The following is a 288,358-nucleotide window of genomic DNA, read 5'->3' on the forward strand; positions in this document are numbered from 1 at the left end:
TCAGTATATTATGGATCCCCATTAGCTGCTGCCAAGGCAACAGCCACTCTTCCTGGGGTCCAGCAAAATTGACACAGTTACATACAATTATGGGTCTCTGACATTCTGATAGTGAGTTGATTATAGTTTACAAAACTATAATATTCATACACAATGTTAATGTTTCTTACACTAGGCATTAGCTTTCAGAACCTATTTTTTCACATCTATAATGTTCCATTCATATCAAATTCAAACGCAATGGCGATGTTATACCTCAATTAATAAAATCTTCCAATAAGTGTAACATCTCAAAATGTAGGGTAGTCTTTATAATCTATATTACATCGAAACAGTCTAACTAGCGTAGAAATATGCATTTACTACTTCGCTGGCTTAATCCTTGTTTACAGTATACATACAGTTTAAGGAGGCAGTTGGGTCAAACTGCCCTCTCCTTCAACTACATTAGGAAATGTTTTCGGCAAGGAATGTTCAAAAGATAGTTCACTCCCAAATCTAAGTTAATCAGATGTGTTTTCAGATCTTAAAAGTGGTCTATTATCAAGATGAGAATCATGAGATGGTCCCAAACCATGTTGTGTAGATCCAGCTATCTGCCTCTATCTCCCAAAAAATAGATAGTGCCATTGTTTCCCATTCATTTGGGATGGAGGCTTATAGTTGGAGCTTATAACATAATATATATAATATTTAGCAGGTGCTTTTATCCAAAGCGACTTACAGTAATGCCTGCATACGTTTTACGTATCGACAGAAGATTGTGTGGGACGTTAACTCATCTTGACATTAGACCACTTTTTAAGCCTGAACAAACTTTGATTTGAGAGTGAACTGCCACTTCACAAGTTCATTCATTGATGGTCATTTGGAATAGGTTTAGGTTTAGACAAGAGAAGGCAAATAGATCCACATTGGTACTACATGCTACAGTTAGTGTCTCTTCCTCTTCAAGTCCTGCTGATAACCACCTAAGTAACCTTCAGCGGTTGCCCTCCCAGCAGCCAGCGTCACCTGAGTCGTGACAGTGACACTTTGTGCAGGAGTCCACCCATACAGGTTCCCCCCCTGGGATCACCTGGCTGCGGGTCAAATCCACATAGCAGGAGGGCCCTGGGGAAACACACAATCATTTCTCTTAACTTGCCATTTGGTTGTGATATTTTGCATTGCACTTCTCTTTCCATGAGGATATACAGTGCCTTGCGAAAGTATTCGGCCCCCTTGAACTTTGCGACCTTTTGCCACATTTCAGGCTTCAAACAAAGATATAAAACTGTATTTTTTTGTGAAGAATCAACAACAAGTGGGACACAATCATGAAGTGGAATGACATTTATTGGATATTTCAAACTTTTTAACAAATCAAAAACTGAAAAATTGGGCGTGCAAAATTATTCAGCTCCCTTAAGTTAATACTTTGTAGCGCCACCTTTTGCTGCGATTACAGCTGTAAGTCGCTTGGGGTATGTCTCTATCAGTTTTGCACATCGAGAGACTGACATTTTTTCCCATTCCTCCTTGCAAAACAGCTCGAGCTCAGTGAGGTTGGATGGAGAGCATTTGTGAACAGCAGTTTTCAGTTCTTTCCACAGATTCTCGATTGGATTCAGGTCTGGACTTTGACTTGGCCATTCTAACACCTGGATATGTTTATTTTTGAACCATTCCATTGTAGATTTTTCTTTATGTTTTGGATCATTGTCTTGTTGGAAGACAAATCTCCGTCCCAGTCTCAGGTCTTTTGCAGACTCCATCAGGTTTTCTTCCAGAATGGTCCTGTATTTGGCTCCATCCATCTTCCCATCAATTTTAACCATCTTCCCTGTCCCTGCTGAAGAAAAGCAGGCCCAAACCATGATGCTGCCACCACCATGTTTGACAGTGGGGATGGTGTGTTCAGGGTGATGAGCTGTGTTGCTTTTACGCCAAACATAACGTTTTGCATTGTTGCCAAAAAGTTCAATTTTGGTTTCATCTGACCAGAGCACCTTCTTCCACATGTTTGGTGTGTCTCCCAGGTGGCTTGTGGCAAACTTTAAACAACACTTTTTATGGATATCTTTAAGAAATGGCTTTCTTCTTGCCACTCTTCCATAAAGGCCAGATTTGTGCAATACACGACTGATTGTTGTCCTATGGACAGAGTCTCCCACCTCAGCTGTAGATCTCTGCAGTTCATCCAGAGTGATCATGGGCCTCTTGGCTGCATCTCTGATCAGTCTTCTCCTTGTATGAGCTGAAAGTTTAGAGGGACGGCCAGGTCTTGGTAGATTTGCAGTGGTCTGATACTCCTTCCATTTCAATATTATCGCTTGCACAGTGCTCCTTGGGATGTTTAAAGCTTGGGAAATCTTTTTGTATCCAAATCCGGCTTTAAACTTCTTCACAACAGTATCTCGGACCTGCCTGGTGTGTTCCTTGTTCTTCATGATGCTCTCTGCGCTTTTAACGGACCTCTGAGACTATCACAGTGCAGGTGCATTTATACGGAGACTTGATTACACACAGGTGGATTGTATTTATCATCATTAGTCATTTAGGTCAACATTGGATCATTCAGAGAGCCTCACTGAACTTCTGGAGAGAGTTTGCTGCACTGAAAGTAAAGGGGCTGAATAATTTTGCACGCCCAATTTTTCAGTTTTTGATTTGTTAAAAAAGTTTGAAATATCCAATAAATGTCGTTCCACTTCATGATTGTGTCCCACTTCATGATTGTGTCCTACAGTTTTATATCTTTATGTTTGAAGCCTGAAATGTGGCAAAAGGTCGCAAAGTTCAAGGGGGCCGAATACTTTCGCAAGGCACTGTAACTGTCACCTCTACCGTAAAGAGGAGAGGATATTTTCAGTGGAAGTTGAACTACAGACAATAAGACTTGATTAACTCTGAATTACTGTAATTTAAAAAACTATGTATACTTAATTGTGCAGTCATAGACCACCTAAAATCAAACCATGAATGCATCTTCAAATGGCTATTTTCCAACTCGATAAACTGCCTTTTAAATAGCTATTGTCTATTTGTTTGGATAAATGATCACATTCATACAGTATATTGCTGCTTGTGGTGCTGACAACAGTAATGTGACAAAACTAACAGCATGCATCAATCACAATAAGAAGTCAATTATGAACAACTGTTTCTGCACAGAGAATAGACAATGTGAGGAATGTGAACATCATCTTCCCTGTATCTAGCCCTCTCTCATCTCCCTTTGCCCAGAGTAGATTAAAATAGAATGCTTCCTTGTCAATAAAGAATTTGATGACCTGTGATATCGCACAGCCACTTACTGTAAGCGTGTGTGGAGAAAAAGAGGTGCTATTTGAGTGAGTTTTGCTAATTATTATTTAGGAATCATGATTGTAGCTAGCATATATTGACACTGATGGATATGCTAGCTGCTACTTAGGTGAAACATACTTAGACACGTTCCTTCTTTCCCTATTTCCCTTAATGTTCTATATCATCCACAGGAGATTACCCCCTTCTCTGTCTCTCCGGGACATCTTTCAAAAATGTGTAATCCGTTCACAGGTTCTATGTAATAACCACGAGGTCAGTTCACTCACCCTCTGGGCATTCAGGGCAGCACTTCCCATTGGTGTTGACAGGGTTGACGCAGGGCGGGGGGGGGGGGGGGGGGCACAGTCTGCCACTAGGCAGCGGCCGATACCATCACTGTCACAGGTACACTGCTCGCACTCACTTGGCTGCCAATCACACAGAACAGAACACAGGCTGTCAGAGACAGAGGACGGTGTCCCAAATGGCACCCTATTCCTTTTATAGTGCACTACTTTTGACTTGAGGCCATAGGGGAATAGGGTGTAATTTGGGTTGCAACCACAGACATAGTCCTACCAGTGTTCTTTAGACTGCCACTGGCAGATACTGTATCACTGTTAGACATGAGCAGTTGGACAGAAAATACCTCCCAATATGTTATTTGTCATTTATTGAGACAGGGCACTCGACCAAGTCCATATTCTGGCAAGAACAGCTCAAATAAGCAAAGAGAAATGACAATCCATCATTACTTTAAGACGTGAAGGTCAGTCAGTCTGTAAAATTTCAAGAACTTTTAAAGTTTCTTCAAGTGCAGAAGCAAAAACCATCAAGCGTTATGATGAAACTGGCTCTCGTGAGGACTGCCACTGAGAACAGGGTAGGTGAATGGATGATAACCACATTAATGGTTCCCACCGTGAAGCATGGAAGAGGAGGTGTGATGGTGCTTTGCTGGTGACACTGTCTGTGATTCATTTAGAATTCAAGGCAAACTTAACCAGCAAGGCTACCACAGCATTCTGCAGCGATACGTCATCCCATCTGGTTTACGCTTAGTGGGACTAAAATGTGTTTTTCAACAGGACAATGACCCAACACACCTCCAGGCTATGTAAGGGCTATTTGACCAAGGAGAGTGGTGGAATGCTGCATCAGATGACCTGGCCTCCACAATCCCCTGACCTCAACCCAGTTGAGATGGTTTGGGATGAGTTGGACAGCAGAGTGAAGTAAAAGCAACTAACAAGTGCTCAGCATATGTGGGAACTCCTTCAAGACTTTTGGAAAAGCATTCCAGGTGAAGCTGGTAGAGAGAATGCCAAGAGTGTGCAAAGCTGTCATTAAGGCAAAGGGTGGCTACTTTGAAAAATATAAAATATATTCTGATTTGTTTAACACTTTTTTGGTTACTACATGATTCCATTTGTGTCATTTCATAGTTTTGATGTCTTCACTATTATTCGACAATGTAGAACATAGTAAAATAAAGAAAAACCCTTGCATGAGTAGGTGTGTTCAAACTTCTGACTGGTACTGTATGTGTAATGTATGTTTTATTGTATTGAGTTCATGTAAACCATTAACAGATGTTTTCCCCTGTCACGGTATTGCATGTTTATCAGCATCTCTGCATGTGGTTCAGATACAGAGGTTGGGTTAAATGAAGTGGAAGAAAATAACACCATGAGGCTCTGGGCTTAATGTCTCTTAGCTCATCCAGTGCTGTGTCAGAGGGCCTCTGATTATCCCCTTAGGGATCTCCCATTAACCATAATAACCTCATCAAGAGGACAATGAGCCAAGAGTAAATCTCACTGGCTTGGCTTTTCTGTTGCCAGAGTCGTTTCATATTTTAATTCATTGACTGAGGGGGTACTGAATTTCTGCTTGGCTTTGTTGGCTCTGCTTTCCTCTTTCCACTGAAGCAAAGGAGTTTATTCTTCAAGCAGGTTGAACTGTGGCTAATGATTCTGCTGATTACAGCAACAGACAACAAAGAGTTGTATGTAATCAATAGCACAGCAACCTAATCACAAACTAGAAACATAGATGCAATTAGAAACAAACAACAAATATGACTGAAGAACACATTCAATATTGTGGATGAGGACTATGAAGGAGATTATCAAAACACAAGAATCTCACTATTAACCGGGTGATTTATGTCTATATCTGTTCTCTCAATTTACATCTGCACTGTCACATTTTAATAGACTGGCTGTAAATGTAGCAAGATTCAGCATTTAACAGCAGCATACTGCCTCCATGTGGCAGTATCTCCACAAGATACAGTCCCTGTCAGTAACAGCTTTTCAGCTACGAACCTAATTGAGCAGGTGTAAAATTAACCAGCTATACTGTATCCAAACAAGATGGCGTAGCAGTCAGACGTCTTTGTCTTGTCGTGTCATGTGTATATATCTTTTTATATATTTTTTATTCGCATATATTTAAAAAATATTATTCTTAACTTCAATTTCAACATACTCTCCTGCAATCCGCCTCACTTAATGTGGTATGGATCTGCTATTTTCTTTACTTTTGAACTGGAACCCCCAACAGAAGCTAGCCAGCTAACTGGTTACTATCTAATAGTCAGCTAGCGGTCATCAGCTAACCTTTAGCCCGAACAACACTTGCCAGTCTGCACAGCGTGATTCAAACCAGAGCAAATCATACTTATTTTTCTCCATATCTCTGGATTTCTACCGCAAGCTCTGAACCTTTTGTCCTGAATCATTGGAGCTAGCTAGCTGCTATCCGAGTGGTCACTCCTGGCTAACATCTCTGTCCCAAAACAAGAACCAATTAGCCTGGAGCTAGCCTTTGCTAGGCCCATCTCCCGGCTGGCCGAAGAGGTCCATCAGCCACTCCTTGGGCTACAATACCTATTTTGCCAATTGGCCTGGACCCCTTTTACTGCTGACACGGAGCCCGGCCGATTCATCACGACTGGACTAGCGACGTAATCTGCCCAAGGGCTTTTTTCAACTGGCTCGCGACGTCCCCTGAATGCCCACCTGCTAGCCGCGGCCCGCTTGCTGTCTAGAGCATATCGGACTGTTAGCTGAAGAGGCCCATCGGACAAATTCTTTGGCCACTATACCTATTTTGCCAATTGTTCTGGACCCTTTTATCACACGGAGCCCTGCTGATCCATCACGACTGATCTGCCGACAGTAACAGCACGAGAGGGCTACAACAGACTTCTTCCGTCGCTACGTCCCTCATCCTTCTTCTGCTAGCTTGCTAGCCCCGGCCCGCTAGCTGTCTGAATCGCTGTGAGTTTATGTGGCCTACCACTTTGCGGCTGAGCGGATGTTGCTCCTAGATGTTTCCACTTCACAATGGCAGCACTTACAGTTGACCAGGGGCACAGACAGACTTTGGAACGCCGACTTCAGGAGGTAGCAGAACGACCATCATGACAGTAAGAGGAAAATCAATATACACCAGTCAACTCAATAGAAGTAAATGATAACCTAGAAATATAATTTTTATTAATTCGAGAAAAATATTTACCTGATCATATCGTGCCAAGTACGGCAATATTTATTGTAGCCTACCTGGAAGTTTTGTCCCAGTTCGTACACCTCTCCCCTGGTACTCACAGCCGATCTTCTCACATCTTGGGCAGCAATCAGTGGGATAGTGTCTGACATGGATGCAAGCGGTGGGCAAAGAGGTGCATTCTGTCCTTGCACAAGAAGACCCCTCTGTGGTGCATTCACACTGCGTGCAATGGTCCGAGTCTAAAAAATTGCATTCTCCTACATAGTAGACGCTGCCGTTTGCATCACAAGTGTTCTCCTGTCCAGACACAGTGAAAGCCAGACCGACCTGGACACAGAACAGTAGAGACATCACGGATCGCAGAATCCCGATCGAATAGTGCTTATTTGAAAACATTTTCATGACCAAAAAAACGATTAAAAAAACCCCAAAAGATTGTTCCAGTGTCCACGATTTAAAAATGCCAAAATGTGCTTTAGTGTTTATGGTTATAGAGCAATATCTGCCACATTGCTGCAGAATATAACATCCTCACAAGATGTCCTAGCCTAAAACTTTTCTAAAGTTATGTTCTCGACTCCCGGTCTTTCACAGATTAGAAACTTGCAGAGGGAAAGTTATTACGCCTCTATGTGGGTTATGTTACAATTCACACGTGACAACCTAGTCCAGTGCACATACTCCGTCAACTGTCTGTGAGCTATAGCCTACTAATTTATGGTCAAATTATGAGAAGGGGTTTTCACCTACAGAAATAACTTATTCATTGTCTAGACAATATTTGAACTGCTTTGAGATAATATTAACTTCTTATTTTTTATCGTACCATTTTATGAATTAACAGATTAATTAAGATAAATGTGGTTGTTATATAGATAATACTTCTTGTTTGACTTTGTATTCAATCTTGGTAATGACGTTTGAAAGTAAAAACTAATAAAAAATGCAGCCTATTATATTAAGCAGTGATAATGTTTCCATGGATTTCACGCCCAAAATTAAACCTTTAGCCTTGTGTTAGAAATAGTTTATTCCAAGACGAGGTAGAGGGAGAGTGATCTCGCGATATTTCTGCCTTGGAGACAAGAACGCTTACACTGGAAACAGAAAGCAACAAGGTAAGTTTACTATTTTTATTTAGTAGCATGTTAGTTCCTCTGAACAGTTGTAAAATGTAGAATTTAAGCACAAAAGTAACGTGCATTAAATAACTAAGTGAATGGTGTTACTGAGACACTGGACGTTCTTGTAAATGCCCTTATTCTAGACAAGCTAGCTAGCTAACATTACCCAATTCCAGTTAACGTTAGCTACCGATGCCAGGCAATTGAGGCAACCAACCCACGCTAGCATCCTTCTTGCAAACCGGCTAGGACGCAAAATACTTATAGCCCAGACATACAGTATTTCACTGACAACTTAAAATTATTCCCTCTGTTATACCTTTCAACTTCTAGATAAAGTTCCTCATGGAAGAAACCGAATCAGTGTGGAATATTATCGTGGAGCATGTCCCAGAGTCAGAGCTCTCAGAGATCCGTGTCCTTCTTGGAGATGCTCTGATTGACATATACACAGAGATGTATTCAGAGGTAAGGACCAACACATCTCTGTAATGATTGATAACTGAGCATGAGCATTTTTCCAAACATCTGAATTTAGGTAGCAATCAACAATAGCTGAAATTAACACTTGGCCCCCCAAAAAGGGTGGAATCATTACAGGCAAATCACGAGAATACATTTGTAGTCTTTGAAGTAGCTCTAGTTTAGCTGCATTACATGAGTGAGGCTATACATACAGCTATTTAAGACTAGATCCTCAGATTGTTCCAAAACAACACACTCATTGTGGTCCTGGAGACTATCTTTAGGCCTACGCACTGTTTGTTCTGGAGCCAACTACTCCTTCTGGAGATGGTATTAAGTAGCCTACAATAGCTCAAAACAGGGACAGGAAAGCTGTCAGCCAAAAATGCTACACAAATTTTTCATAATATTATACCAGACTGGCTTGGAAATTACAACTCCATTAAAAATGCAGGAATAACTTAAAATGGATTGGATAATGTTGTTCATATTCAAAAAGGGAAAAGAAATACGTTTGAAACCACACATTTCCTGTCTAGGTCATCATACAGTTATGTTCTGATAGGGGCAATGGTTTTAATATCCATACTAGCTCAATTAGTTCCATATTAGTTCAATAGTGTAATTACATTCAAACTATACAGGCCAACTTTCTAATAGAAGGAGACCCCTGGAATAGAGCATGCATATGACACAGGCCCTCAAATTAGCTAAGCAAGTCAGGGGACCAATAAAGGTGTTGAGAGGGCTACCCCTGTCTTGTTGCAAAGACCATTAAGGGAAAGGGGGATACATAGTCAGTAGTACAACTGAATGCCTTCAACTGAAATGTGTCTTCGGCATTTAACCCAACCTCTGAATCAGAGAGGTGCGGGGGGCTGCCATAATTGACATCCACGTCTTCGGCGCCCGGGGAACAGTGGGTTAACTGCCTTGCTCTGGCAGAACATCAGATTTTTATCTTGTCAGCTCAGGGATACAATCCAGAAACCTTTCGGTTACTGGCCCAACACTCTAACCACTAGTCTACCTGCATTATGAACATATACCGAGTATACTGTATAAAAACAGTACGACATTCCATGGCATAGATGACATGACCAGGTGAATCCAGGTGAAAGCTATTATCCCTTATTGGTGTAACTTGTTAAAACTACTTCAATCAGTGTAGATGAAGGGGAAGAGAGGTTAAAGAAGGATTTTTAAGTCTTGAGACAATTAAGAAATTGATTGTGTATGTGTGCCATTCAGAAGGGGAATGGGCAAGACAGAAGATTTAAGATGCCTTTGAACGGGGTAGTAGGTGCCAGGCACAGCAGTTTGAGTGTATCAAGAACTGCAACGCTGCTGGGTTTTTCATGCTCAACAGTTTCCTGTGTGTATCAAGAATGGTGCACCACCCAATGGACATCCAGCCAACTTGACACAACTGTGGGAAGCATTGGAGTCAACATGGGCCAGCATCCCTGTGGAACGCTTTCGACACCTTGTAGTCCATGCCCTGACAAATTTAGGCTGTTCTGAGGACAAAAGGGAGTGCAACTTAATATTAAGAAGGTGTTCTTAATGTTTTGGACATTAGGTTCAAGACTCTTTAGATATCCAGGAAGGACTTAATATTTCTAGTAAGTATTAGAAGGTAGCCCTATTCACACAGCAAGCCTTACATTTCCCTCATTCATTTTGTTTAGCTTTCTGCCCTGTAGTAAATTAATCCTTTCCCTCAGCATTAGATCTCTAGATGAGAATCATAGTAATACTACCCAGACTGGCCTTCTCTCCATCAAGGTCACAATTGTTTGAAGCTGTTCAGAGAAAAATTGCCAGCTCCTTTCAAGTTTAACACAGGATATGACACAAGACATGTTTTCTTGGATCTCTGCCAAACCATGTGGGTTTGAGCTATCATGTTCTCCGGACATTGGTAATGCCCGTGTCACTGGGTATGGTTAAGGTACAGTAAATGTTTGGTTTCTTAATGGATAGCATGAAAAAGCAATCATTATTTTTTTAATAAAGAAAAAAACATACTTAGCCTATTTCAATTGTTTATCACATTCAACCTCTTCAATCTACATGTTGAAGTGAAGTTAACATGTCAATAACCCAGTTTAACTGCACTGGAGTTCCTCCCCCATTTCCTCTGATGGGTTTCACTTGGAGATTTACTCAGCAAGGAACAGCTTGTTACTGTTGTTAGCATCCTGGGGGCTCACACCATAAACACCTAAGTGGAGAATGGCTGGCTGGGGCATTACAGGAAGCAGTGTCGCTGCATAGTGGTAGTGTGTGTGAAAAACACTGGGATCGACCGTGTTTAAAGTTCTCCTCTGGACAGCAGTGGGCTTTGAAGTTGTCCTCTCCATAGAGAATAGGAAGTGAAGGTCAGGGACCAGGTGTAGAAAACATTAAAAGACTCCAGACTCTTCTTTACCAGCGCTGTGTCTCTACCACAGGCCAGACTATTTGCTTCACTTTTTCTCTTTTCTCTTTCTCTTTCTGTCTGGCTTAGGGTTGCAATGGGAGGGTATATTACTGGAAACTATCAATGTTTACCAGTAAACTGCCAGTAAACCTTTTGAAGGACATCTAGTGGCCCTTTTGGGTTCTTCAGATTATCACAGGTGTCTAGAATTATCTCTGGCCCTCTGTGTGGCCTTAGCAGATGTAAAATATATAATTAAATAAGATAATTTTAGAATGACAAAGCTGTAAAACATTCTGAATATAAACCATTAACTTAGTGAATTGGTGTTTATTATGGGTTTCAGCATATATATACAGTGGGGCAAAAAAGTATTTAGTCAGCCACCAATTGTGCAAGTTCTCCCACTTAAAAAGATGAGGCCTGTAATTTTCATCATAGGTACACTTCAACTATGACAGACAAAATGAGAAATAAAATCCAGAAAATCACATTGAAGGATTTTTTATGAATTTATTTGCAAATTAGGGTGGAAAATAAGTATTTGGTCAATAAACTTTTGTTATCTCAATACTTTGTTGTATACCCTTTGTTGGCAATGACAGAGGTCAAATGTTTTCTGTAAGTCTTCACAAGGTTTTCACACACTGTTGCTGGTATTTTGGCCCATTCCTCCATGCAGATCTCCTCTAGAGCAGTGAAGTTTTGGGGCTGTTGCTGGGCAACACGGACTTTCAACTCCCTCCAAAGATTTTCTATGGGGTTGAGATCTGGAGACTGGCTAGGCCACTCCAGGACCTTGAAATGCTTCTTACGAAGCCACTCCTTTGTTGCCCGGGCAGTGTGTTTGGGATCATTGTCATGCTGAAAGACCCAGCCACGTTTCATCTTCAATGCCCTTGCTGATGGAAGGAGGTTTTCACTCAAAATCTCACGATACATGGCCCCATTCATTCTTTCCTTTACATGGATCAGTCGTCCTGGTCCCTTTGCAGAAAAACAGCCCCAAAGCATGATGTTTCCACCCCCATGCTTCACAGTAGGTATGGTGTTCTTTGGATGCAACTCAGCATTCTTTGTCCTCCAAACACAGCGAGTTGAGTTTTTACCAAAAAGTTATATTTTGGTTTCATCTGACCATATGACATTCTCCCAATCTTCTTCTGGATCATCCAAATGCTTTCTAGCAAACTTCAGACGGGCCTGGACATGTACTGGCTTAAGCAGGGGGACACGTCTGGCACTGCAGGATTTGAGTCCCTGGCGGCGTAGTGTGTTAGTGATGGTAGGCTTTGTTACTTTGGTCCCAGCTCTCTGCAGGTCATTCACTAGGTCCCCCCGTGTGCTTCTGGAATTTTTGCCTTCTTGTGATCATTTTGACCCCACGGGGTGAGATCTTGCGTGGAGCCCCAGATCGAGGGAGATTATCAGTGGTCTTGTATGTCTTCCATTTTCAAATAATTGCTCCCACAGTTGATTTCTTCAAACCAAGCTGCTTACCTATTGCAGATACAGTCTTCCCAGCCTGGTGCAGGTCTACAATTTTGTTTCTGGTGTCCTTTGACAGTTCTTTGGTCTTGGCCATAGTGGAGTTTGGAGTGTGACTGTTTGAGGTTGTGGACAGGTGTCTTTTATACTGATAACAAGTTCAAACAGGTGCTATTAATACAGGTCACGAGTGGAGGACAGAGGAGCCTCTTAAAGAAGAAGTTACAGGTCTGTGAGAGCCAGAAATCTTGCTTGTTTGTAGGTGACTAAATACTTATTTCCACCATAATTTGCAAATAAATAAATTAAAAATCCTACAATGTGATTTTCTGGATTTATTTTTTCCTCATTTTGCCTGTCATAGTTGAAGTGTACCTATGATGAAAATTACAGGCCTCTCTCATCTTTTTAAGTGGGAGAACTTGCACAATTGGTGGCTGACTAAATACTTTTTTGCCCCACTGTATATATTTTTTTCACACTTTTATTTTACATTGCCAATATGTATTTGTTGTCAAACTATTGGCAGTTGTGAACATAGTCAATAGTTGGAAGAGTTGCAGTTGATTAAAAATAATGCCATTATTGATTAGATTATTTTTTCATGAATTAGTGTAATGAACACGATGGGAGACAGAGAGCTGGTTTCAAGGGCAGGGCGCAGCAGGTGTTTATTGCAAAGGACCACAGGAGGAGGCAGGTAGCTGGGTCCAGTGGCAGGCAGAAGGTCATACACAGGGGGTCTAAAAAGGCAACAGTACAGGCAGGGAAAAGGCTAGTAACATAGTCCGGGAGATCAGGCAATAGGTTGATAACAGGAAATCCGATAAAGTACAGTCAGGGAATAGGCAAAAGGCATCGTTAGTTTTTGCTTGCCTCACTATCATACACGGAAGGATTACATTATGGGAAACCCAGCGCTTCGAATAGAAGTGTGTCACAAAACAAACAATATCTCACAATTATGGGGGGGCAAAGAACTGAACTAAATAGTGTGTGATAATGACATAAAGGTGTGTGAACAGGTGATCAGAATTAAGGTGATTGGGATCTGGAGAGTGAGCTGCGTTCAGGGGATCTGCGTGTTTGAGAGTGTGAGTTGGAAGCAGACGTTACAATTAGGCTATTTCCTGTTGAACCATATGGTCTATCTACTAGAAGCTCATGGACAATATGGATACATATATAAAAAATGTATACTATATGTATGTATGTGAATATATTCAAGTTATTCAAGTATAAATTACCATTGCCATAATTGCAAAAATTACTGAAGTTTCTGGTAACTTTAGTAAATTACTAATTTGCAACCCTTATTAATTTGCAACCCTAGTCTGGCTGCAGTTTTACTACACTTTATCTTTTTTCCAGCAGTAGCCACTTTAATAGCTTTTTCCCTGAAGGAAGTGTTTTTAAAGAATAGGGTTTAAACTTGTTGGGGGAAACCAGCCAACTGAAAACACATGCAGTAGTTTTATGCCCAACAGTGGTCAGGGCCCAGAACTAAATAGAACACCTCCATTATAGGATGTCTATGGGCCAGGGTCTCAATTGAATATCATGTACATTTCGCAGGCCTTTCTGATACTGTATCTCATAATTCATAATGACTCATCGCTCTTTATTGTAAGCCTAAAGTTACACAGTGTTGTCTCCTGATGTCCTATCCCGTGTCTCCCCATGTTTCCTACTGACAGGTCACTATGTGGCAGCAGATTTGGCAGACGTTGCGCCTTAAACAGGGTAACAGGCCGAAGGCCCCTCGCTCCCCCCTGTCGGACCCCCCTGCTATCAAGGAGCTGCTGAAAGCTGAGATCCAACTGCTGCTGGCCACCGTGAGAGAGAGAGCAGCCCAGGAGGGCAGGTGAGGAGAAGACTCCTGTGTGATTTCAAAAAAGACTCATTACATCCCAAATGGCACCCTATTCCCTATATAGTGCACAAGTAGTGCACTATGTAGGGAATTGGGTGCCATTTGGGACAAAACCCATTACTATGCATTTACAATGCAGTTTCTTAAGTCCTAAGTAACAACAACATGTTTATGGCCTATTAATCATTGTTGCCAACTTGTTTGAATATCAGCACAAGAAGCCCTGGAAGAAAATACTATTATAACGCTGTGGGCATTCCTTCCCCTTCCTTTTAATGTTTTCTCTTCATGTTGGAATTGATAAAACATTCATTCAATTGTCTTACACCAACACTTCTTCTTATATCACAATGTTTGATTAGCCTAATACTTGAATTTTTGTGATAAAAATATGTTAACATTTTCATTCATCAGACAGAGGACCAAGGAGAACGTGACGTTGTTGGGATGGATGTCTGGATATTGTTTCCCAGGCCATGCTTCTTCTCCCTGTCTTTCTCTCCCTTCCTGTCTCCCTGCCGGTCTTTGTTAGTTCCAGGTGATAAATGTTCAGACCCCATTAGAACCATTGAGACTTTTATTTCCACTGGAAAAGGGTTGGGCCTAGTAAATAGAACAAAGTATAGGGAATACCTAATCAGTTGCACAACTGAATGTATTCAAATGAAATGTGTCTTCCGCATTTAACCCTGAATCAGAGCGGTGCGGGGGGCAGCCTTAATCAACATCCACGTCATTGACGCCCGGGAAGCTGATGTTGGGGGTTAACTGCCTAGCTCAAGGGCAGAACGCCAGATTCTTTCCATCTTGCCAGCTTGGGGATTTGAACCAGCAACCTTTCAGTTACTGGCCTTATGCTCTCAACCGCTAGGCTACCTGCCGCCCCACTAGAAGGTAGTAGAAGATAATGTCACAAAATGTCTGTAAATCTCCTACATTTAAGTACTGTTCCATACTGTGTAGCCTAAAGGAACAAGCCTCCCAGATTTGATTGGACTTTGTATGCCAAATGTGAGCCCCTATTTTTATACCTCCCACCCAACAATAGTCCTGCATCCGGATGAGCCCGTTTTGTTGCACCCGGATGAGCCCGTTTTGTTGCACCCGGGTGAGCCCGTTTTGTTGCACCCGGGTGAGCCTGTTTTGTGCAACAAAAAGCAGTAATTTACAGGTACCTATGTGAAGGAAGGCCTTTCCATCTATCAGCAACCGGTAGGAAGCTCTGAAGAATGTAGCTCTGCCTCAACTCTTCCGGTATAATTAGAATTGTGTGACTTTTTGGGGGGTAAAATCAAACAATTACTAAAGATTGTTTCCAATATATGTGATACACCAGTTCAGTATTTTGGCAGTGGCTATCTCACAAAAAACTAATTCATAGCTGTATTGTAACATAAAATCAGACCGCCTTATCTTCAACGCCAGATTTTGCTGAGACTATGAGACTATTCAAGGGTATTCTAGGAATGTGTATCCTTTTTATAGTTAGTTATAGAACCAAATCCAACCATTGAGGGATTCTTTCACTTAAAACAAACCCCGGCGGCACTTACAGTCCTGTGTACAGATCAACGAGGTGTTGCAAAGACTTTGGGTATCAGTGCCATGTTAACCCTGCTGCCACGTTATGCTTTGAACATCTGCCCAGTTCCAACCACCCTGCTGCCTGCCGGTTGGTCCTGTTGGTCTCTGCCTCTGCCCTGTGTTTGTGGATGTGTCCCAAATGGAACCCTATACCCTACATAGTCTAGGGCTCTGGTCAAGAGTAGTGCACTATGGCTGTGTTTACACAGGCAGCCTAATTCTGATCTTTTTTTCACTCACTTTTTCACTCTGAAAAATATTTGATGTGAAAAGATCTGATGCGATTGGTCAAAAGACTAATTAGTGGAACAAATATCAGAATTGGGCTGCCTGTGGTATGCCTAGTCAGTTGGGAGTAGGGTGCCATTTGGGATGCAGCCTGTGTGTATTTCCCCCATGATCCCCTGTCTTTGATTAACTAATTAAGACGTCACTGTAAATCAGCTGAACTCCTTTCAGGACAAAACTGCTGGATTATTTCCTTTTAATATTGCTCCAGGTTTGGGCGTTTCTCTTTTTCCTTGCCAAATTCTTCCTACCCAAAGGAAACTGTTGAGTTGACTCAATACCCTGCAGCCTAGGGCTTTTTAATGAACAAGGGTATCTCAGTAGAGCAGCTAGAATTAATCTTTCTTTGAAAGTGAACTGATTTAATGGACCTGGTTGGCAACTGTTTGGACCACCTCTCCCCTTGTGTGGTCGTCCCTCCATGCAATTGTCTTTGATTTTGTGGTTGGCGTTCTCAGTGCAGCTGCACCAGTTCCAATATGGAGAAAGAGAGGGGGTATGCTGAATTCCCATTGATTAAAGACCCTACTCTGAATAAATAGGCTTCAAATGGTGGTTTGATTTCTGAAAGCGGGCCCAAGGAGGTCCTAAATTCTCATAACGGAACTAGCATAACAATTGGAGCTGGGAAGTGGGTTAAAAGTAGTTGTGTTTGTGGTGTAATGCATTTTACAGCCGTAGATGATCAATCTTCCAGGGTGGATGGGGATTTGAACAGTCTTTTTTTGTGTATTGTTAACATGGTGTGGTTTTTGATGTCGTGGTGGGCATCTATGCCATCTTTGTTAACTGAGATTAGGACTCCTTCTCTCCCGGGGATTAAGATGCTTAGTGATCTATACTACACTGCCTCACAATGTAGCCTCCGTTCCTGTCATTACAGCTATACCGGGTAGCTCCACAAGCAGCCTGTCACTGGAATGGGACCGTTACATCTACTCACTCCCCCCCTCCACACACTCTTGATTTATTCACCACACCGCACATAACCGCAGCTGCAAACAACACCGATACAAAGTCACAAGCACAAATATTTATAACTTCTGATTGGTCCCCCCTCCCCTTCTGAGTCTAGGATAAACAATCAATCTCTGTTGCTGGGCAGGTGGTGTTATCATCCCAGCTTGAGTCTGGAACCTTGGTACTCCTCCACGCCTCTCGCAGGACTTCTTATCAGACAGGAGAGGCCTTGAGTAAGGGAGTACACATTCTTGCAGTCTACCACAGTCCACTAGATAATTCTTCTTCTCATACACAAAGAGCATAAACCTAACAATACTTTCAATCCCTAATAATATGTATAAACTGTAGATTCATATTAAGAGCAAATACAGTAATGGTAAGGAACAGTGACGATATTAGACAGTGACGATATTAGACAGTGTTATAGAATAGTAATTACAATCTATCAGCTCTAACTCCAGAAACTTTGCTCCTATTCAACCCTTATAGAATAATTATTGGCCTCAGAGACAGGCCCTCTTTGTACTTTCTCTCTGCCCAAATACAATGCACATGTTCCATCTAACCCATAACACAATAATAAATCTACTAGGCTAATTATACAATTATAAACAGATCAAAACTGGCTCAAGTCCGTAGCCAACACTATGCTACGGCATTGTTACTTGGTTTGGTAACCTGACAGTGCAGCTCAAAGCCTAAATCTTGAGACTGACCAAGACAGCAGGGAAGATTACAGGTATGACACTTCCCTCCAGGAGACCATCCTCAGACAGGCCATTAAGGTCATATTGGACCCCACACATGCACTGAACGTAGAGGACAATACATTATTATCATATATCAAAACAGGCCGTAGTCTAGAATGTTGGCTTTGACCAAAAGGATAGGGTGTATTTTGTAAGCTTCTTAGGGGGGTAGCAGCCTAGCTGCCTGTTTTCCACTTCGATTGAGCTGTATTTCTCCATAATGTGATTTCAAAAAGGGGGGTTGGGCATGCTTGGCCAGCATATGCAACAGCCTTTTTTCTGGAGATCAGAAGCGTATCAGCAGGTGCAGGTAAATGGCAGTGTCCACTCTGTGGCAGCCTCCTGATTTAAATCCCTCAGCGTAGTAACACAACATCCCCACTTTGATGCAGCTGGGTGTTCTCCTCAACCATAATCCAACAGACCTCGTTCCATGGCTGGTGACTCTTGGAAGCAGGACTGCTGCTGCTCTCTCTTGCGCTATCTCTCCTCTCCATCGCTCTCTCTCCTCTCCTTCGCGCTCTCTCCTCTCCATCGCGCTCTCTCTCCTCTCCATCGCGCTCTCTCTCCTCTCCATCACGCTCTCTCCTCTCCATCGCTCTCTCTCCACTCCATCGCTCTCTCTCCACTCCATCGCTCTCTCTCCTCTCCATCGTTCTCTCTCCTCTCTCTTTCTGCGTCACTGCTTTAATCTTTTCAGCATGGGAGTCATGAAGATGCATGAAGATTAGGACGGGGGGTTTGTCATATTATCCCTTCCTGTCTGACTCCTTCACAGTATGTTGGGGGTTATTTGTATGTATCTATTTACTTTCAGGGATGCAGACGCAGACTTGTTCCGGTACAGTCCTAGTGTGGTGAATTATGCCTTGGGTGTCCCGAGCAACCGTTGCGACACTGTGAATAGTAGGCCTACCTCTAGTGGAATACAGTTCAGCCAGAGTCAACATGTAGGAAGGTTAGTCTAACTGTTAAGAGTAAGAAACATTCCCACACTCTAATACAAATGTTACAACACAAGAGGAAAGCGTGCAGCTGAAAACACACATGGTGTATTTCTTGTTATCTGTCATATGGATAGACCTTAGACATGCGTTTCTGGTTCCACAGGTCCTGTTCACAGAGCTCAGTCACTTCTACTACCAACCAAGATGACATTGATGCCATGAGACACATGCTGAACATCACCCACATAGACGACATTGTGGCCCACCTCAAGTAAGTGACTAATTCCATCAGAGCAACTGTTTAAAAAAAAATCAAAGTAGAGATTTGTAGGCAATAATCCCTATAAAATGCAACCCATTTGAAATGAGTATTGTGATAGACAGTAGTAGTTTTAGTACAATATGTCTGGCATCAATGGAGGGGAGCTGTGGGAGAAGAGGAGGGGTGGAGGGTGGGGGACAGCCTGCCCTCTCCTCTCTCCATCTCCCCACAGAACAAAAGCCCCCATTGTAAGAAAGTGAATACCAGATCTTAGCATGCAGAAGATTCCTTTGCTTCTAAAAAATAAAGAAGTGCATCAAGTCTACAATAGTTAGATAACTGAGAAAGAGAAATATGCCACTGCTCCCTGAACACCATAAGAAAAGTCTAAAAGTGGATATGGATGTAGTGGTCCCTTTGTGGACTCAGTCTCTGCTTTTGGCTGTCTGTTTAGGATTCAAGGTTGTATTCTGTGAAAACAGGCGGCCGGGTTCCTGGAAAGCTGCCCCTTGATTGCATGCTAAGTTAGAATAAATACATTTTAATTTGTTTTTGTTTAACGCTTTTCACTTTTCTTTAGTTTATTAGTTTGAATTAAATGTCTATCAATTCAAATTTTCAAACAGTCATTAAATTCTATGGTTTTAGAATTTGACGAACAGTTTTGTCCTCTCCTCACTACCAGATCAGTCCTGTCAGAAGAATGCAATGTGCTGAAAAGCCAAGTTCAGTTTCTGCAGGTAAGATTCGGTTTGATTCCAGTCAATACCAGATAGTTATTTTGGAAAATAACACTTTTTTTTGTTCCAATTTAAATATTGACTGTGCTTTGAGAAAATGTTTTGCATGTGCAGTAGTCTGTGCTTGCACTGAGATACAGGGTATGCTGTACCAAGGGTCTGAGCTATAGCCAAGGCCATGAAAATGAGATACAAATACATATTATCGTCTGGCTATTTATTATGGATCCCCATTAGCTGCTGCTAAGACAGCAGCTACTCCTCCTCGAGTCCAGCAAAATTAAGGCAGTTTATACAATGTTAAAAACATTACAGTAAATTCACAACAGATTTTACAACAGATTCTTAAAATATATATATATATACACTACAGTTCAAAAGTTTGCGGTCACCTAGAAACGTCCTTGTTTTTTAAATAAAAGCACCTTTTTTTCCATTAAAATAACATCAAGTTGATCAGAAATACAGTGTAGACATTGTTAATGTTGTAAATGACTATTGTAGCTAGAAACGGCAGATTTTTTATGGAATATCTACAGAGCCCCATTATCAGCAACCATCACTCCTGTGTTCCAATGACGCATTGTGTTAATAGCTAATCCAAGTTTATATTTTTAAAAAGCTAATTGATCACTAGAAAACCCTTTTGGAATTATGTTAGCACAGCTGAAAACTGTTGTTCTGATTTAAAGAAGCAATAAAACTGGCCTTTGTGGGTTCGATTACAGGCTCAAAATGGCCAGAAACAAAGACTTTCTTCTGAAACTCATCAGTCTATCCTTGTTCTGAGAAATGAAGGCTATTCCATGCGCGAAATTGCCAAGAAACTGAAGATCTCGTACAACTCTGTCTACTACTCTCTTCAAAGAACAACGCAAACTGGCCCTCACCATAATAGAAAGAGGTGTGGGAGGCCCCGGTGCACAACTGAGCAAGAGGACAAGTACATTAGAGTGTCTAGTTTGAGAAACAGACGCCTCACAAGTCCTCAACTGGCAGCCGAAATGAGTTGCAAAGAAAAAGCCATATCTCAGACTGGCCAATAAGAAGAAAATCTTAAGATGGGCAAAAGAACACAGACACTGACAGAGAAAGATTAGAAAAAAGTATTATGGACAGACGAATCTAAGTTTGAGGTGTTCATATCACAAAGAAGAACATTTGTGAGATGCATAAAAAATGAAAAGATGCTGGAGAAGTGCTTTACGCCATCTGTCAAGCATGGTGGAGGCAATGCGATAGTCTGAGGGTGATTTGGTGGTGGTAAAGAGGGAAATGTGTACAGTGTAAAATGGATCTTGAATAAGGAAGGCTATCACTCCATTTTGCAACGCCATGCCATACCCTGTGGACGACGCTTAATTGGAGCCAATTTCCTCCTACAACAGGGCAATGACCCAAAGCACAGCTCCAAACTAAGAACTATTTAGGGAAGAAGCAGTCAGCTGGTATTCTGTCTATAATGGAGTGGCCAGCACAGTCACCGGATCTCAACCCTATTGAGCTGTTGTGGGAGCAGAAGTGCCCATCAAGCAAATCTAACTTGTGGGATTACCTGAACAAATTGACAACTAGAATGCTGTAATTGCTGCAAGTTGAGGAGTCTTTGACGAAAGCCAAGTTTGAAGGACACAATTATTATTTCAATTAAAAATCATTATTTATAACCTTGTCAACATCTTGACTATATTTCCTATTCATTTTGCAACTCATTTCATGTATGTTTTCATGGAGAACAATTGCTAAGTGACCCCAAACTTTTGAACTGTAGTGTGTGTGACGCTGGCCCTATGGGACTCCCAATCACGGGCCGGGTGTGATACAGCCTGGAATCCAACCAGGGTCTGTAGTGACAACACACATCTCCAACCCACTATCACACGCAGGACACATCTCCTGAGATGTGGGGACTAGGATAGGCTAGAACAGAGACAGTTTGTCAGTGTTTGATCTGTTAGGGATGTTTATTCCACAATTTCTGTGCTATGTTAAGCGCAATTCAAAGGCATACTGAAAAGTAGTTGACAGCAATTTGTACAAATATAGGTATAATGTCCCACTTCCCCGAATGGGCAGTCTACGGTAATGACTAAATTACCACAATATCTCATGATCCTCGAGCTTGGAAAGTATGTAGGCTAGTTGACATGGTCCCAAATAGAGGTCACATAACACTGGTCTCAGTAGGAGAAAGATTAGACTGAGAAGGTGGTGTCGTGTGTTGTCCTTTTACCACTGCAATAGTAGGCTGTATTATTTTCACAGTAAAATGGCTGCCATTTCTGTGAAGCAGGGTTTGGGTTTCAAGTCGACGCTCCTTTGAGAAGCTGTGGGCTGTGTACATCCCAAATATTACCCTATAGTGCACTACTTCTGATCAGAGCCCAATGGGTCCTGGTTAAATGTTGTGCACTACATACGGAATAGCGTGCCATTTTGGAGTTTACTGCCAGTCTGGTATTCCATCTCCCTTGGCAGCAGCCTGAGCCAGGGTATAGTCTAACCACCCTCCTCTCAGACCTCACATCTAAAATGAATAGCCTCCTCTGTAACTAGATCCCTCTCTTCTTCTGTTTGTTTGCATTTCAAAAACCAAGACTATCGACAAGCCTCCGCTAGCTAGACAGTGGGAAGTGTGGATGACGGATATCTCCATGATACGTCAGTGGCACACAGTGAGACTTTGCATAAATACCTCAAAGCAAAAAGCATGGCTGGGGGCAGGGAGGGAGGCTAGTGGTGGGGCTCCTAGCTATTACCATTCATTACCAGTAGTATTGTAAAATGAGGACAGATATGACCTGGCTGCCAGCAGAGTAAAGACCCTGTTGGTTGGAACTGTGGTTGATGCACTGAGTCTGGATATAGATGTTGAAAGAGAGACCAAATCCTTATGGAACGAACACTGCTGCTGCTGAATCGTTTAGTGGCTTGTTCTGCATGTAACACCCTTCTCCATCCAGCTTCCTTATTTCTCATTTGTTATATTATTACAGCTTAACCATAGCTGGCTCCGGTAGTTCACCTGTTCTCTGGTGTCTTGTCTGTGGGATTTGTTCCTTGCAGGAGAGTGTGGAACAGGAGCACCAGACACAGCATGATGTCACTGAGGCTCCAGAGCCCACTGTAACAGGTGAGTGAAACACTTACAGTACAGTCATATAGTATTTGGATTGAACAATTCTTGTAACTTTACCAACATTCTCAGGTTTTAACAGAAATCCTATTTGGAATATTCCTTCCAAATCCAGCAATTCTCCAACCTGGATTTCCCCCCCAAAATGTGGGGAAAGTTACTGTAATTTTGCAACCCTAACAGTAATACACTATCCTAGTTGACATAACAGATCTATATTGGGCCAGCTGAACACCAGAACCCAGAGTTAATAGAGATGACTGGACTCAGATCCATAATAGTATCACGAGTTCTTCCGTAACATGTGAACTACACTGTCCTGACAATGACTGTCGGTCCCTTTTGACATGCAGTGCACACTTCCTAAAAATCACTTACCAAAAACACAGTTGCTTTTCTTTATTGAAGTATTGACCTGACATAAATGAGTCCTGACATTTCTGCTGCATCTAGAAGTCATTTACATAAATGAGTCCTGACATTTCTGCTGCATCTAGAAGTCATTTACATAAATGAGTCCTGACATTTCTGCTGCATCTAGAAGTCATTTACATAAATGAGTCCTGACATTTCTGCTGCATCTAGAAGTCATTTACATAAATGAGTCCTGACATTTCTGCTGCATCTAGAAGTCATTTACATAAATGAGTCCTGACATTTCTGCTGCATCTAGAAGTCATTTACATAAATGAGTCCTGACATTTCTGCTGCATCTAGAAGTCATTTACATAAATGAGTCCTGACATTTCTGCTGCATCTAGAAGTCATTTACATAAATGAGTCCTGACATTTCTGCTGCATCTAGAAGTCATTTACATAAATGAGTCCTGACATTTCTGCTGCATCTAGAAGTCATTTACATAAATGAGTCCTGACATTTCTGCTGCATCTAGAAGTCATTTACATAAATGAGTCCTGACATTTCTGCTGCATCTAGAAGTCATTTACATAAATGAGTCCTGACATTTCTGCTGCATCTAGAAGTCATTTACATAAATGAGTCCTGACATTTCTGCTGCATCTAGAAGTCATTTACATAAATGAGTCCTGACATTTCTGCTGCATCTAGAAGTCATTTACATAAATGACGGAGTCCTGACATTTCTGCTGCATCTAGAAGTCATTTACATAAATGACGGAGTCCTGACATTTCTGCTGCATCTAGAAGTCATTTAGATAAATGACGGAGTCCTGACATTTCTGCTGCATCTAGAAGTCATTTACATAAATGACGGAGTCCTGACATTTCTGCTGCATCTAGAAGTCATTTACATAAATGACGGAGTCCTGACATTTCTGCTGCATCTAGAAGTCATTTAGATAAATGACGGAGTCCTGACATTTCTGCTGCATCTAGAAGTCATTTACATAAATGACGGAGTCCTGACATTTCTGCTGCATCTAGAAGTCATTTAGATAAATGACGGAGTCCTGACATTTCTGCTGCATCTAGAAGTCATTTAGATAAATGACGGAGTCCTGACATTTCTGCTGCATCTAGAAGTCATTTAGATAAATTGAGCCTTACTACCATCTAGTGGTTTATTGTTGCAAAATACTTATTTTTTACATTTTGTAATTTCAAATAACCAACAGAAGCCAGTGTTGTCAAGCTCTAATCTGCAACAAATATTGAAAAACATTGCAACTTGAGTAAGTAGAAACAGTTAATGAAACTCCAGAAACACATAATCAGGTGAAAAAGGTAATGATCAATTGAGTGTTAATTGAACTCAGTCAACAGGTATTACCTCTCCCCTCTCAATGTCCTGTTATCTGGAGCTTTGTGTCCTGGCGCTAATTTCAAACAGGCCGACCCGGCTTTCAGTCTTCTCACCATTTCCAATCGGATTGCGTGGTGTTATTAAACTTGTCAATCCCATGGCATTGTTTCCCTGTCTAGTTCATTTGATCCAGAGTTGAACCTTGCTGTTTGGAGGGTGTCTTTCTGACCGACATCATTTGTAGCTTAATTAATGCGCTTTAAATTGAGGCCTGTCACTGTATACAACACAATGCCACCCTATTCCCCATGTAGTGTACTACTTTGGCCTCTGGTCAAAAGTAGTGCACTTAAAAGGGAATAGAGTGCAGCTTGGGACGCCACCACAGTCACCAAGCCACAGCAGAGAAGAGCAGCCGTCTGTCTATAGGGGTAATCTGAACTCCTCTTCCTAGAAAAACTGCTCCACCACACCAGTCATTTATTACCTTTTTTGCTAAGGGCCCCTGTGTTGGTGGTGGCAGTATGTCTTTCTGCCATTGGAAGTGTGGGTTGGAACCTGGCCCTGCCTGCCTGCCTGCTCTATAATTGTGTTGTAGAAATGTGTGTGAGTGATTTTCTCCTGGTGTGGGTTGATTTGCAGAGCTTAAGGAGGAGAGGAGAGCCATCCAGATGGATATGAAAAGGCAGAGCCTCAGCCTCACCCACTGTCCCTCCTCCTCCCCTGTGGAAACAAGCCTGCAGATCAGATCCAGGTTGGCATCTAGTCTGCCTATACTCTCCTTTCTAACAAAAACAAAATACCTATTTTACCACTTTCTGTTCTGTGGATTTACAGGCATTTTTTTGTCTGAAGGTTTACATGTGTACTTCCTAGACAAGAACAGTTCCTATTTGGTGAAAGGATCTTAAAGCATCATACTGCAGGGGCTCTATTCAATGACTTAGAATATGCGGACAACTACAAATACCTAGGTGTCTGGCTAGACTGTAAACTCTCCTTCCAGACTCATATTAAGCATCTCCAATCCAAAATTAAATCTAGAATCGGCTTCCTATTTCGCAACAAAGCATCCTTCACTCACACTGCCAAACATACCCTTGTAAAACTGATTATCCTACCGATCCTTCGGCGATGTAATTTACAAAATAGACTCCAACACTCTACTCAGCAAACTGGATGCAGTCTATCACAGTGCCATCTGTTTTCTCACCAAAGCCCCATATACCACCCACCACTGCGACCTGTATGCTCTCGTCAGCTGGCCCTCGCTTCATACTTGTCGCCAGACCCACTGACTCCAGGTTATCTATAAGTCTATGCTAGGTAAAGCTCCACATTATCTCAACTCACTGGTCACCATAACAACATCCACCCGTAGCATGCGCTCCAGCAGGTATATCTCACTGGTCATCCCCAAAGCCAACACCTCTTTGGCCGCCTTTCCTTCCAGTTCTCTGCTGCCAAAGACTGGAACGAATTGCAAAAATCGCTGAAGTTGGAGACTTATATCTCCCTCGCTAACTTTAAGCATCAGTTATCTGAGCAGCTTACCGATCACTGCCGCTGTACACAGCCCATCTGTACATAGCCCATTCATACAACCAACTACCTACCTCATCCCCATATTGTTTTTATTTTATTTTTTTGCTCTTTTGCACACCAGTATTTCTACTTGCACATCATCAACTGCACGTCTATCAATCCAGTGTTAATTACTAAATTGTAATTACTTCACCACTATGGCCTAATTATTGCCTTACCTCCTTACTTCATTTGCACACACTGTATACAGATTTTTCTATTGTGTTATTGACTGTACATTTGTTTATGTGTAACTCTGTGTTGTTTTTTGTCGAACTGCTTTGCTTTATCTTGGCCAGGTCACAGTTTTAAATGAGAACTTGTTCTCAACTGGCCTACCTGGTTAAATAATAAAAAATAAAAAAATCTGTATTGAGGAAGTTCAGCACTAGAGTGTAATTGAAATGTAAAGGCAATGTTCCCGCGTCAGCGTAGACTGCATTGATGGTAAACACTTCATGTCGTCTCAATCGGATGTTACCTTCACATTTTTATTGCGCAATCTGTAACACTTCAGATATACAGATTGAATAGAGTCCGACTTTGAAGGTTTTAATGGTGTTGTTGATCTTCTCAGGTCGACAGGATGGACAGGTTTTCCTGTAGATGAGACACAGAGACACTTGATCCCTGTGGTGGCCACCAGACCCCATCCTCCTCATACCAAGCCACCTCTAGTAACATCTCTAGTAAGGAGTACTCCTCCATTAGACAGGATGAGAGGCCAGCCACGTAGCTCACCCAACACCAGAGAACCCAGCCCTCTCCAACTGTCTAAATATGAACAGCTAAGGACTTACAGCCAGAGCTCTGAGGCTTCCCACACCTGCAACAGAGGACCCACCACCACCACCACCACCCAAGACAGGGACAGCTACCTACCACCCCTGGTCCTCTCTGCCAGTACACTAACCAGCCTTGAACCCTACCTTAATCCTCCCTCAAAAGAGAGAGTAAAGGGCAGAACTTACAGGCGTAGTGGTCAGACTGTGACTGAGGGAGCTCAAAGACATGATGACTCATGGTCAGACTCAGTGAACAGCTGGCCCTCTTTATCCTCTGGTGGACACTCTCCTCTAGGCTCCTCCACACAGCCTCCTGGGAGCAAAGGGAGCTGTGAGCAGATGAGCCCCGTAAGGATGTTCCACCCTGCTCCCCCCGCCATGCAGAGGCCAGCCAGTAGAGGGCAGAGTGTGGCCAGGCACATGTGTCTGCCACAGCGGGACAGCCTGGTCAGCTCCTTGTGAACTGAACTCTTTACTACAGAAGAAGATACACAGGCAGCCCAATTCAGATTGTTTTTTTGACCAATCAGATCTGAAAAATATCTGATGTGATTGGTCAAAAGACCGATTTAGTGGGAAACGTATCATTATTGTGCTGCTTGTATAAAGGCAACCTCTGATACTGTAATATATGTTCTAGCTGCAGTCTGGTCAATGTATGTCACTCCTAAAATGAGATATCCTCACAAACATGTATCTTATCACAGGTCAATAGTACTCATACTTGTAAAAGGGATGTCGTAATCTCTTTAATATAAAGAATGAGTGCTGGCATTGGCTAGTCTTCCACAATGAGACAAGAGGCACAGGGATGTTATATGGTGATTTTCAAGAGACTGGTAGAAGACCTGAAAGAGAACAGGACAATATGGTTGAATGCTTTTGAAATGATTAAACATTTGATCTACATATTCAACCATTTAATGAATGCATTTTGAATAAATATGAATGTATTTGGACAAATGTTCATATGTCTCTAATACATGTTTTATTACGGTTCTGCTTTCTCCAATCTAACAAAAGTGATTACCTGTTCAGAAATAGAAAACACTGCATGCTGTGTAATCTAGATGGGACATAAACCACACTTGAGTGATCTTTAAAATAGATTTTATTTACCATTTGTAATTGAACAGTTTACGATATACAGCTGACATGACTAAGACAATTCAATGGATTTTGGCCCCAAGGTACAAGAGACATGGTTAGATATATATGATAAAGTACCAGTACTGTGTTCATTTCATTTGTGCTTTATTCTCCCTTATGATAGAATTTACATTGGCATAAATCATGTCTACTCTGCTGACAGTGACAACAGTTTACTCAGACCATTGTAAAGCCTTATTTCAAAACGGAAGTTTGTATTATTAGATATGTTATAAACACATGACTTGATTTAAAGTGCTGCAACAACTTGTAAAAACATGTTTATGAGTAAGAAATTCAGACATCTCTATGATTAGTGAATCACAGAGCAGATAAATCCGTTTTAGTACAGTAAAAGCCTACTATGCGTTTTCAGAATTGCTAACATGTATTCATTTCTTACATTCCATATATAGAAGACTTTTACTACAGTGATTTCAATATGAGTTGATGAACAATTTGTTTCTATTACAATGTCACAAATATATGAATATTCATTCAATGTGTCCTTTTACACTACCTGCTTAGGTTAATCATTTTAATGGAAGGGTCTCACCAAATGATAAAATGCCAAGCTAATGAAATAATAATCCCAAAAAGGAAGAATAAGATGAAAACAAAATCACCCTTTCATACATAGTTCCCCAATACATTGATATTTTGATCTTATGTCATGTATTGCATTTACAATGTTATCTAGTCTTTTATTCAGATCCCTATTAGCTGAAGCAGCAGCTACTCTTCCTGGGGCCCGGGCAATGTTGCTGATAATGCTGTTTGATTTTATTTTCTTTATTTGCCACATAATGCTCGTAAACTACTCCTCCACCAAATTGAAAAGGCCAGTCTGTTTACGCAAAAAATGTACAGCACAGTCGCTATATTGTAAACAGATGTGACTGCAGTACAGTACCACAGTGTTCACTTAATACTGTTGGCATTGTTACTATGTAAAACAGATTAACACTTATGTACTGTCTCCAACAGTCATGTAGCTGCAGACATGTCATGTACCTCCAACAGAACATACTGGTAAATGCATTCCTTTGAATTTCAAGTTTCAACCCAAGTTTTTGTTCGGCAATACTTTTGATATCAGCTGGCTTTTAGAACAAGATAAAGGTAGTGTCACTGAACACGGATGATAAATCGTGACGATAAAATACATGTTTGTTTTTTTTGTACAAAAACAAAAGGTCTCTTAAATAGGTAGTTTGTGTTTTGTTAGATGAAAAAATGGATCGTTACTGATTGATTAGAATTACATGACATCAATAATGACACTATCGTGGTCTAAACATAGTAGTTATCAGTAGGGTATCCACTACACATAAATACATATTACACTAAACACTGATTATTGGCTAATTATTCTATAAGAAAATAAAAACACACAAACACCAGTCCTCTGATAGAGGAAGAACTCCGGGGATAGCAGAGACCAAAGGGTTGCAATAGCATGGTGGTTATCCTAACTTACTACTATTATAAAGAAGAGGACTACAAGTCAACAGTTCAACAAGAAGAAGAAATAAAAGTCCTAGAGGACTCCCTAGCCTCAGCCGGCATGTCGAGAATAATTCTGTCACCAGGGTCAATATATACTAACCCACTTTAGCTCATTTACACCTGCTGTCAACTTCTTATTACCAAAATGATATGTATCCATAGTGTTTCTAACTTTTCAAGACACACACATCAGTTAAAAGCAACATCATTATTAATATCCTGTGCTATCGTCATTCCAGGAACACTACTACTCTGCTTTATAACAGATTCAGTAGTGTGGCTGTACTGTGCTTCTGTCATCATCATAGGAGGAGAACACACTAGTCTTGTCTCCATCTGAAGTAAAACTTGAGTCTGTTGGGCTGCATCTAACCTACTGGTGTGCTTGTTTTTTTGTTTAAATAACCAACAACTTTGGGTAGGTCCCAAATGGAACCCTATTCCCCATTACATTGGCAATAAGATGCCATGTGGGACAAAATAACCACTACCTACTCCCCTGAGTGTCAGACATGCCTCCTGTTGGACTGCAAGGTTTCGTTTCTATTTTGGACAAAGTCTGGATAGCTAACTGTCATGACACTTTTAACACAGTGAAACTGAAGTAAAAAGGAAGGAGAAGAACTCATAGTCACATGACAGCAGAAACTAGATTTGTGCAGTCAGATAAAGATGTTGAACATTATATACAGTGACGTACGTACTGGTTAAAGAAGAAATACAAAATCTGTAGTTTCACCAAGATGCTCTAGCTCTTTAGCAGCTGCATTGCCAGACTACCTCTCTCCATCAGTGTAGGCCAGGCAAGGACCCAGTGGATTTACAATGTTACCACAGACTGGTCGTTGCCTCGATGCAACACAGATGCAACGTAACAGAGCGGAGACAAATGCCTCAAATTAGATGGAGAGATGGGACCTCTTGACAATTGCCAATTCCAGCAACCTGTGAGAGCACTACTCCCACCCTAAACACAACCACAACAGCATCCTTTCACAAAGTGACTGAAATACATGTCCCTCCCACTCCAACCCCCTAAAATAAAACAATTACCAGTAAAAAATCAAGTCATGGATGAGGAATGGTAAACATTACTGTTATTTCTTAAGATACTGTTGCTTCTTACAACATCAACATGTTTTCCTTATAATTATATACTATGTTAATTTACAATAATAAAAGATAAAAATAAGACAATTCTATAGAGAGAATGATACTATACAACTACATATAAACTACATAATTCAGTAAAGATGACTGAAGTTTTTTTTTATTCTCCTGGAGACAAGCTCCATCTCCAGGCTAACCAATGGCCTCTCTCTTTCCTGTTTCCACATCCAATCACACCATTACTTGGCTCAGAGCTTTAAAACGCTTGTAAATACATTTATTTTCCTCTGCAAAGACACCTGCTGATGCAAGTCTCTCAGTTTTGAAAAAGTGAACAAAGACACATACTCCAGCTATGTCACCGAGATATTAAAGTTCATGCATGTTCAACATGTTTTTTGGTAACATGCTTGGTTGGGGGCAAATCCTACTTGTGAGTAACAGAGGCTATGAGGCAACACCACTGTGTACTCCCTCCTCGATATGCTAGCTGCTTCGGTCCTCAATCAAATGCTCCCTTCACAAGTGAGATGCCACATTTCGAGATGCATTTCCCGCGGAAATGATTGGAAGACTAAAAGAGAGATGGCACTTTATTGTACTGAGTTGCATCCCATCCACCCATTTGTTTTTGTGTGTGAACATGATATGGTTGTCTTTACCTTAGCTCCCTCTCTAATGTAAAACCTACCATAATCATAGAAACATTTACTCAGGTATTGAACGTGTTCAGTAAGTAGTAAATTGTTTTGGGACCCTGAGAATGGGCATTGGGAAGTCATGTGCTTCAGTCAGGGTAGCTGTTCAGAAAGCTGGAGACCAACATGCTCTGTGTGTGTGGGGAGTTGGTGCTGTAATGCATGTTAGTTGTTTACATCATTGGAAGTAGAAGGGCTTAACTGTATAGTTAGTCAAATGAAATATTGTGTCAGATGAGTAGCTAAAAAGCCATTGGCTTACTCCAATTAGAGTTGTTCTGGGTAACCCTAAAGCAGCATACGTAACAGTCTGAGTAGTGGAGACTATATTGTATCAGAGGGTACTGAGAGTCAAAAGCTATACCTTAGATAAAACAGCAGAAGGGAAAGATCAGTCCCTAGAGTGGTTCCATTCAGATGTCTACAGCACTGACCCAAAGAACACCTGGCCTCCAGCTTTAAAACCCCCAGCACTGCCACTTGAAAAGTTGCCAATTCCGCTGGATATCTTTACAGATGAAGGAGAAAAATGTTGTCCCTCCCCTATTGTGCCATGTATTCACAGTGTGTACACACACCTGCATAACATGAAGAAGAGAAATGCATAATTCAATTATGTCGAAACAAGAGGTGAAATTCTTTTGGATGACGGCCAATTTCTCTAGAGGTTAGAAATAATAAGCCCTTACAATATGTAAAGGTCTCCAGTGAGTGGGCTCTCCCCCACGTTGCGGTGTGCTGTGGGAAAGGGTTGGGTGGGGACTGGCACTAGCCCAGTGGGGGCCTCTATGCGCTGGGGGTAGTGTTGTGTGCTGTTGAGCCGTTGCTGCCCTGGATGGTGAGGCTGATCTCATCCCTCTTCTCATCCTCCTTCTCCTTCTCCTTCAGCTCCTCTTTCAAGGGACGCACCTCCCCCTCTCCCTCTGAGCCTGGGGTGGCGTAGAGGCCTAGCCGATGCTCACTCAGGGCCGGGCCCCACTTCACGTCTGGCTTGCACGAATTCTTCAACCGCTGTAAGGGGTGGAGGGTCAGAGGTCAATGTGAGTGAAGCGACATAGGTTCATTATGTATTGCTAATTAGAGGCAGGTAAAGCAGTTGGGAAAATGATGTAATGCAAGTTACGTAATAACATAACACCCATCGGGTTCTCTCTTTTACCATCCATTTCTTTTAGAACGAGTGCCCCTTCGACGAAATGTTCCATTTAACAAACAAAACTGACACTTTCACCAGTCTTAGAATGCCAACCACATCTGCTTTCCAACACAATACACAGACAGAGCGCTACTGTGGATTTTACCTCTAAAAATGTGGTTCCCTCAGACTTGGCGATCTTGTAGAGAGCATAGATGGGTATGCAGATGACGGAGGACATGGCCATAAGGAAGCCGATGGCTAGAGACCAGCCGGGGTACACATAGTCGTTGTAGGTGATCGGCTTGTACTGGATCACTGTGAAGATCAGGATAAACTGCAAATATAAAAGACAGAGAGGGACCATTCGTGTCAAGTACACATAGGGATCCTACAAATCACTAGTCACTCAGTTCTATCTGTAATTCTTTCGACAAGTAATGAATACTTTGAAACGGACAAACATTATTGACATTTGCATAAAGAAAGTATGTACAGTATGCTCATCAAGTCGTGTTCTAGGTCTAGGTCATTCTGGTATTCAGACATATATTTTGCACAACAGGTTTTGTTGAGAACAAGGCAAAAGTGAAAGTGTAGCCATACAGATTAACGACAAGTGTGTGGAATGCAGAGCAGGTGAAGCCTCATAACATGTCAACTCGGGGGCCCTGGAGGGTAGCTACTGGGAACGGGGCTGATAAAATGCTCTTACAGATATGATGATGGGGGACACGAATCTCCAGCAGACCCGGAAGAAGATTGGAGGGGGGAAACCCAGCATCATCTCAACATCCTTGAAGTATTTCTTGTGTCCTGAACACAAACAGTACGGCTTGTTGTCAGTCATTCAGTTTGATTAGCTTTCACCAATAGCCTTGGCAGAGCATTGTGCACAATAGATATTTATAATCAAGGAAAGACAGTTGGACTCACCATAGACGTACATGATACAGATGCACATGATGCAGGAGATGATAACCAGAGAGAAACTAGCAGCATAGTTATCCATCAGCAGCAGCCAGTAGATCCCAGCCTAAAGACATGAGAGCACAGGTGGAGAATACAAAATCAGTATACATCCTGAACATTTGTGCCCTGGGGAGTATTCACTAGGAACCAGAACGGAAGCAAATGGAACAAAACGGTGAGGGACCTACCTGAATTTGTCCAATAGAAACAACAGTTTTGTTACAAAACAAAAAGTTTTACAACTGTTTGGACTAATGATTATACCCCTGAATAATTACATGTGTGTTTGTGTGTGTGTGTGCACATGCATCTATATTAGGGTTGAATGGTGGGAACCCAGTTATCAAGATTTCCCAGCCAAAACAACTCCCTTTTCCCGGGATAAATAACTGCGTGAAACCGAAACATTATAATAAATTACTTCTATGAGCTGTTAGATGATATGTGATGTCTGAATCTGGCTTCTCTGCGGCCTTCTGCTCTCTGCATTAATCATCAATGCTCAGGGTGGGGACATACTGTCCCTCTCAGTATGGAGCACAGTTCACAATGCATGTAGACATATCATCTCATCATGGTAGGCCTACATTTGCTGCAGCATAGTCTATGCTACAGTAATATAAAGACAGAATGTGCGTCTAATTTACACATTTCCATCTCAGTGGAGGCTGCTGAGGGAAGGACGACTCATAACAATGGTTGGAATAAAGTCAATGGAGTGGTCTCAACCACACGGAAACCATGCCTTTGATACCATTCCATTGACTCTAATCCAGACATACAAATATTGTTGTTTTAAATCCATGCAAGCGCGAGCACTCTCTGGCAGTCTTTCTTTCTCCATCAAGTCCCTTCAAATTGCATCCAAAATAGATAATCCTGTTCAAGTTTGAGTGGGATATATATATATATATATATATATATATATATATATATATATATATATATATATATATATATATATATACTAGCCTACCTCTTTCAGGTAATACATTCAATGCAGCATTAGCCTTGTATTTAGTTTGAGTGGGATATATATATATACTAGCCTACCTCTTTCAGGTAATACATTCAATGCAGTATTAGCCTTGTATTTAGCTAATGAATGATGGGTTGTGCATAATAAGCTTCTAACTTATCGCCTCTGACTCTTGCGCAATACGCACAAACCTGTGCTCTGCTAGCCTCTACTTAAATAACACTCCTTAGCTCTTGGAGTCCCATGCAGGAAAAGCTAGTCTAGAATAGCTTGCTGGACATGTTTCTTTTTTAGCATTTCTTATCCCAATTTGTTTGCTGAATGTTACATACAGCAGTCAACAGACCTCACGGGTAGTTTGAAGAGTGAACAGGTGATGGCGGTAGGCTATAGCAGTTATTTATTCAGACCCAACCATTCAATCTTTGTGAAGATAAGTGAAAGCAGTCTGCATTTAATTCTACTCCTATATTATGCAAGCATGTCATTAGAATGATGGACAACAAAACGTATTTAATTTAACTGTTGAAAGTGAGGAATGTATGAAGCAACAATAGAGAGTGAAAGAGAAGGTAGGCTAATAACATTAGGGGAAATATTATATGAAAGGTACAATCCCCTTCGGAAAGTATTCAGACCCCTTCCCTTTTTTCCACATTTTGTTATGTTACAGTCTTATTCTAAAATGGATTTAAAAAAAAATCCTCATCAATCTACACATAATACTCCACAATGACAGGTTTTAATCGACATCCATGGCACCCGGGGAACAGTGAGTTAACTGCCTTGTCAGCTTGGGGATTTGATCCAGCAACCTTTTCACTCTAACCCCTAGGCTACTATCTAGGTCAAATAGAGTAGAGGCGTTGTGCCGTGCAGTGTCACTTAATCTGTTTTTTGAAACCAGGTTTGCTGTTTATTTGAACAATATGAGATGAAAGGGAGTTCCATGCAATAATGGCCCTATATAATACTGTACACATTCTTTAATTTATTCTGGATTTGGGGACTGTGAAAAGATCTCTGGTGGCATGTCTGGTGGGGTAAGTGTGTGTGTCAGAACTGTGTGTACGGTGACTATGCTAACAATTTGGAATTTTGAACACATTAATGTTTCTTATAAAAAGAAGAAGTGATGGAGTCAGTCTGTCCTCAACTCTTAGCCAAGAAAGACTGGCGTGCATAGTATTTATATTAGCTACAATGCAGATCAAGACATGCAACTCTGTTCTGGGCCAGCTACAACTTAAATAGGTTTTTCCTTGCAGCACTCGACCATACGACTGGACAATAATCAAGATAAGACTAAACTAGAGCCTGCAGGACTTTGATGTTTGGAATGCGAAGTCATAAAAGCAGAGCATCTCTTTATTACGGACAGACATCTCCCCATGTTTACAACCATTGAATCTATATGTTTTGACCATGGCAGTTTACAATCTAAAGGTAAAACCAAGTAATTTAGTCTTGTTCAACAGCCACACCATTCATTACTAGGTTCAGCTGAGGTCTAGAACTTAGGGAATGATTTGTACCAAATACAAAGCTCTTAGTTTAGAGATGTTCAGGACCAGTTTATTACTGGCCACCCATTCAAAAACAGACTGCAACCCTTTGCTAAGGGTTTCAGTGACTTCATTAGCTGTGGTTGCTGATACATATACGTATGGTTGAATCATCAGCATACATGGACACACATACTTTGTTTAATGCCAGTGGTAGGTCATTGGTAAAAATAGAAAAGAGTAGAGGGCCTAGAAAGCTGCCCTGCGGTACACCACACTATACATTTTTTACATTAGAAAAGCATACATTAAAGAAAACCCTTTGATTTCTATTAGATAGATAGCTCTGAATCCACGATATGGCTTAGGTTGAAAAGCCATAACACATGCGTTTTCTCAACAACAGGTTATGATCAATAATGTCAAAGGCTGCACTGCAATCTCACAGTACAGCTCCAACAGTCTTCTTATTTTAAATTTCTTTCAACCAATCATCAGAGATTTGTATCAATGCAGTATGTTGAGTGCCCTTCTCTGTAAGCATGTAGAAAGTCTGTTGTTAATTTGTTTACAGAGAAATAGCATTGAATTTGGTCAAACACATTTTTTCCCCAACAGTTTGCTAAGAGCTGGCAGCAAGCTGATAGGTCTGCTGTTAGAACCAGTAAAGGCTGCTTTATCACTTTTGGGTAGTGGAATGACTTTGGCTTCCCTCCAGGCCTGAGGACAAAGACTTTCCTATAGGCTCAGATTAAATATATGACATATAGGAGTGGCTATAGAGTCAGCTACCATCCTCAGTAGCTCTCCATCTAAGTTGCCAAAAGTCATTATTGATCGATACCAATATTTGTTCCACCTCTCCCACACTAACTTTACACATTTCATTTTTTTTTTTTTTTTAATGCATAGCTCACTGTTCATTGTAGCATTTCCTGCCTGAGTTTGCAAACTTTGCCAATTAAGTAGTCTTTAAAATAATTGGTAGCATCAAATGGTTTTGTGATGAATAAGCCATCTAAGTTGAATTGTTGAATTCGTCTTCCTGCCCATAATTTCCTTTAAAGTACTTCAAAGTTTTTTTTCATTGTGAAGGAATTTCTTTGTTTGTGCTTTTCTAATAACCAATTTGACTGGGATCATGCAAGTGACTGATTGATCATGCCTGGGAGGAATTCTCAGTCTCAGAAAGGACGTGTTAAGCTGTATAAGTGATTGGCAGTATGCCCAGAACATTGTTTTGAGAACCGAAGGGGTGTCTCAGTTACAAGGTCTCAGCTTGGAGAGAGGAAGCCTCGTGAGGTATTGGTCGGTCACATGCATGAACCAAACGTTAATGATTAATTAATTATGGATAATGAATAAGCTAAATCATGCAAATATTACTTGCCTGTGTAAGCAGTATATAAGAGGACTAACGGGACTGCCCCGGCGGAGCTCCCGACCAGCGGGTACTATGGTGCATTAAGTTTGTTAGAATCTCTCCAGTTTGCTGATAATAAATAATGATTAATTGAATATTGACTTCAGGTGTCCCTGGTGTTAATTTCCACAACACCATTCGTTATATCATTGATCTTGGCTTCATCATAGTTTATTTTTCTTTTCTTTTTGTTGAGTTTAGTCACATCACTTCTCAATTTGCAGTAAGTTAGCCAGTCAGATGTGCAGCCAAATTAATTAGCCACTAATTAATTGATCGTCGTAGTGAGGAGACCAAAGCGCAGCGTGATGTGAATACATCTTTTTAATGAAAGACGAAAAACACGAAGTACACTAAACAAACAAACAGAATAACAAGACGAACGTGACCGCTATCAAAACTGAGTGCAAACATGCAACATTACATAGACATACATAAACACCTAGATGGTAAAAACCCATAAACCTACAAAACCCCTAGACAGTACAAAAACACATACATCACCCATGTCACACCCTGACCTAACCAAAATATATAAAGAAAACAAAGAATACTCAGGTCAGGGCATGACAGTACCGCAGCGGGCCCCGGACTGAAGATCATCGTAGAGAGCGCCACTGGACGGAAAGGCACCTCTGGATTGAGGAGTGACTCTGGCAGCTCCGGACAGGAGGGAGACTCTGGCGGCTCCGGACAGGAGGACGACTCCGGCATCGCCGGCGTGACAGGTGGCTCTGGCTGCTCCTGGCTGGATGATGACTCTGGCAGCTCCTGGCTGGCTGACGGCTCTGGCAGCTCAGGACAGACGGGAGACTCTGATGGCTCAGGACAGACGGGAGACTCTAGCAGCTCAGGACAGACGGGAGACTCTAGCAGCTCAGGACAGACGGGAGACTCTAGCAGCGCTGGGCAGGAGGAAGGCTCTGGCAGCGCTGGACAGGCGGGAGCACCTGTAGGGATGAGACGGAGAGACAGCCTGGTGCGGGGGGCTGCCACCGGAGGGCTGGTGCGTGGAGGTGGCACTGGATAGACCGGACCGTGCAGGCGCACTGGAGCTCTTGAGCACCGAGCCTGCCCAACCTTACCTGGTTGAATGCTCCCGGTAGCCAGGAAAGTGCGGCGAGGTGGAATAGCCCGCACTGGGCTGTGCTGGCGAACCGGGGACACCATGCGTAAGGCTGGTGCCATGTACGCCGACCTGAGGAGATGCACTGGAGACCAGATGCGTAAAGCCGGCTTCATGGCACCTGGCTCGATGCCCACTCTAGCCCGGCCGATATGAGGGGCTGGAATGTACCGCACCGGGCTCTGCACATGCACTGGGGAGACTGTGCGCTCCACCGCATAACACGGTGCCTGCCCGGTCCCTCTCTCTCTCCGGTAAGCACGGGAAGTTGGCGCAGGTCTCCTACCTGGCTTCATCACACTCCCCGTGTGCCTCCCCCAAGACATTTTTGGGGCTGCCTCTCGGGCTTCCAGCCACACTGTCGTGCTGCCTTCTCATACCGGCGCCTCTCTGCTTTCGCTGCCTCCAGCTCTGCTTTGCGGCGGCGATATTCCCCTGGCTGTGTCCAGGGTCCTTTGCCGTCCAGAGTCTCCTCCCAAGTCCACGAGTCCTGCGTTCTTTGCCGCTGCTGCTGGCCGGTACCACGCAGCTTGGTCCATTGTTGGTGGGTTATTCTGTCACGATCGTCGTAGTGAGGAGACCAAAGCGCAGCGTGATGTGAATACATCTTTTTAATGAAAGACGAAAAACACGAAGTACACTAAACAAACAAACAGAATAACAAGACGAACGTGACCGCTATCAAAACTGAGTGCAAACATGCAACATTACATAGACATACATAAAAACCTAGATGGTAAAAAAAAACATAAACCTACAAAACCCCTAGACAGTACAAAAACACATACATCACCCATGTCACACCCTGACCTAACCAAAATATATAAAGAAAACAAAGAATACTCAGGTCAGGGTGTGACAAGCCACTACATTTGCCCCATCTCTTTCAACCATACAGTTTTTCAATTCCTCATCAATCCATGGAGCCTTAACAGTTCTAACAGTCAGTTTCTTAACAGGTGCATGTTTATCAATAATTGGAAGAAGCAAATTAATAAATTAATCAAGTGCAGCGTCTGGATGCTCCTCATTAATCACATCAGACCAACAAATATTTTTAACATCATCCACTTAAGAGTCACAGCAAAATCTTTTGTATGATTTCTTATACACTATTTTAGGCCCAGCTGTTGGAACGTTGGCTCTCCTGGATATAGCAACTATATTGTGATCACTGCATCCAATAGGTATGGATACAGCTTTAGAACATTTGTATGATGTTGTTCCTGTACGGTTTGTAAACACCCTGGTAAACTTGATTAATAACCTGAACCAGATTACAGGCACTGGTTCCTGTAAGAAGCTTCCTCTTCAGAGGACAGCTTGATGAAAACCAATCAATATTCAGGTCGCCAAGAAAGTAGACCTCTCTGTTTACATCACATACACTACCAAGCAGTTCACACATATTATTTAGATACTGACTGTTAGCACTTGGTGGCCTATAGCAACACCCCAAAAGAAAAGTCTTTAGATGTGCCAAGTGAACCTGCAACCACAACACTTCAATACCACTTGACATAAGATCTTCTCCAAGCATTACAGGCATATGGTTCTGAATATATATAGCAACACCTCCCCCATAAGCATTCCTGTATCTTCTATAGATGTTATATCCTTGTATTGCTACTGCTGTATCATCAAATTAATTATCTAAGTGAGTCTTAGAAATGATTAATATATGAACATTATCTGAAGTTAGCAAGTTATTGATTTCATGAACCTTATTTCTGAGGCTACATATATGGGCTATTTTCAGCCCTTTCCTGGGGAGCTTATCAGAGAGAGACATAATTTGGAAAAGTGCAAACAAAGCAAGAGAAAAAAAAATACATTCAGCAGTCCATGAATCAGTTGGTGTGTGTCTGTGTGAGTGCTGCGGGGTTGAAGCTACACACCCATAGGCTTGGCTCTCTCTCATTCCTTCCAGGCTTTTGGGAGGGATGGTGGACAAAGAGCCTGTCATAGCGGATGTAAGCAAGGTCCCCATGAGCTCTGGCATTTTTCATGGCTGGGATAAGTTCTTTCCTCTTTTGGCGCACAGCTTCCGGATAGTATTCGTTGCGGAAGATATATGCTCCTCTCAAGTTCTTGGCTCTTTTCAGAACAACAACCTTGTCCTTGAACCACAAACTTGACCACTATCGGCCTGGGCCTGACACCTGGGTCGGTGGGGGTTTTTCCAGTTCTGTGGGCACGCTCCACTTCAATCTTCCTGTATTCCATCTTCAGTTTCTCCAAGATCATTTCCCTTAATTTGCCCTCAGACTCCGTTCCAGGTCTCATGTGGAGATTCTGCAATTCCGTCCACAACCATGTTGTTCAGTCTTGATTGTCCATCGACATAATCTTGATTTCTCCATCATTCTTATCACATACAGAACTGATGTTCTCTCTTAATGATTTACAGATTGCTGTCATCTTGCCATTCTCCTGCTCAAACTCATCGAGCTGAACCTGGGAGAACGGCAAACTGTTCTTCAGGTCTTGGACCTCTTTGGTCAGGTTGTCCATTCTTTTATTAGTTGACTCTTCCAGTATTTGGACACTTGAATCTATGTTCTTGTTGCTGTAACAACTGCTTGTAGAACTATGTTCGTTCGTCTAAAAGATCCTTCACCTGTGATAGAGAGACACCACTGTCCTCAACAACATCGGTACTCCAGCCGTTTTTGGTCTTTGTCATGGTAGCATCGTAGGTTACACGGTTACTCCTCGCAGTTCCAGACAGGGCAGGTCGTAGGGAAGATTGAAAACAACAACAAACAGCAGGGATCTAGCCAGCCACAATCCCGGGACAATCCTCGGTCCCAGCCACAATGGCTAACCACATCGCGGACTGCGTTCAAGTCCTCCAGAAAACACTGCTAGCTTGACAGACAGCTAGGCTAGCTGCTACTCCAAACAGCTCCTCAGACCCGGCCTAGGTCGTCAGGAACACAGCAACTTATGCCAACCGCGTCTCAAGATCCACACTCAGAAGGTAGCTAGCTGGTAATAAACTTCTCAATAGACTTTCAAAACTGTCCAATAGAACAAACTGAGCTCTCCCTCGTTCCGCGTTCAACAGGAAGTGACAAAATGCATACTAAGAGGACAGTTTAATACAATACAGTGCAGTAATACAGTTCACAATGTATTAGCCTACTGGAGCTAGTTTCATTAATTTACCCAGGAGAGCATATACAGTTGAAGTCGGAAGTTTGCATACACCTTAGCCAAATACATTTAAACTCAGTTTTTCACAATTCCTGATATTTAAATCCTAGTAAAATTAGGATCACCACTTTATTTTAAGAATGTGAAATGTCAAAATAATAGTATAGAGAATGATTTATTTGAGCTTTTATTTCCTTCCTCACATTCACAGTGGGTCATAAGTTTACCTACACTCAATTAGTATTTGGTAGCACTGCCTTTAAATTGTTTAACTTGGGTCAAATGTTTTGGGTAGCCTTCCACAAGCTTCCCACAATAAGTTGGGTGAATTTTGGCCCATTCCACCTGACAGAGCTGGTGTAACTGAGTCAGGTTTGTTAGCCTCCTTGCTCGCACATGCTTTTTCAGTTCTGCCAACACAATTTCTGTGGGATTGAGGCCAGGGCTTTGTGATGGCCACTCCAATACCTTGACTTTGTTGTCCTTAAGCCATTTTGCCACAACTATGGAAGTATTCTTGGGGTCATTGTCCATTTGGAAGACCCATTTGCGACCAAGCTTTAACTTCCTGACTGATGTCTTCAGATGTTGCTTCAATATATCCACATCATTTTCCTATCTATTTTGTGAAGTGCACCAGTCCCTCCTACAGCAAAGCACCCCCACAACATGATGCTGCCAGCCCCGGGCTTCACGGTTGGGATGGTCATTATGGCCAAATAGTTATATTTTTGTTTCATCAGACCAGAGGACATTTCTCCAAAAGGTACAACCTTTGTCCCCATGTGCAGTTGCAAACAGTAATCTGGCTTTTTTATGGCGGTTTTGGAGCAGTGGCTACTTCCTTGCTGAGTGGCCTTTCTGGTTATGTCGATATAGGACGCATTTTACTGTGGATATAGACACTTTTGTACCTGTTTCCTCCAGCATCTTCACAAGGTCCTTTGCTGTTGTTCTGGAATTTATTTGCACTTTTCTCACCATAGTACGTTCATCTCTAGGAGACAGAATGCGTCTCCTTCCTGAGCGGTATGACGGCTGCGTGGTCCCATGGTGTTTATACTTGCGTACTATTGATTGTACAGATGAACATGGCATTTGGAAATTGCTCCCAAGGATGAACCAGACCTTTTTTCTGGGGTCTTGGCTGATTTATTTTGATTTTCCCATGATTTCAAGCAAAGAGGCACTGAGTTTGAAGGTAGGCCTTGAAATACATCCATAGGTACACCTCCAATTGACTCAAATTATGTCAATTAGCCTATCAGTAGCTTCTAAAGCCATTACATAATTTTTCCAAGCTGTTTAAAGGCACAGTCAACTTAGTGTATGCAAACTACTGACCCACTGGAATATTGATACAGTATACAATTATAAGTGACATAATCTGTCTGTAAACATTTGCCAAAATTATAGTTTGTTACAAGAAATTTGTGGAGTGGTTGAAATACGAGTTTTAATGACTCCAACCTAAGTGTATGTAAACTTCCGACTTCAACTGTAGCTAGCGACATCTATGGGCTTTTTTTTTTTTCTGTTGTGCATATGTGCAGTAGCCTATATGTCATAAATGTTTTGGATAAGGGCACCATCATTTGGGCTTTTTTGGGCTTGGGCTCATAAAATGTATTTAATGTATGACTCATCAGTCTCAGGTAGCGTCAGGCTTGAATTTTCCATCAAAGCTCTAATCAAATATAGACATAGAGCTATTTATATGCCTTTGAATGACACTTCTGGTTTTGATGGGAAATACCGGGTTACCCGGGAGAAAAGTGATTTATTCTCGGTTTGGAACATTATAAAATACCGGAAAAATATTCAACCCTAATGTGTATTTTGTGTGTACGCATGCAGTGTATGTTTGTGTATGTGTAAACATCTCTTATCCATTACCTGTGTGGTGAGAGGCACCCCCAGCAGGAAGCCCACTATAGCCACTCCTCCTGTGACTACCGTCTTGTTCCTAACGATCCAGTCAGTACCAATCTCATCCACAATGGCTGTCACCAGGGTCTCCAGCAGGCAGAACTACACACAGGGACACATTGACAGGTTATCACTCAGCATTGACTTCTTATATCTACTTCTCAAAAAAAAAAAAAACTTTCTCCAACATGAAAAGAAAAGAAAAAAATCTATGTGTCAAGTTGAGCCCAACTGACTATGTTCGGTCATGCAGCCCTTAAATTCTATTAAAAAATGTGTCCTATTAGACAGGTGCGGTATCCCAAATGGCATCCTATTCCCTACATAGTGACACATTTTCACCTGTGCCCTGGGGGAATATGGTGCCATTTGGGACACAGCCAGGATGTCATGGTGGTTGACTGACTCACCTGCGTCCCCAGGCCCAGCAGGATGAGCATGAAGAAGAAGAGCAGGGACCAGAGGGGGGAGATGGGCAGCAGAGTGAGGGCCTCTGGGTAGGCCACGAAGGCCAGGCCGGGACCGTGGTCGGCCACCTCAGATACATCTACGTTCAGGTGGTGGGCCATGAAGCCCAGGATGGAGAAGATGACAAAGCCTGCATACACGCTGGTTGCACAGTTCGTGATGCTGATGATGATGCTGTCTCTGTATGGGCGAACAATCAAAAAAGAGAAAACAGGATACGTTTTATAGGTCTCTGTGTAAGTAACCACTAAGAAGCCATCTGTGCATTTCACCATCATTCTTCCTTCCAGTGCAGATTCATGAATACTAAACAGTCAAAGTCTTAATTACATAATCAAATCATAATTATACTAAACAGTGAGATATTTTTCCTGGTTTCTTTCAACTGGTGGGTTTATCAGTCACTACACGATCATTGATTAATATTATCCTGTCTGCCACTTCACTGCTTCCACCACATGATGGTGCTAATCAGAAGAGAAAACCTCTTTCCAGTTTGCAAGGGAGCTTTGAGTTTGACTACTGTAAACTACAATGAACAATGCAACCGCAGGTTAAACAAGAGTAAAAAAAAAATGTGTCTCTCTACTCCCAGTGCGCTGCCTCTGGCCTCCACCTACAGTACAATGGCATGCAGTGCATACCATCACACCATATTCCATCAATTCCTGCGATTTGCAGCTGCCCTCCTCCATTCTGCACCCTTTCTGTTAATCACTGCTGACACTGTAGCGTGATTGCACCCAGAGAAGCAACAAAGACCCTTTCTGATTCACTCCAACCAAGCATGAAAAAGTACTGCAGTGTAACCGCACACACTACCCTTCACTTCTTATACAACTCAGATTGCAGAAGTGGCCCAATTGGTATCAATTTTCCTTTATAGTGCACTACTTTTGACCAGGGCCTATAGGGTGCCATTAGGGACTCACACAGGGTTTATTTGGTAGTAGAGGTGAGAGTTAAGGGGGTAACAGCGGGGGAAGAGGAAGAGTAGAGTACCTGTAGCAGTTGTTGTGGAACTTGTTGTAGGAGGCCATAGTGATGAGCCCTCCCCATGCACAGCCCAGAGAGTAGAAGATCTGAGAGGCAGCGTCTCCCCACACCTGGACAGACAGAAAACCATGTGTCAATACAACCACTGAAGACTTATTTCATATCTGAGGCATATGACATCTGATTTTAAAGATGTCTCTGTGTGATGAGACAGCCTACAACGTTACGCTATGAAGAGCTACAGAGCTATTATATGAGTTATAAAAAGTCAACGTCAACAACTCATAAAGTAGTTCTTAACTAGCTGCAGTAATGACATAGATTTACATGACTTATTACTATATTTACTACATTTCCTATATGATTACCCATACCTTAGCGTCGAGGATCTTATGCCACTGTGGGGTAAGGTAGTACTTGATGCCGGTGACAGCTCCCTCCAGGGTGATGCCTCTGATGAAGAGGATGGTCAGCACCACGTAGGGGAATGTGGCTGTGAAGTACACCACCTGAGGACCGCCGAGAGGTGAAGAATGAGTTAGAACATCTCCTAATGGGTGTCAATGATACATTATGACTAGGAGTTTTTCTTGATCATAGACTAAGTAACCTGACCGGGAAAAACTACTGGCCCAATCAATGACTTTTGGAGGTGATAGAGAGAACGTAGAGAGATGAGCGAGATAAGAGAGAGAAGAGAGAGAAAAACAGGGAGACACAGCGATAGACACCGCTGCTCACCTTGCCTGAAGACTTGACTCCTCTAATGAGACAGAGGAAGACCACCACCCATGACACGGCCAGACATCCCAGAATAGGGAGACGGACTTCACCGAAATTCCCGATGTCGTCTGAGATCTGCAGAACGTAGTGTCTGTGGGGAACGCACACAATTAATCACAGTGTCTATTCACAACAACGCCTTAATAGAGAAATGCAGAATGTAGAGTCAGTGCCGCAGGGACAAACAATGGCTATACGTTCATTCATGAGAGATAGAGAAGGAGAATTGTTCGGATGATCCCTTGTATTACAGCGAGCGAATCACATATTTCAATGTAGCAGCATGACTGAAAAACAACTTGGTGACAACACAATGGTTTATCTTAACTGACAATAGGCAGGAAATACAACTCCATTCATAGTATACTGAAGAGATCACCCGGAATGAAAGCTGAGCACAAACCATTTAGAAAGCCATTAACCAAGCACACCGCTCCCTTCGAATGGCCCCTATTTTCTATGCTAGGGGAATAAAACAGGTACTCTACTCCCCATTCACTAGGGGATCAAGATACTATTCTTGTCGAGGAAAATATACTTAACATCTAATCTTGTGTACTTCAGACAGTCAACTACAGTATGTGTAATGCTTGTTGAATGCGGGATGATTAATCATAGGCCAGGATTAGCAAGGCACACATGCCTGCCATCTGACTGGACAGGACTAAAGCGTCTAAAACAACATTGCCTTACAGAGATGCACAAACACTCTTCTGTTTACCCATGGTCAGACATGCACTATGTGACCAAAAGTATGTGGACACCTTCTCGTCGAACATCTCATTACAAAATCATGGGCACTAATATGGAGTTGGTCCCTATTTGCTGCTACAACAGCCTCCACTCTTCTGTGAAGGCTTTCCACTTGATGTTGGAGCATTGCTGTGGAGACTTGCTTCCATTCAACCATAAGAGCATCAGTGAGGTCGGACACGGATTCTGGGCAATTAGGCCTGGCTCGCAGTCAGTGTTCCAATTCATCCCAAAGGTGTTAGAGGGGGTTGAGGTCAGGGCTCTGTGCAGGCCAGTCAAATTCTTCTACACCGATCTTAACAAACCATTTCTGTATGGACCTCGCTTTTTCTTTACTGGAACAAAGGGGCGTAGTCCGAACCATGAAAATCAGCCCCAGACCATTATTCCTCCTACACCAAACTTTACAGTTGGCACTATGCATTCGGGCAGGTAGCGTTCTCCTGGCATCCACCAAACCCAGATTTGTTCGTCAGACTGCCAGATAGTGAAACGTGATTCATCACTCCACTGCTCCAGAGTCCAATGGAGGCGAGCTTTACACCACTCCAGCCGACACTTGGCATTGGGCATGGTGATCTTAGGCTGCTCGACCATGGAAACCCATTTCATGACGCGACTAACAGTTCTTGTGCTGAGCAGCCTAAAAGGCAGTTTGGTACTCTTTTGTGAGTGTTGCAACCGAGGACAGACGATTTTTACGTGCTACGAGTTTCAGCACTCTGTGATCCCCTTCTGTGAACTTGTGTGGCCTACCACTTCACAGCTGAGACATTGTTGCTCCTAGATGTCTCCACTTCACAATAACAGCACTTATAGTTGACCAGGGCAGCTCTAGCAGGGCAGAAATTTGACGAACTGACTTGTTGGAAAGGTGGCATCCTATGACGGTCCCATGTTGAAACTCACTGAGGCCATTCTAATGTCAATGTTTGTCTATGGAGATTGCATTGGTTGAGTGCTCGATATTATACACCTGTCAACAACAGGTGTGGCTGAAATAGTCGAATACACTAATTTGAAGCCGTGTCCACATACTTTTGTATATATAGTGTACTTTATGTGCCAAAACATTTTGAACACTACTTTACTACCCATATTTAGGAGCAGTAGAGTGTGTATTAACCCTTGCAGCATCTACTCCAGTCTCTTTAATCTTGTAGGCCTGACTCAGAGTCAGCCGTGCCCACACCTTCCCACTCAGGTACTGCTGGGTTGCAGAATTACAGTAACTCCCAAAATTCCCAGAAGTCCTGGCTGGACGAATCCGGATTTCCTGCTTATTCCTGTCTGATTCCGGGAATCTTCCAACCGGCAAGTGTACACTCAGGCCTTACTTCCAGTACTCAACAGATTTAGAATAAAATCAGCTGGAATTCAAATAAAGATTGATAACCGACTCTGGGTCCGGGTTAGGCCTTACTTCCAGTACTCTACAGGTCTAGTAGTAACTCCCTCTCACTCGTGCCTTACTTCCAGTACTCTACAGGTCTAGTAGTAACTCCCTCTCACTCATGCCTTACTTCCAGTACTCTACAGGTCTAGTAGTAACTCCCTCTCACTCATGCCTTACTTCCAGTACTCTACAGGTCTAGTAGTAACTCCCTCTCACTCGTGCCTTACTTCGAGTACTCTACAGGTCTAGTAGTAACTCCCTCTCACTCGTGCCTTACTTCCAGTACTCTACAGGTCTAGTAGTAACTCCCTCTCACTCGTGCCTTACTTCTAGTACTCTACAGGTCTAGTAGTAACTCCCTCTCACTCATGTCTTACTTCCAGTACTCCTCGCTGGGGCTGGTCCTCTTGGTCTTATTGACCACCTCCACGGCAACCTCAGCGGCCCCGGTGACCAAGCTGCGGGTGACGTTGGCCAAGGTGTTGTTGATGCCCCTGGGAGTCACCACACCATTGCAGGTGGGCGTGTTCCAGGGGTTGTTGCAGTAGGTCCACGGCAGCAGGTTGGTCATGGAAGAGAAGAAATAGTAGAAGGCAATGCAGATCACCACGTTGTAGTAGATACCGATGTAGGTGGACACCACCATCATCCCGTAGCCCACACCTGGTGAGGGAGAAAGAGAGAGTGGAGGACTTCAGAATACTACCAGACAAGACTGTGGCTCTCTTACTGAAGACATGTAGAAAATCTGTGGGTTTTCTAAGAATGTTTACATATGCATTCTAAGCTGACAATAGATGCTGTAATTTATTTTCAACCTTTCAGTTTCTTAAGCATCAGATAGTCAGTTATTAGTTGGATGCCACTGACCAACGGCAGTGATATTAATGCCAATCACCAACACCAGCACTGGTTGTTGGCTCACCTTTGAACATGACTGAGCAATGGCATCAGTGGTTGTTAACTGGCTCACCTTTGAACATGACTGAGCAATCGCAGCAGTGTTTTAAACATGACTGACCAACAGCATCAGTGGTTGTTAACTGTCTCACCTTTGAACATGGGGCTGATCCTCCAAACCCCCAGACATCCCTGGCTGGCGAACTGTCCAAATGAGAGCTCCAGGAAGAACAGGGGGATCCCACAGAACACCAGCATGATGAAGTAGGGGAACATGAAGGCTCCTGTAGTGCACAACACAACATATGGGTCAGTCAACTCTACAGGGACAGGTCAACAGTTTTGATGAAATTGATTAGAACTCAGATTTGTGTTATTTAACTCTTTACACTATTACTTCTTGTAAGTAGGTATATGTTTATTATTGCTGCTCACAACCAATGGCTTATCTAATGGTCATTCATATGAAACATTTATAAATATTACAGAAAAGTTCCATGCCATGACAATATCCCATTTCTGCTATGTAATGCTCGGTGAGTGAGTGGACGGATTTTAAGGTCATGTTTCTGTCTAGAATAGAAAATTAGTTCAGAAATAGAAGAGTTGTTATCCCATGACATTGACAATATCATATTTCTGCTATATAATGCACAGTGGATAAGCAGTCTAATTGTAAGGTCATGTTTAGATCTAGACACAGAAAAAAGGTCATATAGAAAAGCATCCCATGACAATATCCTGTTTCTGCAACGTAGTGCCCTCACGGTGGTCATATTGCAAGGTCGCTGATGTTTTTTACGGCCGGCCAGCCAGCGGTGAGAAAATGTCATCAAGCCAAAGGAGGTGAATGGTGTCCACATCGCCAACAAATTATCATGGTCGAAACACACCAAGAAAGTTGTGAAGAGGGCACGACAACACCTTTTCCCCCTCAGGAGACTGAAAAGATTTGGCATTGGTCCCCAGATCCTCAAAAAGTTATACAGCTGCACCATCGAGAGCATCCTGACCGGTTGCATCACCGCCTGGTATGGCAACTGCTCGGCGTCTGACGTAAGGCGCTACAGAGGATAGTGCGTACAGCCCAGTACATCATTGGGGCCAAGCTTCCTGCCATCCAGGACCTATGTACTAGGCGTTTTTAGAGGAATGGCCAAAAATGTGTCAAAGACTCCAGTCATCCAAATCATAGACTGTTAATATATATATTTTTTTAACTTTAAATCAAATCAAATTGTATTTGTCACATACACATGGTTAGCAGATGTTAATGCGAGTGTAGCGAAATGCTTGTGCTTCTAGTTCCGACAATGCAGTAATAACCAACAAGTAATCTAGCTAACAATTCCAAAACTACTACCTTATAGACACAAGTGTAAGGGGATAAAGAATATGTACATAAAGATATATGAATGAGTGATGGTACAGAGCGGCATAGGCAAGATACAGTAGATGGTATTGAGTGCAGTATATACATATGAGATGAGGATGTAAACAAAGTGGCATAGTTAAAGTGGCTAGTGATACATGTATTACATAAAGATGCAGTAGATGATATAGAGTACAGTATATACATAAACATATGAGATGAATAATGTAGACATTATATTAGGTAGCATTGTTTAAAGTGGCTAGTGACATATTTTACATCATTTCCCATCAATTCCCATTATTAAAGTGGCTGGAGTTGAGTCAGTGTGTTGGCAGCAGCCACTCAATGTTAGTGGTGGCTGTTTAACAGTCTGATGGCCTTGAGATAGAAGCTGTTTTTCAGTCTCTCGGTCCCAGCTTTGATGCACCTGTACTGACCTCGCCTTCTGGATGATAGCAGGGTGAACAGGCAGTGGCTCGGGTGGTTGTTGTCCTTGATGATCTTTATGGCCTTCCTGTGACATCGGGTGGTGTAGGTGTCCTGGAGGGCAGGTAGTTTGCCCCTGGTGATGCGTTGTGCAGACCTCACTACCCTCTGCAGAGCCTTACGGTTGTGGGCGGAGTAGTTGCCGTACCAGGCGGTGATACAGGCCGACAGGATTCTCTCGATTGTGCATCTGTATAAGTTTGTGAGTGCTTTTGGTGACAAGCCGAATTTCTTCAGCCTCCTGAGGTTGAAGAGGCGCTGCTGCGCCTTCTTCACGATGCTGTCTGTGTGGGTGGACCAATTCAGTTTGTCTGTGATGTGTACGCCGAGGTACTTAAAACTTACTACCCTCTCCACTACTGTTCCATCGATGTGGATAGGGGGGTGTTCCCTCTGCTGTTTCCTGAAGTCCACAATTATCTCCTTAGTTTTGTTGACGTTGAGTGTGAGGTTATTTTCCTGACACCACACTCCGAGGGCCCTCACCTCCTCCCTGTAGGCCGTCTCGTCGTTGTTGGTAATCAAGCCTACCACTGTTGTGTCGTCCGCAAACTTGATGATTGAGTTGGAGGCGTGCGTGGCCACTCAGTCGTGGGTGAACAGGGAGTACAGGAGAGGGCTCAGAACGCACCCTTGTGGGGCCCCAGTGTTGAGGATCAGCGAGGTGGAAATGTTGTTGCCTACCCTCATCACCTGGGAGCGGCCCGTCAGGAAGTCCAGTACCCAGTTGCACAGGGCGGGGTCGAGACCCAGGGTATTTTCTTAACTCTATTTTCTTAAAACTGCATTGTTGGTTAAGGGCTTGTAAGTAAGCATTTCACGGTAAGGTCTACACTTGTTGTATTCGGCGCATGTGGCAAATTCAATTTGATTTGAGTCCTAAGGAGCATCAGACAGAGAGTGATGCTAAGCGAGGCAGCAATCCTCTGTCTGCTTGATTGGTTTAACAGGGGGCCAATGTATCTGGGGAATAACAACCTCAGTGCTGTAGTCTGAGATCATGGGTTAAAGGAAGGACTGGAGAGTGAAGAGCAGACTGCATGTGTCCCAAATGGCACCCTATTCCCTATATAGTACACTACTAGTGGGTATAGGGTGCCTTTTGGGCTACAGCCCAGGCCACAGCCAGCTGATAAAGTCTACTGTGATGTTATTACTGCAGAGCTTTGAGCTACACCAGTCCCCTTGGCTATAATACGCAGCTATGTGATTGTGTGACCTAATGCACAGGCTACTGTATATGTATGCCCTTCTATGGCGATCCCTGGTCGCAAAATGTATAGAAGACTAAAGCCAACTGTAGGAGTGAATGAGGGGGAATGAAGCCAAGAATAACTTGGATCCATCTGAAACAATGTGAGGAACGTAAACTTAAACTTGAACATACTTGACAACTCTTTCTACTTTGATTGCTTTTCAAAGCACTGCAAAAGGCATTGTGGATAAACTACAATGTATTGCTGTCATTACTACTATATAATCAGTGTGTTGAGTGTGAAGACGTACCTCCTCCATTTCTGTAGCAGAGGTAGGGGAACCTCCATACGTTTCCCAGGCCCACGGCATAGCCCACGCTGGTGAGGATAAACTCTATCTGGTTTCCCCAGTTCCCTCTCCTGGAGTTCTTATCCGTCTTCACAGGTTCTCCTGGAACAGCTCCATTCTAGAACACAAAGAGAGAAGAACATTAGAGATGTTAGAACGTTAGAGAGGAACTGTATCTAGTCTACCTAAGACTGGAGTAGGTAAGCCATTCTCTCAATGTGACACCCAACTCAAATCAACAACAACAAACTCAACAATAGGCCTATTAGACCAACTACATTCAGCTGAATGTAAAGTTCCAGGCTGCACCAATATTGAACACAAACCAGCAAAACAGTGTGCAATCGGCTAATATGCTAGTGAGTAGACAGTAAACACTATACTGTATTAGATGTCCAATGGTCAGGCTAAAACTGCGGACGGCAAAATGAACAAATTATTTCATTCTAGAGTACTTTTTTCCTTTTCTCCAGTTCTAGGCCTAGTTCTGCATGGCATGTTAGAACTCTAAAGTCGAGATGGGCACATTGGAGCGAACTGGATTTAAACTGAAATAACCATTTGTTGTGTCCACAAAATCAACATTTGGTCTTGTAGTCCTGATTTGAAGTTTGCTCCCTCCATCTGTTGGTATCAGATGGTCCTCGTTCTGACTTGACCTCCTCACTAACCCCAGGAGTTGACTACTGAGATTCCATTACGTCTATCTGCCTCTAACTTACACAGCTAGAGCAACACTTGTCCCTTCACATGGCACCACAGAAGCAGTATAACAAATCATTTTATATATTACACTTAATACAACTCCTTCAATTAAATGTTATACTGTAGTAATCATAAATGTGACAAAGGTTTGGATTGCTGTGGGGTTTTGGTGTCTCTTATGGTGTGGCCTGGAGTGCACTGTGGAATGTGCACATTGGTTAACGTGCAGTCATTGTCATGGAAGGCTCAGTACGTGCACACGCACCCACACACCCACACACACCCACACACACACACACACATACGTCTGCTTGCTGAGTTCCCTGGGCCGTTGCTCCCAGCAGAGTCGACATCATGCAAGCAGGCAACTTATTCATCAGCAAGAAAATGAAGAAAACCCCCCAGAAAAATCACATATTTTCATGATTGCCCCATAGTCATCCTTGGAGTCTACTTGCGCCCAAATGTTCTATTTCAAAATAAATGTAACCTTTTCACAACAATCCCCAACCATTTGGTCTTGAATTGAAAACTAAAGAGAGAATAAATACAATATCACCAAACAGAACTCTTGCAAATCAACAACATTATTACAGCCAAAATGTTCCTTTGGTAATCTTTGGCTGGCTATTGTGTAAGACATGTGCACCTGGGCGGGTGCGTGAGAAACAGTGTGTTGAGACTGCTCTCCTCAGCGTGATGTCTGTGTTTGTGTGTTTAGTGTAGAGTGCGATTGTTTTAGGTGCTGAGAGTCTGGAGGAGGCGCACACCTGCTCAGTGCGAGGTGAGGCCAGCTGTACAGCTGAGAGGGCCCAGGGTGGAATGAGAGCCCAGCCAACCCACACAGTACAGCACAAAACACAACAGACAGACTGGGCAACATGTAGCCTGCTGGCCTCCCACCTCCAGCTCTCCCACCTGTGAGAAGCCAGGTCTTTCAACACATGATCAGTAGGCACGTTTCCACTGACCCAGGTTAATTCGATAAAAGCAATGGTGGCAAAAACAACAACATCGCGACATGTGTAGTAGGCCTTATGGAAACGGCAGCTATAGGACACATGTTCTAAAGATCAACAACATTTTTATCCGTTCGACAGGAGTGGATTTTTCTTTATGATGGAAACAGTCTTGTTCCAATAAATTATCATGGCTGAATAATTTTAAAGGTACGCGGAGCAAGATGTCATAACGTGACTATAAAGCGCCACTCATATTTAATTATAAACGCCTGCTGCTTGCTAAATACATTTTTTTCAACTATAAAATAATGTTTCTTTGCAGGAATTTTGTCCTGACTTTCAAGAATGCCTGAATTGCATCACCTTGCTCTTCTGGTTGGCTGCAAGTTTCACATTCCAATTATTTCAGATCTACAGGAGTGTAAGTTTCACTATCCAATTATTTCAGATCTACAGGAGTGTACGTTTCACTATCCAATTATTTCAGATCTACAGGAGTGTAAGTTTTACTATCCAATTATTTCAGATCTACAGGAGTGTAAGTTTCACCATCCAATTATTTCAGATCTACAGGAGTGTAAGTTTCACCATGGCACGGACCTTGGCGATACATTGGCACAGGATAGTTATTAGAATATTGCAAGTATTAGTAAATTCTTGCATTCTATCCATGCTGGCTTTTGCGGGCTACCTGAGACATGAAACAGGTAGGAGGGCATATACAGGCTGTCGCCAATGTATTATTATGCAATTTGCCTAAATGGATAATGGAAACTCTTCAACCACTTCAGTTTATTATTTTGGTGTGACATCTGTTTTATTGACACAATACAGTTTAATGGAAACACATCGTGGCAATTTGTAAGCAAACGTTCGATATGTCGACAGAAAATCCATGGACAAGTTAGTGGAAACATAGCTAGTGTTTTCCCCTAGGATTTTTTTCAGCATCATTGGAAAATGTAGTGGTTGGGTGGTGGGTCGATTGCTATTTGCTAGGGGGGTCTGGGGCATGATGAGGAGCAAGCGGTGGCTGTGCGCTCGTGGCTCTCATTCACACCACTGCCTGCTCTGTGCTACAAATTTGCTTTAACTTGTCACACTAATCTTAAAGGGATAGTGCAAGATTTTGGCAATTAAGCCCTTTTTCTACTTACCCAGAGTCAGATGAACTCATGGATACCATTTTTATGTCTCTGCATCAGGGGTTGAAACCGGTTCAGGGAACAGAACTGAAAACCGAAAAAATACAATTTGTTTTCAAGGAACAGAATCAGAACCGGGAACAAAAGTGATCTACAATGTTCCGGAACATAACCACTATTTTAAAAGCATGGGTTAATAATGTTATTTTACATTCCAGGCAATTTTTTTCAGTTCCACAAAAATTGCAACAAAGCACCTATGCAAAGCCCTCACTCTGTCACTCAGAAACGTATTCCAGTGTCTCTTCAAGCCAAGCCTCCACCTCCTCCTCCACCATCTCTCGCACTCCGCCCACCCGCAAAATTTCAGTAGTCTTGCGCCCTACACTCATCTGTCCAATGCATGTACAGGTAATAGCTTGCCCTCTCCATAGCAAGCTGCTCTATTCACACTGATTGGTTAAATAATATAATGTCGAGCTAAATAAAAAACAAATTTGGGTTTGAACCGGTTCAGAACTTTATTTTTCTGTTCGAAACAGCTCTGCGTGCAGTTTGACGGAAATTGAAGGCAGTTTCGTGAGCCATTTAGCATGCTAGCTGTTCCCAAAGACTTCCAGTCTTTGTGCTAATGGTAGTTAGCAACTTCTTTCAAATTGCATGCTGAGACATGAAAATTGTATCCATGAGTTCGGCAAGTGGCAAATGGCAAGTATAAATAGGCTTAATTAAGACATTTTCGCATTATCCTTTTAAAAGGGTGTCTCGGCAAATATGTTTGAAAAACATTTTTTATATATTTTTTTATTAAATTATATTTTTGGGGAGTAACAATTAAGCAGTGGCGGGCCTGGTGGCAACTCATAGTTTACTCATAGCAACAAACTCAGCAAATAAAACAGACTGAACTTTGACTTTACATGTTCCATCTTGGCTTGAATGTTGAGTAAGTTAGAATTTTGTCTGCAATGTAGCCAGCATTCTAATATATTTCTATAGTTTTATGATTAGCCAATGTCATAATGTAGTTATTTTGTTAAATACTTCTCCCTATTATCTTAAATGTTATTTTTTCAAAGCCATTTTACCTGTCATGCTAGCTGTTCAGTCCGATCCGATTCGCAAATCATGGGAATTTAATCGTGCCATGTAGACATTGCCTCCATCCAAGGCACGTGTTGCTTGTCAACCCCCTGGACTTGTCCCGGCTAAATCCAATGTCCGAGACTTGCTAGCAAACGCTTGTGCTATAAAACTAAATAAATACTGCACTCTGACCCATTTGCTAGATTCATGATAGATTCATGATAGCAGTGTTAGACAAAGCACGGAAAGTGAACTACAAAACTTGATGGATCTTTAAAGGGATTTGCAGTTGCATGCTAGCATCTGAAATAACTTACTCATCTTTTAATCCAGTGGTTCCCAACCTTTTCCGGTTACTGTCCCACTAACTGAATTTTGCTCCGCCCGGAGTACCCCTGAAGTACCACCTCATGTACATTTTACCAGTAGGCCTATGGTTTCATGAGTCCTCTCAAGTACCCCTTGTGGATTGTCCAAGTACCCCCAGGGGTCCTAGTACCCCTGGTTGGGAACTACTGCTTAAATCTAGCATTGATAGGACTTTCTTTCAATGCATTAGAGTTTGGAAAACTATTGGAAAACTATGGAATTCAAATTATTCCTAGAATTTGCTCTATTCCGACTCCTCTCCACTCCACTATCTGTTCCGATACTCTCTCTCCAAGCTGTCTCTCTTTCTTGGCTACTTGCATCCCAAATGTCACCCTATTCCCTACACCATATGGGTCTTGGTCAAAAGAAGAGCACAAAATAGTGCCATTTGGTCTGTTGCTCTGGATGCTGGCTGTCCAGTGTTTAGGCCAGTGGTGTGTACTCCCTGGAGCACCCTGCTTGGTAAGTCACTGCAGTGAACAGCACAGCACAGAGTAGACAGACCGCCCCATTCAGCTCCACACACTCAGCCCCATCTCTTCCCTTCCCATCCACATTGCACGCCCAGCTGGGCCCATCTGCCCTTTACGTAAGATGCACACATGGTCAGGCCATAGCCCTTCTCTCTCCATCTCTCTGAGGGGCCCTTCCAAATCAGTGGACCCAACCTAACTCCCAACACCCTGCCCTCTTCTAGGGCACTGCACACTGGTGCACCGCAAGAGAGAGAAAGGAAGGGGAAAGAGAAATAGAGGGGGGAAAGAGGGAAAGAGACAGGTTTTGAAATCGTGCAAGGAAGTGCGAAAGGGTGAGTGAGCTCAAAGTTTATGTAAAGAGGATTCCCATTCCCAAGACTTGGGCAAATACTGTATATATACAGTACCAGTCAAAAGTTTGGATACACCTACTCATTCCAGGGTTTTTCTTTATTTTCATTATTTTCTACATTGTAGAATAATAGTGAAGACATCACAACTATTAAATAACAAATATGAAATCATGTAGTAACCAGATCTCAAATATCTCAAATGGGATCTCAAATGGGTCCATTTGAATGTGGGTCATTTGGTGCAAACATGGCTTATTGGCTTGTCATGTTTAACGTGGTGATTTTAGTTCTGGTGAAAGATCATTTACAAGATAACCAAATTAATTTTATTAAACCTGCCTGGGTCTTGGTCCACATCTGACTAAAACACGTACAGACCTACCATACCAGCTAATTTGATGGAGTGGCATACACCTAACAAAGCATGGCCAATGACATCTGCGACCTTGTCGTGGTAATAGACATGCTCCATCTACACTTGATTGTAAACCCAACCTAGGGCTTGACAGGACTCCCAGAGAAGCAGTCTAATATTACAGTACACACAGTATAGTAGAGACTAAAATACAGAATTTTGGACAGAGACATGGACCAAGACAAAAAGGGAGAACCAAAGCTCCTGATAATACTACAGTATATTGGTATTAATCGCTGCCTGGCGCTGTTGCCCATCTTCATTACTGCCTGCTGTTATTGTGAAGTTCCAGCCTACGAGGCCTGCTAGCAACCCAAAGCTCCCTGGCATTTACTGACCGTTCCTGCGTGCAGCCTCACTAGGCATGCAACCAGCACAAGCCATTATGTAGCCTACCGAGCCTGGATGAGCAGCACTATTCCCAAGAATGTTTCTGTTTACTTGCCTGAGAGTGAGACATGGCAAGTTTTGCCTGAACTTTGTTTGTCGTGCAAAGCACTGTGCAAAGGACTGGCCCAAATGACTGAGTGATAGGCAATAAACTACAGTACAAGGATACAACTCAATGATCAGATCAGCAAAGGAGAAATTATGTAGAGGAGATTGAGAGAACGAAAACAAAACTGAGTTTTACACTACTATGTATAAGTGACTTTTTAGCACTGCACAATTTCCCGTTGCACTGTACATGGAGGGAGATTGTGCGTGTTCACTTATCGTAGCTGAGTACACACAGGCCAGGGGACCTTAAGACACTTCTGCACATGTACTCCAGCACCTGATTCACACAGCTAGTTACCTCCTGTTGCACCACTATTACTGGGAATTGTAGACTCCTGACCATACCTGAATGAACAGGGTGGGAAGCAACCTAGCGATGAAGAGTGTTGGGGCAGTAACCAAAAGGACTGGTTTGAATCCCCGAGCCGGCAAAGTGAAAAATCTTCCGTTCTGCCCTTGAGCAAGGCAGTTAACCCCCAACAACAACAACAACAACAACTGCTCCCTGGGCACCAATAATGTTGATTAAGACAGCCTCCTGCCCCTGCCTCTCTGATTGAGAGGGGTTGGGTTAAATGCAAAAGACACATTTTGGTTGAATACATTCAGTTATGCAACTGACTAGGTATCCCCTTTCCTCTCATTACTATCAAATCAGTCTGTAGGCCTATGTACAGTAGATCTTGTTTTATGGATTCTTATTCAGCTCTTGGGCCTGGTCTTGTAAATATATTTTTTAAGTTATGTGCTCAGGACTTGCTTGGCTGCCCTGGTGTTATGCAGTAGTGTTGAAAGTGCAAGTCAGAAGGAGCACAATATATCACAAAAGAAGTACAAAAAAATGCTATCACAGTTGCATTTAACCTGGCCAGTGCACTTGTCTCTGCATGTGGGCTATAGTAAACTGCTGGTGAGATGATTACTCAAACGGCTTAAGAATAGGCCTTGCCTATGATCTGTGTCACCATCACATGCTAAGACAATCATCAGACAAGGCATTGAGGCTTAGCAGCCCATAGAACACATGTATAGCAGCTCTCTGACAATCCTCACTAACCAACAGTATTTCACTGACCCCATTCTTAAATAAAGAGATAAGAAAGGAGTGATAGAAGGAAGCGTCGATGGAGGGAATGTGCTCTGTCAGCACTTCTAAAAGGGCCTGAAGACATCTGTTCAAACCAAACATAAAGGTTAAAACAGTCATCTGATCCTTCAGTAGGAGGTAGGTCACCTAGTATTCAGCCACTGGTCTGACATGATCCTCAACAGGGGGAGGGTCAGATTCCAACAAAACAATTCAAAACAATTATATATTTGCAGAGGGTGATCAAAAAGTACATTTAAATCAACTTTGTTCAGGTAAAATAATAGGTAAAATAAAGTTGTTTAACTAGTAAAAATCCTCAGGTTTAAAGTTACAAGGTACTTATGTTGCCTAGCGATTCATCCTGAATTTAATTCCGCTGCTCCATCGATCGCTCTATACATCAGTCTGAACCTACCATCCTAGAAGTTGTTTGTGCTGACATCAAAATGAGGTGATTCATTATTTGTGTAGTAGGCCAGCTCTGGTCCAACCCATCGGTTTCTGGGGCTAATCAGAACGGTGTGAATTTGTTTGCATTCGACAAGTCGTCGGGGAGGAAGCAAATCCAGACTCATTGTGTAGAAGAAATGTTAGTGGGCGTGGCATTTTGCTGGAGCGAAGGGTAGCCAGTCAAACTCCTGTCCACCAATTTTAACAAGCATTTTAGTTTAAAAACAAAACATGCATGTGACTGTTGGTTTTAAAGTTTTTCAATACAAAGTGTAAATCTTTTGCATTATTGCCCAGAAGCAAAAACTCTTCCACTGTGAGAACACCCTCCCAACAAATCTAACATTGGAAATGAAGTAGCCTAACACTCCTTCCACCAACCATTCTATCGGAGTTTGAATATCATTTGAAAATAACTGAAGCTGACAAAAGACCAGGTTGTTCAAATCAAACAAAACCAAGAGTGATTTGATCATTGGAAGCTAAAAATAATTTCAGTAACAATCATTTAGTGGCACACGTAGATACCCTTGTTAATGAACAACAATTTAACAATAATTTTAAACGGAAAATTGGTGCGTGCATTGGTATTCACCCCCTTTGCTATGAAGCCCCTAAATAAGAGCTGGTGCAATCAATTACCTTCAGAAGTCACATAATTAGTTAAATATAGGCCACATGTGTGCAATCTAAGTGTCACATGATCTGTCACATGATCTCAGTATATATACACCTGTTCTCAAAGGCCCCAGATTCTACAACACCACTAAGCAAGGGGCACCACCAAGCAAGCAGCACCATGAAGACCAAGGAGCTCTCAAAACAGGTCAGGGACAAAGTTGTGGATAAGTACAGATCAGGGTTGGGTTATAAAAAAATATCAGAAACTTTGAAAATCCCATGGAGCACCTTTAAATTCATTATCAAAAAATGTAAAGAATATGGCACCACAACAAACCTGCCAAGGGAAGGCCGCCCACCAAAACTCACAGACCAGGCAAGGAGGGCATTAATCAGAGAGGCAACAAAGAGACCAAAGATAACACTGAAGGAGCTGCAAAGCCCCACAGCGGAGATTGGAGTATACAGTGCCTTGCGAAAGTATTCGGCCCCCTTGAACTTTGCAACCTTTTGCCACATTTCAGGCTTCAAACATAAAGATATAAAACTGTATTTTTTTTGTGAAGAATCAACAACAAGTGGGACACAATCATGAAGTGGAACGACATTTATTGGATATTTCAAACTTTTTTAACAAATCAAAAACTGAAAAATTGGGCGTGCAAAATTATTCAGCCCCTTTACTTTCAGTGCAGCAAACTCTCTCCAGAAGTTCAGTGAGGATCTCTGAATGATCCAATGTTGACCTAAATGACTAATGATGATAAATACAATCCACCTGTGTGTAATCAAGTCTCCGTATAAATGCACCTGCACTGTGATAGTCTCAGAGGTCCGTTAAAAGCGCAGAGAGCATCATGAAGAACAATGAACACACCAGGCAGGTCCGAGATACTGTTGTGAAGAAGTTTAAAGCCGGATTTGGATACAAAAAGATTTCCCAAGCTTTAAACATCCCAAGGAGCACTGTGCAAGCGATAATATTGAAATGGAAGGACTATCAGACCACTGCAAATCTACCAAGACCTGGCAGTCCCTCTAAACTTTCAGCTCATACAAGGAGAAGACTGATCAGAGATGCAGCCAAGAGGCCCATGATCACTCTGGATGAACTGCAGATATCTACAGCTGAGGTGGGAGACTCTGTCCATAGGACAACAATCAGTCGTATATTGCACAAATCTGGCCTTTATGGAAGAGTGGCAAGAAGAAAGCCATTTCTTAAAGATATCCATAAAAAGTGTCATTTAAAGTTTGCCACAAGCCACCTGGGAGACACACCAAACATGTGGAAGAAGGTGCTCTGGTCAGATGAAACCAAAATTGAACTTTTTGGCAACAATGCAAAACGTTATGTTTGGTGTAAAAGCAACACAGCTGAACACACCATCCCCACTGTCAAACATGGTGGTGGCAGCATCATGGTTTGGGCCTGCTTTTCTTCAGCAGGGACAGGGAAGATGGTTAAAATTGATGGGAAGATGGATGGAGCCAAATACAGGACCATTCTGGAAGAAAACCTGATGGAGTCTGCAAAAGACCTGAGACTGGGATGGAGATTTGTCTTCCAACAAGACAATGATCCAAAACATAAAGCAAAATCTACAATGGAATGGTTCAAAAATAAACATATCCAGGTGTTAGAATGGCCAAGTCAAAGTCCAGACCTGAATCCAATCGAGAATCTGTGGAAAGAACTGAAAACGGCTGTTCACAAATGCTCTCCATCCAACCTCACTGAGCTCGAGCTGTTTTGCAAGGAGGAATGGGAAAAAATGTCAGTCTCTCGATGTGCAAAACTGATAGAGACATACCCCAAGCGACTTACAGCTGTAATCGCAGCAAAAGGTGGCGCTACAAAGTATTAACTTAAGGGGGCTGAATAATTTTGCACGCCCAATTTTTCAGTTTTTGATTGTTAAAAAAGTTTGAAATATCCAATAAATGTCGTTCCACTTCATGATTGTGTCCCACTTGTTGTTGATTCTTCACAAAAAAATACAGTTTTATATCTTTATGTTTGAAGCCTGAAATGTGGCAAAAGGTTGCAAAGTTCAAGGGGGCCGAATACTTTCGCAAGGCACTGTATGTCCATAGGACCACTTTAAGCCATACACTCCACAGAGCTGGGCTTTACAGAAGAGTGGGCAGAAAAAAGCCATTGCTTAAAGAAAAAAATAAGCAAACACGTTTGGTTTTTGCCAAAAGGAGACTCCCCAAATATATGGAGAAGGTACTCTGGTTAGATGAGACTAAAATTGATATTTTTGGCCATCAAGGAAAATGCTATTTCTGGCGCAAACCCAACACCTCTCATCACCCCAAGAACATCATCACCCCAAGAACACCATCACCCCAAGAACACCATCATGCTGTGGGGATGTTTTTCATCGGCAGGGACTGGGAATCTGGTTAGAATTTAAGGAATGATGGATGACGTTAAATACAGGGAAATTATTGAGGGAAACCTGTTTCAGTCTTCAAGAGATTTGAGACTGGGATGGAGGTTCACCTTCCAGAAGGACAATGACCCTAAGCATCCTGCTAAAGCAACACTCGAGTGGTTTAAGAGGAAACATTTAAATGTCTTGGAATGGCCTAGTCAAAGCCCAGACCTCAATCCAATTGAGGATCTGTGGTATGACTTAAAGATTGCTGAACACCAGCAGAAGTCATCCAACTTGAAGGAGCTGGAGCAGTTTTGACTTGAAGAATGGGCAAAAATCCTAGTCGCTAGATGTGCCAAGCTTATAGTGACATACCCCAAGAGACTTGGTGGCTCTACTTGGTGGCTCTACAAAGTATTCACTTTGGGGAGGTGAATAGTTATGCACGCTCAAGTTTTCAGTTTTTTTGTCTTATTTCTTGTTTGTTTCACAATAAAACATTTTTTTTTGCATTTTCAAAGTGCTAGGCATGTTGTGCAAATCAAATGATACCAACCCCCCCCCAAAATCTATTTTAATTCCAGGTTGTAAGGCAACAAAATAGGAAAAATGCCAAGGGGGTGAATACTTTCACAAGCCACTGCAACTAACGTCACCTTGGGATTAAACAAGGGTGGGTTCAGTTCTACTCAACTGTAATTAAATAGACCCGGGTCCACAATGTCCTCAAAGGCTGCATTATAAAATGTCTGTGAGGTGAAAGTAATTCCATTTAAGACAGCGAGACTGTGGCTTCTCACCCGGCTAGCGGAGGCCCACATTCCTCCAAATCCCATTGGGCATCGTTTGAATACCTACTTTCCATGGTTGATTAATAAAGTGTAATGGTGAGTTGTCAGGAAAGACGGGAAAGTTAGGCACAATCACAGCAGACGGATGGCTACGATGGCCTCCCAGAAGGTTACATCTCTGGGTTACATCACTCAAACAGTGCGTACAGTCACAATCATATCAAGTTCCCCTGGCTAGCTAGCTGGAAGACATGATCCTATAGTATGCATCATGGCCAGCAAAACATACATTTCCAGTTTCCACTGTTGAAATAGGCCTATGTTTAGAATATTTGAGATAGAGCTTTAAAACATATTGAAAGTCATACCTTCTCATATTGAATTTGAAATTGTGTATCCATTTTTTATATAAAAACATTAAATCAAATTATTTGATCATTCATTTCCCCCCCAAAAGCAACAAATTGAATTTGAAAACAAAAACAAGCAATATGCGAGATATTAGGTAGGCTAAATAGTCTGCCATCTCAAATCTAAATAACTAGCATATAATAAACAAATATACAATTCAACCCAATATCCAATCACAAAAACACAAACTGTTTCCCACTTCTTAATCAGATAAAAAAACTGCAACAATTGTAGGCCAAAAATATCGAAAATATTGAAAGGGTAGACGAATACAAATACAAATTCTACCTTTAGTCTGAATTTTTAAGGCCGCCAAATACATCATCAAAACACTGAAAACGCCTTACCTTTGAGATTTCCATTGTAAATGTTGGTCACATACCCCTTTCCCAGCGCTGATGCAACTTGAGGATCTGACTGATACTTACTGTAGGGAGTGTCTGGGGGAGCAGTAGGAGTGGTTTCCAAGTCAGAAACCAAGAGCTGCGCAAAACAGCCAGTGAGTAACACATCCTTACACAACAATAATTATGCGTACTTAGAAGCAGAACAATATTTCAAGTTGAACAAAAATGTACCTCCTTGATTGGTTTTCCTAAATATTTTTAAGTGGCTTGGCATGTATGCTGCCCTTTTAATACAGGGTGAAACCCGTAATGGCATAGAAAAACCAATATAAATGTAATTATTTGTATGTTTAGGCTAAATGTGTTGGGAAAAACACAGGATTTGACATAAAAATGCAAGATCAACGGCAAAAGAGGAATTGCCTTGCTAGTTGACAATGTTAGTAGTTAAGTTACCACTAGTCTCCTACTGCCAGTCTCTGTAGGCTATTGAGACCCTGGTTCCATTACCACCTTCATGCTCATAATAATCACATCATAAGTTAATATTAATAGGATCATGTTCAAATCCAATAACTGGGCGGATTTTTGCAGATAAAACAAAAGGATTGCAAGGTTGAAAGCTACTGACGCTCATACAGAAACAACTGCCAGCGCTGATTTGTGCAGACAACCAGGTCTAGCTTCAGCCACGCGGTTCGCTTAACTAGATCATTCAATTAGTGTGCACTGTGCATGGCTGTTAAGTGATGCGGGAGACTAGCCCGCGGAGCCATTGGCCAACGCAAGCTGTTCACCTGACCCTCGATCCCCCAATCACACACACAGAAAACCAACCGCACACACTCGCAGAATCACTTAAGCATACACAAATAGACAAACACACACACACCTCATCCCCTCAACCTTATCCTCTCTCATCCCCAAATCCATTGCTCTCTCTTCCTGACAAAAACATCAAATATATCATGAACTCTGACAATTCACCCAGCAATACCTCTGAACCCCATCCCAGTTGGCAGAGAAGTTAGCTACATGTAACTGGCCTTACTGCTCAACCATGAATGAGCATTATTCTTTGGTCTTCATTGGACTGTATAGTTTTGAGCTACAGTACACTTTAAAAACAGACATCCCATGCTGTTCCAGAATACTGACAATGTACAGTAGACAGATTTTACGGTGGGTATTATTACTACATGGGTCTATCAAGATCTGCACCAATTACTTTTCTAAAATATCTTCAGACAACTGCATCCTAGATGTGTAGCACAATCTTTTGTAAAGATGTTTAGTTGAGAGATATGAGCATTCAACTCAAAAAGCAATTTGAGGAGAGGGAGACTTCTCATTCTATGCTTTTGCCTTCCGTTCATGACAGTCCCAAATCTGAGGACTAATTTGCTTCTTCCAAGCCGTGCTCCCTGTCTCCAGGGCATGGTCTGTCAGGTCATGAACAACACTGCACTGTAGATCAAGACACTGAGCTGTGGTAGAGGAGTCATGAAACTGTCCTGTATATGCTACTAAGTCCCTAGGTCATTTACACAGAACCTTACCTGCCAAAGTATGTGTCCCAAATGGTACCCTATTGCCTATGGGCCCTGAACCAATGAAGTGCACTACATAGGGAATAGGGTGCCATTTGGGACATACACAATGCTTCAAAAAGGTCCAAAGCCTGAGGAAATACACATTCACACACACTGTTGTTGAACATATTAAACCTTGCTCTTTAATGTCTGCACCAAACATTTGAATACGTTCTGGACGGTCTAATCTGAAGTAAAGCCCTACGTTTTGACAACGGTCCTCAGTGGTAAACTCAGAGTAAAGTGTGATTAATCCCTTTAAGGGCAGACTCCCTGCCAGCCACATATACAGAAGAAGTAAAATCACATCAAAGTTTATTGGTCGTGTATACAGATTTGCAGGTTTTATCGCAGGTGCAGCAAAATTGTGTTTCTAACTACAACAGTGCAGTAATAAAAAACATACACATAATCCAGAAAAATAACACAATTAGTTATACATGATGAGCCATGACTAGATTACAGCATATACAGTGCCTGGCAAAAGTATTCATCCCCCTTGGCATTTTTCCTATTTTGTTTTCTTACAACCTGGAATTAAAATGGATTTTGTTTTTTTTGTGTCATTTGATTTACACAACATGCCTACCACTTTGAAGATGCAAAATATTTTTTATTTTGAAACAAACAAGACAAAAAAACTGAAAACTTGAGCGTGTAAAACTATTCAACCCCCCAAAGTGAATACAAAGTGAATACTTTGTACTTTGGATTGAGGTCTGGGCTTTGACTAGACCATTCCAAGACATTTAAATGTTTCCCCTTAAACCACAAGTGTTGCTTTAGCAGTATGCTTAGGGTCATTGTCCTGCTGGAAGGTGAACCTCCGTCCCAGTCTCAAATCTCTGGAAGACTGAAACAGTCTTCCCGCAATAATTTCCCTGTATTTAGCGGCATCCATCCTTCCTTCAATTCTGACCAGTTTCCCAGTCCCTGTCGATGAAAAACATCCCCACAGCATGATGCTTCCACCACCATGCTTCACTGTGGGGATGGTGTTCTTGGGGTGATGTAAGGTGTTGGGTTTGCACCAGAAATAGCGTTTTCTTTGATGGCCAAAAATATCATTTTAGTCTCATCTCATCTAACCAGAGTTTTTTTTTTACACCTTTATTTAATCTTTATTTAACTAGGCAAGTCAGTTAAGAACACAATGACGACCTAGAAATGGTGGGTTAACTGCCTCGTTCAGGGGAAGAACGACAGATTTTCATATTGTCAGCTCGGGGGATCCAATCTTGCAACCTTACAGTTAACTAGTCCAACGCAATAACGACCTGCCTCTCTCTCGTTGCACTCCACAAGGAGACTGCCTGTTACGCAAATGCAGTAAGCCAAGGTAAGTTGCTAGCTAGCATTAAACTTATCTTATAAAAAACAATCAATCATAATCACTAGTTAACTACACATGGTTGATGATATTACTAGATATTATCTAGCGTGTCCTGCGTTGCATATAATCTGACTGAGCATACAAGCATACAAGTCTCTAAGTATCTGTCTGAGCTGTGGTAGGCAGAAGCAGGCGCGTAAACATTCATTCAAACAGCACCCTCGTGCGTTTTGCCAGCAGCTCTTCGTTGTGCGTCAAGCATTGCGCTGTTTATGACTTCAAGCCTATCAACTCCCGAGATGAGGCTGGTGTAACCGAAGTGAAATGGCTGGCTAGTTCGCGTGCGCTACTCACTCTGAGCCTTGGGGTGGTTGTTTCCCTTGCTCTGCATGGGTAACGCTGCTTCGATGTGGTGGCTGTTGTCGTTGTGTTGCTGGTTCGAGCCCAGGGAGGAGCGAGGAGAGGGACGAAAGCTACACTGTTACACTGGCAATACTAAAGTGACTATAAGAACATCCAATAGTCAACAGTTAATTAAATACAAATGGTATAGAGGGAAATAGTCCTATAATTCCTATAATAACTACAACCTAAAACTTCTTACCTGGGAATATTGAAGACTCATGTTAAAAGGAACCACCAGCTTTCATATGTTCTCATGTTCTGAGCAAGGACTGTTAACGTTAGCTTTCTTACATAGCACATATTGCACTTTTACTTTCTTCTCCAACACTTTGTTTTTGCATTATTTAAACCAAATTGAACATGTTTCATTATTTACTTGAGGCTAAATTGATTTCGTTGATGTATTATATTAAGTTAAAATAAGTGTTCATTCAGTATTGTTGTAATTGTCATTATTACAAATACATTAAAAAAAATTCACAAAAAAAAATAAATATATATATTTTTTTTATTTTTTAAATCGACCGATTAATTGGTATCGGCTTTTTTGGTCCTCCAATAATCGGTATCGGTGTTGAAAAATCATAATCGGTCGACCTCTAGTTAGGACATCTACTTTGTGCATGACACAAGTAATTTTTGTTTACAGACAGATTATTTCACTTTCACTGTATCACAATTCCAGTGGATCAAAAGTTTACATACACCAAGTTGACTGTGCCTTTAAACAGCTAGGAAAATTCCAGAAAATGATGTCATTCCTATAGAAGCTTCTGATAGGCTAATTAATATCATTTGAGTCAATTGGAGGTGTACCTGTGGATATTCTTCAAGGCCTACCTTCAAACTCTGTGCCTCTTTGCTTGACATCATGGGAAAATCAAAATAAATCAGCCAAGACCTCAGAAAATAAATTGTAGACCTCCACAAGTCTGGATCATCCTTGGGAGCAATTTCCAAATGCCTGAAGGTACCACGTTCATCTGTACAGACAACAGTACGCAAGTATAAACACCATGGGACCACGCAGCTGTCACACCGCTCAGGAAAGAGACGCATTCTGTCTCCTAGAGATGAACGTACTTTGATGCGAAAAGTGCAAATAAATCCCAGAACAACCGCAAAGGACCTTGTGAAGATGCTGGAGAAAACAGGTACAAAAGTATCTATATCCACAGTAAAACGAGTCCTATATTGACATAACCTGAAAGGCCGCTCAGCAAGGAAGAAGCCACTGCTCCAAAACCGTCATAAAAAAGCCAGACTATGGTTTGCAACTGCACATGGGGACAAAGATCATACTTTTTGGAGAAATGTCCTCTGGTCTGATGAAACATAAATAGAACTGTTTGGCCATAATGACCATTGTTATATTTGGAGGAAAAAGGGGGAGGTTTGCAAGCTGAAGAACACCATCCCAACCGTAAAGCACGGGGTGGCAGCATCATGTTGTGGGGGTGCTTTGCTGCAGGAGGGGCTGGTGGACTTCACAAATTAGATGGCATTATGAGGGAGGAAATTTAGGTGGATATATTGAAGCAACATCTCAAGACATCAGTCAGGAAGCTTCCAAATGGACAATGACCCCAAGCATACTTCCAATGTTGTGGCAAAATGGCTTAAAGACAACAAAGTCAAGGTATTAGAGTGGTCGTCACAAAGCCCTGACCTCAATCCGATAGAAAATTTGTGGGCAGAACTGAAAAAGCATGTGCGAGCAAGGAGGCCTACAAACCTGACTCAGTTACACCAGCTCTGTCAGTAGAAATGGGACAAAATTCACTCATCTTATTGTGGGAAGCTTGTGGAAGGCTACCCGAAACGTTTGACCCAAGTTAAACAATTTAAAGGCAATGCTACCAAATACTAATTGAGTGTATGTAAACTTCTGACCCACTGGGAATGTGATGAAAGAAATAAAAGCTGAAATAAATCATTCTCTATACTATTATTCGGACATTTCACATTCTTAAAATAAAGTGGTGATCCTAACTGACCTAAAATAGGGAATAATTTTTACTAGGATTAAATGTCAGGAATTGTGAAAAACTGAGTTTAAATGTAGTTGGCTAAAGTGTATGTAAACTTCCGACTTCAACTGTATATACTGAGATCATGTGACAGAACATGTGACACTTAGATTGCACTAATTATTTAACCAATTATGTGACTTCTGAAGGTAACTGGTTGCATCAGATCTTATTTAGGGGCTTCATAGCAAAAGGGGTGAATACATATGCATACACCAATTTTTTATTTTTTATTTTTCACTTCACCAATTTGGCCTATTTCATGTATGTCCATTACATGAAATTAAAATAAAAATCAAGTTAAATTACAGGTTGTAATGCAACAAAAATAGGAAAAACGCCAAGGGGGATGAATACATATAAAGTGGTTGAAATAGTATGTAAACATTATTACAAGTCACCAATGTTCAATGACTATGTACATTGAACAAACCAACATGTACAGTGTTGGTCCCATGTCACATGAGCTGAAATAAAAGATCCCAGACATTTTCCATACGCACAAAAAAATGTATTTCTCTCAAATTTTGTTCACAAATTTGTTTACAGCCATTTTAGTGAGCATTTCACCTTTGCCAAGATAATCCATCCACCTGACAGGGGTGCCATATCAAGAAGATGATTAAACAGCATTATCATCACCCAGATGCACCACTATAAAATATGCAATTTTGTCACACAACACAATGCCACACATGTCTCAAGTTTTGAGGGAGCTTGAAATTGACACTCTCACTCTAGGAATATCCACCAGAGCTATCGCCAGGTAATTGTATGTTAATTTCTCTACCATAAGCCACATACAACATTGTTTTAAAGAACCATAGACAATGTGTATGGCGTTGTGTGGGCGAGCGGTTTGCTGACATCAACGTTGTGAACAGAGTGCCCCATGGTGGCGGTGGGGTTATGGTATGGGAAGGCATAAGCTACAGACAACCAACACAATTACATTTTATTGATGGCAATTTGAATGCACAGAGATACCGTGACGAGATCCTGAGGCCCATTGTCGTGCTATTCATCCTCCGCCATCACCTTATGTTTCAGCATGATAATGCACGGCCCCATATCGCAAGGATCTGTACAAAATTCCTAGAAGTTGAAAATCTCCCAGTTCTTCCATGGCCTGCATACTCACCAGACATGTCACCCATTGAGCATGTTTGGGATGCTCTGGATAGACGTGTACGACAGCGCGTTCCAATTGCCACAACTTTGCACAGCCATTGAAGAGGAGTGGGACAACATTCAGCAGGACCACAATCACCAGCCTGATCAACTCTAAGCGAAGGAGATGTGTTGCGCTGCATGAGGCAAATGGTGGTCACACTAAATACTGACTGGTTATGATCCACTCCCTTACTTTTTCTAAAGGTATCTGTAACCCACCAATGCATATCTGTATACCCAGTCATGGGAAATCCATAGATTCAGGTCTAATTCATTTATTTTAATAGACAGATTTCCTTATATGAATTGTAACTCAGTAAAATTCTTTCTTGCATGTTACGTTTATATTTTTGTTCAGTATACAGTGGCAGTGACTAAGATTAAGGGCACGGTAATGGGCGGGGGCGTGGAGATAGACTGAGAAACGTCTCTCTCGGGCCCAGCTTTGATGGACCTGTACGTTCTCCACCTCATAGATGGTAGCGGGGTGAACCGTGCTGACATCCATGCTAATCAACCACACAAAACATCCACGCTTGTAATGGCATGACACCCAACTAGCAACTGAATCCACTCCGCAACACTACCGGTCAAAGTTTTAGAACACATGTCTGGGCTCAGCTGTGTGATTTAACACCAACTACCAGACAAATCAATCGCTGCTATTGTTGTACAGCTGTCAAATCCACACCACATAGGCCATTTCAGTCAAGGAAGTTATGTTTGAAAATGGCCTAAAGCAATTACATCTTATATTGTATTTCTTACATCAAAGGAAGTTCACATTGGGCAGTCCTATCTGCGTTTATTATCTGCAGTATGTCTGCTAAATCAGATGGAACACTATGTATTGCATCCCAAATGGCACCCTATTCCCTTTATAGGCCTAGTGCTCTATAAAAGGGAATACGGAGCCTTTTTGGGACGAAGCCTATATGTCCGCTGGTTCTTCATACTGATCTCACTAGCAGTAAATTATTTGATTGTTTCTATACAGCAGTGAGAACATGTCCAGCCAGCTAGGCTGTGTTGTATTGCAGTGTGGGGCTAGCTGCCTCTCCCCTCCGCCAGCTGTGGGTCCATGAGCACAGCATGGATAGAGACAGAGCCCACAGCACAGGGAGAGCAAGAGGCCCTGAGCACACATACGACTGTGCACTCGCTCTTCTGCTGCCTGACCCCGCTCTCTCTCCCCCTTCACGTAAACACTCCCACCTCTGACTTCCGCTCCCTATACTGGCCCTCTTACCACCACCTGAACCCAGATGGGAGCGCTCAAAATAGGCCAGAAAAAAAGGGGAAATGAATGTTGGATTGGAGTCAGGTGGAGTGAATATCGGGGAGCATCAGTGGTACCTAATTATGGTACTTCAACTATACATTGGGAACTGAAAATCACTGATTTAGCTCATTCAACACCCATTGCTTAATAAAAACACAATTACATGTTTACAGAAACTAGGCCTAAATAGTAGCATACCGTTGGTATTTTAAATCAATCCCATCATTTCAGAGTCCATTTATCCGCTATAATAAGAAGCAATTAATCCCCCTCTTTTGTAAACCGTTGGTGAAAGAACATGAGGGATATTTTCACAGGAGTTAATCTTATTACAGTATTGCAGAATTAGTCTAACATTGCAATCAAACTTCTCCACAGGGTATTGAAGTGAAATATGCAGTACAATAATATAACTCTCGTACCCAGACTTAAGAACAGCAGTAATCTGCTCCAAAACCTACACCTCTCATTAAACAGCCCTCATTAACGTTCTGACAGTCTGTCATGATCTATAAAATCTGTTAATGTATAGTGAAATCATTTGGGTCAATCATTCCAAGCCAAGTTTTCAACTGCAATATTTTCTTGTCCAATTGAAAACTGTTCGGACAAAATAAAGAGACTTCAGTGTCAGTGATATCTAGGCTAAATCAAGGCACTTACTTCATTTTGAGGCATAAAATCACCCCACTACAATTTAGTAAATAAAACAGAAATATATAAGGATTAAACAACAATTTGTGGTCAAATCTTTACATCAAAACCAATAAAGAAATCTTGCAAGCTGTAGCCTATTCCCAAACTACAATCTATCATGGCTCCAGACACCAGAAACAATTTCAAGCAGATTTCAAACAATAACACCACCAAATGAAGCCAAACTATCTTCTTTTCTTCCTCATTGTTAAAGGATGTCAGACTAAGTCAGAGGTGCCTACACTACCCTACCATGCAATTAGAAAATCTTCTGAAGCTCTTATTACTTCAATTATTACTCAAGCATGCTTTACAATCGCAGATGACCTTAGACAACTGTATTCCTACAGTGGGGTCGGACTACTGCAGAGAACTCATGTAGGCTAGACAGGCTCCTTTATGAACAAGGAAATGGGGCTTGACTTGGGGCTTGAAACAGAAAATGTATTTAGAGAACAACAAATTGAAAAAGATGAAGCGGTTTTAGCAGTAGCCTATACCATAAAAGTAGCTAGTAGCTATAGCTCCCCTTTGGTGCGGAGAGAGAAACTTATGACACATGATAGTCAGTCAGGGTTGTGTGGCTGTATGGTAGGTAGGTAGCTGTCCTATACAAAGCGACAAGGCACTGTCTGTCTGAAGGGTCTGTCGTGTCAGCTGCACCTGATCCTAGACCTCTCTATGTGACACATCGTCCTGTCAGATATATCAGTTCACATCCAACAACTTCTGTCCCTTAGTCAATTAACCTTCTCAATATAACTTCACTCAACAAAACCTTAGCCTCAAACGGCTTACCATACAATTCACCAATCAAATAGTATGTGGTCTATATCAACTTTTAGGGATATGTCTATAGCATAGTGACAATTATACATGACATACAGCACCAGGTATACACTGATGTTGATGTTACCTGAAACCTAAACTTTCTGAAGCACACAATATCAAATAGACCTAGATTCCAAAGCATGACCCATACCAGGACTGAATCAGAGGGACATTATATAATTTAAGGAAATAACTCTTCAAACATTTATTGCATCCTTTGTCACAAGCACCATGGGCCATCACTTAATCTGAAGTGTAAATAAACACACATAGATGAGAAGACAGTCACTCAAATCCGTGTACATCCTAATAAAGGGGGCGATGGGAGGCGAGGCGAGGCGCTGACAAAGTGAACGAAGATAAGTCTGCAAATGGCATAGGAAACTCAAAGGTCTAAATAGAGTATTTGGACACACACTAGAACAACCTATGTCATGTTCAGTATTAGCTAGGTCATGCAGGAAGAAAATAAAACCATACATGGAGAATGGTCAAGTTAGACCAAATAGACAAGCGTTATACCGAACAGCCCAGAGCCTTTGGAGAGTTATAGCAATAAATATTGGCTTTCAAAAACATTTTTGTGGTAAAACAGCATTGTAAAAGAAGCACTGTTCTACAGATAGAGAAATCTAGATGACTACTAGTCAACACCTAAAGTGCCCCTAGACTACTAAGGGCACAGTACATTCATTTAGATCCATGGCCGTAACAAATAGACTCTACATGAACTTTACACACACTTCAAAACAAGGGCGTACACTGTACAATCAAAATATACTGTATATCTCAAAATAATATTGCTAAATTCAAGCTTTACCTACCGCAAGCAATGCCATTTTTTCTCTTCATAGAAATGTTTCTTTAAAAGTATATGCAATGGTCTCAACGGCCCGTTTCTTTGTATTTGCTACTGAACTATAGGAGGCTTGCTCAGTCTTGACAGCGGCCAACCAAAGGACGTGACAAGACTTGGCGCTCCATATAAATCGGCAAGGAACAAAGTGCCATAACGGATATCTATATATTTTATTTTAAACAAATCTTTTGGTGGAATTGTTTAACTGACAAGTCCCTTGGCCACTAAAGAGGGGCAAAGGAAGAGAGAAATAACATATGAGCCAACCCCACTTTTTAGGACACTTTTCCCACTCTTTCACAGTTACCCTGCCCACTTCCTTAGAAACTATCACACACCCCTCTGCCAGCACCACCAGAACTTCCCACTGCAATTAGTTATAAAAACTTTTAAGTTCCGCGACACGTGGTCTGGTTTTTAAAGAGCTGTATCCCCCTCCTCACGTGGTATGGGGGCTATTGAGTCGTCACAGACACCCTGAATGATCGCAGAAAAATAAGGCAGTTCAGACAATAGGTCGTCTTGATTAATTCAATTCTTTCAGGACCTTGAACCGTCGTCCGGGCAGCTCCACACAATTGCTGCTTTGATAGTTTGGATTCACTCTCTCCCTCTAATTTGAAAAATCCAAAATTACTTTGATTTAATTTATTTTCTTTCCTGTTAGTAACTGTCGGAAGTGTTCTCCATGAGCTGACAAAATGACAACATTTTGCTTGAGATCAAATGTATCACATCTGTGTATCAAATAGGACACAAGATGAAAAGAATGAGAGAAAAAAACTGACCTGGTCGGCTGTACAGGCTGCATTGCTGTTGGACTCTGACATTATTTGATAGTGCCCAGTGGTTCTCTCGTTTCCACTCCTGAGTTCTTCATTCACACCTTTCCTTTCGGTTCCGCAGAAAGAGGGAAAAAAATAACAGCCTCCTTTTGCCCGGGGTTGATTAATGCCTGAATTATTTTCACCTCATTTCATCTGATGGAGTTCTGTTTCCTCTCTGCCTCTCTCAATCATGCGGCATAGTAGCCCTCTCACTCGCCCTCCCTTCCTCTCTCCTTCCCTCCCTCGCTTTTGCTTGCCCTCCCTCTCAGTGTCCCCCTTCTGTTGTACTTCACGATTTCAGGAAAATCCCCCCCCCTCCCATTCCCAAAAAGACAGGCGAGATCCACAGCCTTTGCCTCTACCTCCACAATGAATGGGTCGTTGTCATTCCAGCACCTTGGCTGAATACAGAGCGAGGGGAGTTGCTGGTTTAGCTGCCTGGAGTCAGGGCTCCTGCCAAGCCTTCCTCAAGAGACTAAAGAAAAAGTGAGGAGCCGTACGCTTCCACTGGACTCACTACCCTTGCTGTCTCTAAATTTCTTCCACTTTTTTTCAAAGCAGCTGCATCCAGACCACCAACACTCCCATTCATGAACACTTGACTCTCAAATCCCTCTCCCTTGACATGGCCAATTCCTCCCTGTATGTAGTGCAAACATATTATTTCCACTCTTGACAATGTCTGGTCAACCAATTCGTGACAGCATTGCGAGAACCATAATTGCATCACAATTTATGGGAAGAGATTCCAAAATATGTCACAAAGGAGGGCTTTTCAAACTCTGCTTATGGCCAAGTCCTCAGAGTATCCAGTTAGTGGGGTCAAAAGTTGACTGACACCTGTCATGGAGCCTAATAGACATTTGATGGTGGCGGACAATGGAGGCAACCACTTCAGTGAATAGACTCCATGAGTTAATGTGATGAGCTGTAGAATGCAGACAGAAAGTATTGATTTCTCAATCAGTGTTGGAACATGACTTTAAAGGCAAATTACCATACCCTCATTGGAGGAAATGAGTACGTACAGACATTAGTTTAAAAAGAAACAGAAAAGTAATTGTGCACTATTGCTATTGTAAAGAGCAAAACAAATATTCCAGCAATTAGGCTACTATTTGCTAAATAGAATTTAGGACATTTGAAATTTGATTAGCAGAAAAGTTTATTTTGAAATGAACAACATAATGGGGCAAGTTATGCTAGTAATCAAGGTAGTGGAAATCATTTAATGTTTTTTATATACACAAATGAAATGCTATAAAACAACGTGTAGAAAAAATAACTGACCAGAGATGAAGGCTAAATCAGATACATTTTCATGCATGCTAAATTCCAGAAATATGATGGCTGATGGAAACCTAAGGGTCGAAACGTTGTATCGGTAACATCACCTGGGAGCATGAACAGCCATGTGCAGTGTTTTTATCCCCTACAAATCCAGCACCTGCAAAAGAGTACCTGGATGTGAGTATGTTCTTCAGCTTTTCTACAATTCCAGAAATATACATGAAAAGTGGGCTAATCATTTTTTATTCCATGAGGAGGAATGAAATTGCTTAGCTAGGCAACAGCACACTTTCTGCATGCTCTTTAGTAGTAAACGTCTGCAGACGAGCGAGTGTGTGGGATAGCAGAATAAATTACACACATGCAGAGCTCCTCTGGGGTTCCATATGAGGCCCAGGCAGCCACAAGCCTGGCGGTGGGGGATTCTGACACTGTAGGTCATTAGAAACTTCACAGGGTCCGCAGCCAACTCCTATTAGTCAGCCACCAGAGAGCCTGTACACCACAGAATAGGTCAGATTTAATGAGGATTTTGCACTGCGCTATTTTGCCTGCCGCTTATCAATAGTTGAAAGGAGAGTGTTGTGGAGAGGGTGACTACAACCATGAAAAGAGACAAGATTACTATAAAAGCCAGTTGACATGTTGGGGAACTTGTTTCCCTAATTGCTCTGTTATGTCTGCTATTTAGCTCCAATTAAACATCACAGATGCCATGTTCTGTAATTGCCCGGATCTGTTAAATGTTTAAATGTTTTCCCCCTTTACAACTACTGCTTGAGTGTAAATTCTAAATCATTTAAACTAACATTCCCACATAAGGATTTGTCATTAAAAAGTCAGATCCAATGGCATAGTCCCTTGGGAAGAGAGCAAGAGCGTGATTGTGGAGTCTAGAGATTGAACTGAGACAGACAGATCTCCCAGGACAGATGATGGGGGTCAACTGGTTAACCTTTTCCAGGCACCTCCCTACTGGGTGTCAGTCATACCCAGGTCATACCTTGCCCATCGCACACAACCCTGCTGCTAAGAATATATAGGCTAACCCCAAACGAGACAGGGAGACGGGGACCTTCCTCAGAACTCACCACCACACTCCTCACACTAATGACCCTGAATATGGTAGTGGCGGGGGGCAGGGTGATGGAGGCCATTGGGACAGGACAACTTCCGACTAAGGCATGCAAGAATTTAGAAAGGGTCGCCTGGCTGTGCACAGCCCATCAATGAGGTGGCCCGGCAGCCTGAGAAAGGCCAGTTGCTATGGAGCAGGGGTAGGCCACAGTCCTGCCAGAGAGTGAGAAAGGAGAGAGAGAGAGAGAGAGAGAACACGAGAGAGGGAAGGGGGCGTAGCATTGGGAGTTCCATTTCAAATCTAAACTTGCAGTTTTTATTTCCTACTACGCTCCTATCAGAGAGTAGATCTCACCCATTTCAAGCATTTGAGTTGAGTTCTCTAGAACATCAAATCTGCAAGCATTTTTTTGCAAAGGATATTCTCATGCTTCTTGAAAGGATAAGCCTACCGTTATATCAGCAATAAGATAGAAAATCTTCCTATTACACAACATTTCAATCTAATAGAAATAAAACCAAAACAAGCCTTAAAGTGGCACAGAATGCTCCCATGTTTGAAATTAGCTGCCTTTGGGACTCTTTCCTATTCAGAGCACGCTGCCTCTATTGACAAGCAAACAAGGGTCTTCAGTGTGGGCTAAATTACTACTGCTGACCAAACATGTCACTTCGCAACTTACTGCCCTGCTGGATGTGCCGTTTCCAGATCTCACTCAGTTGGTATTCAGACTAGAGATACCGACGCACGCACGCACACACACACACACACACACACACACACACACACACACACACACACACACACACACACACACACACACACACACATACATATATATATATATATATATATATATATATATATATATATATATATATATATATATATATATATATATATATATATATATATGTATATATATACATATATATATATATATATGTATATATATACATATATATATATATATGTATATACATATATATATATATGTATATATATACATATATATATATATATGTATATATATATATATATATATATATATATATATATATATATATATATATATATATATATATATATATATATACAAATATTGCAAAGGCAAGCTCCAACAAACATGACTTTTATCCCACCACTTGACACACAAAGCTTTTTCCTGAAATAATAGGAAGACACATAAAAAATACATTTGTCATTGATCTTATTCTGTTTTGGGTCGTCTAATTTCTAGTTTTGGGTCTTGAGAGGAGGAAACAGAGTCCATGAAACAGTCATGCCCTTATATTGCAGGCAAGACAAATGTAATAGCTATGTTTTTTTTTTTTTAATTGGCAGCATCAAAATATCAGTGCTAACGTAGAGGGACAAGCTACTCAGAGAATTTCCAATGTACAGTGCATTCGGAAAGTATTCAGACCCCTTACCTTTTTCCACATTTGGTTATGTTACAGCCTTATTATAAGACTGATTAAATTGTTATTTTTCCTCATCAATCTGTACACAGTACCCCATAATTACAAAGCAAAAACAGGTTTAGAGATTTTTGCAAATGTATTAAATATAAAAAACTGAAATATCACACAAGAATTCAGATCCTTTACTCAGTACTTTGTTGAAGCACCTTTGGCAGTGATTACAGCCTTGAGTCTTCTTGGGTATGATACTAAAAGCTTGGCTTACCTGTTTTTGGGGAGTTTCTCCCATTCTTCTCTTCAGATCCTCTCAAGCTCTGTCAGGTTGGATGGGGAGCGTCGCTGCACAGCTATTTTCAGGTCTCTCCAGAGATGTTCAATCGGGTTCAAGTCAGGGCTCTGGCAGGGCCACTCAAGGACATTCAGAGACTTATCCCAAAGCCACTTCTGTGTTGTCTTGGCTGTGTGCTTAGGGTCTTTGTCCTGTCGGAAGGTGAACCTTCGCCCCGGTCTGAGGTCCTGAGTGCTCTGGAGCAGGTTTTCATCCATTCATCTTTCTCTCTATCCTGACATCCCCACAGCATGATGCTGCCACCACCATGCTTCATCGTAGAGATGGTGCCAGGTTTCCTCCAGACGTGACTCTTGGCATTCAGGTCAAAGAGTTCAATCTTGGTTTCATCAGACCAGAGAATCTTGTTTCTCAAGGTGTGAGTCCTTTAGGTGTCTTTTGGCAAACTCCAAGTGAGCTGTCATGTGCCTTTTACTGAGGAGTGGCTTCCGTCTGCCCACTTTACCATAAAGACCTGATTGGTGGAGTGCTGCAGAGATGGTTGTCCTTCTGGAAGGTTCTCCCATCTCCACAGAGGAACTCTGGAACTCTGTCAGTGACCATCGGGTTCTTGGTCACCTCCCTGACCAAGGCCCTTCTCCCCCGATTGCTCAGTTTGGCCGGGCGGCCAGCTTTGGTCTTGGTGGTTCCAAACTTCTTCCATTTAAGAATGATGGAGGCCACTGTGTTCTTGGGGACCTTCAATGCTGCAGAAATGTTTTGGTACTCTTTTCCAGGCCTGTGCCTCGGCACAATCCTGTCTCGGAGCTCTACGGACAATTCCTTCAACCTCATGGCTTGGTTTTTGCTCTGACATGCTCTGTGAACTGTGGGACCTTATATAGACAGATGTGTGCCTTTCCAAATCATGTCCAATCAATTGAATGTAACACAGGTGAACTCCAATCCAGTTGTAGAAGCATCTCAGGGATGATCAATGGAAACAGGATGCACCTGAGCTCAATTTGGAGTCTCATAGCAAAGGGTCTGAATACTTAGGTAAATAAGGTATTTCTGTTTATTTTTAATACATTTACAATAATGTCATTATGGGGGTATTGTGTTTAGAATGAGGAGGGGGAAAATAATTTAATAAATGTTAGAATAAGGCTGTAATGTAACAAAATGTGGAAAAAATTAAGGGGTCTGAATATTTTCTGAAGGCACTGTAACGTTGCACAAGCAGAATAAGATTTACTTGGATACTCCATGGTTCATGTTTCCTATGAGTGGTGGGATTTTTAGCTACCCTTGAGCAAAAGTAGGAATGAATCTTATGTTCCTTCTCCTCATTTGATTTATTTTAGTTGATACCGATTTGTTTCCCCCCCAAAAGTAACAATTGCCTAACTATCAGGCTCAAAATGAGTACTGAGTGTGTTCCTCTAGAACAGGGGTGTCAAAGTCAAATGGACGGAGGGCCAAATAAAAAAATCAGCTACAAGACGAGGGCCGGACTGTTCGAATGTTCATTGAAAAAATTTTAAATGACGCATATAGTCTAGTGAACCTAATTGAACCTACTGAAAACCTAACAAATATATTACAATATGATCAGATAAATAAAGCAATATTTTCTTATGGCTCTGTCAGTAATCTTTAATTTTCAACAGACACAAAAGACAAATTTCCTTTATATAAATATCCCCATAACATGAACATTAAATGAAAGAAACCGGTATTCAAGGCACCATCAGTAGACTATATTTTCTATTTTAGCAAAAGTGGGCTAAATTTACTTCAAAGAAAAAACAATAATAGCAATTTTCTATCATCCACTCAACTGAAATATTTTTAAAATATAATTGGATTGAAATACAAAAAAATAAAGTGCAAAAATCTATTAATCAAAAACAACACTTTGTTTAAGGAGAAGTAACATGCAGTGAAAACAAATATTAAATTTTAACTTTTAAACTTGAACTGAGTAAAAACTCTAAATATGTGATTGCACAGTAATGTTCACTTGTTTGAGGTTGAGGGTGATACTTGGTGGTGTCCCATCTTTTCCACAAGTTCATCAATGTTCGGGGTAAGGCTCTGAGCTGAAGAAATCCTCAGAATTGAGTGGAGGTGTTCAGCAGTAAGTCGACTTCTGTGTGATGTTTTGTTCAGGTTCATCAAAGAAAACAGTTGTTCACACAGGTATGTGCTGCCAAACATAGACAACGTTTGAGCAGCCTGGATGCGCAGCTGGGGCATTGTGCCGGGGAGGAAACGGGCGAACTCCGCAGCACCCACTGCCGCATATTTTGCCCTCAGTGCATCATTGCATTGGAGGTCAATCAACTCCATTTGGAGGTTTGGTGGTGAGCTTTCCACGTCAACAGCAAATGGGTTACCGAGCAGTTCCAACCTGCTTTTTTGTGCTTCAAAGTCAGCAAATTGGCGTCGAAAGTCAGCGGCAAGCATACCTATTTTATCAGCCAACTGTGTGCTCGGGAACGCACTGGTAGAGAGCTTCTCTTTCATGGTCTGGCAGCTGGGAAAGTGGCTCAAATTTTCTTTCCGCATCTGCGTCTCCCACAGAGTCAGTTTGGTTTTAAATGCCTTCACTGTACTGTACATATCAGAGATGACACGATCCCGACCCTGCAGCTGCAAGTTTATTGCATTCAGATGACTCGTAATGTCACACAGAAAAGCCATTTCACACAGAAACATTTCGTCTCGGAGTTGTGTTGTGTCTTTCCCTTTGCTGTCCAAGAACAGACAAATCTCCTCACGAAGCTCGAAACATCTTTGAAGCACCTTTCCCTGGCTTAGCCATCGCACCTCTGTGTGATAAGGCAAATCACCATGCTCCGTTTCTAACTCCGTCAGAAATGCCTTGAACTGGCGGTGATTCAAACCTTTGGCTCTGATAAAGTTAACTGTGCGCGTGATGATGCTCATTACATGCTCCATTTTCAAGGCTTTACCGCACAACGCTTCCTGGTGTATGATACAATGATAAGCTGTCAGCTCACCTGTCGCGTTTTCCTCTTGCATCTTTTCCCGTATCTTCGCCACCAGTCCGCTCCTGTGTCCACACATCGCAGGTGCTCCGTCGGTTATCAAACCCACGAGTTTTTCCCAAGGCAGCTCCATCTCATTTACACATCTTGACACCTCTTCATACAAATCATGCCCCGTAGTTGTGCCATGCATAGGACGTAAAGCCAAAAACTCCTCTGTCACGCTTAGGTTGGAGTCCACTCCGCGGATGAAAATTGACAACTGGGCAATGTCAGAAATGTCGGTGCTCTCATCCACAGCCAAGGAATATGCAATAAAATCTTTTCCCTTTTTCACAAGCTGCTCTTTTAGATTGATGGACAACTGGTCTACTCTCTCGGCAATGGTGTTTCTGCTCAGACTCACATTTAAAAAGAGTTGCCTTTTTTCTGGGCAAACTTCGTCACAAACTTTAATCATGCAGTTTTTGATGAAATCCCCCTCCGTAAATGGCCGGGCTGATTTAGCGATCTCTTCTGCCAAAATAAAACTGGCCTTGACAGCAGCCTGGCCTTGTGATTTGGCTTTTTTGAACAGAGCCTGTCGAGATTTGAGGCCTCGTTTTAATTCCTCTGCCTTTTGTAGCCTTTGTTCCATGTCCATATTCTTGTTTTTGTCCGCGTGTTTCGTTTCATAATGTCGTCTCAGATTATACTCTTTCAGTACCGCCACACTTTCTCCACACAGAAGACACACAGGTTTTCCAGCTACCTTCGTGAACATATACTCCGACTCCCACCTTGTTTGAAACCCCCGGTTCTCAGTATCCACCTTCCGTTTTGCCATTTTTGATGGGTATCTGAAAGTTAATTTTACTGTGATGCTGACGACTGCTGTGCCAATAAATATTGAAATGAAGCAGCCTACTGCTCGGTGCGTCACCTTTGCATTGTGGGAAATGTAGTATTGGTGCGTGTAAAAGATCTGCGGGCTGCCGGCTTGCTGCGGGCCGGTTCTAATAATAAATCAAGATCATCCCAGGGGCCGTAAAAAACCTTCTTGCGGGCCGGATGTGGCCCGCGGGCCTTGACTCTGACATATGTGCTCTAGAACATCTCACTGTAACGTCCACAATACGATCACAGAACACATTTTAATATCAGATGTAGACTGGGTCACGGGATGCGTTTAGCAGTCATTCAACTTTATCGTAGAGACCTCTGTTAATTGGTATGACATGTATTTTTTTCTCCATCTAGTCTTCTTTAGTGATAGATGTAGCATCCAGTGCAGTGCTGAAGAGTTGTCCAGCTCACTCGTGGAGACGCTAATGTTTGGTCCTATTAAATCCGCCTGCATAAAGATCTCTGTCCCTTATTGCAATTAACTTAATATCTCATCACCTCTGATTAGGTTCCCAAGTAAGTGATGGGGTGTGCGAAGGCTTGGCACATGGAAAACTTGGATAACCCTCAATTTACTCAACAGTTCAGACCGGGAAACAGAAAAGTGACAGCAAGTAGCTCTGGAGAATCTCTCAGGCTGGAAGGACTACATGACACGGAGGACAGAAACCAAAGAAAGTATTTTTTTTTAAACTGCCATTTTTTGGCGCGACTGACAGCCTTTGTCTGGGCAACAAAAGGACAAATTCATTGGTCGGAAAACAACTTCCTGAGCATTTCTTCCAGTTTGAAGTGTGACGTTTGCTTAGCCTGGCAGCATTCAGGGACACAGGAGAGCAATCTCTAACGCTTGGGTTAACCTGAAGTTTCCATGATAATTTCTCCCCTCCGTTATTTAGCTGGAAGGGCCCCAGCTGTTAATTCTTTATAAATAGCGTGTAGCTCAGATCCCCTCCAGGGAGAATGGGGCTCAGTGGAGTAGCTTGGGAACAAATCGGGCTGGAAAAAGCACACAACATACACAATTTGACAAACATATGGGATCATTGCTGGAAATTAAAGTGAGTTATATGTGACTTGAGTTCGCCTCACGTGGATTCAACAATGAGCAAATTAGAAGAGCAGCAGCAATCGTAGTTGAGCTGAAATACTATGAGAAGTGGAGGTTTGCGGGAAAAAAACTAAATTCCCACATTTTTTGGAGGGGGAATAGGTTACCAAAAGTTTGAAAATATCATATTTGACTCGTAGCCTACATACACAGCAAATATTTCTGGAGTAACAATGAATTTACTAAAATCATTCAAATAGAATCAAAATGATAATTTGAATGTGTTGGCATCAGCTCATTGTGCTAATGTATCTGGTATTTCATTCTTCCTGCATACTTTCATAATCTTAAAATTAAATTAACTAATATATAAGAGGGGGAAAAACTTCAACAGGGGAACATTTTTGTGCAATGGCCAGGTTGAAGGCCTTGTCTCTAGCTAGGTCAACATAACTGGTCCAGGGGTGGTTGTAGGATTCTAGGTCCTATTTGGAATTATGTCAGAGTTCCAGGAACCAGATACAATGTAACATAGCTTAGTGAACATGTGAATAATCAACAACAACAAAATATATACAGTAGCAGTCAAAAGTTTGGACACACCTACAACTCATTCCAGGATTTTCTTTATTTTTTTACGATTGTCTACATTGTAGAATAATAGTGAAGACATCAAAACAATTCATGTAGTGTGTTAAAGTGTTAAACAAATCAAAATATATTTTATATTTGAGATACCTGGAATGTATTTCAATTAACAGGTGTGGCTTGTTAAAAGGTCATTTGTGGAATATCTTTCCTTCTTAATGCCTTTGAGCCAATAAGTTGTGTTGTGACAAGGAAGGGGTGGTATACAGAAGATAGCACTATTTGGTAAAATACCAAGTCCATATTATGGCAAGAACAGCTCAAATAAGCAAAGAGAAACGATAGGATAGGATACGTTTATTAGAGTTACCAGCATCAGAAATTGCAGCCCAAATAAATGCTTCAAAGAGTTCAAGTAACAGACACACCTCAACATCAACTGTTCAGAGGAGACTGCATGAATCAGGCCTTCATGGTCGATTTGCTGCAAAGAAACCATTACTAAAGGACACCAATAAGAAGAAACACGAAAAATTGACAAATTTGAGATTTTTGGTTCCAACAGCAGTGTCTTTGTTGAGACACAGAGTAGATGAACAGATGATCTCCCCATTTGTGGTTCTCACCGTGAAGCATGGAAGAGGAGGTGTGATCACTGTCTGTGATTTATTTAGAATTCAAGGCACACTTAACCAGCATGGCTACCACAGTAATCTGCAGCGATACACCATCCCATCTGGTTCGCACTTAGGCAGACTCATCATTTGTTTTCAAACAGGACAATGACCCAACATACCTCCAGGCTGTGTAAGGGCTATTTGACCAAGAAGGAGAGTGATGGAGGGCTGCATCAGATGACCTGGCCTCCACAATCACCCAACCTCAACTAAATTGAGATGGTTTGGGAAGAGTTGGACCGCAGAGGGAAGGAAAAGCAACCAACAAGTGCTCAGCATATGTGGGAACTCCTTCAAGTCCGTTGGAAAAGCATTCCAGGTGAAGCTGGTTGAGAAAATTCCAAGAGTGTGTAAAGCTGTCATGGCTACTTTGAAGAATTTCAAATATAAAATATATTTCTTGGTTACTACATGATTCCATATGTGTTATTTCATAGTTCTGATGTCTACACTATTATGAAAAACCCTTGAATGAGTAGGTGTTCTAAAACTTTTGACCGGTAGTGCACGTTGATTCGATTTGAAATGGTGGGGGAATTTGAGATGCTTTTGGTGAGCCTTGGACATTGAAGGAATCAATTGAAGGAATCAAAGTGATAACTAATGTGAAGACGGGTGTTCCTGTGTGGGAGCCCTGAGAACAGCAGACCCGTTTTATCCCATGCCTATATCTCCCATTCACTAGACAAGGGGCAGAGCAGGTTGAGTTCAAGCGCAACAAATTACCTAAATATGGGGTGAAAAGCCTTTGAAAGACCTCAAATGGACTGTTGAAAATAATAATAATAAAAGAGATGAGAAGATTTAAGAGGCCCGTTGAGGGAACACAATGCTCAATAGCTATCCATAATTTTACAAACTCGCCAGCGGATGAAAGTGGGTCTCTTTCTTAACTTTGTTTACCCTTTCTTTGGAGGGGGCTGCCATTAAACAGAAGGGAGAGGAAGAAAAGTTTGAAAAAACGTCATTTTCAGCCTGAGTGGTTTCTTCAAATGAAATCTAAAGGCCGAAACTCAAAGGGTTCTTTGGTTGGGGGATCTTTAAAAGGAAGCGCAGCAGTGGACGTGTTTGGCATTTGGTGGCCTTCCTCCCCCCACTGTACCTTCGCCACAGTGGCTGCATTTTCCCTGGCTCTGCCACTTGGTGCACTGTACAGTCAGAGGTTCAAACATAAACAGAAATCATGTTTAACTTCCATTTTGCTCCCTCACACCTGTTCCCATGCCCTGAAGGCAGCACGATTGCACAGTTACAAAGATGTGAACACTTAAGCTAATGTAAGTGAGTGATTGACAGCTGAATATGGTCCTCCTTACATAAGGAGGAAAGAAAAAGCTTTTGGGCAGACTGAACTTGTATGGGACAGACAAACTTAACTTGAGACGTATTGTCTTTACGCAAACTTCACATGGCAGGGCAACTGTTAACAACATAAAGTCGTTGAGACCATCCACTCATACACACCTCAATACTACAGTCACAGTCTTGCCAGTTTTCCAAGGTGAGAATGTTACAAAGTAGGCAACATAAAGGACTGAAGCCGACTTTCAAAATCCTAACGTCACTGAGCCTCTCACATTAAACAACAGGCTTTCCTGTATTTATTTATTTTGCTTTGCCAACGTAGTGGTGCGCAGACTTAAGGATGTGGTACAGACAGGGGGTTACACACTACAAGATTCTTCACTTGGTCATGAGGATTGTCGATACCACGCTGTCTCACCTAGAATGAGCTGTGGCTCAAAGAAGCCTCATAAAAGTTTTCCGTCAGACATTCACGCTTGCAATACGGAGTTGAAATGTAACTGACCGCCTAGATTCGGTGTTATGTAGCAACATTTGAAATTGTGCGTTTTACTTTGGACAAAAGTAGAGACTCAGAGCTAGAAAATGAGATATCCTACACTGCAGTTGAGGAACAATGGAAAAGTAATTCTGCTTTGGAAGTTGCTAAACTTGAAAACCCACGTTTTGAGAAAATGTCCCTTGCATGTTTTGGTACACCTACTGGAGAGCTCTTCTTTGTCTACACCCATTCAGCATCGTTCACACCCTCTAAAGCCTTAGCCCCACCCATCTCTTTAAGGATTCTCATGTGAGTCTATGTGGTAAACACAAACACACGCTATATCAAATAAAAATCTATGTTTATTTGTCACATGCACAGGACACAGACGGTGTAAACGTTTACTAGCATAGTGGTTACTAGCATAGTAGCAATGTCCAAAACAGATACAAATATTTAAAACATGTTGTTTTCTTATTATTAGATGGCGCTTACCCGACACACCGACACACCAGCCACATCTAGCTACGTGGGTGGGTCACTATTGTCTGGCCGAAGTGGAACCTTTTGTTTAGACATGTAGCTAGCTAGGTAGCTATCGAGCCAGCAAGCTAACATTTGCTAGCTAACTAACAGTACGCTTTAACTTGCAATAAATAAAAAAAACTTTCTGACAAAATTAGAAACATATATCTGAAAATGTAGCTAGACTCTTACATGGATGAACGCTTCACAGCAGACTTGAAACATTTAACATTTAACGTTTTGTTTGTAGATACATAATTTGGCTAGCATTGTGTCAAGTCACTCCGGTTCACACTGAACATGGCGTGTGCAGAAAGTAGACCATCACTTTTTCCAACTGATCTTTCGATAGCGCCTGCTAAATTTAGGGCATCAATGTTGTTGAAAGTAGCACAACCTTTGTAGTTCTAATAAATGTTTACGTTCAAATGCCGCTCCTGTGAAGTAGTGACATGGAAATGTGCCTAATTTCCTGAAACAAGTCACAAATATCTAGCCAACATTTTTCAATTGAATAACATTGTTTGTGAACTTTAGAGCTGTAACGATTTGACACTTTGGCTTTGGTTAAAGGCAAGTACAAACGCATAGTAGTAATCATCGCTCCTGCTCGAGAGTCTACACATCCTGTGTGATGGGAAACAAGATCATCATCTCACTGGCTCTTTCTCTTGGGAGGTCTCATTGGCTATTGCCGATCACTGTTCTCAAAACTTGTCGTTGCACATCACACTACAAGAGCATTGCAGATTTTGTGACTATAAAATCAAACATGTTTGAAAATATTGGGACGTCTGGGACTGGTAGCCCTCAGATTGCGTTTCTAAACCGCTCACATTAAAGCTAGCGTCGGTGACGAGGTAGGCAACGACATGGGGATTTTTGTAAAAAAATATATTTTCGAAGTGATGATAGAAAGCACTTTTCAAAATCGTTTGACATGCTCGTCACCATTGTATGACTAGAGCCTGAGCGATATGGTATTATTGGATCCGATACCGATTTTAGAAAGGCAAAAGTCACCGATTACCGTTAGATCTGCTGATATAAAGTCATTTAGAGGTGAAAATAATTTATAAAAAAATATATTACAAAATTACACAATAATCTTTTACACTAATTACCAGATACTCTAAATTATGATTTAACAAAATATAAAATTGTACATTATTTATGAACATTTTATTTGTGGTTTACAGGATATCCACCAAAAAGCAACTACATCCTCTATAAATACAACAGTAAATATAAAACTTGTTTAGTTTACCTTCTTAGGTACAAGTTAAAGATGTGGCACTGTATAAGAAGTTCGCAAAAGTGTTTGTGCTAGACCACCACAAGGGGTGGCTGGCTGAATTAATTAAACTTTGTCTCAAAGTAAATCTGAAACTGCACTGTTCACAAATTCACAAATAAGCATTGAAATGCAGTAACATGCTGTTCGTAATGTCACCGCTACTTGTCAACGGCAGCATTTGTCTTGAGTAGATTTACTACAGTGTTTAAAACAGTCAAAGGTTATGTAAACAAACACTTCATGGCAACCTCGCAATGAGTACATTATGACACGCACAAGCTAGCTGTTCATTACGACAATGTTTTCTCACAGAACCCATATGTACATTACCCTGTCAATACAACATAATATTGGCTATACATTTCAACTGCAAATGGCTATGCGCTGATGACTGGAAACGTTTAAGCAGGCAAATTCTTGCCGGACTGCTTTTAGTCACACATTCTAATTTAACTAGATAACTAATGATAGCTACTTATCTCCCATGTTAGCACATGGCCCGAATGATAGATCTGTGCCAACTGTCTTGCTTTTTGAAGATGGCATATTTTGGAAAACAAACAAAATAAACCCACTAGCTAACATAATAGGCCTAGACAGTAACAGTATTATTTTTGTGTCGAGTGTTCACTTTGGCACCAGTCCAGTGTTAGCACACAAGTAGCACAGATAGCTAGCTAACTATATTGCTGGCTAGATAGCTAAGCTAACAACCTTGCTGGCTAGCTAGCCTGCTAATGTTAACTAAGTGGAGAGTGTGATGAGGACAGGGCAGCTTGATTGGTGTACTTTTTTTCATTTACAAATACGCTGGCTGTTATAAACTACTCACTGTTAAACCAACATGCTTACTCTCTCTCGCACATTGTGACCTAGGGCTGTATGATGTTCAATGAGCAGCTAGTAGAGAGCCCTCTTCAGGTAACCATTGAAAATGTTTTTTAAAAATACCTCAAATGAGCAGACATATTTGTTTATTCTATGTACAGTTGAAGTCGGAAGTTTACATACACCTTAGCCAAATACATTTAAACTCAGTTTTTCACAATTGTTGACATTTAATCAGAGTAAAAATTCACTGTCTTAGGTCAGTTAGGATCACCACTTTATTTTAAGAATGTGAAATGTCAGAATAATAGTAGAGATAATTATTTTTTATTTCTTTCATCGCATTCCCAGTTTGTCAGAAGTTTACATTCACTCAATTCGTATTTGGTAGCACTGCTGCATTTAAATTGTTTAACTTGGGTAAAACGTTTTGGGTAGCCTTCCACAAGCTTCACACAATAAGTTGGGTGAATTTTGGCCCATTCCTCCTGACAGAGCTGGTATAACTGAGTCTGGGATGTAGGCCTCCTTGCTCGCACATTTTCTATAGGATTGAGGTCAGAGCTTTGTAATGGCCACTCCGATACCATGACTTTCTTGTCCTTAAGCCATTTTGCCACAACTTTGGAAGTATTCTTGGAGTCATTGTCCATTTGGAAAACCCATTTGCGACCAAGCTTTAACATCCTGACTGATGTCTTGAGATGTTGCTTCAATATATCCACATAATTTTCTTTTCTCATGATGCCATCTATTTTGTGAAGTGCACCAGTCCCTCCCGCAGCAAAGCACCCCCACAAAATGATGCTGCCACCCAGTGCTTCGCAGTTGGGATGGTGTTCTTCAGCTTGCAAGCCTCCCCCTTTTCCCTCCAAACATAACAATGGTCATTATGGCCAAACAGTTCTATTTTTGTTTCATCATTTCTCCAAAAAGTATGATCTTTGTCCCCATGTGTAGTTGCAAAACGTAGTCTGGCTTTTTTATGGCGGTTTTGGAGCAGTGGCTTCTTCCTTGCTGAGCGGCCTTTTAGGTTATGTCGATATAGGACTCGTTTTACTGTGGATATAGATACTTTTGTACCTGTTTCCTCCAGAATCTTCACAAGTTCCTTTGCTGTTTGATTTGCACTTTTCACACCAAAGTACGTTCATCTCTAGGAGACAGAACGTGTCTCCTTTCTGAGCGCTATAACAGCTGCATGGTCCCATGGTGGTTATACTTGCATACTATTGTTTCTACAGATGAACATGGTACCTTCAGGCGTTTGGAAATTGCTCCCAAGGATGAACCAGACTTGTGGAGGTCTACCATTTTTTTTATGAGGCCATGGCTGATTTCTTTTGATTTTCCCATGATGTCAAGCAAAGAGACACTGAGTTTGAAGGTAGGCCTTGAAATACATCCACAGGTACACCTCCAAATTATGTCAATTAGCCTATCAGAAGCTTCTAAAGCCATGACATCATTTTCTGGAATATTCCAAGCTGTTTAAAGCCACAGTCAACTTAGTGTATGTAAACTTCTGACCCACTGGAATTATGATGCAGTGAATTATTAGTTGAAATAATCTGTCTGTAAACACTTGTGGGAAAAATTACTTGTGTCATGCACAAAGTAGATGTCCTAACCGACTTGCCAAAACAATAGTTTGTTAACAAGAAATATGTGGAGTGGTTGAAAAACAAGTTTTAATGACTCCAACCTAAGTGTATTTAAACGTCCGACTTCAACTGTATATAATATTGGCATAAGTGGAATAATATTATATAATAATATTGGCATCTGTGGAATAAAGACCAATATAAATATTTCTGTGAAAGGCTAATATCGTCCGATAATATTGGTAATCTTATTTATTGGTCGGGCTCTATTCGAGGTGGGGCTTTGAGTTGTGTTCTCCATTTGGCTGTTCCCAAGAGACGAGCAGGAGAGCAGCAGTCAGACAGGAAGCTACTCATTGTCCTACCACATCTAAATGAGGTGCCGAGCAGACAAATGTGCAAATCCCTCACCCCACTCCCTTCCCCAACATTTCTTCTCTCAAAGCATAAAAGACATCTAGCTGTCTCGTAAAACGGTCTGCCAAAACCTCATCCGGCTGCCAATTCAGGGAAAGTGAGCCCAAAGCTATAAAAGATGTTAGAGAGCTATTCAAAAGATAAGGCCTTCCTTAGAAAGGTTGGAAAGAGTCAGAATTGGGTTTCTAAAGCACAATTGCAAGCAAAATGATACCAGCCTGTCCATGCAATATAAATACTCTGCTTGAATAGATAGAAAACCAGGAAGAACAATTTTAGCAGCAAGGGAAATTAAGTATACAACGTCTAAAACATAAATTAGGTTATGTATAACTATCTGTATATACACTATATATACAAAAGTATGTGGACACCCCTTCAAATGAGTGGATTCAGCTATTTCAGCCACAACCGTTGCTGACCAGTGTATAAAATCGAGAACACAGCCAAGCAATTGCCATAGACATACATTGGCAGTAGAATGGCCTTACTGAAGAGCTCAGTGACTTTCAACGTGGCACCGTCATAGGATGCCATCTTTTCAACAAGTCAGTTTGTCAAATTTCTGCCCTGCTAGAGCTGCCCCGGTCATCTGTAGGTGCTGTTACTGTGAAGTAGAAAGTCTAGGAGCAACAGCGGCTCAGCAGCAAAGTGGTAGGCCACAAAAGCTCACAGAACGGGGCCGCTGAGTGCTGAAGCGCGTAGCGTGTAAAAAGCCTAAGATCACCATGTGCAATGCCAAGCATCGGTTGGAGTGGTGTAAAGCTTGCCGCCATTGGACTCTGGAGCAGTGGAAACGCGTTCTCTGGAGTGATGAACCACGCTTCCCCATCTGGCAGTCCGACGGACGAATCTGGTTTTGGCGGATGCCAGGAGAACGCTACCTGCCCCAATGCATAGTGCCAACTGTAAAGTTTGGTGTAGGAGGAATAATGATCTGGGGCTGTTTTCATGGTTCAGGCTAGGTCCCTTGTTTAAAGTGAAGGGAAATCTTAAAGCAACAGCATACAATGACATTCTAGACAATTCTGTGCTTCCAACTTTGTGGCAACAATTTGGGGAAGCTCCTTTCCTGTTCCAGCATGACAATGCCCTTGTACACAAAGCAAAGTCCATACAGAAATGGTTCGTCAAGATCGGTGTGGAAGAAATTGACTGGCCTGCACAGAGCCCTGACCTCAACCCCATCAAACACCTTTGGGATGAATTGGAATGCCGACTGCGAGCGAGGCCTAATCACCCAACATCATTGCCTGATCTCACTAATGCACTTGCGGCTGAATGGAAGCAAGTCCTTCCCAGAAGAGTGAAGGCTGTTATAGCAGTAAAGGGCGGACCAACTCCATATTAAAGCCCATGAAATGTTTGACGATCAGGTGTCCACATACTGTAGATACTTTTAATAATGTAGTGTATGTAATGCAATATACTGTATGCAAGGGAGCCGGGGCAGTGAAGCAGTGAAAGTTAGTGATGGCGGGAGAAGGGTTCGGTCCTGTGGAATGACTAGCATCACTGTCTGTCAGTAGAAGACAACAGACTCAGCCATTGCGACTGGAGCATGGGGGAACCAATCACAGAAGGGGAGGGAAATGGAGGGGAGGATCTCTGGCTCTTATCTACCTTTGACTTCACGTTTGGACCTCAAGGTCGACCTCAGGGTTTGACCTTACTCATTCAACCTTACTTTTTTCCTGTCCAGATAAGAGAGGTTTAACATTCTATCTCTATCTCTTTTCCTGTTTTACTAACAGCAGTGTGAAATTTAAAGTTGGAAAATGTTGTTGTGAAGAACATGTGATGTTGTTGTTACTGAGGCCTTGGTCTGAGCATATTTACAGCCAGGGACACACTGTCCAGACAATTACAGAAGTGGCTGCTGCAAGAACCACATCGGCCAAGTCAAACAATCAGCCTGTAGTATACCTGCTTGACAGACACATGGGTCCTTTTTGGGTAAAGCCACACAAGGTCCAGTTACTTCAGTACTACTACTATAGCCAGCCACTATCCCCAGAATTTCTTAGAAGCCAATCATCTTCTCAGTAGTTAAACATCGAAAAGGATGAAGGCATGATTAGGGATGGTCAAAACCAGTTTCTTACAAACTATGTAAACATAAGACTCATAGAAAATACATAAAAAGACAAATGGAACTTCAGAAATTCAAGCTAGCATCTTGTAGAATCACATCGATCAAGTACAGGTAACACCTTGTTGACGACGATAAATAGGGTAGGTCTTCAAATGATAGGCTGAACCAAAATAACAAATATTCACCCAAAATACTACTAAAAGAGCATTCAAATGAAAGTGATATTTATTGACTTTATCCCAAATAATTGTATAATCAAAATGACCTTCCAAGCTCTTTGGTTCATATGCAATAATCTTTCATTTTGAGTGCGAAACAATCATTTAATTTTCCTTTGATCAAATTATAAAATATTTTTGGGAGGACAGAATGTATAGCCTTTTCGGTTCCTAATTGGATTCTCTCTAACACAGTACAAATGTGGCACTATTAACATAAGAAATGTAGACAGTAGGTCTACAGTAAATTACTACAAAACTTGGGAAATTACACAAACTTTACTTCACCACTGGCTGTGCAGTAGCTGGTGACAGCTAATGAGACCTCCACATTAAATCATGTTACAAATGTTTTTACAACTAGCTAGAATTCTAACTACATTTACTTTCTCTAATGAACATCGTTAGCAACAATAAAAATGGTAGACATGCTTTTATTTAATTAGCCTATATTTTGTTAGGTAGGCCTATAGGCCTCTTCAATTCACCTCCAGTTAGCTGATCCTTGGAACATCTCTGTACAGAGCTCATAAGGGGAGCGTAGGGTCAACTGATGGTCAACAGCTGTACACTGCTATTTGTCATGAATGACAACAATACTGCTCATGTGAGTAGCTTCAAGAAGAACTGATTTCAAATCGGACAAAAAGAACACTCTGTCTCTGACAAGGTGTGTGTGAGGAGATCAGTAATGTGGAGGGGGGGGGGGGGGGACTGAATAGAAATACAAACAAAAACTCCAACTCACCACAATCACCGAAAATGGCTTTTCCTCCATGCTTCAGTCAGGGGGCGCTTTCAAGTGGAGGGACCTCTTCCTCTTTCGTGACGATGTGGTCTATGTCCGTGCTGCTGTGTGTCTCTTTTTGGGACTTGTCTTCTTCTGGACACTGGTGTGTTTCAGTAGCAGCAGCTGGCGTGCGGCTTCGCCCCGTTTCTCACTCGATTCCCTTGTTTCAGACCGCAGCTGAAGTGGCGTCTTTGCTTTGTGTTAATTCTCCCCTAATCCAGGAACGTTTCTATGCTGTGAAACAGACATGTGACAAGGAGGGGAGTGGAGGCAAAACTTTAAGTTCTTTTCCCAATTTCAAACAATTTCATCACTGGAAAAATGTCACTTTTGTGCCTCCCTGTCTAAATGTTCAGGACACTTGTTTTTATCTGAGCACCAGTGGTGCTGATATCTCTCCAGATAGGAGAGAAAACTAGATGAGCATTTTCCTGAAAACCCATCACTGAAACAATGTGCTATTGTACAAACAGATGACTCTACTGTTGGTAAAAAAAACTCTGACTTCTCATTGACTGCACATTGCACAACAAGTGCAGAGAGCAGTAATCAAAATGAACCCAAGAACATGGGAAATTCACAGTGTATATAAATACTTCTCAGTATAAATTGGTTTGTAACTTCATTTTGCATTTTTCCATTCGATTCAAGTATGTGACAAATGTTAAATTGTTCAACTCAAACACTATATTTGGAGCACTTTGAAATACATTTGGCTACTCTTTGAAATACATTTGGCTACTCTCTGTATCAGAGGACTGTTAATCCTATAAACAAAATCATTTCATGGGAAAATGCAAAGAAAATCACTATAGCAAAAATGTGTTAAATTGAATTACCCAACAACATGACAATACAATTTATCCAAGTATTATTACAGCATTTTTTAAATATAAAATAATAAATAAAAAAAGGCTTCCAGGAAATATGGGCATTATAAAGCTACTATGCCCATTTATCCTTAAGGGGGAAAAGGAATGAAGTAACACACAGTTAACATATTTAAGCTGATCTATATCTATTTAACCTGTTTTTCAAGTACTGTATGACACATCTTTTTGATGTTTTTGAGTAGGTACAATGTTATAGAATTTATCCGGAACTTAATCCAAACAACATAGCCTACTTCTGAAGTCAGGACCCTCAGGCAAAACAACATAATATGACAGTTGTAACTTGTAGCTTCACCAGTTTCACATCTCCCAGGTCATACTTGTCTACAGTATTTTACACTCACCAGGTCTTAACCTCTTCAGCCAGGTCTTAACCTCTTCAGCCAAGTCTTAACCTCTTCAGCCAAGTCTTAACCTCTTCAGCCAAGTCTTAACCTCTTCAGCCAGGTCTTAACCTCTTCAGCCAAGTCTTAACCTCTTCAGCCAAGTCTTAACCTCTTCAGCCAAGTCTTAACCTCTTCAGCCAAGTCTTAACCTCTTCAGCCAAGTCTTAACCTCTTCAGCGTCAATGCTTTGGGAGTCTGTTGACCTGACATACCACAGTGTGGTAGAATGCCAAGGCTACTTAGTTAGTCTTGTCCTCAGTTTAACTCAGCAAATGTGAGTGTGACCAACTGACCATTATATTACACTGCCCAGTAGACTATATTCATCATACTGCTAAAATATATGTATGCTACAAAGTACTACTTTAAAAAACGAATTTTGTCTTAGTGTTTTTGAGGGACATACATCAAATCCAAATCATAAAAATGACCACAGCAATTCAGCAAAGGCACTTTCTACCACAGGCCTACTTCTCTATCAACACTACATCAAGAGCATGCTGTAAAAAGGTTTGCCAAATATAGCTCCTGTTCAAATGTAACGCAGAGATAAATCAAACATGCTCCGTGGCCAAATGTTGAACCCAATGTAACAAAGAAACATTTAAACATTGATTAAAAAACAAGTCTTACCATCACAGAAGTAGCAATGCCCCTCAAAGAGAACAAGGGTTGGGTTTTACCAGACAGCGTAGGCTTTAAAAGGAACTACTAGATAAAATAGGATGTCAGGCTCAACGGTGAGGAACCAACTGGTCTGCAGAGTGTACCGTTCTGTAACTATCCCACGCTCTCCACACAGTTAGTTCTGTTAATTTCCCTTAGGTCTGCTCCAGTAGTACATATGAGTGTTGCGCCACAACCATTGGAAACCCCTGGGAGGAGTAAAAAGGGGTTATTGGTGGAAAAATACAGGTCTGGTCTCCTTTCTTGTGTTCTCAATCTGAACACCAATTGCCGAGAATGAGTAGACTATGTCCAAATCATCTATTTATTTCTTTGACTGACCTATATCTAACTGCATCGATGTAGAAATGTTCCTGCTGACAATGTAAAAAGGATCAACTAGGCAGTGATTAAGCCTAGGGTTTCTTAGAATATTAGGAAACAATTTACAACATGATCATAACTGTGTAATTATTATTAAGAACAGTGACAAGTTGTTATTAGTCATTGTAACACTGTACACCAAATTCAGTCACAGAAGTATGTTCTACAAATCTAAAAACAAGCTTAATTTAAACTGTTTTAAGTATATTAATAAGTAATAAAGATACATATTACATTGTACTTACAATAATAATTAGGCCACACAACACTAAGAGTGCAGTTCATCTATAGGCCAACATGTCCATATGTGACCGACCACCTAGATTTGGTCTTTTGTAGCAAAATTGTGTTTTTTACATTGTCTAAAAGTAGAGACTCAGGAGATACAAAATGGTATATCATACACCACACATTCCCAGTGGGTCAGAAGTTTACATACACTCAATTAGTATTTGGTAGCATTGCCTTTAAATTGTGTAACTTAGGTCAAACATTTCAGGTAGCCTTCCACAAGATTCCCACAATAAGTTGGGTGAATTTTGGCTTTTTCAGTTCTGCACACAAATTTTCTATAGGATTGAGGTCAGGGCTTTGTAATGGCCACTCCAATACCTTGACTTTGTTGTCCTCAAGCCATTTTGCCACAACATTGGAAGTATGCTTGGGGTCATTGTCCATTTGGAAGACCCATTTGCAACCAAGCTTTAACTTCCTGACTGATGTCTTGAGATGCTGCTTTAATATATCCACATCATTTTCTTTCCTCATGATGCCATCTATTGTGTGAAGTGCACGAGTCCTGCAGTCCTGCAGCAAAGCACCCCCACAACATGATGCTGCCACCCCCATGCTTCACGGTCAGAGTGGTCTTCTTCAGCTTGCAAGCCCCCCCCTTTTTCCTCCAAACATAACGGTGGTCATTATGGCCAAACAGTTCTATTTTTGTTTCAGTACCATCGTTGTCCCCATGTGCAGTTGCAAATCGTAGTCTGGCTTTTTTATGGCGGTTTTGGAGCAGTGGCTTCTTCCTTGCTGATCGGCCTTTCAGATTATGTCGATATAGGACTCGTTTTACTGTGGATATAGATACTTTTGTACCTGTTTTCTCCAGCATCTTCACAATGTCCTTTGCTGTTGTTCTGAGATTGATTTGCACTTTTCGCACCAAAGTACATTAATCTCTAGGAGACAGAACGCGTCTCCTTTCTGAGCACTATGACAGCTGAGTGGTCTCATGGTGTTTATACTGAACCAGGCTTGTGGAGGTGTACAATTATTTTTCGGAGGTCTTGGCTGATTTATTTAGATTTTTCCATGATGTCAAGCAGAGAGGCACTGAGTTTGAAGGTAGGCCTTGGAATACATCCACAGGTACACCTCCAATTGACTCAAATTATGTCAATTACCCTATCAGAAGCTTCTAAAGCCATGACATAATTTTCTGGAATTTTCCAAGCTGTTTAAAGGCACAGTCAACTTAGTGTATGTAAACTTCTGACCCACTGTAATTGTGATACAGTGAATTATAAGTGAAATAATCTGTCTGTAAACAATTGTTGGAAAAATTACTTGTGTCATACACAAAGTACATGTCCTAACTGACTTGCCAAAACTATAGTTCGTTAACAAGAAATTTGTGGTAGGGGTTGAAAAACAAGTTTTAATGACTCCAACCTAAGTGTATGTAAACATCCGACTTTAACTGTACACTACACCTAATCTCGTTCCTGACACTTCCGCTCAAATACACGGAAAGTCTGTAGGACAAACCAATCAAACGTGGCCTTCATTAGTTAGTGTTAGGTTTAAAAATCAAATTTTAAGAAGATTTTTAACTTTATTTAACTAGGCAAGTCAGTTAAGAAGAAATTCTTATTTACAATGACGGCCTACCCCAGCCCGGACAATGCTGGACCAATTGTGCACCTCCCTATGGGACTCCCAATCACGGACGGTTGTGATATAGCCTGGGATGCAGTGCCTTGATAGACCACTGCGCCACTCGAGAGTAGAGGTCGACCGATTATGATTTTCAATGCCGATACCGATACTGATTATTGGAGGACCAAAACAGCCGATATCGATTAATCGGACGATTTTTAATTAAAAAAAAAAAAATTGTAATAATGACAATTACAACAATACTGAATGAACACATATTTTAACTTAATATAATACATCAATAAAATCAATTTAGCCTCAAGTAAATAATGAAACATGTTCAATTTGGTTTAAATAATGCAAAAACAAAGTGTTGGAGAAGAAAGTAAAAGTGCAATATGTGCTATGTAAGAAAGCTAACGTTTCAGTTCCTTGCTCAGAACATGAGAACATATTCCAGACATGAGTCTTCAATATTCCCAGGTAAGACATTTTAGGTTGTAGTTATTATAGGAATTATAGGACTATTTCCCTCTATACCATTTGTATTTCATTAACCTTTGACTATTAGATGTTCTTATAGGCACTTTAGTATTGCCAGTGTAAGAGTATAGCTTCCGTCCCTCTCCTCGCTCCTCCCTGGGCTCGAACCAGGAACATAACGACAACAGCCACCCTCGAAGCAGCGTTACCCATGCAGAGCAAGGGGAACAACTACTAGAAGGCTCAGAGCGAGTGAGCGCGCTATTAGCGCGCGCTAACTAGCTAGCCATTTTACTTCGTTTACACCAGCCTCATCTCGGGAGTTGATAGGCTTGAAGTCATAAACAGCGCAATGCTTGACGCACAACGAAGAGCTGCTGGCAAAACGCACGAAAGTGATTGTTTTTTATAAGATAAGTTTAATGCTAGCTAGTAACTTAACTTGCATTCGCGTAACAGGCAGTCTCCTTGTGGAGTGCAACGAGAGAGAGGCAGGTCGTTATTGCGTTGGACTAGTTAACTGTAAGGTTGTAAGATTGAATCCCCCGAGCTGACAAGGTGAAAATCTGTTGTACTGCCCCTGAACGAGGCAGTTAATCCACTGTTCCTAGGCTGTCATTGAAAATAAGAATGTGTTCTTAACTTACTTGCCTAGTTAAATAAACTTACTTGCCTATAAAAAATAAATATATATATATTTTTTTTAATTGGCAAATCGGCACCCAAAAATACAGATTTCCGTATGTTATGAAAACTTTAAAATCGGCCCTAATTAATTGGCCATTCCGATTAATCAGTCGACCTCTACTCGAGAGCCCCAATATAAATTGTGGAAATGGGCAAGGTTAAGCCAGAATTATGACTTTTTGACTGTTTTAAGTAGTAACCGTGACAAATACTTTACTCAGTAAAAGTAATTCCTATGGTCACTCCCCCTAAGGACAACTTTGAATGGTTGATATCCTGGGTTACATGTGCTGTGTGTGCAATAGCCTGGGGACAACGTTACACCAAGTAACACTTACCTTGATGAAAGCCCCCAACCTAAAGAAATTGAAAGTGTATTTTATTCTGGAACCAAGTTACATGTTCCTCAGTACACAAACACGCACGCAACAACAACGAGCCATACCGCACGATGCTGGGCCTAGTCACATTGACCCACTCCCCTGCTGAAAGATCAGCAACAAAATGTTGGCACCATTGTAACAGGTTATAATCAAGCCCTGGTCTCCAGCATGGGAATAGAAGAGGAATAGCTGGTGTGGTAGTCTCAAGTTGGACTACCCCAAATCATCTTGTTTCTGACACACACACACACACACACACACACACACACACACACACACACACACACACACACACACACACAAGCTTTGCAGGTCCATCAACCCTTTTGAATACCTCTCAAACTCTACAGTAACATGTGGATCATGAGAGAACGTTCATAAATCAGCAGAATGGTAATACTTGGTTTGAAGTGAGAAACATTCATTCATAACACATCTATAAAGACTCTATATCGCATGAAGCAATACTTAATTTAAAGTCAGACCCCTTTGGTCATTCATAACACATACATAGAGGCTGAATGATGTAAACAAAAATGTGTAAACACAAATGTATTAACACTTAGGGAATGATCACTAACAGCTAAAACAAATAAACACAAGATACGTTCAAACTATGCATTTCCTTTTATTTTTACATTTTAAAACAATACAAATACATTAAGTTCTTAAAAGTTCAGCAATACAATGACATTGAACATTACACAGGGCTGTGAATAGTGTAGCTTGTCAAATGGATTAAATTGTGTGTTCTTTTGCTAATCAATCTAAACACAATACCCCTGAATGACATTGTTTGTAGATTGTGTGTAGATTGAGGAGCAATTGTTTTATTTAATCCATTTAAGAATAAGATTGTAATGTAACAAAATGTGGAAAAACTGAAGGGTCTGAATACTTCCCGAAGGCATTGTATATATTTTTAGGAACTCAGTTGGGGTCTCAACTTACTGTTTAGAATTTTAATAGTAGAATACACAAGGTGCGGTTTTGAAATTTGGTTGTGCATCAGAAGTTTTTCTCTTGTTATGTCAGTTACTAACAGTCACTCAATAAGACATGTAAGTTAGTCTAGCCAGCTACAGTATCTAAACTTGTAGTAATCATGAAGGAATACCGACCGGGCACACAGGGCACGTGCCCAGAGCCCCTGACCTCCAGGGGGCCCCATTGATTTTTTTAGTCACTGTCACTCAGATGTCATATTAACATGGCATAAGTCATAGCAAAGTGTGTAGAATTGCAGGAAATTGTTTTGCCCACAAGGTGAAGGGGGTCCCCAATAAAATCTCACTTAGGGCCTACCAAAAGGGGGCATGTTTTAAAAACATGAGCTTGGATCACAGGAAAACACTACATTTCTGAAAAAGACATAAAAAAAAAATACCATATCTATGAGATCATCAGGTCCTAGATACACTTGCCGGGAACACATCTTCTTCAATGCTCCCTTTTCTGAGTGGACCTTGGCTTAGGCTAACTTATCGATATTGAGATGGCTCATGTTCGGGAAGAAAGATGACTGTATATTCAGGAGGAATTGTGGGAGTAATGACCAAAGGTCAACATCTAGCCTGATAACTAAGTATTTGCAAATAGGCCAGTGGTTCCTTGTTAAGTCAACTCGTATCACTCTAATTAAAAGGTGTAGTGAGGCAGCTAAGCTGAAATATCCATAACGATAGTTCATTTTGTGTAAATAGCACCAAGTGGGTCTAGCTGTTCGGCTCTTGCCATTTAAAAACAATAATATATTCTAACAATGGGATCAATATTGGCTTTGGTTAGGATTAGCCTATAGAAGAATGAGTGCAGTATGCATGCCGGTGTCTGCAATCACATCAAGCAGATTAATTCATATTAAGTGGGCAGGTTCTAAAACTCACTTGACCTATATTGTCCTATAGCCTCTTCATAGCCAATTTTAGGCTAAGTGGTGTAGTGGAATTCAGCAAATCCCATTACTCTTATCCTAAGCAATGGCAGGAAAAGCAGTAATGACAATCTGCTATGGTATGATTGGCCTCCTCCTACTGTCTCTGTAGCTACATGATACTAAACCTCCTCCCCTGCCCTCCACCCACCGCCCCATAGATAGCACTGGGGCTCACACTACAGATCCTCACTGCTGTTTGTTGGGCTAGGGCTAAATATGGCTTTAGCTTTTGAGAGAGTTCACTAAAACCAAATCCAACCAGCTATGTGTGAAATTGGGAAAGACATTCTAGATACACTTGAAAAGTTATGTTTGTAGTAATTACTGGCATTATTATCAGTTGTGTTGTTTCACTTCTCCTTTATATCCCCTCTGTTATGTCTGAGTGTGTAAGAGGACACACTACTTCACCAGAGACAGATATAGGCCTAGACCTAGTGTCAGTTTCCTGGTATAGTGGAGATGTACAAAGTATTGAATTTCACTATTCTGGAGTTTCTGGTTTATGCTTAAGGATGAGTGACATCCAACTGGTGTCTGAATATGAAGCAAGTTACTCACTGGACTTGAGTAAACATCAATGAACATATAAACATAAACATTGTGGTCTGGCTGTAATACGGCAAAGCAGCTTCTCGTTGGATTTTTCACTTTTCACTGGGTGAAAACACTAAGCCAAACTCTACTCCAGTCCACCTGACTATAACAGAAAAAGTTCAAAATACACCACTTTGCACTGGGTGGGAAGGAAACATTTTATAATTTATTTCTGTGGTAAAAAAAAGTATGAGAAACATGTAATGTTTAATTTCATGTTACTCAACAAGTAAAATGGGTTACATAAACAAGATGGAAATGTCTGTTTCAGGCCCTGTGGGGTGGGGCGGTTGAATGATCTATCGTTGAATTAACAGTGATGACATATGTGACTAATTTCAAGAAGAAGCTAGGTGTATGTCACACGTCACTAGTTCACAGGATAGGTATTTGAAGATAATTTTTTTGTAGAACTTCCTTCTGGAACATGTGAACTTTCATGTGCCTTAATAACAAACTTTTCTGCCATCTGTAAATACGAATAAAATTGTTAAAATTACGAACCTAGTTGGTTTTGCAACGGAAAAAGTCAGGAGCGGGACGGAAGGTACACTAGCAATACTAAAGTGCCTATAAGAACGTCCAATAGTCAAAGGTATATGAAATACAAATGGTATAGAGAGAAATAGTCCTATAATTCCTATAATAACTACAACCTAAAACTTCTTACCTGGGAATATTGAAGACTCATGTTAAAAGGAACCACCAGCTTTCATATGTTCTCAGCAAAGAACTTAAACGTTAGTTTTCTTACATGGCACATATTGCACTTTTACTTTCCTCTCCAACACTTTGTTTTTGCATTATTTAAACCAAATTGAACATGTTTCATTATTTATTTGAGGCTAAATTGATTTTATTGATGTATTATATTAAGTTAAAATAAGTGTTCATTCAGTATTGTTGTAATTACAAATAAATAAAAACAATCGGCCGATTAACCGCTATCAGTGTTTTTGATCCTCCAATAATCGGTGTCGGTATCGGCGTTGAAAAATCATAATCGGTCGACCTCTAGTAACAACATCTCCACCCCGCTGATCCTCAACACTGGGGCCCCACAAGGGTGCGTTCTCAGCCCTCTCCTGTACTCCCTGTTCACCCAGGATTGTTTTAAGGTGGAGATAAGGTTCTTCTGTTGCAGTCATGCACAATGTTCTTGGTTGGTCATCAATCGATAAGATAATTGAAAGGAACATGCTTATTTTATTTCATAATATACATAATTTAAAACGGCAAAGTTCTATTCATAATGGGATTCAGTTGGTAAGAGACAGACATTCCGTAAATACTAGGAATAGATTGTCCACCATCTATGCATTGTCCTGACAGAAAAGAGAAATAAGCAAAAGAACATTTTGATTTAGAGCAATAAAGAAATTGAATAAATTAACTGAGCAAACCAGAATCCTTTCAATATATACATTTAAACATGATTTTAAAACGATTTAAATATAATACATATAAATGTTGTGGGACTATCGTAGATGAAGAATCAATATTTTTTTAGATTGAGTATTTATTGGGTCATTATGTTAGTATATTATCTATGTTTGTAAAAGTGTGTTATATGTGGAAATGTGTTCGTATTATAAATTGTGTTTGAATGTTTAAGGACTCTTGGAAGATTAGTCCAAATGGGGACCAAAAGAGATCCAAATCAAATCAAAAACCAATCATGACTGCATGGCCATGCACACCTCCAAGTCAATCATCAAGTTTGCAGACGACACTACAGTGGTAGGCTTGATTACCAACAACTACGAGACGGTCTACAGGGATGAGGTGAGGGCCCTTGGAGTGTGGTGTCAGGAAAATAACCTCACACTCAACGTCAACAAAACAAAGGAGATGACAGTGGACTTCAGGAAAGAGCAGAGCGAGCAGCCCCGTATCCACATCGACGGGACAGTAGTGGAGAAGGTGGAAAGTTTTAAGTTCCTCGGCGTACACATCACAGACAAACTGAAATGGTCCACCCACACAGACAGCGTGGTGAAGAAGGCGCAGCGGTGCCTCTTCAACCTTGGGAAGCTGAAGAAATTTGGCTTGTCAGCAAAAATCACTGACAAACTTTAACAGATGCACAATCGAGAGCATCCTGTCGGGCTGTATCACTGCCTGGTACGGCAACTGCTACGCCCACAACCGTAAGGCTCTCTAGAGGGTAGTGAGGTCTGCACAACGCATCACAGGGGGCAAACTACCTGCCCTCCAGGACACCTACACCACCCAATGTCACAGGAAGGCCAAAAAGATCATCAAGGACAACAACCACCCGAGCCACTGCCTGTTCACCCCGCTATCATGCAGAAGGCGAGGTCAGTACAGGTGCATCAGAGCGGGGACCGAGAGACTGAAAAACAGCTTCTATCTCAAGGCCATCAGACTGTTAAACAGCCATCACTAATATTGAGTGGCTGCTGCCAACATACTGACTGATCTCTAGCCACTTTAATAATGAAAAATGTATGTAATAAATGTATCACTAGCCACTTTAAACAATGCCAATTTATATAATGTTTACATACCCTACATTACTCATCTCATATGTATATACTGTACTCTATACCATCTACTGCATCTTGCCAATACCGTTTGGCCATCGCTCATTCATATATTTTTATTTTTATGTACATATTCTCATTCATTCCTTTACACGTGTGTGTACAAGGTAGTTGTTGTGAAATTGTTACTTGTGAGATATTACTGCATGGTCGGAACTAGAAGCAGTAGCATTTCGCTACACTCGCATTAACATCTGCTAACCATGTGTATGTGACAAATAAAATTTGATTTGATCAGTCGAACTCCTATCATCAACTGATTTGAGCCAGTGTATGGCTATGGATTGACTGCATTGTTTGAATGGAATGTTGGCATGTTGACAGTTAATTAGAAAAAGTTATGGAATCATTCCTCTAAAACGGGCTGGTTATTCTAATGTTTGACTTTCAGTCTGATGAGGGTATACTTTCATACCAGCATGAATGACAATGCTAAACAAGACATGGATGTTGGCCTATATAAAAAATACATGGTACCTGCTACTACTCATAATACTGCATGCCTGGCATTCTGAGATGCCCTCTCATACCAGTCTGGTTAGTTGTGAGATATGCACCGTTAACACCATACCAAAAACAGCAATGAAATATTTGGGCGCAAAAGCACACATTGGACACGGCAGTCTCCCTTCAGTTTAATTATAGAGCTTTGGGAAATTTCCATTAGGGCCTACAGTGCTGTGTCTGTACGTCTCTCACCCATCCTTCATCTTGGGCGTCTTCCTACAATGCAGTAGTGAGTGTCACGGAGACACTCTCCTCAATCACACACTGTGATAACTGAAATGTGGGCTACTCAATAGGTCTAGGCTACACGCTGTATTCGGATTCATTTCATGGTTTTGATTTAGTGCATTGTCGAGTTATAATGCGGCCTTATGTAAGAGTAGACTACTTGTGTCGTAGCATAACTAGTGGCACAATCCAAATTATATGATACAAATTAGGCCTACTACAAATGTCTTTGATTTAGGCCTATATCAACCATGTTTATGTAACAGGTCTTCAGCATAGTGCAGGGTAAGGTTTGATAAAGGCAGTGTAGCACTTACAGTGCCTTCAGAAAGTATTCATTTGATAACACTTGACTTATTCCACATTTTTCTGTGTTACAGCACGTGTCAAACTCATTCCACTGAGGGCCAAGTGTGCGGGTTTTTGCTCCTCCTTGTACTTGATTGATGAATTAAGGTGACTAATTAGTAAGGAACTCCCCTCACCTGGTTGTCTAGGTCTTAATTGAAAGGAAAAACCAAAAACCAGCAGAAACTCGTCCCCCCGTGGAATGAGTTTGTCACCCCTGTACACAGCCTGAATTCAGAATGGATTCCATTTATTTTTACCCCATAATGACAAAGTGAAAACATGTTTTTAGATATTTTTGCAAATGTATTGAAAATTAAATACAGAAACATCTAATTTACATAAGTATTCACACCCCTGCGTCAATACATGTTAGAATCACCTTGGGTAGTGATTACAGCTGTAAGTCTAAGAGTGTTGCATACCTGAAATGTACAATATTTGGACATTATTATTCTTCAAGCTCTGTCAAGTTGGTTGTTTATCATTGCTAAACAACCATTTTCAAGTCATGACATACATTTTCAAGCCGATTTAAGTCAAAATTGTAAATAGGCCACTCAGGAACAATGTCGTCTTGGTAAGCAACTTCAGTGAATATTTGCCTAGTCTTATAGGTTATTGTCCTGCTGAAAGAAGAATGTGTCTCTCAGTGTTTGTTGGAAAGCAAACTGAACTAGGATTTTGCCTGTGCTTAGCTCTATTCCATTTATTATACTTTTTTTTTTAACTCCCTCGTCTTTGCCGATGACAAGCATACCCATAACATGATGCACCCCTCCAACATGCTTGAAAATATGAAGAGTGGTCCTCAGTGATGTTGGATTTATTCAGGACAAAAAGTTTGCAGTTTTACTTTAGTGCATTCTTGCAAACAGAATGCATTTTCTGGAATATTTGTATTCTGTACAAGCTTCCTTTTTTTCACTCTATCATTTAGGTTAGTATTGTGGAGTAACTAAATGTTGTTGATCGATCCTCAGTTCTCTTATCGTAGCCATTAAACTCTTTCTGATTTAAAGTCATCGTAAAGTCAGTCATTTAAAGTCATCGTGAAATCCCTAAGGGATTTCCTTCCTCACCGGCAAATGCCTGTATCTTTGTAGTGATTGGGTGTATATGTTTTGTAAATTTCATTTAACCTTTATTTAACTAGGCAAGTCAGTTAAGAAGAAATTCTTATTTAAAATGAAGGCCTACCCCGGCCAAACCTTAACCCGGATGACGCTGGGCCAACTGTGCACCGCCCTATGGGACGCCCAATCACGGCAGTTGTGATACAACATGGAATTGAACCAGGGTCTGTAGTGATGCCTCTAGCACTGAGATGCAGTGCGTTAGACCACTGAGCCACTCGGGAGAATTGGTGTAGTGATACACCATCCAAAGTGTAATTAATATGCTCCATGCTCAAGGGATATTCAATGTCGGCTTATTTTTTTTTTACAATTTTTACCCATCTACCAATAAGTGCCCTTCTTTGCGAGGCAGGAAAACCTCCCTGATCTTTGTGGTTGAATCTGTGTTTGAAATTCACTGCTTGACTGAGGGACCTTACAGAATATTGTATGTGTGGGGTACAGAGATGAAGTAGTTATTCAAAAATCATGTCAAGTCCATGCAACATATTATGTGACTTGTTAAGCCAATTTTTTATCCTGAACATCTTTAGGCTTGCCATAACAAAGAAGTTGAATACTTATTGACTAAAGACATTTCAGCTTAAAATTTTTTATGAATTTCTAAACACCGTTAAAACATAATTACACTTATATTTTGGGGTATTGTGTGTAAGTCAGTGACACAAACTCTCAATTTAATCAATTTTAAACTAAGGCTGTAAAAACTAAATGTGGAAAAAGTCAAGGGGTATGAATAATTTCTGAAGGCACTGTATCTGTATGACTTTAGTGCCACAATACAGGCCTAGGCTAGGCCTAATTCTGGTTTAGCACTGCTTTGTGAAAAAATAATAGAGTACCAGTCAACATTTTGGACACACCTACTTATTCAAGGGTTTTTCTTTGTTTTTACTATTTTCTACATTGTAGAATAATAGTGAAGACATCAAAACTATAACATAACACATATGGAATCATGTACAGTAGTAACAATTAAAAAAGTGCTAAACAAATCAAAATATATATTTATATTTGAGATTCTTCAAAGTATGCACCCTTTGTCTTGATGCCAGCTTTGCACACTCTTGGCATTCTCTCAACCAGCTCCACCTGGAATGCTTTTCCAACGTGCTTGAAGGAGTTCCCACATATGCTGAGCAGTTGTTGGCTGCTTTTCCTTCACTCTCCGGTCCAACTCAGTGTGGCTTGAATTCTAAATACAGCACTGACAGTCTCACCAGCAAAGCAACCCCACACCATAACACTTCCTCCTCCATGCTTCACGGTGAGAACTACACATGCGGAGATCATCCATTCACCTATTCTGCATCTCACAAAGACATGGCGGTTGGAACAAAAGATCTCAAATTTGGACTCATCAGACCAAAGGACAGATTTCTACCAGTCTAATGTCCATTGCTCATGTTTCTTGGCCCAAGCAAGTCTGTTATTATTATTGGTGTCCTTTGGTAGTGGTTTCTTTGTAGCAATTCGGCCATGAAGGACCGATTCACACAGTATCCTCTGAACAGTTGATGTTGAGATGTGTCTGTTACTTGAACTTTGTGAAGCATTTGTTTGGGCTGCAATCTGAGGTGCAGTTAACTCTAATGAACTTATCCTCTGCAGCAGAGGTAACTCTGGGTCTTCCTTTCCTGTGTCGGTCCTCATGAGAGCCAGTTTCATCATAGCACTTGATGGTTTTTGCGACCTCACTTTCAAAGTTCTTGAAAATTTCATTTGACTGACCTTAATGTCTTAAAGTAATGATGGACTGTTGTTTCTCTTTGCTTATTTGAGCTATTCTTGACATAATATGGACTTGGTATTTTACCAAATAGGGATATCTTCTGTATACCACCCCTACCTTGTCACAACACAACTGATTGGCTGATATTCATTTTGAAGGAAAGAAATTCCACAAATTAACTTTTAACAAGGCACACCTGTTAATTGAAATTAATTCCAGGTTACTACCTCATGAAGCTGGTTGAGAGAATGCCAAGAGTGTGCAAAGCTGTCATCAATGCAAAGGGTGGCTACTTTTAAGAATCAGCATTTTGTTTTGTTTAACACTTTTTTGGTTACTACATGATTCCATATGTGTTATTTCATAGTTTTGATGTCTTCACTATTAATCTACAATGTAGAAAATAGTAAAAAATAACGAAACACCCTTGAATAAGTAGGTGTGTCCAAACTTTTGACTGATACTGTACGTCAGCATAAATACGAATTAAATGCAACATATTAGCTTACATCAGCTCCAGAAACTTGAGTTCTGGAGCCAGAAACTACAAAACATGTAGCTAAACCCTGGGTAATGGAAGCAGGCTATTTCTGTCAAAGGAATGTCTTCAGAATGCCAGTGCAGGGCCAGCTGGCCAATGGTATCAGTTCACATTCTATGCACCTGGTCAAGACTTTCTCCACAACAGTGGTGTTTAGTCCCCGACCTAGGCCCTACATGTTAGTACAGTATGTAAACCATTTAATGTCAACGTTTTCCTGCCAGCCTCCCCTCAGAGGATATAAACTCCTTAAATGTGTGGATATTAGGCCTACTAGCTTTCAAACAATGGACAAATAAGCATAACATATGTAAAGATAAGTAAAACAGGTCAAATTCTTCCAAATGTGTCTTAACAGTAGGCTACAACAACAATAATAAATGCCATTTAGCAGACAATTTAATCCAATGCAACTTCCAGTCACGGATGCATACATTTTGTTACATATGAGTGATCCTGGGAATCAAACCAACTATCCTGGCCTTGCAAGCGCCATGCTCTACCAACTGAGCTACAGGGGTACAATATTGTGTAACATTTCCACTTAAGAAGACAATAATTTAGTTGAGCTAGTCCTAACTCATAGCTAAGTGGGAGAAACGAGACATGACAACTAGGTGGGAACTGATAGGACACCTACTGTACAGTGTTGATGTACAGTGTATTTTTTTAAAGGTGAATTAAATCCCATGTATTATTATTACATTATAATTATTATTTTATTTTTTATTATGCTATTGCAAGCAAACAAAATAATGAATGAATGTCTTCCGAGTTCTAACGTGACTGAACTGGAACAGCATTCATATTGAAGCCAGGACTTTGATATCTTTAATGGTCATTTGTGGCAGTTTGGCAAAGGACTGTTATTAGAGAATACTTTAGAAAATAAACCTAGCTGATAATTAATAGGTCTACGCAAAACTAACATTTAGATACAGATCTGTGTGATGGATGCATTCTGTATGTTGTGTGGGAGGTTGCTGAAGGACTTATTGTAAGTGATGAGGAATGTATACATTTTTACATTTTTTTTTTAAACAACACAAACCATAGTAGTAGTTGGGCTAGACCTGTTAATTTTCTAAGGTGAAGTTTGACAAAGTATTATTGTAGAGTATTTTTGGCATTTGGAAACAAGGTGGCAATTAGGGTAAATATTTAAATGAAGGAAACCTGCATGAAGGAAACATTCACAAGCCATAACAGTGGGCTAGTTAAAGTACCTGTACCTGTTCATTTCTAAAGGTAAAGTGTGATAAAGTATTTTTGGAATTTGGAAAATAAACCTCATACTATTCATTCCAATCCAGTTCATAGTGTTGTAGTGGTTCCGGGTCTAAACTGTTGAAATATCATCCATTCTTTCTTTTTTGAAAGTTGACAAAGTTCCGAAAAACATTTGCTGTGTTCTTTTTTCTTTAGAAAAGTAACTAGTGCTATAAAACACCATCAATACCACCATCACATTTACAATGGCAACATTGACCTCTGGGGGTAGCACCACTTCACAGCAGCAGCGCAGAAGAAATAGGCCTATTGAAAAATCACACTGCTGCTAAATGATAATAACAGTCACAAATCAAAATATGTTTGGGACATTTGAAAATGTTCACAAGACATTTTAGCTAGCTATTTTGGTTGTGATAAAAGTTAGACCCTAGAATTGGGTGTGAGAGAGGCCCTGCTGTGAAGGTGAGGGGGGCTGTGTTGCATACATGCATGTATGGTAGAGCTACTATTGACATAGGCTATTTCCCAGCTTTTACACAAGCATTAGAGTGAGTATGGTTATAGACAAAAACCCTGACAAAAACCATAAAGGTTACTGTCACTATAAATAATAAATTACAGTAAATTACACGTTACATTGGGGGAGATTCACAAACGTCCATGGGGGTTCCAGGTGTTAAGTTAACACTAAAGTCTAATATGTTCTGCTATCCCATGGTCATTTCAATAAATGGTACGAAATGATACTAATGGGTTAAATGATAACCCAAGATCTCAGACTGTATTACTCAATTGTTTGTTTTTCTTGTCACTTGGGTGTTTGTAAACAAACAAGCTCCAAAATATGTATAATAAAACTAAGACTCAAACCTTTCATCTCTACATTAGAATATATCTATGAATTAGAGGGTGATGATGATGATGAGCAACGGCTACGCTATTTCCCCAGGCTTGATCCAGACCAATCTTTCAGGTTACCAAACAGTGTCATGCTGTTGAAATGGCAGAATGTGCCTTTAAAATGTTTGTAGACTTCTTGAACTAACTTTTTGAGAAATGTTCAACGTTGCACAGTGACTTCCTCTGGTGAAGCCCTGACATCGTGTAAAGGTCGGTCAAGATTCTCACCGCGTATTTTGACAAAACCCACAGAAGCACAGCAACCGGGAAAGTAACGTTAGCTGACACACTGCCACGTAATGTTACATTTGCATGTTGTATCAGTAACTAAGACACCACTGTATCTTAAGTTCATTCATTCAAAAATCGACTTAGCTAGCAAGTCAATAGTTGGAGATAAATTCACTCGAGTTTTCGTTGAACAGGGAAACAACGTAATGGGCAAGCGTTGAAACGTCTGTATCACATCTTTGTTAAACAAATATGTATCATTCTCTGAGTAAACAACTAACGTTAGCTAGCAAGCTAATTTCAAGTATCTTCAGGAAAGCCAATATTGAAGCATTAACATATTTCTAGCATCCAGACATGGCAAGCCTACTGGCCCTTGTCTTTACTGTGGGATAATAAGGTTGATTGACGCCTCTATTCAAACTACTGAATGTGGCAAAACAACTAGCTAGCTATAACAATGTATGAACATCTTATTTGAATGGTTTGTGTCATTAATTGCTTACCATAGCGTGGTGTCGTGAACATATGGTGGCTAAATATCATTATAGAATGTTCGGAGTTTCATCACTTTGTCTTGAGCCTTCCTCTTCTTTCAAAATACGCCCCGTCTTTTACTAACATAATTTCAATAATTGCTCCGTCTATAATTTCAGTCTTGAGTGATGAGCAGCAGCGCGTGCATTAATCCATTCGCCACAGTTTGGTCCAGTATCCACTACAAATGATGAGCTGGAACCGAGAGATTGAGAAACAGCTTTTATCTCCAGGCCACCAGACTGTTAAACACTAGCTGACCTCCGCCCAGTACCCTGCCCTGAACCTTAGTCACTGTTACTAGCAGGCTACCCGCCCGATACTCTACCCTGCACCTTAGAGACTGTCGCCCGATGTACATAGTCATTGAACACTGGTCACTTAATAATGTTTACGTACTGTTTCACCCACTTTATATGTATATACTGTATTCTAATCATGACTCATCCTTTATAATGTATTTTCTTATTTTTCTGGACCACTAAACTTTGATTTGATGATGAATAATGACAATGATAAGAGATACTCATGAATATTATTACACTGATGGGTCAGGTAGCTTGCCTTTTGTAACAGGCTTGCACATGCTGAAGAGAATGTGAAAGCTCCTTTGTGTGAAATCAGGTGGCTAGAAACAGCTAAACGTACTATGCAGTAGTAGGCTACTATGCATTGTAATTGAACCACCATTTGTCATGGAATGATGTACGAGAATGACATTCTCAGGCTAAAATTATATCAAATAGCTGTCTACAAGTTTGTATCATTCGCAGGATGTCTTTGCTGATGTCGGTGGAGAGAGACAGATGCCAAGTGAGCACAGTTCAACTGTCACATGAAAAGACATTGAAATTTGGTCTGTCCACCCTGGCCTTGATTTCAACGTCAACAGATGTCATTTTGTGGTCTGGACCGGCTTTGATTTCAGCATCCACAGATGTCCAGTACAGTACAGTAGAGCAGCAGTAGAGTAAAGTACAGTATAATGTATTATATTGTACTATACTGTACTTTACTATACTTCACTGTACTATTCTCTACTGTACTCTACTGAACTAAACACTACTTACTGTACTGAACTAAACTCTACTGTGCTCTCCGGGATGCTGGCCCGGGTGCCCCCCCTAGGGGGGGTACTGTCAGGCCTGCCCCCGCTCTCCCTCTCTGGCGCTCAAGGGCACCAGGCTGCCCTTCATTACGCACACCTGTCACCATCATTACGCGCAGAAGCGCTCATTGGACTCCCTTTGTTGATTGCCCCGTCTATAACTGCCTGCTCCCCCGTTTGTTCCCTGTGTCTGCATTAATGTCGTTTTTTATTCTTGTCCAAACGCTGTCCTGTCCTGTTCCATGTCATGTCCGTTGATAATTAAATGTTCACTCCCTGTACCTGCTTCTCGTCTCTACCAGCATCAACACTTACATAGTCTTTTACTATGATATCAAAAACAGTATTCCTCATCTACAGTAGTTTACTGACCACTCAGAGTAGAATAACACAAATATTTTCCATTTGGATTCAATCCCATGTGTAATAAACATATTATTGAAGTATGCAAATATAAAAGGGAAAATGTGAATGCCATTGGGTTGCCTGGTCAGAGCTGTACCCACCCCACTGGTTAGTTTAGCTTCTGACCTAGTGCGGAGTTGACCCAGCTCAGGATTCCTCTTACGTAAACAAATGAAACCATAACAGGGCCTCCATGACAACAAGCCACAACCCCAAACAGTGTACATTTCCTTCGGAAAGTATTCACACCCCTTGACTTTTTCCACATTTTGTTACATTACAGACTTATTCTAAAATTGATTAAATACATAAAAAAAATCCTCAGCAATCTACATACAATACCCCATAATGACAAAATGAAAACAGGTCACTGTTTTTTAGCAAATGTATTAAAAATAAAAACAGAAAAACCTTATTTACATAAGTATTCAGACCCTTTCCTATGAGACTCAAAATTGAGCTCGGGTGCATCCTGTTTCCATTGATCATCCTTGAGATGTTTGTACAACTTGATTGGAGTCCACCTGTGGTAAATTAAACTGATTGGACAGATTTAAAAAGGCACACATCTGTCTATATAAGGTCCCACAGTTCACAGAGCATGTCAGAGCAAAAACCATGCCATGAGGTCGAAGGAATTGTCCATAGAGCTCTGAGACAGGATTGTGTCTAAGCACAGATCTGGGGAAGGGTACCAAAACATTTTATGCAGCATTGAAGGTCCCCTAAGAACACAGTGGCATCCATCATTCTTAAATGGAAGAAGTTTGGAATCACCAAGACTCTTCCTAGAGCTGGCCGCCCGGCCAAACTGAGCAATCGGGGGGAAGTAACCAAGAACCCAATGGTGACTCTGACAGAGCTCTAGAGTTCCTCTGCGAAGATGGGAGAACCTTCCAGAAGGACAACCTTAGTTGAGGTACATGACAGCCTGCTTGGAGTTTGCCAAAAGCACCTAAAGACTCCCAGGCCATGAGAAACAAGATTCTCTGGTCTGAGGAAACCAAGATTGAACTCTTTGGCCTGAATTCCAAGCATCACGTTAGGAGGAATCATGGCACCATCCCTACTGTGAAGCATGGTGGTGGTAGCATCATGCTGTGGGGATGTTTTTCAGCGGCAGGGACTGAGAGACTAGTCAGGATCGAGGCAAAGATGAACAGAGCAGAGTACAGAGAGATCATTGATGAAAACCTGCTCCAGAGCACTCAGGACCTCAGACTGGGGTGAAGGTTCACTTTCCAACAGGACAATGACCCTAAGCACACAGCCAAGACAAAGCAGGAGTGGCTTCGGGACAAGTCTCTGAATGTCCTTGAGTGACCCAGAGCCTGGACTTGAACCCGATCTAACATCTCTGGAGAGACCTGAAATTAGCTGTGCAGCAACGATCCCCATCCAACCTGACATAGCTTGAAATTATCTGCAGAGAAGAATGTGAGAAACTCCCCGAATACAGGTGTGCCAAGCTTGTAGGGTCATACCCAAGAAGACTCAAGGCTGTCATCACTGCCAATGGTGCTTCAACAAAGTACTGAGTAAAGGGTCTGAATATTTAAATATGTAAATGTGATATTTTCGTTTTGAATTTGTAATAAATTACCAAAAATGTCTGAACCTGTTTTTCTTTGTCATTATGGGGTATAGTGTGTAGATTGATGAGGAAAAAAATATTTAATCGATTTTAGAATAAGGCTGTAACGCAGGGGTGGGCAAACGTTTTGGCTCGAGGGCCACATCGGGATTTTGAAATTCAACAGAGGGCCGCATGTTTTAGGGGAACAATTGTCTGCGCCACTCGGCCTCCCGAGGTACGCAGCGGTCTAAGGCACTGGATTGCAGTGCTTGAGGCGTCACTACAGACCCGGGTTCGATCCTAGGCTGTGTCACAGCTGGCTGTGACTGGGAGACCCATGAGGCGGCGCACAATCGGCCCAGCGTCATTCGGGTTAGAAGAGGGTTTGGCAGGCTGAGATTTCCTTGTCCCATCGCATTCTAGTGACTCCTGTGGCAGGCCGGGCGCATGCATGCCTACACAGTCATCAGGTGTACAGTGTTTCCTCCTACACATTGGTGCGGCTGGCTTCTGGGTTAACCGGGCATTGTATCAAGAAACAGTGTGGCTTTGCTGGGTTGCTCTCGACCTTCGGCTCTCCCGAGTACGGGAGTTGCAGTGATGGGACAAGACTGTAACTACCAATTGGATACCACGAAATTGGTATCTCGCGGGCCGGATTGAAGTGCCCAGCGAGCCATACTCCCCCCCCCCTTGCTGTAACAAAACGTGGAAAAGGTCAAGGGATCTGAATATTTTCCAAAGTCACTGTATATTCATGAGTTAAAATCTGCCATCGCTTTGACTGTGTCAATACTTGGCTTCTAGAAGATGTATGTTATTACTGTAAAATGAGAAGTAATGTGTTTTAACACTTATGACCATATGTCTACCTCAACTTTTTGACACTGTTATTGAATGGTACAGTCAACTGTCCAAAAAGATAAGATATAGTTAGGCCTATATTTGGGGGACGTTAAATTATTATACACATCCTCATTCCCTGCAACCATAAGAATAATAGACAAGCAACCCAGTTACCCAGTCACTTAGGATGACTATCTGTTAGAAGGGAAGGGACACAGCTAAAGTAAACATTGTATTTCCCACACTATGCTCAGTAAAATCCAGGTTGAACCACCCATATTTCAGACAGAGTTGTTTTATTCAGCTCAATGTAGGCCACATAGCAGGCAAGGGGCGGAGGAAATGTTACGTTGACACAGAAGTCCCAATTGACTTAAGACACACGCCACCTTGTTTGGGATCAGAGTCTAGAATACCTACAACATACAATTCTAGTTCCACATATGGACCAGAAACACTTTTGAATTTTAGCCCATTCATATGTGGAGGTAATGGGAAGTAAAATGAAAAATGAGACCACATTATACTTGCAATATTATTACAATGTGGATCAACAGTTTTGGTAAGGACTGCTTTGTCAGGAAATGTGTTTGTGTTTAGATGAGTGTATTAGTTAATGTAATTTTGGAGATTAAGGTGAACAAAGATAATACTTTTCTTGAGTACAAAGACCAAGGAAGGAGTCATTTTCTTGCTTTGACTTGGCTCAAGCGAATTCTGATGTTACAGCTTGGTTACATCAGTGCAATGGTACAGACTGCCCTCATGAGGTAGATGATAGAATTGACAACATACTTCACTTTTAAGTGCCTAATAAATGCAAGTCGGTCAAATGAACAGGAGAGGGCGACAATCGCCATCTGTACAGCCAACCATGATATTGACACCCAATATCCACCTTATAACAGTGTATTACTGTAAATATAGGCCTAACTATTGCTATGACATCTCTTCAGTTTGGCTTTGAAATAATTCCATTACATTGGTGGGTGAGAAGTAGTGAAGTATCCAACCTATAGTTCTTAAAATCACTGTGCTCAGTGATTTTGCAGCGTACTTTATGGGGGCGTCATAAAATGCCTACTAGTTGTCTGTGAAGGTGTGTAAATAATATAATTTTAGATCCACAGTATACTATGGGCCATGTTCAGTAGTATGTCCTTAGGCTTGTCTTAGGAAGCTTCAATGAGTGTTGCCTGTCACTATTACAAAGGGGATGTCAGAACTCATCCTAGACCCAGTGTTATAAAAATGTATGCCCTTTATGAGTGTTTCGATTTCTTGGCCAGACCCTTGGACACTAATCTTAACACTATTCATGTCAAATAAGAAAATTCAAACAATTAATCATTTCCATATTATTTTATTTTCATAAAACACAGAGCTCTTGTAACACTTTGTCTTTGTGATTTTACAAAACTATATTGCACTTACAGAGTGGATAATATTTTCTCAGAGCTTCAAGTATTTCTAGTACAGTTTTGGGAGAATATTTCCTTACAACTTTAGCATCATTTTGTATACAAAATGTATGAAACATTGAAAGGCAGTGTTAAGTACCTGATTTAATTAAGAGCACTTTGAGAAGCATAATAAGCCTAAGCATTCAAACAATTAAATAGAAAAAAAAACGTGTTTTGAAATACACATAATTTTATTGTAAAAACTATACCATGGAAAGTCTGGTGATTCTTGTAAACAGCAACAAAGTATCAAAGTTATGCAGTAGGCCTAAGTGATAGAAAACAAATGTTCATTTACATGTAGGCATATGTACAAAAAATATTGGGTAGGCTACAGCCAGCCATTGTTCAGTGTTTTATTTCAAAAGCCAAAATAGCAACCATCAGCAGTCACCAACACTCAATAATTTAAATGCAAGAGAAGGCAAGAAAGGCTCTCCTTTTCCTTAAATATTGTACTCCCATCATTTAGAAGAGAATGATAGTATGTACAAGCATTTACGTGACATGTCCAGTCTATCGCCATGATACAAAAATAGAACGTTCAAAGTCAGATCCAACTGTTTCTGTTTACATGTGCCTCTTCATGTGCAGTGCGAGGTGATCTGAGCGCGAGAAGGCCCTCTCACACAAGTGGCACTGGAAAGGCCTCTGACCGGTGTGCTTTCTATAGTGACGAGTCAGCTCGTCAGACCTCGCAAATTTCCAACCACAGCCTTCCCAATTGCAATGGTACGGTTTCTCACCTGTGGATTACAAGGACAATACAGTTAGATTTCGTGCATAATAGGCTAGTGTCTAATTTTTTGGAGGGGGGGGGGAATTGAAGATAGATTCCAACAAAACAGAAGAACATATAGGTTATATTGTAAATTAAATGTGTAATTACCTGTGTGTGTTCGCATGTGAGCCTTTAGATGGGAACTCTTGGTGTAGGTCTTCCCACATCCAGGGAATTCACAGCCGTGAGTGGCTGTGCGCTTTCTCGCCCAAGACCGGCGGCCCCGTTTGGGTTTGCTATCTTCTGGCGCGTAGAACTCCAAAAGTGGCGATGATGGTGGGGTCAACATCACCCCCGGCATGGACGGGTGGTGCACCCGCATGGGCTCCCTGAACATCCTGTACTGTCCATGATACTGTAGCGCACCTTGGTGATGCGTGTACTGCGGTGGATATGGCTCATACTGTTGCGGGTGTGCCATGTTAGTATGCTGATGAGAGTTAATCTCTGTCAAGTGACAGTCTTTGTGCCCCATCCCATCTCGGGACACACTCTGTTGCATGCCATGAGGTGCAAACCCCTGAACAGTAAGTTGATGGTGCGCGAACTCTGTGTGCAGGGAACGCATGTGTTTCTCATCATACATGTGTCCTATGAAGTCACCTGCCATCATGCATGACCGCTCAGTGTTTTCTGTCTTTATTTTGTATCCCATGGGATGAGAGTCGGTCACTTGTAAGTGGACTGGAGTGGCAGTAGCTATATTCAAGGCCCGCAGTTCAGTGTACTCCCGCCTGTCCGTGGCAGGCTGCTTCAGCCTGTAGTCTAACAGTGTGCCGCTCTGATAATTCATCTCTGGGGTTAGCAGCTCGGCTACCAGACTGTGCCCAGGACTTGTGTTGAAGTTATAGCTGCCGTAAGCATTGGGTGTGAGCTGAGAACCGTCGCTGTCATGCCCTGTGCTGCAGCTTTCCGGCGACTCAGGCAGTGAGTATGAGCACGACTGTTGAGATGAGTTGTTATTGGTTCCACTTTCAGATCCAATGGTGTTGGATAAAATGAACTCTAAATCCAAGAATTTCCCCAGGTCATCTTCATCTCTGGTCACTGCAGGTGATTCAACGATACTGAGCTCCACTTCAATCTGGGATCTCAAGTCATCACCTGTTGTGCTGGTATTGCAACCATCCACTTTCCAGTCCTATAATGTAAATAAAACGACATTGTCATTTAAATATTGTTTCAGTCGAGAACCTCTTTCCAAAACAGTTGTGGGTTTTTCTTTGTGTAGCCTATATAGGCTATACCCACTGGGCACAGACGTCAGTTTTGATTTACCTTTGTTGGAGTCAACTAACATGAAATCAACTAAAATCAAACAAAAATGTCACCATGTATTTGGATTTAGGTTAAAAATTGGGGAAAATTACGAAATTCCCTTAGGTTGATTACTTTTTTCAAATCCAATTAGTTTTCCACGCTGATTCAAAGTCATCACATTGCATTTTTTGGGGTTGAAATGACGTGGAAACAACGTTGATTCAACCAGTTTTTGCCCAGTGGGTATATTTCTCTCGAGCAAATAAAATAGCGAAATAAACAAAAGAAAAGCAAGCATTATAATTAAAATTGCACACTATGTTATCAACTTTGTATGTTCAGTTAGTTTCTGTTGAAGAAATTACATCGGGGGAAAAAAGTACACTTACATGGACAATTGCAGACTGTCTTTCCTCCATCGTCTTACTGCTTGAAAACGTAGTAATCGACGGCAGCATCGCATCGGCGAGAGCCATTATAAAATGTTATTTTAGTTAACCTTTTACACCTGTCCAAATTCAGTAAGGCAAACCAAGCTGAGATATTTAGCCCAAAACATCTAACGCTATGTAGCAATCCAAGTCGAACCAAACGATATAACCCCTGATGACTGTAGTGCCCGCCAGTTATAGCCCCGTCCTGGACAGACTTTGTGGGCGTGTCAGATGTCGTTTCACCTGTTGACCAATAGGGTGAAGTGTTGAGGTAGACTTTACTACGATTTTACATGCCACCATGCATATTTATGAGAAATGCATTCATTTTAAAATCTTACAAAATATCTAAATCGTATTTACAAAAGCCATAGCATGTTTGCCTTAATTCAATAGTCAAAAGGTTGAATGGGCATATAACAGTTTACATTTCAGTGCGTTTTAGTTTGCAGAGAAAGCTCATTTTGGATTTAAAAAAAGCCAAGTTGAATTTGTTATCATCATTTGTGAAGTCTATAGTTGTGCAATTACATTCATTGCAAGTCTATTACCCTCTAATTTCAATCAAATTATCAATCAATAATAATAACCATGTATTCATATTATTCTTGTATATGTTTTTATACATATATATTAAGGAGATGTGTTCTACATTTATATTTATTCATAGTTATTTTAATCATTGTCCTCTGTGCTTTCCCACTCAAAAACAAGGACTTCAGATTCTATCAGGGAATATAACTGAAGGGGGCGGGCGACACTTACCCTGTGCAAACTCGCTGTGCAATTAGTTCAATAATATGATCATTTCTCTGATATAATTGATCTGAAATAAATGGATAATGGTTTATACGCTTCAATAAATAGTAATGACGGTATGGCCTTCTGAATTAGCCCAGTCAGAAATAAATATAAGTGTAAAAAAAAAAGTGGCAATCCTAGGCCTAACTCTCATGAATGAGAGCATCCTCATCCTCATCGAGAGCACCCGATGATCGCATACTTTTGCAAGTAAAATATCCAGCTACTTCTAGCTTCTTTTCACCTCTCTCGAACATACCATATGTTCGATTTGACAGTCTATAGATATGCCTAATCTCAATCGGCAATATCATGAATTTGTCTCAACGTGATTCCCTAGTTGTTTAACATTCAAACAAATAGAATGTGTGACATTGTGCCATTCTCAGGACCATCGAAACAACATGTTAATCTTAACGGTACACAAAGCAGTTACATGTTCGCTTTACATCAACAAACCCATTCGTTGGCTTGATTATCATCCAAATCAAGGTACTTGGCAAATAGAGCATCTGCTGCTGGGCTTGTCATCCTGATTACAAAGATAAATTGTTCAAATATGTTCAAATATGTCATAGAATCATTTTTTTTTTTTTTTGTTGAGCTGGCAATATACAATTTAAAGAATAAACAAACAAATATCATCTGATGCTCAACATGACAAGCTGCAAAAACATATTTGAAACATTGTGTTGGGCAGCCACAATTCTGCTTCATGCACTATCGTGCTATATTGTAGGCCTATTCTTTAATAGACTACAATAGTTTTTTCTAATTGAGCATAATTAAGTAAGAAATATGTAAATCCTAATTTATTCAGAATTAAACCAGAGACTCCTAGACTATCAAGAGCTCATGTGCCGAGTAGACTGCCCTGCAAGAGAATCTCCTCCATGCCTTTATACTCCGTTATTTTTAAACGTCCTACGCAAATCAGATTCCGGAGTAACCGTTGTGTCGAGAGCCAAGTGGAAATGGAGTTAGTTTCCTGAGGAAAAACTGGACACTTTTCCTCCACTCCACTTTCACTCTTCTGTGACTGCGTGTACTACACACGCACTCGCACATGTTTTTTTAGTGTCATACACACTCAACCAGTCAAAGTCATGTCCAACGATATCAAGTAGATATTTCGTTTTGGGATGTTGGCTCAATGTCAACCGAAACGAAAGCACGATTGAAAAGTTTTAGTAAAAATTAAAAACGGCCATAAACAACTTATCATTAAACTCATAACGTATAGGTAGCTATATACCTGCTACATTTTAAGAAAGAGAACAAAGGACATAGAAATAAGAGGTTATAGAAAGGCACAAAAGGAGAACGCTATTTCCTATCTTGTATAATCAAATACAATAAGACATCTAGGACAAATAGAGAGAAAGATATGAATGGTTGTTAAAAGGGTCACATTTCTCCTTTTGTATTTCTCTGTGTTCAAAGAGAGGAAGGCTCCTCTTGTTTTCCAAACACAATTTAGAAGATTGCACATTGGCAGACAGTGCCATGGCCCACTTCCTGGATCCATTTTATTTTACTTACAAGGAAATCTATGATGGGACATCGCTTATCTTGATGAATTATCTTGCAAGCAGCTCATTCCAAAAATATTATTGTTCTCTCAGAACTGTACTTTTCTCATAACTTATGCCTAAACCATATACCTCACAATTACTTATTATTGTGATTCAAATTTTAGCTTGCAAATCTAACTTGTGTTGCTGCTGCAACCATTGGTATCAGTGAATGAAAACATAGCAGAGGTGGTGTAAAAGTATGATTTGTTTCCACACACAGCAGTGGTCCTCTTCCATGACATTGTCATGCATCTATGTGCTATAAGTGCACGATAACATATGTTTACACAAATGGGTTTATGTCCAAAGATACAATAATTTTTTGCAAACTATGCAGCATTCACACCACAATAAAATAGTATTGTGTCAATTGGCTTTGTATATACAGTAATGCATTTATTTTGGCCAGATTTAGACTATTGTAAGCACCCCTTAGCCTTAGCACCTAAATCATGGCCTTTTGTGCGTGGATGAAATGTTTCTACTAATGGCTCTATATGAAAGTCTTCTTTCTGTCAAGATTACACATTGTGGCTTTATCAAATATATTTTGTAGTTTAGTCACACTACTCCAATTGATGATTACTACCTTTTATTTATTATTTGAGTCATTAATCATTCTGCCCTGTAATTGGCTCTCTGTCTCTACCGCATGATTGTCCGTCATCACAAGCTAAGACAGATGGATCATGCCTGTTCAAAATAAAAAACGTTATCACACTATGTCAGAAGTAGTATGGAGGTTGATACCCGGACAACAGTAGTTGACGTTACTTCAATCCATGGCAGCCATATCACTCAGCCCCATTAGTGTGACCAAGTAAATATTTGTGCCCACCATCACTACCCCCTTTCCCGTTCAATCTTCCCTTAGCCTGCTGACCATGTTATCTGTATGAACAAGCCTAGAAGGCTTCTCTCCTCTCTATCTCCTGTAGGAGACTGGACAATAACAAAGAGGCTGGAGACGAGACCTCAATCACCACATGCCTGGTTAAATGTCCCAGCCAGGAGCCAGCCGACCTGTCTGCTAGAATGAAAGGAAGAGACACAGGTTACTTCAGATGCTGTATCTTAATTTGATCATCCTGTTGTTGCACAACTTTTCCTGAACAGCAGGAAATGCAAACTTGTAGTGCATTCCAGGTTTAAAAAAAGTTTTCTAAAGTTTGTAATTTCCACTTTAAAATGTGTTTTGCCCTAACTTGATTTGCCCTAATGAAAAATATCAACCCCTACATGAAATGTCCATGAATTATAATCCACATAATAATTCACATTTCCTGTTGCTGTAGGGTTATTTTCCTGCTGTAGCAAAGTGGCTAAAATTAAGATTTTACTGTAGTTTGTGTGTGGTGTGTGTGGACAAAGCAGAGAAGCCTGCCTAGATAGCCCATACCATGATAGTCTCAGGACAAAGCACACAATTAGATATTTTCACTGATTGTTGTTTTGTTTTTGTTTGAACATATTTTAAATGTTGATCGTCCTTTAATCATGGTGTGTTGTGTTGGTCATTAGACCATCATACATCCTTCTCTTCTCTCTTCTCTCTCTTTGATGCATGATAATTATAACCCAGAAGTGGTTGGGACATACTGTAGTCTTAATTTCTTCTTCTTCTTCCCCCTATTTTCCCACTGTTCTGTTTATCTTCCTGTCCGGCTGTAGTTTCACTCAGGCACTTCAACAAATGAATAACAATCTAATCTAGTGACTCCAGTCACTAGTAATTATCCTCCATCCCAGAAGCAGAGGGGAAACCCACTCCTATCTAATATAATTACGCTGCCTTGCATGACATAAAAAAGCAACACAGAAGCTTTACCTTTTCTAATATATCAAAGGAGGTGATGCCATTGGTCAACTAGAGTGGGAGTAGGAACAAATACAGTCTTGGGATAATCATGGGAAAAGAAAAGCAATAACACTGGCTGGGTAGTGGCTGGTTGGCTGACTGGCTTGGTAATCAGTAATTCTGCTCTTCCTGAGAGCAGCACATGCATGCTACATGAACTAGTCTGTTGTATGGACTGTGCTGGTGGAACCTGCTGGCTTTCTGTGAACATCTACATTAATTATTTTTGTTAGTTCACCAAACCCCATATGCAGTTAGAAACTTTCAGGTGCTATAAAAACGACATGAAGAATTTCTCTGGTCTCTTTATCACACATTTTAAAGGGGAACCTGTATTTAAAAATATATATATATATATTTCTATGTACTGCTGCTGTATGTTTAGTTTTACGTATAAATTGTTTCCTCTCCATGGTTTAACTCCTGTGCACTTAAGTATCTAAAGTGTGTAAAGTGTTTTGGTAGCATTCACCACTAATTCACACTTAATAAGATCAGGACGACAGCTACTTAAGTAACAGCTTCCAGCAGCAGTTTATCATTATAACGATGACCACAGGGAGTGAGGAGAAACAGAAACACTACTAGACTGAGACAGAGCAGGATAAGGTGTAGAAATGTTTGCTCTGGGCGGATACTATGAGGTGGGGATGGGGTGTAGGTTCGGGATGGGGAGGTTGAGTGGAGGTGTATGGCACTATAATGATACCTGAGTCTACTGTACCTGAACTGGCCATCACTGTCTTATCGCACAGTGATTTTGCAGTGATGTCCATCTCTTTCCACAGAGTTTAACAGTCTGCTGCTTTCACTGGCTCACTGGCTTACTGGCTCCTGATGGCCCCTGACCCAGCCAGGGTCCTGTTCTCAGTCACTCATCCCCCTCTTGGGCCCTTTGTCCTGGGATGTAATTGCCCTTGCCGGCTTTGGAGGAACCCTTGTCTGGGGACACAAAACCGTCTCTCTGTGTGTCTGCATCTGGCTGGGGTCAAAAGGACAGCCCAAGAGGACCCGTTTCAGCCCTCCTCGCTCTCCTACTCACTAACAATGGCGTAAATACCTGGGAAAAGCAATTATTTGCTCTCCTATCTGTTCTCCAGCTTTCATATTCTACTGCTGCAGTCAGAATTTAGTTGAGCCAAATAAATATTGTGTCACTTACTAGAGTCCCTGCTTGAACACAATTTGGCTAGCTAGACTCTCCATCTCACGTTTGAAACTTCAGCCACCTAAATGTTTACAGCACATGGAATCACGTTTGATACTCCTTCATGTGTGATGCCACTACCAACTGAAAATAAATACATCTCATTATCAAGTAAAATTCTGAATCCAACAGTATCTGCCCACCTGCATATTCACATCATGGACTGATTTGTTTACATTGGAGGTTGTACATGTGGTTCTCTTTCTGTCAATCACTCGAGATATAGAGCCCCAAAAGTGGAGGTGTCATAATACCCATAAAACCTAGTGGCACACAGGGAAATGGTTCCAATTGTTTTTCCACCATTCATTTATCTCATATGAAATTTTAGGAACACTTCAAATAAGGTGTGTGTTTCATGTAGGCTTACGCTGGCATGACGTTTTGATAACCATGTAAATCTCCTCAGACAAGGTGACTGTTATTAATATATTTAGCTCTATTTACTCTCAGATTCAAAAATGCTAATTAGCGTCAAATTAAACATCATGCAAGACTACAAATCCCTGCAAGCTCCTGCAAGTCATCTCTAGCTGATGCTTTTGCTAACAGGTATTGTGTCAATTTCACATTTGCACAACACAGTTTACAGAATTGTCCATTTAAAGAAATTTAGCCAAATTATTCATGAATAAATTTAACAGTAGATAGTTAATCCAGAGATTCTTACCTTTGTCTCAATTTGTCAGTCTCGTCCAGATCATCATGGCATTTGTATTTCTTTATGATAGCTACATTAGCAGCTAATTAGCATTTCATTTTTGCGGGGTAAATAAAGTCAAATATATTGATGAAAGTCACCTTTTCCAAGAGAGATTTACACGATTATCAAAACATCACACCAGGGTAAGTGTTTCTAAAATCCCCTATGGAAAAAATGAATGGTGGAAAAACGATTGGAACCATTTCCTTGTTTGACTGCTAGTTTTCAAGGGTATTATGACTCATACTGTGGTACTCTATAACATACTATGGAGAGTCAACGATCAATCCTATTCACCTGTAGCAAACTGAAATCACGGCCAATGAGTGCCGAGCCCGCCCTCGGAAAGCCCAGCCTTCCTGGCTATAATCCTGGGGTATGCAGGGCTATAATAAGTGGCACACGTTTGAGGGTTGGTGTCAGGTTAAAGGAGTTTCTCCTTTTCAGAGCCTTTTGGTGGACATTTTGATGTTCTTACAAGAGCTTTTTGAGCAGGGCCTTTCTTTTTTCACATTTACGGTTTATATGGCAGCCATCTTGGCGTGTCATGTAGGGATTGACAGTTCTACCCTGGAGTCTCATCCTCTGGTGGTGCAGTTCCTGAAAGGCGTGCATTGGATGAGACCAGTGTATAAGCATATGGCACCGACCTGGGACCTGCTTTTGGTCCTGGACGCTCTGTGTGAGCCTCCGTTTGAGACTCCATCGGAGTCTGTGGACCTGAAGGTCCTTTTCTACAAAACTACCCTGCTCATGGCCTTTGCATCAGCCAAGCGCGTTGGGGATCACCACACAGTGCACCTTTCTTGTTTGGAGTTGGCTCCTGGCAACTCCACATTGATGTTCCATCCTAAAGAAGCTTTTGCCCCAAAGGTTATGCCTATGTCTTAAAGGTCCCTGACTTTGGAGCTGTACCCTTTCTCAACACATCTGTTTGCTTCCAGTGAACAACAGAGGTTGCATGGCCTGTGTCCAGTGTGCAGTTTACACACATACTGTATGGTAGGACCAAGTACAGTGCCTTGCGAAAGTATTCGGCCCCCTTGAACTTTGCGACCTTTTGCCACATTTCAGGCTTCAAACATAAAGATATAAAACTGTATTTTTTTGTGAAGAATCAACAACAAGTGGGACACAATCATGAAGTGGAACGACATTTATTGGATATTTCAAACTTTTTTAACAAATCAAAAACTGAAAAATTGGGCGTGCAAAATTATTCAGCCCCTTTACTTTCAGTACAGCAAACTCTCTCCAGAAGTTCAGTGAGGATCTCTGAATGATCCAATGTTGACCTAAATGACTAATGATGATAAATACAATCCACCTGTGTGTAATCAAGTCTCCGTATAAATGCACCTGCACTGTGATAGTCGCAGAGGTCCGTTAAAAGCACAGAGAGCATCATGAAGAACAAGGAACACACCAGGCAGGTCCGAGATACTGTTGTGAAGAAGTTTAAAGCCGGATTTGGATACAAAAAGATTTCCCAAGCTTTAAACATCCCAAGGAGCACTGTGCAAGCGATAATATTGAAATGGAAGGAGTATCAGACCACTGCAAATCTACCAAGACCTGGCCGTCCCTCTAAACTTTCAGCTCATACAAGGAGAAGACTGATCAGAGATGCAACCAAGAGGCCCATGATCACTCTGGATGAACTGCAGAGATCTACAGCTGAGGTGGGAGACTCTGTCCATAGGACAACAATCAGTCGTGTATTGCACAAATCTGGCCTTTATGGAAGAGTGGCAAGAAGAAAGCCATTTCTTAAAGATATCCATAAAAAGTGTTGTTTAAAGTTTGCCACGAGCCACTTGGGAGACACACCAAACATGTGGAAGAAGGTGCTCTGGTCAGATGAAACCAAAATTGAACTTTTTGGCAACAATGCAAAACGTTATGTTTGGCATAAAAGCAACACAGCTGAACACACCATCCCCACTGTCAAACATGGTGGTGGCAGCATCATAGTTGGAGTCTCATCCTCTGGTGGTGCAGTTCCTGAAAGGCTAGTTTGGGCCTGCTTTTCTTCAGCAGGGACAGGGAAGATGGTTAAAATTGATGGGAAGATGGATGGAGCCAAATACAGGACCATTCTGGAAGAAAACCTGATGGAGTCTGCAAAAGACCTGAGACTGGGACGGAGATTTGTCTTCCAACAAGACAATGATCCAAAACATAAAGCAAAATCTACAATGGAATGGTTCAAAAATAAACATATCCAGGTGTTAGAATGGCCAAGTCAAAGTCCAGACCTGAATCCAATCGAGAATCTGTGGAAAGAACTGAAAACTGCTGTTCACAAATGCTCTCCATCCAACCTCACTGAGCTCGAGCTGTTTTGCAAGGAGGAATGGGAAAAAATGTCAGTCTCTCGATGTGCAAAACTGATAGAGACATACCCCAAGCGACTTACAGCTGTAATCGCAGCAAAAGGTGGCGCTACAAAGTATTAACTTAAGGGGGCTGAATAATTTTGCACGCCCAATTTTTCAGTTTTTGATTTGTTAAAAAAGTTTGAAATATCCAATAAATGTCGTTCCACTTCATGATTGTGTCCCACTTGTTGTTGATTCTTCTTTTATATCTTTATGTTTGAAGCCTGAAATGTGGCAAAAGGTCGCAAAGTTCAAGGGGGCCGAATACTTTCGCAAGGCACTGTACATCTGTGTTTGGTACCAGCTTTTAGTCTGTTTAGCTAATCCAGCTCAGGGTAGGGTGCTTTCTAAGCAGCATCTTTCTCTTTGGAATGTATCTCCCTGGTATATGACAGCAAAGGACACCTAGCAGTGTACGTGCTCACTCCACTAGGAATGTGACAGCTTCTTGGGAATTGTTCAGGGGCATGAAGATTTGTGATATCTGTGCTGCAGCGAGATTGGGTTCCCCACAGACCTTTGTGAGGTTTAATCACATGGATGTAACTGCTCCCAGTGTGGCTCATAGTGTTCTTATGGCTGGGTCCGGGTGTTTGGCAGCGTGCACATTTATCTGGATTACATTTACATTTTAGTAGGTGCTCTTATCCAGAACAATTTACAATAGTGAGTGCATACATTTTCATACTTTTTTCATACGGGTCCCCTGTGGGAATCAAACCCACAGCCCTGGCGTTGCAAGCACCATGCTCTACCAATTGAGCCACACAGGTTACCGCAGTTCCCCTGTGGGATTGAGCCTTGGGCTTCCTTGGTGTCCGGCAGCATGCAGATTGCGCATTTTGCCGGGTCACCACACTTTCCATGTGGGTTTGATCCTTGGGCTGCCATAATATGTTGATGAGGCGGTGCACGAATAAGCATTATCATGTCACAGCAGGTGCCCTGCTTGCGTGAGCTCTGACATTCCAGACTCCTTGGGTCTCTGTGTGAGCCTTTTTGGAACTCGTAAGGTCTATGGACTTGGACAGCCATTGTCAGTGTGTTTTGTCCGGGTTACCACAGTTTCCCTGTGGGTTTGAGCCTTGGGCTGCCTTGATGGGCAGCAGCGTACGCATTTTATCAGGGTCACCAAAGACCCCTGTGGGTTTGAGCCTTGGACTGCCGTGGCTCATCGACTCTGGTCGATGCTATGCAGAGCGTGTGTGCGCTTTACCAAGTCACGACACGTGCTCTGTTGTTTTGGACTTGCGGTTCCTTTGTACAAATTCTGACATTTCAGGCTCGCAAGGAAAGTATTGTTCTTGGAACCGTGGGGTCTATGGACTTGGGATGCAGTGGCAGTGTGTAAGTGCGAATAGACAAGTTGTAGCAGTTCTGGTTCCCTATATGGGGCTTTGACATTTCAGGCTTCTTGGGCTCCTGCAACCCCTTTTTGAAGACGGTGGAACCTGTGTGCGTTTGGGCTGCCGATCGCCTCCTAGTTTGGTACCCTCTGGGCCGGCTTGGGGCATGATTGTATGTCCCCATAGTAATTTATACAGAGTGACTGACTGAAAGGGAATGTACAGTTATGAATTTAACTACTGTTCCCTGAAGGAGGGAATGAGGTTTAACATATTTTGGTCCTGCTCTGTCAGGGCTCGCTGAAGAGTGGTACTGAATTGAGAAGATGTATGCGAGCCCCGGTATTATAGCCAGGAAGCCGGGGCTTCTGGGGGTGTGATTTCAGTTTGCTACAGGTGAATAGGATTGGTTGTTGACTCCCCATAGTATGTTATACCTCATTCCCTCCTTCAGTGAATAGTAGTTATATTCGTAACGGCACGTTTTACATAGACAAGTGCCTGGATAGTGTAATGTTATTCCAACCAAGGATGCATGCATGTGAATCGTGTGGGCTGCAACAAAGACACAACAAATACAAATAAGCGCTGTGAAAATCACACACTGTGGCCGCATGGGTCTTTGAAAGCTTCTGAATATTTTCTTTGGCTGCTTAGGTCTCTTGACTCCATGACAAGACTGCACTGATTTCAGGTGGTTACATTTTCCATTAGAAATACACCTTGAATAAACACTCATGACGCCTGCAGACTTGGCGTCTTGTTTCAGTTCATTGGGGCTGACTTCTTTAGTAAAGAATGTGAAAAATAGAGTCTAAAAGTATTGTCTCTTTGCACCTGATTGTCTCTTTCACCTTTCAAGACCAGTTCCCATTTCAAGTCATTGTCATTACTCAGTCTACACCCCGCTGACATAATATAAATGCTGAAGTCAGATTAAATAGTAGAGACTTGCATGCAGTGCATCACCCCTTGACCTCTCATTCACACCAGGTCCACAATGATTTGTCTAAGGTTTTCAAAGAGCCTTCGTCAAAAAGAGAAATAAATGACATCAATCTAAACATTGCATCATCTGACATCCATCCAACCCATTTGAATATTGCCTGATTGCTTTGCTTTGGTTTTCTTCAAGGTATGAAGGTTAACACTTTCTTAGGGTTCACATACAGTATAACAGTATTGGAGCTCTTTGAACTGCACACCAATCTGATATAAAAACACTGCTTTTGTGTCAAAGAACCAAACATCAGGCAGCCTTGCATTCCTAACGAAACACTCACAGCACAACAAGAAAGTTCCAACTCGTGTTGTTGTCATGGATAGTTCTAAAATATCATTATGCTTGAAATACAGCTACTACTTGACAACTGAGGTGGTTGGTGTGATGGTTCAGTTATTGTCAAGTTATTGTACCTTATGTTACAGTACTGAAAAAGGGATATGTTTTCAGTTGTTCTCAAAAAAACAACCCACATGTAATGATAGGATTCTATTCAGCAATAATACATACATCAGCCTTACTGGTGAGATATTCTGTCTTTCTTATATAAAAAAGATGTGTTACAAGTGGTAGTAAGAAGGTACATTTCATTTCATATCAGCTAATGTGTAGCTAGTATCAGTGTGCAATAAGTCATCAAAAATGGACTGCTGAGAGATTATTGTTGTGTAGTTGTCTGGATACAATCAATTATCTTTGGCTAGAGACATTATTTAATATCCTTGCACTTCATTCTGTACATCCCCCTTAGTACACAAGGAATGTCTCTCTCTAGCTGGGTAAAACAAACTCATATTGACAGTTGACAGAATAATCCTGGGTAGATCATCAGAGCAGACCTGTGGCTCTAGTCCTGGACCAAACAGGTGGAACAGGTCCATCCTATAATCCTGCAGGTTGCCATGGAAGCCTTTGGGCAGCTAATAGGCAGACATCTGAGAGACTCCAGGATAGCTGCCAGTTCGGTTGTTCTCTCTGTGTTACCCATTCACACTTGACCTGACTGAGCTTAAACCTCTGTGGATAGTGTACCACATGCTAATGCTTTGCTCATTGGACATAGACTTTCTGGCATTGTCACCCAAAATAATTCCCTTAGCCAATTGAGCTGAGGAGCAACATGGATATTAACTTATGTTAAACTTACTTACTGATTCCTTCACATCTTCATATCAAACACTCTGGTTGTAGAGACATGAATGAGGCATTTTGAATATATTTCAAATATCTATGTTCTTCATCCGCATTACCCTTATCATTTCCATTCCATTGTCAGTATTGAAGGGATGTTGAGACAGATATATGTCCAATAGGTTTGCACAGTCAGTGGGGTTTATTGCAGTGATACTCATGACCATTCTAATGACTACCAGGTGTAAGAAAAACACTCTACATGCCCTTGTCGACAAACACCTCACTAATTTGATACGGTTCCCCCTGAAACCAATGTGTATACTCAGTTGTCACTTGGGTTGCCATTGTCATGCTGAGTGTCATGGGACAAAGAAAGGCCCTTATCCACAACAAAGACTCTCACATCCAAGTGGGATGTCTATTTTATCACGTGTTTGTCATTGGCTTTCTATTATTCACAAGAATCTCAAAAGATGTGACCATTCACTGAACATAGCTTTTTAACATTGCATTTGAAAATAGCAGATTTTGTATACAGTATTTATTTTGTTCTGACACTCAAATGAGCACCCTATAGGATAGAAGCCAATGTGGTTGGGGAGGGACCAAACTGGAAACAAATTCATGGTTGTATTTAGCATTGAGGAGCCCAGGCAGCTGGGATGCACATGTCTGAGCCCACAGGAACGTGACAGATGCATGCACGACGGCTGCTGCTTCTACTGCAGGGGGTCTCGGCCATCTCCGTTCTACATGCCCAGAGTTGACGGGAAACACCGGGGCTTGCCAGGACAAGAGGAGACCCTGACGAGCTGTGCAGTTACACCCCAGCTACCCTGTCACTGTCTGACACTACCCGCAACCCCACATTGGGACAACCGTCAGCACCACATTCAAGCCTTCATGGACTCCGGAGCCGCGGATAATTTCATTGACCAAGACTTCGCCAGAGAATTACAAATCCTCTGCATAAAATGTCCCATCCCTCTGCAGATGCAAGCCCTCGATGGACGCCCTATCGGCTCCAGCCAGGTGGACTATCAGACCAAGCCCATTCTATTGCAGGTTGGGGTGAACCACTCAGAGACTCTTAGTTTTTTAAAATCACTGCTCCCGAGAACCCTCTTATCCTAGGGTACCCTTCCTAGTGTTACATAACCCACTATTGTCGTGGTCCACGTGACACCTACTAGGCTGGGGTAAGAACTGCCAGAATTGATCCCTAAGACCCCCACCAAGAGCCTCGCCGTGTTCCCCGGCATCCATTGAAGACCAAGACTTTTCCGCTCTCCTTCTCAAGGACTTCGACTTCCGGGAGGCCTTCAGTAAGAGGCAATCCACACCCTGCCTGCTCATCATCCATATGACTGCACCATAGAACTCCTACCCGGCTCCACCCCTCCCAGGGGCTGTCTGTACTCCCTCTCGACCCCTGAAGCAGCAGTCATGGACAATTACATCCGGGAGTCGCTGGAGGCAGGTTTATTCACTCCTCTACATCCCCAGCTGGTGCAGGCTTCTTCTTCGTGAGAAAGAAGGATGGAGGTCTGCGTCCCTGCATCGATTACAGAGGGTTGAACAGAAATATGATTAAGAATTGTTACCCCCTACCCCTGATGTCTGCCGCCTTGGAGTTGGCATATGGGGCCCAATTCTTCACCAAACTGGACCTCTGCAATGCTTACAATCTGGTGAGGAGGGAGATGAATGCAAGACTGTCTTTAACCCCGAGTGGCCACTATGAGTATTTAGTCATGTCCTTCGGATTATCGAACTCACCGGCAGTCTTCCAAGCATTGGTCAATGACACGCTTAGGGATATGCTGAATTGGTTCGTCTTTGTTTACCTCAACGACACCTTGATATTCTCCAAGACCCTTCCGGAACACATCCTGCACATCTGCCAAGTCCTGAGATATCTCCTGCAGAGTCAACTATACATCAAGATAGAGAAGTGTGAGTTCCAATTATCCCAAGTTTCTTTCCTGGGCCACATTATCTCTACTCCAAATGGACCCCGTAAACTGACTGGCCCCGCCCCGCCTCACTTAAACAAGTCCAGCGGTTCCTCAGGTTTGCCAATTTTTACAGGTGTTTTATACGCAAATTTGGTGCGGTGGCAGCGCCTCTCCCGGCCCTAACCCACAAGACCCGGGAACCATTTTTGCTGCACGCTTGAGGCTGACAGGGCATTCATGGAGCTCAAAGGACATTTCACCTCCAGACCATCCTCGTCCATTCTGATCCTATCCATCCCTTCGCGGTAGAGGTGGACGCCTCGGACACCTGAGCAGGGGAGGTCCTTTCACAGCGGATTGAGGGGGACAAGAAACTGCACCCATGTGCCTTTCTCTCCAACCGGTTCTCGCCAGCGGAACGCAACCATGATGTAAGCAGCAAGGAGCTCTTGGCAGTTAAGTGGGCCCTTGAGGGGTGGAAACACTGGTTGGAGGGGGCACCTCATCCTTTCGAGATCTGAACGGACAATAAGAACTTGGTCTCCATTCACAAAGCCAAGAGGTTGAACGCTCACCAGGCTAGGTGGGCTCTGTTCTTTAACAGGTTCAACTTCTGGAGCTGGAGAAGTTCCTCCTTGCTCTGCTACTCTGTCCGACACCAACACCAGGAAAACGGGCACCGAAGGTCTCTTTGGCTCTTTGTTGATCCCCAATCGGATCAACAACTGTGGCTGTCCACCCGTGATCTTCCCTTAAAGGTGGACTCGTGGTAAGCTCACTCCACGCTACATAGGACCATTCAAGATCCTGAGTCACATCAACCCGGTCACCTATCATCTCCAGCTTCCCAGGTCTATGAGGGTCTGTCCATTCTTCCATGTCTCCCATCTCAAACCGGTAAGGACCAGTCCCCTCTCTCCCCCCACACCTGCCCCTCCACCCCCTCAACTTGTTGATGGTCGCCCAGCCTACACTGTCCGACGTTTGTTGGAGGCTTGTCGGGTTCGAGGCACCCTGCAGTACCTAGTGGACTGTGAGGGCTATGGACCCGAGAAGCGGGCGTGGGTGCCTGCCCGGGACATCCTGGATCCAGGACTTGTTCTGGACTTCAACCAACTACGTGAACAGTCCTTGGAAAGGCAATGTCCACTTTACATTAATTACATGGACTTCATAAAGGCATTCGACACGGTAGACTGACCAACCATATGCGACCCGTTTCAAGAACTGTCGCACGTCCCATGTGTAACTCTGTGTTGTTGTTTTTGTCGCACTGCTTTGCTTTATCTTGACCAGGTTGCAGTTGTAAATGAGAAATTGTTCTCAACTGGCCTACCTGGTTAAATAAAGATGAAATAAATAACAAATAAAACGTCACTACTTCACAGGAGAGCCATTTGAACATATATATTTTTTTGAATGATCAAAATACATTTTTGGGCATAAATGCCTTCTTGAACATGTAAACTTTCATGTGCCTTAATAGCAAACTTGTATGCCATCTGTAAATACAAATCAAATTGTTAAATAATGAGCCTAGTTGGTTTAGCCACTGAAAAATACAAGAACCATGGCTAAGATAATGGATAGGCTGATCATGCTGAGAGATGAGTTTGGATTGGTCTGCCTTGTAGCATGCTTCTGTCTATAACACGAGCTGCTAAGTATGTGTGGATAATCCTGTCTACTGCAGCTTTTTTGAAAGTTATCATGAATAACTGACAAAGTTTTCCTACTGCTCTCAACATTGCTGCCCTGAAGTTAATTGTACTGTCGACAAAGCTCAGTGGGAAAATGTTGTGATGGACTATGTTCTGGAGGATGATTATGCCATGCTGACTTTCTGACTCTGAAAATGAATCAGACAATTAAGAAATCCCTGATTTCGGTAGAAACATTTTCATTGAACCAGACATTGTAGTTTTCTGATTACAATGGTGGGGAATAAATTTGACAGAGTTGACAGAGTTCTGAAATCAGTGGAATGCCCGGTGGAAGCAGAGGGAAGTTGCGGAGAAAGAAGGCTGCTGAATAAAACTCCTGTGTCTGGATTACATCTTCAAACGAAGGGCAACCATGGCATCCATGACAGAGGGAGAAGCGTTCATCCATGTACACATGTAAGAGTCTAGCTACATTTTCAGATATTATACGTTTCTGATTTAGTCAACAAGTCGTTTTCATTGCAAGTTAAAGCATACTGTTAAACTGGCTGGCTTGATAGCTAACGTTACGTGTATGATCTGTGTAGGAGCTCTAGAAAGGTATGAGTTCCCAAGTTGGAATTTCAAGTTGGATGACTGTTCAAATCGATTTTTCCTGGTCTGAGTTTTTTTGAGGGGGAGTTCCCTGTTGTTTTGAACACGGCATTAAAGGGACAGATACATCTGATTTGATTTGATTATGGTTAATTGTTTAGCTAGTAAGCTACATGTCTAAACAAAAGACTCCACTATGCAAGTAACCATTTCACTGTATCATTTACACCTTCTGTATCCTGTGCATGTGACAAATAAACATATATTTTATTTTATATAGTGTGTGTTTACCAGAGACGGTGATGTGAAGAACAACATCACCTGCACCAAAGTTAGTTTGGGATATAGGCCAAGGACTAGATCAAGTTTATTTTTACTACTACTTTTTGCTACTACTTTCACCACTTTTCGTTTTGAAATCTTTGGTTGTTTACTGAACTGTGAATCCTTAAAGAGATGGGTGGGGCTAAGGCTTAAGAGGGTGCGAACAATGCTAAATGTGTGTAGATAAAGAAGACCTCTCCAGTAGGTGCACCAAAATATTCACATGCATTTTCTCAAAAGTGGAGTTACAAGTTTATCAACTTTCAAAGCAGAACTTTCTCATTGTTCCTCAACTGCAGTGTATGATATACCATTTTCTAGATAGGACTAGAAAATACTACTTTCATCCTGTCACGTTCTGACCATAGTTCTGTTATTTTGGGAAGTCTATGTTTGTTTTTCTATGTTGGTTTTTGTGTTCGGCCTAGTATGGTTCTCAATCAGAGGCAGGTGTCATTAGTTGTCTCTGATTGAGAATCATACTTAGGTAGCCTGGGTTTCACTTTTGGTTTGTGGGTGTTTGTTTCCGTGTGTGTGTTTGGGCCACAGGGTACTGTTTCGGTTTTGTAAATTCACGTCATCGTTTATTGTTTTGATTCAGTGTTCAGTGCTTTCTTTAATTAAAATCATCATGAACACTTACCACGCTGCGCTTTGGTCTGATCCTTACTCCTCCTCAGACGAAGAGGAGGAAATCCGTTACAGAAACACCCACCACAAGAGGACCAAGCAGCGTGGTAACGGGCAGCAGCAGCGGCCGAAAACACAAGACTCCTGGACTTGGCAGGAGATTTTGGACTGCAAGCGACCCTGGGCACAGCCAGGGGAATATCGCCGCCCCAAAGCAGAGCTGGAGGCAGCGAAAGCAGAGAGGCGCCGGTATGAGGAGGCAGCACGGCAGCGCGGCTGGAAGCCCGAGAGGCAGACCCAAAAATGTATTGGGGGTGGCACACGGGGAGTGTGGCTAAGTCAGGTAGGAGACCTGAGCCAACTCCCGGTGCTTACCGGAGAGCGAGGGGGACTGGGCAGGCACTGTGTTATGCGGTGGAGTGCACGGTGTCCCCGGTGCGTGTGCATAGCCCGGTGCGGTACATTCCAGCTCCTCGTATCAGCTGGGCTAGAGTGGGCATCGAGCTAGCTGCCATGAAGCCGGCTCTACGCATCTGGTCTCCAGTGCGTCTCCTCGGGCCGGCGTACATGGCACAAGCCTTACGTATGGTGTCCCCGGTTCGCCAGCACAGCCCAGTGCGGGCTATTCCACCTCACCGCACTGGCCTGGCTTCGGGGAGCATTCAACCAGGTAAGGTTGGACAGGCTCGGTGCTCAAGAGCTCCAGTGCGCCTGCACGGTCCGGTCTATCCGGTGCCATCTCCACGCACCACGCACTGCGGTGGCAGCCCCCCGCACCAGGCTGTCTCTCCGTCTTCTCCCTACAGGTGCTCCCGCCTGTCCAGCGCTGCCAGAGCCTTCCTCCTGCCCAGCGCTGTCAGAGTCTCCCGGCTGTCCTGAGCTGCCAGAGTCTCCCGTCTGTCCTGAGCCGCCAGAGTCTCCCGTCTGTCCTGAGCCGCCAGAGTCTCCCGTCTGTCCTGAGCCGCCAGAGTCTCCCGTCTGTCCTGAGCCGCCAGAGTCTCCCGTTTGTCCTGAGCCGCCAGAGTCTCCCGTCTGTCCTGAGCCGCCAGAGTCTCCCGTCTGTCCTGAGCCACCAGAGTCTCCCGTCTGTCCTACTACTTTTTGCTACTACTTTCACCACTTTTCGTTTTGAAATCTTTGGTTGTTTACTGAACTCTGAATCCTTAAAGAGATGGGTGGGGCTAAGGCTTAAGAGGGTGTGAACAATGCTAAATGTGTTTAGATAAAGAAGACCTCTCCAGTAGGTGTACCAAAACATTCACATGCATTTTCTCAAAAGTGGAGTTACAAGTTTATCAACTTTCAAAGCAGAATTACTTTCTCATTGTTCCTCAACTGCAGTGTATGACATACCATTTTCTAGATAGGAGTCTACTTTCATCCTGTCACGTTCTGGCCATAGTTCTGTTATTTTATTCTTTGTTTTAGTATGGTCAGGGCGTGAGTTGGGGAGGGCAGTCTATGTTTGTTTTTCTATGTTGGTTTTTGTGTTCGGCCTAGTATGGTTCTCAATCAGAGGCAGGTGTCATTAGTTGTCTCTGATTGAGAATCATACTTAGGTAGCCTGGGTTTCACTTTTGGTTTGTGGGTGTTTGTTTCCGTGTGTGTGTTTGGGCCACAGGGTACTGTTTCGGTTTTGTAAATTCACGTCATCGTTTATTGTTTTGATTCAGTGTTCAGTGCTTTCTTTAATTAAAATCATCATGAACACTTACCACGCTGCGCTTTGGTCTGATCCTTACTCCTCCTCAGACGAAGAGGAGGAAATCCGTTACAGAAACACCCACCACAAGAGGACCAAGCAGCGTGGTAACGGGCAGCAGCAGCGGCCGAAAACACAAGACTCCTGGACTTGGCAGGAGATTTTGGACTGCAAGCGACCCTGGGCACAGCCAGGGGAATATCGCCGCCCCAAAGCAGAGCTGGAGGCAGCGAAAGCAGAGAGGCGCCGGTATGAGGAGGCAGCACGGCAGCGCGGCTGGAAGCCCGAGAGGCAGACCCAAAAATGTATTGGGGGTGGCACACGAGGAGTGTGGCTAAGTCAGGTAGGAGACCTGAGCCAACTCCCGGTGCTTACCGGAGAGCGAGGGGGACTGGGCAGGCACTGTGTTATGCGGTGGACTGCACGGTGTCCCCGGTGCGTGTACATAGCCCGGTGCGGTACATTCCAGCTCCTCGTATCAGCTGGGCTAGAGTGGGCATCGAGCCAGCTGCCATGAAGCCGGCTCTACGCATCTGGTCTCCAGTGCGTCTCCTCGGGCCGGCGTACATGGCACAAGCCTTACGTATGGTGTCCCCGGTTCGCCAGCACAGCCCAGTGCGGGCTATTCCACCTCACCGCACTGGCCTGGCTTCGGGGAGCATTCAACCAGGTAAGGTTGGACAGGCTCGGTGCTCAAGAGCTCCAGTGCGCCTGCACGGTCCGGTCTATCCGGTGCCATCTCCACGCACCACGCACTGCGGTGGCAGCCCCCCGCACCAGGCTGTCTCTCCGTCTTCTCCCTACAGGTGCTCCCGCCTGTCCAGCGCTGCCAGAGCCTTCCTCCTGCCCAGCGCTGTCAGAGTCTCCCGGCTGTCCTGAGCTGCCAGAGTCTCCCGTCTGTCCTGAGCCGCCAGAGTCTCCCGTCTGTCCTGAGCCGCCAGAGTCTCCCGTCTGTCCTGAGCCGCCAGAGTCTCCCGTCTGTCCTGAGCCGCCAGAGTCTCCCGTCTGTCCTGAGCCGCCAGAGTCTCCCGTTTGTCCTGAGCCGCCAGAGTCTCCCGTCTGTCCTGAGCCGCCAGAGTCTCCCGTCTGTCCTGAGCCGCCAGAGTCTCCCGTCTGTCCTACTACTTTTTGCTACTACTTTCACCACTTTTCGTTTTGAAATCTTTGGTTGTTTACTGAACTCTGAATCCTTAAAGAGATGGGTGGGGCTAAGGCTTAAGAGGGTGTGAACAATGCTAAATGTGTTTAGATAAAGAAGACCTCTCCAGTAGGTGTACCAAAACATTCACATGCATTTTCTCAAAAGTGGAGTTACAAGTTTATCAACTTTCAAAGCAGAATTACTTTCTCATTGTTCCTCAACTGCAGTGTATGACATACCATTTTCTAGATAGGAGTCTACTTTCATCCTGTCACGTTCTGGCCATAGTTCTGTTATTTTATTCTTTGTTTTAGTATGGTCAGGGCGTGAGTTGGGGAGGGCAGTCTATGTTTGTTTTTCTATGTTGGTTTTTGTGTTCGGCCTAGTATGGTTCTCAATCAGAGGCAGGTGTCATTAGTTGTCTCTGATTGAGAATCATACTTAGGTAGCCTGGGTTTCACTTTTGGTTTGTGGGTGTTTGTTTCCGTGTGTGTGTTTGGGCCACAGGGTACTGTTTCGGTTTTGTAAATTCACGTCATCGTTTATTGTTTTGATTCAGTGTTCAGTGCTTTCTTTAATTAAAATCATCGTGAACACTTACCACGCTGCGCTTTGGTCCGATCCTTACTCCTCCTCAGACGAAGAGGAGGAAATCCGTTACACATCCAATGTTAAAAATAACATTTCAAATTATTTTGCTACATAGAACTGAATCGAGGTGGTGGGTCACGTATGGAAAATACTGAAAAATACAAGAACACAACCTGCCATGTCATACACAATGCAACCTGCTCCGTACCAATCTCAGTGTGCACGGGAATAAGACAAGGATGTCTTCTCTCCCAAATAATATTCTCCCTGGTCATAGACTGGGTAATGAACAACCATCAGCCAACCACAGGGAATCCAGTGGTCTTTAACTTCCAAGCTGGAGGACCTAGACTATGCAGATGATGTAGCACTAATAAGGATCATAGGTAACCCCAAACCTCCTGTAGGAACAAGGCATAGAAGATAGGGGACCACATGACCTACGCAGTATTATAACTAAAAGTGGAGGATCAGATAAGAACATAAAAACAAGAATACGAAAGGCTAACACTCAAGCTAACTTGGAAAAACATCTCACTCAAAACAAAACTCTGCCTTTTTCAATCCAACATCATGTTTGTACTACTTTATGGTGCAGAGACATGAAGACTGATCAAGAGCCTGGAACACAAGTTACAGGTCTTTGTCAACTTCTGCCTCAGAAAAATCTTGAGCATATGGTGGCCTGAGCACATCTCTAATATAGACCTGTGGAAGAACCAACCAGAAGCCCATCTCGAGCATCATCCAAGAGCAGAAATGGAGATGGGTTGGTCATATGGTCCGGAGAATATTGCAAAACATGACCTTGATTGGAATCCAACAATCCAACAATGACCCGGAGCAGGCATCTAGACCGAGAAGATCCGCTTGTCATGGCCTGAGGCAAAGAAAGATGCCCAAGAAGGGCAACATTGGAAAACTTTAGTACAGATGAACAACTTTAGTATGTTCATCTGGGAACGAAGAGGATTAAGTGAGTAAGTAAGTAAGTCATTAAGTAAGTACTGGGGTAAGACTCCCATATGAAAAGCCTGGCAATGTTCACACTCATGTGGATTTTGATATTAAAACCTGACATCCGGTCCTAAATCTATTGGCCCAATGTCGCTGTGATGATAAAGACAGAGGCATGTGACATGGCTGAGCAGGCTGTCAGGTACAGAACTAGCTGTAAGAGCCAACTCAGGTGAATAAACACAGTACTCTGCGATACGAGCTGTTTTCTACAGGCCCTTGGAATGCACATGACTCATTCAACCTGGTGATGAGGAGTGACAGTTGTCAACACTCTCAAGTGAATTCGTATGTTGAGCGCAATAGAGACGTATCAGTAGAAAATATACACAGATATACACAGACTTGAGTGGCTACCGGGTGGTGGCAAACAGAAGGGAAATTGTGGACTTTTGTATTGATTGCTTTACAAAACATTAAGAACATAAAACATTAAACATTAAGAAGCTCTTTCCATGACATAGACTGACCAGGTGAATCCAGGTGAAAGCTATGATCCCTTATTGATGTCACTTGTTAAATCCATTTCAATCATTGTAGATGAAGGGCCGGAGACAGGTTAAAGACATGTTTTAGCCTTTAGACAATTGACACATGGATTGTGTATGTGTGTCATTCAGAGCGTGAATGTGCAGGAACTGCAACTCTGCTGGGTTTTTCACTCTCAACAGTTTCTTGTGTGTATCAAGAATGGTCCACCACCCAAAAGACGTCTAGCCAACTTGACACAATTGTGGGAAACATTGGAGTCACCATGGCCCAGCATCCCTGTGGAACACTTTCGACAACGTTTAGCGTCCATGTAAAGCTGTTTTTTTTTTAAAGCTGCATGCAAATACTTATTAGCAAAAATGTAAATTGTAGAGTTGGCATTCTATAATCTACGAATTTGGCCATTTGTAGCAAATGTTTTGACGTTATATAATTGTTTGAATCTTGTGCATGGCTCTGCTGAGGTAAGATGTTTCATAGTGTTATTATCTAATGCCTCCCCCTTTCACCAAGTCTACTGTAAATTCAATCTGCTGGCCTTTGAAATGCTGACAGGAAGATGAGACTGTTGTTGAACCTATTATGAGATTTAGCCCTGAATGTCTCCAGGCCTTTGAAAGTGCAAGTGCTCACTCACAAGCTCCTCCCCTCATATTCAAACCAGGAATTAGAGCTGGCATTGGTTAGAAATGATTTATGTCAGCATTTTGAATAAAGCCTTGTAAAATTATTTCCCTTATGTCTTAATTCACTTTTTGCTAATGTTTTCTTACAGAACTAAACAAGACGTGACAGCATTCAGGAGCCTTCATGCCATGCAAGTACTTGATAACTACTTTGGTACAGAATGAAGTTACTTAGCTGTACATGGTAACTGCTGATAAGCTGCATGAGACAATGATTAATGAAAGAACTCTGCATGAGTATTCCATTTTTTTTAAATGTACTATTTACTATTTGCATGTAATTAAAATGTTTATTACTACATATAATCTGTGGAAATTAATGTAAAACATGACCCGTACCAAACAGAATACAAAACACACATTATAATATAACAAATTATTAGGCTACAATTAATTCACATTATAACGTTTTTCATGGTGCAATTGCAATCTAACCAAAATCAGGATTAAAGGGGAAAACTTCTTAAAAGAGGCCAATCAATTTCCACGGGAACACAGAGGTCACCAGCCTATCATTAGGACCAATTAATGAAAGCCTTGATTGGAATGTGGGAAAAGGACAGGCCTGGCCCAGGGCTAGATGAACAGAATTCCAGTGCTGCTCACAGCTATAATTATGTCCTTATCCATAAAATATGACTGGCATCTCCCAGGTAAGGGTCAAGCCATGTCACCTGAGGTAAGATTGATGTAACACGGCCATGTGACAATGTGATGTGAACCTATTGATAATCTGTTGATTCAAGTGACAGAACCAATATTTACACTGAACAAAAATATAAACGCAACACTTCTTGATTTGCTACACCTGTCAGGTGGATGGATTATCTTGGCAAAGGAGAAATGCTTACTAACAGGGATGTAAACAAATTTGTGCACAACATTTTAGAGAAATAGTTCAAACCTTCATAGGAGCATCGTAAAATGTCCAAGCTGTTTCCCAAAACCATTGTTATTAACGTTAAATGCTTGAAATGTAAAACTTACCTCAGACCACTCATAGAACAGCTAAGTGCAGTGCACTTAGAGGCTTTTTTTGCCATCAGTTTATACAGAAGATCTCCGCTAAGGATAGTATCACATGGCTTATCTATCTATGTGACCACTGAGCAAAGTTCACAACAAATGTAGATTACCCCTTTTTCTCCCCAATTGGTAGTTACAGTCCTGTCCCATCGCTGCAACTCCCGTACGGACTTGGAAGAGGCGAAGGTCAAGAGCCGTACGTCCTCCGAAACACAACCCAACCTAGCCGCACTGCTTCTCGACACAATGCCCACTTAACCCGGAAGCCAGTCACACCAATGAGAGGAAACGCACTACACCTGGCACAAGAACATCCCTGCCTGCCAAACCCTCCCCTAACCCGGACAATGCTGGGCCAATTGTGCGTCACCCCATGGCTTCTGGCTGGCTGCGACAGAGCCTGGACTCGAACCAGGGATATCTATTGAAGCAGCTAGCACTGTGATGCAGTGCCTTAGACCACTGCGCCACTCGGGAGGCCACTAATTGGTCTTCTGACTAATCTTCAGAGATGGGGAACAAGTCACTATTGTTTGAGTCACAAGCAAGTCTGAAGTCACAAGATTCGAGTCTCAAGTCGAGTCCCAAGTAGAACAAGTCAAGACCTGAATCAAGTGCAAGTCATACATTCTAAGAGCAAGTCAAGTTGAGTCGAATCACAAGTTTTCAAGTCAAGTCTCAAGTCAAGCAATAAAAAAAACTATACATGCAGCGACTTGTTCAAGTGCAAATCTTTGTCTATTTATTGAGACTACCAGACAGCCCTTTTCGTTATTTTGTCTACAACACATTTTGATTAGTTTATGTCATTGTAAAATAGGGGCCTTGTATCAGTCGTAAGGGCATGACATCAGCAGAAGGCAAGGCAGGTTGACATGCTCAGAGTGTACATTTCCGTACAATTCTTGGTGATCCAATGGTGACAACGTCATATACAAAATATATACATTTACCAAATATACTGTACATAGCAAGAGCCCAAAAGAAATAGCCTCTGTATCAGGCTAGACCTGTGCTATCTGAATGGACACAGATAGATGGCAAGACTGTACAGCCTCCCCTTGAGAAACCAAATGGAATCTGTCTAACAGGAGCTCAACCAGGTAGGCCTATAAGCACATGGCCCCAAGGACCATACAATTCCCCAATTGGCAATTACAACCAATAAACTGGTTCTACAATGTAAAAGGCAATTTCCATATCCATTGATACATTGGTACATTTGTCTTAATGAGACTTAATGATTATTCATGATACTTCAACACCATGCATACATGGAACAATAATTGTATCTTATTCTGAAGCGTATAGTGCAGGCCACGTAGCCTACTTCTGTGCACACTGAGGCACGCACGTTCCTATTGCACACAACAAAAATGACAGAGACATAGGACACAGAACTCCGACATAACCTGGGAAATATAAACAAAAGAAACCATAAATTGAATTAAATAACAGAACCTCTACCTCAGGATTCTTGCGAACGTTCACGTGCACTATAAACATGTTTCTGGCTGCGGGTAGCATAATCCACGTAGGCAAAGGTACCACAAAATGAGTGGCAAAACATTACAATACCTGGACAGATCATTTCAAGTCCAAATCAAGTCTCAAGTTATTTTATTTTCTATCAAGTCGAGTATCAAGAAGAGGTCAACCGATTAATCGGAATGGCCGATTAAATCAGGGCCGATTTCAAGTTTTCATAACAATTGGAAATAGGTATTTTTGGACACCGATGTTTGGTCCTCCAATAATCGGTATCGGTATCGGCGTTGATAAATCATAATCGGTTGACCTCTAGTATCAAGTCATCAAATTTGTGACTTGAGTTCGACTCGAAGTCCACAACACTGCCTGTCAGATCAGCTCTGAAAAAGATCGGAGCTGATCTGACCAATTAGTGGAAAAAATATCAGATTTGGGCTGCCACTTTGAATGTAGCATAAATGCAGAAGTTAGGACATGCTGGTCAGGAGTGGATAACATTAATCATAGATTTTTTTAAAGAGACCATAATGATGGACACTAGTGGTTGTCCATCATTATGCATAGGCATCCCCTCCCCACACCTGAAGTTTAAACACAGTTGCTTGGGGGATAGGGATGAGTGAAATGGGGAGGGGAATAATTGTTGGAGTCAAGGAAATACTGTCTTCAACAAATTCAATGAATCTATACAGCAGCTGCTGGTTATCAAGCCACTCTTATGGTAGATCTCTCCACCATAGTTTGTTTCACATTCGTCTGTAAAGAGCAAGTGAAAAGCAAAAGTACATTCATTTTGAGAATTCATTCTGCCTATCACCTACAGATGTAATATCTTAGTTTGAGCCAGTTTACTACAGCAGGAACATAATCATACAGAAACAGAAAATATGAATTATTATGTGGATTAAAATGAATGGACGTTTTTGTAGAGTTTGATACATTTTTCATTAGGGCGAATCAAGTCAGAAATGTCAAAATGGAAATGATCAAATTTAGAAGTGTTTTTAAAACTCAAATACACTACAAGTTTGCATTTCCTACTGTGCAGAAAAATTCTCAGAAACAAAAGACTGATCAAATTAAGATCCTACATCTGTAGGCCTGGAGCCTGAGTAGAAGGGTCCTAACCCCTTATCACGCAGTCCCTCTTGAGTTTCCGTTGGTGCTGAAGCGCTATCTCCACCTGCCTTTGGCCCGACCGGCCTGTGAACGAGTGATTACAGGACCAGCCACACACTCCGGCTAGCTACAGATTTAGGATCTTCATTTGAACCAGTTTGCTACAGCAGGGAAATAATCCTGCAATAACAAGAAATGTGAAATATTATGAGGATTATAACTGATGGATATTTTTTGTAGGGCAAATCAAGTCCGACATTTTAAAGTGGAAAACTTTAGAAGCCTTTTAAAACCTAGAATACACTACAAGTTTGCATTTCCTGCAATTTTCAGCAACAAAAGAGTGATCAAATTAAGATCCTACATCTGTACAAGGTGTTCTTCTAATATCAAGCTGTATTTCCTAGGAAGACAGTACTGAGACTAGGGAGACAATAGGTCCTTTACGTCACAGTTCAGCTCCGTCTCTGTGGTTCCAATGGCTTGTTACATAGCCTTCTTACAGGCAAACCTAAAATGGGTCATAACCAATCTAGCACAACATGATGATAATATTTTTTTTATCATGTTTTTGAAGTTATGTGGTTTATCTTGTCTCTTGGTAGAATGTCGTTTGTGACAGTTTAGATTCTAAATTGGTCCTCCACTTTGACCATTTGAATCATCGCAGAAAAAACAGTCAGCAACAAAATCATTCACTAACATGGACATCCTGTTTATCATAGCATGCTGATACATCTCAAGAGCCATGTGGTTACATACCATATAGTTTATCTCACCAAAACAGTTATTCAAAAGACAACACTGACTGGGGTAAGGATCAGGTCACAAAAAGTTCTTCACCTCAGACATATCTGCATTTATTATAAGATGCCACTCAGAAGATGCCTTGGGCCCATCAGCGTGCCAGACATCTCTGGAGTTGGACAACATTGGACAGATGACAAGAGAATGCAGAACAACAATTAGGAGCAATCAGATAGTTGTCTGTACGTCTTGCCAGAAAATACTAAAATCCTGGCTTAACTTCTTCAACTCTAAATATGTGAGGAAGACGTGCACTGCAGAATGACATTTTCTTCTTAAAGGGAGGTAGAGATCAGGCCAAAATGGAGCACAACTGTCAATGTACAAAACTGCTTATTACCATGCTATAGGAATATAGTTTTAACATTTTCCACAACTTTAATGTCATTCTAGGTTGGAGCAGAGGTTAGTTATAGGCTGGTGAGTTGAGCACATACATTTCTTGTTTTTCATTTGATTGAAAATAGGATCTCTCAGAACCACATGTATTAAAGGTCCAATGCAGCCATATTTATCTCAATATCAAATCGTTTCAGGGTAACATTTAAGTACCTTACTGTGATTTAAGAAAAATGTAAATGGTCAAAAAGGAACAAAAATATAATCTTAGCAAAGGGAAATTTCTTAGCAAAGGGACTGTCTGGGATTGGTCTGAGTGGGGAGGGGAAAACTGAAAATGTTCTGTTATTAGCAGGGAGGTTTGAAACTCAATTTCTTATTGGTCTTATTTAATGTTGAGAAAGGGAGTTTGAGATTGAACATGTGGAGACTTGTCCATTGAGAAATGCTCTTTCTGGAAGTATACCCACATTCTGGAAATGTATCCACAGAACATATTGGAAATCCACTGGGCACACACTGGTTGACTCAATGTTGTTTCCAAGTCATTTCAATTAAATTACGTTGAACCAATGTGGAGTACACATTGAATTGATGTGTGTATACAGTGGGAAGTGTGCAAAACTTTGATGCCTGAGGATTAGCATCATGTCCAAGTTGCATAATTTCTGGTAAAGGATATACCATGTGTACATTTAATAAATTTTGTTTGAACGTGTTCTTAATTTACTGTAAAGTTAATGACTCATCTTCACTAGTAATAGTTACCAATCTTTTTTGGTTACTGTACCACCAACTGAAATTTACTCTGCCCGGAGTACCCCTGAGGTACATGTGCATTTTATCAGTAGGCCTATGGTCTCATGAGTCTTCTCAAGTACCCCCTATGGGTAGACCAAGTACCCCAGGGTTACTAGTACCCCTGGTTGTGAACCACTGGTTTACAGTAATATCTAACCGGATCATATTGAACAGTCTCACAAACAATTTCCACACTTGTGTCACGAAGTCGGTCCCTCTCAGGCGGCGTTCAGCGGTCAACGTCACTGGCCTTCTAGCCACCGCCGATCCACTTTTCATTTTCCATTTGTTTTGTCTTTGTTTTACACACCTGATTTCAATCCCACAATTACTTGTTCATTATTTAACCCTGTGTTCCCCCATGTTTTTTTGTGAGTGATTGTTTATTGTATTTTCGGCCTGTCATGGTGTGCGTGTATTTGTTACTTTGTATATTTGACATTTTGAGTAAAAGTACGTTGATTACTCATATCTGCTGTCCTGCGCCTGACTCACAACACTAGCTACACATAGGACCCATTTCAACTTGTGGCTGGTGGTGATGGGAATTGTTATTGTCGATAGAAAAAAAAGGGCCCAGTACTTTGATCTACATTTCCTGCTGAACCATGAATTTGTTTGGGGAACAACAGTAGGCAGCCAGCAATCTAGCCAGGTCTACCCCGTTCCTGCCTTGCTCTAAACCCTATCAGTCCTTGCTGTCCCCAGTGATTTGAAAATGTGTTCTGACCGCCTTATGACACAACTGGGACCAAGAACCAAGCCCCTAAACAAACACAGACCCAGTGACACTATGCCAGTTCCCATACCAGACTACAGACCACACAATTCGCCAACGTAATCGATGGCACGGCAGAAAGCAGATTGTCATTTTCCACAGGTCCTCCTCCAGAAATGGCGCCCATGATAAAATCTCACCATGACCACATGAAGAGAAAAAACAACATCTAATTATCCAATTAAAGCTGATGGGGACGAGGGTGAGATAAAGAGCCCAATGTCAATGTTCACAGCCACTGGCAAAAACATGGAGTATTTTTTCTGGCAGACGCCAGAGATGAATGTTCTGCCCTAAAAGGTCCACATCCTGTGAGGCTGTTTCTTGGAGATTCTCTTTCGAGGGCGATGGACAACAGTTAGAGCTATGTAAAATGTTGTAACTCGCTGAAGCAGCTGACAAAGGCTTTGCATTAGGAGGTCAAGGCATGTCCATTACAGATTGGGCAGGATCCTTTCAGTAAAGCAGTGAAACCTGCATCTGGACGAGGAGAAGAACACCAAAGTCACAAACCACAGTGATCTTTGGGTGGTGCAAGAAAATGTCAGATATCAGAATAAAACAAAAGGCAAAAACCTCCCTCCAATGATATCTGAGATGAGTCATCCTGGCATGTTGTGTTCAGCTTGGTTTTTATCCATTTCTATTGTGTGCTTAGGGCTAGAATAAAACATTTCAAAATAGATAAACAATTCTGACCTTTCTGCAAACTATCTTTTCCATCTCTTTCCTTAAATGATGATGATTCATTCCCCATTTAAAACGTATTAGATCTTGTCTAAGCTACGTTCCTGAGCAAGGCCTTATCAAAACAGCAGTCATCGTCACATCAAATACACACAATGAACCGCTTTCATCGCCATTCAGAAACTCTTATTCAATTCACGATACAAATCTTTAGTACAGAAAACACAGCGTTTGTGTAGCTTCAGCTTGTATTGTCAGGTGCTTGTATGAGATTGTAAAACTTGACACTGAGTTGAAAGCCTGACATGCAGGGGCTTCTGGCGAGTTTAAATAAAAGCTCTCTGGCATTCAGCAACTATAGTGCCTGGTTAATAATTATGGTCTAAGGCCAGGAGCAACTCTGCGTCTGTTAGGGGTATTCATCTCAAAATGAGAGTGAACACATGATGGTAACAGACAGCTAGACCCAGAAGTCAGGTAATGCAATGTCTTCTACCTAAATGCAGCATATAGCTAACACACTCAGCTGAAACAGAAATAGATTATATATTGTTTTGTTGCTATGCTCTGTGTGAAAGAGATGAACGAGGCAGTAACCCATCATGACTTTATGTTCTCTCCTGACAATGGCCGGGTCCCAAATGCGAGTCTCAAATTCTCCTATGTAGTGCACTACTTTTGGCAAGGGTCCATAGAACTCTGGTCAAAAGTAGTGCACTACATAGAGAATAGTGTGCCATTTGGGATGCATGCTATGTCTCTACAGCTGCTCTTGGGTTTCTGTCTGCCCCATGTCATGATAATATACTCCAATCCCCAATGACCCCATCTCTTTTCAGAGCAGCATATCTAATACCAGGAAGCAGAGCTACCTGCTTAAGGCTACTGTACTCCGACCTGGTGTATTTGTCCCTGGAGGCCCACTCAGCCACAGTACGGTTGGTGCCTTGCTTCAATGTGACACCTATCGCCACCACCCCAAGGCACTGTGACAGAGGACTTTTCTATGAGCTGAGCAGCCTGAGTTCCCTGGTGCCTGAAACCATATAGCCCCTACAAAACAAACAGTAATTAACAGAGAAAACAAGGACACACAAACTGTAATGCAAGTCCTCTCCTCTCTTTCACTATTTTTGTTTTGTAACTTATTCAATTTGGTAACAGGAGCTGAGGGGATTTTATCATGTTGTGGGACTGAAGGGAGTGGAGATGGGGGTTTAAGGACTGCTCCAGGGGCTTTGAGGCAGGATAACCAGGTAAGGCTGGTTTCTGAGGTTGTGAGTAAAAAAATATTTCCTCACGTTACACTTATAGGGTCTTCTTCCCTCTGAGGATAGTTTCCTTACCTCCATGGCCTGTGGCTTTTTACACAGGCTATGAATCTCCTCTTGAATGAGACAGTGCCACAGAGACTAGAATATTTACCATATCCTTGTTTGTTGGCAATGTCTTATTTCTCCCTGAATGGGTAATCAATTCACTCCCTATTTGCACTTTTTGTCTGTTTTAAATACGTTTAAATATATTTCCTCTGGCAACACTACAATAGAAAACACAACTATTTTCCTGTTCTGGGCCAACTCTGCTTCTCTTACCATGTACTTGATGTATTCTACCCAGAGGTAGAATACACCATATTAATTTACAAAAATTCAAGTGGCCCTATGCCATGACTATATGGCTCATGGATATGTTGTTAGAAAGTATGAAAGACGCCTCCCGGGTGGCGCAGTGGTTAAGGGCGCCATCAGAGTCCTGGGTTCGCGCCCAGGCTCTGTCGTAACCGGCCGTGACCGGGAGGTCCGTGGGGCGACGCACAATTGGCCTAGCGTCGCCCGGGTTAGGGAGGGCTTGGTCGGTAGGGGTGTCCTTGTCTCATCGCGCACCAGCGACTCCTGTGGCGCAGTGTACGCTAGCCAAGGTGGCCAGGTGCACGGTGTTTCCTCCGGCGCATTGGTGCGGCTGGCTTCCGGGTTGGATGTGCGCATGACTTTCAACCTTCGTCTCTCCCGAGCCCGTACGGGAGTTGTAGCGATGAGACAAGATAGTAGCTACTACAACAATTGGATACTACGAAATTGGGGAGAAAAAGGGGTAAAATTCAAAAAAAAAAGAAAGTATGAAAGACACTTGGGAATCTAAGTCTGTACACCTGATGTAACTAGCTCCACAAACTCTTGATAAATAGCATTGATTTTTGACCTCAGAACAACAACAGTACCCTGAAGACATGGAGCAATTTGTTATGGTGCTGCTCAGAGGTATTGCCTTCTCCTAACATACATCCCTTTTAACTTTTACTCATCTCAGCTGTCACTTTCACAGAGTGACACTGCTCCAAAGATGGGGGATCCTTTCCTCCCGGTTCTTGACACATTGTGTTCTGTGTAATTGTAGCTGCTTCACCAACTCTCTCTCTCTCTTTCTCTCTCCCTCAATAAGTATCATTGTCTTTAAAGGAACACTATTCTCAGGGGAGCAGCAGAGATCAAACAGCATGTCTCCAGTTGACGTTCCGTTCGGAAGGAAGTGGTGGAATTCTAAAGCTCTGGGCAGTGAGGATTTAGCTTTGAAGGATCAGGAGAACATTCCATGGGTCTGTGGGCCATCACGAGTCACTGCTGATGATACATACAAGTCACATTTTTATCTGATTAAAAACCAGAGGCTTCGTGACAAACAATTTATTTTCCTTGAAAATCCCTGCAATTACAAGATTATTGCGTAGCCTCATCATCATTTATAAACATTGTGGCTTATCTGGTATTGTAATTCTGAGCAGGCCTTATAATATTGGCACAACTGGGTACAGTGTGACCCGTTGTATCAGTACTACAATATAGGCTTACTGTTATGATAAGGGAGTGGTAAAGTGTTAGCACACAGGCAGGCAACACACAATTCCACACTCCATCCCCCAGGTGGCAGCACCAACCGGGTCAAGGGATGGGCTTTGCCAGGAAGCCTTGATAAGCACATCAGGTGCATCCAATTAAGGTGATTGTCAGACCATAAGCCTTTCAGGCAGCTTTTTGTTTATTTCTTTGTGTTAACATCTTTAGTTCGGCATCCCTTTTTAGTTTGGTATTTATTTAGTCACCATTTGAACAAATAATAATCCGCTTGGACTGACCGACCAAGCGGTCAAGATGGAACTGTTCCTGGACATAAGGTAAGGTAGCTGTCTCCTGGGTACATACATTCAACACCTAGGCACATACGTTTACTTTTCATATTAGTGTACACATCAAATCAGGTTATAGGCCAGTTAATTAGGCCTATGACCCCTAGACTTAGCAAGTGTAGCAATATTAGCAGGCTAATAAATCGGATTTGTAACATATGGTATCATTTATGGTCCCAGTCTGGGTGGTTTTGAATCGGTTTGGTTTTGGTGCATTTGTTGAGGATGTAGCAGATGTTTGTGTCGAGCTAGCATACTAGGTGAGGCTTGCAGAAGTGCTAGTGTGAGTGTCAGGTTGCTTTCTAGCAAGATAGCTGACGGTTTTGGCCAACAGAATCGTTTGATATGGCCGTGCCCTTGACGGTAGTCAATTTCTTGCAGCTGTTAGTCGTAGGGCTGAAGAGATGTTTGGCTTGTGGGCCAGAACATTTTGTGTTCTGTTTTTGGCTAAGGTTTTGGTAGCTTTTGTTGGAGCAGTTTGCTGGATTAGATTTCACACTTTGGAGTCTGGAGGACTCTGTTGCACATGTGTTAGTGCTAGTGGCTAACTTTGGTTATGGTTTGTAGCTTTTGTGCATGGTGTGCTGATTTTTGCCTGGTTGGTGTGGTTATCTCTGGGGGTTGGAGCGAGAGCATGTCTGGGTTGGTTAGTGGTGAGCTAGTGGCTAACTGTGGCTATGGTTTGTAGCTTTTGTGCATGGCGTGCTGGTTTTGTTTTTGCCTGTTTTGAGTGGTAATCTATGGGGCTGTTTTGTAGCTGTGAGCTAGTGGCTGTGACTTCTAGTGGCTGTGACTTCTCAGTTGATTTATTGTCTCTCTTTATCATACTGATGTTGACTCTGGGGGTGTTTGAGCCAGTGGTGTGTTGTGGATAGTTAAGGTTTTCTCAAGCTAATGAAGGATCAGTTATGTCAGGTGGCGGAATTGCTGGAGGCTGAAATACCAGATGAGTTGAACAAGTTAGACGTTGCAGTGCCATTATGCGAGAAGTGGAGTGAGTCCTTGTCTCCTGTTTGGGTGGATAGCAGTCAGGAGGAAGACTTGGAAATGGCAAGGCTATAACAGGAGATAGTACTGCTGAAACGGCAGATGAATGAAACTGCATGCGTTTGTTGCCAGTCGTTCAGACAGTCTTGTCACTAAACCAGTTTCCACCAGTGATCAAAGTGATGAGCTAGTTTCCCCAAGTGATGTAACCCCAGTGTGAAGTCGGGTGTGTCAGGGAGAAAAGTCTCTCAAGCAGAGTTTTGACGTATCCCCAGTTTGAAGTTACTCGTTCAGAAAAGTGCTGATGGAAAACCAGATAGGGAAGAGGATGATTTGTGTGGGGACTTGGAGGAACATTATTTGCCAAAGTAGAGTGATTCCCACGAAATGGATCTCCCTAGTGAAGAAGGTGATTCTTGTGCATCTCTAGCTGAGACCTTCTGGGCAGAGATATGTGATGGAATTTGCCCTCTGCAGGTTGAGGATGAAGTTGATTCAGTTGTCAATTCAGGGGAGACTTTCTTTGTTGTTGAGTGACACTGAGCAACTAAGTTCTCTTTGTGGTTTGAGTAATGATTTGGTTCCCGCAAGTGATCTGTTGGATTCAGTGGTTGTCAGTGATTTTTGGTTCATTTAGCAGACACATTCTTTGCCACAGGAGCGGTTATGGTTCTTCCGCAGGCTGCCCATGAGGTTGTTTTGGTGTCAGGTGTTGATTTAGCTGACACATTTCTCGCTAAGCTGTGCGAGAGAGGAAATTCTTCACTGTCATGTTGTGATGTTCATGGGGATACGCTGGAAGGCCTGGTCTGGGTTTTGCAGGTTGACACGGCTGTGTCTTGTGATGAAGAAGTGAGTTTGGTGGAAAAGCCAGATCCACCAGTGTTGTCACTTCCTATTGTTAAGGAGCTGTTGACAGTTCCTGCAGCATGTAGGCCTAGTGAGTCTCCTGTTAAGGTGTTGGAAAGTTTAGAGGATATAGCTAACAGTTCCCCTCCAGTGAGTGCTCAGTGTTGGAGAAAAGAGGCATTTGGGAATGTGGATGGTGTTTCTAGTGAGTTTGCTGAAGTTGTAGTCCATGTTCACTTCACAGCACACTCCGGTATGACGAGGGGGGGCAGTCTGTGCATATTTGTAAACAACAGTTGGTGCACGAAATCTAAGGAAGTCTCTAGATCTTGTTCGCCTGAAGTAGAGTATCTTATGATAAAATGCAGACCACACTACTCGCCTAGAGAGTTTTCAGCTATACTTTTCATGGCTGTTAATTTACCACCACAGACAGATGCTGGCACTAAGACCACACTCAGTTGTATAAGGAAATAAGCAAACAGGAAACCGCTCACCCGGAGGCGGCGCTCCTTGTGGCCGGAGACTTTAATGCAGGGAAACTTAAATCAGTTCTACCTAATTTCTATCCACATGTTAAATGTGCAACCAGACGGAAAACAATTCTAGATCACCTGTATTCCACAAACAGAGACACTTGCAAAGCTCTCCCTCGCCCTCCATTTGCTAAATCCGACCACAATTCTATCCTCCTGATTCCTGCTTACAAGCACAAATTAATGCAGGAAGCACCAGTGACTCGGTCTATAAAAAAGTGGTCAGATAAAGCAGATGCTAAACTACAGGACAGTTTTGCTATCACAGACTGGAACATGTTCCGGGATTCTTCCAATGGCTTTGGGGAATACACCACATTAGTCACTGGCTTTATCAATAAGTGCAACGAGGACGTCGTCCCCACAGTGACTGTACGTACATACCCCAACCAGAAGCCATGGATTACAGGCAACACTCGCGCTGAGCTAAAGGGTAGAGCTGCCGCTTTCAAGGTGCGGTACTCTAACCCGGAAGCTTATAAGAAATCCTGCTATGTCCGAACCATCAAACAGGCAAAGCGTCGATACAGAGTTAAGATTGAATCGAACTACACCGTCTCTGACGCTCGTCTTATGTGGCAGGGCTTGCAAACTATTACAGACATAAAAGGGAAGTACAGCCGCGAGCTGCCCAGTGACACGAGCCTACCAGATGAGCTAAATCACTTTTATGCACGCTTCGAGGCAAGCAACACCGAGGCATGCATGAGAGCATCAGCTTTTCCGGACGACTGTGATCACGCTCTCCGTAGCCGATGTGAGTAAGACCTTTAAACAGGCCAAAATTCACAAGGCAGCGGGGCCAGACGGATTACCAGGACGTGTTCTCTGGGTATGTGCTGACCAACTGGCAGGTGTCTTCACTGACATTTTCAACATGTCCCTGATTGAGTCTGTAATACCAACATGTTTCAGGTTGCCTTCCTGTTCTCCCTGTGCCCGAGAACATGAAGGCACGAAGGCAACCTGCCTAAATGACTACAGACCTGTAGCACTTACGTACGTAGCCATGAAGTGCTTTGAAAGGCTGGTAATGGCTCACATCAACACCATTATCCCAGAAACCCTAGGCCCACTCCAATTTGCATACCGCCCCAACAGATCCACAGAAGATGCAATCTCTATTGCACTCCACACTGCCTTTTCCCACCTGGACAAAATTAACACCTACGTGAGAATGCTATTCATTGACTACAGCGCAGCATTCAACACCATAGTGCCCTCAAAGCTCATTACTAAGCTAAGGATCCTGGGACTAAACACCTCCCTCGACAATTGGATCCTGGACTTCCTGACGGGCCGCCCCAGGTGGTGAGGGTAGGTAGCAACACATCTGCCACGCTGATCCTCAACACTGGAGTCCCTCATGGGTGCGTGCTCAGTCCCCTCCTGTACTCCCTGTTCACCCACAACAGCGTGGCCAGGCACGACTCCAACACCATCATTAAATTTGCAGATGACACAACAGTGGTAGGCCTGATCAACGACGAGACAGCCTATAGGGAGGAGGTCAGAGACCTGGCCGGGTGGTGCCAGAAGAACAACCTATCCCTCAACGTAACCAAGACGAAGGAGATGATTTTGGACTACAGGAAAAGGAGGACTGAGCACGCCCCCATTCTCATCGACGGGGCTGTAGTGGAGCAGGTTGAGCGCTTCAAGTTCCTGGTGTCCACATCACCAACAAACTAGAATGGTCCAAACACACCAAGACTGTCGTGAAGAGGGCACGACAAAGCCAATTCCCCCTTAGGAAACTGAAACGATTTGGAATGGGTCCTCAGATCCTCAAAAGTTTCCACAGCTGCAACATCAAGAGCATGGTTGCATCACTGCCTGGTATGGCAATTGCTTGACCTCTGACCGCAAGGCACTACAGAGGGTAGTGTGTACATCCCAGTACAACACTGAGGCTAAGCTGCCTGCCATCCAGGACCTCTACACCAGGCGGTGTCAGCGGAAGGCCCGAAAAATTGTCAAAGACCCCAGCCACCCCAGTCATAGACTGTTCTCTCTACTACCGCATGGCAAGCAGTACCGGAGTGCTAGGTCTAGGACAAATAGGCTTCTCAACAGTTTTTACCAGGTAATCAAATGGCTACCTGGACTATTTGCATTGTGCCCCCCAACCCCTCTTTTATGCTGCTGCTACTCTCGGTTTATCATATATGCATAGTCACTTTAACTAAACATTCATGTACATACTACCTCAATTTGACCGACCAACCAGTGCCCTCATACATTGGCTAACTGGGCTATCTGCATTGTGTCCTGCCACCCGCCCCCTACCACCCGCCAACCCCTCTTTTACGCTACTGCTACTCTCTGTTTATCATATGCATAGTCACTTTAACCATATCTACATGTACATATTACCTCAATCAGCTCGACTGTGCCTGTATATAGCCTCGCTACTGTTATGGCCTCGCTACTGTATTTAAAAAAAAAAAGTTTTTATTTCACCTTTATTTAACCAGGTAGGCTAGTTGAGAACAAGTTCTCATTTACAACTGCGACCTGGCCAAGATAAAGCATAGCAGTGTGAACAGACAACAACATAGAGTTACACATGGAGTAAACAATAAACAAGTCAATAACACAGTAGAAAAAAAAGAAAAAAAAGAGTCTATATACATTGTGTGCAAAAGGCATGAGAAGGTAGGCGAATAATTACAATTTAGCAGATTAACCCTATAGTGATAAACGATCAGATGGTCATGTGCAGGTAGAGATACTGGTGTGCAAAAGAGCAGAAAAGTAAATAAATAAAAACAGTATGGGGATGAGGTAGGTAAATTGGGTGGGCTATTGACCGATGGACTATGTACAGCTGCTGCGATCGGTTAGCTGCTCAGATAGCAGATGTTTAAAGTTGGTGAGGGAGATAAGTCTAGCTGCTGTTTAAAGCCTCCTAATGTCAGAGTTGAGTGTATAGGTGGCAGGGAAGTCAGGCGCAGGAGAGTCAAAATGGAGTGTAAATGGAGTCTTTTAATAAATGTCAACAGAACATGCTCCATAACACTTACAGTACAGACATGAACAAACATGGGTACGAGGACCCGTCGCGCACCAACACAACAAAGACATGAGGGGAAACAGAGGGTTAAATACACAACAGGTAATGAAGGGGATTGAAAACAGGTGTGTGGGAAGACAAGACAAAACCAAGGGAAAATCAAAAATGTATCAATGATGGCTAGAAGACCGGTGACGTCGAACGCCGAGCACCGCCCGAACAAGGAGAGGCAACGACTTCGGCAGAAGGAATGGGCCAAAATACCAGCAACAGTGTGAAGACTTACAGAAAACGTTTGACCTCTGTCACTGCCAACAAAGGGTATATAACAAAGTATTGAGAAACTTTTGTTATTGACCAAATACTTATTTTCCACCATAATTTGCAAATAAATTCATTAAAAATCTTACAATGTGATTTTCTGGATTTTGTTTATCATAGTTGAAGTGTACCTATGGTGAAAATTACAGGCCTCTCTCATCTTTTTAAGTTGGAGAACTTGCACAATTGGTGGCTGACTAAATACTTTTTTGCCCCACTGTATGAGCATGTGATACTGGCAGGATCAACGTCACAAAATGTGGAATAAGTCAAGAGGTATGAATAATTTCTGAAGAAACTGTATGTTGAATAAAATATTTCCAGTGGTCTGGGGGAGCTATGGAAAGTGAAGTCTGCTAACTTCATACCGCAGTACTCTCTCCAGCCCCTTTGGAAACAGGAAGCCCCTCTATTTGTGTGGTCATGGAAGGGGTCAGCTCACCTTTCCATCTGGTTAAGTGCCTACCACTGAACTGTGGTTATTACACCTGCCATAGGTTAGCCTGCACACGCACACTGGGCTCCAGAATAGACATACTGCTCTCTGGTGATAAGGCCTATATTCTGAAACAATCCATAAACAGCCATGTTTCCAGTTTCATTTGTCACTTGTCAGAATAGAATACATAATGGCATGGTGCATAAAAATAACTAACTTTGTTGTTGATAGGCAGTAAAATGAAGTTCAAACAAATGAAAGTGAAGAGTTGACATTTTCCAAAAGTCAGTCAAATCAGTCGATACATAGTTAGCACACTGTATTAAGGTGAATCAGACTGCAGGTGAGACTTAATCTCTGCACCTCTACCTTACACTGGTATTGATTTTGTGGCATTATAGGACATTTTACAGATACTATCAGATTTCTACTGAAATTCTGGATGCCTTGGTACGGTTGTGTGGGTGAACGGAGATGGACAGGAAGACGTCATACTGAATGATAAGCATCCTTCTGGAATGTGCTTGTGCTTCTTACCAGCATTGAGGCTTTTTGGGGCTGTCAGGTCTCAAAAATAACGCCTTCTGTCATGTTCTTTTTAAATCTTTCAATTTAGGCAGACTTACAGGCTATACCAACATGGCTTTATTTGTAATTATTTATTTATGTAAATGTACTGTCGTCACGTACCCAAGTGGGTGTCTGCACATTTCTTTCCGATTCCCCAATCGACAGCAAACACCCAAATACACTCTATAAAGCACATGTCAAACTCAAGGCCCACAGGCCGCCTTTTCAATCTGCCCCACGGGTAAAGTAATTGTTTTGTCAGGAAAAACTCTGTCGACATTTAAATGACTAAAACCGAAACGGTTTAGAAGTGATAATGGACCTACAGCTTGCTAACAGTCATTTATAGTCTCTTCACTCTGTCCAGCTTGCTAACAGTCATCGTAAAGAAAGCAGAACTGTCAAGGAGCATAAATTCCAAAAGCGATGGATAGAGAATGTTTGTTAGCAAATTGTGACTCTGAGGAAATATGTTTGAAGTGCGGCCCTCAGGACCTCATTGAACACTGAATGTGGCCCATGGGGAAGATAAGTTTGACTCCCCTGCCCAACAGCATCTTTGGTTGACAGTGTTGGTTCCCGGGAAGACTAAAATAGGAATCTCATCCGAGCTGCAGGAAAATTACAGCTTTCTTCTTTGGCGTGGTCCTCATCTACCTGCCATTTTCAAAGGCTGCCCCTTGCTAAGCCTGATGTGTCCAGGCTCCTCCCATTCCAGGACTCCCTGTAGAGCTCAGAGACCTGTCCAGATCAGTCTCTCTCTCTGAGGGTCGAATGGACAGTTTGAGTGGCTCTAATCTAAATTGGAATTCCATTGCAGTCTAGTTTACAGATGTTTAAATACTACATAGCATCAATAAAATGTCTGCATTGTTACAACCCCAATTGATTTAGATGGTTATTCATATTCAAATGAGGTCTACTTACATTATGAACCAATTACTTCAAAAATGGTGTGCTGTGTGGTACTACTGTACCTACAGTACATTTATGCATCACCAAATAGGACCCTTACTATATAAAGTACAGTACTGTGAAGTTGACAAATGTGGTTGAATCAAACGGTTGTGGATATACATTTAATATAAAAGTCAATCTAACATGAGCGATCACCATTGCATTCAGCGACCAGGGCATGCAGTATCTGTCATTTAGGTGCTGAGTAAATTACAGACCAGAGTTTTTTTTGAGTGGCCGGGGGTTGGGGCCTAGCTACCTGCCCACAGGTGTATGGGTCTGGCTAGTGGACATGTCCCCTGCAGTGCAGTGTGGTGGTGTAGGCCTGGGGCAGAGCAGAGTTTGAGGCAGGGTGTGGGGCTGCCTGCTGGGGGTCATAAGGAGCCCTCCTCCCCTCTCTGCAGGGTCCCTTACTACAGCACAGACCCCTGCAGACCCTCAGACCTGCCGGGATGCCTCAGCAGACACACAGGTGAGTCTCTCATGCCAGTCTCTCTCCAGGTGCTCCGCACCACTGCCACACACTTTTATACCTGTCTATAATGAAACTTGTGAGAAATGCATGTTGCTTAGTGTAATTGAATGTGCTATTTCTTATATCAAATCTAACATTGTATAATGTCTTGATGGGTCTGAAGAAAATTCTGGTAAGTGAAGTGTAATCAATCAATTGTGATTGTTATAGCTTGCATATTTGTCAGTTTTCTTTTCCAGAAATATGTAAATCGACAACTATTTTAGTTTAATTTTGATTTAAGTAGACATTCCTCAATCAGTTAAGTTGATTAACATGTTAAGAAATGTGTTTGTCTGTCAATCAAAAGTTGTTTAGTGATTACAGAATGTAACGTGTTACAAACACAAACGGATGTTGTCTAACTGCTCAATGTTAACTGTCGAGCGTTCCAGTTTATTGTTATAATTACTCCATAACCATACACACATCTCAGATATTTCTCCAGGGACGCTAAAATAACTTAGCATTTCTCCTTTAAATAACATGCTGTCACATGATATGCACACATTGGGTAAAGGTTTACGCTTGTGATAAGAGTTCAGAGGAAAATAATTCTGTTAATTACAGTAGTCACAGATTCCTGGCAGAGTGGAAATGTTTCCATGACTGAGCTTCAAATGTGAAACTGTGGTTGTCCCAAATGGCAACCGATTCCCTTTATAGGTTGCTATGGGTCAGGGTCAAAAGTTGTGCACTATAAAGGGAATAGAGTGCCATTTAGGATACATACTGTGTTTAAAGTACCGAAATAAAGGAATGGCCAGTGTACCAGTGGATCAGATGTAAAGATCGAGGCCAAAAACAACACTGAGTTTACAGCCAAAAGAACCGCAGAAATGTCTCTTTGATTCCACAACTAGTACATTGTTCTTAAGGGAACAGCTAGTGACGTAAACATTCGCAAGGGCCAAACATGGATCAGGTGTTTCAGAATACCATGTACTTTCCTAAGACCTATTCTGAACATCTACACGTTCTGAAATAGGATACAAAATAACTATGCATTATTGACACATTTAACGATGCATTATAATCCAAATGGACTATATATGAGACTTAAATCACAATAGATCATGTTGGACAGGTGTGAGAGAACTGGTGAAAATTGGTGTCATTGGTTTGAACAAGTTCTTCAATGGCAAGCCATCACACAGATCAGTCTTGTGCAAGTTCAGGCTGAGTTTGTAGGTTAACTGTAGGCTTCCTGTGTAGACTGTGCCCTATCTGAGGCCTTGATTAGGGTGCGGCTGGCTACTGACTACAGGTGAGCTAGTTGGTGGCTGAGTCATAGGAGTTAAGCCCAATAAAACAATATAACATATCTGAGTTTTATATGGTTAATCACTCAACAAACTTTGACATTGACAAATTGTTGGATGTGTCATCAATTGCTAGTCCCTTAAGCTTCACCGTTTATGCGTCTTGATATAAAGTGGATATAATGCACACTCATAACTACCATTGAACTAATTCTTGTTATGTAATATGATTTTTGACTTACTCTACATACAGTAGCAGTAGCCCTGCATGAACTTTATGGAGCATGGTAGGACTAATAGTTCTCAGGCAGGCCTACTGCTACTATCAAGCTACTTCTGACCAGGAGGTCGATTGAAGCCTAATGTTTGATGGCTGCTGGGTTGGGGACTGATGCCACTCAGTGTGCCAGCAGGCATCCCTGTGATGGTCTGCTGGAACAGGAGTCGGAAGAGGTTGCACACTGAGGAATGTTGTTGCAATTTAGGCGGCCATTACTACCTGCTAGCTGTCTGTCTTGCCGGCCTTTATTGCCCGGGGATTCAATTGGATTGGAGCTGTAAACCCTTGTTTCATGGGTCTGGGCAGGTAATTGAAGGAAAGCATGCCCTCATTCAGGCTCCATGGGGGGCTACAATCGCAAGCCAGCCCTGCCTTTGGGCCTCTCTGCCAGGAGCTAAAGATGGCACAGCAGGGGAGATTATCAAACACCACCTTGCTTCAACTCCAAACACGTAAAACTGGATTCCAACTACTTGTTCTATGCCTGTTATGTCTTGTACTGCATATTGCAATGAATAATCATCCATGGTATGATTTAAATTCATGTACTATTTTGATATCGAAACTAACATTGTATAAGGTCTGGAGAAAATTCAGGCAAGTCAAGTGTAATCATTAAATTGTGCTTGTTAAGATGTAGAAATATGTAAATTATGATAACTATTGTAATATTTCATGTTGATTTTATTATAAAAGAGAGCCGCACACTCTAGGAGCTCAGATGCAAAAATGTAATTACCACGTTTCGACAGCCAAGCTGTCTTCATCAGGGTATAATCACAAACACTGCGGGATGACTCGTTTATATAGTGTCAAAAGACACAGGTGTCTGTAATCATGGCCAAGAGTGGCCTAATATCATTGGTTACTTATCAAATATTAAAATGGCATACAAAGAACAGCATACAAACAACAAATGGATAGCATACTATCATAAATTCATTTTTGACTACACAAGCTTACAAACAATTACAATGACAAAGTCACAATAATCACAAGAATGGCTTCTGATCGTTGAGACCGAAGGGAGCAAGGGTCTTTAAGTTAAAGATCCAGGCAGCCTCTCGTTTAAACTATAAATGAACAATGCCTATATAACGCAGAGACAAAATTGAGTGGCCTGCCTCCAAGAAGTGGGCCGCAACTGGGTAAGTAAAGTTTTTACACCTAATGGTGCTACGATGCTCTGAGATACGTACTTTTAATTCGGACTTTGTTTTACCCACATCATTTTTACCACAAGGACAAGTTATAAGATAAATAACTGCCTTAGTGGAGCACGTAATAACACCTTTGATTGGGATCGATTTCCCTGTTTGTGGGTGTTTGAAGGATCTACATTTATAAGTGCCATTGCATTGAGCACAGTCATTACACTTGTAGTTTCCATCCAGTAGGGGCGCAAATAGACGTTGTTCAGGAATATCTTGGGGTGGTAAATCAGTGTGCCAATTGGTCTCTGAGATTTCTGCCCCGCGAGAACACGACCAACGGAAGGTCCGAAAACACATTACCGAGACTATCATCGTATTTTAGACTGTGCCAAAGTTTGTGAACGATTCCCTTAATTTGTTCAGAACGCTTTGAATAGCGGGTAGTTAGAACACAAGAATGCGTCTTATTGCGAGACTGACCTTGAAAAAGGTCATGTCTCGTTTTGTTTTGAATTTCCTCAATGGCAATATTAATCTGATCATTTTTGTAGCCCCTTTCCTTCAACTTTCTTTGCGTTTCAGACATATTTCTGTCGAAATTTGATTGTTTTTTGCAAATTATTTTGATTAGACAGAATTGGCTGTAGGGCAAACTATTTTTCAAGGGAAATTTCCTCTCTGCATTATATTGGCATCGAACATGTCACCCTCCCTAGGAGAGGGGTGATCTTGATAATTTATAGTTAAAACGAGAGGCTGCCTGGATCTTTAACTTAATGACCCTTGCTCCCTTCGGTCTCAAAGTAGACTTTGATCTGAAGCCATTATTGTGATTATTGTGACTATGCCATTGTAACTGTTTGTAAGCTTGTGTAGTCAAAAATGAATTTATGATAGTATGCTATCCATTTGTTGTTTGCATGCTGTTCTTTGTATGCCATTTTAATATTTGATAAGTAACCAATGATATTAGGCCACTCTTGGCCATGATTACAGACACCTGTGTCTTTTGACACTATATAAACGAGTCATCCCGCAGTGTTTGTGATTATACCCTGATGAAGACAGCTTGGCTGTCGAAACGTTGGTAATTACATTTTTGCATCTGAGCTCCTAGAGTGTGCGGCTCTCTTTAATTTTCAAGTTTTCTACTCCGCTAGCCAGCACCTCGCCTCAATAGGTGTGTGTTTCTTTTTCTTCTAGAATGTTGATTTTATTAACACATTCCTAAATACATTTTGTTGATTTAAAATGTGTTTAGAGATATGTTGCTGTCTATTAGGCGTCAATTACAACCCGATCACAACATGGATACTAATATTTGATGTGTTAGTTGGGATTTGGCAACTGAGCTCCCTTTACACAGGTGAAGTTTCTATAGAAGGCAAAGGAGAGCAACCCGTAACCGGAAGAGAGGCTCTGAAAACCTCAAACCTTCCCTTAACCCTCCCCACCACACCAGTCCTATGCAAATGACAAGGAGGTATAGTGTCAACTCTTCAATAGTAACCGAAACAGCAAAAAGCAACAGCAAATACTTCCAATAATCCCACTGTGAAAGAAGGATGTGCTAAAATGACACAAAGAGGTTCGAAGAGTTCAGCATTGTATACATAAAAGGGCTGGGTCCCCGACGTTAAGTGCTAAGCTTAGGAGTCGGACAGTGAACATATCAAATGTCTATCGTGAGCTGTCTCAAATAGGCTTGAGATAAGAGGGATGCTGAAAGCATGGGTGTTAGGCACAGTTACAAGCTTTTTATTAAGATGAACAAGCCCTTGTAAATAGAGCACAACGTCTTAACCATTTAAAAATTAAAACACCTAACCACAATACAATAGACTGTCTATCTAGTGGTCAGTAGGTTTTACATCCTATAAAATTCCAATGACATGTAATTTTGAGGCTTCACTAGCCAGTAGTTAGCCAGTTCACTTCACTATGCCAGTAGTACGACTGATCAAAGGTGATCCAAAGGCTAAACTCATGTTCCTCTTTTGGCTCTTCCCTGTATTTTCACAGCTGGCTGACGGTGGTTGTTTCAGGCCGAGGTGTATTCTGGATGGCAGGCAGGGGAAGACGGGATGCCCTGCATGCCCTGTCTCCACGTCACCAGCTGCCTGGGTCAGGTCTGTAGACAGAGAGAGAGAGTGAGGGGCAAGGTAGTCCTGGCCAGGCTTACAGTACCTGGCTCTGGTTCTAGAAGTTGAGTAGCAGTAAAGACTATCGCACCAGAGAGCACTTCCCCCCCATCAACACTACAATAACTCACCACTGCTGCCTGATACACCCCAGCCTAGGCCAGGCCAGAGCCACTATCACCTCCTGGGACACATTGTAATAGAGGCATGGCGTAAATGCTGATGATAGTAAGCAGTTTGATAATGCCCTTTTAATGTGTTTGATTTAACAATAAAATGTTAATCCAAGCACTTTATCCAGCCCGTATGTACAGTAGATATAGATTACAATGTATGAGCACGTACCTGTATATCCTCATCATGTAAGCATGTGATACACAAACCCATGTCAACGCTTTGATTGGATTGAACCTTCTAAACAGAGGTAAGGTGTAGGTGTCCCTTAGACAGCCAATGGGGCCACTAAAGATGTTGTATGGAGGCAGGGGATCCCTGAAGGTGTCAGCAACAGCAGTGCGGCCCACGATAGGCAGATAAAGATCAGTATCAGTCCATGTCTGTACTCATCAGCTGCAGGGTAGTGGCTACACAGTCAGGGCCTGGGGCTGCTATGGTGGGGGAGAAGTACCTCCACTATCAAATCAACTGTATGTGTCACGACTTCCACCGAAGTTGTTCCCTCTCCTTGTTCTGGCAGCGTTCGGCGGTCAACGTCTCCGGCTTTCTAGCCGCCACCTGTCCATGTTTCATTTTTCCTTTTGTTTTGTCTGTTTACACACGTGGTTCCCATCTCATAATTATGTTCCTTATTTAACCCTCTGGTTTCCCTTTCTGTTTTGTGTGTGATTGTCTTTCGTTTATTCCGGTGTGTCGGATTTTGAGTCCTGTTTTGTCCTTGTTTGGAACGGGATTTTTGTTACGTTTTTTGGATTGAGTAAATCAGTGTTTGTTACTCTTACCTGTGTCCTGCGCCTGACTCCTTCGCTATCTTCTAGATAGACTCTGACAGAATCACGCACCATATACATGGAGTCAGCAGGTACAGCCAGCCCTCTGCTTCAAATGGAGGAGTGTGTTCAGCAGCACGCGACCATGCTGCAGAGTCTGGGTACAGCCATAGATCGTGTGCTGCAAACCATGGACCGATGGGAGAGAGTGGTTTTTCCCGTTAACCCTGTGTCGTCTCCTCATGTTCCACCACTACCTACCGTGATGTCCACCTCTCCGTCATCAGGATCCGGTGGGATTGAGCTCTCGCTCCCGAGGGCGTATGATGGGACAGCTGCCGGGTGTCAGGGGTTCCTAGTCCAGCTGGAGCTCTACCTGGCATCTGTCCGGCCAGCTCCTTCGGGACGCGAGAGAGTGAGCGCTCTTATCTCCTGTCTGACCAGTAAAGCCCTGGAATGGGCCAACGCCATCTGGGGCAGGGAAGGTTAGTGCCAAAGCCCTAAAGATGGAACATGTTATGACCACAGTAACACAGGTAGTTAACTTTATAAGAGCCAAAGGTCTAAATCACCGCCAGTTTAAATCTTTTCTGGAGGAGTGTGGTTCGGAATACGCAGACGTGCCGTATCACACAGAGGTGAGATGGCTAAGCAGAGGAAAAGTACTGAACAGATGTTTCGAGCTGCGTGAGGAAATATGTCAATTCCTGGAAACCAAAGGGAAGGATACAGCAGAGCTCCGGGAGCAAAAGTTCCTGTGTGAGCTGGCCTTTCTCTGTGACATCTCGAGCCATCTCGATGCGCTGAACCTGCAGCTTCAGGGGCGGGGGCGCATCATCACAGACATGTACGCTGCAGTGAGGGCCTTCAAAACTAAACTGTGCCTGTGGGAGAATCAGATGCTGCAAGGAAACCCTTGCCATTTTCCCTGCTGCCAATCCATAAAAGCGCAGATCTCTACCGCCGTGTTCCCATGCGCACAGTTTGCTGAAAAACTCAGTGTTCTCGCCGCTGAGTTTAGCCGGCGATTTGCCGACTTCAATGCCCAGAAATGCAAGTTTGAACTGCTTAGTAATCCCTTCGCAGTTGATGTGGAAAATGCACCAACCAACATCCAAATGGAGCTGATTGAACTCCAGTGCAACGACACGCTGAAGTCAAAGTATGATGCTGTGGGCGCCGCACAGTTTCCACGGTTCATCCCTGACACAATGCCTCAGCTCCGCACCCAAGCTGCTCAGATGCTCTCCATGTTCGGCAGCACTTATCTATGCGAGCAACTTTTCTCCTCGATGAAGATGACCAAAACAACTCACAGGAGACGTCTGACTGATGAACATCTTCGCTCGATACTGAGGATTTCTTCAGCTCAGAGCTTGAGCCCAGACATTGATGAACTAGCATCCAAGAAGAGATGCCAGGTATCTGGCTTGGGCACATCAGATTAGACCAGTGTGCAATAATTAACGTTTTCTTTATGCACTTTTTCTTGCTACAAGGCATGGGCTTGAATGGTTGATTGATTTATTATCATTTTATTTGTAAAATTATTAGCCAGTGGAAAAAGTTTATTTTGGTATTTAAATCAGAAGGCTGCAAATAGAAAAGAGGCATACAATTTTTATTTACATTTTATTTATTTAATAAAAGAATACCATTGATGTGTTTTTTCATTTGAAATTCGATTTTGCATGTCTCCACTATTAAATTATATATTGTATGGTAATAAGCGATGCTTATTCCATATTCAATGTTAAAGCAAAACTTGTTTGGGTCCATATTAAAAGGTTAATTTGTTCAATGTTGGCCCGTGACTTTGTTCAGGTTTTACATTTTGGCCCACTGGGTATTTGAGTTTGATACCCTTGCCTTAGACAGTCGTCCTTTGTGGTTGGGGCTAATTAGGGAGGTCACAGCTCCGCTCACTATGATAACGCAGGAGAGTCATAGGGAGCGAATTAGTCTCTTCCTAATCGACTCTTCTGCGTTCCCTGTTGTGTTGGGGATTCCCTGGTTGGCTTCGCATGATCCCACTATTTCGTGGTAAGAGGGCTCAGACGTTGGATGACTATGAGGAGTTTGCCCGCCGTTTCCGGGCGGTATTCTATCATCCCCCTGGGGGAGAGTGGCGGGGGAACGCCTATTTCATCTACGTCAGGGGATGAGGAGCGCTCAAGATTTTGCGCTGGACTTTAGAACTCTGGCGGCCAGCGCGGGATGGAATGAGCGGGCTTAACTTCGTCGGAAGCTAGCCTGCAGGGACACCACCCTGACACTGGACCAGCTGGTGGACCTATCGATCCGGTTGGATAACATGTTGGCCTCCCGCGGATGTCCTAACCGGGGTCCGTCAGTTCCATCCCCCAGCGCTTCTGATCCAACGCCTATGGAGTTGGGAGGCGCTGCAACGAGGGGGACCGGAGGGGGGACCATTCCCTGCACCAACTGTGGCCGCAGAGGGCACACTGCTGGTCGGTGCTGGAGGGATTCCCCAGGAGGTAGAGGTAGCAGGCGGAGTGCTGGTGGGTTATCCCAGGTGAGTAGGCACACAACTCACCCAGAGCCCCCTGTTGCACACATGTGGTTGTCGATAGAATTTCCCGAGTTCTCCCCACATTCCCAGCATAAAGCTCTAGTAGATTCAGGCGCAGCTTGGAACTTTATTGACCGTTCCTATGCTATGAGATTAGGGATCCCTATTGTGTCTGTTGATGTTCCCTTCCCTGTACATGCCTTAGACCATGGGTGTCAAACTCTGGCCCGTGGGCCAAATTTGGCCCGCGGGGTAATTATATTTGGCCCGCGAGACAATACCAAATTACTACTAGAGCTGGCCCGCCGGTATTATACAGCGCATTCACCACTAATACTACGAATCCCATAATGCTCTGCTGTTTTCGCGCGCCAATCAGGACAGGACCCAGAAACGCTCTCTCCTCTGTGACAGTAGTCATAGCAACATAGACGCTACAACTGTCAGCGAGCTAACCCTTCCCAAAAATGGCGAAAAGAAAGGCAGAAAACAGGAGCTTTCTGGACAAGTGGGAGGCAGAATATCTGTTTACATATGTAAAAGACAAACCTGTTTGTCTTGTTTGTGGAGTCAACGTGGCTGTAAGTAAGGAGTACAACATTAGACGACACTATGAAACGAAACACCATGACAAATACAAGGACCTGGACATGACTCAAAGGAGCCAGAAAGTAGAGGAGATGAAAAGAAGTTTGGTTTCACAACAGAATATGTTTAAAAAAGCCACATCACAAAGCGAGGCTGCTGTAAAGGCTAGTTATATAGTGGCAGCAGAGATCGCAAAATCAGCCCGGCCCTTTAATGAGGGAGAGTTCATGAAAAAGTGCATGATGAAGGTTTGTGACCTCGTATGCCCAGAGAAAAAACAAGCATTTTCAAACGTGAGCCTGAGCAGGAACACAGTAGCTGATCGCACATGTGATCTTGCCACCAATCTGTATGACCAGCTGATGGAAAAGGGAAAAGATTTTGTTGCGTTCTCCCTCGCTATGGATGATACTGCTCAGCTGTTTGTCTTCATCTGTGGAGTGGACTCAAATCTGTGTGTTACGGAGGAGCTATTAGGATTCAAATCAATGCATGGCACAACCACAGGAAAGGAAATCTTTGAGGTTTCCAAATGTGTAACTGAAATAAAGCTGCCGTGGGATAAACTCGTTGGATTAACGACAGATGGTGCGCCAGCGATGTGCGGTAAAAAGAGTGGACTGGTGGGCATGGTTCGGGAGAAGATGCGGGAAGAGAACTGTGCAGGTGAGCTAACTGTTTACCACTGCATCATACATCAGGAAGCACTGTGTGCCAAAGCCCTAAAGATGGAACATGTTATGACCACAGTAACACAGGTAGTTAACTTTATAAGAGCCAAAGGTCTAAATCACCGCCAGTTTAAATCTTTTCTGGAGGAGTGTGGTTCGGAATACGCAGACGTGCCGTATCACACAGAGGTGAGATGGCTAAGCAGAGGAAAAGTACTGAACAGATGTTTCGAGCTGCGTGAGGAAATATGTCAATTCCTGGAAACCAAAGGGAAGGATACAGCAGAGCTCCGGGAGCAAAAGTTCCTGTGTGAGCTGGCCTTTCTCTGTGACATCTCGAGCCATCTCGATGCGCTGAACCTGCAGCTTCAGGGGCGGGGGCGCATCATCACAGACATGTACGCTGCAGTGAGGGCCTTCAAAACTAAACTGTGCCTGTGGGAGAATCAGATGCTGCAAGGAAACCCTTGCCATTTTCCCTGCTGCCAATCCATAAAAGCGCAGATCTCTACCGCCGTGTTCCCATGCGCACAGTTTGCTGAAAAACTCAGTGTTCTCGCCGCTGAGTTTAGCCGGCGATTTGCCGACTTCAATGCCCAGAAATGCAAGTTTGAACTGCTTAGTAATCCCTTCGCAGTTGATGTGGAAAATGCACCAACCAACATCCAAATGGAGCTGATTGAACTCCAGTGCAACGACACGCTGAAGTCAAAGTATGATGCTGTGGGCGCCGCACAGTTTCCACGGTTCATCCCTGACACAATGCCTCAGCTCCGCACCCAAGCTGCTCAGATGCTCTCCATGTTCGGCAGCACTTATCTATGCGAGCAACTTTTCTCCTCGATGAAGATGACCAAAACAACTCACAGGAGACGTCTGACTGATGAACATCTTCGCTCGATACTGAGGATTTCTTCAGCTCAGAGCTTGAGCCCAGACATTGATGAACTAGCATCCAAGAAGAGATGCCAGGTATCTGGCTTGGGCACATCAGATTAGACCAGTGTGCAATAATTAACGTTTTCTTTATGCACTTTTTCTTGCTACAAGGCATGGGCTTGAATGGTTGATTGATTTATTATCATTTTATTTGTAAAATTATTAGCCAGTGGAAAAAGTTTATTTTGGTATTTAAATCAGAAGGCTGCAAATAGAAAAGAGGCATACAATTTTTATTTACATTTTATTTATTTAATAAAAGAATACCATTGATGTGTTTTTTCATTTGAAATTCGATTTTGCATGTCTCCACTATTAAATTATATATTGTATGGTAATAAGCGATGCTTATTCCATATTCAATGTTAAAGCAAAACTTGTTTGGGTCCATATTAAAAGGTTAATTTGTTCAATGTTGGCCCGTGACTTTGTTCAGGTTTTACATTTTGGCCCACTGGGTATTTGAGTTTGATACCCTTGCCTTAGACAGTCGTCCTTTGTGGTTGGGGCTAATTAGGGAGGTCACAGCTCCGCTCACTATGATAACGCAGGAGAGTCATAGGGAGCGAATTAGTCTCTTCCTAATCGACTCTTCTGCGTTCCCTGTTGTGTTGGGGATTCCCTGGTTGGCTTCGCATGATCCCACTATTTCGTGGTAAGAGGGCTCTCAAGGGATGGTCCCGTCAGTGCTCAGGGAGCTGTGTAGGTGTTTCCTTAGGTGCCACTACGTAGAAAGTCCAAACCAGGTCTCCACCATGCACAATCCCCCCGAATATGACAAAACGGAGCGATTTCTCCTACACAAATAATATTTTGGGAAAAACTGAACATTTGCTATCTAACTGAGAGTCTCCTCATTGAAAACATCCGAAGTTCTTCAAAGGTAAATTATTTTATTTGAATGCTTTTCTTGTTTTTGTGAAAATGATGCCTGCTGAATGCTAGGCTTAATGCTATGCTAGCTATCAATACTCTTACACAAATGCTTGTGTAGCTATGGTTGAAAAGCATTTTTTGAAAATCTGAGATGACAGTGTTGTTAACAAAAGGCTAAGCTTGTGAGCCAATATATTTATTTCATTTCATTTGCGATTTTCATGAATAGTTAACGTTGCGTTATGGTAATGAGCTTGAGGCTATAATTACGCTCCCGGATACGGGATTGCTCGTCGCAACAGGTTAATATACTCCGCTACACGCGCCGAGCATGTGTCCCGGGTACGCAGGGTGCTTGGTCGACTGTTGGAACATGACCTGTACGTCAAGGCTGAGAAATGGCTGTTCTGCCAACAGTCCTTCTCCTTCCTAGGGTACCGCTTTTCCGTGTCAGGGGTAGAGATGGAGAATGACCGCATTTCAGCCGTGTGTAATTGGACGACTCCAACCACGGTAAAGGAGGTGCAGCAGTTTTTAGGGTTTGCCAACTACTAGCGGAGGTTTATCACCGGGGTTTTGGTCAGGTAGCAGCTCCCATTACCTCACTGCTGAAGGGGGGACCGGTGCGACTGCAGTGGTCAGCTGGGTGGACAGGGCTTTTGGTCACCTGAAGGCTCTGTTTACCTCGGCTCCCGTGCTGGCTCATCTTGATCCCTCCTTAGCGTTCATAGTTGAGGTGGACGCGTCCGAGGCAGGGATAGGGGCTGTGCTGACGCAGCGCTCGGGTACGCCACTAAAGCTCCGCCCCTGTGCATTATTTTCGAAGAAGCTCAGCCCGGCGGAGCGAAACTATGATGTGGGGGACCGGGAGTTGTTGGCTGTTGTCAAGGCTCTGAAAGCGTGGAGACATTGGCTTGAGGGGGCCAGACACCCTATTCTCATTTGGACTGACCACCGCAATCTGGAGTACATTCGAGCAGAGAGGAGACTGAACCCTCGCCAGGCAAGGTGGGCCATGTTTTTCACCCGCTTTTCTTTCACCCTCTCCTACAGACCAGGTTCCCAGAACGTTAAGGCAGATACACTGTCCCGGATGTATGACACAGAGGAGTGGGCCGCAGATCCCGCTCCCATTATTCCAGCTTCTTGCCTGGTGGCACCAGTGGTGTGGGAGGTGGACGCGGACATCGAACGGGAGTCACGTTCAGAGCCCACTCCTTCCCAGTGTCCGGTTGGGCGACACCTGCCCAGAGGGAAATTACAACCCCTTCCCGTTCGACAATGACCGTGGTCACACCTCTCTGGGATTTCCTGACAGATCTTCCACCCTCACGGGGTAACACCACATTCCTAGTCGTTGTGGATCGGTTTTCCTGCCGTGTCCTTCCTTTGCCCGGTCTCCCTACGGCCCTACAGACTGCGGAGGCACTATTCACCCACGTATTCCGGCATTACGGGGTGCCTGAGGATATAGTTTCTGATCGGGGTCCCCAATTCACGTCTAAAGTCTGGAGGGCGTTTATGGAGCGCCTGGGGGTCTCGGTCAGCCTTACCTCAGGTTTTCACCCCGAGAGCAACGGGCAGGTAGAAAGAGTCAACCAGGACGTGGGTAGGTTTCTGCGGTCCTATTGCCAGGACCGGCCAGGGGAGTGGGCGGTGTTTCTCCTCTGGGCAGAGATGGCTCAAAACTCCCTCCGCCACTCCTTCACTAACCTGTCACCTTTTCAGTGTGTGCTAGGTTACCAGCCGGTCCTGGCACCATGGCATCAGAGCCAGATCGAGGCTCCTGCAGTGGATTAATGGTTTCGGCACTCGGAGGAGACATGGGACGCTGCCCATGTGCGTCTGCAAAGGGCCTTCAGGCGGCAGAAGATGAGTGCCGACCGCCACCGCAGTGAGGCCCCGGTGTATGCACCGGGGGATCGGGTCTGGCTCTTGACCCAAAACCTGCCCCTTCACCTGCCCTGCCGGAAGCTGGGTCCGCGGTTTGTGGGGCCATTCAAAGTCCTGAGGAGACTGAACGAGGTTTGCTATAGGTTACAGCTCCCCCTGATTACCATATTAACCCCTCGTTCCATGTGTCTCCCCTCGTTACCCCCCTGCAGTAAAGGTCTTATATACTGTAACTAAGCTACAGTAACAATGTAATGTATGTTATATTTGAGCTGTAGTTTTGAGGGAAGCCACTGTCTTGGTCCTCTAACCACTGCCCTGTTAACATAACCTCCATTTTAGTGTCAAAAGCAGAATACGACGGATGTCTTTAAAAAAAAATGTTTTTATATATAAGACTAACTTAGAGCCTGACCCTTAATTTACACCCCTCAGCCTGTAAAGCCCCCAGCCTTACCTTACATCACCACATACCAAAATATATCATTAAGAGACTCCATTAACATGGCTATGGGCCAGAGAGAAATTACTCGGCATCATAAAGACAAGCAATCTCAGAAAGGTTCAATATCAAGGGGAAACATCCACACTCTGACTAAAACTGACTATGCATACATATTTGGTACCACTTAGGCCCAATTCCCTGATAAGATTAACTGCATCACTGTGTAATCAGTTTACTTAATAAGGAAGAATAAGAATACTTTATTAATCCTTACAAGTCATAAATGTGCCTTCTGTGGTACCAAACCCCTCCCATACACATAAGGTTGAAGAGGCTGCAGCAGAGGAAGAAAGGCATAAACATGGACATTGTCTCTGTGCTCTCCATAATAATAAATCATTATTATTATTATAAATTAGTTGGAGGAGCATGTTGATACAGTACATTTCCCAGCAACCTGAACCATCCCTTTGCCCATTAGCCTCAAGCCGTAACCATGTACTGTAGGTTCTACAGCTGCAACATCGAGAGCATCCTGACTGTTGCATCACTGCCTTGTATGGCAACTCCTCGGCCTCCGTCTGCAAGGCACTACAGAGGGTAGTGCGTATGGCCCAGTACATCACTGGGGCCAAGCTTCCTGCCATCAAGGACCTCTATACCAGGCGGTGTCAGAGGAAGGCCTTAAAAATGGTCAAAGACTCCAGCCACCCTAGTCATAGACGGTTCTCTCTGCTACCGCATGGCAAGCGGTACCGGAGCGCCAGGTCTAGGTCCAAGAGGCTTCTAAACAGCTTCTACCCCCAAGCCATAAGACTCCTGAACATCTAATCAAATGGCTACCCAGACTATTTACATTGCCCCCCACCCTTTTATGCCGCTGCTACTCTCTGTTTTTATCTATGCATAGTCACTTAAATAAATCTACCTACATGTACATATCACCTCAATTACCTCGATGTAATGTGCTCCCGCACATTGACTCTGTACCGGTACCCCCTGTATATAATCTCGCTTATTGTTATTTTACTGCTGCTCTTTGATTACTTGCTCCTTTTATTTCTTATTCTTTTTCGTATTTTCTTAAATGCATTGTTGGTAAGGGGCTTGTAGTAAGCATTTCACCTGTTGTATTCGGTGCATGCAACTAATAAAAATGCGATTTGATTTGATTTGAAGTACAGCAGCTCAGCTTGTTTGCCTTGAATGTCCACCAAGACAAACCTTGCAATGTCGTCTCAAGACAGTTCGTATTATTTTGCATGTAATTCTGTGACACTCCATTTATGTTACATTACGTTACATTATGAATGGAATAGCGGTCGTTAGAGGATGTATAGTGTCATACGTCTTACCAGGTTGTGCAATAGCATACGAATTGGATGTTGTAACTTATCATACGTCTGGGAGGACATATAGTGTTGTATGTCTTTATCTGAGATAAAGACCACTTGTTGCATTGTAATAACAAAGGAGAACTAACGGTGTACAGAAGCCCTGAAGCTCAAGGCAAAAACTAAAACAATTAAGTAGTCTCTCGGAATTATCTTTTTTTTAAAATATGTTATTGATTATATTCTTTATTATTATATAAATTGTATTCTTTATTTAACTAGGCAAGCCAGTTAAGAACAAATTCTTATTTACAATGACAGCCTACCCTGGCCAAACCCTCCCCTAACCCCGCTGATGCTGGGCCAATTGTATAGTATCTCGTTAGAACGACTTATAAGTTGTTTGAATGACTTAATTGTTATTTTGTCTAATTAGTCCTCATTTGTTATGCATCTTGTAAGACCGTGTAATGGTTGCTGCAGCCATTCATTCATGGATTCCATGAATATGATTCCATTGATATGATTATTCATTGACAGCTCTTTGATAGCCTAAATCAGGGCTGCTTTTGAATGCCAGAGTATATAAGTGGGCGAGTGTGGAGCGAGGAGCAGAGCATAATTCGAGCAGATTTTTAAAATGGTGTCGTCCTTCTCTCCCGCTCCAATTTCGCTCTGTTACTGCTCTGCCACAAGCTCTGGGCATGCTCTGCCTAGCATTTTTTTCATTTCCTTTATCACTATTTGTTTAATTAGAGCTATTTGGTTGCAATTATTTACCCTACCCCACCCACAGTAACCTAAATCTAGTTTATATTCTACTTTATAACATTAGGATATATAGTTTTTATTTTGAAGGACTTCAAATGTATTAATCTAGTTTATATTCTACTTTATAACATTAGGATATATAGTTTTTATTTTGAAGGACTTCAAATGTATTAACGGATGTTTTAGATTAGCAATACATAGGCTACTGTAAAATGTATTTGAGTATTTCTTGAAATAGAAATACCATAATATAAAATAATTTAATTAAGCTCAAATATCTTAAATTGTAAATAATAAAGGCCAGTATCAGGTTCTTTTCATAAATGAAAGGGAATAAATTATCTCAAACTGCAGCAGTCAAATGATTTGTGCACATAAGCAAGCACCAACAAGCTTCACATGTACGTTGAGCATTGGAAATGCGCTCTACAAATTAAATAATATTATTATTAAAAGACTGAAAATACACTTGCAAAAACTTAATAAGATAAAGAAATATTAGTAGGAATATATACCGATAATATAAAAAAGAGAAAGGAGAATGGAATATATTACAAAAAGTCTAAAATTAGAAAAGACATTGAGATGAAGCTGTCTGTGAGTAGATGCTATTTCTCAAAGATTTTTATATTTTTATAGTGTCTATTGTGCTTTTTTTATTTGATTGGAGAAAGAAAACAAGTAGGCCCTCAGGTCATGTCTCAATATTGCCATCTGCAGGGCTCTATTAGTACTATATTACATTTAAGTAGGGAGTCTAATAAGATAGCCCCACATAGTCAAAGGCCTACACTTCACTGCTGGAGGGATTACACAGTGGTCCTTGATTGTGAGGTAGAATTACATTTGGAATGAAATGTGTGCAACACAAGAGGTAAGCAATTGTTTTCCATCAATGGAATCAATGTAGGGATGTCATAAAGGAATCGCTTAGACCGCACTTAGCAATAGGACTAGTTATCGCAGGAGTGTAAGCTAAGGGTCAGGCAGATTGACAGACAAGACTCGGAGTTGGGACCACAAGACCAAAGCTGGCTGCCTCAACTCACCTGCCTGGCTGCTGCAGGACTGTTATTACCACTGTCAGTACTGTGAGGGCATGCAGGATGCTGGCTGCCTCAACTCACCTGCCTGGCTGCTGCAGGACTGTTATTACCACTGTCAGTACTGTGAGGGCATGCAGGATGCTGGCTGCCTCAACTCACCTGCCTGGCTGCTGCAGGACTGTTATTACCACTGTCAGTACTGTGAGGGCATGCAGGATGCTGGGTGCTTTGGGAATCTGATAGACTGGATAAGAATCATGGCTCCCATAGCAGGGGTCAACTCTTATTATAGTCTAGGCCAGTGTTTTCCAACTCCAGTCCTCAAGTACCCCCAACAGCACAACTTTTTGTTGTACCCCCGGCCAAGCACACCTGATTCAACTGATCATCAAGCCCTCAACGAGTTGAATCAGGTGAGTGTGTCCCGGACAACAGCAAAAATGGGTGCTGTCGGGGGTCGTCTCGTACTGGAGTGGGGAAACACTGACCTAGGGGGTATTATGAGATAGGAGTTCATTATAGCTGACACTTCAATTGTTTGTTCTATAGAATAAATCCATGTAATATTGATGTTTTTATGTTTTCTGTATAGAATAGGCCACATAAGGCTATATTACACTGTATGTATCTTGTTGGATTGTGCAAACGATTGATCTAATTGAAACTTTTATTTTAAAGGAGACATATTCTGCCTTTGACACTAAAATGGAGGTTGTGTTAACAGGGCAGTGGTTAGAGGACCAAGGCAGTGGCTTCCCTCAACACCACAGCTCAAATATAACATACATTACATTGTTACTGTAGCTTAGTTACAGTATATAAGACCTTTACTGCAGGGGGGTAAGAATGCAGTTTGACCAGAGTCACATACAGTTGATTTGATAGTGGAGGTACTTCTCCCCCACCATAGCAGCCCCAGGCCCTGACTGTGTAGCCACTACCCTGCAGCTGATGAGTGCAGACATGGACTGATCCTGATTTGTATCTGCCTATCGTGGGCCGCACTGCTGTTGCTGACACCTTCAGGGATCCCCTGGTCTACATACGGGCTGGATAAAGTGCTGGGATGAACATTTTATTTATAAATCAAACACATTAAAAGGGCATTATCAAACAGCTTACTTTCATCGGCATTTATACTCCATGCCTCTATTACAATGTCCCAGGAGGTGCTAGTGGCTCTGGCCTGGCCTAGGCTGGGGTGTATCAGGCAGCAGTGGTGAGTTATTGTAGTGTTGATGGGGGAAGTGCTCTCTGGTGTGATAGTCTTTACTGCTACTCAGCTTCTTTGCCAGAACCAGAGCAAGGTACTGTAAGCCTGGCCAGGACTACCTTGCCCCTCGGTTTGTCTACAGACCTGACCCAGGCAGCTGGTGACGTGGAGACAAGGCAGGCAGGGCATCCTGTCTTCCCCTGCCTGCCATCCAGAATACACCTCGTCAGCCAGCTATGAAAATACGGGGAAGAGCCAAAAGAGTCATACTACTAACATGCTAGCGAAGCCACTGACCACTACTGTAGATAGTTTTTTTCCCCTTGCATACGGGAGAATTTTGGTGGTTAGGGGATCTAGAATGACAAAGGTTAGGTGAATTTAGAAAGCAGGTTAGGTGAATTGGGTTAAGTTTAGAATTGTCACGCCTGCTCCCACTCCCCCTCCCTGGCGTTCGAAGGCGCCAGGCTCCCCAGCATTACGCACTCCTGCCACCATCATTATGCACACCTGCCTTCCCCCGTCACGCGCATCAGCGATTATTGGACTCACCTGGACTCAATCACCTGTGTCATTACCTCCCCTATATCTGTCTATTCCCAAGCTCTGTTCCCCACTTCAGGATAAATGTTCATATGTTGTTGTGTTACCTGTGTGCTGATGCTGTTCCTGTCTTGTTCTATGTTTGTTCCTTATTAATTGTTGACTCCCCGTACCTGCTTCCCTACTCCAGCGTCTGTCCTCACAAGAATAATGGTTAGGGGAAGAGTTAGCTAAAGAGACTACAGAGATGAGACTCGAGATGAGACTCGAATACGCAACCTGTTGATTGCTAGATGCCGATTTCGCCCACCATTCCACCTTGATGAACCTCCCTATTTTGTTTCTGTCTAAAGTCATGACTGGGAAATACGTTTTAAACTTTCATCCAACTCGGACAAAATTTGCCCACGAAGGACCGCCGCTGTGCTCACCTGTTCAAGTGAGCACAGCACAACAAGGTGAGTCCAAACATGTCCTGTATGCTGCTGCATAAATGATGTGAGATGCCAGGGAGATATGTATAGTGTAGCTAAGAAAGTAATACTAAGTGTGTGTTGTGTAGTAAGCTGTTAGTAGCCCATGTGCCTCACCCTAATAATTTGGTCCTTTTCCCCCTCATAATTTCGCCTACTGTTCTGACTTGGTGGTGCATGTGCACATGTAACCTATTACCTGTTTTTGAGAAATGTAATCATCGAATATTGTAAGAGCTTTCATTGTCTGCTTATAGGCCCCTTATATTTATCATACGGTTCTGACTTGGTGTACAGGGAGAACACTGTAAGAACGGCCCATATTCTGAATTCTGTCGCTGTACATTTAAAAAGTGATAAAAGTGATAAAACAAATAGTTATATTGACTACGCCCATCCTAGCTCGCTCATTAATGTCTTAATCGAAATGATGGATTGCCTCTAATCCGCTTGTTGTCACCTTATGCCATATTTTTATTTAAGCAAGTCAGCCATATCAGCTATGTTTTTTAAAATGCAGTAAATTGGCTGAATTAACTGTTTCGCTGCCAGACAAGGCTCTGCTGATGGCCAGGTGTAGCCGTGGTATAAGGCATTTAATACATTGTTTAGTGTTGTGTTGTGGCTTTGCTGGCATGCATCCCACATATTTATAATTTTTTCTCACCAAGATTTACGTGCTAAAATTGCCAATGGGTATCATACGTCTTGGAGGTGCGCAGAAATATGTAAAGTATGTTTCGTATGACTCTGAAGTCAGGCTGAACCATACCTTTGATGTTATTAACAGGGCTGGCCCTCTTTTGGCAGCCAAGCTGAAACTCAGACACTCAACTCAGATTATTAAGTGCAGACAGGATAGGTGAGGAAGCTGTATTCACACGAGGACCAGGGGATTATTAAAGAGTTAACAGAGTTCCAATGTCTTGGCTGAGATGGCAATGGGCGGCCCTTGTGTTTCTATAGTCATCATAGCGAGTCGCTCCACACTTTGCAAGAAAAAGCCTCTCCCATTTCATCGTATTGGTATCTGAAGCTGTAGTCCTGCACTAGTACTGTCCATTCTGAAGACATACGTCATGCCATTTCACTTTGCAAAAGCATTCCATGTCCTAGGAGGAAATACTGCTTTTATTTTTTTATTTACATATATTTTCACATCCCTCCTTTTTGCATCAACAGGGGAGGTGAAAAAGTGGGGAAATCCCTTGTTTTCTGTTCCATTTGTGTGGCCTACAAACTCTTGATTCAGAGGTAGAGTAGATGCGACCACAAAGTAGCCCCCTGTTGCCGTGCGTTACATAGTTAAAGATCTGAGGTTAACTGATGGAGACATGCAGGCTAACGGAAGGGGACCTGGCTGGTCCCCTAGCGGCAGGCATGAGAGGAAATGCCTCTGTTCTGGAGACCATTAGTCGCTGGCCCATTAGGAGCGCATGAACTACTACAGGCAAGAACATGATCATCCAACACTTCCTCCACCTCCTCAGTCATCAAACAGATCCGTCAGGAGGCTAGGAGAGTTAACCCTGTTCACTGGCCACGAGGAGTGATTGGCGCTGTAACATTAATATGCGCATAGTGACACACGTTTTACGGTCATGCTTAGTCCTCGAAAGGTGATTGGCCTGTATGTAGGACTTGGTTGACTATGCCTAGTACTGTTGAGACACCATATCTGAATTGCCCTCAATACCTCTATCTGTATACAGTACATCTGTGTACACTCCTAGATCCATTGCCCCCAAAAAACAGATAAAGAGGATCCAATTCAGACACTCGGTGGTCATGGGTTATTCTGTTCAAACAGAGACAAACACTTTTTGTTAGAGGTACTTTGGATTGATACAGAGATTGGATTTTCCCTAGTAGATAGCAACCATTCAAATAGCACAAACCGTGGCCTACCGTGGCCTAAACAAAATATACTAACAATACACATTACATTAATTTTATTTAGTAAATATTTTCTTAACTGCATTGTTGGTTAAGGGCTTGTAAGTAAGCATTTCACCGTATTGACAAATAAAATTTGATTGGAAAGGTAGATGGAGCACCTGGTATGAGCCCCTTTGACAGAGACGGGTAGAACGAGAGAGACACAGACAGTGCAACGGGGGGGGGGGGGGGGGGGGGGGGGGGGGGGGGGGGGTTGGGTTGCTTATGTATTTTCCTGTGATATCTTTGGAGCTCTACCTGTATGGTGTAGAGAGCACAGAAATCACATGTAGGCCTATGTCATCGGGCCAGCACATGAAAGAGTGCATTTCACATACATTAACTGAATTAGAATGTAGAATAAATAGTTGCGTTGTATACTTGCAAGGTTGGAGTCAAGCAAGCTTTATGGCAGTTCCTTTGATCTCTGTATTTGGCACAATGCTGAGGTGTGGTTCTCTTTGATGACTGATAAGAGGATGGGCACTAAATGCATATACCATTAGTCATTTAATAGTTAGTATTAATACATGTATATACATGCACTGGATTACGTGAATGTGGGAATGTTTAAGAGTCTGACAGTCCTTGTTTCAAAAGAAAAGCAGCCAGATTCACGTGGTTGATTATGAACAGACAATCCCACAGCCTGGTACTGTGTATGGGGATTCTCCTCTTGTGATTTTATTGATTGTCAGTTCATTAACTGCTGCAGCCATTAATGCATAAACAATTGTGGTCACACTTACACAGAAAACAATTGTGGAATTTTTCACTCGCTTGCTTTCATCTCATCGACACGATGATGACTCACTCTAAGGAAACCTAAGCTGTCTTCTAAGGTCCCCACCCTTAATGTTCAGCACCCATACACACCTCTACATTAACATCCTCTTATTGGTTGGCCAGGTGGCAGATAACCACAGTGCAGAGGTTGGAGAGGAGGGTGGAGCTCGACATGAGTCATTAACTCCTATGCCACTCTCACAAACTGGTTCCCCTGATATCACCAGATCAGTCATTTCTATGAGGATAGATTGACAGTTGTATCTTCTGTCAACAAAATTAAGCAGAAATGAAAATGCCCTTTTTCAAAATCAAACGTTAAGTTATCATACAGTTTTTGTTAATGATACCACTATTGTTTAAGTAGCCTACCAATCAATGAATCTATTGACCAGGTAAAGCAATTCAACAGTCTATTCCATATCAGTGCATATCGTGCGCCCAACCTACACCAACCAGAAGGGAGAAAGCCTCTGCATGACTACTACAACATGCACTGGTTCACAGCTGTGCAAACCTGCCACAATCAGCCTCTGAATCACCACTTCATTCCCCCCTCAGCAAACTGAACTTGGACTGTAAATAGAAGATTAAGAAACACAACACTTATTCACACATTAGAACATCAATCACCTGAGAACTGTGGTCCAGACTGACTGGGGTAGATTGTAATGCTTTTTCAGTTACCCCATTCCTCATATGGGCCTCTTACTGAAGCGAGATCAGAAAGCTGTTTGCCAATGCAACTTCATTGATAAGACAATCTCTTTCAAACTTTACTAGAGATACATTTGCAAATGTTTAAATTATTTCTGATTATCACAATTTAATATTCAATGTTGACTGTAAAGACACATGACTTTTACAGATGCACAATTGAGAGCATATTGTCGGGCTGTATCACCGCCTGGTACAGCAACTGCACTGCCCACAACCACTGGGCTCTCCAGAGGGTGGTGCGGTCTGCACAACGCATCACCGGGGGGCAAACTACCTGCCATCCAGGACACCTACAGCACCCGATGTCACAGGAAGGCCAAAAAGATAATCAAGGACAACAACCACCCGAGCCACTGCCTGTTCACCCCACTACCATTCAGAAAGCGAGGTCAGTACAGGTGCATCAAAGCTGGGACCGAGAGACTGAAAAACAGCTTCTATCTCAAGGCCATCAGACTGTTTAACAGCAATCACTAACACTGAGAGGCTGCTGCCTACATCCAGACTTGAAATCATTGGCCACTGTAATAAATGGAACACTAGTCACTTTAATAATGCCACTTTAATAATGTTTACATATCTTAAATTACTCATCTCATATGTATATACTGTATTCTATACTATCTATTACATCTTAGCCTATGCAGCTCGGTCATTGCACATCCATATACAGTGGGGGGGAAAAGTATTTAGTCAGCCACCAATTGTGCAAGTTCTCCCACTTAAAAAGATGAGAGGCCTGTAATTTTCATCATAGGTACACTTCAACTATGACAGACAAAATGAGAAGAAACAAATCCAGAAAATCACATTGTAGGATTTTTAATGAATTTATTTGCAAATTATGGTGGAAAATAAGTATTTGGTCACCTACAAACAAGCAAGATTTCTGGCTCTCACAGACCTGTAACTTCTTCTTTAAGAGGCTCCTCTGTCCTCCACTCGTTACCCGTATTAATGGCACCTGTTTGAACTTGTTATCAGTATAAAAGACACCTGTCCACAACCTCAAACAGTCACACTCCAAACTCTACTATGGCCAAGACCAAAGAGCTGTCAAAGGACACCAGAAACAAAATTGTAGACCTGCACCAGCCTGGGAAGACTGAATCTGCAATAGGTAAGCAGCTTGGTTTGAAGAAATCAACTGTGGGAGCAATTATTAGGAAATGGAAGACATACAAGACCACTGATAATCTCCCTCGATCTGGGGCTCCACGTAAGAATCTCACCCCGTGGGGTCAAAATGATCACAAGAACGGTGAGCAAAAATCCCAGAACCACACGGGGGGACTTAGTGAATGACCTGCAGAGAGCTGGGACCAAAGTAACAAAGCCTACCATCAGTAACACACTACACGGCCAGGGACTCAAATCCTGCAGTGCCAGACATGTCCCCCTGCTTAAGCCAGTACATGTCCAGGCCCGTCTGAAGTTTGCTAGAGAGCATTTGGATGATCCAGATGAAGATTGGGAGAATGTCATATGGTCAGATGAAACCAAAATATAACTTTTTGGTAAAAACTAAACTCGTCGTGTTTGGAGGACAAAGAATGCTGAGTTGCATCCAAAGAACACCATACCTACTGTGAAGCATGAGGGTGGAAACATCATGCTTTGGGGCTGTTTTTCTGCAAAGGGACCAGGACGACTGATCCGTGTAAAGGAAAGAATGAATGAGGCCATGTATCGTGAGATTTTGAGTGAAAACCTCCTTCCATCAGCAAGGGCATTGAAGATGAAACAATTTCCAATCTAATCTGCAGTAACGAACATCAACATTGATTGATAGAAGTGGGCGTTTCTCCTTTCAGACTGATTGTTTTGGACTACACTGTACTGTAAACCTTTGGCCTCAAGACATACAGTAGATGAAACCTGATTATTAGCAACCCTAACGTATACACAATAAAAACATAGAGACAGATATGCTCTAAATCTGACAAAAGTTTGCACCATCTAATTGGCTAAGCCACTGATCTGGCATTAGACAAGTGACTCGTAGTATGAAAAATACTGACTATGGTAGTGTTAGTCCTAACCCTAGCTTCATGTCCACATTCCAGCTCAACCCTAACCCTAGCTATAACCCTAACCCTAGCTATAACCCTAGCTATAACCCTAGCTATGACCCTAACCCTAGCTATAACCCAAACCCTAGCTATAACCCTAGCTATAACCCTAGCTATAACCCTAGCTATAACCCAAACCCTAGCTATAACCCTAGCTATAACCCTAGCTATAACCCAAACCCTAGCTTCATGTCCATACCACGTGTCAAAAAGAACAGAAAAGCCGCACACTGAATATGCTCCAAGATCCTTGTGGATAGAAACATTGTCTATGTTTCTATCCACAATGATCTTCCTCAGGTCAAACAGAGTGAGTGCTCACATCCCCACATGACGCATAGTGGGTGTGGAAACAATTTGAAACAATTCATTTGCCCAGCACCTTAGGATGTGCGTATGACACACAAACTTTTCTACACCCTGGCTCAACCCAAACCCTAGACATAACCCTAACCCTAGCTGCATGTCCACATCCTGGTTCAACCTGAAATCTTTACAGAAATAGTTACATAGTAATAAGCACACTGTCATGTAAAGGTTGACCCCATGTGCTTTGTGAGTTGGAATTACTCTCTATTGACAGAAATTGTAATGAGATGTTATCACCATGTTACTCATTTACTTGACTCCCTTACCGAGTTTGGCAAACAAGTCAAGCTATATTTGGTGCACGACAGCTTGTGTGTGTACGTGTGTGTGTGTGCGTGTGCATACTTAGTAGTGAATACTGTAAGTTTGAGATGGAGGGAAAGGAGGAAGAAGAAAGAATGAGAGAGCAAGAGGGCCAGGAGGAATATAGCGTCTCTCCAGAGTGGTTGGGGCATGGGCCACGGCACGTATCAGAAGGCCTCCTGGGACACTACAAAACAACGAGCTGCTTCCAAAATCAAGAGGAAATTCAAGGTTTCGCTATTGCACAACTTCAAAGCACTGAGATGGAACGGCAATTTACATTGGTGATTTTCTATTTAGATGCCATTGCAACAGTGGCACCATTGTATCTAATATCTAAGAGTCTCTCTCTCTCTCTCTCTCTCTCTCTCTCTCTGCAAAATTCTAACATTTATTCTTCCTGTCACCACTGACCCTTGAAAGTTATATTCAGCTAGGCAAAGAATGGTACATAATACACGCATGCCTGACAAATGACTATACACATCAAAATGAAAACGATACAGTGTGTATGAATCAGAGATTCTGATAAGTACATTTGTTTGCGTTAAGCTTTGATATCCATCTATGGTTCTTTTTCAATGTAGGCCTCGTGTTTTTTGTCCTGCTGTTCTCTCTCTCTTTCTCGCTCTCACTCTCTCTGCACGGTTCTATGTGTGTGGATAAGGACATCTAGGAATATGAGGAGGGGATAGAGAACATAGTGAGTTTGACTGGTCCCACGTGGCTCAGTTGGTAGAGCATGGTCCTGTGTGGCTCATTTGGAAGAGCATGGTCCTGTGTGGCTCATTTGGAAGAGCATGGTCCTGTGTGGCTCAGTTGGTATAGCATGGTCCTGTGTGGCTCAATTGGTAGAGCATGGTCCTGTGTGGCTCAGTTGGTAGAGCATGGACCTGTATGGCTCAGTTGGAAGAGCATGGTCCTGTGTGGCTCATTTGGAAGAGCATGGTCCTGTGTGGCTCAGTTGGTATAGCATGGTCCTGTGTGGCTCAATTGGTAGAGCATGGTCCTGTGTGGCTCAGTTGGTAGAGCATGGTCCTGTGTGGCTCATTTGGAAGAGCATGTTCCTGTGTGGCTCAGTTGGTAGAGCATGGTCCTGTATGGCTCAGTTGGAAGAGCATGTTCCTGTGTGGCTCAGTTGGTAGAGCATGGTCCTGTGTGGCTCAGTTGGTAGAGCATGGTCCTGTGTGGCTCAGTTGGTAGAGCATGGTCCTGTGTGGCTCAGTTGGAAGAGCATGGACTTGTATGGCTCAGTTGGAAGAGCATGTTCCTGTGTGGCTCAGTTGGTAGAGCATGGTCCTGTGTGGCTCAGTTGGTAGAGCATGTTCCTGTGTGGCTCAGTTGGTAGAGCATGGTCCTGTGTGGCTCAATTGGTAGAGCATGGTCCTGTGTGGCTCAGTTAGTAGAGCATGGTCCTGTGTGGCTCAGTTGGAAGAGCATGTTCCTGTGTGGCTCAGTTGGTAGAGCATGGTCCTGTGTGGCTCAGTTGGAAGAGCATGTTCCTGTGTGGCTCAGTTGGTAGAGCATGTTCCTGTGTGGCTCAGTTGGTAGAGCATGGTCCTGTGTGGCTGTGGGTAGACCATGGTCCTATGTGGCTCAATTGGTAGAGCATGGTCCTGTGTGGCTCAGTTGGTAGAGCATGGTCCTGTGTGGCTCAGTTGGAAGAGCATGGTCCTGTGTGGCTCAGTTGGTAGAGCATGTTCTTGTGTGGCTCATTTGGTAGAGCATGGTCCTGTGTGGCTCAGTTGGTAGAGCATGGTCCTGTGTGGCTCAGTTAGTAGAGCATGGTCCTGTGTGGCTCAGTTAGTAGAGCATGGTCCTGTGTGGCTCAGTTGGAAGAGCATGGTCCTGTGTGGCTCAGTTGGAAGAGCATGGTCCTGTGTGGCTGTTGGTAGAGCATGGTCCTGTGTGGCTCAGTTGGAAGAGCATGGTCCTGTGTGGCTCAGTTGGAAGAGCATGGTCCTGTGTGGCTCAGTTAGTAGAGCATGGTCCTGTGTGGCTCAGTTGGAAGAGCATGGTCCTGTGTGGCTCAGTTGGAAGAGCATGTTCCTGTGTGGCTCAGTTGGAAGAGCATGGTCCTGTGTGGCTCAGTTGGAAGAGCATGGTCCTGTGTGGCTCAGTTGGAAGAGCATGGTCCTGTGTGGCTCAGTTAGTAGAGCATGGTCCTGTGTGGCTCAGTTGGAAGAGCATGGTCCTGTGTGGCTCAGTTGGAAGAGCATGTTCCTGTGTGGCTCAGTTGGAAGAGCATGGTCCTGTGTGGCTCAGTTAGTAGAGCATGGTCCTGTGTGGCTCAGTTAGTAGAGCATGTTCCTGTGTGGCTCAGTTGGAAGAGCATGGTCCTGTGTGGCTCAGTTAGTAGAGCATGGTCCTGTGTGGCTCAGTTAGTAGAGCATGGTCCTGTGTGGCTCAGTTGGAAGAGCATGGTCCTGTGTGGCACCTGCAATGCCAGGGTTTTCGTTTTTTCTTATTTATTTTTTATTTAACCTTTAGGCAAGTCAGTTTAGAAAAAAATATTATTTACAATGATGGCCTACCCCGGCCAAACCCGGACGAAGCTGGGCCAATTGTGCGCCGCTCTATGGGACTCCCAATCACGGCCGAATGTGATACAGCCTGGATTCGAACCAGGGACTGTAGTGACGCCTCTTGCACTGAGATGCAGTGCCTTAGACCGCTGCGCCACTCGCTCCAATCCGTCGAGTGCGAATGAAAATGTATGTGCACTCTACTGTAAGTCGCTCTGGATAATAAAAAATATGATATGAGGAAGGAACACTTTTTTTTTCTTCAGTCAGTTGTTTAATCAAGAGTTAACTTGTAGATACAGAGATACAGGATAAATATTTGTGACAGTAACTACTTCCTCTGGAGGTAAATCACTCACGGAACGTTGACATGTACCTGCCTAGCACATGCCTTTTCTCTGGAAGAAGGAAAACAAAGGACAACAACCATCAGAGGCAGCACCAAGCACTGTGTACCTCTCATGGGTTTGGTAGAGTAAAATACCACATAATTACCACAAACTCAAAGTGAATTTAGTGAAGTCTTGTTTACACAAACCTGGGGAACTGCCAATGTATTTTGACAGCCTTCAAGGTAACATTTCAATAGCAACCTGATTTACCGTCAGACATCAAGCCTGCTGATTAATTCCAACAGTCCATAGTAAACAGATGGGGGAGACACCAGGGACGGACTGGGACCAGAAATCGGCTCGGGCATTTCTAACACATTGGCTCATTTCTTTCCTTGAGGCCCCTACACCGACAAATGTTTTCCTTGAGGCCCTTCAGTGGTTGTCTTCAGCAAAACATTATTCTCCAATGCCACAGATGTAATGGTAGCCAGAAGGATAATGAAAACAAAGAGAGTTCTGGGCACCAGGGGCATTAAATCATTACCATATAACTAGTCAAGACCATATAACTAGTCAAGACCGTCAGGCTAGAGAAACTGGATAACAAGCTCTATGCAGGAACAAATGGCTTGAAATGCAGACTGAACAGAGGCTACGATCTGGCAGCATGGAAGTGGCAGAGCTGAGTATTTGTCGGTCTTGATTATGAAACAGGTTGCAGCTGGTGGGGATCCGCTCTGCCTCCAGCACACCTGTCTCCACTCACACAATCACATACACCCACATACAGAGAGAGAGAGAGAGAGCACTGGGGGAGCGGGGGCAGGTTAGGAGAGACACAGGATGAGAAGTAGAGGGCGTGGCAGGAGAAGATGTAACATCTTGTGAGAAGAGGATCATGAATAGAGATGGTATGTCAATTAAGTAATGATACATTCTTAGAAAAAATGATTCCAAAATGGTTCTTCGGCTGTCCCCATAGGAGAACACTTTTTGGTTCCATGTAGGTTCCTCTGTGAAAAGGGTTATATATGGAACTCATATCTACCTGGAACCAAAAGAGGTTCTTCAAATGGTTCTCCTATGGGGACAGCCAAAATACCCATTTATGTTCTAGATGGCACCTTTTTTGTATAAGTATGTATGTGAGCGCTATTTTAATTTGATCAATCTGTTGTCACAGACAGTTTTCCTGTGCTGCAGGAAATGCAAATTGTAGTGAATGCATGGTTTTAAAAGTCTTCTACCCTGTATTTTATTCTGTTGCTATACAACTTTGTACGCGTTGTTTGTTGGCAACCTTATTATTTACGAAGTTATTGGAACAGATTCCTGTTGGAACGTTCCACAAATTAAACCCACCCTTATTTTCCAGCTGCGAGAAGCTGGTCAATTTAAATTAGCACCTATGTACATGTGTTTTAAGATTGATGTCACTGATGAGGTACAGTAGGTCCTCTGTAGTGTTCAGCAGAGAACTACATGCATTAATCACTCCACATATGGATGAGCTCTGCTATGGGAGGATTACTGTCAAGTGGTTCACCTGTCCCTCTCTTTGTCAACAGTCAAACCTCTTCACCCCACAACTTTTCATTCACTCATCACAAAGTGTTGTGGAAGTCATCAGGTGCATGGCTGAGTTGTAGGCCACACCGGTAGAATAGACGGTACAAGCTATGCAGGCCTAGGATCTACATTTGATCATCTTCTCACAGCAGAAAAATAATCCTGCAGCAACAAGAAATGTGGATTATAGTTAATACATTTTTTTTTGTAGGGGTTGATACCCTTTTTAGTTAAGGCAAATCAAGTCTGACAGCTTTAAGTGGAAATTTTAAACCATGAATACATGACAAGTTTGCATTTTGTGCTGTAACAACAGGGTGATCAAATTAAGACGAGTTTCAATTGGTGATGTCACTTGCTCTGAGACTTTGAAGTAGTTGTTTCCCTTTCGTGGAGCAATAGCTAACGATGCTTTGTGGGAGGCACTGTTGATGTGTTCAGAGGGTCCCTGGTTCGAGCCCAGGTTGGGTCAAGGAGAGGGACGGAAGCAACACTGTTCCTCTGGCAGGTAACTAGCTTTATGCTGTGTGTGCCAATCATTTATACCACATAACTTACTGCTCACATTCTCTCTCGCAGAAATGAGCCAGCTACAGATAAAAAAAGATTACTGTAACTCACAGGTGGCTAGTGGCACCTTAATTGGGGAGGACGGGCTCATAATAATGGCTGGAAGGCCATTGAATGGAATGTTTGAAACACTTGGTTTTCATGTGTTTGATACCACTCCATTCCAGACATTATGAGCCATCCTCCCCTCACTAGCCTCCTGTGATATAATGACTTACTGTTGAGAACTGTTTGATATCCAAGTTGTTATAATGAAAAGTCACAGCTTTTTTACAAATCCAGATATAGTCGTGTGTGTGTGTGTGTGTGTGTGTGTGTGGTATTACCTGACTGCTGCTGTGTCAACCCACAAAACCTGTACAGGCCAACTGCATTAGTGTGTCACATGATCATGTGGACCGTGAAGAAGTTTTGAACCATTTACAGACACACACAGTTGATCCTGGTGAGGTTCAGAGAACTCATTATACCCTCCCAACATCAGACTCAGTAACCCTGGGATTCGGATGTCTAATCTTTCATAATCTATCATTACCACTACGTATGATCACAACATTTCAGTCAGACACATTCATCCGCTTGATAGGATCAGGTTGCAGGTAAAGCTCCATGTGCTAAAGAAGGAGAGGCTTTGTAGATGACCTGCAGAAAGCTCAGTCTTCCACGGGGGTCAGGTTGGACCTGTGGCGCCTCCCCTCGCCCCTCGTAGACTAGGCTTGGACAACATGTCCCTGATCAAAGAGAGCACGGCCGACCTAGAGGATACGGGGAGAAGTGGTGACAGTGAATCTGATCTGTGGTCAGTGATGCATCACGTCTATACTTTGAACGAGACCCTTCTGGATGCCAGATTAAATACCAAGGAGGGTTTGTGAGCGAGGAAGCTATACTGTTGTTAAGCAACAGTATAGCAACCTCGGCCTGATGAAGTCTACCAGAGACTCCAAGCCAAACTCTACAGAGTCCACCAACTGGATGCTTCATCTGCAGAATCCTCATTCTCACATCCATTCCATTTCCTCAAATATTCTAAACACATTTCAATGTGTGCTCCTTAAAATTGTGAAAACATTTTAGGTTTCCCAATAATTTTACGAAGCTCTTTTTCCCTTGATATGATTCAATGACAATCGGGGCAACATGCATGGAGACAAATGAGAGAAAGCAATGTGCATATGGCACAATGTGAGATATTCTCACTTGTCTCGTGGTATTCAAAGTCAAGTGCTCAACAAGAGACAGGTAGAGGTTGACTAAACCAGTCCAACAGGTTGGTTTCCCCGCGAGCCTTGTTCATTCCTTTTTGATGTCGCTCTAATAATAGGCATATTCTTTCTAATGCACACTACTTGAATAATAAAGATGTGAAGAATGCAAAGAGAGGAAGACCAACTTTGACTTCCTCAAACGTTTCATCTCTATCACACAGTTGGGGGAATATAATACAGTACTGTGCCTACGAATTAATACACAAAGAATACATGACATGGTGGAAACCTTAGTTGATACATCCATTTTTGAACTTAATGATATACATTGAGTGTACAAAACATTACAAACCTTTTCCTAATATTGAGTTGCACCTCCTTTTGAGGTCAGAACAGCCTCAATTCGTCGACTTGAGTATCTGGAGCATCAGCATTTGTGGGTTCAATTACAATTACAAACTAGACACACTAATGTACTTGTCCTCTTGCTCATTTGTGCACCGGGCCTCCCACTCCTCTTTCTATTCTGGTTAGTGCCAGTTTGTGCTGTTCTGTGAAGAGAGTAGTACACAGCATTATACGAGATCTTCAGTTTCTTGGAAATTTCTCACATGGAATAGCCTTCATTTCTCAGAACAAGAGACTGACGAGTTTCAAAAGAAAGTTATTTGTTTATGGCCATTTTGAGTCTGTAATCCACAAATGCTGATGCTCCAGATACTCAACTAGTCCAAAGAAGGCCAGTTTTATTGCTTCTTTAATCAGAACAACAGTTTTCAGCTGTGCTAACATAACTGCAAAAGGGTTTTCTAATGATCAATTAGCCTTTTAAAATTATCAACTTGGATTAAGTAACACAACGTGCCATTGGAACACAGGTGTGGGGATTGCTGATCATGGGCCTCTGTACACCTATGTAAGAATTCCATTAAAAAAATCAGCTGTTTCCAGCTACAATAGTCATTTACAACATTAACAAGGTCTACACTGTATTTCTGATCAATTTGATGTTATTTTAATGGACAAAAAAATGTGGTTTTCTTCCAAAAACAAGGACATTTCTAAGTGAACCCAAACTTTTGAACGGTAGTGTGTATGTATATATAAAAGTGTGACATTTCCTGAGCTTTCCTACTGTATATCCCCTAGATATGGGACAGACACTTCAAAAGCTCATTCCTTATGGCTTATTTTTTGACTGTCTTTTTTGCCATTTATAAATGTGTTATACCAATGTGTTTCCATGGACTATAGTAGAAAAGGACAAATTCCATATTTTATCAAATAATTTGTTTATATATCCCACCCAACGACTTAGACTCTTAAGAATGAACCTGTCTCCTCCCCTTCATCTACACTGATTTGAAGTGGATTTAACAGGGGGATTCACCTGGTCAGTAGCCTACAGCATGTCATGGAAATGTTCCTAATGTTTTGTAAACCCGTTAATTATTGAAGAATATAACTTAGAAATACCTCATGAGCTTAGTTCAACTGTCATACCCCATCAGAATCCAAAATACAAGCCTGTTTTACTCCAATGCTTTAAACAATGTAAATATAAGCAAACACTGTACAGCCGCAATAAAACATTTAATTATAGTTCAGTCCATGCTTCGTTAGCTCTGTCTATGAATTTGAGTGGTTACATTTCTACAAAACACAAGCGACATGACCACTTTGTTATTATTCCAATGAAGGATTCTGCCTTTAAAGGCCAAGTGCAGTCAAAATGCATTTGTTTCTGTGTTTTATAACATATTGTACAACAGCTGATGAAACTAACACTGAAAAAGTGTGAACAAATTTGGTCAATGTTATTTCCTGATAGTTTCTGGTTGATAATACAATCTACACAGGTCCTTCTAATCAGCAAGTTTACATGGGCAGGAGTTAGTGTTGCACAGGTGAGCTTTTTGTTCACCCGCACCCTCCAGAGTTCGCTAATAACACATCCTCATCCGCTCGACTATATGTGATAAAGTGAAAACCTGAGCCCTGCACCCGACCCTAACCAGCAAATACAGAAAATGCGCTGTAAGCTACAGACTGAGACAGCGGTGCAGGATTTTTGGGGGGCCTAAATTAGATATGTTTCTGCATATAATTTACAACAATTTAGCAGGCTATTTGTGTCACGCCCTGGTCTTAGTATTTTGTGTTTTCTTTATTTATTTGGTCAGGCCAGGGTGTGGCATGGGTTTTTTATGTGGTGTGTTTTGTCTTGGGTTTTTTTCGTACGTATTGGGATTGTGGCTTAGTGGGGTTTTCTAGGTGAGTCTATGGTTGCCTGAAGTGGTTCTCAATCAGAGGCAGGTGTTTATCGTTGTCTCTGATTGGGAACCATATTTAGGCGGCCATATTCTTTGAGTGTTTCGTGGGTGATTGTTCCTGTCTCTGTGTTTTTTTGCACCAGTTTAGGCTGTTTCGGTTTTCACGTTACGTTTCTTGTTTTTGTATTGATCGTGTTTCATCGTCATTAAACATGTATCAAGAATACCACGCTGCATTTTGGTCCGACTCTCCTTCACCGCAAGAAAACCGTAACAGAATCACCCACCACAACAGGACCAAGCTGCGTGGTGACAGGCAGCGGCAACAGGAGCAGCGAAATCCGTACTTTTGGACATGGGAGGAGATATTGGACGGGAAAGGACCCTGGGCACAGCCTGGAGAATATCGCCGCCCCAAAGAAGAACTGGAGGCGGCGAAAGCGGAGAGGCGCTGGTATGAGGAGGCAGCACGGCGACGCGGATGGAAGCCCGAGAGTCGGCCCAAAAAATGTCTTGGGGGTGGGGCTCACAGGGAGTATGGCTACGCCAGGTAGGAGACCTGCGCAAACTTTCTGTGCTTACGGGCAGGCACCGTGTTATGCTGTGGTGCGCATGGTGTCTCCAGTGCGGATGCATAGCCCGGTGCGGTACATACCAGCTCTGCGTATCGGCCGGGCTAGAGTAAGCATCGAGCCAAGTGTCTCCTTGGGCCGGCTTACATGGCACCAGCCTTGCGCTCGGTGTCTCCGGTTCGCCTGCATAGCCCAGTGCGGGCCCGCGCTGGCAGGGCGACCGGGAGCATTCAACCAGGTAAGGTTGGGCAGGCTCGGTGCTCAAGAGCTCCAGTGCGCCTGCACGGTCCGGTCTATCTAGTACCACCTCCACGCATCAGCCCTCCGGTGGCAGCTCCCCGCACCAGGCTTCCTGTGCGTGTTCTCGGCCCAGTACCACCAGTGCCAGCACCACGCATCAGGCCTACAGTGCGCCTCGCCTGTAAAGCGCTGTCAGAGCCTTCCTCCTCTCCAACGCTGCCGGAGTCTCCTGCCTGTTTAGCGCTGCCAGAGCCTTCCTCCTCTCCAGCGCTGCCGGAGTCTCCCGCCTGTTTAGCGCAGCCAGAGCTGCTAGTCTGCATGGAGCAGCCAGAGCTGCAAGTCTGCAAGGAGCAGCCAGTATGCAAGGAGCTGCCAGAGCTGCCAGTCTGCAAGGAGCTGCCAGTCTGCACGGAGCAGCCGGAGCTGCCAGTCTGCACGGAGCAGCCGGAGCTGCCAGTCTGCACGGAGCAGCCGGAGCTGCCAGTCTGCACGGAGCAGCCGGAGCTGCCAGTCTGCACGGAGCAGCCGGAGCTGCCAGTCTGCACGGAGCAGCCGGAGCTGCCAGTCTGCACGGAGCAGCCGGAGCCGCCAGTCAGCCAAGATCTGCCATTCAGCCAGGATCTGCCAGAACCACCAGCCAGCCAGGATCTGCCAGAGCCAACTACCTGCCTGAGCTTCCTCTCAGTGCCGAGCTTCCTCTCAGTGCCGAGCTTCCTCTCAGTGCCGAGCTTCCTCTCAGTGTCGAGCTTCCTCTCAGTGCCGAGCTGCCCCTCAGTGCCGAGCTGCCCCTCAGTGCCGAGCTGCCCCTCAGTGCCGAGCTGCCCCTCAGTCCAGTGGGGTCCTTGGTGAGGGCTACTAGGCCAAGGTCGGCGGCGAGGGTCGCCTATCTAAGGACGCGTGGCAAATGGACTAAGACTTTGTTAGAGTGGGGTCCACGTCCCGCGCCGGAGCCGCCACCGTGGACAGACGCCCACCCGGACCTTCCCCTATGGGTTTAGTTGTGCGGCCGGGAGTCCGCACCTTGGGGGGGAGGGGTTCTGTCACGCCCTGGTCTTAGTATTTTGTGTTTTCTTTATTTATTTGGTCAGGCCAGGGTGTGACATGGGTTTTTTATGTGGTGTGTTTTGTCTTGGGGTTTTTTCGTACGTATTGGGATTGTGGCTTAGTGGGGTTTTCTAGGTGAGTCTATGGTTAACCTGAAGTGGTTCTCAATCAGAGGCAGGTGTTTATCGTTGTCTCTGATTGGGAACCATATTTAGGCAGCCATATTCTTTGAGTGTTTTGTGGGTGATTGTTCCTGTCTCTGTGTTTGTTTGCACCAGTTTAGGCTGTTTCGGTTTTCACGTTACGTTTATTGTTTTTGTATTGATCGTGTTTCATCGTCATTAAACATGTATCAAGAATACCACGCTGCATTTTGGTCCGACTCTCCTTCACCGCAAGAAAACCGTAACAATTTGTTTGTCAACTTGTCTATAATTAGATACATGGAGCTTCTGTTCTTTCATGATATGTTGCCCTAGAACAGGGTTTCCCTCCTGGGGGCACGTTTTGGTTTTTGCCCTAGCACTACACAGCTGATTCAAATAACCAACGGATCATCAAGCTTTGAATATATGAATCAGCTGTGCAAAAAAACAAAACGTGTACCCAGGGTGGGCCCCGGGGCCGAGTTTTGGAAACCCTGCCCTAGAGGACAAAATAAACCCGTACTCACCAGAAAATGATCATAAATCAATAGAATGAATGCTTCAATCTAGTTTACATCTGCCATCTCTGCTTCTTTTGTGGAGAAAATGTGTTTAGGGACCGGGTTTTCAGTTTCCCAATCCCCACTCAGACCACACCCAGACAGTCCTAGCTAAATTCTTGCTTGAGAAATAGTTTTTTAATGTAAATCTATTACAGTTTCCATTTAATTGGCGACAGATTTTCATGCAAATATTCTAAAATACACAAAGACAATATTCAAATATTCCCACCAGTGATTGCACCAAATGGAGTTGTTCTTTTTTGCGTAAGTTTTCACTTAAGTTTTCATGTCTTGAATAAAACAAGTTTCAATGTGTTTCCCGTTAAATAGTAAATGTGCCTACTCTGGTCTTTTCACTGGCTCTCTAGCCAACACCTCGCAGATACAGTGCTGTGAGGGTAGGCTAGTCTACTGAGATCATTATGGATACTAGAGAGAGAATATTTGTATTTGTCAAATGGCAGTCAAGCATCATTCATCATGTCACCAGAATAAGACCTTCAATATGGAAAGGAGCATCAAGCTCATCACTGTGCACTTTCACCACCATGTGAAGTTCATCATAACTTGTTTCATCTGTAGCCCAATGAACAACACGGTGTCCTGGGTAGTAGTGGGAGGACCACGCAACATATCAAAATCAAGTCAAACTTTATTTGCCACATGCGCCAAATACAACAAGTGTAGACTTTACAGTGAAATGCTTACTTACAAGATCTTAACCAACAGTGCAGTTCAAGAAGAACATATTTACCAAGTAGGCTAAAATAAAAAGTAACACAATAAGAATAATGAGGCTATATACGGCTATATACTTCATGACTGTCTTGGTATGTTTGGACCATGATAGTTCGTTGGTGATGTGGACACCAAGGAACTTGAATCCCTCGACCCGCTCCACTACAGCCCCGTTGATGTTATTGGGAGCCTGTGCGGCCCGCCTTTTCCTGTTGTCCACAATCAGCTCCTTTGTCTTGCTCACATTGAGGGAGAGGTTGTTGTCCTGACACCACACTACCAGGACTCTGAACTCCTCCCTATAGACCGTCTCACCGTCTCATCGCTCATCATGATCAGTTGTGTTGTGTCGTCAGCAAACTTAATGATGGTGTTGGAGTCGTGTTTGGACACAGTCGTGGGTGAACAGGGAATACAGGAGGGGACTGAGTACACACCCCTGCGGGGACCCAGTGTTAAGGATCAGCATGGCAGACGTGTTGTTGCCCACTCTTACCACCTGAGGGCGGCCCGTCAGGAAGTCAGGGATCCAGTTGCAGAGGGAGGTGTTAAGTCCCAGAGTCCTTCATTTAGTGATGAGTTTGTGGGCACTATGGTGTTAAACGCTGAGCTGTAGTCAATGAACAGCATTCTCACATACAGTTGAAGTCGGAAGTTTACAGACACCTTAGCCAAGTACATTTAAACTCAGTTTTTCACAATTCCTGACATTTAATCCTAGTAAAAATTCCCTGTCTTACGTCAGTTAGGATCACCACTTTATTTTAAGAATTTATAATGTCAGAATAATAGTAGAGAGAATTATTTATTTCAGCTTTTATTTCTTTCATCGCATTCCCAGTGGGTCAGAAGTTTACATACACTCAATTAGTATTTGGTAGCATTGCCTTTTAAATGGTTTATTTTGGGCCAAACGTTTTGAGACGCCTTCCACAAGCTTCACACAATAAGTTGCGTGAATTGTGCCCCATTCATCCTGACAGAGCTGCTGAACTGAGTCAGGTATGTAGGCCTCCTTGCTCGCACATGCTTTTTCAGGTATGTCCACAGATTTTATGTAGGATTGAGGTCAAAGCTTTGATGGCCACTCCAATTTGTCCTTAAGCCATTTTGCCACAACTTTGGAAGTTTGCTTGGGGTCATTGTCCATTTGGAAGACTCATTTTCGACCACGCTTTAACTTCCTGACTGATGTCTTGAGATGTTGCTTCAATATATCCACATCATTTTCCTCCATCATGCCATCTATTTTTTGAAGTGCACCAGTCCCTCCTGCAGCAAATAACACCCACAACATTACACTGCCACTCCCGTGCTTCACGGTTGGGATGGTTATTTTCGGCTTATTTTCCCCCTTTTCCTCCAAACATAACGATGGTAATTATGGCCAAACAGTTCTATTCTGGTTTCATCAGACCAGCGGACATTTCTCAAAAAAGTACAATCTTTGTTCTCATGTGCAGTGGCAAACCGTAGTCTGGCTTTTTTTATAGCGGTTTTGGAGCAGTGGCTTCTTCCTTGCTGAGCGGCCTTTCAGGTTGTGTTGATATAGAACTCGTTTTACTGTGGATATAGATACTTTTGTACCTGTTTCCTCCAGCGTCTTCACAAGGTCCTTTGCTGTTGTTCTGGGATTGATTTGTACTTTTCGCACCAAGGTACGTTAATCTCTAGGAGACAGAGCACGTCTCCTTCCTGAGCTGTATGATGGCTGCGTCGTCCCATGGTGTTTAAACTTCCGTATTATTGTTTGTACAGATGAATGTGGTACCTTCAGGCGTTTGGAAATTGCTCCCAAGGATGAACCAGACTTGTGGAGGTCTACAATTTTGTTTTCTGAGGTCTTGGCTTATTTCTTTTGATTTTCCCATGATGTCAAGCAAAGAGACACTGAGTTTGAAGGTAGGCCTTGAAATAAATCCACAGGTACACCTCCAAATGATGTCAATTAGCCTATCAGTAGCTTCTAAAGCCATGCCATCATTTTCTGGAATTTTCCAAGCTGTTTAAAGGCACAGTCAACTTAGTGTATGTAAACTTCTGACCCACTGGAATTGTGAATCAGTGAATTATAAGTGAAATAATCTGTCTGTAAACAATTGTTGGAAAAATTACTTATGTCGTGCACAAAATAGATGTCCTAACCGAGTTGCCAAAACTGTAGTTTGTTAACAAGAAATGTGTGGAGTGGTTGAAAAACTAGTTTTAAAACCTCTTAAGGCTAGGCAGACTACTGCCCCCTTTGGAGGAATTGCGTGCCCATAGTAAACTGAAAGAAAATCTGTCAAAAATTGCTAATATATGCATATAATAATTATTATTGGATAGAAAACACTCTAAAGCTTCTAAAACCGTTGGAATTATGCATGTAAGTATAGCAGAACTCACAGGGCAGGCATTCTTCCAAACTAGTTTTGTGGTCATGAAAGTTGGGGCAACTTTGACGTGATCGCCCCCACCCTTCCCAACCAGCTATGGATCTGGGGACACTTTCTATGTCTTCCACTAGATGTCCTCATTCAGTAGAGCGTTTAATCGTTCAAATCCTGCGAGTTTTGGCCCTATGGGAGTGAATTGAGTGAGTGCCACGAGAAAATACCTGTGCGTTAGGGCGCGAATTGGTCCCAGCCATTCCTTTGTTCCAGCACTCCGGAGGAGAACTAACAATGACCGGTTGAATTGAAAATTGTTTTGTATGTTTAGAACATCCTAAAGCTTGATTCTACACTTAGTTTGACCTGTTTAGTCGAAAAAAAATGTACTGTGTAACATGTCCTATTACTGTCATCTGATGAAGATTTTCAAAAGGTTAGTGAATGATTTATTTTTTAATCCTGCTTTTATAATTTTATATTTTCTGGGACAAAATGGCTGCCTCTTGTCTTCGTTTCGGTGGTGGTCTAATATAAATATGTGGTGTGTTTTCGCCGTAAAACATTTAAAAAATCTGACATGCTGGGTAGATGAACAAGGTGTTTATCTTTCATTTGAGGTATTGGACTTGTTAATGTGTGGAGGTTAAATATTTCTAAGAATATTTTTGCGTTCCATGCGCCACGTTCCAGCTGAACGTGGGAGGGGTCGTTCCCAAAAGGGAACCCTAACCCGTCATCAGGTTAATGACTCCAATCTAAGTGTATGTAAACTTCCGACCTCAACTGTAGGTGTTCCTTTTGTCCAGGTGAGTAAAGGCAGTGTGGAGTGCGATTGCGTCATCTGTCGATCTGTTGGGGCGGTATGCGAATTGGAGTGGGTCTAGGGTGTCCGGGAGGATTCTGTTGATGTGAGCCATGACCAGCCTTTCAAAGAACTTTATGGTTACCGACGTGAGTGGGCGGTAATCATTTAGGCAGGTTACCTTCGCTTCCTTGGGCACAGGGACTATGGTGGTCTGCTTGAAACATGCAGGTATTTCAGATTCGGTCAGGCTGAGGTTGACATTTGGTCCGCGCTTGCTTTGAGTACACGTCCTGGTAATCCTTCTGGCCCAGCAGCAATGTGAATATTGACCGGTTTGAAGGTTTTGTTCACATCGGCTACCGAGAGCATTATCACACAGTCATCCAGAACAGATGGTGCTCTCGTGCATGCTTCAGTGTTGCTTGCCTTGAAGCGAACATAAATAGCATTTAGCTCATTTGGTAGGCTCGCGTCACTGGGCAGCTCGTGTCTAGGTTTCCCTTTGTAGTCCGTAATAGTTTTCAAGCCCTGCCACATCCGACAAGCGTCAGAGCTGGTGTAGTAGGATTCAATCATAATCCTGTATTGATGCTTTGCTTGTTTGATGGTTCGTCTGAGGGCATAGGGGGATTTCTTATAAGCTTCTGGCTTAGTCTCCTGCTCCTTGAAAGCAGCAGCTCTAGCCTTTAGCTCGATGCGGATGTTGCCTGTTGTAATCCATGGCTTCTGGTTGCGATATGTACGTACAGTCACTGTGGGGACAATGTCATCGATGTACTTATTGATGAAGCCGATGATTGAGGTGGTGTATTCCTCAATGCCATTGGATGAATCCCAGAACATTTTCCAGTCTGTGCTAGCAAAACAGTCCTGTAGTGTAGCATTTGACCACTTCCATATTGAGCGAGTCACTGGTACTTCCTGCTTTAGTTTTTGCTTGTAAGCAGGAATCAGGAGGATAGAATTATGGTCAGATTTGCAGAATGGAGGGCGGGGGAGAGCTTTGTATGCATCTCTGTGTGTGGAGTAAAGGTGGTCAAGGATTTTGTTCCCTTGGTTGCACATGTGACATGCTGGTAAAAATTTTGTAAAACGTATTTGTTTCCCTGCATTAACGTCCCCGGCCACTAGGAGCGCCGCTTCTGGGTGAGTATTTCTTTATTTTCTTTGCTTATGGCCTTATAGAGTCGGTTGAGAGCGGTCTTAGTGTCATCTTCGCTTTGTGGTGGTAAATAGACGGCTACGAATAATACAGATGATAAATCTCTTGGTAGATGGTGTGGTCAGCAGCTTATCATAAGGTACTCTACCTCAGTCGAGCAATACCTCGAGACTTCTTTTAATATTAGTTATTGGCAAAAAGACACACACCCCCACCCCTCGTCTTACCAGAGGCAGTGTCTCTGTTCTGCTGGTGCATGGAAAATCCTGCCAGCACTATATGTTCCGTTTCTTCATTCAGCCACATCTCGCTGAAACATAAGATGTTACAGTTTTTAATGCCCCGTTGGTAGGAGAGTCTTAGTAGTAGGTCATCAATTTTATTTTCCAATGATTGCAGGTTAGCAAGGAGAATGGAAGGCATTGGGAGTTTGCTCACTCGCCTCTGGATTCTCAGAAGGATCCCCGATTTGCTTCCTCTTTTCCGGCATCTTTTCTTCATGCAAAAGGTGTGGATCTGTTCCAGTGAAAGCAGGATATCCTTCTCGTCAGACTCGTTACAGTTTTTCTCAATTGCTAAAACACTAAAACCCATTGGCTGAACAAAGTTCTCTGTTGCCTGGACTCATTTTGCTAATTATGCAGTCTGTTGTCAATACCTTAAACCATTTCACATGTTAAAACACAATTTCCAGATCTCACTCAGACTTTCCAGACTTTCCAGCAAAACTCTGGACACATTCTCATTCTCAAAACACATTCTGCACTCTAATGCACATGTCATCCATACTGGTAAATACAAGTGGCAACAATCAAATACAAATAGAGAACACATGTCATTGATTGAACACAACCACTCAAAATTGATTTAACCGGTTTCAAATGATGTGACACAACCAATATAAGCCAGTTCAGAGAGCAAACAGGTTGTTGATGGTGGGAAGGAGAAAGTCTGAGAATGGATAGAAGAAACAATGTGAGAGGACGAGGAGGAGGAGGGCCATAAAGAGGAAGAGGAGGACGAAGTGGTAGAGGAAGGCAAAGAGTGGAAATATCTGATGAAATTCGAGCAACAGTTATAGACCATGTTCTTGTCCATGGACTGACAATGAGGGAAGCAGGACTTAGAGTGCAACCCAATTTGAGACAATTTTCTGTGTCCACCATTGTAAGGACATTCAGAGAAGAGAACAGGTACAGTATACTACTTTATTTTTGTAATTGCAAATTTACTGTACTACACTATATGCAGCTGTTTCAATAGACATTTGTAAAGTTAATCACTGTATGTATTATACTGCAAGAATATGTTTTGTAACTACTTTTTGTAGAATTGCAAGGCTGCCACATGCAGGTGGAAGGACAGCTATATTCACTCGGGAGCAAGAGGCCGTTATAGTTGGCATGGTCCTTCAAGATAATGCAATACGACTCAGAGTAATCCAGGAACGAGTGATACAAGACAACACACACTTCCAGGGAATCGACAGTGTGAGCATTTCCACAATTGACCGTGTCCTCCATCGTAACAGGATGCGAATGAAACAAGTATACAGAGTACCTTTTGAGCGCAACTCACCAAGGGTGAAAGAACTGCGAGCTCAGTATGTGCAAGTAAGTGTATATTCAGAAACATTTACTGTAATCCAGATTGTCTACAGTACTAACACATACTATGTGAATGACATTACTCTTCAGTACATACAATGTATGTGAATCAGAAGCCCAATTGTACTCTACAGTATAGCACTGTCTCTGTACGACTTACAAAATCCTACATACAGTATATTGTATTTCTACAGAGACAATATTTGACTTGGAATCCTTGGACAGACCCCATGAGTTCATCTTTGTCGATGAAGCAGGCTTCAATCTAGCAAAGAGGAGAAGGAGAGGCCGGAACAATATGATTGGACAGCGGGCCATTGTTGAAGTCCCTGGTCAACGAGGTGGCAATGTCACAATCTGTGCTGCTATCAGCAACCATGGTGTTCTACATCACCATGTTACACTCGGGCCATATGACACCCAGCACCTTCTAAGATTTATTGCCAATCTAAGATATATTTTATTTGAGCAGCAGGTTCAAGAGCAGCAGGGTCAAGAGCTAAATGAGAATCCCATTCCCACCTATGTGATAGTGTGAGACAATGTCAGTTTCCACCGAGCTGCTCAGGTAAGGGAATGGTTTAACATCAATGGGCAGTTTATGAACTTGTACCTCCCTCCATACTCGCCTTTCCTGAATCCGATTGAGGAGTTTTTCTCCTCTTGGAGATGGAAAGTGTATGATAGACAACCCTACTCCAGAGTAAATCTGCTGCAAGCCATGGATTTAGCCTGTGGTGATATAGGTGAGGAATCATGTCAGAGCTGGATACGGCACACAAGAGGCTTCTTCCCTCGTTGCCTCAGGAGAGACAATATTGCTTGTGATGTCGACGAAGTGCTCTGGCCTGACCCAGCCCAAAGACAAGAAGAAGCACATGATCACATGTTTACTCCTTTGATTTATGTCCCTTTTAGTATTGTATACTCTAGTACAGTGCATTGTAGGCTGTATACTGTAAAATGGACAAATTGTATGGCCATTAAGTGGGTGGGGTTATATCCTTCCTGTTTGGCCCTGTCCGGGGGTGTCCTCGGATGGGGCCACAGTGTCTCCTGACCCCTCCTGTCTCAGCCTCCAGTATTTATGCTGCAGTAGTTTATGTGTCGGGGGGCTAGGGTCAGTTTGTTATATCTGGAGTACTTCTCCTATCCTATTCGGTGTCCTGTGTGAATTTAAGTGTGCTCTCTCTAATTCTCTCTTTCTCTTTCTTTCTCTCTCTCGGAGGACCTGAGCCCTAGGACCATGCCTCAGGACTACCTGACATGATGACTCCTTACTGTCCCCAGTCCACCTGGCCGTGCTGCTGCTCCAGTTTCAACTGTTCTGCCTTATTATTATTATTGGACCATGCTGGTCATTTATGAACATTTGAACATCTTGGCCATGTTCTGTTATAATCTCCACCCGGCACAGCCAGAAGAGGACTGGCCACCCCACATAGCCTGGTTCCTCTCTAGGTTTCTTCCTAGGTTTTGGCCTTTCTAGGGAGTTTTTCCTAGCCACCGTGCTTCTACACCTGCATTGCTTGCTGTTTGGGTTTTAGGCTGGGTTTCTGTACAGCACTTTGAGATATCAGCTGATGTACGAAGGGCTATATAAATACATTTGAATTTAATTGAAAATTGAATGAACATTGTGCTTTCCATTTATTAACAGTACTGACTGCTCAATAGATTTTGACTGGTTGCAGGTTCATATCAACAAAGAACAAGAATTACAGTATCACAGAGACAAAGGACAAGTTTGTGAGATGCAGGGTACAGTACTGTAAAAATAGGGGTACAAGGAGGAGGAAGAACAAAAACAAGAACAATTTTTAGCTACTATGATAGAATATGTTTTCGTTCATCAAAAGACAATGACGGAAAAATATGAATTTTTTTTTAGATTAAAAATGTACTTCTCCCTGAGGATTGTATGTTTTGAACAATGTGTTTTCTATTTTTCGGTGTATTGTTTACTGACTGCTTGAGAGTGTATATCATTTTGATCGCTTTGTTTATGATTTGAGAGCAGTGTTTGATTTTGAACACAGGTAAAAACTGTTTTGAGGCGAATGTTTCATTTTGCAAGAGGAGTCAGAGGTTATGTAAATAGTGCTTGAAGATGAGGTTTTGTGTTTAATGTTTCCAGGAAATGGAGCAGGGTTTCAGAAATGGTGTTTTAGCAATTGAGAAAAACTAAAGGAACAAGCTTCTTCCAGTCTGTGGTGAGTGATCGCTTTTCTGATGTCCAGAAGTTATTTTCGGTCATAAGAGACGGTAGCAGCAAGTTATGTACACAAGTTAAAAAAGAAGTTACAGAAAACGCCAAAAAAATTACAATATTGCACAATTGTTTGGGAGAATGTAAAACGTCAGCCATGTTCTTCGGCGCCACATATCGTGTGACTTCAAGTTTACTTTGATATGATGGTTATCATATAAATATTTGCACTAAAGTCGTTTCCACTGCTATTTCTCGCATAGTTAATTTTAGCGACACAAAAAGATTCCACCATGTCGAATGAACAAAATATCTGTTGGCATTTATAACATTTTACCAAAACTTCCTGTTTCCATCACAGCTGTCATGAACACATTTATTTGGTATGACCTTGCATAAAAACTGTGGGTGGAAACATGGTTAGAAAGGTACTTAATTGATACCCAGAAATGATTTTATATTGATATAAAAATGACTGCATTGGGCCTTTAATGACTGGCACATGCACCCGTGCGCGCACACACACACACACACACACACACACACATTGGATCAGCAACAACCACGCCAACACACAGTTCTTCCTCAGGTGTAAAATTATTCTTAATAGTTTATGGACATGCTTGGACAAGATAGAAGCCCAGAATCCATCTCTGACATTTCCTGGTGTTGATTCCTTACTATCTGTCACCTCCGTTTACCTGCTGCCATGTCTGAACTCCTCAAGCAAGAGTCTCTGTGTTGACATGGAGGAAGTTAACAAAATGCCTTTCCATAACATAATGCTCAAGCCCCCGAAAAGGCAATCCATCTAAAATGTACTGTTCCTCCATGCAGACAGCGCCATGTGAAATGTCAGTGGTTTATGTTTAAGTCCATTTTCCACAAACAAACAAAATGTCTCATTTTGACTGGAAGGGATTTAATAGAGAATTAGCTTTAGTCTCAGCTATCTGTCTGATGTAACTTAACCTCAACGTGTCTAAAATCACAGTAGAAAAAGAAACAGCCGTTTGAAACCCCTCCATTATCAAACCGGATAAAAGCTATTGTCTGCTTCAATGTGCAATTTTCCTCAGAGAGATCGTGTGTAGGAGAGAGCCATATAAAATAGACTCTTCACACATCAAGCAGAGGTCATAGGAGCCAGCAGTACCTGTATAAATCACACCACAATGCCTTTGCATCCCTGTATTCAATAGGTGACATAAATAACCATTGGGACTTCTGGTTTCCACTGTTCCGACCGGGACACAAAGGCTTCTGAAACAGCACTGCCTTAGGACAAATCATATGACACTCTCAAACAGGAAATCTCTAAATCGCACACTCATTGTCCAGCTACATCAAATCCCTTTTTCACCACAAAAAGAAAGAGCTGGGGGAAGGGAAGAAGACAGAGACACAAAAATTAGACTTACTTTGTTTAACAAGACCCTTTATGACTTGACATTGGAGGCTTTTACACTATTGAAGGCATTCTTAAGCAGCATTTTCAAGAGCATGTGAAACAAAAGTCACAAAAGATGGAAGCATTCATCACAGGTATGTCACATTGCCAGTTACTGAAAATCGTCTGCACAGAAATAAAACAATAAATTCACACATAGTAGGAGACATTTCCTGCTCCTGTCTAATGAGTTTGATCTCAACTGTCATAGGAGACTTCAGATCCACATTCACATACTGGAGAAGAGGGAACATGAAAGCAGAACCATTTCAAAAGCAATATGTGCAAAGCAAAAATGAAAAGCAAAAATATGATGACAAATATGTCACTCTCAAGATGGTAACATTAGTCTTAGCATACTATTTGCATGAAGTTATTCATGTTTGTTTAAAAGCCTACAGTACATTTTGGCATTTCCTTGTATGAAGTATAAAGTACAGTACAACTTCAACATACATTATATTGCATTTGGCAACACAAATGTCCTATATCCCTCTCTCACATTGTTAAGTGGAGGACTATCGTCACCCTCATCTGCCCCTACAGTGCTACAGTAGATCTCCTGAAAGGGGACTTCCGAAGTTCATTCATCAAAGCAGGTATTTGAGTTTTTAAGCCTCTGAAACAGGAAAATACATTATTTGGGGGGATCCTGGTTTCCTGGTGGTGTCAGGCATAGTCAGACATGATCACATGTGGCTGATGAGGGATCGAATCCATGGTGGACTTAAAACCGTTCTCTTCATACTGCCTGCTTCTGTTTGCACAGGTGAGGACAGTCCCATCCAAGTGTGCCTCAGGCAATCGTTTCTGTCCTTTTCAATGTGAGAGATAGCTGGAAGTAGAGACAATATAGAGGTACCCCTCCCCCTCGTGTATCTCACTACAGTGGATGCATGATGGCAGGCATGCAGGTAGGGAGACAGGCAGCTAGGGAGACAGGCAGGAAGGGAGACAGGCAGGCAGGTAGGGAGACAGACAGGTAGGGAGACAGGCAGACAGGCAGGCAGGCAGTGAGACAGGCAGGTAGGGAGACAGGGAGACAGACAGGAAGGGAGACAGGCAGGCAGGTAGGGAGACAGGCAGGTAGGGAGACAGGCAGGCAGGCGGGTAGGAAGACAGGCAGGCAGGCAGACAGACAGACAGACAGACACACACAAGGAAGGATGAGGAAGCCAAGATTAGTTGAATGACTCATATGGCCAGACTTTAGACTTGCTGTCTTTCAGCTGTGATTATGTATCTAATGTACAGTTTCATGCTCTGATAAAAAGCCATAGCCTCTGTCCCCGAAGTGCCAAACCCAGAGGCATGTACAGCATGCTAGCTGACAACCAAACCCACTGAACTCATTGAATTATCATAAAACAACATCGATTCATATTTTAACTCCAAACCAACATTTGCATTTTAGTAAAGGTATTTTAAGCAACATGCAAACATGCAATGCAGCAGCCAGGAATTTTATAACCTTAATTTGTTTATATTGCCCTCCAGTGGCTTTTATAGGCATGTCGATTATGAGGAAGGATTTCAGGCATTCTTTCCCTCACAACTTCCCATTAACCAAAACATCACTTACATTGTTTCCTATGATGTTAAACCGTAAGCCACTGAATAACCAGGCACAGTCTTTTATATTTTGCATAACGTCAATAGAAAGTAACATGTAGCAGAGATAGAGGTATAAGCATGAGGGTGCCGTTGTCAGTCTATCCTTATGACTATGCATCAGATAACAGTAGCCCCCTATGGGGATAAAGCACTAGGAAGAGTCAACATTGTCCCCCTTGTGTCCCACTGGTTTCATATTGACTGGAAGGATTAGTGTGTTGTCATCCTGGAGATAGGAGATAACAGAGGACAACTCAGTGAGGACTCCCCTTCCTCTTTTATTAATCTGGCCTGTCAAGTGGATTCAGTAGTGGTGCTTCTATCCATGGGCTGTCAATCATTCTACTGACCTAGAGGTGAAGGGTCAACCATCTGAATTCAAACAGGCCCATGGTAAAAGTCAGGGGTGTCCAACAAATCCCTTGGAGGGTCTAGTGTCTGCAGGTTTTAGTTTTTTTCCTTTCAATTAAGACCTAGACAACCAGTTGAGGGGAGTTCTTTACTAATTAGTCCTCTTAGTTCATCAATCCAGTACAAGAGAGGAGTGAAAACCTACATACACTCGGCCCTCCGTGGAATGAGTTTGAGACGTGCTCATGGATCATTTTTTGTGGTTTAGGTAATCGTGAAAGGTGGCAAAAAATATTTTGGCCCGATTCTGGTGACTGTGCGTGTGAATAGCCCTGAACAGCCTGTTTCCGTAGCATACTATTTTACCCATAGCTGGGGTCCCTCATAACCCTGAAAGGGGGGCCCTTTCCGGCTACTGACAGACAGCACCAGCTGAGCCTGGGACTCGGGTATGGCAGAGACATCACTAGCTGAGGTAGTTAGTGTAATAAACCAAGTTACTCTAAGTAGAAATAGAAATGTAGAAAAGTACAATGTTGAGATAGATAGGGCAATTACTTGGCACTGTTGTTTTAACCTTTCTTCAGCATCTCAAAACCTTTCGCAGCAGTTCAGAGCTGGCTATGGCTAAGCCTATACTTTTTGTTAACATCTATACACAGTGCACTACATCATCAACTTCGCAATTGTCCCTAGACAGACTCTGGACTTGTTAATGAGGCTCACAGTCAACACTGCACTGAAGTTGGTGCTTGTTCACTTAATCCATGTGCATGCTAACATTAGCATTGAGCCAGCGCAAACCACTGTGTTCTCTAGCCAAACAAACAACACTGTAGAACTCTGTCAACACATTGTAGGGGACTTATCATACCTTAAAAACCTAAGTCCTTCTTAACCATGCATTGTGTTACTGTGTGTTGTGGTATAAGCGCAACGTTTACTGTGCCTTGTAAAAACCTCTCAACAATAGCCCACTTGCAAGACACTTCCCTTTAAACCAACTCATGTCCCAGTGGCAGACTTATCACATGGATTAGTACTGTCAATTAGAGGTATTACTATCCAATTACTGGGTAATATCCCATTGAGACTTTATGCAGCGACTTGCGGAAAGAGTAGCGACATACCGGTGTTGTAAATGTACCTTCCATTCAGAAACAACAGGTCTAACTGAGAATTAGCCTACAGTCAACATGTCTGCCCTTACAGAATGTGTAGTGGTGCTTCTCTACAGTCATCTACCGCTCAGCTTTTTTTTTTAAACCTGACTTAAAAAATGTAGGCCCACTGTCACATAGAAAGCATTTATTTTCTATGGTGGAGTAGGTCCGGGCATGACTGGGGGGTGTTCTAGTTTATTATTTCTATGTTTTCTATTTCTTTGTTGGCCAGGTATGGTTCCCAATCAGAGGCAGCTATCTATCGTCTCTGATTGGGGATCATACTTTGTCAGCCTTTTTCCACTTGTTGTTTGTGTGATCTTGTTTAAGTATTGTTGCTTTTGAGCCCTACAAGACTGTACGTTTGTTTGTTTGTTACTCTTTATTGTTTTGTTGCTGGTTCACATTTATATAAATTATGATGAACCCGAACCACGCTGCGCTTTGGTCCACTCCTTATAACGATCGTGGCGCCCACGCAACATTAACCAATTAAAAACAGTTCTGTAGCAATGAGGTTTGTGCAGTAGGCTATAGGCCCAATACATTATCACAGCATATTGACTACGCTTGAATTGCCCTTCCAATGTTGTTCGTCTCAGACCATTTTGAAATTATATTTTAGGTTTGATCACACTGGTAATAGATCATTTGTTGTATCACTTGTGAGGCACAGCTTTTTACTGGACTGATGGCCTGTGTCTGAGGGGAGGGAGGGAGCAGCGAGGAGGCTGCCACTCACCCGACTCACCACCCCTCCTCTCTCCCTCTCATCGCTGAGAATTATTTCTGCCTCATTCACCAATTCATGTTGTTCTTCACATGAGCAGATAAAGTGAAATCGTCCTCGATATTAAAAAAGACACAAGCCGCTAATAATAACAACACAAGCTTATGGAACACTTTGCGCCACTCATTCATTGCAGCTGCAGTCCTGGTTGTAGCGTGAGTGGAAGTAGGGAGAACACACGTATGGCTTATCAAACTGTTGAACAAAGTGTTGAAATGGCTGAATAACAACTTAAACATGAACTTACTCATAAAAAAAGCATCTCTTTGGTGTATTTGTTGGTCATGGTTTTAAAAGTGTTGAAATCTCACATTATCTTCTTTGCTGTGCGTTCAAGCCTTCTTTTTTACACTTGATTTGCTCTCTGGGCCTGCTGGGTAGGCAGATTTCTACTTTCAGACACATGCACTTGGGCTGCTGAATGAAGTGCAACTACCGCCGACAGCACAAACTAATAAAAAATAGGAATGCAAGGCTTTATCATTGGGGTTTTTAGAGAAATGTTTGGTGATCGAATAGAAGTGGCTGGCTTAGAGGTAACTGGCTTAGCTAATTGTTTTGACTGTTTACATTAGACTAAGCAACATATTTACCTTGGAATTACTATTACTTCGTATGCATTTATGATCCTGTCTGCTGTAACCTTAGAGGACTGATTGCGAAACATAAACATTGCTGTTACACTGAAGTATACTGCTGTCATAATGTTAGAACGCCACTACTGAAGGAACTTGACTTCCCAGTGTTAGTCTCTCTCTCTCTCTCTCTCTCTCTCTCTCTCTCTCTCTGTTGCAGAGCTCTGGCGTCTGAATGTCATGCACAGTTGGCCAGGTACAACGTCAGTCAGAAGTGGGGGGTCCTCCCCCCCAACCCTCTCTCCCTCCCTCACCCCTCCAACCCCACCGATCTCCATTTGTCATCTCCCCCTTTCAAGATAGGAAAATAGCTGGATACTGTGGTAAGAACCCCCCTCCCCCTTCATCTCCCTCCTACCTCTACCTGTACGAAGCAGTCCCTCAGCAACCTTGACCACCACCTCCCATTCCCCTCCACCGCTCTCCCCCACCCCGTCCCCTCTCTCCCCACCACCACACACAAAACAGTCAGTGTTCCCCTGGGGCCAACTGGAGATGAAAGCCAGTGTGTTGAAGCTGGGGACAGAGGGGAGAAGATGAAATGTCTCTGATAATTGTGGGAGCATCTCTGCCTTCATTGCAAGGGCCAATCAAAGGCCTTCGTTGTCTGAAGCCTGTCTCTGCTGGGTGGCGGTGGGGGTGACAGAGGTGGCAGGTTTCATGATCCTGTCTATGTGGGGGGTGGCAAGCCAGGCAGCAGGTTTATATAAGATAACACCACCCTGGCATGGTTAACATGAACTCTGGGCAGTAGCCTATGTTAGAGAAAGTCTTGTAATGCATCGTTTCTTTATTGCATTTACCATAGGCTGAAAAGTATACTTCCTTTTCAATTGTGTTTTACTAAAGTAAGTGTGAAAACACCAATAGCATCATATGCCTGAGATAGTTGAGTAGAAGAAGAACCCACCTACTCCGTGCAATGAATTCACATCTCCGTCTCTTCTACTGCATTAGTTTATTATCAAAACAGCTACTATTTAACTGATCATCACTCTGATTTCAAAGGGTAATTTGTTTATCTTTTTTTTCTCTCACCTACAGTACTTCTACCATTGACAACCTGACCAAATGTACAGGCATGGACTGCCTCCTTGAAAAAACGTTGTCTTGCTTCTAGTGCTCTCATGTGGACAGTGAGAGTAAATGCCAAGTTGGCTGGATAACGGACATTTAAGTAGATATTTGTTGCATACAGTACAAACACTACATACAATTCAATGGAAAAATATCATGCCAAAAATGTGTTGGATATAATAGCCTAGTGTGAGAACTTCATACTAGGCATCAACACTGTGTGGGATGTGGGTGTGTGTGTGGGCAGCCACACACGCACACTTTTAAAATCACCACAATAGCTGTAAAACATTAGGAGGCAGCTAATGTAAGTCAGCCACAACTTTGTGAGAGAGAGATTAGGGAGGTAACTTTGGAGCACTCCCACATGTCGGTTTTCAGTTTCTCTGGTGGCTTTGCCTTAATGTCTCATTGCACACCGCAGATTACAGTAATCCTGTACATGAATACACACAGAAGCAGTTTCACCTCACCTAGTCAGTCGCCTTGTTATTGAAAAACATCCCACTCTAAATCCACATAATGTCATTCTCCAATCTCTTAAGCATTCATGGATATGAAAGCAATTTGGAGAAAGTGTAATTATGGGATTAGCTAGGCAGAGAGGAGAGGACCCTGAAGATCTTTACAACCACGCTAGCTAGGGTTTCCTCTTTAATTCTTTCTTTCTTTTTAGATTTTGTATATCCGAAAAAGGTGAAGATTATTGAGATGACAAACACCTGGACATCTGTGCAAAAGAGAGTAAATTCATTCAACAACTTCCACAGCAATCTTAGGATAACGATAGAAGGTAAATAGGAGAGATTGGCTATATGATCGGCTGATTGAGTCTTAACTGGTTCAAATTCCCCTTTCTAATTGCACCTCCAATCCACGATGGGTCATCTAAAACGTTGTCTCTGGCACCACCAAGGCGAGAAATAGAAAAGGACACAACACCATATGGCCTATGTCAAACACTCTCCCTTCCCCTTTCTCTTAAACAGGGATCCCTTGACTGACGGAATCCTTTTCCGATGAACCACCTTGGGCTGGATCGATGTTGTAAAAAGGCCATGGTGGAGAGCAGGCTCTTAATTGAATGAGTTGTACCAGCAGCAATATGCTGAGTGCAAGAGAAGGAAGAGGAGGATGCTAGTAGGGGGAGGTAGGGTAGGGGGTCCAAGTAAAATTCCCACATGAAGGTGTAAATTACCATTGGTACAGACGGGCAATGCAATAGAGGAATTACCGAACACAGCAGGGAAGGCCTGTCCTATTGATCGGTCTGTGGAGATGTTTGTAAACTAGCAATAATGGCCCCCACACTCTATACTCCCCCATCAGGACAAGCTTTGACCTCCAAAAGCAATTTCTATAGATCTGCTTCGACTTGGGGCCCCCACTTCCTGGGTCCAGAGCCACTCAGGCTCCAAGCCTAGCCGTAACCCGACCCTCAGTCACAGCCCTCCTAATGCACCAGTTATGGATTGGTTGGGTGTCTGGCCTACAACCTCTTGACAGGCTGGGCAGGGGGGTAAACGATACAGGCTCTGTAACTTTCATTTAACCATAAAGCCTTAAAGGCACATTTAAATAACATTTGATTTGATTTAATCTGGCCCCCTGCCGTCAAACCCCTCAGTCTTCTCTTCTCCTCCAGGCTAGTGGTCACTTCTTCTCCACTTTAACCTACACACACTTCACACTCAGGGGATCAAGCACATGTATATCCACTGGTCAATCCTAATCTGATTGACCTCAGCTTGTCCTCTCCTGAATTGTTGGGGTGAGATTGAGTGTTGATATCCAGACTAGGGGCTTCACCCTAGAGAGTTTCCAGAACCTTCAGCAGGAGTACAGGGAGAAGTTCAGTTACACAAGAGGTTTATTAGAACCGCTGCTGGCATTCCCACTCATTTAGCACTCCTTTATTAGCATATGATAACAACAATGCTGGGGATTGTTTTGCTTTCTGCTGGATGTGCCTTTCTTTACCTAGGCATGGGAAAGGTAATATTGGTTGAATTCAAGGTTTGGCCATGGATCTAAGAGGCTGCGAGGGGGAAAAATTACTTTCAGTGATCATCTTGTAGTTTTCCACCAAATTACTGTAACAGGTTTCTGCTGAATGGGCAGCGTTCCTTGGCTGAATTGTTCTAGCGACGTTAACAAGCACATACACTTTCCCCTGCCTCAGCTTGCCTGCCTGCCTGCTGCACCATCTGGAGAGCATCCATCATTGGGAGTGTTGGGAAGTTCGAAACCCTTTAGAGTTATTGGACACTTTTTGCCTCTAAATGGTATCGGAGGCTGCTAGTTCCAGCGGTGTCTATTTTGACTGGTTTAAATCTAGATTAATGGCTATCTATTGGCTTGGTTGTTGGGAAAACAGAGACATTCTGATCACTCACCATGTCATATGAAACATTCCCATGCTTTTAAAACGTGATTTTCCTGAGGTTGGAATGATACGGAGAAATTGTGAAAATGAGGATAATGCAATTTCAGTGTTACAGCTGATTGGAAAGACAACCTGAAAGTTCTGCCTATTTAGTGGGATGGAGTTTTGGCCTGCCTGGTAACATCACCAGGTGGTAAATTAGTTAATTAAGTGTTTTGGGGGTGTTTTTATTTTTTTTATTTCACCTTTATTTAACCAGGTAGGCCAGTTGAAAACAAGTTTTCATTTACAACTGCAACCTGGCCAAGATAAAGCAAAGCAGTGTGACAAAAACAACAACACAGAGTTACACATAAACAAACATACAGTCAATAACACAATAGAAAAATCTATGTACAGTGTGTGCAAATGTAGAAGATTAGGGAGGTAAGGCAATAAATAGGCCGTAGAGGAAAAACATGTACAATTTAGCAATTAACACTGGCGTGATAGATGTACAGATGATGATGTGCAAGTAGAGATACTGGGGTGCAAAAGAGCACGAAGATAAATAACAATATGGGGATGAGGTAGTTGGGTATTCTATGTACAGATTGGCTGTGTACAGGTACAGTGATCGATAAACTGCTCTGACAGCTGATGCTTAAAGTTAGAGAGGGACATATAAGTCTCCAGCTTCAGAGATTTTTGCAATTCGTTCCAGTCATTGGCAGCAGAGAACTGGAAGGAAAAGCGGCCAAAGGAGGTGGTGGCTTTGGGAATGACCAGTGAGATATACCTGCTGGAGCACGTGCTACGGGTGGGTGTTGCTATGGATAAAGCGGAGCTTTAGCTAGCAGACTTATAAATTACCTGGATCCAGTGGGTTTGGCAACGAATATGTAGCGAGGGCCAGCCAACGAGAGCATACAGGTCGCAGTGGTGGTTAGTATATGGGGCTTTGGTGACAAAACGGATGGCACTGTGATAGACTACATCCAGTTTGCTGAGTAGAGTGTTGGAAGCTATTTCGTAAATGGCATTGCCAAAGTCAAGGGTCGGTTGGATAGTCAGTTTTACGAGGGTCTGTTTGGCCGCATGAGTGAAGGAGGCTTTGTTGTGAAATAGGAAGCCGATTCTAGATTTAATTTTGGATTGGAGATGCTTAATGTGAGTCTGGAAGGAGAGTTTAGTCTAACCAGACACATAGGTATTTGTAGTTGTCTGAACCGTCCAGAGTAGTGATGCTAGTCGGGCGGGCGGCAATCGGTTGAAGAGCATGCATTTAGTTTAACTAGCATTTAAAAGCAGTTGGAGGCCACGGAAGGAGTGTTGTATGGCATTGAAGCCATTTGGGGGTTTGTTAACACTGTGTCCAAAGAAGGGCCAAAGAAGGGCAAGAAGCCATTTGGAGGTTTGTTAACAGTGTCCAAAGAATGCCCAAGAAGCCGGTGTTTGGAGGATATATTGGCACAGGTGATGTTAGGCTCTAGACAAAGTTTTTTTGGATTCCAGAGACGGAACCCAGTCGTTCAATCTTTTTGTTCTGTATCTATGGATGTGCTCTCTCTCGTCAGGACACTGTTGTTCAGAGGAGCTAGCCAACAACACAGCTAACACAATAACTTCAAACTGAAGCATGAAAGACTGCAAACAGGCTGCACATAATTTAGCTTTTTCTTTGTAGATATCCATAAAAAATGATGTTGATTCATGATTTCGACTGGCTAAGAAAAGCTGCCTGCCTGTCTGTCTCATCCTGACCTTCATTATTTAGTATGCAACAGCTAGAGATTGAATTTGAATATTGAAACAATGTTGCAAATGTCAGAAAGACAAACAGTAAGGTTTATACAAAACTTCACTGTTGAAAACGTAATGTTAGTCTTAAAGAAATGTGAAATAATGTCTAGATGCTTTTTATAGCAGAGATCAAGCTTTTATATTGCCTGGCTGGGCTGATGAGACAGTGGATTGCGCAGTCAGATGGAACAGAGTAAATATGCATTTTAGCCAGTGGTAAATTGTGGAATAAACACCGGCTGGAATGCGGGTTTTAACCAATCAGCATTCAGGATTAGACCCACCCAATATACTGTATAATAGACCCACAACCGCTCTACCAATAACAGCTGGTTTTCAGTTTTCCCCTCCCCACTCAGACCACTCCCAGACAGTCCTAGCAAAATTATTTGACAAATTGCTCTTTTTTTCTTTTTGATCCGTTTTACTTGAAAACAATCATAGTTGTTATCCATACATTATTTGATATTGAGATAAAAACGGCTGCATTGGACCTTGAACTAGATTTATATTCCGGACCTAAAGAGAGTAAGGAGCAATGAGTGATGAGCTCTGGGAATAATGGCAGCACGCGAGGACAACTTTCAGATTTACAATCATTTAATTAATGTCAAATGTAGTTTACAAACGGGAAAGACACGTACCATTTTCAAGAATATACAAAGACACAAATTATTTGACACAATCATCTTGTGCAATTTGTCATCTTTGGGGCAGGTTGAAATAAATCTCCAGTTGAAGGAACCACAGTGAGAAGAGCTTAACCCTTAATTCTCAACAGTGTTGTGAAGCAGATTCACAGAAGTCACAGCTCTTGTCTTGACACACAGGTGTAGCAAGCTTAAACATCCTACCACGGGTTCAAAGGTGACCCACACATACCTTAGCACAGCTTTAAGTGTTCATTTTCCTATGCATGGTTACCTGTACATGTGACTGCAAAGTGGAACTAGAACAAAAACCTATACATGTACTGTATGAACAGAGGTATTGGGAAAATAACTTTGGAACAATTCTACAGATCCTTTTAGGTTCTATGAGCCTGTGATCATAACTTCTAACAGGCTGCTCCAAGACATACCCTTTATAGAAACAATACTGTACTAAAGATGTGTACTGCTTCTATGAAAACAAACCTGCTGTATGTCTACATTGTAGCGATCATTATCAAATAGTCACCATAAAATAGCATCTAAATCAACAATGGAGGGAGATGGTGAAAGAATCTTAAACCTAAACCAATGCAATAAGCACTAAACTGGAGAAAGTTCTGAAAACAGTAGTCCATGAAGAGAAACCAGGTCTGGACTGAAATAAATATAAAAATCTTTGCATTTGTGACTAAAGTCTTCATCTATTGTTCCCCTTCACAAAAAAATGGAAGCTTTCTGTACATGTGTTAATATATCTTCAGGGTTTCCGTTGGGGTTTGAATTCAGTCATAAACCTTTCATTTCTTTATTTTTTGTCAGCATACATCAATACAGACATCACAGGATACATAGTTTTACAAATACAAAGCACACCACCTTGCTGTGGGGTAGTGTCCAGTCACTGGGCTTTGGCAATCAGTTGGCCAACCCAACATGGCGGCCCACTCCTCTTTTCCCTTACAGATGGGAAGGACCTACCGTTACGAGTTGCCAGGGTGGAGCCTTTGCTGGGTAGCACAATGGAAGGAACACTCAAACATTTCTGGAGGAGAAGCATTTTATGGGGCTTTATCAGAGCAGAGGACAAAACAGAAAACCAAAGTGATTAGTAAAGTTATATGATCAAAAACTGAGGTGGGAGGTGGAGGTTAACTCAACTGCGTTCCAGGTTGCGATTTTGAAAATAGCTGTTTGGCCAGCGTTGCAGCTCTGTAACAATTCAAAGCCATCATCTCTCCTAGTCTAGGGTTAGAGCCATTTGAATCTTTACATTCCATTAAAAAAACAAAATAAAAATCATCTTCTTGCTTTAGGTTTAAATCTTCTACAGATGTTACTGTATAGTTTAATGAAAAATGTACACCATCTAAACCTTGAATTTCTAATTGAGTGGTTTATTATTATTACTTTAAATGTATTCCTGTACAATGAAATATAACTTCAACCTCAAGATGACAAAATTGGTTTAAAAATACAGAGGGCATTCTTTTTGTCCATTTTTTTAAAACACCCCCCCCCCCCCCCCCCTCACCAAAACTCAAAATAAAAACTGGACTTTAATAATATATACTTTGTGTGTGTATGTGTGCGTGTGTATGTGTGCGTACATATGTATACAAGTGTAACCTCTATGTCATTTACACACAACACTGTAAACATACACAGACTATTATACATGTGCTTGCACTGATTCTTGGGATTTGGTTGACTTCACTATAACACCACAACTGAAGGGAAAAGGAGGTTGAAAAGAACAAGAGGATCCCCTGGATGTTCCGAGGTTGTCTGTTTGGTTGAACGCTGAAAGAGTTGATTGGTTTCCTTTCCCCCTTACCAAGTCTTCAAGCAGGGTGCGACTACCGGTGGTCAGCTTAATATCTAGCTTGGCTGAGGGGGGTTTTCCACAGAGGGAGTTACACCACCACCTCCTGCCACCTGAACACACCTCTCCGCAGGGATGATGGTGCTCAGTGAGTAACACAGCAGTGTGAAGCTGGGTCATCGGAGCTACAGGATCAAAAAACACAGAACCAGAAGTGTCAGCCAGGGTGGAGGGTATCTGACAGGACTAGACCACTCACCACTAGAGGGCAGGGTATCTGACTGGACTAGACCACCCACCACCAGAGGGCATCTGACTGGATAGATCGTCCACCACTAGAGGGCAGGGTGGAGGGAGCCAGTGAGGGGTGGTTGGTTAGTCATTCTGAGAACACTCGGTCATAATGAACTACTTGGTTAGGTTCTGTTCCAATGTTTGGTTGGTTGGTTGATCAGTCAGTCCTCCCCTGGTCTGAAGAGTCATTCAATACATCAGTAATCTCTCTAAGCTCTGAAGGGGCTTCACAAACCCAGGCTCACGTAAGGTCAACAAAAACAAATACTGAGAGAGCAAATGGAAATATGAGGAACAAATGGAGGGAGGAGGGGATGGAGGTGTAGGCCGGTCAGGGCAGGCGCCATCTTCTTCACATGTAGACGCGCCTTAGATCTCCTGGCGACGTGATGGTGTTGCATTGTGGGCACAGTTTCTTGTTTCCCTGTGGGACAGCGAGAGAGAGAAACATGTCATTGTTGAGGCCACAATATGAACAGTTGAGGGTTTCAATAAAGCATAGAGAATGCATCGGTCCTTTTACTACCCTGGTGAAATAGTATGCAGTACTTAGACTGACAGTACAGAGATGGTCCTGTAATAAACTCAGCAATAAACGCCCTCTCACTGTCAACTGCGTTTATTTTCATGTACAGTGGGGCAAAAAAGTTTTTAGTCAGCCACCAATTGTGCAAGTTCTTCCACTTAAAAATATGTGAGAGGCCTGTAATTTTCATCATAGGTACCCTTCAACTATGACAGGCCAAATGAGAAAAAAAAATCCAGAAAATCACATTGTAGGATTTTTAATGAATTTATTTGCAAATTATGGTGGAAAATAAGTATTTGGTCACCTACAAACAAGCAAGATTTCTGGCTCTCACAGACATGTAACTTCTTCTTTAAGAGGCTCCTCTGTCCTCCACTCGTTACCTGTATTAATGGCACCTGTTTGAACTTGTTATCAGTATAAAAGACACCTGTCCACAAACTCAAACAGTCACACTCCAAACTCCACTATGGCCAAGACTAAAGAGCTGTCAAAGGACACCAGAAACAAAATTGTAGACCTGCACCAGCCTGGGAAGACTGAATCTGCAATAGGTAAGCAGCTTGGTTTGAAGAAATCAACTGTGGGAGCAATTATTAGGAAATGGAAGACATACAAAACCACTGATAATCTCCCTCGATCTGGGGCTCCACGCAAGATCTCACCCCGTGGGGTCAAAATGATCACAAGAACGGTGAGCAAAAATCCCAGAACCACAAGGGGGGACCTAGTGAATGACCTGCAGAGAGCTGGGACCAAAGTAACAAAGCCTACCATCAGCAAGGGCATTGAAGATGAAACGTGGCTGGGTCTTTCAGCATGACAATGATCCCAAACACACCGCCCAGGCAACGAAGGAGTGGCTTTGTAAGAAGCATTTCAAGGTCCTGGAGTGGCCTAGCCAGTCTCCAGATCTCAACCCCATAGAAAATCTTTGGAGGGAGTTGAAAGTCCGTGTTGCCCAGCAACAGCCCCAAAACATCACTGCTCTAGAGGAGATCTGCATGGAGGAATGGGCCAAAATACCAGCAACAGTGTGTGAAAACCTTGTGAAGACTTACAGAAAACGTTTGACCTCTGTCATTGCCAACAAAGGGTATATAACAAAGTATTGAGATAAACTTTTGATATTGACCAAATACTTATTTTCCACCATAATTTGCAAATACATTTTCTGGATTTTTGTTTTTTCTGTCATAGTTGAAGTGTACCTATGATGAAAATTACAGGCCTCTCATCTTTTGAAGTGGGAGAACTTGCACAATTGGTGGCTGACTAAATACTTTTTTGCCCCACTGTATGTACTTAACATGTGTAAATACGTGTATGAACATAAGATTCAACAACTGAGACATAACTGAACAAGTTCCACAGACGTGACTAAAAGAAATTGAATAATGTGTCACTGAACAAATGGGGGGGGGGGGGTCAAAATCAAAAGTTAGTATCTGGTGTGGCCAACAGCTGCATTAAGTACTGCAGTGCATCTCCTCCCCATGGACTGCACCAGATTTGCTAGGTCGTGCTGTGAGATGTTAGCCCACTCTTCCACCAAGGCACCTGCAAGTTCCAGGACATTTCTGGGAGGAATGGCTGTAGCCCTCACCCTCTGATCCAACAGGTCCCAGACGTGCTCAATGGGATTGAGATTCGGTCTCTTCGCTGGCCATGGCAGAACACTGACATTCCTGTCTTGCAGGAAATACACAGAACGAGCAGTATGGCTGGAGGCATTGTCATGCTGGAGGGTCATGTCAGGATGAGCCTGCAGGAAGGGTACCACATGAGGGAGGAGGATGTCTTCCCTGTAACGCACAGCGTTGAGATTGCCTGCAATGACAACAAGCTCAGTCCGATGATGCTGTGACACACCGCCCCAGACCATGACGGACCCTCCACCTACAAATCAATCCCGCTCCAGAGTACAGGCCTCGGTGTAACGCTCATTCCTTCGATGATAAACGCGAATCCGACCATCACCCTTGGTGAGACAAAACCGTGACTCGTTGGTGAAGAGCACTTTTCCCCAATCCTGTCTGGTCCAGCGACGGTGGGTGTGTGTCCATAGGTGACGTTGTTGCCAGTGATGTCTGGTGAGGACCTGCCTACAATAGGCCTACAAGCCCTCAGTCCAGCCTCTCTCACCCTATTGCGGACAGTCTGAGCACTGATGGAGGGATTGTGCGTTCCTGGTGTAACTCGGGCAGTTGCTGTTGCCATCCTGTACCTGTCCCGCAGGTGTGATGTTCGGATGTACCAATTCTGTGCAGGTGTTGTTACACAAGGTCTGCCACTGCGAGGACAATCAGCTGTCCGTCCTGTCTCACTGTAGCACTGTCGAAGACGTCTCACAGTACGACATTGCAAATTATTGCCTTGGCCACATTTGCAGTCCGCATGCCTTGCAGCATGCCTAAGGCACATTCATGCAGATGAGAAGGGACCCTGGGCATCTTTCTTTTTGTGTTTTTCAGAGTCAGTAGAAAGGCATCTTTAGTGTCCAAAGTTTTCATAACTGTGACCTTAATTTCCTACCATCTGTAAGCTGTTCTTGTCTTAACGACCGTTCCACAGGTGCATTAATTGTTTATGGTTCATTGAACAAGCATGGGAAACAGTGTTTAAGCCCTTCACAATGAAGATCTGTGAAGTTATTTGGATTCTTACAAATTATCTTTGAAAGACAGAGTCCTGAAAAAGGGACGTTTCTTTTTTTGCTGAGTTTAGATCAAAACAACCACATCAGTACATAACGGGTATAAAACCACATTCAGCCAGTGTATAAATCCCCACACATGCCTCCGTCAGTGACAGATGGCCTACAGTGGAGCATCAAAGCCTGCTCATCATCCTGTTCCAAGGTTCCTGCTCTGCTCTCTCCCACTTTGAATCACTGCCATCTCCTATAAAGCTGTGTACAGGGTGTAATTAAAAGGCAATGGGTGCAGGAGCTGAGAGCAGGGCAAGGTGAGCTGTGTGGTCTCTCCTCTCTCTCTGTGCCACACGAGGTGCTGCTGCCCCGAGTGGAGAGAGAGACGGGCGTCTGCCACGGCAGGAGGGAGGGCTGCCACACAACCATACAATCTGCCAACCGAGCCATCTAACTGGGCCCTGATTCACAAAACACTTCTTACGCAACAACTTCTTTTTTCTTCGGAAACTTAAGTGCAATTCCTCAACAATATCTTAAGATATGATTTTCTTATGAACTTCTCAAATATTTTCTTATAAGATGTTTGTTGCTAGGCAACCAATTTAGCTAGCTATCTAGCTAGCAATGGCAATCTCATTAACATATTTCATACTGAAATGACTGTTCTAAAACATCTTCTTGGGTTTAAAATATTTAATACTGAAACTTTGTGAGTGAATTAAACATGTTCAGTTGCTTTCATGAGCCTATTCTCTCACTGCTCAGAGTTTAAGACAACGGTTTAGCTATCTTGGAAGTAAGAACAAATCCAAGAAATGTACACTGCTCAAAAAAATAAAAGGGAACACCTAAACAACACAATGTAACTCCAAGTCAATCACACTTCTGTGAAATCAAACTGTCCACTTAGGAAGCAACACTGATTGACAATACATTGCACATGCTGTTGTGCAAATGGAATAGACAACAGGTGGATATTATAGGCAATTAGCAAGACACCCCCAATAAAGGAGTGGTTCTGCAGGTGGTGACCACAGACCACTTCTCAGTTCCTATGCTTCCTGGCTGATGTTTTGGTCACTTTTGAATGCTGGCGGTGCTTTCACTCTAGTGGTAGCATGAGACGGAGTCTACAACCCACACAAGTGGCTCAGGTAGTGCAGCTCATCCAGGATGGCACATCAATGCGAGCTGTGGCAAGAAGGTTTGCTGTGTCTGTCAGCGTAGTGTCCAGAGCATGGAGGCGCTACCAGGAGACAGGCCAGTACATCAGGAGACGTGGAGGAGGCCGTAGGAGGGCAACAACCCAGCAGCAGGACCGCTACCTCCGCCTTTGTGCAAGGAGGAGCAGGAGGAGCACTGCAAGAGCCCTGCAAAATGACCTCAAGCAGGCCACAAATGTGCATGTGTCTGCTCAAACGGTCAGAAACAGACTCCATGAGGGTGGTATGAGGGCCCAACGTCCACAGGTGGGGGTTGTGCTTACAGCACAACACCGTGCAGGACGTTTGGCATTTCCCAGAGAACACCAAGATTGGCAAATTCGCCACTGGCGCCCTGTGCTCTTCACAGATGAAAGCAGGTTCACACTGAGCACATGTGACAGGAGTAACAGTCTGGAGATGCCGTGGAGAACGTTCTGCTGCCTGCAACATCCTCCAGCATGACCGGTTTGGCGGTGGGTCAGTCATGGTGTGGGGTGGCATTTCTTTGGGGGGCCGCACAGCCCTCGATGTGCTCGCCAGAGGTAGCCTGACTGCCATTAGGTACCGAGATGAGATCTTCAGACGCCTTGTGAGACCATATGCTGGTGCTGTTGGCCCTGGGTTCCTCCTAATGCAAGACAATGCTAGACCTCATGTGGCTGGAGTGTGTCAGCAGTTCTTGCAAGAGGTAAGGCATTGATGCTATGGACTGGCCCGCCCGTTCCCCAGACCTGAATCCATTTGAGCACCTCTGGGACATCATGTCTCGCTCCATCCACCACAGACTGTCCAGGAGTTGGCGGATGCTTTAGTCCAGGTCTGGGAGGAGATCCCTCAGGAGACCATCCGCCACCTCATGAGGAGCATGCCCAGGCGTAGGGAGGTCATACAGGCACGTGGAGGCCACACACACTACTGAGCCTCATTTTTACTTGTTTTAAGGACATTACCGTAATTTCCGGACTATAAGCCGCTACTTTTTTCTTTCACAAGATTCATGCCGCCAAAAAACTGAGCACCGTCACATAATGTGACGTAAATCGAGCGCGCTCAAACTTCCCATCATTCTGATTACGGTAGTCATTTTGTCACCCTCATCATGGCAAAGACACAGAGAAATGCATATGATGCAGCTTTCAAGTTGAAGGCGATCGATCTGGCTGTTGGAAAAGGAAATAGAGCTGTTGCACGGGAGCTTGGCCTTAATGAGTCGATGATAAGACGTTGGAAACAGCAGCGTGAGGAACTGACTCAGTGCATAAAGACAACAAAAGCTTTTAGAGGGAAGAAAAGCAGATGGCCCGAACTAGAAAATGAGCTTGACGACTGGGTCAACACACAGAGAGCAGACGGCCGAGGTGTTTCAACTGTGCAGATCTGACTGAAAGCCAAAACAACCACCGCAATGAAGTTTGAGGATTTTAGAGGTGGACCATCGTGGTGTCTAACATTTATGAGACGTAAAGGCCTGTCCATCAGGGTACAGACGAGTCTGTGTCAGCAGCTCCCTCCCGACTACGAGGAAAAAGTTTCAAACTTCCGCAAATTCACTGATGCAAAGATAGAGGAGCATTCCATCGGCCCGCACGACATCATAAATATGGATGAGGTTCCTCTGACGTTTGACCTGCCTCTCACTCGGACTGTCAACAGGAAAGGCGAATCATCCGTCACGCTGAAAACAACTGGGCATGAAAAAACGCACTTCACCTGTGTTCTGAGCTGCACGGCATCGGGAGAAAAGCTTCCACCAATGTTGATTTTTAAACGCATGACGATGCCAAAAGAAAAATTCCAGAGAGGAATTGTTATGAAAGTCAACAAGAAAGGATGGATGACGGAAGGCCTAATGCATGAATGGCATACAGAGTGTTACGGCAAGCGACCGGGAGGATTCTTTCACAAGAACAAGGCATTGCTTGTGTTGGACAGCATGAGGGCCCACCTAACAGATTCTGTGAAAGAAGCCATCAAGAGGACAAACTCAATTCCAGCTGTGATTCCTGGGGGCACAACAAAGTATTTGCAGCCACTCGACATCAGTGTAAATCGTGCATTTAAGGTGGCGCTCCGTGTTCAGTGGGAGGCTTGGATGACAAGTGGGGAGAAATCCTTCACTAAAACGGGCCACATGCGAAGAGCCACTTATGGTCAAGTCTGCCAGTGGACCCTGACAGCGTGGAGCATTGTCAAAAAATCCACTATCATCAACGGGTTTCGAAAGGCTGGACTGCTGCGTGTTGTTAAGGGCAGTTCAGCTGGGAATTTGCCGCCGGATGAAAGTGACGAGAGCGACAATGAAAACGATCCAACATCGGATGAAGCAATTCTGAGGCTATTCAACTCCGACACCGAAGGAGATGACTTCAGTGGTTTCAGTGCACAGGAGGAGGAAGATAGTGACCAATGACTTTATTGGTAGGCTACTGTTTAATTTTTGTAACAAGCCGTGTTTCGTTAAAGCCTATTTATTTTTGTTACAAGCCGTATTTCGTTAAAGCCTATTTATTTTGTTACAAGCCGTGTTTCGTTTAAAGGATGTGTAAAGTTCATTTGTTTCAATGTACCGGTAGGCACCTGCGGCTTATAGACATGTGCGGCTTATTTATGTACAAAATACATTATTTTTTTTTATCAGTGGGTGCGGCTTATATTCAGGTGCGCTTAATAGTCCAGAAATTACAGTACATCAAAGTTGGATCAGCCTGTAGTGTGGTTTTCCACTTTAATTTTGAGTGTGACTCCAAATCCAGACCTCCATGGGTTGATACATTTGATTTAATAATCATTTTTGTGTGATTTTGTTGTCAGCACATTCAACTTGTAAAGAAAAAAGTATTTAATAAGAATATTTCATTCATTCAGATCTAGGATGTGTTATTTTAGTGTTCCCTTTATTTTTTTGAGCAGTGTATATTCAAGAATTAGATTGATCTTTTTGCTTAAGGAGAAGCATAAGAAATAGCGCAATAACATTTCCAATAACCTTTTTGAGGAATAGCAACTTTGCTTTACTTTCTCCATAAGTCTATAGTTAAGTAAAAAATGCAGTTAAGAAGAAATGTCTTAAGGTTTTGTGAATCTGGGCCCTGAACACTTACCCTGGCATGTATCCGACCTGTGTTCAAATTTGTTTTCTTTCAAATATTTTGAGCGTTTGATTGAGCCTGCCAAGTGTCATCTAGCTGAACGCCTCCCCCTACAAGTGCTGACATACCACCAGCTCAAAACACGAAAGACATGTAGACTACCAGCTTTCACTGGTCTCCTGTCACTGGCTCATAACAGGAAAGAGAAATGAGAGTTATGGGGAAGGTTACTGGAGCCACACTGTGAAGGGGTATAGTCTACTACCAGTGTTTGTGCTCAGAGTGAGAGTCAACTTCCAGCACACAGGGACCTGTGTATGTAAAGTCAGAGGCACTCCCTGACTGACCTGGGATCTATCTGGCTAACGGTTCTAGTCAGAGTATGCAGAGGACACAGAGTTCATACACTGATCCCTGACACACTGATGTGGTGGGCTGGGTTAGCCCTGTGTGTGTGTAAACCTGAGTGCACAGGGTCAGGCCCTGGCTTGCAGAAAGGGGTTAATAAATCTTTGCCAGACAAGGGAGCACACAGCTGTAAGCAAACAGTGGAGTCTCTGTGCTGCCAGAAGCAGGAGTCGGGGGGCAGCTGGGGGCCCGAGTTGCTCTCACACCACGGTGCAAAGAGGATTTGTGGCTCCCAACAAGTTTGCTCATGTCTAGAGATGACCAGGCTAAGAAGATGGCGGATGGCCTTGAGTAGAGGTGGTCTCCATAACAGCAGCATGCAGTAACACAAAAACTGTTAGGGAGTCTTGGACCAAGCCCAAACTCGTTGTCTTCACAGCCTACAGGTTCATTTTGAAAGTGAATAAAATCAGACACACTAGCTACCGTACCAGCTGCCTTCTTATATACTAAGAACCCCCCCTTCACCCCCGTCCTCTACCCTGCACCCTGGCTCCAATGACAACCAGGTTCCTACATCTCTCTTCTCTTTACACAAAGAAATGACGGCAGGTCCTTTCTTTCGTTTCTTCATATAGAATAAAATAGTTACCTGATCTTAATGAGCCTGGTGTACGGTGTGGCCATAAAAAAGGTCTGATGGTTACACGCTTTTACTTGGATCAATATGAGGGGAGCCCTGAAGCACAACGCTTGTATTGCTGTCTTCGGGCAACATTTGAATGCCCACATTAGGAACAAGCTGCTGCAGCAGGCACACATTTCTTATCCACCCCTCAGACTTCCCCTTCCACCACACAGCAGCATATTTAATATATTGGGTATTGGAGGAGGATGAGGGGGGCTGACCTGTGGCTGGGAAACATTTTCTTACGAATTGCTTCCGTGTGTAGTAGCAAAAAACAGGAGGAGAGGATGAGGAGGGAGTGTCTTAGTGACAACAAATCCTCCCCAAAACATACAGCAGAGATCTTGGAGGTTTCCCTGCCTGGTTGGGCCTACTGTACTATACAATAAGGGTTCATGAGTTAGGTGGGACTCACTACTGTGCTTGTAAAGAGAGGAGAAGAGGTACTTACACCCTTGTGGTCAGATGCGACAAAATTGTCTAAATAATTTACTTCATTATCCAAAGCTTCCACTGGCTAATCACTGACCAACGACCAAATTAGAAAAAATGAACAACAAAACAATAGCTCAAGAGTGTGTGTGTTTTAAGTTTGTGTGTTTACACCTAAGAGGGTATAATTCAGAGGTTAGAGTAGACCTATTTGTTTCAGGGTTGTGTGTGTGTGTGTGTGTGTGTGTGTGAGTGAGTGAGTGAAGTGGGATGTTCACTCACTATGAAACTGTTCTATAGTCAGTGGCTGAAATGTGATAAGTAGTGTTGCCATGCAACAGCAGTGTTGTGATGTGTTGTGGAGGCTGGGTGGATTGGTGTTGGGTGCTCACCAGAGTCCTGAGCCAGCATTCCTCACAGTGGACGTGCCAGCACTGGATGGAGGTGAGGGGCATCGTGTACGAGTCCTGCCACAAGGGGGAGACAGAACATTAGCATAAGAGTTTAAAGGGGAACTGTGTGGACTGACACAAATGCACGGTTGCAGGCACACACGGCACAACACTGGACAAGTCTTGACGAACGACGGCACCAAACCAAAGCACCAGGCAGCACAGCTAGAAGCACAGGCATGGAGGAGGGAGGCGGCCAGCCCAGCGAGCAGACGGGCAGAGGGAAGGAGGGTGGATGAGCACAGAGAGCCTTACCCTCCGGAGCGGGAGCAGCCGTTTAATCCCGCCGCCACTGCAGCCCATAACGTAGCCTCTATACAAACAGTAAATGCTCAGCGGGGGGAGGGGCTTTGAGCTCTCAGCAACCCGCCTCTCATTTGGCGCTGTTACCGCGAGGGCCCGCCCCCATTGGCCCAGATTCTTGTCTTCAGCCCTGTCTGTTTGGAATCTCTTCCTCTGTAGGGAAGTACAGAGGGGGCACTGCTGAGCACTAGAATGTGGCGGACTACAAAGCATAGAAAGAAACGGGTACGGACGGACTGGACGGACACCGACACATGCACTCACACACACAACATCAGGCGGCACTGGAGAGAGAGGCCAATAAGAGTTTCTGTTGCAGTTCTTGTGATGTGTTTGAGACTTGTGGCAGGCTCTGGTCAAAATAAGCTATAGATCATTTTACAGGCCAGAATATGCTCTTTGTATGAAATGTACTGAAACAGAACAGGGAACACTGAATGTGAAGATGATGTGAAATCCAATGCCTCCATCTAGTGTCCAGTTCCATAAAGCAACAGTAGGTGGTGGTAGAGATTCACTGACAAGAACCTGCTGAGGTGGTCTGCCTGTATGATGCTTTAACGAGTGTTCAGATAACACAGACTACAAACAAACTCCTTGACGAGCTTGTAGAGAAAGATCCTCAACTCTACTGCCTAACAAGCCCATGCCACTTTGTGTTTCAAAATGAGTGATGAGGTGTAAGCAGTCAAATATAACTCCTGACCAACTGTTGGTGGGTTAGACTTTCAGGTCATTGCATAGGCTATTTCCTCACCCTTCTAAAAAATGAGAACAAAACCTAGTCAACAAACAGGTGTGAAGAGCTTCTTCACTCCTCAGCCTGGCTGAGTGAGATTTGTGACGGGAGGAAAAGACAGTAATGACGAATGAGCTTTACGATGGTCACCGGAGGGCAGGAGTTATCAATATGCATCCATTCTCCTCTCCTGTCTGTCACCCCGGGGCTGAGACAACCTTTAGGAGGGGCAGGCGTCAGTAATTGCTTGCTTTTCACAGAGTCGTGGGCCCGGGCCGGGGCCAGGGAGCAGGGGTTGCCAAGGCATCTGGCATCTTCACTCATTCTGCAGGGTGATAGGATGGCAGGGTGGGTGGGGTCTAAGTACCACCACAACACACTCTCAGGAACACCTCTGAAAGGATTCTGATTGGTCAGGTGTGAGGTGTTGTTAATCCATGTTGTCTGATTCTCTCTCAGACCAGAACAGCTGAGCCAGTCATTAGGGACATGACAGATATTCAACTCTCAAGGAAGTGGATGCATTGATGGATGTCAATCACCAAGGTGACCATCAATAACTAAAAGAGAGGAGTTAATTTTGGAAGGGGGGGTCAATAAGTTATAATGAACCATCAGTTGAAATGGTCAGATAAAGTCCTCAAAGCTGCAGGGTGGTAATTGGCCAATTCAATGGGATGGTTCCAACTGGGGCTCCAAAGTTATACGACAGTTGGTGCAACAGAATCTCTCTGACACACACATCAGGGGGCAGGGAGGGAGGAGGGCTGACTTTCAGGCCATGCAGGAATCACTTCAACCACCAGACAGTAGACGTCAACACAAAGTCTCTGCCTGCACACCACAAAACTGCATCCATAATGGCACACTAGTCGCTATATAGTGCACTACTTTTGACCAAAAAGTAGCACTCTATTGAGGGCTTCCCGAGTGGCGCAGTGGTTTAAGGCCACTAGAGATTCTGGTTTCAAGTCCAGGCTCTGTAGCAGCCGGCCACGATCGGGAGACCTATGCGGCGGCGCACAATTGGCCCAGCGTCATCCGGGTTAGGGGAGGGTTTGGCCGGCAGGGATGTCCTTGTCTCAACGCGCACTAGTGACTCCTGTGGCGGGCCGGGAGCAGAGCACGCTGACACGGTCGCTAGGTGTTTGGCGTTTCCTCCGACACATTGGTGCGGCCGGCGTCCGGGTTAAATGGGCATTGTGTCAAGGAGCAGTGCGGCTTGGCTGGGTTGTGTTTCAGAAGACGCACGGCACTCGGCCTTCGCCTCTCCCGAGTCCGTACGGGAGTTGCAGTGATGAGAAGGCTAACTACCAATTGCATACCACGAAAATGGGAGGAAAATAAAGGGGTAAAAAATCAATTTAAAAAAGTTTATAAAAAAGTAGCGCTCTAAAAGGGGAATAGGGTGCCATTTGGGAGGCAACCCAAGAGTTGGTATACTAGTGGATGGGCGGGTTGCTTAGGTTCAAAAACTCTTATGGTAGACATGCATAGAGACAGAGAGAAAAGCACATTGATGGCCAGAGAAGAAAGGAGTGTAGTGGTTCCTTACCATGCAGATGAGACACTTATATCTATCCCCTCGGAGGATCTGTTTCTCCAGCTCCCGGATACGAGCCTTTAGTGCTTCGAACGTGGTGGCTGTCGAGCCCTCTGTGATCCTGTAAAGAAGAAAAGCTGGGGTTGGATCACAGTGACACTCAAAGAGAAAGGATCAGTACAATTACATAATGGAATCTCTTGTTTTAACTCTTCGGTAGCAGCACTGCAGGGATGCAGAGGCCAAGGTATTTTGGTGGCCATTTTATGCGTTATCATTCTTAATCTTCTACCTCAGTCCCAGTATCTGAATTGCTTTGAGATTGTTCCTGGTCAAGTTTTTCATTCAGTCCTTGCTTGTCAGGACACCGACACTGTGCATGACATGTCCCTATTTAACAGCTGTCTATCTGTCTGTATCCTCCCAGGTCCTATCCCCACACTGACTGATTTACAGGTCCCTCCCCTCTCAGGCCCTCCACTAAATATCCCCTGATTAATGCCCCTGCCTGGAGAATGTACATTTAAAACTGTCCTGCAGCATATGAACGAGCAGTAACTAAGTCAATACGGCCATCAGTGATTAGCCAGGACGCGGCGCTGGCCAGATGTTTATGGTGATCCGCTCATTTTCCAGCCAGATGGAGCGCTGATCTACAATATTGATTTACTATTGGACCAGCTCTCAGCAGAGCGCTCCCCCACTCCGATTAGTGGTCGGTCGGAGGGCCCATTGCCTCGGCTATCTATGGCTTCATTTATTATACTACCGGCCTTGTGTGGTTGTTCAATGAGGAGTGAGGGCTCTGAGGACCACATACACAGTACAGGAGAAGAGATAGACAGGCTACTTACCTAGGGTGATCGCTACATTGAATAAAGCACTGTTTTTGTCTTTTCATATAGAGATACTCACACCAATGTCATGTTTTCTTAACAGAAGGACGCATCATTTGAGTTAAGCCGAATATGACTTCAAGACCTTGAATGTTCCTTTGTCACCTGTTAGTCCAATAAAATGCAGCTGATTGTGACTCAAGTCAACTTGAAACTCGTTTGACTGGACAGAGACCTTGGCTACAGAAAGGAGAGGCCAGTCATTGTCTCCTGTCCTGTGACACCACGGCCATAAAGCTTTAAAATCTCCTCTTATTAGTGAGGAGCTTGTAAAAATGCATTTAGTCTTGATTAGCGTGCCTGCTTATAAAGCAGCCCCAGAAGCGCTGTCCTCCGTAGCATGCTGTTTTCCCTTTTAACAGCTTCATAAATCCCTGCAGTGGTTCACTCAACCAACACTGTCATTGGGCCGCACGGAGTAAAACTTTACCCTATAAAGACCAACCCTTCTCTTGTCTTTCTCAGACACGAGGCGGGTTGACAATGAATATTCATTTAGCCAGTGATTTATAAGAAACCACATTCTAAAAGTTATTTAATTCCCTCGTGCAATAAAAGGGGGTTTTAATCTTTTTTTATGTGGAGGCCTGAGCAATTGGAAAGATGGATGGTGGACCAGAGTGGGGGTGTGTGCTCCTGGTTTACTACACACTAGGCAGAGGGGACTGGATTACCTCACCAGGCTGAAAGTAATCAACCATTTGATGACTGTATCAGGGGGGGGCCAACCCCAACCCAACCACAAACAGGCAGGCTGGCTGGACATCAGGCATGCACTGCATTACTAAACTGGATGATAGCAATTATTAGTATCTATATACCACTCTCAACATACCTTGACATAATGACTCCCTGTCATTGTCACGTCACAGCTCTACCTCATTGTATTGTCTTCATGGATAGGTAACCGTGTCTTTACTGGGCATAAGCCTGTGTATAAATGATTACAATTCAGCTTGACTGGTAAAGGAAGACGGTCTACGCAGTTCCCGTTTCGCTAGACTTAGACGCCAAACTACTATCATTTGTAACGCTACACCTCAAAAATCCATGCTATGATAGTGGCTTATAATATACCAAACAACCTGTGCTTAAATGATTTATAAGATGAGTTATTGGAAATACGTTATGCTAAGGGAAATACAAGTAAAGTAAACATTGTGGGCATAAAACAGGGCCGTGAATCAGGCCTGGGCTAGGTTTCTGACCACAGTGGGACTCTGTGGGGCACTGAAGCTGTAGTAGCCTTGAGTACAGATAAAACCTTACAAGACTTACAAACTAACCTGAAATACTACATCATGCAAAGAGGAACCTGGCTGCTACACCAGCTCTGTGTAGCTGGGACACTAGACTACAGGTCTTTGGAGGACTACCTGAGCTTGTGTTCAGAATGGAATGGAAAACTCCTTCTCCCTACTGAACACAATCCCTGAAGCAAAAGAAGGGGAAGGTGGGGCCAGAGAACACCTCACTAATATTGAGTTGCACTCCCACCCCTTTTGTCCTGAGAACAGTCTCAATTCGTTGAGGCATGGATTCTACAAGGTGTTGAAAGCGTTCCACAGGGATGCTGGCCGATGTTGACTCCAATGCTTCCCACAGTTGTTTCAAGTTGGCTGGATGTCGAGTGGTGGACCATTCTTGATACACATGGGAAACTGTTGAGCGTGAAAAACCCAGCAGCATTGCAGTTCTTGACACAAACTCTTTTTGTCTTGCACAAGAGTTTTGTATACTCAGTGTATGTCATCTCAGCGGTGATCCTCCACTCTGACCGCTACAGGATGGAAAGCGAGAGAAAGAAATGGAGAAAGAGGGAGCTCGTCCTTCTTCCCCGTTAAGTGTTCTTTGTTCAGTCAATGTGTGCGAGAGGCTTTGCCTCGCGCCCATTTCTCATTTGATTAGCCAGCCTTGCTAGGCTCCCTGCACCCCCCCTCCCCGGGCCTCTGCCCCCCTGCAATCCATCTCCATCAGCCCGTTATCTTCATCTAGCGTCCACCTATATCCCAGCCTTTCATCTCTCAGGCAGGGAGAGAGGCAGGCAAGGAGGGCCAGTGGTGGCCTCCTGAGCACACTACTGGCTGGTGTAATTCCAGTTAGATACGGGCGAAAGGGAAGAGGAGAGACCCAGGGGACTGAAAGCCTTTTACAATGGGGATTAATCCACGTCCACCTCCTTCCCCATTCACCCATTTCATTCTTTCATCTGTACATACAGCATATTTGTGTGATAGGACTATGCAAAAATGTACGTGAATTTACAAACCCTCGGAAACTCAAATGTAGATATACAAATAAAAACGTGAATACTGTTGAAGACTAAGATCAAGTCAGAACATAGGTCTAGTTAACAAAACCCACACATTCCAACAAAAATGTAAATGATATCTATGGAGAGTGGGACATCACTATTTTTTTTTTTTATGTAACCTTTATTTAACTAGGCAAGTCAGTTATGAACAAATTCTTATTTACAATGACTGCCTACTTGTAAAGCTCCCCAAACCCGGACAATGCTGGGCCAATTGTGCGCCGCCCTATGGGACTCCCGATCATGGCCAGTTGTGATACAGCCTGGGATCAAACCAGGGTGTGTAGTGACGCCCCTAGCACTGCAGTGCCTTAGACCGCTGCGCCACTCGGGAGACTTACAGTCCATGGCTGCCTCAGCTTGGTTAACTAAGGCCTTAACTAAACTGACACCAGAAAATAAAAGTCCCAAATGATTTCTTCAGCTCCAGCCATATGTATGTGAGGAGGGTCTTTGATGGCTATAGGGGGAGAGCTCCTCTCTCTCACAGGGTCCGAAGGGGGAGAGGCAAAGGGAGGGGGTTGGGTAGAGTCATCACATATAAATTGAGGACAGATTCAATTATTTGCGGAGCTACATGGAAATCTCTACCATTGTTTCAAGTTGAGCATGAAATTTTGCAGCAATCACATTGGCGGCATTGGAAAGCTCATTTATCTTGTTTGGGAACGAGTGGGGCTGGAGACCCCGATGCCAAGAGATCATTACCCATCAGGGATGAGTGTGTGTGTGTGCTCTCGCAAAACGCAAGAGCACACACACACACACCGTATCAACGTAACGAAAGGAGACATATCTCGTTTTCATCTGGGATCGAGGGCTGAAAAAGCCATACGCATTTTGCAAACAGCATAGTTGTTCCTCTGAAATCATTCAATCCCTTCAATTTGGACTCTTTAAAAGGATTCTCACATGAAGTCTCTTTTCCATCAGGAAATTGCCCATAAAACCCTGCATGCCCATTTGTTTTCTAGATTTTGGCACAGAAGTCAGAATGTAACAACGTACAAGCAACATTGTACTGTTGAGGAATGAATGACATCAACTCATGTAATTATTATTTATTCCTTGTCTGGTCTATGACAATAGTAAAAATAATCAAACAGGCTTGTTCCTCCCAATGAGCCAACAGATAGTAAGGAGGGACTGTTAAACTATTATTCCCGGAAGAACCCTTCTCTCGGTGTTTGACAAATGACATCATCTCCTGCCGTATAATACAATACCCTCCCAACATCCTGTGGAACCTGATCAAATAAGGCCTCGCAGAAAACAACGGCAGGCAGAGAGAAAAATGCTAAATATCTGTCAGAAATATAGGTTCAGCTGGAGAGTTACTGTCTGTAGATGCATCCTAAATGGCACTATGTAGGGTGCCTAAAATCTAGGCACCCTACATAGTGCACTACGTTTGACTTTCTTTTTCCCCATAGGGCACAATCAAAAGTAGTGCACTAGACAGGGAATAGGATGCCATTTAAAACGCAAAGTCAGTGGCTCCAGAGCAGACTGGTTGGTGAACCTCTCTCTCTCTCTCTGCCTGGCTGATGGAAATATGATATTAAATAAACAGGTGTGTCACGTCTGGAGCAGAGCAGCCGATAGCTAAGCTAATAAAGCTGATTCAGGGGGCAGGCTGGAGGCCCTTCTCATGGCTAAGGTCTATTCTTCCTTCAGTCTGACAACAAGCAAGAGTGATCTATGCCCAGTTCGCCTAACACGCCTAATACCCCTACTCCTTCATATAATGGCAGATTCTCTCTCTGTGGCGAGTGTGTGTCTGGGTGTGTCTCTGAGGGCACGCGTGTGCATGTGTGTATGAGAGGGGAGGCAGAGAGTTTCAACATAGTTACAGCGATGAATCAATCTCCTAAGCAGTCATGCTTCTGGCCTCACCACATAGGGAACAATCCCCCGTCTAGCTTCAAGCTGACACGGACAGACATCTACACACCGCAAACTCACTATTCCTACACACTCCCTTTTGCCTAAACCCCTACACCGTTTTCCTGATGGACACAAGGCTTTCCCTCCCTATCCCTCAGACAGTCACTGTGTTCACATGTCTTGGTCGGTCTGTCTGCCACACAGACATATCATAATGACGCTGCCTCAGAGGATGTGCTGATGATGAATTCATCCCCCCACTCTGCACACACACACATTTATCCTGGGTACACACACCTTCAACCAGGGGAGAGGGAGGGAGAGATCGGACCAGATACGTGATCACAGTGCACCGATGAGCCGATGTCTACGTCCCAAATGGGACCTTATTCCCTTCATGGTGCAGTACTTTTCTATGGGCTCTGGTTAAAAGCAGTGCACTATGTAGGGAATAGGGTGGCACCATTTGGGACGCAACCAAGATCAATGCATCTCAAACTGCTCTGATTATGCACCAGTTCAGTTCTCCAACAGCAGGCTGATATTTAATATGTGGCCAGAACAACTCTACTCCGATAACTGAGCAATGAAGCATTTAGCCTGCCGGAGAGGCAGACAGGCAGGGCAGCCCTGCCAAGAGGACACAGTCAGTGGAGACGAGTGTGTGTGCGGCTACGGGTGTTAACAGGAAGTAATCGTGTGTGTGGATTTATAACACTTGCTACGATGGTACTACTACTACGCACTTCACAGGAAGTCAATGATGATGGCGGCTGAGGGAGAATAAGAAATGGAGCCGTTTGGCTGCTTTGTTGAAACCAAAACATGAATTTATCTCAGTCAGAGTGAGCAGTGCTGGGGAAATTGACACTGAGGAAAGGAAACAGTCAAATGAAATGTGAGGAAGGGGTGAGAAAGAAGAGAGAGAGATTGTGATGGAAAACAGTTTCCGACCCGTGGCCACATTTAAGATAGGGGTGGAGGAAACTGAAGCAACTGAGCCAAAATGGAGAGCAAGAGGAGGAATATGCCAGACATGCAGAAGCAAGCAATCAACAAAAGTCCCCCCCCTCTCTCCACTAGCTGTGCTACTCTGACCCCAATTACCCATTCAGAGGGGCTGGCCATGCTTCCGGGCACTGCTTGTCGGGGAATATGGATGAGGACACGGAGATGAGGGAATTAGAGAAGCTGCCCTTTACCATGCACAGATTATTCACATTTATCTGGTGCTTGGTAGGGAGGCAGGGGAGACGGTGTTTCTACTACACTAGGAGGTCTGCCAGCCTGCTACTTCTCCCCAGGCCCAGTGTGTGTGTGTATGTGTGTACCACCTTCCACTAAGTGAACACTCCTGGAGGATGGTAGAGCAGCAGCTAGGCAAACAATTTCACATGATTAGGTTGTAATGAATTGGGGAGGTAGCTGGCTAGGTAGCAAAAGGGGGAGGTAGTGTGTGGGGTGATATTAGGATTCCTGCGTGGTGCTGTGTGTCTGGCCCAGATGGAGCACACAGCTAGAGAGGGGATCAATACGGTGGGACCCTCCTGTGATCAGACCAGGGGATGAAGTGAGACTTCGCTAGATTCATCGCAAGAGGAAAAAATGACCACACAAAATGCATCATTTATGACACAACAGGCCAGTCGTAGGAAGGAAAGAAACTCATCTGAGAGTAATAGAAACGTGATATGAGAGGGCTGGGGGAGGCAGTGGTTGGATTTCAGTCTGGGCAGGTGTGTGTGTGTGTGTGTGTGTGGAGACGCTTAGGTGGCTGAGAAGAGAGGGTAGGAAGGATGGGGGGGTGATTCTTACTTCTCTATTTCGCTGTTTTTACAGGTCCGGGGCGCGTTGGAGGATGAGCAGGCGGCGTTGGGGTCCTGAGGCAGCTGCTGCTTGCTGCTCTCCCCGTTGCTCGTAGAGGGCATCTCTACAGAGAGAGAGAGAGAGAGAGAGAAAGATGGGGAGATATTAGCACCGACCTCAACATTCATCAATACGGTCAAAAAATGTCAATAAGGTAACCATAAATACAGAGGATGACATCTTGTTTCAAGCCTCAACTCACCATCACTGGCCCATTTGGAGAACTCTGGTGTTATTCTGTTGGAAGGCATTCCGCCACTGTAAGAGCAGAAACAAACACAATGCTGTGTCTTGAGAAGAAGCTCAACGCCACAAAGTAGAAGGTGACAATAGAGTAGAGTTTACTAGCGTACAGTAGAGTAGGAGTGAGAACCTACTTCAACACCGCCCCGCGCAGGGCCTCCCGTTCTTTGGCTTCTCCTTGGTCCTCTCCGGAGCAGGGAATGATGTCTGCCTCTGTGTACTGGGCCTTGCCGTACTCCAGCGTGTCGTCTCCATCCACGTCCAGGTCGGCGTCGCTGTCGTGGTTTTCCTTTGTGCTGCACATGGCAAAGCCTGTTCCTGAGGAGAGGGAGGGAGGCGAGAGAGGAGGGGGGCAGCAGAGGTAGGCGTCAGTGTCTAGGCTCTTTCAGACCATGCAACCTTTGTCAATGTTGAGGAGGAAAATGTGTGTAAATACATTCACATTCAATACTTCATTTTTACCAGGGGTACTCAACTACTATTTGGGAAGATCCAGAAATGTTCTAGGTGGCAAAGGTCTGGATGGATAATGTCATTTATCGGCGTAGTAACAAACCCCCACCTCGCGACCCATGCAACCCTAAACTGTTCACACCTCTCTTGTTGGTGGAGAGAACATGTTGCAGTTTTAAAGGTAATTTCCTTCAAATCTACACATTTTTCCATGTCTTATGTGATATGAACAAAATCAATGGGGGCCCCCGGGGTCAAGGCCCATGGGCACGTAATCTGACCAAGATTTAGATAGCTAGATAGGCTACTAGTTGATAAACTGTTATCCAGAGTGACTTACAGTAGTGACAGAGTTGGTGGAGTACATCTAATTTATCAGCATTTAACACCCCCGTAGTGAGTGAGTGATTTTCATCTGTACTCGTCCCCCGTGGGAATCGAACCCACAACCCTTGCGTTGCAAGTGCCATGCTCTACCAACTGAGCCACACAGGAGCCCATTCTGGGTCCAGATGCATACCACCAGTTGAGTATGCCTGGTATATACTACACAACCTCTGAAACATTAATTTCTGTCATTTCAGATGGGATGACATTGCAAACCAGGCCTCCAACAAACAGTAGCCTTTCCTCTAAGACCCTGTCTGCCTATCCCTCTCTCTGCACATGTAGACCAGCAGGGTAACAAAGATCTGAGTTAGTCTATTAAACCTGCTGGTCAAGCACATTGATTGAAATGGACATGTTGAGATGCTGCCATCTCTCCCTCCTTTCCTGTGAAGTATTGTTGGCCAGGTGAGGCTGTCAGCGGCAGACAGAGGGGCTGTGCCAGCTGCCAGTGGCTGGTTATCTAGTTATGGAGAATGGCTGACTGGCTGTAGGTCTGACTGGCACCTCTATAAACCCTGTGACGAGCGGCTCGCCAGACAAACTCCTGCTGCTGTCTGACTGGCCCTTTCAGCTCCACTTAGGGCCCTGTCTCTCACCTTGCCTGTGCTGCCATTGAGAGACACACAGTGCTGGGGGCTGATTGAGTGGTCAGGGGCTGACTCTCCCACTCATCTAGGGCTGGACACTGATAGCTGACTCATGTCAAGACAGGAGATGGTACAATGCTGTGGTGGAGTACAAACAAACTCGGATGTTAAGGATAAAAAATGGCATGGGCTCATATGAAGACATAGGCTAGGTAGAGACATGGATAGAGATTCTAAGGCCAACCTTCTACAGAGACCCAGAAGACAGGTAGCCTTCCTCCAGCCTTTTCCCCTCTCTCCATTGAGGCTGAAGGAAGCTCTGTGCTAAGGGACTGGAGCTGCTGCAGGAGAAGAGGGTAAAACCCATGTCCCTGCCTGCCACCAAGGATAACCCTTTTTACAATTCTCCCATGCTTGATAGTGATCATATATACTGAACAAAAATATAAAATGCAACATACACCAATTTTTAAGATTTTACAGTTCATATAAGGAAATCAGTCAATTGAAATAAATTCATATGGATTTCACATGACAGGTCTCTACTGGGAAGCCTGGCCCAGCCCATTTTTCCCCCACAAAAGGGCTTTATCAAAGACAGCTGTCAGAACACCCCCACCCCCCTCAGACAATCCGGCAGGTAAAGAAGCCAGATGTGGAGGCCCTGGGCTGGCGTGGTTACACGTGGTCTGTGGTTGTGAAACCGGTTGGACGTACTGACAAATTATCGAACACAAAATCGGAGGCATTTATATTTTTGTTCAGTGTTAAAATGGACGTTTTAAGTTGGATTTGATCCCTGTGGCTGGGTGGAGCATATGTGAACAATGGAGCATTAGTGAACAATGGCTGTGGTGCACAAATATGTCTGTTCAGCTGCTGGTGGCGGAGACAGTAGTACCAGACAGCTGAAGGGGCCAGTGGGCAGATACTATTTAAATAACTTCAAGGTCCCTGCATGGTGGTGGTGTGGTATATCTGGATAGGACAGGCTCCTATGCTGCCCACTGGCCCCTTCAGCTGTCTGGTACTACTGTCTCCGCCACCAGCAGCTGAACAGACATATTTGTGCACCACAGCCATTGTTCACATATGCTCCATATGCTCCATTGTTCACATATGCTCCACCCAGCCACAGGGATCAAATCCAACTTAAAAGGTCTCTTTTATATGATTACTAAAAAGCATGGGAGAATTGTGAAAAGGGTTATCCTTGGTGGCAGGCAGGGACATGGGTTTCACCCTCTCTTTTCTCCAGCAGCAGCTCCAGTCCCTTAGCACAGAGCCTACCCCGGCCTCCTCGGAGAGAGGGGAAGAGGCTGGATATATTGATGCACCACAGCCATTGTTCACATACGCTGAGGCTGAAAATGTGTTTTTTCTCTCCCACAGCACAGTCAACCACCTGGACCTGGGGAATACCTGGGTCCAGGCTGCTGTAAAGGAGGGAGGAATAAGGCTGCTGTAAAGGAGGGAGGAATAAGGCTGCTGTAAAGGAGGGAGGAATAAGGCTGCTGTAAAGGAGGGAGGAATAAGGCTGCTGTAAAGGAGGGAGGAATAAGGCTGCTGTAAAGGAGGGAGGAATAAGGCTGCTGTAAAGGAGGGAGGAATAAGGCTGCTGTAAAGGAGGGAGGAATAAGGCTGCTGTAAAGGAGGGAGGAATAAGGCTGCTGTAAAGGAGGGAGGAATAAGGCTGCTGTAAAGGAGGGAGGAATAAGGCTGCTGTAAAGGAAGGAGGAATAAGGCTGCTGTAAAGGAGGGAGGAATAAGGCTGCTGTAAAGGAAGGAGGAATAAGGCTGCTGTAAAGGAAGGAGGAATAAGGCTGCTGTAAAGGAAGGAGGAATAAGGCTGCTGTAAAGGAGGGAGGAATAAGGCTGCTGTAAAGGAAGGAGGAATAAGGCTGCTGTAAAGGAGGGAGGAATAAGGCTGCTGTAAAGGAGGGAGGAATAAGGCTGCTGTAAAGGAGGGAGGGAGGTCTGGCGGTCACAAAGGTAATACACTGCAAATGATGCCAAGAATTTCATGAATCTACTGTGAACGACTGGTGACACGTAGGAGAGGCTAAAACAAATAAACAGACTGCCCCTGACCAGGCACATTGGGGAGGTGAAAGTGAAGGAGGGTTGGAAGGAACCAGAAATCACTGTTAATCCAATCAATTGATCAGGGTATTGATACTGCGGCTAGTTAGCGATGCATGGCTGGAGCCAGGAGATGGGAGGGGAGAGATAACAGCATTGATTTTTAAAAGGCTGTGGTGTTGAGTGGTGGCAAGAAAGAATGAGTCTAGATGCTTTCACTGTCCCCAACCCCCAACAGTTTTGGGGCCACAGTGGCCCCTAAGAAGAGGACTTTCCAGAGTTCAGTTTTACTAGATGGGATTAGCATTAAACCCAGTGGGACATGGATAAATATTCCCCTTAAATATACTCTCCCCAACTGGAACTGACGGAGATAGGCAGACTACTACTGCTGCATTCCATCCAGTTCAATCTTCATTTCACCACAGCGGTAAGTGTGGAAGAGGACTATAAAGACAAGTTGGGAAAACAAGATCCCCATCACACTGATAGTTGACTGCTAGAAAGTAAAACCAAGGGATGTTATAAAAGCAGGTGGCATGTAATCTAACCATCCAGCCCAAATTGGAGTGCCCAAAGTCTAAGTGTCAGACCCGGTTGTTGTCCCACGAGCAGACGAGAGGACGATGAGAGGACTACCGCAGTCTTAAGTCACGGGCTGGGTCTCAAATGGAACCCTATTTCCTATAGAGTGCAAAAGTAATGCACTATACAGGGAGCCGTTTGGGACTCAACCATGCTGTTGGGCAAGGCAGGCATGGTCTGGTCCTGCTGCGCAGCCCCTATCTCTCCCTTTAACCAGTGTTGGCAGGCAATCTAATCTCCCCTGAAAAGGTCAGCGCCACCATAACTGCCTTTCAGTCACATTATTTCATTATTTATTTATCCTCTCCGCTCCACCTCCTCCTCCTCTCCACCTCCTCCTCCTCTCAGCCCCACCTCCTCTCAGCCCCACCTCCTCTCAGCCCCACCTCCTCTCAGCCCCACCTCCTCTCAGCCCCACCTCTCTGGCAGATCAGCTAGGGTCGATATACAGACACACCAACGCACACATCCCTGCACACACACACACACACACAGATGCACCTAAACATATCCACCACATTCATTATCATAACCAATCTTGTGCATCTCCTTGACTTGAACATGTAAAATGCATGTGTTCTTGCCTGTGTAACATGGACCTGACCGTGACATGGCACACCTATCTCCATATAACACCTATTACCACGGAGACAGACTCAGAGACAACGTTAGGTTTCTGAGCTGTGAGAAGCGAGGGAGGGTCAAGGGGCCAATCAACATAAGAGACAGCCTGATCAACAACACCCGGTCGCCATGGCGCTGATATCCCTTATCATCCTTCCCCAGTCGGCTCTGGTCGAAGGCTGTCATATCTCACTGGCATTTACAAGACACATCTGGGGAGATGATGGGACAGAGATGGAAGAAACAAAGATGGCTGCCATCTTTGAAGCCCATTTACAAAGGAGAAAGCTATGCCTTAAATACCTGGTGCCATCTTCAGTCAGCGGACCCAAATCCCCTCTCCCCGGATCAGCCCCCTTAGCCTTGGTCTTCACTATCAGGCTGTAGGGATCAGATCTGACCCTCTTCATCAATACAGCAGCCTTTAGAGCGGTCTCCCAGGTCCTCATAAGCCATGTACACAGGAGGACCGGGGCCCCACACGTCTCAAGCAGAAAAGTGTTCCTGTTTGATTATCCTCCCACCCTCTGACTGTCTTTGACTTTTCTGTGCTGTTTAAAGGGCTTCCCTTTGCCTTTCTTCCCTCCCCTCAAAGGGAGAGAGGTGTCAGTGTTGGTGCTGGTGTCTCACAGAGGATAGCTTAGGCCTCTTATCCAATTGAAGCCCCTTGTCTCCGTCTCTCCTCTCCTCTCCGCATCAACCACCCCCCCGTGGGCTGGATGGATGGTGGATTCTGCCTGGCTGGACCCATTGAACCATGGTCGACTGCAGCAGAGCTTTCAAGGCAAATCCACCTTCTGAGGTTCTGGGGGGAGGGGGTCGCTTTCAAGTGGTATCACCAGCACCTCTGACTTTGACCAGCCCTTATCTGTGTCACATCACAGCCCGCCAGAAGGGGTCTACTGCTCATTAGATGAATGGACAGACAGACAGACAGCCTCAGGAGGTTCAGTTGAGAATTCAAACTGATCTGTAGGTCGTTGATGTCTGTCTGTCTGTCTGGGTTTGCGGTGAGAGTGAGAGAGGGGCCAAAAGGCACACATCTTATTGGGCTTTGTAATGCAGTTTTACTCTGGATCGAATTTGGGGACTTGGGGGGTTTAGCGACTTTGCAAGGTTGAAAGAGGCCCTTAGAGAAGACTTGACTTTCCTGTGATCTCCAGAGACACACCACGAGGACCTGTAGCCAATTCATTTTTACAGCTCTCTATAGCAATGAAGTAAGGCCTGTCTGTCAGACATGAAATAATGAACGCTGACCTATGACCAAATCATACACTTGTCCAATTAAGCGGACTACACTAGTAATTGATCATAGACCAATGACCTACTAAATATTCACAAATCATGTAGGTGAGCACACAGTGGCTTGGCTGGATCAATGTGTAACTTCCGGCGCCATACGTGTAACTTCCGGCGCCGACAGAGATGGCCGCCTCGCTTCGCGTTCCTAGGAAACTATGCAGTTTTTTGTTTTTTTACGTGTTATTTCTTACATTAGTACCCCAGGTCATCTTAGGTTTCATTACATACAGTCGAGAAGAACTACTGAATATAAGATCAGCGTCAACTCACCATCAGTACGACCAAGAATATGTTTTTCGCGACGCAGACCCTGTGTTCTGCCTTACAAACAGGACAACGGAGTGGATCCTATGCAGCGACCCAAAAAAACGACTCCGAAAGAGAGGGAAACGAGGCGGTCTTCTGGTCAGACTCCGGAGACGGGCACACCGCACACCACTCCCTAGCATTCTTCTTGCCAATGTCCAGTCTCTTGACAACAAGGTTGATGAAATCCGAGCAAGGGTAGCATTCCAGAGGGACATCAGAGACTGTAACGTCCTTTGCTTCACTGAAACATGGCTCACTGGAGAGACTCTATCCGAAGCGGTGCAGCCAACGGGTTTCTCCACGCATCGCGCTGACAGAAACAAACATCTTTCTGGTAAGAAGAGGGGCGGGGGCGTATGCCTCATGGCCAACGTGACATGGTGTGATGAAAGAAACATACAGGAACTCAAATCCTTCTGTTCACCTGATTTAGAATTCCTCACAATCAAATGTAGACCGCATTATCTACCAAGAGAATTCTCTTCGATTATAATCACAGCCGTATATATCCCCCCCCAAGCAGACACATCGATGGCTCTGAACGAACTTTATTTAACTCTCTGCAAACTGGAAACGATTTATCCGGAGGCTGCATTCATTGTAGCTGGGGATTTTAACAAGGCTAATCTGAAAACAAGACTCCCCAAATTTTATCAGCATATCGATTGCGCAACCAGGGGTGGAAAGACCTTGGATCATTGTTACTCTAACTTCCGCGACGCATATAAGGCCCTGCCCCGCCCCCCTTTCGGAAAAGCTGACCACGACTCCATTTTGTTGATCCCTGCCTACAGACAGAAACTAAAACAAGAGGCTCCCACGCTGAGGTCTGTCCAACGCTGGTCCGACCAAGCTGACTCCACACTCCAAGACTGCTTCCATCACGTGGACTGGGAGATGTTTCGTATTGCGTCAGATAACAACATTGACGAATACGCTGATTCGGTGTGCGAGTTCATTAGAACGTGCGTTGAAGATGTCGTTCCCATAGCAACGATTAAAACATTCCCTAACCAGAAACCGTGGATTGATGGCAGCATTCGTGTGAAACTGAAAGCGCGAACCACTGCTTTTAATCAGGGCAAGGTGTCTGGTAACATGACCGAATACAAACAGTGCAGCTATTCCCTCCGCAAGGCTATCAAACAAGCTAAGCGCCAGTACAGAGACAAAGTAGAATCTCAATTCAACGGCTCAGACACAAGAGGCATGTGGCAGGGTCTACAGTCAATCACGGACTACAGGAAGAAATCCAGCCCAGTCACGGACCAGGATGTCTTGCTCCCAGGCAGACTAAATAACTTTTTTGCCCGCTTTGAGGACAATACAGTGCCACTGACACGGCCTGCAACGAAAACATGCGGTCTCTTCTTCACTGCAGCCGAGGTGAGTAAGACATTTAAACGTGTTAACCCTCGCAAGGCTGCAGGCCCAGACGGCATCCCCAGCCGCGCCCTCAGAGCATGCGCAGACCAGCTGGCCGGTGTGTTTACGGACATATTCAATCAATCCCTATACCAGTCTGCTGTTCCCACATGCTTCAAGAGGGCCACCATTGTTCCTGTTCCCAAGAAAGCTAAGGTAACTGAGCTAAACGACTACCGCCCCGTAGCACTCACATCCGTCATCATGAAGTGCTTTGAGAGACTAGTCAAGGACCATATCACCTCCACCCTACCTGACACCCTAGACCCACTCCAATTTGCTTACCGCCCAAATAGGTCCACAGACGATGCAATCTCAACCACACTGCACACTGCCCTAACCCATCTGGACAAGAGGAATACCTATGTGAGAATGCTGTTCATCGACTACAGCTCGGCATTCAACACCATAGTACCCTCCAAGCTCGTCATCAAGCTCGAGACCCTGGGTCTCGACCCCGCCCTGTGCAACTGGGTACTGGACTTCCTGACGGGCCGCCCCCAGGTGGTGAGGGTAGGCAACAACATCTCCTCCCCGCTGATCCTCAACACTGGGGCCCCACAAGGGTGCGTTCTGAGCCCTCTCCTGTACTCCCTGTTCACCCACGACTGCGTGGCCACGCACGCCTCCAACTCAATCATCAAGTTTGCGGACGACACAACAGTGGTAGGCTTGATTACCAACAACGACGAGACGGCCTACAGGGAGGAGGTGAGGGCCCTCGGAGTGTGGTGTCAGGAAAATAACCTCACACTCAACGTCAACAAAACTAAGGAGATGATTGTGGACTTCAGGAAACAGCAGAGGGAACACCCCCCTATCCACATCGATGGAACAGTAGTGGAGAGGGTAGCAAGTTTTAAGTTCCTCGGCATACACATCACAGACAAACTGAATTGGTCCACTCACACAGACAGCATTGTGAAGAAGGCGCAGCAGCGCCTCTTCAACCTCAGGAGGCTGAAGAAATTTGGCTTGTCACCAAAAGCACTCACAAACTTCTACAGATGCACAATCGAGAGCATCCTGGCGGGCTGTATCACCGCCTGGTACGGCAACTGCTCCGCCCTCAACCGTAAGGCTCTCCAGAGGGTGGTGAGGTCTGCACAACGCATCACCGGGGGCAAACTACCTGCCCTCCAGGACACCTACACCACCCGATGTCACAGGAAGGCCATAAAGATCATCAAGGACATCAACCACCCGAGCCACTGCCTGTTCACCCCGCTATCATCCAGAAGGCGAGGTCAGTACAGGTGCATCAAAGCTGGGACCGAGAGACTGAAAAACAGCTTCTATCTCAAGGCCATCAGACTGTTAAACAGCCACCACTAACATTGAGTGGCTGCTGCCAACACACTGACACTGACTCAACTCCAGCCACTTTAATAATGGGAATTGATGGGAAATGATGTAAATATATCACTAGCCACTTTAAACAATGCTACCTTATATAATGTTACTTACCCTACATTATTAATCTCATATGCATACGTATATACTGTACTCTATATCATCGACTGTATCCTTATGTAATACATGTATCACTAGCCACTTTAAACTATGCCACTTTGTTTACATACTCATCTCATTTGTACATACTGTACTCGATACCATCTACTGTATCTTGCCTATGCTGCTCTGTACCATCACTCATTCATATATCCTTATGTACATATTCTTTATCCCCTTACACTGTGTACAAGACAGTAGTTTTGGAATTGTTAGTTAGATCACTTGTTATTACAGCATTGTCGGAACTAGAAGCACAAGCATTTCGCTACACTCGCATTAACATCTGCTAACCATGTGTATGTGACAAATAAAATTTGATTTGATTTGATTATTACAGCTTCTAAATCACTAAACTAGATATATCTGGTTGCTTGATAACCTACATTTAAAAGTCACTATTGGAGAGGGAGAAATTAAAATATATACAATTTAATGGGCAATGTAATCAACAGCCCAATGCCGTCTCGTTGTCAGCGACTACTGATAATGGACTATGTATTGAATTCTAGCCCTTCCTATTGATGATGTGGGCTAAGATATGTTTCAGAGGGAGACAGATGGAGAGAATGTGAGAAAGAAAGTGAGAGCAATAGAGAAGGAAAGAGCAAGATAAATAAATAAATGGAGAGAATATGAGAGATCAGTCTGTGTTCCCTAGTGGGCAGCTTTGTGTCCATGGCTATAATTGCATCGCTGAGCTGAGGGGAACCCAAAGGGTCACTGGTCCCTTTCCACACACACCACTCCTCACCGGTTCAGACAGGTCAATTGCACAGCTAAATGTGTTTTCCTTTCTCTCCTAAAGGGGCTGGGGCCAGGGCCGGACTGGGCTGACCCCTGCCTGGACCGGGGCTACATGCCCTCACACTGTAGCTGGAGCCAGAGGCACATCCCAAATGGCACCCTACTCCCTATTTAGTGCACTATGGGCCCTGGTCAAAGGTAATGCACTAAATAGGGAATAGGGTGTAATTTGGCACGTAAACCTAGAGCTGTCCACCCTGTAATTGTGGGCATGGTAGGCATGTTAGCCTCTGCACCCAGTCACGTCCTTTTAAAAGGCAATGATACACTGCCTCACTCTGTTGTTGTTACTGAGGAGGCTTGGGACTAGCAGGGACTAGCGTTTAGAGTGAGTGCTGTGGTGGAAGCCATTTGGTGCACTGGGTTTCCAGACTCATACTTTGTCACCCTAAACATTTAGTTGATTCTCAAATGTTACATAAATGTTTTGAACCAAAGTAGCCTAATTTATTTTTTTTGTGTGAAAAATAGGTTTGCGATCCAAATGGCACCCTATTCCCTTTATAGTGCACTACTTTTAACCAGGGCCCATAGGTGTATAGTGTCACTGTTGTGTACCTCTGAAGCCTCCTTCCAGCAGGGTGGTAGCTCTGACCCTCTTCTGGCCGCACCACTCGTACTCCTCGAAGCGGGTCCCGTTCTCTCCGTCCATGTCTGCAGAGTCATCCTCAGCAAACGCACCCTCCCTCTGAGAGAACAAAGACACTGTCAACACTGAACCAGACACAGGGTAGGGCTTGGAGTAGAAAAATACATGTTCTCCTATGTCAGAATTTGGAACTATTCGCATAATCAAAAGGATCAACCAAAAACGATCTGAATTCTTTGAATTCCAATTATACTATATCACCAAAATGCGTATCAATACTTTAATATATTTGTTATTAATACAAAACTAGCTATGAGGTACAATAGGTGATAGAACTACAACAAATGGATCTGTGAAATTTGGAAAAACCATCACTAAAGTAAGGGACCGAGGGCAGAATCATGACCAACTTTATAGAAAGCATGACTTCTATAAATAAATACATTATGTTCTGGGAGCTAATGACATGTGTTACAGTGTGAGTGAGCATGAACCTTTGAGTTGGTCAGGATACCTCACTTGCCATCTATTATATTTAGGAACCAGAGATTCAGAGGAGGAAGAAGACTTTCCTACGGGGGAGAGAGGTGGGCGGACCATTCGACAGGAGAGAGGTATTTGCCTACACTAATGATTCTTTCCCCTGGACGCTTCAGTTGAGCATCTAACTGCTACTAAGATATGACTAAGATGTTATTACCAGCAGAAAGCAGAGGAAAGCTCTTTCTTTAAGACTGGAGAAGTCCAGGTTCAGTGTTTGGTGAACAACTAAAAGAAGAGGCTGTCAGACAATGTGTCTATGAGTCTTTGTCATGTCTATGTTGTGTCAAGTCTAGGGGAAAGAAAGAGAGCAGAGTTGATAGATACTAGATAGCGTGGTGGTGACCAGTGACTAGAGAGAGGTGACTGGTTGACTAGAGGACTGAGGCTATGGGGGAACGGGTATGGACGTGAGGCTACCTTGAACAGACATTGTTCCACATGCCTACTCATCTCCTCCTCTGTCCCTGCCAGCGGCGCGCTGCACAGTGGACATACCTGCCCATCCTCTGGCTTCCGGCGCTTCATCTTCCCAATCCGGGCTGAAACACAAAGAAACAGAGAAAGAGGTGTTTAGAAACATGGGGAAATACAGGGAAATCTGAGACTTGTTTTTGTATTTCTCTGTTTTAAGTTCTGCCCTGAAATATCACATCGGTAGGTGAAAAAAAAGTCCATCGACTTCGGCAGACAGCCATGCCGCTACAATGACATGATTGGTTGAAATGCACCAAAAAAGGACGCAATTCAATGAAAACAGAATGAACGGAATGTTCTTGATTAGAATCTAATATAATGAGTTGTTTGATCATATTAAACCTGTGTGGATAACCAGGCTCATAGCAGGCAATACAGCCCAGCAGAAAGTGTGACAGAGGCAACCTTTTAATATGGCAACATGGACCAAAAACACACTGTAAATTCATGGTAGCCTAAATTCATGGTAGTTTTCTACCTCCTCTGTCCTCCAGCTGTGCACGACGTGGCGCTCTCCTCTGCTTGGCAGAAGATCAGCAGTGAACGCTGTTGGCGTTCACAACATGTCAGAAAAGCTTGCTGCCTTGCTGGGAATAACGTGGGTCAGCGGAGTGGAGGGGAATCGTTGCGCCTCAGGTCTCCTAGACCACGCCACAGCGTTTAGTCTGGTACCAGAAGATCAGGAATTACAAAAGCGGGCGGGGAGGCCGTCATGACAACCATCCTCAGTGCCACAAATACTCTAATGTCATGAGTCTACCTGCTAATGTTAGGCCTATAACACATTTACAGGACAAAGAGAGGGGGCAATCTACTCTTCATGGGAACACTGTTTCAGGAGAACCATTCACGGTGCCACAACTATGGTCTATTACCCCTACATGTTCTCACACATTGACAGGACAAAAAGAGAGGGCAATCTATTCACTTTATAGGTCCAAACAGTGTTTTAGGAAGATGCCTAAACCTAGAAGGTTCCCCCTCTTTCTCCAGGATGACAGGTAAAGATGGTCTACTGTAGGTCTAGGTCACGTGACTGAAATGAACAATCCTTCCACGTCTATCTCTCTCTAGTCACGACCCCCCCCCCCAACATAATTAGAAATTTAACACAGCAGAACAGCAGCCATTGCGCTGTAAGTCTTTGTCGGCTTTTCTTAACTGCAAATGGCGTGCGGGGACATTAATCTTTAGGTGGCTGTGATTGCGAAAGGGGCCAAGGGGGACCTGAAGAGGGACGGCGAGAGGAGGAGGGACAACGCGCCATAACTCCAGGGAGATTGGGACAACTCCTCATATTCTCTCTCCCAGGCCAGGGAACGGCTGATGGTAATCGAGGAGGGCGTCATTAAACGCTGAGAGAAAGGGACGATTAATTAGGCACGGCACAAGCCCCCCCCCCCCCCCCCCCCCCCCCCCCCCCCCAAGAATCATTCAGGTTCCACATGAGAGGTAATAGACATTAATGGAGGCTTGAGTTTAAACAAAGTCGGCACCGTTTCCTTTCAGCACTGAGGCTGCTACCGAGGCGAGCGTACGCTAAATGTCAACGGAGGCATGGAGGGAGCCTGGGCCTGCAATAAGCTAGCTGGGGTGTTTGAGGAGGGGACGGGGGGCAGGCTCTTACCGTGGCGAATGCAGCAGGGGGCAAGGGGGGCTCCGTTGTGCAGTCCAAGGGGAGCACTTTTGACACTTTCCTTGGCGTAGCGCCTGCACCAGCAGAGGTCATCGACTGTTAACATATCAAGAAGGTCAAGGGTTAATAGATCCTCTGCTCGTGTAGGCGCTAGGTCAAGGGAAAAGCAGGGAGGGAGACACACAGGGGCAGCCAGGGCTCCCGACCCTCCCACCAGCCAGCCCTGCTATCACACTCAGTGGGTCAACAAGGGGCAGGCTCTGTAGCTGTAATGTAGGCTACAGCCTGAAGCTGGTCCACAGTGTGAAGGGGCTGTCAGCAAGGGCTGTGTTCAACATGGTCCTCTGGCTATACTTAGCCATAATGTGTGATATAGATGCAGGGTCACACCCATCACAATCCAACCAAACAGGACAGATTGACACCTCACTCATGGCCAATGTGCCTGGTCAAGGTCCCACAGACTCCGACTCTCTCTGTCAGTTGGTCCATTCAGACCCATGACTCTGTATTCCCACTCTGAATATTAGGGTGACCAGACGTCCCCGATTTCCAGCGACAGCCTGTCCCTGGAAATGTCCCCGATTAGTCCTCAGAAAGAATAAAGCAACTCTGGAAGCTAAATTGAGGCTGATATTTCAATAATCAAAACACTGTATCCAATCAGATTTGCATGTAAAAAATGTTGTCTGTCCCTGTACCAAACTTGTTTGCTCCCATGGCTTTGCCTCAGACCTCATTATATTGTTTGATCGGTAATACACTGTAACCACCGCATGAACAACCATGGCCATAAAGGGCATCCAACAGCATATGCTACCGACCGTGGGTGACTTTCTAAAATGACTAGATAGGCTAGGATTACAAAAACTGAGGCGGGTTAATACAGTTCTGTGTTTATTTATAAGTATTTGAAAGTGCTAGAGAGAAAATTGGTAGTTCCGTACAAAATACAAATTTTCGCACGCAGCTACATAACTAAATAAAATGTTTAATTTACTAAATCTGGTCACCATACTGAAGATGCACTTTCGCATCGCCAGTTGCTGCTTCAACTTGTATTGACAATTCCAACTGTAGTGCAGGTGATATTTTCAGTAATGTATTGAAAAAGTATGAAATAAAACTGTTTTAGAACATAATCATAGGCTACTTAATAAATATGAATAGAATATTATTTGATAGGGTAATATAGGGTATTTTAGGAAATATCCTAAATATAAATGATTGAATCGTGTCACAAGCCAATAGTGGCATTATTTCAGAACATTATTATAACATTTTCACCAAGATAATGAAGCTGCCACCATGTTGTGTTGCTGCCATGCTGTTGTTGTCTTAGGTCTCTCTTTATGTAGTGCTGTGTTGTCTCTTCATGTGTGTTTTGACCTATATTTTTAATCCCCTGTCCCCGCAGGAGGCCTTTTGCCTTTTGGTAGGCCTTCATTGTGAATAAGAATTTGTTCTTTAACTGACTTGCTTAGTTAAATAAAGGTTCAATTAAAAAAAATAGGCTCTAATCATGTCATTCCATACAAGTAGGCTTTGTGAAGTTGCAGATGAGATCATGATACCTTCATTAATATATATATATATATATATATATATGCTGTAATTCTACAGGATGTTCTACCAGAAATGCAGTTAGAAATAAATAAATTACCTTTAAGAAAAATGTAAAAGTGTAAGATGCTTATGAAAAGTATTGAACTTTCAAAGGAAAAATTAAATGTTTACATACCATTCAATCGCGTTTGCCTATTAGCTCGCACTCGTAAAAATGTCTGCAGGTAGGAAGAAAGGAATCACACAAAATATGCATTAGATATGGACCTTTGCATGTATAATGTTAATGGATACATTAGTAGCAGTGCATGGGCGGATTGCTTTGGATTCTACAGTGTGCCCTGCAAGTTACATCTTGATAGTAAACAAAAACCTACTTCTCTTTTAGGCTGTATCGTGTCTTCCATAACAGGGTCGGTAAGTTTTGGTCAAAGCCTTTTCAAGCCGACAAAACTCACTTGTTCACGTATATCATATAGGTCTCCTGGTACTAGACCGCACCATTAATACAATTTTGTGTCAATAATTTTATACGGATGCCAAAGGATTGAATGTGCCGCCTACAAAGCTGCTCTGTTCATTGCCGTCGCCATGTTGGCTTGGCGTGTGTCATGTGACCAACACAGGAGTGAAAGTTCAGAGGACGCCTGGTCTCCTACCACCGTTGGCCACTAGATAGCAGCAATACGTAATACAGAGGCTGGCTTCAATGGAAGTTGACTTAATATGACATTTCAAGTTTGTCAAGTAATTTGTGGGGTAAACAAGTTGTATGCATCATATCTAAACGTATTTTTTTTGCAGTCAATACAAATAGTACAAACGTTTTATTTCATTTTCGGAAAATAAGTGTTTCATAATTTTGTACAATCTCATATCAAAGTGACATAAGAAATTAGCTATGAATTATCCCCATCTAAACTTGTTTGAAACTGACAGGCATGATCAGTGATTGTGAATACCACTAAGATATGGGTTAAGTGGGACCACCTATCTTTCTTCTCCCCTCTCTTCCAGAGTGTGTAGGCTATGTGCTGACACTAGCAGGGCCAGTCAGGGCAATGGATGGATGTTCACTCATTGACACACGGGCACAGAGTGTGGTCACAAATTCAAACTCCTGCCGAGTGCATCGTCCATCATATACCCAGACAGGCCTCTTACACTGACACTTAAGTCATGCTCATATCCAACCTGCACCATGATATGTTGATCCACTGTGTATACTTCCCAAATGGCACCCTAATCCCTATTTAGTGCACTACTTTCGACCAGGGCTCATAGTGCTCTGCTCAAATATAAAGCACTATTCAGGGAATAGGGTGCCTTTTGAGACGCAAGCTATCTAAATGGCTTACACAATTACATGATGAGGAAAAATAACAAAAATCTACAATTTCAAGGGAGGTTGGGGTCTCCATTTACTTAATCATTTGTATGAAATGATTTCAGCAGCAGCTTTACTAATGAAAATATATACTTTAACCACTGCCCCTTTAATAGGCCTGTCAATGTATGGATATGACTTTATGGTATAAGGGAGAAAACCACTTAACCTAAATAATAGATCATTGCCATATGAGTTTGAAATACTACATTTTGAGAGAAAAAAAGTATGGTATATAAGCTACATTATAGCTTTGATTAAAACACTGTGCTGTATGAGTAAGTTAGATCCCAACTAATCTTCTGTACGTATGCGACCTAAATAGCACCCTATTCCCTATATACTTTAGTGCACTACTTTTGACTAGAGCCCATTGGGGTCTGATCAAAAGTAAGGCACGGTGTAGGGAGTAGGGTGTCATTTGGGGTGCAAACTGCAGTTGTGAGGCCTCCAGCAGAATGAGGTGGAAAACATGTCAAGGATGCTGTAGACCAGAAGAGATACCATCCGGACTTAGAGCATAGCTTGAGGTAAACTATGGATGATTACCTATCTGAACAGGGAAACACATTACAGGCTGGGCAAATCTTTACCAGAGATAGTCTGAGGATAGATGGGCTCCGATGCCATTTGGGGGGCACAACCAGGTAGGATAGAGGTAGGCGGCTTGGCTGATTCCTGATGGAGACTAGGACCTCTATTGACTCCTGATCCACTCCATGATAGCGAGATGATTGGCTGAGTCAATGTTGTGTGTTCAACACTAAAACAACAAATTATTACCTTGTCGTCTTTCACCATCGCCATGGTGACACCTGTGAGTTTGCCTAATGTTTAACCTCTAACAGAGAGCAGGGGACTTTTTTGCACATTGTCCTTACATTGCCTGTCCTGTTATTTTTCCAGGAGTAGGTTTCATAGTGGGTTTTATAGATTTTTCCTGTCATATGACAGGATATGATGATGGGATTATGATGCTAAATATGTAGGCAAAGAGCAGCATCCTGGCAGGGTCCCAAATGGCAACCTATTCCCTACACAGAGTACTACTTTTAACCAGGGCTCTGGTCAAAAGTAGTGCACTAAATAGGGCATAGGGTGCCATTTGGAACCTAGCCCAGCTCACCTGGTATCTGTCGGAGTGGTGGGCGTCTTCAGAGGAAAGAGGGGAGACCACCGGTGACTCTCCCTCGCGTTTGATGTGCACCGACAACAGCATGGACTGAGGAGAAAGAGCAAGACAGTTGTTGTGAGAGGAAGAGAAGAGGGGCATGCTGCAGTGGAGGAGAGGAGGACACTCACCAACATTACAGTCATCTATAAACCTTCTCTGAAAGACTCAGACGAGCCTCCGACATTACAGTCCTGACCCACTGACAAACTTAATTGAGTTCATTTCTCAAATGAACAAGAGGAAAAGGGTGTGGGAGAGGAAATAGTGCTGACTTTACGGGGAAGAGTTGACAGAGATCCAGCTCTTTACGAGGCTGCTATGAAATATTTGTATTTACAATGTGTTCCTATTAATCAAGGAGAGAGGAGAGAGCAGGGGCTTAAGTGGCCGACAACTATAATCTAATATTAATATGTGAGAAACGGCAGACCCCTAGTGCCGGGAGAGTAAATTAAGCATTGTGCATGGCTTTTTATCCTTCAGGACTGCAAGGTCGGGTAACTGCTTTTTATTTGTGTAGCTTCAGAGGCGTTGAGCTTGGGAAATATTTGTGTGTTGTCTTTTATTAATTTGTTTCAACTGGACTAGTTGCAAATGTGTCAATTAGCACAAGCCCCTGACATCAACTACTACTTGTGATTCTACTTAAGTGTAATAGTGTGTTGACTAATATACAGATTAATGTCAGTGTTAGATACAGAAGGTGCCATGTTAGTTAGCATGTGCCGCACGCTTCATCTCGACTCGCCGTCCAGTTGCCCCCTGGCCCCGAGAATTAAGAGGCATGGGGTTGGCATGGAGTTGCTATGGCGATAGCGTGGTTGAGAGGGGGCGGGAGGCATGTGTGAAGCGGGAAAGGTTAATCCCCTTTAGAACCACTAGGCTCGTCTGGAAGGTCTGGAAGGCAGAGTGTTCACATGAAGCAACAGCCCCTGTGATCCTCAACCAGCCTCTTCATTTTTCACATGGTGTGGCGGAATACTAAGCACCTACTGGGGAATGCTCAGTCACGCCTCGCTCAGATGGCCTGTTCTGTTCCCTTCACCCCGGTCCCTGTTCGTTACCTGTTCCCTTACTCCCACTCTCCTCACCTAACCACGATGACTCCTGTTCCCCCAGCCCGTGTCTGACTCTCCCCTAGCCCCTGTCTCTGACTCTCCCGTAGCCTCTGTCTCTGACTCTGAATCAGGCCCTACCAGAAAGTAGTAGTGAGGAGCAGTGAGCCTGCAGGCTTACATAAAAATGTGTAATGTGTGCTGTTACTACAGTACCACATCTGTCTCCAATCTCTTAGAGAAGATCTTATGTCAAGTGTTATTGAAGTGTTGTGGTTGCAGTTTCACCTGATACATCTAAAGGCTTTTCCTATGGGGTGTTGCTATAGGCCACCAAGTGCTAACAGTCAGTATCTAAATAATATGTTTGAAATGCTTGATCGTGTATGTAAATAGAGAGGTCTACTTTCTTGGGGACCTGAATATTGACTGGTTTTCATCAAGCTGTCCTCTCAAGAGGACGCTTCCTCATTGTAACCAGTGCCTGTAATCTGGTTCAGGTTATTAATCAACCTACCAGGGTGTTTACAAACACTACAGGAACAAGATCATCCACATGATGTATTGATCACATTTGTACTAATATTGTAGAACTTTGTTCTAAAGCTGTATCCGTACCTATTGGATGCAGTGATCACAATATAGTTGCTATTTCCAGGAGAGCCAACTTTCCAACAGCTGGGCCTAAAATAGTGTATAAGAAATCATACAAAAGATTTTACTGTGACTCTTATGTGGGTGATGTTAAAAATATTTGTTGGTCTGATGTGATTAATAAGGAGCATCCAGGCGCTGCACTTTATCAAGTTATGAAATTGCTTCTTCCAATTATTGATAAACATGCACCTGTTAAGAAACTGACTGTTAGAACTGTTAAGGCTCCATGGATTGATGAGGAATTGAAAAACTGTATGGTTGAAAGAGATGGGGCAAAATGAGTGGCAAATAAGTCTGGCTGCACATCTGACTGGCTGACTTACTGCAAATGGAGAAATAATGTGTCTGAACTCAACAAAAATAAGAAGAAACTGTATTATGAAGCCAAGATCAATGATATAAAGATTGATGGGAAAAAAAACATTGGAGTACTTTAAATTAAATTATGGGCACAAAGACAAATTCAACTCCATCTTTCATTGAATCAGATGACTTACTCATCACAAAACAATTTGATGTTGGCAATTATTTTAATGATTCCTTCATTGGCAAAGTGGCCAAACTAAGGCAGGAAATGCCAACAACAAACAGTGAGCTATCGTACTCATGCATAAAAAAATGAATAATGAAAGAAAAGCATTGCAAGTTTGAATTTTGTAAAGTTAGTTTAGGGGAAGTGGAAAGATTATTGTTATCAATCAATAATGAAAAACCTCCTGGCATTGACAACTTCGATGGAAAGCTCCTGAGGATGGTAGCTGACTCTATAGCCACTCCTATCTGTCATATCTTATATCTGAGCCTAGAGGAAAGTCTTTGTCCTCAGGCCTGGAGAGTGGTAAAGTGGCCTTTACTGGTTCTAACAGCAGACCTATCATCTTGCTACCAGCAAACTGTTGCAAAAAATTGTGTTTGATCAAATACAATGCTATTTCTCTGTAAACAAATGAACAACAAACGTTCAGCATGCTTATAGAGAAGGGTACTCAAAATATTCCACTGACACAAATGAATGATAATTGGTTGAAAGAAATTGAAAGTAAGAAGACTGTTGGAGCTGTACTTTTAGATTTCAGTGCATCCTTTGATATTATTGACCATAACCTGTTGTTGAGAAAATGTATGTGTTATGTTTTTTTTTACCTCTGCCATATTGTGGATTCAGAGATATATACTATATCTAACAGAACTCAGAGGGTTTTCTTTAATGGAAGCTTCTCTAATGTCAAACATGTAAAGTGGGGTGTACCACAGGGAAGCTCTCTATGCCTTCTACTCTCAATGACCTGCCACTGGCATTAAACAAAGCATGTGTGTACATGTATGTTGATGATTAAACCATATAGACATCAGCAACCACATCTAATGAAGTCACTGGAACCCTTACAAAGAGTTGCAGTCTGTTTTGGAATGGGTGGCCAGTAATAAACTGGTCCTGAACATCTCTAAAACTAAGAGCACTGTATTTGATACAAATCATTCCCTAAGTTCTAGACCTCAGCTGAACCTAGTAATGAATGGTGTGGTTGGTTGTTGATCAAGTTGAGGAGACTAAATTACTTGGTGTTACCTTAGATTGCAAACTGTCATGGTCGAAACATATAGATTCAATGGTTGTAAAAAAATGGGAAGAGGTCTGTCCGTAATAAAGAGATGATCTGCCTTTTTCACACCACACCCCAAAAGTCCTGCAGGCTCTATTTTTATCTTAGCTTGATTATTGTCCAGTCATATGGTCAAGTTCTGCAAAGAAAGACCTAGTTAAGCTGCAGCTGCCCAGAAAAGAGTGGTATGTCTTGCTATTCATTGTCATCAGAGGTTTAATATTAATACTATGCATGCCAGTCTCTCTTTGCTGACAGTTGAGGAAAGACTGACTTGTTTTTATAAGAAACAATGTATTGGAAATTCCAAATTGTTTGAAAGTCAGCTTACACACAGCACTGACACACACACGTACCCCACCAGACATGCAACCAGGGGTCTTTTCACAGTCCACAGGTCCAGAACAAAATCAAGGAAACGTATAGTATTATACAGAGCCATGAGTGCATGGAACTCCCATTTTACATAGTGCAAGTTAACAGCAAACCTGGTTTCAAAAAACATATAAAGCAACATCTCACGGCCCAACGCCTCTCCCATGTGACCTACTTGTTGTGTGTATGTCCTGACGTGATAACTGATAGACACACACACACACACACACACACACACACACACACACACACACACACACACACACACACACACACACACACTACATGTTCATGTTTATAAATGTATGCAAATTGTAAAGTCTGTATTGTCTTTTTCGTTATGTGTCGGTTGGACCCAGGTAAGACTAGCTGTCGCCATTGGCGTCGGCTAATGGGGATCCTAATACATCAAATAAAAATCTCCATTATATATTTTTATGAAGTTCATCCATTTCATCTCAACCCAGTAAATGTCCTCCGAAATGGCAGTTGAATGAAGAGTAGAGGAAAAACTGTTGAGCACATTAAAGCGTGTGTCTTTGGAGATATTGATGATATTAAAGGTCCCCTTTTACCAGACAGGTACAGTGATCATTACAGACAGACATCCTTCATAGCATCTTTACCCTCCACAGGGACACATGCCATCAGCAAATCGTACCTTTAATGGCAGAGAGACAATCAATCTCTCCCTCTGTGCCAACTGTGGCTGGCTCTGCTTGGCCCTGCTCCAGACTACAGAAAAACTAATCTCATTCACTCTCTCTCTCGCTCTCTCACTCTCTCTCTCTCACTTTCTCACTCTCTCACTTTCTCGCTCTCCCTTCACTCAACACATCCACTGATCCACATGCCCCTTGCTGTCACAGCTAAATGTGGCAGCATTGGGAGAATATTAATGAAACCTCTTATTAACATGACATAAGAGAGACATACCCTATTTCAACAGAATACAGGAATGCAATGTGGCTCGGAAGGAGTCTCAAAGTGAACACTTTGAAACACTGCATTGTACCGAGGAGTTAGACCCAGTTAGAGTCCCTTTTTAAGTTATTGATTGTACAGTCCTTTGTCCCCATATCCTTTGGTTCTTATTGGGGGCACACAGAAACTGCTGTCCAGGGTCTCTTGGACCTGTTCTTTAATGAGGACTCAGACAGTCATGAAACCATAGGAAGTGCATCTATGGCCGCTTCTTCCTTTCCCCTCTCCCCTGCCTGCTGGAGCATGTCCACTGGGTTAGACTCCCGGTACAGACAGTAGTAGCTTAATACCCTTCCTTCCAGAGGACCTTGATGAGCTCTGCTGATTTTCTGAAGTACATTAGCCTAATAAGGCCTCAATAGTTGTGAGGGAGAGCCTGGACTGGGAGCTGGTCAGTGGACGATAATGGTCTTATTGGAGCTATGGAGTCTGGGAGAGGATCTCCTGGTTTATCATGAAAGTCTCCGAAGTCCTCTTACCTTAGGAGTTCCTGGAGCCACACTGCTGTCCTTGTGTCCGTGTGATGGGTTCTTACTGTAGGAGAAAGGGGAGAGACCAATTAAAACAGGTTATTGGATCTGTATTTTTACAGTATGGGTAGGTTTGGATGTTTCCATCAAATGGGAGTTGCACAACATAGAAATGTTTCGTTTTGTTGAGGTTATGTAGCTTTCTAGGAAGCCCTCTCCTTTTGCATGTGTGTTTTCTGTGTCTGTCCTAATATAAGTAATATTCTTCTCTCTATCCTTTCAGGTGACACCGCTGTCCTCTGATGACACACCTCTTTTAACACTCAACTCTGTTTAAAGTCACACAGAGAGAGAGACAGCACTGTTTCTCCCCTCACTCACTCAGACAAAATGCAATACCCAGGGGACAGCTCAAACGGTCACTCAGTCACCAAGAAACACAAATCACACTTTTAATCGTCTGCAGGATTCAAACCCGCCCACCCTTTCTCCCCCTCCTCCCAGCTCCCTCTGTGCCACTCAATCTGCCCACCCTTGGGCCATGCTGTGTTTGAAACAATTACAGCTCAAAGTAGGCCTGCTAAGCAGATTTGGGATATAATGTTTTTATTGAAGTAATCATTCTCTTGGATGCTCCCATCCACCCCTCTCCTCCTGTCCTCCTCTCCTTCTATCTCACTGCCGTCACTGAGCCAGTGGCAGGAGCAGGGAATAAATGATGCTGCTGTTATTTGATTTGTCAGTGAAACGCCCCGTGCACTTAGGACTTTGAAATATGTTGAGGACAATGCGCTGGCTTGTAAACATTGTATTAAAGAGGCGGAGGAGAGGAGAGGAGAGAGGGATGGATATAAAAGAGAGAGAAAGGAAGGGAGGTGGGGTGTCTGACCAACGGGGGGCTACATCAAATCACAGCCTCATCGACATTGTGGATTGAAGATGACTGATTAGAAGGCCGGAAATATTAAAAAAGCATCAGCCGACAATAGGGAGAGACACATCAAATCAGATCTCTCCCTGAGACATGAATATCCCTCCTTCCCTATCCTCCTCCCTCTGCATACATAGACTGGCTGGAGCTCTCTTCTTGGCAGTCCTTCTTTCTTTCCATTTTTCTATTTGTTTCCTGCATATGTTCTGTTCGGTCACTTTCCCTGTCTAGCTTGTCTCCCTCCTTTCAGTCTTTCCTTCTTTCACTCCTCCTCCCTATCTCCTCCTTTCACCGAGACGCAGATACATTTTTATGAGCCTCACAAATGATGTGCCGGGTCTAAGTGACAAAAAAAGTCACCCTTGTCATGTTCGCTTTGTGTCCTACGCGCAGCCCCAGATGCAGAGCGGCTTTGACAAGGCACTGAAATTCAATTTGCCCCAGTCCTAATCCAACAACGTGATTTGGCAGGCGAGCGTGTCCCCGGAGTGGACAGCTGGAGAGGGGAGGGGTGGTGGCGTGGCCTCACACAGGAGGCCACAGATAAGGTGTTTCAAGAAGGAAGCCAAGGATATCAACCAAGGTAAGCAGGAAGTAAAGATGAGTTGATTTGCAATTAAATCTCCAGAAGAAGAAATACATATCTTCCTGATGTTGTAACATCCGAGTGTGGCTATTGGTTGAGGTTCAGGTCAGCTAGGCAACCAGAGATAGTTGTATTGGTGTAATGAATGGCAGGTGAAGGCAGATTCAACCACTCGCCCTGCCTCCTTCCATAGGTAATAAGCCTTGTCCCCGCCCCTGGCCCCGCTGTGGAGGCACTGGTGATTGATCTGCCAACCCAAATCAGGGCTGGGCCTTGAAAGGGGATAAATCTCCACACGGGCTCTGTACTGTTTGTGAGATAATAAACACACTCCCCGCCATCATAAATCCCCCATCCAGGCAGGCAGGCAGGGTAACAGGGAGGGAGGCAACATTAACTGGGCTGTGTCTCTATCTGTGTCTGTGCTGGCTGTGTCACACTCATGTCATCCCTCCACTCTGGTCCAGCAGACGGTACAGGAGGGCCTGCTGCTTTTAGAGCACTGTAACTAATGTACTGCACTATCAATCTGGATGAGAGACCCCGGCCACACTGCTAGAGACACACCAAGGGAGTGGAGAGGGAGTGGGGTGGAGTGGAGAGGGAGTGGAGAGGGAGTGGGGTGGAGTGGGTGTAGGGCACTTACAGGTCAAAGGGAAGTCACAGCCAGGGTTCATTCTCAGTGTTAGTGGCTGAGGGTTGAGAGGACGTCCACCATGTCTTACTTGATTAAAGAGTTGGTAGAGCCAAAATGAAAAGTTGTATTTGTATCTATTGCACACTCGGAAAGAGAGCGGCCTGGGAAAGTGTGAGGAGGAACTTGAATAGAGAAGAGCAAACAAAGATAATAAATATTACCTACATACTCTGGCAGTGTGTAATGCTCGCTATCTCCTGATTGTCCAGTGTTTCATTCTTTCTCTTTATTTCCTCAAAATGCCATAGAAACAATAAGAAAAGCTGACTTGTTGTTTAAGGTGGCTGGCACTACTGTATATATAGGGAGCGACAACAAGGAGATTAAACATTGAGGTGCTGTTGTCACAGTGACAGTAAGGTGACAGTGAGGAGAGGGAGAAAGGGAGAGAGGAGAGATGAAAGAAGACAGAGATAGCGGGATAGGGAAGGAGTGCAGGTGCGGCTTCTTGCAGCTTCACACGTGGCCGTTTCAATGAATTTTGATTTGAACGCTTGGGCAAAAAGCTTCCAGCCTGTCATGTCAAACCAATGAAATAGTTTTGAAATGAGCAACAAAGCAAAGAGAGAAAATTGACAAGAGATGGAGAGAAAAGGGGGGAAAGAGAGGTTGCCGAAACAAGATGGAGTTCAAATGTGTTTTGTTAATGAGAATGTGAACAGGTGAGCGGATTTACCAGAAAATAGAAGTGCTTTTCCCAGTCAAGGCTATATAATTCTCCATAAAAGCAGTAGAATCAGTTGTTAATGTGAAGTGAATATGCTTAATGTTTCGGCCCATGACTCTTTGACAGCTCTGGCAGAATGCTAAGCTTTCATCTCCTAGACTGTTGGTCCTTTGGCTAAAGGGGCCTGATAGGATGCCTTTAGAATAACCACTACACCCCCTCTGCTCCTCCTCCTCTCTCCCAGACCCATCCAAAACACCTCCCACTGAAACCAAATGTCGAGAGAAGGAAAGTGACAGTTGAAATGTCTTTATTCTTTTGGAATGTTTGTGAGTGTAATGTTTACTGTTAATTTTTATTGTTTATTTCACTTTTGTTTATTATCTACTTCGCTTGCTTTGAAAATGTTAGCATATGTTTCCCATGCCAATAAAACCCTTAAATTGAATTGAAATTGAAATTGAGAGAGAGAAAGGAGGAGAGAAGGAAGGAGAGGAGAGAGGATGAAAATTGAATAAGTCCCAGTCAGGGGGGAAGGGGTTGTAAGCTCGAGATAAAGATTGCTTTTCGTGTCGTTTGCCACCTAGCTCTGGCTCGCTCCGATGGAGGCAAATGGATTATGTGGAGGGGAGGGGTGGTGGTGTGGAGGGATATGTAGATTGCTCTGCCCCTGTGAGCAGGCTGATGTGTAAAGGGCATGATAGATTTCCATTTCCATACATGAGGAGTGGAGGCAGAGGAGAGGCGAGGAGAGGCGGCCCCATCGGCCAAGGCCACTAGGGACCAGCAGCTCTGGCAGCTAGTCCCAATCTCACACACATCCACTCAGGGCCCCTCACGGCTCCTGACAGCCCCCATCATCTGCCTAATGCTACATCTTAAACAGCCTCCTCCATTTTACATGCACTCAAGTCTCATTTTGTGCAAAATGAAACGCTATCATTAAAGGGAGATTTACTACAAATTGCCACAAATTCGCCATGTCACTTCCAATGATCTGTGTGCCGATGCAGCGCTGCTGCCTCGCCCGGCAACGGTGTCAGAGCAGGAAGAATGGGACAGCGGAGTGTGGAGAGAGAGACGGAGGGAGGGAAAAAGAGGGACAGAGAGCAGGAGAGGGAGGTTGGGGGAGAGAGAGGGAGAAGGAGAGAGAGGGGGATGGAGAGAGGGAGAGAAAGAGAAAGGAAAAGAGAGGGAGAAAAATAACAGAGATATAGAGAGAGGGATGGAAGAAAAAGGGGGGGACTTCCCTGCTGTTCTTTAATGATATATGGATGGGTCTGATGTCCTCATAGCCTTCAAATCCAGAATCTGTGCTTTGTATGGGGTTCCACAGGTTATAGGCCCATTGTGGCAGAGCAGAATGGGGTTTACACAGAGGTAGAGATCACCATCCATCTTGGAAGTACATTTCAGCTATACAGTGAGAGGCATTATTTAAATTATGAAAAGCTAACTGACGAGTTTGCTAATTACCTGACGTCGTTTTTTTTTTTTCACGGACGCAAAAAGATTAAAGCTCCAACATGGTCTGAACGAAGATTCATCTTCTAACGGAAATCATTTCTCCCACTAAGTCCAGCAGTGATTGCACAGAACTTGGACTGGCCGCCAGGAGCAAGGACATTCGGCACAAGACACTTCCTCTTTCTTTCTCTCTCTCCCCCTCCCCCCTCTCTCCTCCTCCTCTATGAAGACCTCTCATTCCCTTCCCCCATATTCCTTAAATCAAAACTAAACGGCGGTGCATTGCCGGGGTACAACCAGGCATAATTCACGTGGCAACAGCAATGGGGTTAATGGGGCCGGTGTAGGCGAGGCTAAATCACTGGGCCGTGACACTCAGCAGTGTCCGTCCCTGACAAACTAGGAAGGATGACGCCATTTCTTTAAATAACCGCTGCCATCAACCACCCAGGCCCTCCAGGCAGGCTCCCCGTGTCCGTGTCTGCAACGGAGGGGTAGGAGAGTGGGGAGGGAGGAGGGTTGGACCTGGAGGGGAGGGCGGCCCACTGCCCTTTATTAATTATTAAATGATAACTCCTCACTGCCACATGATGGATAACGCTCAGTCTGGAGAGGAGTGAAGAGGAGCAAACGTCCCCCTCCTCCCCCTCTACCCTCTCACCGTTACCCGCCCCTCAGCACACACATGCACACGCACACACACACACACACACACACTGAGAGAGCACAGTGGGGAACATGCCATGGGCCTTTTTTGGCTGGCTCTGGTACTATGTGTTACACATGTACTGCAGCAGGCGACAGGGATCATTCAGTCAGATAGGGGAGGAGAGAGTGTCGCTAAGGGAAAATGTGCTTTGATTTCAATGAGTAGTGAGTGGACTAAGGCTCCTCGTGGCAGTGGGTTAATGGGTGGTGCTATAAAGCAGGGTGGGTAGGGAGCACTTGGTCACGGGATCAAGGTGAAATACGATTTCAAATGGCTGCCTCCTATCGCAAGGGTTAATGGTTTGATTTATCCCATAGTAAAACTGGGGCTGCAGCTCAAATGGTACCATATTCCCTATATCAGGGATGGGTAACTGGTGGCCCGCGGGCCCCACGATTTCCAAAGACCAAATACTGTATATATAGAAAGTTAGAATAGTAGAATACACAAGGTGCAATTTTGAAATGTGGTTGTGCACCAGCAGTTTTTCTCTTGTGATGTCAGTCACTGACAGTCACTCAATTAGCCCATGTGAGCAAATATTTTATTTATTGTAAGTTAGTCTTGCGGCCAGTTATCTAAACTTGTAATAATCATAGTCGAATTACTGACTGGGGGGGCAACATTTATTTTGTTAGTCACTCTTAGTCAGATATCATATAAAAAACTAAAAACATTTCTCTCCACCCTATGGAAACAATGTGTACATCTGCAGGAAATGAACTCTAAAACTTCAAATGTCACTTAGGCTAGGGCCGGCTCTGTCTGCATGTGTGGGTATAGATGTGGGTACGCAGACCCGCGAAACACTGCAGCCCCCCATGATAAATTGAGATTTTTTTTGTGGCCCCATCTCTGCCCTATATAGTGCTCTACTTTTAACCAGAGCCCTTCTGGTCTTGGTCAAAAGTACATTAGTGCACTACAGTGCCATGCAAAAGTATTCGGCCCCCTTGAACTTTGCGACCTTTTGCCACATTTCAGGCTTCAAACATAAAGATATTTTTTGTGAAGAATCAACAACAAGTGGGACACAATCATGAAGTGGAACGACATTTATTGGATATTTCAAACTTTTTTAACAAATCAAAAACTGAAAAATTGGGTGTGCAAAATTATTCAGCCCCTTTACTTTCAGTGCAGCAAACTCTCTCCAGAAGTTCAGTGAGGATCTCTGAATGATCCAATGTTGACCTAAATGACTAATGATGATAAATACAATCCACCTGTGTGTAATCAAGTCTCCGTATAAATGCACCTGCACTGTGATAGTCTCAGAGGTCCGTTAAAAGCGCAGAGAACATCATGAAGAACAAGGAACACACCAGGCAGGTCCGAGATACTGTTGTGAAGAAGTTTAAAGCCGGATTTGGATACAAAAAGATTTCTCAAGCTTTAAACATCCCAAGGAGCACTGTGCAAGCGATAATATTGAAATGGAAGGAGTATCAGACCACTGCAAATCTACCAAGACCTGGCCGTCCCTCTAAACTTTCAGCTCATACAAGGAGAAGACTGATCAGAGATGCAGCCAAGAGGCCCATGATCACTCTGGATGAACTGCAGAGATCTACAGCTGAGGTGGGAGACTCTGTCCATAGGACAACAATCAGTTGTATATTGCACAAATCTGGCCTTTATGGAAGAGTGGCAAGAAGAAAGCCATTTCTTAAAGATATCCATAAAAAGTGTCGTTTAAAGTTTGCCACAAGCCACCTGGGAGACACACCAAACATGTGGAAGAAGGTGCTCTGGTCAGATGAAACCAAAATTGAACTTTTTGGCAACAATGCAAGACGTTATGTTTGGCGTAAAAGCAACACAGCTCATCACCCTTAACACACCATCCCCACTGTCAAACATGGTGGTGGCAGCATCATGGTTTGGGCCTGCTTTTCTTCAGCAGGGACAGGGAAGATGGTTAAAATTGATGGGAAGATGGATGGAGCCAAATACAGGACCAGTCTGGAAGAAAACCTGATGGAGTCTGCAAAAGACCTGAGACTGGGACGGAGATTTGTGAAACTGCTGTTCACAAATGCTCTCCATCCAACCTCACTGAGCTCGAGCTGTTTTGCAAGGAGGAATGGGAAAATTGTTCAGTCTCTCGATGTGCAAAACTGATAGAGACATACCCCAAGCGACTTACAGCTGTAATCGCAGCAAAAGGTGGCGCTACAAAGTATTAACTTAAGGGGGCTGAATAATTTTGCACGCCCAATTTTTCAGTTTTTGATTTGTTAAAAATGTTTGAAATATCCAATAAATGTCGTTCCACTTCATGATTGTGTCCCACTTGTTGTTGATTCTTCACAAAAAAATACAGTTTTATATCTTTATGTTTGAAGCCTGAAATGTGGCAAAAGGTCGCAAAGTTCAAAGGGGGCCGAATACTTTCGCAAGGCACTGTATATAGTGAATAGGGTGCCATTTTGGACACAAGTTGACTATTGAAGGGAACTGAATATCTCTGCTTTCTCCAGCTGAAGCCGCCACAGTCAGAAAGAAAGTAATTGATACTGTAAGTCTACCTCCAGATCCCTCTTATCTAATCCCATACTTACCTTACCATGGATAAGCTCTGTCAAGAACCAGAGAGATTTATGAACATCTGTCAGTGTGTTCTGCAGTTGATTTGTTTTCCTGGCTGGCCAAGTCCCCCCAAAGTCCAGGTATCACTGCAGTATTAGCGGAAATACCAGGGGCTGGAGGGGGGCTAGGGTCTCTCCAAAAGCTCTTCTTCCAAAGCTGATGACTAAAGCATACTCCCTGACGCTGTCTATTGTACCCTCAGTAGAGAAATAGACTACAGTGCTTCTATGTGGTTCTTGTTGTGTATGATATAGAACTGAGAATAGACTCCCTACTGTGTGCTGTAACAGACGTGGGGGTACAGGTATCAGTCTAATGAGGGGGTCAGCTGTATCCTCCCAGAAATCTGTTATGGGCGAAGGGGTCAATAACGTGTGGTGGGTGAGGGGTGGACATGGGGTGTACCTGAGGTGCATGTGGGTGAGGGGTGGACATGGGGTGTACCTGAGGTGCATGTGGGTGAGGGGTGGACAGGGGGTGTACCTGAGGTGCATGTGGGTGAGGGGTGGACAGGGGGTGTACCTGAGGTACATGTGGGTGAGGGGTGGACAGGGGGTGTACCTAAGGTGCATGTGGGTGAGGGGTGGACATTGGGTGTACCTGAGGTGCATGTGGGTGAAGGGGTGGACAGGGGGTGTACCTGAGGTACATGTGGGTGAGGGGTGGACAGGGGGTGTACCTGAGATGCATGTGGGTGAGGGGTGGACAGGGGGTGTACCTGAGGTGCATGTGGGTGAGGGGTGGACAGGGGGTGTACCTGAGGTGCATGTGGGTGAGGGGTGGACAGGGGGTGTACCTGAGGTGCATGTGGGTGAGGGGTGGACAGGGGGTGTACCTGAGGTGCATGTGGGTGAGGCGCTCCATCTCCTGTTCCATGTGGTCCTGCAGTTCTCCTGGACGCAGCAACACCTGGCAGATAGGACAGATGGGGGCCTGGCTGTCATACAGAGACACCTTCCTCTTACCTGTAGAGGTGAAGAGAAAGAGAGAAACAGAGAGAGAGAGAGAGAGAGAGAGAGAGAGAGAGAGGAAATAGAGCGAGAGAGAGTTATCAAGGGCAGCTAGGATGAGATCAATCCACAGGGCTGTGTCCCTCTGGCAGGAGGGAGGGAGGGAGGGAGAGAGGGGGCAGCAGGATTAAGTGCCTCAGAGTTCACTTCCATGAGAATTGCTGGACCCTATCGCCTGTCTCCAGTTACCTCATTAACACTGACGAAGTAAGCGACTGATTGAGCCCTGCAACACTCCATAGATCACATTCTGCCTCTACATCATTTCAACCGTATCAGAGAAAGACATACTGTACACACATTCATGTCTGCTTTTACTTTGCCCCAAAACACAGTGGAGTCAAATAAGGGCTTGAAGAACATATACTCTTAGAAAAAAGGGTTCCAAAAGTGTTCTTGGCTGTCCCTGTAGAGAACCCTTTTTGGTTCCCAGGTAGAATTGTTTTGGGTTCTATGTAGAACCCTCTGTGGAAAGGGTTCTACATGGAATCCAAAAGGGTTCTCCTATGGGGACAGCTGACAAACACTTTTAGGTTCTAGATAGCACCTTTTTTTAAGAACATACAGTATAAGATGTAATGAGCCAGTTCACTGTCTCTGTATGTGTGTGTGTGTGTGTGTGTGTGTGTGTGTGTGTGTGTGTGTGTGTGTGTGTGTGTGTGTGTGTGTGTGTGTCAGGAAACAGGAGTGTATTATGATTTCCATGTGTGTGTATGTGTAAGCGTCTAGGTATAGAGGAGACGGCTGGGCTAAAAGAGTCCCAAATGGTACCCTATGTTGTAAATTGTACACTTATTTTGACCATGTACCTGGTCAAAAGAAGTGCAGTATATAGAGAATAGTGTGCCATTTGGGATGCATCCTCTGTCTCTTTGCTGTTTTGGATCCCGAGCCGTCCAATCAGACAGGTCTATTCTTAGACCAGGAACAATGGGCCTACACTGACACAGGATATCCTGTTGGGACGGGCTGTCAGGGCGACAACTGTGCAGGTAGAGGCAGGCGGGCGGGCGGCGGATGGTAGACACTGTCTGCCCTGACATCAGGAACACAGTCAGTGGGACACTCTTATACTTATCTGCCCCCATGACACCAAGTCTGAACGCGGTAACACAGTTTCACTGAGAAAAACAGCGACATGGCTTCTGTGTCTGAGATTACAGAACAGCTACAGCCAGACAAATAACATTCCTAAGGTATTATTTATATATTCACTATTCAACACGCACACACACACACACACACACCTACACACACACACACACACACACACACACACGCACACACACACACACACACACACACACACACACACACACACACACATTTGACTCTGAGGACCCTTCATGATAATGGCCCCAAAAGCTGTCCTCAACAACTGTCTCGTCCATTGTGTAAATGCAGCTGAACAGGGCTATTACAGGGAGGTAACCTAGGAACAGGGCAGCGGAGCTGGGCTATAACGTCTATAGTCTTAAACACTATCAAGCCTTAGCTCTCTGCTCTGTGCTCAGTATAAATCCTTAAGCCCAGAACCTCTGTGTCCTTGACTTCTGAGAGCAGTGTTGTATCATGAATACAGTCACAGGTGATGTTCAACCTATTTACCTGTGACTCTCTTCATGATACAGCACTGCCTCGCATGCCTTATTGCTTTTCTACATTTTTTTTAGCAATATATTAAAATAACACCGAATTACATATTTTCATTAAAATTTTATTTTGATAAGTCAATTCATACAATTTCATTCTTTCACTAGAAGATATAGCCCAGACAAAAATATGTTTGTTAGTTCATTTGGTCATGTTGCTTCAGACGTGAGCCAGTCATGAAATATTTTAACATAGTTGCTATGCAAAAGCATTTGTGTCAGTTCTAAAAAGAATGTTTGCTATGCAGGCTGGATAGCATTCTTGCGACTTGCTAGCTAGCTAGCTAGCTCAGCTAACTCATTCACGTCTAACATTGAACCTGGAATGACAGTTCACTAGCTGCATTTCCCTTTGTTATAGCTTTTATTCTATTGGCATTTACTTGGACATTACCATGATAATGACGTTAATGCATGATTTCGATTTGGCTCAGTTGTCTTGTCTGTGCACCCTTTACTCTATGTATGGCACAGATGAAAATTCAAAAGTGAAACATTGTTTCCGAGGTCGAACAGGCAGATGGCAGTCTTATATCTACCCCTGCTGTACCAAACTAAATGCTAGATTTACCTTAACCCCAACTGTACCAAACTAAATGCCTGGATTATATTAACCCCTGCTGTACCAAACTAAATGCTAGATTTACCTTAACCCCAACTGTACCAAACTAAATGCCTGGATTATATTAACCCCTGCTGTACCAAACTAAATGCTAGATTTACCTTAACCCCAACTGTACCAAACTAAATGCCTGGATTATATTAACCCCTGCTGTACCAAACTAAATGCTAGATTTACCTTAACCCCAACTGTACCAAACTAAATGCCTGGATTATATTAACCCCTGCTGTACCAAACTAAATGCTAGGATTATATTAACCCCTGCTGTACCAAACTAAATGCTATGATTATATTAACCCCTGCTGTACCAAACTAAATGCTAGGATTATATTAACCCCTGCTGTACCAAACTAAATGCTAGGATTATATTAACCCCTGCTGTACCAAACTAAATGCTAGATTTACATTAAGCCCCACTGTACCAAACTAAATGCTAGGATTATATTAACCCCTGCTGTACCAAACTAAATGCTCGATTTACCTTAACCCCCACTGTATCAAACTAAATGCTAGGATTATATTAACCCCCACTGTACCAAACTAAATGCTAGGATTATATTAACCCCTGCTGTACCAAACTAAATGCTAGACTTACCTTAACCCCCACTGTACCAAACTAAATGCTAGGATTATATTAACCCCCACTGTACCAAACTAAATGCTGGGATTATATTAACCCCTGCTGTACCAAACTAAATGCTAGACTTACCTTAACCCCCACTGTACCAAACTAAATGCTAGGATTATATTAACCCCCACTGTACCAAACTAAATGCTAGACTTACCTTAACCCCCACTGTACCAAACTAAATGCTAGGATTATATTAACCCCCACTGTACCAAACTAAATGCTAGGATTATATTAACCCCTGCTGTACCAAACTAAATGCTAGGATTATATTAACCCCCACTGTACCAAACTAAATGCTAGGATTATATTAACCCCTGCTGTACCAAACTAAGTGCTAGACTTACCTTAACCCCCACTGTACCAAACTAAATGCTAGGATTATATTAACCCCCACTGTACCAAACTAAATGCTAGACTTACCTTAACCCCCACTGTACCAAACTAAATGCTAGGATTATATTAACCCCCACTGTACCAAACTAAATGCTAGGATTATATTAACCCCTGCTGTACCAAATTTAATGCTAGGATTATATTAACCCCCACTGTACCAAACTAAATGCTAGGATTATATTAACCCCCACTGTACCAAACTAAATGCTAGGATTATATTAACCCCCACTGTACCAAACTAAATGCTAGGCTGGAAGCAAGGGGAAATAATGTTTCAGTTGAGATAAATACAAGAGATGATTCAGACAGCAACATGAACATGATATTCTTATGGAGGCGCGGGGATCATTTTCAGATGGAAATGTTAGCAGGCATAGGTGTGTCTGTGATGGCCAATACAGCACGGCTTGGACCGATGCTCTGTCTAGTGATGTGCTGCTACATTGTTTGAGCTGGTGATGGATCAGTCTCACTTCCCTCTGTAACAAACACACATAAACACAGAGCAGAGCAGCATACTGCTGCAGGGGCCCTCCAGGGGCCCATATCCCTGCCCAGATATTGGCCTGTCACAACTATTTCCTGCAAGAGTACAGATCCATCAGTAAGTAGTTAGCAGGGTCAATGTTAGTATGCACCACCAACCCATCCCCCTCAACCCTCCAGTTGCACACTCACTTGCAAACATGCAGAAACACACACACGCATATGCACACACACGCACGCATGCACCCACACACACACACACCCTATCTCTGCGGCTCTCAGCCTACCCCCCTCCTCTGCACCTGGGTCCCAGTCAAGCGTGCCGGCGCATACTCAACTCCTATTCCCCAGCACTACTACTTAACAGCCCCACACTCTGGACACTATAAGTGACTTTGAAAAATAGGTAATCGATTACAATTCTACGTGTCTCTGTTTCTCTCAGCTCCCTCCCTCTCTCTCCCGCTGCATCCCTGCACATCTATTTCCAATTTTCTGCCCCTACCTTCTGTTTATTTTCCCTCGCTCTGCTCGTCCTCCATCTATTTATTTATTTATATCCTTTCTCTTTCTTTCCCCTTCCTTTCTTCCTTTCGTCCATTCTTTGTCTCTCTTTATTTTTCTATCACTTTCTCCTTTCATCTCCTGTGGTCTTTGTACCTGTCTCTCTCCTCTTTTCCCACCTGTCTCCTGTCTTCGCTCAGCAGTGGTCAGCTTTATTGCCCTGACAAGATAATTTGAGTGTGCCAAAGCAATCACCGTCCGCAAGAGTAAACAAAGAAAGATCCAATCCAATTCTGTTGCTGATAAAGTGCTTTCAATTCTGTGGGCAAACGTATTGAGAAAACACAGGAATCCCTGGACGTTATTGTCCATGGTTGATTTAGACTTTTTGGTAGATGGGCTTTTTATATTGTTTTAAATGTGCATTTTGCTCATTGTAAATAACCTGCCTTTTTTGTGTGCTTACTGTAGGCCTTCAGTTCTGTGACAATTGTACAAGTGACAATGTTACATCAAGGGCCATATTGTCAGACAGCGTAGATTTCTCATGGTTGTCCAGATTTTTTTAAACAAAATGTTCAATATGGTACAAATACCAATAGATTTCTGTGTACACCAGAGGAGAACAGCTATTCTCCTGGTGCTGTTTGTGTGGGTAGGGGTAGACAGACTATGTGTTGGTCTAGAGTCCCTGTCTGTCTGAGGACAATGGGAGTGTGTGGCCCATCGCCTCTCCAGTCAGTTCCTTTAATTCATCCCTACACAATCAATGGGTTTTGTAATGGAGTCCTGATCACTGCAACGAGAACCTGTCGGCCCCTTAACCACCTCCGTGTCACCTGTCATGCCCCAACGCACACAAATGCACGCACATATGCACTCACAGACACAGACGCGCGCACAGATACACACACCCTTACAATGTCTAGCTCTGGCTCAGAAAGGAGAGAGCTGATTGCTCTCCGCAGCACGTAGTGTGGTGTGGGTAGACAGAGAAAGAGACATGGCTCCCTGAAGGCGGCAAGCAGGCAGGCAGCAGGCAGGGCTCTGCCGGTGGGCAGGACAGACTCACAGCACTGACTACCATGTTAACACTCCAGGAAAAGACAGAATTTGTTAATTGTATAAGTTCTGCCAAATCTTCGGGACAGTAAATACAACTGAATTGCCAGACTTTTCTTACAAGTAAGAAAACATGTACGTAAGATTGAATGTCACATTAGTTTATGGCATATTTGTTGTGCTGTAATGACAACTGATGTGCGTACATAACAGTGAACTGTGTTCGTTTTTTCATCCCACAGAGGCATGATGGGAATAGATGCTCCGGGGATTAGGGGTAGTAGTGTGACTGCCTGGCTGTAGTGACTCTGTCTGGGGACTGTGTGGTGAGAAACTCCTCTCCTCTCTGTGAGTTGAGAGCGGGCCGGGCTGGGCAGGTGAGAGTTTGGCCCTAGCTGTGCTGTCATTTCATCAGAGAGCCAGAGAGAGAGACACACAGAGAGAGAGAGCAGCCAGTCTAATAAAAACAAGCTGATAGGAGAGCTACCGGAGCAGAATCAAGAAGGGGACCATGCGCTACAGCATCCTGGCGAATGACTTGGTTTGGAAGAAGGACGAAATGAAGGTGAGACCTGGGAAACCTCGCTGCTCTTTCACTCCTAGCTGTGGTCGCCATCTGTTAAGGTAAATAGAAAACATTTCAGATAAGAACTATTTGCATTTGCACACAAAATAACCTGAAGCTAGTTTTAGTTTCCCTAACACTGGTATTTTTCTCTTTGTCTTCCTAGGGTTACCTCGGTGAAAGCTAACAATCTTCTCCAGTTAGAGCATTCTGATTCTCTGTGTTCTGAGTCGGAGGGGGACCAGCTTGAGGTAGGCTATACCTTCCAAAAGTGTTGTAAAGTACATTTCTCCCATTTATAGCACTGCAACAATCCATCAAGGTTTCTCACTGTAAAGTGTAACTTGTGTGTTTGATTGTTTACGTCTCTGTCTCCTACCCTGTTCCCTTTAACTCTGCTCCTGTTCTCCAGGAACTAGGGGTTCTGCCCAACACCCAGACGTGGATCCACCTGACGTTCTCCATTACCTGTTCTCCAGGACCTAGGGGTTTCTGCCCAACACCCAGACATGGATCCACCTGACGTTCTCCATTACCTGTTCTCCAGGACCTAGGGGTTTCTGCCCAACACCCAGACGTGGATCCACCTGACGTTCTCCATTACCAACAACCCTTCAACTTTTCATTACATCTTCTACAGCTACTGTTATTGTCATGTTGTCATTAACTGCTAAGAAAGTTCTCTTGCTCTAACATACTGGGCACATAATATGTGAGATACACAGATGAACTAAAAACAGGAGCACTGCCAACACAAAGAGAGCAGCAGTGCCTGCAGTCTCCCTCTTCAAGTCCCCCTGCCGAGACTGGCTGCCTGTTGAGAACAAGGGACAGGCAGAACCTCCCACCCACACAGCAACCACCTCCTCAAAATTACACACGCCAGAATTCGGTATTTTAGTTTAGAGTGTACAAAAAAATCTGAAAATATATTGACACAACTGTACCAAAAAAACATTTATATATTAAAATCTTAAATATCACCAGGTTGGTTTTCACAGCTGTTTCACAGGGTGTTCATTATTGTCAGTTGTACGGTATCCTTTAATGGTATTTATTTGTTCGACATTATTCATTGTTGCATCCTAGGACCTACAACATATATATATTTAACCACAAGGGTGTACTAATGAGCTATGCAAGATTTCTTTTAAAATGAATCACAAGAGAGGACTACTGAAATGATATTATTTCAGTGTAGACAAGGGAAGGGCAAGGTAAAATAAAAACATATGCCAGCCATATGAGCCAGTGTATGAATCAAAAGGATTTACATCTGAATGGACTGGAAAACAGCTGACGTTGTGATCTGTAAGGTAACTAACTATCTTCAATGTGTCAAGCAGATTACACGATTTCTTTGCCATTTCGGAAACCTAGCAACGTTTAAGACATGGATTTCATGTTCTAATGTTAACAAGGTTCCCAAAAGTAGTTAGAAGTAATGTTTTCATTTTATTAGCTAAACAAAACTAGCTTAAACAGCTAAATTGTTGTGGAAATCAGCCTTGTTTGCATAGTGATGATGAAAAGAACGTCATTTAGGCTGTAATGGTCTCCAAAATTCGAACCAATAGGTCATCACACAGTTAATATAGCAATGGACGCTAATAGTTTATTGAATCCCATTGTGACGCAGAGGGGGACACTTTTTGGCCGGGGGACTTTATTTGGCATGACAGGCCCATCTGTCAACCTGGTGGCAGATGAAACATCCACCTTGGAGCAGGAGGTGACTACTCTCTTTTTTTCTTTCACTCTTTAAATCAATCTCTCCCTCTGTACCAACTGTGGCTGGCTCCGCTTGGCCCTGCTCCAGACTACACCCCCAAAAATATCTCTCCTGTTATTGCTGTATTTTAGAGAATGACCCAAGGCACTCTCTAAGGCTCCCTTCACAAATCTCACACCTCTCCTGATACACATTGGTTCCAAATATCGTATTTCCCTGTCCAATCTCAGCCCCGGACAACAGAGCATCTCTCACCCCCTTGTGGTAATCTTTCAATCTCACCTATGATGTCACATGTCCAAAGTTTTCCTGATCTGTCACAGGGATCCTCAATAATGGCCCAGTGGCCATTGCGTGTGTGTGTGTCTGTGTGTTGGGCTGGGCCTAATGCTTTTCCTATAGACAGGCCCATTATGTGTGGCTGTGTGTGTGTGGCTACATCCTCCCAGCCTGGTGTCCACATCCTCCCCAGAGAGGATTGACTAAAGGCAGACAGCCTGTGATTAATCATGGGCCAGGAGGACCAGTGAAACAGAGAGAGAGCAGTCACAGATAGACAGCGACAGAGGCAGGCAGACCCCCCACTTCACTTCACAGTAGTGGTCCTTCCCTCTCTGCACAGCCACACCTGGGTACTGGTGCTGCTTCCCTTTCTGTCTATTGGTCTATTCTCTCCCTCTTTCTCCTCTGATGCTATACTGCCTCATCTACCCGTTTCCTCCCCTTTCTCTGCCTTTATCCCCATCTCTCTACCCCTCGTTCTCTTGTCAGTTTCTAGTTCTCTCTCTATCCTTGTCTCTTACCCTCTCTCATTCTCAACCCCCCCTTCTTTCTCTCTCTGTCGCTCTCTCCCTCAGGGCAGTGAGTGATGGGAATTGGTCGACAGAGAGATAAATCCTGGGGATGGAGGGGGTCTTGCACGCGACACTTGTCAGCGCGTTAAAGATGATTAATGCGGGATGCCCCCCTCCGCCGGACCCCTCGGCTCTGTTTAATCTGTGGGAGCGAAGGGGACGCAGAGGCAGACAGGGAGAGAGGGAACGAGGGAGGAGGAGGAGGAAGAGGGGGGCAATAACAAGGAAATAGGCCTGACAGAACTTTTTAGTGCTGAGATTCCTCAGTAAAATGCCATGTGACCAGGGGAAGGAAGGATGGAAAGGGCTGCTGCTTCCACCCGCTGTGGCCTGACAGTTCTGATTGAGTGCTGGCCTGATCTCTTCTAATGCGCCAAGATGGATCATCTCATCTTCTCCTCTCTTCCCACCCTGCCTCACTGCCTGGCCCCCAATCTCTCCTTTTAATCTCTGCCACTGTTTACCTTTATCAGGCCACTCCACTTAACCAGCCCGAGTCCTCTCCACTCGTCTCCTAGACACAGCTAATGACAGACATAGGCTACATCCCAAATGGCACCGTATCCCTATATAGTGCACTACTTTTAACCCTATGGGTCCTGGTCAAAAGTAGTGCACTAAATAGGGAATAGTGTTCCATTTGGGATGCACACAGACACGCTCACCTGACTCCGTCCTCCAGCACAACATGCCAGCCAGGCAAACTGTAATTATCTAAAGTATTCCCATCACTTAACCCCTTTCCTTAAAATCAATGATAAGAGGCGTTATGAGAAATCGAGACAACCGATTAGACGACAGATGGTGAAATGAGAGCATGTTTCTACGGAAGACTGCAGCCTGATGGAGAGAGAGAGAGAGAGAGAGAGAGAGAGAGAGAGAGAGAGAGAGAGAGAGAAGAGAGCAGGAGGAGATGAGATTGGGGGTGATTTTCCTGTTGCGTTTCACCACATCCATGTAGCTGATTCTAAACCCTGTCATGCTCCGATGCTTGTCTTATCAGAGCTGCCAAACGGCTGCACAGCCCCCATCATGTCACATGGCCATGGCTAGGGTGCCAGTAAGGGAGTGTGAATTTGGCTGAGCGGGCGGCTCAGGCTACATTGGTGCGTGGCCATGTATAACTGCTGTGGAGCTCTGCCTGATTCTTCTTACATGTTGTTTTATACGCCACTCTTTAAGAGGAGAAGCAGACTCTGCTGATCCAAGGCTGCAGTTAGCTGCTATAGCTGGAAGAGGGCCACTGCCACTCCTAACTCGTTTGCCCTTTCACAACGTTTCACAATGCAACAGCATGGCTCGACTTTACTGAACTGCTTCCAAATGCATAGAGAATCTATACGCCTCACATATCTGTGTCCATAACAATGTAGAGATACTGTCTCACTGGCTTTTGATATGATTTGTGTAAATATACTTTTAAACATGCAAGTATTCTCAAATAATATTAGCTAACTTGTGTGCTATATCAATTATTTTCTAAAATAGGAAGCCAGTTTTAGTAATTGTTGTGTGTGTGTGTGTGTGTGTGTGTGTGTGTGTGTGTGTGTGTGTGTGTGTGTGTGTGTGTGTGTGTGCGAGCATGCGTGCGTGCGTGCGTGAGTGTGTGTGTGTGTGTGTGTGTGTGTGCAGTATGCTGTTTGCTGCTGAAACGAGAGCTCAGCACTGCTAGCTCCCTTAATGCTTAATGTACTGGCCAGAGAACAAAGACATTTTACTAATAGGCATTCAGGGAGGACTGGAGTGTTAACATTGTAGCGTTGCTCTAAGTGGAGACTCTGGCAGGGGTCTTGTGGGGCCTGTAGGGCTGTAGGGCTGTAGTTGTGTAGTGTACCCCCTGCCGTGCTCACCTGGAAGTCCATGACCCTGCACAGCTGCCGCCAGTAAAGCTGCCTCCGCAACAAAACACACTGCTGACTTCACAGGCGCCAAACTACCTGCCTGCTGTCTGCCCACACCGCACTGCAGCTTTACTGCTAGGCACTTTAACTCAGCTTTTACACAGCCTGGAACCGTGTGTGTGTGTGTGTGTGTGTGTGTGTGTGTGTGTGTGTGTGTGTGTGTGTGTGTGTTAGCATTCTGTAAGTGATTATGCAGGAAATTTATACAGCACACCTAATTCTAATCTGTTAGGTCAGATTCAAGTGTTTACGTTTTTGTTGGGTCATTAGACAGTTTACAGGGTTTTTATAAAAATAGATGACTTCCAAAGGTTCTCTAAATGTCTGACTGGAATCTCAGAGACAATAGTAGTTGAGAACAAAGGAACACAATCTCACTTACCATCACCGTTTTTATAACCCAGAACCAAGTATCTGACAAGGCCGCACAGAACAATCAAGATCCCTCCATTCCTCTCTCCCTCCATCTCTCAATTCTTCCAGCCGAGCAGCAGTTAGTTACACAGGATCAATTAGCAACAATTATGTCCTGACTTCATTTAACAGCACGCTAGGATCTGTCACTTTTACTTCCAGATTAATAGAGGCCCCTGAACTTGTCTTTGGCAGAGGGAGATAATAATTTGTCTTTGAAAGAGAAGGATGAATAGCAGGAAGTAGGGTTCTTCAGGCCTTTATCATCTGGAGTGGGTATGTATTTGTTTTTACTGTTCCTGGCTACCCAGTTAATGCATATGTCTACACTCAGTGGCCAGTTTATTAGGTACACCCCCCTGTTCACAAAAAAGGTTCGCTCCTACAGACAGTAAGTCACGTGGCCATGGCTTGCTATATAAAGCAGGCAGACAGGCATTGAGGCATTCAGTTACTGTTCGATTGAATGTTAGAATGTGCAAAACGAGTGACTTAAGCGACTTTGAGTGTGGTGTGATCGTCGGTGTCAGGCGCGCCAGTTCCAGTATCAAGCTTTTCATGCACGACAGTGTCAAGGGTTTACAGAGAACGGTGCGACAAACAACACACATCCAGTCAGCGGCAGTCCTGTGGGAGAAAACAGCTCGTTGATGAGAGGTTGAAGGAGAAGGGAAAGAATCGTGGAAGCTAACTGGCAGGCCACAAACATGCAAATAACGGCGCAGTACAACAGTGCTGTGCAGAACAGCATCTCGGAACGCACAACTCGTCGGTCCTTGTCTCAGATAGTCCTTGTCACGGGTTCCACTACTATCAACTAAAAACAAGAAGAAGAAGCTCCAGTGGGCACGCGATCACCAACACTGGACAACTGAGGAGTGGAAAAACATTGCCTGGTCCGACGAATCCCAGTTCCTGTTGCGTCATCCTGATGACAGAGTCAGGATTTGGCGTAAGTAGCATGAGTCCATGGCCCCATTCTACCTGGTGCAGGCTGGTGGCGGTGGTGGCGGTGGTGTAATGGTGTGGGGAATGTTTTCCTGGCACACGTTAGGTCCCTTGAGACCAATAGAGCAACGTTTGAACGCCACACCTTGTAGAATCCATGCCCCAGGAGGGAAAGGGGGGTCTGTGCCAGTATTAGATGGGTGCACTTCATAAAAGGGCCACTGAGTGTATAGGTCTGTGTGTTTGAAATAGCACCCTATTACCTATATAGTGCACTACTCATGGAAACCTATTCCCTATATAGTACAACTATTGCCCAGAGCGTCATAGGCTTTATGTGAGCCTGTATGACATGTGTATGGGAACGTATTGAATTGGCTTGTACTACAATCAGATAATGAATAACACGCATGTAAACTGCAAACAATGGCACAATAAGACTACAGAACTAACGGCAAGGTCTGACTTTATGAGTTGGCTGAAGGGAGCTGAGGTGAGTTGAGGTGAGTTGAGGTGAGTTGAGCTGAGCTGAGGTGAGCTGAGGTGAGCTGATGTGAGTTGAGGGGAGCTGAGGGGAGTTGAGGGGAGCTGAGGTGAGCTGAGGTGAGTTGAGGTGAGTTGAGGTGAGTTGAGGGGAGCTGAGGTGAGCTGAGGTGAGTTGAGGTGAGTTGAGGGGAGCTGAGGTGAGTTGAGGTGAGTTGAGGGGAGCTGAGGTGAGTTGAGGTGAGTTGAGGGGAGCTGAGGTGAGTTGAGGTGAGTTGAGGTGAGTTGGGTGAGTTGAGGTGAGCTGAGGTGAGTTGAGGTGAGGTGAGCTGAGGTTATGCTGAGGGGAGCTGAGGTGAGTTGAGGTAAGCTGAGGTGAGTTGAGGTTATGCTGAGGGGAGTTGAGGTGAGCTGAGGTAAGCTGAGGTGAGTTGAAGTGAGCTGAGGTTATGCTGAAGGAAGCTGAGGTGAGCTGAGGTGAGTTGAGGTAAGCTGAGGGGAGCTGAGGTGACCTGAGGTTATGCTGAGGGGAGCTGAGGTGAGCTGAGGTAAGCTGAGGTGAGCTGAGGTGAGCTGAGGTAAGCTGAGGTGAGCTGAGGTGAGCTGAGGTAAGCTGAGGTAAGCTGAGGTAAGCTGAGGTGAGCTGAGGTAAGCTGAGGTGAGCTGAGGTGAGCTGAGGTGAGCTGAGGTAAGCTGAGGGGAGCTGAGGTGAGCTGAGGTGAGCTGAGGTGAGCTGAGGTGAGCTTAGGTAAGCTGAGGTAAGCTGAGGTAAGCTGAGGTAAGCTGAGGTGAGCTGAGGTGAGCTGAGGTAAGCTGAGGTGAGCTGAGGTGAGCTGAGGTAAGCTGAGGTGAGCTGAGGTGAGCTGAGGTGAGCTGAGGTAAGCTGAGGTGAGCCGAATGGAGCCGCCACACACAAACAGTTTGGTAAATGGAATTACAAAGTGCCTACATATGGAGCCTGTCTGGGTGCCCTTGAAGAAGTGTGTTCTCCTTGTCCACCTAGTTGCATTTTCCTCTTGTTTTCCATGCCAGTGAGCTGTAAATGAGTTTCCCGACATGCATCAAGTGTTTACACCCGCTACCCTCCTCCTATCCCTCCCATCGCCTCGCCCTTACTAAACCCGCCAACATCAGTAAACAATGAAATCTCTCAGCCGAAACTCGATGTGTAACCGCATTACCCTGCCAGATAACGTCTTCAAATAATGTGTGATAAGGGGAATTTGATTTGATTCGCAGGGGCCTTTTTTTTTCTCCTTTAGAGATTCTTTCCTCTCCTCCTAGCCTTGCCTGAGGCTGTAACACCCCCACTCATCCCCCTCTCATCCTCATCTCATCCCCCTCTCATCCTCATCTCATCCCCCTCTCCAAAATGACACTGCCTCGCATGCACAATCAAATAAATCCACCAATCCTGTCACCCTTCATTTTGGGTTCCCCACTACCCTAATTCAATGCAAGGTGAGTCCCCTGAAGTCATCTTCATAATGGGAAATGTGGGCTTTAAAGTCAAAATGAGGTGTGTGTGTGTGTGTGTGTGTGTGTGTGTGTGTGTGTGTGTGTGTGTGTGTGTGTGTGTGTGTGTGTGTGTGTGTGTGTGTGTGTGTGTGGTGATTTGGTTTATTCTAAGTGAGTGGTGATTTAAGCAGGCTGGACAGTTACTGGGCTGATTGCAGTGAGGTGGTGGGAGGCGGAGCTTGGCTGTTCATTCAGAGGACGTTTGATGAAATGGAACGGGGTCATCTTCAGTTTGACGCCCCCGTGCCTGCCGGTGTGAGGAGCAAGGTGGGGAGGAGAGGAGCACACTAGCTAGCACACAGGGGGCTGCTCGCTTGCTCTCCTGCTCCAGCTCTGACAGTGATGCATTGTGCTTTTAAATACCAGTGTTCCACACCCTGCTCAAAATGGATCACTCTGCCAGTTCCAAACCCGAGCTCCGTTGTCACTTTAAAAAAAGCAAATGCAATCTCCTCTCCGTGAGCAGAATGAAGGGGCAAAGGGGGAGAGCTTCTGTTGTTCTGCCTGTCAAAATGTGATTAAAATGCTAACAGTGACAGTTTACACTTACAGATGGAAAACGCAATGAGGACTTGATACAATCCATACAAAAATCTAAACAATGCCATCATGTAGGCTGACTTCAAAACAATGGGATAAATCATTAGCTAAGTGATTTACTGAAGTTTTAACACCTTCTGAAGCAGTGGCGGGAGGGCGTGTGGTTTGTGTGTGTGTATGTGTGTGTGCTGTTGGGGGTTATGGGGTTGGGGGGTTGACGAGGGTGGTGTAAGGGGGGTGAAAGGGGAGAGTGGCTCATGGTGGTGGCGGGGCGAGCACGCTAGTGACAGCTGTTTATTCAATCAATCACCTTGTCCACGGTATAGCAGTATGCCAGGGACTGGGAGATTGAGTTTTGCCTCACAGGGGAGAATGGAGCAAATTAATAGACCATTACCCAGGCGCTGACCCAGGAAATGAGGGTGATACTGCTGGGTTAGATCTGCCAGCCTGCCTGCCTCTCCACTCAGCCTTGTACTCCCCGGCCCCCCCAAGCCCCCCACGGCCCCCGGCTGCTAGTCCTGGGAGGGAGGGAGCTTCAGCAGAGAATTGAGCACAGAGACAGTGGCCAACACCACACATTCACAGCACTCCCACCTCCCTCTTATCTCCCCCACCTCCCCCTTATCCCCCCTCCTCCTCCTTCAGTTGTCCCCAGGGGAAAGGGACATTACTGTTGGCAGGAGAGGGAGACGGCCTGGGTAGTAGGGGATGAAGGGGAAATAGAGGAGGAGCTGGTAGAGTAGAATCTCTACTTAAATATGGATCTATTTGCAACTTAGGCTAGCTAGAGAAATCATGTATTCCTGAGAACACTTGGGGCCCTACTTGGCCTGCTGAGTGGGCAGGGTGTGAGGTCTGGGTCCTAACCTGGGTTGCCTCCCTCTGAAGTTGCTGGGTGGGGTTTAGCACTGCGGAGGTGTGGGGTAAAGGCGTCAGCATGCTTCTGGTCGGCTGGTGGCTAGCCGAAGTGAACGACCCGTAGCCAGTATACACTTCTTTCAAAATTGTCCGAATTTATCTAAGATATATCAAGAAATCTGTTGTTAATTTAGATGTTTTTGCCGAGGAGATCTTAGTCACTCAATTTTACATCTAACTAATGAGAAAATGTGCATGAAAACAAGTCGTCCCTCGTTGAATGACAACAAAGACTTTATTGAAGAATCCCTAGAGTTGATCTATCACGGACGAAGGGGCGTAGACTTCAGCTTCCAAACTTTGGAACGAACAAAAATATTTACTCTTCCGAACAGTTTGGGCTGGGAAGCATGCGGACACCTTAAGAGGGTGTGAAGCGAGAAGGGCGGAGTGAGTGTGTGGGCAAATCCCATTCAAATAGACCATTTCTCACCAGCTCAATATTTCTCAGTAACTCAGATAGGGCCTTGATGAGCGAGTCAAAAGCCAACTTTTCTACGCTGACTCCCCTATTCAATTGTACCTTCAGCTGTACAGAGTTGAGGTGTGTCTCTAGCCTCTAACGGGGAGTGGGCTGATCTGCTGTGGTCAGGACTCATTTCCATCCCAAAGGGCTCATCATGGTGGAAGGAGAAACAGCAGTGTCAGTGCTGGGGCCGAGATCAGCACTTTTAACACAGGGGTTGAGTAAGCACTTAACTACCTCCACCACCAAAATGACTAGGCACTTAACTACCTCCACCACCAAAATGACT

General features: G+C 43.3%; 4 protein-coding genes and 1 pseudogene across 20 annotated transcripts in view; 1 reads left to right on the forward strand and 4 right to left on the reverse strand.

Moving 5' to 3' along the window:
• Positions 1-200: 200 nt before the first annotated feature.
• Positions 201-7,212, reverse strand: LOC139386481 (von Willebrand factor C domain-containing protein 2-like; annotated as a pseudogene).
• On the forward strand, positions 5,609-27,916 carry LOC139386480 (serine/arginine repetitive matrix protein 2-like). Of its 3 annotated transcripts, XM_071132041.1 has the most exons (10): positions 5,609-6,727; positions 7,832-7,928; positions 8,268-8,402; positions 14,010-14,176; positions 18,587-18,727; positions 18,880-18,987; positions 19,664-19,718; positions 22,785-22,851; positions 25,221-25,332; positions 26,740-27,916. In XM_071132041.1, exons 3-10 carry the CDS (start codon positions 8,280-8,282, stop codon positions 27,407-27,409), a joined length of 1,443 nt encoding a protein of 480 aa, XP_070988142.1. In that variant the 5' UTR covers positions 5,609-6,727; positions 7,832-7,928; positions 8,268-8,279; the 3' UTR covers positions 27,410-27,916. The 3 variants fall into 3 exon arrangements, with proteins under 3 accessions (XP_070988142.1, XP_070988141.1, XP_070988143.1); XM_071132040.1 differs by lacking the exon at positions 7,832-7,928; XM_071132042.1 differs by lacking the exons at positions 7,832-7,928; positions 18,587-18,727.
• Positions 27,917-27,982: 66 nt separating this feature from the next.
• LOC139386479 (sodium- and chloride-dependent glycine transporter 1-like) lies at positions 27,983-113,925 on the reverse strand. 6 transcript variants are annotated; one of them, XM_071132034.1, is made up of 14 exons: positions 113,550-113,925; positions 95,280-95,555; positions 52,305-52,461; positions 49,090-49,221; positions 48,415-48,700; positions 45,847-45,979; positions 45,480-45,614; positions 45,112-45,215; positions 44,052-44,289; positions 43,609-43,743; positions 33,485-33,584; positions 33,264-33,364; positions 32,715-32,885; positions 27,983-32,424 (listed from the first exon to the last, which is right to left on the reverse strand). In XM_071132034.1, the coding sequence occupies exons 2-14, from the start codon at positions 95,307-95,309 to the stop codon at positions 32,200-32,202; spliced, it is 1,947 nt and encodes a 648-aa protein (XP_070988135.1). In that variant the 5' UTR covers positions 95,310-95,555; positions 113,550-113,925; the 3' UTR covers positions 27,983-32,199. The 6 variants fall into 6 exon arrangements, with proteins under 6 accessions (XP_070988135.1, XP_070988136.1, XP_070988138.1 ...); XM_071132035.1 differs by lacking the exon at positions 113,550-113,925 and adding an exon at positions 97,234-97,626; XM_071132037.1 differs by lacking the exon at positions 95,280-95,555 and having other exon boundaries at positions 113,550-113,807.
• A 4,939-nt stretch (positions 113,926-118,864) lies between these two features.
• Positions 118,865-121,664, reverse strand: LOC139386925 (Krueppel-like factor 4). Its single transcript, XM_071132812.1, has 3 exons — positions 121,409-121,664; positions 119,868-120,900; positions 118,865-119,724 (listed from the first exon to the last, which is right to left on the reverse strand). The coding sequence occupies exons 1-3, from the start codon at positions 121,493-121,495 to the stop codon at positions 119,549-119,551; spliced, it is 1,296 nt and encodes a 431-aa protein (XP_070988913.1). The 5' UTR covers positions 121,496-121,664; the 3' UTR covers positions 118,865-119,548.
• Positions 121,665-220,613: 98,949 nt separating this feature from the next.
• Positions 220,614-288,358, reverse strand: part of LOC139386586 (E3 ubiquitin-protein ligase RNF220-like) — a 164,650-nt gene continuing 96,905 nt past the window's right edge. The window contains exons 3-16 of one of the 10 annotated variants that reach the window (XM_071132254.1): positions 272,203-272,332; positions 263,728-263,782; positions 258,526-258,621; positions 256,188-256,230; positions 254,438-254,542; positions 252,754-252,875; positions 251,763-251,892; positions 241,260-241,443; positions 241,085-241,140; positions 240,832-240,946; positions 233,932-234,040; positions 231,590-231,790; positions 231,275-231,349; positions 220,614-222,362 (exon numbers count right to left, since the gene is read on the reverse strand). In XM_071132254.1, the coding sequence (XP_070988355.1) occupies positions 222,291-222,362; positions 231,275-231,349; positions 231,590-231,790; positions 233,932-234,040; positions 240,832-240,946; positions 241,085-241,140; positions 241,260-241,443; positions 251,763-251,892; positions 252,754-252,875; positions 254,438-254,542; positions 256,188-256,230; positions 258,526-258,621; positions 263,728-263,782; positions 272,203-272,332 (1,493 nt within the window). In that variant the 3' untranslated portion in view covers positions 220,614-222,290. Of the gene's footprint in view, positions 222,363-231,274; positions 231,350-231,589; positions 231,791-233,931; positions 234,041-240,831; positions 240,947-241,084; positions 241,141-241,259; positions 241,444-251,762; positions 251,893-252,753; positions 252,876-254,437; positions 254,543-256,187; positions 256,231-256,389; positions 256,662-258,525; positions 258,622-263,727; positions 263,783-272,202; positions 272,333-288,358 lie in introns of those variants that run through there. The other 9 variants (XM_071132255.1, XM_071132257.1, XM_071132256.1 and 6 more) reach the window with 9 other exon arrangements.

This window comes from Oncorhynchus clarkii, chromosome 28 (genome assembly GCF_045791955.1).
Source record: "Oncorhynchus clarkii lewisi isolate Uvic-CL-2024 chromosome 28, UVic_Ocla_1.0, whole genome shotgun sequence".
NCBI classification, from domain to species: domain Eukaryota; kingdom Metazoa; phylum Chordata; class Actinopteri; order Salmoniformes; family Salmonidae; genus Oncorhynchus; species Oncorhynchus clarkii.

Bases quoted from the DNA above. Each gene is read 5' to 3' on its own strand.
- LOC139386925 (XM_071132812.1), bottom strand. From the start codon at position 121,495: ATGGCTCTCGCCGATGCGATGCTGCCGTCGATTACTACGTTTTCAAGC. The intron at 120,901-121,408 runs GTAAGTGTACTT...TTTACATTATAG, and splicing joins GACAGTCTGCAATTGTCCAT to GACTGGAAAGTGGATGGTTG. The intron at 119,725-119,867 runs GTAATTACACAT...TGTAATCCACAG, and splicing joins TCACATGCGAACACACACAG to GTGAGAAACCGTACCATTGC.
- LOC139386480 (XM_071132040.1), top strand. The intron at 14,177-18,586 runs GTGAGGAGAAGA...ATTTACTTTCAG, and splicing joins AGAGCAGCCCAGGAGGGCAG to GGATGCAGACGCAGACTTGT. The intron at 25,333-26,739 runs GTTGGCATCTAG...TGATCTTCTCAG, and splicing joins AGCCTGCAGATCAGATCCAG to GTCGACAGGATGGACAGGTT.
- LOC139386479 (XM_071132033.1), bottom strand. From the start codon at position 75,486: ATGTCAGAGTCCAACAGCAATGCAGCCTGTACAGCCGACCAG. The intron at 48,701-49,089 runs GTGAGACAGTTA...CTCCCTCACCAG, and splicing joins GATCAGCCCCATGTTCAAAG to GTGTGGGCTACGGGATGATG. The intron at 43,744-44,051 runs GTGAGTCAGTCA...CCCTGTGTGTAG, and splicing joins TGCTGGGCCTGGGGACGCAG to TTCTGCCTGCTGGAGACCCT.